The sequence below is a fragment of the Mobula hypostoma genome, chromosome 23 (genome assembly GCF_963921235.1).
Source record: "Mobula hypostoma chromosome 23, sMobHyp1.1, whole genome shotgun sequence".
NCBI classification, from domain to species: Eukaryota; Metazoa; Chordata; class Chondrichthyes; order Myliobatiformes; family Myliobatidae; genus Mobula; species Mobula hypostoma.
In genome coordinates this window covers 18,039,521-18,327,878 of record NC_086119.1, presented here as the reverse complement: position 1 = coordinate 18,327,878, position 288,358 = coordinate 18,039,521, and the positions used below count along the sequence as shown (strand labels likewise).

Below are 288,358 nucleotides of genomic sequence, written 5' to 3'. Positions count from 1 at the left end.
AACAGCCAGCTTAATCGAAGACCACACCCACCCTGGACATTCTTCCTTCTCCCCTCTCCCATCGGGCAGAAGCTGGAGAGGGTGTACCATCAGGCCCAAGGACAACTTCTACCCCACTGTTATCAGACTCTTGAAAAGAGCTCTTGTACAATAAGATGGACTCCTGACCTCACAATCTACTCCAGTATGAACTTGCACTTCATTGCTTTGTGTCTTTACTGCCCTGTGTTTTCTCAGTGGCTTGTACACTTTATTCTGCATTGTTATAGTTTTACCTTATTCGACCTCAATGTCTAATACTGTATGAACAGTATGCACGACAAGCTTTTCGCTCTATCTTGGCGCTTGTGACAATAATAAGCCAATACTTTAATTTAGCTCCATCATGGACGGTCCAGAACCTGGCTGTGGAAGGAGGAGGGTTGGGCATGGGGCTAGCAATCCCACCCCATAAAAACCCAGAGCTACGGGGACGACAACAGAAGTTCCAAAGACCTCACCCCTGGGAGAGGAAGGATCTTCAGCTGCGAAGTTGTGTGGTGAAAGTGGAAGCCATACAGCCGATCGACCTATAGGACAGAGGACTCTGGCAAGCTGCTGTTGGTGGCCTCCGCCCCAGTTGGGTCGACGGGCTTAAGAAGAAGAAGAAGAAAGAAGTGTAAGTTCTCCTGATGATGTGGTGAGATGTAAGTTCATGCTTCTTAGTCCAAATTACTGAATGCAAGTCCAGTGACCTTTATTTACTGCAGTAAAGCACATTAAACCACAATTTGTCAAGATAATGCACAATCTATGATTTACTTTCATGTCTATTTTATGATAGGAATGTTCAAATTTTCTTGAGAATATCCCAGTTTAGTTTTCACCAAGGATGCTTTGAGTTACTGAGTCTAAGACCATAAGATCATAAGAGATAGGAGCAGAATTAGGCCATTCAGCCCATCTAGACTGCTCCACCATTCCAACATTGCTGATCCCAGATCCCACTCGGTTCCATACACCTGACTTCTCACCATATCCTCTGATGCCCTGACCGATCCGGGAACGATCAACCCCCGCCTTAAATATACGCATGGACTTGACCTCCACTGCAGCCTGTGGCAGAGCAGTCAACAGACGTATTACTCTCTGGCTAGCATTGAAGTGTTTGGGGAGTCAGGCACAAGGTCGATCCATTGCCCCAACTCGCTGATCACCTGGCCTAAATCCAGATATGTCCAGACTGGTGCCCCGACACAATCTCATTACAGGAACCTGTCTTCTTGAGCACTGAGCAAGGCCCAACACAATGACAAGGCTTCACTCAGTGTAACTGGTTGTTTGCACAGACACAGTAGTACTGATCGACGAGTTCATGTCTCCAGGCACATTGACAGTCAATCCTGTCAGTGATATTAAATATTTGTGAATGGCTTTGACGTTCTGAGAAATTCAAAATCAGTAAGGATTTGCTGCAAAGAAGACTAACATAAAATATCAAAATCAGGTTTATTATCACCGACGTATGTTGTGAAATTTGTTGTTTTCTGGCAGCGTTACAGTGCAAAAACATAAAAATCACTCTAAGCTACAAAGATAATTAGTCCAAGAGTGGAAAAACAAGGTCTGCCAGGTACACTGTCAGGACAGTATACCTTGTGGGGGTTTCACCCTCTTGAAAGGTGTTCTGATGTCAGCCTCCAAGACAGAGATCACAGGGTCACCAGATGCTGTGGGGATTTGCACAGGCATAGTGTTATTAACCCTTTCAAAGCATGCATATAAGCTGTTGAGCTCATTGTGGCATGAAACATATCTACGCTGTTAGGCTTCATGTCATAGGAAGTGATGACATGCAAGTACCACCATAGCAGTCATGCACCCAATTGTGTCTCCAACCACACGGAGCTTCCTTGCTCTCTCAAAGGCCTGGCAGGGAGAGAGAGGGGAGAGAAGGGGGGCCCCTGGCAGGGAGAGGGAGAGGGACCCAGCAGGGGGAGAGAGGGGGACCTGGCAGGGAGACAGAGAGAGATAGAGACCTGGCAGGGAGAGGGAGAGGGACTCGGTCGGGGGAGAGAGGGAGACCTGACAAGGAGAGGGAGAGGGATCTGGCAGGGGGAGAGAGGGGGAATTTGAGGGAGAGAGAGGGGAGGGCCTGGCAGGAAGGGAGAGTGGGGGGGGGGCTCCTAGCAGGGGGAGAGAGAGGGACTGGACAGGGGTGGAGAGGGGTCCTAGCAGGAAGAGAGAGGGGAGGGCCTGGCAGGGAGAGGGAGAGGGTCCTGGCAGGGGAGAGAGGGGAGGGTCTGGCAGGGAGAGAGAGGGGTCCTGGCAGGAAGAGAGAGGGGTCCTGGCAGGAAGAGAGAGGGGAGGGCCTGGCAGGGAGAGGGAGGGGAGGGCCTGGCAGGGAGAGGGAGGGGAGGGCCTGGCAGGGAGAGGGAGAGGGACCTGGCAGGGGAGAGAGGGTGACCTGGCAGGGAGAGACAGTGGGGGCTCCTAGCAAGGAGAGAGGGTCCCGACAGGAGGAGAGGGGGGGACCTGGCAGGAAGAGAGAGAGGTCCTGGCAGGGGGAGAGAGGGGAGGGCCTGGCAGGAAGAGAGAGGGGTCCTGGCAGGAAGAGAGAGGGGAAGGCCTGGCAGGGAGAGAGAGGGGAGGGCCTGGCAGGGAGAGGGAGAGGGACCTGGCAGGGGAGAGAGGGTGACCTGGCAGGGAGAGACAGTGGGGGCTCCTAGCAAGGAGAGAGGGTCCCGACAGGAGGAGAGAGGGGGACCTGGCAGGAAGAGAGAGAGGTCCTGGCAGGGGGAGAGAGGGGAGGGCCTGGCAGGGAGAGAGAGTGGGGGGCTCCTAGCAGGGCCCCAACAGGGGGAGAGAGGGGGACCTGGCAGAGAGAGGGAGAGGGACCTGGCAGGGAGAGAGAGTGGGGGGGCTCCTAGCAAGGAGAGAGGGACCCGACAGGGGGAGAGAGGGGGACCTGGCAGGAAGAGAGAGGGGTCCTGGCAGGGGAAGAGATGGGAGGGCCTGGCAGGGAGAGGGAGAGGGACCTGGCAGGGAGAGAGAGTGAGGGGCTCCTAGCAGGGACCCAGCAGGGGCAGAGATGGGGACCTGGCAGAGGCTTCTGCCTGTCCTGCTTGGGAAGCAGTTGTTCAGGAGCAAAATTTTGCTGTACATCTACCTGCTGGCCGGTGTGGGTGCCCTTTGAGTTGGTCTGCCGGAGGGATCTGTGGTGGGGTATGTATGGGGCTGTGTGTGAGTTCAAAGAAGACATAAACTCCCTACTTTGTATCTTTTCGGTGATCTCTTTCGTATCTGGGTGCGTGAGGTCGATTCTGGACTTACTGTAGGGTTCCAGATCACCAGGCTCGAATGGCACCAAAGCAGGGCACAGTGAGCTACTGCCTGCCAGCTCCAGTTACCTGGGTCCTGTTCTGACCGTGCGCCCTTTCTGTGCGGGGTTTACGGACCATGCGAAGTTTCCACGTTCTCCCCTACTACCACGTGGGTTTCCTCCGGGTGCTCCAGTTCCCTCTCTCATGCCAAAGACGAGTCGGGCGGGAGGCTGGTTGCTCAGTGAAAACTGTTCCAGGTCTGTCGATGAGAATGTGGGGAGCCAAGGTGACAAGGGAGATCCAGTCGAGGCTGGGATTGCTCTGTGAGATAGCATCAATCTTATGGGGTAAATGGCCTCGTTCTATGTTGTAAGAAAATATGGATAAATGGATAATCCGTCCTTATCCGCAGTTCATTATTTTAATGAACTTTATTGGGCTTAATCTGATAAAAGACCCCTGTGCAGCTCTTCTAGTCTTGATGTCTCCCTTCAACAATACACCGCATTATGATCTTGCAGTTTGTCTAGCTACACTGCTCTTTCTCTTTATCTGCTGCACTTTATTCTGCATTCCTTGTACTGGCTCAATACACTGCCTAGTGAATTGATCTGTAAGGACGGTATGCAAGACAAGTTTTTCACTGTGACAATAATAATAAACCAATTCCAATTCCAGAGTAAAAGAAAATGTCTGTGTAACCTATCCCTGCAATTCATCCACGTCTTCCTTTGCACAATTCTTAGTAGGACTTGTTAATTTATTTTTCACCTGGACACTTCCATTAGATATGCCTAACAGTAACATGGTGGTCGTATCTCCCACCATGTCTGAACGAGGAAGCCAGCAGCCAACATGCCTGGTGTCAGGGTGGTATTGTAGGTTTTCACAAATAAAATGGCAGAGGCGTTTTAAGTCGTAGAGAAACCGTAACAACTCCCTTATTGTCAACCAAACACAGAATATAAAACGCAGTACAAAACTTCACGTTATCACATCATCACGTCAGACCAACCTCTTAAAGTGAACTCCAAGTCAATGTCGGCAGTCGTGAACTACGCACGTGTTCCCACCCATTACATTACCCTACACTATAAAACGCTGACAGTCTATGGGAGGGTATGTGGAAAGATACGGAGCTGGTGGCATCTGTTACAGATTTCGACAATCAGCTTGGGCAATTGATGGGTATGATATTGCACATGCCCCACCCTCACATGCGCATGGCTAAAAGTGAATGGCCTTCTTCATCATTGACCGTTCCAGGCAACAAAATCAAAGGGATAAATACTTTTGCCAGTTTACTAATGACAGTGGGGGGGGGGGGAGAGCATTTGCTGTGTGTAGTGACATTTTAAGCATGGTCTTTTTAACCAAACCGATCCTTCCCCAAGGCCTTCTTTGAAAAAGAGATGGTTGAGAACAATTAATTCTCAAAGCAGCGGAAATCTTTCTTCTTTTCTCCCTACGGCTCCCATGAATTACAGGACAAGTTGCTCATGGAGCATTGTATTCACTTTTACAAAGCCATTTGTCTGGGATTTCCTCTAAGTGGGGGCAAAGAAATTAACCCTCACAAGATTAGACTATCCTGTAACATATATTCCAGGAAATACACTCAGTGGCCACTTTATTAGGTGCCTCCTATACTTAATAAAGTGGCCACTGAATGTATATTTGTGGTGCAAACACGAGGAAATCTGCAGATGCTGGAATTGCAAACGACACACATAAAAGTTGCTGGTGAATGCAGCAGGCCAGGCAGCATCTCTAGGAAAAGGTACAGTGGACGTTTCGGGCTGAGACGCTTCATCAGGACTAACCGAAAGAAGAGCTAGTAAGAGATTTGAAAGTGGGAGGGGGAGGGAGAAATCCGAAATGTTAGGAGAAGACAGGAGGGGGAGGGTTGGAGCCAAGAGCTGGACTGGTGATTGGCAAAAGGGATATGAGAGGATCATGGGACAGGAGGCCAAGGGAGAAAGAAAAGGGGGAGGGGAGAAACTCAGAGGATGGACAAGGGATATAGTGAGAGGGACAGAGGGAGAAAAAGGAGAGAGAGAAAAAGAATGTGTGTATATAAATAAATAACGGATGGGGTACGAGGGGGAGGTGGGGCATTAGCGGAAGTTTGAGAAGTCAATGTTCATGCCATCAGGTTGGAGGCTACCCAGACGGAATATAAGGTGTTGTTCCTCCAACCTGAGTGTGGCTTCATCTTTACAGTAGAGGAGGCCGTGGATAGACATGTCAGAATGGGAATAGGATGTGGAATTAAAATGTGTGGTCACTGGGAGATCCTGCTTTCTCTGGCGGACAGAGCGTAGGTGTTCAGTGAAACGATCTCCCAGTCTGCGTCAGGTCTCGCCAATATATAGAAGGCCGCATCGGAAGCACCGGACACAGTATATCACCCCAGCCGACTCACAGGCGAAGTGTCGCCTCACCTGGAAGGACTGTCTGGGGCCCTGAATGGTGGTAAGGGAGGAAGTGTAAGGGCATGTGTAGCACTTGTTCCGCTTACAGGAATAAGTGCCAGGAAGGAGATCGGTGGGGAGGGAGACGAATGGACAAGGGAATCGTGTAGGGAGCGATCCCTGTGGAAAGTGGGGGGGGGGAGGGGAAAGATGTGCTTAATGGTGGGATCCCGTTGGAGGTGGCGGAAGTTATGTTGGACCCGGAGGCTGGTGGGGTGGTAGGTGAGGACCGGGGAACCCTATTCCTAGTGGGGTGACGGGAGGATGGAGCGAGAGCAGATGTGCATGAAATGGGGGAGATGCGTTTGAGAGCAGAGTTGATGGTGGAGGATGGGAAGCCCCTTTCTTTAAAAAAGGAGAACATCTCCTTCGTCCTGGAATGAAAAGCCTCATCCTGAGAGCAGATGCGGCGGAGACAGAGGAATTGCGAGAAGGGGATGGCATTTTTGCAAGAGACAGGGTGAGAAGAGGAATATATTTGTGGTCTTCTGCTGCTGTACTCCATCCACTTCAAGGTTCGACATGTGTGTGTTCAGAGATGCTCTTCTGTGCACCATTTTTGTAATGCATAGTTGAAACAGTCTGGTCATTTTCCTCTGACCTCTCTCATTAAAAAAATGCTTTTGCCCACAGAACTGCCACTCACTGGATTTTTTTGATGTGTTTTACATGCAGTTCTCTGAAACTTTAGAGACCGTAAAGCGTGAAAACCCCAAGAGATCAAGCAGTTTCTAAAGTACTCAAACCATACCGTCTGGCACCAACTAGCCATTCCACAGTCAAAGTCACTCAGATCACATTTTTTCCCCCATTCTGATGTTTGCTCTGAACAACAACTGAACCTCTTGATCATGTCTGTATGTTTTTATCCATTGAATTTCTGCCACACAATTGGCTGATTAGCTTTTTGCATTAATGAGCAGCAATCTCACATTATTTTCAGGAAAAGCTAGCAAATCCTTCTCCAGGGTACTAACTAGCATTGATCACACACTTAATATTGCCAAAAAGAAAAATCTGATGATTGTAATATTGTTGTCTGTGAGAGTTTACTCTGCACAATTTGGTTGTCATTGGGACTTCATGGAAGAGCTAGAAGAAGAGGCAAGGAGATGAAATCCTTCATTCCTTCTTTCCTTCAAGGAATTTGCTACGAATGACGGTTGAAATTATTTAACATCGATGATGAATATATCTTACCTGGAAGCAGCATGTTGAAATCATTGATGGATTCACAAGAGATTCTGCAGATGCTGGAAACCCAGAGCAACACACAAAATGCTGGAGAAACTCAGCAGGTCAGGCAGCATCTATGGAGGGAAATGGACAGTCGATGTTTCAAATCGAGACCCTTCCTTCTGAACTGAACCAGACCTGATGAAGGGTCTCGACCCAAAATGTCGGCTGACTATTTCCCTCCATAGGTGCTGTAGGAAATCATTAAAATGAAGGCTCTTATTAAATGCTGAATTCAACCTTGACATTTTGTTGCTTTCTAGGGGAATCTAATGCTCCAACACCACTGCTACATCAAATCTACTTATTTCATCTAATATTGTTTTTTCATCAAGAAGAGATGTTCCTCCTCTGGTATAGAGAATATCTACATCCATTGTTTCCATCAAACATATACAGTACTCTACAAAAGCCTTAGGCACATATATGTAGCTAGGGTGCGTTAGACCTTTCTGCGGTATTGTAATAATATTATGTGTTGTGCTGTAATGCTGTTGCAAAAAAAGAAGTTTCATGACATATGTGAGTGATGATAAACCTGACTCTGATATGGGTCTCTATTGTGGACGGAGAGTGGGAAGGGGGCAGGGAGAGAGGAATCACTGGGAAGGGAGAGGGAAGCACCAGAGAAACATTCCATTGTGGTCAATAAACCGATTGTTTGGAATCAAATGACCTTTGCCTGGAGTCTCAGGCAGGGTGTGTCTGCACCTGTGCCAACCACTCCCACCCCCCCACCCTGACACTCCTTCTCTGCCACCTGTCCCACACCCCTCCCACGGCGCTCCGCGCTCACCATTCCCAACATCCTTTGTCTGCTCTCGCCAGATTTACAAACTTGCTTCTCTGCTTCACATTGACAAATACAGTGCTGTGCAAAAGTCTTAGGCACCCAAGGTACACACACACACACACACACACACATATATTGTGTGTGTGTGTGTGTGTTTCTAAAACTTTTGCACAGTACTGTAAAGCTTGAAAGTAACCATCAGTTTTAAATTTGATCTATGTTCCTCCATCCACAGATGTTCCTTGAGTTGTTGCTTTAGTTTAACATTCTAGCTTCTGCAGTACTTCAGTTTTGGAACCTGACTCTGTTGCTGGGTTAGTTTCAGCTGGAAATTCAGACCAGTATTTGTACACTGACTTCACGTTGCCCAGAAAGCTGTTTGCATATCACCATATATGCCAGGTGCAAGGAAGTTCATTCCTCCCATGAAGCTCATGAAGTCAACCACACACGTGGTAATAATAAATACAACAACGAATACATCGACATCCAAGTGCAAAACAACAGAATGGAGTAAAGTAGAAAAGAATGGTGGCAAGGTGGTAGCACAGCCAGAAGTAGAGCAAAAAGAAATGCTTCAGGTCAATTTGGTGGCAGGGTGGAGATATGTCTGTACCAAAAGAGGTGTAAGGTGCTCCTTCCTTCCACTCGTCTGTAGGTCACCCCTGGGTAAGGTGTAACACTTGCTTAGCTTCACCCCACCGATCAGGGTGATGTGAAGCAGGTGGTGGATGGTCATTTGAGCAGCTGGTGCCAATCACATCCTGGTTATGCGACCACTGACATCAGGCAGACAATCTCCGAAGAGTATTAATAATGGCTGGGATCACCCGTCTTGTAAAGACACTGCCCAGAAGAAGGCAATGGCAAGCCGTTTCTGTAGAACAATTTGCCAAGAGCAATCATAGCCATGGAACGACCATGATCACCCTTGTCACACGACACGGCACAAACAAACTAACAAACAGCGTCAACAACAGGATAACAAGAGGTGTAGCGTTAAGAGACCAAGAACATGCCACATCACCGGGAAAAGGAGGTGAGAGAGGTGATTAGTTCAGAAGTCTAGAAGAACAGGGAAGAGTCCAGACATCGAGGCTTCTGGTGCCCTGTATCTTCCCCAGAAGGTAGAAGAGAGAAAAGGGCAACACACACACAGAAAATGCTGGAGGAACTCAGCAGGTTAGGCAGTGTCTATGGGGAAATGGACAGGGTGGCCAGGTAGCGTAGCAGGGTGCCATGGTAGTGTAACAGTTACAGTGTTAGTGATCACAAATCAGGGTTCAATTCCCACCGCTTTCTGTAAGGAGTTCATACATTCTCTCCATCACCACTTGGGTTTCTCCCTGGTGCTCCAGTTGCCACCCATATTCCAAAATACAGATGGATTAGGGTTCAAGAGTTGTGGTCATACTAAGCTGGCACCAGCAGTGTGGTGACACTGGCAGGCAGCCCCCAGCACATACCCTTGGACTGTGTTGGTCGATGGCGCAAAAAGACGCACTTCACTGTATGCTTCGGTGTACATGCGACAAATAAAGCTAATCTTTAAAAAGATACCTTTAAAATTAATGACATCTTGAGGAAAATGAACAGTCGATATTTTGGGCTGAAATCCTTCATCAGGACTGGAAAGGAAGAGGACAAAAGCCAGAAAGAAGGAGAGAAAGAGCAAGAGGCTGGAAGAAGACGGATGACTGTTGGAGAGGAGGGGTATGACACTGGGGTGGGGGCCTGGGGGGGTTTGATGGTGTAAGCAGCTGGGTGGTGATAGGTGGAGGAGGCAAAGGGCTGAAGAAGAAGGAACCTAATAGGCCATTGAAAAAAGGAAAGGAGTGGGGAAATACAAGAAGGAGTGATGATGGACAGGCCATGGGGGGAGGAGAATGAGCTCAGGTAAAGTAGTCAGAGGGAAAAGTGAAAACGGAGGGATGGGGGATGAAAATCGAGGGTAGTGATTACTGAAAGTTAGAGAAATCAACATTGATGCAATCAGACAGGAGACTACCAAAACAGAATGTGAGATGTTACTCTTCCAATATGTATATAACCTCAATGTGGTGATGCACAGGCACGTAGGTGTGGGAAGAGGAAGTGGGATTAAAATGGCCAACCACTAGGTGCTCCTTGCTTTCGTAGTGATGTTGCACGTCAATGCGGTTCCCCCAATCTGTATTGGGCCTCTCCGACGTTGAAGGGGCCATGGTGGTACGATCAAAAACCAGACATTTGCAGGTGTTCCGTGCTCTCCGAAAGGGAACAAGGAAAAGTTCTGGATCTCCAAACCAGTTTATGCAAGGCTCAACTCAAATCTGAAGTGTTGTTTGCTTTTTCTGTACAGGGGAACTACTAAGCAAAGACGCAGCCACATCAGGAAGGATAAGGGGTTAACCTTCAGCAGTTGTGTTTCCCTCTGATGAATCTAAGCTGGATTTGAATTCAATTATACAGGAATATTTAATTAAAATTGAATTTTGCATCTGCAGGCACCCTGGGGGCAAATGGCGACAGCGCATAAAGAATCAGTGATCAGCAATTCAAAAAGGCAAACTTGCAAAGTCTCTCACTCAAACAGGCAGATAAATCAGGCTGGCTCCTTATGTGCTTTCTTCAAGTGGAGGGTTAGGGAACAGGAAAGCGACGTCAGCACCGAAATTATGCCAACTCTCATTCAAAGACATCAGTACTGCTGAACCCATGTTCAGACAGACAATGTGTGTGGCTGTGTGTGTGTGTGCGTATGTGTGTGTGTGTCTGTGTGTGGCTGTGTCTGTGTGTGAGTGTGTTTCTGTGTGTGTGTGTGTGTGTGTGTGTGTGCGTTTCTGTGTGTGTGTGTCTGTGTGTGTGTATGTGTGTGCGTTTCTGTGTGTGTGTGTGTGTGTGTATGTGTGTGCGTTTCTGTGTGTGTGTGTGTGTGTGTGTGTGTGTGTGTGTATGGGTGTATGTGTGTGTGTTTCTGTGTGTGTGTCTGTCTGTATGTGTGTGTTTCTGTGTATTTGTGTTTGTGTGTGTGTATGTGTAAGTGTGTCTGTGTGTGTGTGTGCGTGTGTGTCTGTGTGTGGCTGTGTCTGTGTCTGTGTGTGTGTGTGTGTGTGTGTGTGTGTATGTGTGTGCGTTTCTGTGTGTGTGTGTCTGTGTGTGCGTTTCTGTGTGTGTGTGTGTGTGTGTGTGTGTGGGTGTATGTGTGTGGGTTTCTGTGTGTGTGTCTGTGTGTGTGTGTTTCTGTGTGTGTGTGTGTGTGTGTGTGTGTACCTTTGTGTCTCTGTGTGTGGTGTGTGTCTGTGTATCTGTGTGTAAGTGTCTGTATTTTATATTTATTTAGCAATAGAGCACAGAACAGGCCCTTCCAGTCCAATGAGCCCAGCAACCCATCTACTTAACCCACGGCTAATCACAAGACAATTTACAATGACCAATTAATCTACTAACCAGTTCATCTTTGAACTGTGAGAGGAAACCGGAGTGCCCGGAGGAAACAGCATCACACTAAAGGTTGATTTATACTTTTGCGTAGCCCTACGCCATAGCGAGCATGTGTGGTTGTGTCTGCGTCGCTCTGCAATTCACCGCCAAAACGCTAGTTGGCGGTGGGGTTTCTATGCCACTGTGTTGAGTTTCTTCATGAGAGACATGGACGAGGAAATGCATTTCAAATATTTTCAGATGTCGGCAGGTAGATTTGATGATTTGGTTCATCGTCTCCAACCATTTATTTCACATCAGTGTACAGACATGGCGGAGAAAAGCAATCGGAAATGCGTATGAGGAAATGCGATGCTACCAAGCAGACCAATCACAGTTGTTGCGGTCTACATCACCGCAATGTGTGAGTTACATTTTTGGGGAGGTGCACGTCACCCTACAGCGTAGGGTACACGATACCTATGGCGTACATTTGACACACAAGTATAAATCAGCCTTAACTGCTACACTACTATCGAAGAAATTTGGCAAAGTATTTTCAAGAGCAGCAGATAGACAATCCACGATCCAGTGAAAACTTCCAATAGTGGATCTTTCTTATGAAACAATTTGGTTTTGTGAAGACACCTATGCTGTAAAAAAAACATACTATTTTTCAAATTGTTTAAAGGATTTTGATCAGTTCTGTAAACTTGAAAATTTAACATTTATTACAAATCAACCTATTGAATTGTCACACCACAGAAGGAGCCATTTGGCCCGTCAAACCCCTGCCTGCTTCTTGTTGAAAGTTCTATCAGCCACTTCCCTCCTCTTCACTTCGTAAAGTTTTCTCTCCTGTGGGCCTGAAAGCTGTGATTGGTGTGAGTTCCACAACAAATCAGTTCTCACACAGAACATTTCCCTCACATATTTAGGGTGAAGGCTACAGCTCATTTTGTCAGAGAAAGTGGATCAAAAACTAAGAGTGCACAGATTTACAGTGAGAGGGGAAAGATTTAAACCGAACCTGTGGGGTGAGGACTTCCACAAAGAGATTGGTGCATACTGTAAACTGTATGAGCTGCCAGAGGAAGTGGCTGAGGCAGGTACAATAACAACATTAAGGACATTTAGACTGGGACACGGATAGCAAAATCTCAGAGGGATACATATCAAAAGCACACAAATACGTGTAACTTAGATAGCCATTGTGATCAGCATGGATCAGCTGGGCCAAGGGGCCTGCTTGTGTGTTCTATGATCCTGCGGCTCATTCCACTGGTATTTCTAGGTCAAAAGTACAATTTGTACTAACAACTATAAAGGTGGTAGGTTTGGCCCAGTGCATCATGGGTAAAACCCGCCCAACCATTGAACACACCTACATGAAATGCTGTCGTAGGAAGCAGCATCTAACATCAGAAATCCTCATCGCCCAGGCCATGCTCTTGTCTTGCTGCTGCCATCAGGTAGAAGGTACAGGGGCCTCAGAACTCACACCATTTGGGTCAAGAACAGCTACTACCCCTCAACCATCAGGGTCTTGAACAAAAGGGGATAGCTACTCTCACCTGCCCATCCAATCAGATGTTCCCACAACAAATGGTCTCACTTTAAGGACTCTTTATCTCATTATCTCATGTTCTCATTATTTATTGCTATTTATTTATATTTGTATTTGAATAGTTTGTTATCTTCTGCACCCTGGCTGATCTTTCAATGATCCTGTTACAGTTACCTCTTCCTAGAGATGCTGCCTGGCCTGCTGCGTTCACCAGCAACTTTGATATGTGTTGCCTGAATTTCCAGCATCTGCAGAATTCCTGTTGTTTACAGTTACTATTCTATACATTTGCTGAGTATGCACAGGGTTGTATATGGCGATATCTACAGCATGTACTTCGATAATAAAATTTGCTTTACTTTAACAATGGAGTAAATTCTCCTCCTGCTTTGTGCACTTGAAATGAATGCTTGTCACCTCCTCATACTCTTTAACAATGGATATCCTTTTTGTTGAGGAAAAGTTCAAAATTGTTCTTTAATCCTCTCTCCCAAGCGGTAATATCAAAGTAAAGCCAAAGAGCTTCAGCGTTAATCCTGTGTATTGTGGGCCAGACTAAACACAGACCTTAAAGGGTTAATCAGTAATTACTAACTCCTTGACTGAAAGTGGATTTCACTGATCAGACTGTGCCAACTTCCCCAGAGACAGCAGGCACGCTTCAGCAAAGCAGCAATTGCAAGATTGGCATTGAAGAACTAAATCAATGATCTAATTATGCCTTGGAAATATATAATCACTTAAACTTGCTCATGATTCCATTTTACATTTTTCTAACTAATTTATACAGTGCCAATTGAAAATGGTGTAAAAGCACGTGGATCTCCCCAAACTATATACAATAACATGTCTGTTGCTATTCTGTAGGATTTCGAGAACTAATCATAAAAAAAACTTTGCAAATCCTTGGTCTCTTGGATATTGCAAAGATACTCTTCAAGATTCAGGATTGCTTATTGTCATTTCCAGTACACAAGTGTAAAGGAGAATGAAATAATTGTTACTCCCAATCCAAAGCAGCACAAAAAAAGTCGCAATTAGATAAAGAACACAGTAATAAAAGAACACAATAAGTATAAGCATAAAATAGCTTATAACATAGATTCCCCCAGGAGGACAACAACCTTGTCGTGGTTTGGAGGCTTGTGTGCCTCAGTGACCCAGAGAGCTATGTTGGCTGGAGTCAGGGCTTTATGACTTGGCTCTTGGTAGAGTCACCCATGCCAAACAGGTCAAAGGTTAGAGGCCAGACTTAGAGTGGCCCACCGGTCCTGCTGGTTCAGGGCTAACAACCCTGACTGGCAAAACAATATTGTTACAGAAACAGCAGTGAAGAATCCTCCTACATCCGAGTGTGACGGTATTCCTGAGTCTCCACCCGGGACTTGCATGACTGACAGAAGTGAAAACCGAGAGGAAGCTACTGATTTGATGAAGGAAGCCCTGAACGCCGCCAGAGATGGAGAACCTTCATTGCTGCCCTAAACGCCAGCGGTGTAGCACACATATACATAAAGAATGTCCATAAAGTGACACGAGGTGCAGTAGTGTCTGTACATAAAGTGACTAACAGGGAATGATAAAATAGTGGTGGAGGGATGGGTTAGTGGATGGAGGTGCCGATCTGCCTTACTGCTCGGAGAAAGTAACTATTTTTGAGTCTAGTGGTCGTTACACAGATGCTACATAGCCTCCTCCATGATGGGAGAGAACAAACAGCCCATAAGCAGGTTGGGTACGAACCTTCATGATGTTACTGGCCCTTTTCTGGCACCTTGCTGAATATATGCCCTTGATGGCAGATAGGTTGGTGTCGACGATGTGCCGGGCAGTTTTGATTACCTGTCATAAAGCCTTTCTGTCCATCGCAGTGCGGTTTCTGTACCAAGCAGTGATGCAGCTAGTTAGGATGCTTTCTACTGAGAATCTGTGGAATGACGTGAGAATGGATGTGCATAGTCCAACTCGTCATTGGTGAGCTTTCCTGATTATACAGCGTATGTTCTGGGACCATGAGAGGTTGTGCAAGATGTGATCTCCCAGGAGTTTGCCACTATTTGCAGTTTCCACTCCTGTGTAGCAAGTGTAAAGAGGGGTGTGAGTTCTCCTGAAGTCAGTAAATATCTCCTCTGTCTTGTTGACATTGAGGAAGAGGTTATTTGCCTGGCACCAGGCCTTGAGCAACTCCACCTCCTCTCTATAGACCATCTCATCGTTGTAGGTGATGAGACCCAGCACTGTTGTGTCATGGGCAAACTTGTCAATGTGATTACTCGGGTGTTTGGCTGTGAAGTCAGGTGTGAGCACTGTGTACAGCAGTGGGCTCAGCAAACACATTTTAATGTCTTCAATTTTTTTTGCATAAAAATTGAACATGGAACAATACTACAGCACAGAAACAAGCCCTTCGGCCCACTATGTTGTTCCAAACTGATTAACTACACTAATCCCTTCTGCCAATGCAGTGTCCACATCTTTCCACTCCCTGCACATTCATGTCCCTATCTAATAGACCCTTGGGCACCCATCTCATATCTACCTCCACCATCACCACCTGTACCAGTGGGGAGCAACCCAGCACTCTCTGCGTAAAAAAAAAAGCCCTGCACATCTCCTCCAGGAGCATTTCAACTCTGGAAAAAAAGATACTGACAGTCTATTCTGTCTATGCCTCTCATAATCTTATAAACCTCCATCAGATCAACCCTCACCCTCTGCCACTCCAGAAAAAATAAAAACACAAGTTTTCCAGTCTTCTTGCAGTAGATACTCTCTAATCCAGGCAGATCCTGGTAAATGTCCTCTGCAGCCTGTCCAAAGCCATGACATCCTTGCTATCATGATGCAACCAGAACTGAATGTGTTCTCCAGATGTGACCTGCAGTTCTCCAGAGTTTTATAAAGCTACAACATAACTTCCTGACATCTGAACATAATTCAGAATCCGAATTAAATTCAGTTTTATCTTCACTGACACATGTCATGAAACTTGTGTTTGCAGCAGCAGTACAGTGCAAGACATATAAAATTACTACGAGTTACAATAAAATAAATAAATAAATAAATGCTGCCGAAGGGGTGGTGCTCATTGGGTTCAGAAATCTGATAGCGGCGGAGAAGAAGCTGTTCCTAAAATGTCCAGTGTAGGTCCTCATGCTCGTGATGGTAGTAATGAGGAAGAGGACATGACCAGGATGGTAGAGGTTCTTAATGATGAACGCTGCCTTCCTGAGCACAGCCTTTCGAAGATGTCCTTGATGGAGGGGAGGCTTCTACCGATGATACAGCTAACTGAGTCTACAACCCACTGCAGCCTTTTCTGATCCTGTGCATTGATGCCTCCATGCCAGAAGGTGATGCATCCAGTCAGAAGGCTCTCCACAGTACATCTGCAGAAATTTGCAAGAGATGTAGCAATTTTTAGAGCTTGTATATGTAAGGGGTTTCTTCTTTTATGTTACTGCGTAGGCTAATCAAAATGGCTTCTTTGTTATGTTGGTTTTTTAAAAATTTAGCTTTTTTTTCACTAGCTTTCCATCAGCAGGTTGTTCCAAGGGGGACTGACAAGACAAACCAGCAGCCTTTGTTATGTTAACTGCTGAGAAAGTTCTCTTGCTAGCAGCTTGTTTGGATTATAGAGAGAGTCGTATTCAGTTGCTAACCAATTGGGATGGATGTTATTCTTTCTTGTGTGTCTGTAAGCTATTGTGATGTGCGGGTTTTTGGGGAGAAGGCGCGACAGGGAGAGAGAGTGGATGCAATGCTGCCAGCTGACCGACGGGACGGACCCCGAGCCGGAGACCGAGGTCCAGGGTCTTCGGCGAGGACAGTAGACGAAGACAGACTCGTGTGGAGCGTCTGGTCGACCACCGTGGTTGGTCCCAGACAGCGGGTCGAAGTGGTCAGAGGGGATCGAATGGTGAAAAGAGGATCGTTACTAGAGCTCCAACTGTTTGTGCACGAAGAGGGTGAACTTTGATAAGTTTGGCGCCTTTTACTTTCCTTTTATATTTTATCTCTATTAATTATATAGTTCCAGTAATATCTATAAATTGTAATTCCAAATTTGCGGATGACACGAAGCTGGGTGGCAGTGTTAGCTGTGAGGAGGATGCTAAGAGGATGCAGAGTGATTTGGATAGGTTGGGTGAGTGGGCAAATTCATGGCAGATGCAATTTAATGTGGATAAATGTGAAGTTATCCACTTTGGTGGCAAAAATAGGAAAACAGATTATTATCTGAATGGTGGTCGATTAGGAAAAGGGGAGGTGCAACGAGACTTGGGTGTCATTATACACCAGTCATTGAAAGTGGGCATGCAGGTACAGCAGGCGGTGAAAAAGGCGAATGGTATGCTGGCATTTATAGCGAGAGGATTCGAGTACAGGAGCAGGGAGGTACTACTGCAGTTGTACAAGGCCTTGGTGAGACCACACCTAGAGTATTGTGTGCAGTTTTGGTCCCCTAATCTGAGGAAAGACATCCTTGCCATAGAGGGAGTACAAAGAAGGTTCACCAAATTGATTCCTGGGATGGCAGGACTTTCATATGAAGAAAGACTGGATGAACTGGGCTTGTACTCGTTGGAATTTAGAAGATTGAGGGGGGATCTGATTGAAACGTATAAAATCCTAAAGGGATTGGACAGGCTAGATGCAGGAAGATTGTTCCCGATGTTGGGAAAGTCCAGAACAAGGGGTCACAGTTTGAGGATAAAGGGGAAGCCTTTTAGGACCGAGATGAGGAAAAACTTCTTCACACAGAGAGTGGTGAATCTGTGGAATTCTCTGCCACAGGAAACAGATGAGGCCAGTTCATTGGCTATATTTAAGAGGGAGTTAGATATGGCCCTTGTGGCTACAGGGATCAGGGGGTATGGAGGGAAGGCTGGGGCGGGGTTCTGAGTTGGATGATCAGCCATGATCATAATAAATGGCGGTGCAGGCTCGAAGGGCCGAATGGCCTACTCCCGCACCTATTTTCTATGTTTCTATGTTTCTATGTAATCATTTAATTGTATATGGTGTATTGTCTGTTATTTGGCAGGGTGGGGTACATCACACAGCATCCACACAAACTTGATTACCCAGTTTGGTGGGGCCGAAGGCTGGTCCCCCTAGACGACAGCGAGTTGAGCGAGCCTGAGGCTTACCGGGGTGGCTACATATATATTTCCTTGATTAATAAAGGCAAGCATGCCATATGCCTTATTTACCAGCTGCTTTGCGCTGGAGTATCTGAAGGATCTTCTGAAAGATTGCAAACTGGCTTTACTTTAAAACTCCTGCTACAATACTAGAGTAATACCAGAATCATTGACAATGGAAGGAAAATAACCCTGAGGTTGTGTAGGAAGCTAGCACAGGGTCACCACACCGAATCCTCAACTCTTTGGCTATTGCTGTGGAAAAGTTACCCTACTCTGTGCTCTTTTGGTAGTTCCTCAAAGGTATGTTTATTGCTGGTGTTTTAAAACCCATAACTTGTTCTGGGGTACGATTCTACAGGCTCACAATCTTGTTTCTAAAGCTAGACAGTAGGTGCCAGGAAACATATTGAGTATGGGGGAAGGGTGTCATAGTCACAGTCAATTCTGACTTCAAACAAACAGCAGACATGTACATTCCCCAGCTGGGTAGTTATCAGGAATAGGAGCGCCCTTGATTACCACTAGCAGGCTAACAACAATGAAATCTACTGCAATGGGCCTGCCGATTCTCTGGCCAAGATCTGCTAACAGCACAAAGACCAGGAACTGAGCCTGGGACCCTCCTGATCTGTACAAGTCAAAATGCACCAGGCTCAGACCCTTCAAAGGAGACCATTGTTTTTATCTCTCATTGCTGGGATAACTGAGGCTGACGTCAACCTCACCCACAACATTTCCAATCTTGTCTGCATCCAAACGTCATGTTCTGATACAAGAGCTTTAAATCATATAACTCACTGTCAACCCTATCTTGGACACGGCTTTTACTCTCGTGCTTGGAATCTCATACTTGTCTTAACGATAGAAAGTTATAGCAAAAGGCTGCGCATTTTGACACATCTGACTGGACCGTGAGTGTGCTGGTATGAGAGTATATGTGGACATCCTAATGAACATGAAGCTCTAAGCATGCATGACTCTGTGTGTGCGTGTGTGTGTGTGTGTGTGTGTGTGTGTGTGTGTGTGTGTGTGTGTGTGTGTGAGCGAGAGAGTGAGACAGTGAGCCTACTTGTGGCATGTCCAGGTCTCTCATTTTCTCTTGCGTGGGCGGATCTCAGTATGTGAGGGCATTCTTTGTGTGGAGAATGAAGGAGGTTTCTGTGTGAAGAGTGAGAGGGTGGGATCTCTCTGTAAGTGAGGGTGCAGTGGGGGATGTAGCTTTTTTTAATATCATGGCACCGAAGGGGAGGATTATCAGGATTGCCGCAAGAATTTTTTTAATGAACTAAAGTTGATCTGATACTTAAAGAACTTGTGAAAGCTAATACTTGCAACAAAGAGATAGATAAGAAAATATTTGCATCAGCTATTGAAGTATGTGTCTGAAGTTATTTACTGGTGTTGATAGATGCTGTAAATGACCAAAAATAAAAAAAGTAAATACAGTGAATTCTGGTTAATTGGGCCATTGGTTAATTGGGGCAGCCACTTATTTGGGACAACTCTTAAAGCACAAAAACTAATCAAGAAAATAGGTAGGATTCCTTTCCTTTATATGGGACATTATGCTGCTCAATGGGGACAGGAAGCTGTTACCAAACAGTTTCTAAAGCTTCCATCATGTGTACTTGTGTGGCCATTAGGTACTACACTGTGCTGAGAGCGAACTGTTTTTAAATAGTGTCAGTTGCACGTACTTGTGTTATCCATTTCGACCAAAAGACGCTGATTCAAAAAATAGTGATTTTTGAAAATTTTGTGCCAAGAAATTTATTGTTGGATTATGACACTAGTTCATGCAGGAAGGAAATAAAGGTAGTCCATTATCTACATCAGGTGTCTGCAATGATTTTGTTCATTTACAACCAATCAAAAGAACATGGCAGCATACATTGGATACATACCTCTGTTGATAACTATTAGGAACCAATATAGTACTGTAGTAGTATTGGTAGTGTTCTAATTTGCTCTGTATTTTATTTAAACGCCTAACTTTTTACTCAGTTAAATGCCAGTTTGTCTCTTTTATACTTTTTTGACTATTTCCATGACACTTCGGTTAATTGGGGCAGCCGCTTACTTGGGCCAAACTGTACTGGTCCCAATGTGTCCCAATTAACCAGAATCCACTGTACTCTGCACTCAAGACATAGTAATTGAATTTTTTCATTTTTCAACCCATGTCTTTATTCATCTGCAGTCCAGGTCTTCCTTTCATCTGTCTTTCTTGGTGAGCTCTGTACACTTAGAGCAAGTGACCTGTTATTTGGATCACGTGGTCTTCATTGTGATTTGTCTTTTCCTTTAGACCACAGGAACAAGCAAAGACAGGAAACGAGAACAGATGAATTCCCCAACCTGCCTACATTGCAGGGTTTCCCCACGTTGGAGATACTCATGGACCTCACTCATGTCCACAAAGAGATGTCTTTGGTAATCTTCAATCAGTAGCATCTGGCTGCAGCATCAGGGGGTCTTTTACAAGGATCAACTTTACTCACCGTATACGTTTACATGTATTTGGAATCTGTCCTGCTATGTTTGCGTAATATGCAACAAAAGCAACAGCATTCAACAATTCTAAGGAATAAAGAATATTATAAAAATAAGCTAGATGTTAAAATACGGACATGAACTAAATACCAGCATGTACTTACAATGTAGACCACATTATAAAAATTGGCTTAAAGTGTTTACAGTGCAGTGTAATGACTGAGGTAATAGATAGAGGGGGCGATTCAGGGAGTTCTATCCCTCTCCTCATTCCTGATTATAAAATCACTCCTTTAGAGTGCTTCATTCGCAAACCTTGAAACAGGAAACTCTCCAAGTAAAAACAATGACTGCACTTCAGAAGGTAGGTAGAGAGATAGATACTTTATATATCCCACATGAAATTACAGTGTCACAGTAGTATTACAAGTGCACAGACATACACATATTAGAAGAGAAACAAGAAAGAAAAAAAAGGTAACTCAAACAGGCTAACAGGAGGGGAAGGGGGTCATCACTTCCCGGCTATAGGTCGACTCATTTTAGAGCCTAATGGCCGAGGGTAAGAATGACCTCATATAGCGCCCTTTGGGGCAGCACAGTTGTCTTAGTCTATTGCTAAAAATGCTCCTCTGTTCAGCCAAGGTGGCACGCAGAGGGTGAGAAACATTGTCCAGAATTGCTGGGATTTTCCATAGGGTCCCTTGTTCCATCACAGCCTCCAGTGTGTCCAGTTTGACTCCTATAACAGAGCCAGACTATCTAATCAGTTTATTGAGCCTGTTGGCATCACCCATGTTGATGCCATTGCCCCAGTACACCACCGCATAGGAGATTGTACTGCCGACAACAGACTGGTAGAACATGAGAAGGAGGAGTCTGCAGACTCCAAAGGACCTCAATCTCCTCAGGAAGTAGAGGCAACTCTAGCCCTTCTTGTACACAGCCTCTGTGTTGGTGGTCCACTCAAGTCTCTCATCCAGCTGCATCCCTAGGTACTTGTAGGTCTTCACCACATTCATGTCCTCACCATCAATAGTAACAGGGAGCAGTGCAGGCTTTAGTCTTCCTAAAGTCCATCACCATCTCTTTTGTTTTACTAACGTTGAGCTGCAGGTGATTTAGCTTGCATCATTCGACAAGGAAGTATAGGTAAGGAAAACAAGGGAAGATGCTTTATAAAGGTAAGAACTGTCCCGAGGATTGTCACAGAGGCAGGACTTACAAATTCATCCTTGGTATGAGAGTCATTTGCTGCCCCACCCTGGTCTTCCCAAACCAACGTCAGTTAAGGCTCAAGAGGATAGCGGGTACGTAAGTGGATCTTTTGGATGATTTTTGGAGACCTGAGCTGAAATTCTAATTAAATAGTGAGTTCCAATTTTATTAATAAACTTTGGACACAATAATTAGTTTTAGCAATGGTAATCATGAAGTTGCTCAATTGTTATAAAAATTACAAAAGCAATTTTCTATCCACTCTGGCCCATCTGTGACTCCAAATAGACAGCAGTGAGCTTCATATTCCTCTGAAACTAGCCAGGTAAAGGGAATTAGTGATAGGCAATACTCCCAGTGGCCACTTTATAAGGTACTTCATCTACCTAATAAAGTGGCCACTGAGTGCGTGTTTGTGGTCTCCTGCTGCTGTAGCCAATTCACTTCAAGGTTCTATGCATTGTGTATCAGAGATGCTCTTCTGCACATCATTATTCTAATACTTTGAGTTACTGTCACCTTCCTGTCAGCTTGAAGCAGTCTGGCCATTCCCCTCTGACCTTAACAAGACATTATCACCCACAGAACTGCAGCTCACTAAGTGCTTTTATTCTTGCTTTTGCACCATTCTAGAAACCAGTGTGTGTGAAAATCACATGAGAAAAGCAGTTTCTGAGATATTCTAATCTCCCTTCCTGGCACCATTCCACAGCCAAAGTCACTTCGACCATAGTTCTTCCCCATTCTGATGTTTGGTCAGAACAACAGCTGAACCTCTTGACCATGTCTGTATGCTTTTATACTTTGAGTTGCTGCCACATGATTGGCTGATTAGACATTTGCATTAATGTGCAGGTGTATAGGTGTACCTAATAAAGTGGCCACTGACTGTAAATGATGTCCTTGCCAGTTTCAATAGCCATGGGACTGAGAGAAATGTTGCATCTTTCAAGGAGATTTTTAATCCTTTTTTCTTTGCTTTCTTGCTCACCTCTTTCTGCAACAGAGCTCAGAACAGTTTGTTTAGGTACTTTGGATTTGGACTATATGCAGGAAGTAGCTGATCATTCTACATCGACAGTGTGGTATACAACAATGGTATTGACTTCGCAAACATTGAGAGCTTCAAGTTCCTAAGTGTGAACATCATCAATAGCTGATCCTGATCCATCCATGTTGACCTCATGGCCAAGAAAGCTCATCAACACCTCTACTTTCTCAGGAGGTAAGGAAATTTGACTTGTCCCATTCGACTCTCACCAATTTTTATTGATGCACCTTAGAAAGCTTTCTGCTTGGGTGCACAATGGCTTGGAATGGCAACTCCTCTGCACACGACTGCAGTAAACTGCAGAGGGTTGTAGACACAGCTCTGTACATCATGGAAACCATGATTTCCTCTGTGGACAACACACACAAAATGCTGGAGGAACTCAGCAAGTCAGGCAGCATCTGTGGAGGAATATATACAGTCGACACTTCGGGCTGAGACCTCTCTGACTGTTTATCTGCAAGGGACATCAGAGATATCTTCAGCAAGATCTTCAAGAAGGGAATATCCAACTACAGAGGGATATTCCTGCTGTCCATCATTGGGAAAGCTGTTGCCAGGGTCCTCTTCTTCTAACTGCTCATAACCGCTCCCGGAATAAAAGGATCCTTTTCTGGTTGGCTGCCAGTGACTAATGGGGTTCCTCAGGGGTCAGTGTGGCAACCACTTTTTTTAATGCTGTATATAAGTGATTTAGATGATGGAATGGATGGCTTTGTTGCCAAGTTTGTAAATGATACGAAGATTGGTGGAGGGCCAGGTAGTGTTGAGGAAACAGGTGGGATGCAGAAGGACTTAGACAGTTAAGGAGAATGGGTAAAAAAGTGGCAAATGAAATACAATGCTGGAAACTGCATGGTCATGCACTTCGGTAGTAGAAATAAATGTGCGGGCTATTTTCTAAATGGGGAGAAAATCCAGGAATTTGATGTACAGAGGGACTTGGGAGTGCTTGTGCAGAACACCCTGGTTGAGTTGGTGGCGAGAAAGGCAAATGCCATTTTAGCATTCATTTCAAGGGGTCTGGAATACAAGAGCATGGATGTGATGCTGAGGCTTTATAAGACACTGGTGAGGCCTCACCTTGAGTATTGTGAACAGTTTTGGGCCCCTCATCTTAGAAAAGATGTGCTGGCATTGGAGAGGATCCAGAGGAGGTTCACAAGGATGATTCCAGGAATGAAAGGGTTATCATACAGGGAACGTTTGATGGCCCTGGGTCTGTACTCACTGGAATTCAGAAGGATGAGGGGGGATCTTTTTGAACGCTTTCAAATGTTGAAAGGCCTAGACAGAGTAGATGAGGTAAGGATGTTTCCTGTGGTGGGGGAGTCTAGGACATGAGGGCACAGTCTCAGGATAGAGGGGCACCCTTTTGAAAACAGAGATGCGGAGAAATTTCTTTAGCCAAAGGGTTGGTGAATTTGTGGAATATGTTGCCACATGCAGCTGTGGAGGCCAGGTCACTGTGTGTATTTAGGGCAGAGATTGATAGGTTCTTGATTGGACTTGGCATCAAAGGTTACGGGGAGAAGGCTGGGTACTGGGGTTGAGGAGGAGATAGAAAAAAGGATCAGCCATGATTGAATGGTGGATCAGACTTGATGGGCCAGGTGGCCTAATTTTGCTCCTATATCTTATGGTCTAATCACAGAATGGATTCCTTCCAACAAGGAGCACAGTAGCTGTGATCTTCAATAGCCTTGTTCAACCCGACTAAATCCTTTGCATTAAACACCAAAAAGCTTTTGGCTTCTCAAATCCCTTACTCACTCTTCCTTCAGTTAGTCCTGACGAAGGGTCTCGGCCTGAAACGTCGACTGCGCCTCTTCCTATAGATGCTGCCTGGCCTGCTGCATTCACCAGCAACTTTGATGTATGTTGCTTGAATTTCCAGCATCTGCAGAATTCCTGTTGTTTGGCTTCTCAAATATTTGGTTTTGATATCTATATTAGTGGGTCTGTTATCTCAACTACATACTATGTTTAGATGTTTGTTCAAGTTATGGCACTTACTGTATATATAACTAGGCTGCCTAAGACTTCTGTACAGTACTATAAATTTTGTCTTTTCAGTTACCGAATAACACTAAATACTACTGAGCTAATACAAAGCTAAGTACTCTTATTTCTGTTTCATGACCACCTTCCTATTTTAGCCAATATACAGTTCTGTGCAAGAGTCTTAGTCACTCTCGTTATATATATGTGCGTAAGACTTTTGCACAGTACAGTAGATCCATTCTCAAACAACAGATTGTTTTGAATGCTGTTGCTTGCTTTTTATTGTTTGCATGATTTGTGTTTTTTTTCCTTTGCCCATTGGTGTTTGTCTTTTTACTTTAATTGGATTCTTTCAGGTTTGTTGCTTTGTGGCTGCCTATAAGCAGACAAATCTCAAAGTTGTATAATTTATACATTCTTTGAAAATATATTGATCTGAAAACTGTCTAAAATTCACTACAAACCTGACACTCTAATACTAAAAGGAAAATCTTTCTGCAAAATATATTTGATAAATACTTCCTCTGAATTGAATATTGCACAATTATAACAATGGCTAAATTGGAATAAAAGGTGTTACATTTTCACAGAGAGTAAATAAAATTCTCTTTCATTTAACAGTGGCTGTTACCACAACCTTTAACATACATTATGTTTATGGCTACCTCTGTAATAGAGAGACCATTTAGCAAGCACTCAGAACCATCTCTCTTGCATAATAATATATTTTACAGTACTGTGCAGAAGTCTTAGGTGCAAATATATAGCTAGAGTGCTTAAGACCTTTGCACAGAACTGAATATTGGTTAAAATAGGGAGGTGGCTGGGAAACAGAAAGAAGAGTACTTTGCTTTGTATTAGCTTGGTAGCATTATTTGTTACTTGGTAACTGGAAAGACATAAAATACAGTACTGTTCAAAAGTCTTAGGCACACTAGCTATATTAATTTATGTTAAATTAATATTTATATTGATGTATATGTTCACTAAAAAGACTTTTGCTCAGTACTTGCATATAATAATCATGAAAAAAGCTTCAGTTCGTATTTTTATAAACTTCAGTTTTCTGTGATATTTATAAGAATAGCTGGCCAGTTTTGTAACATATTCTATGGTTTATGCCTGTCTGAAAAAGTCCATAATATTACCAATAAGCATTACCCGTGGACATCTATCTGTGAGAGATCAAAATAACGAACTCCAACACTCTACACGATCTCAGGGTATGAATTCAAAAGGGAGTGAATTGCCTATAGCGGTTTTGGCCAGGTTCCAGTTTCAGGATAAGATGACGAGAGGAGAGTGTCGACTCCGAAGTGAGTGTGGTGCGGGTCTGGCACTCCCACCCATTTCTCTGTACATGTTGTTTTCTTAAACTGAGCTCTGAAGCTGTACTCATTTTGATTTTCTGTTCCACTTGCGGGGGTCTGGGTGCAGGTCGGTCCTTACGTTCCTTTGATTGGACAATTTAATTCAGCATCTTCTCTGCCAAGGTTGGAGTCATATCTGACTCCAGACACAGACAAAAGAAAAAGTTCGACATGGTATCAATCATTTCGTTTTTGACACTTGGTTTTTTTCCAGCTCACAGGAGCCTGCCATTAAAAATAAGGTGAATATTTCACGCTCTCTTGGCTTAATTCAGATTTATGAAAGTGAATTGAAACCGTTAGTTCATTGGCCAGCAGCTCCTTAAATGGTGAGGGAGGACAGACAGGGTGCTGAGGAGAAACAGCTCTCTGGTCAACACCAGGGTCAAGTACAGACAACCTCTGAACACATCCCTGCCAAGGGCAGCACGAGAGCCATTCAAACTGAATCTGGCCTCTCCTTCACTCATACCGTGGAAAGCAAACCCAGGTCAAACTGCCTGTGAATGGATGCACCTTCTTACCCTCCAGCTCACCCAGATTGTCAGATATCAAGTAACCCCATAGGAGCAGCCTTAACACAATGTAAAATGCACCCACATCTGTCTCTGTGACTCCGGGAGCAGATGCCAGATTTTATTCTGAAGAGAAATAACACCGACCTTCGTGCAACACCCTAAATGGGGATGAACACCCATACTTTAGCTATTCCCGAGACACATTTGTTCGATCTTTTACCTTCTCTTCTAGTCAATTATATCAGCAAGCCTTCCGCCCCTCCTGCTTTCTCTGAACTGGTTAACCTCTCAACAAGAGATGTTGCCAGAGGCAGCTAACACCGCACACTCGATGGCCGTTATTGATTATGAGCTTTGACGGTGCTGACTATATACTCAATGATCAAAGACTACATTTTGCATGTGTTAATTCTGCTTCAGCGGGGTCATTTGATGTCCAGCAAAGGGCTCGATCGAACCGAATTTAAAAAAAAATTGTGTTAGATTAAACCCTTTGCGAGATATCAAAAATAAATTTTTTAAGAAATCACAGAGCAGTATGCAGGGGTGGGAGCTCTTTCTGATTCCCTCTTTTGAAGCCTGTGTATTAGGGTCATACCCTGCTGCCGTTTCATCCCTTAGTGTACTAGTAAGTAAAACCCATATATAGGGAAGGACAAGGTGGTGGTAAAAATAAATATTTCCATTCCATGTTTCAAAGAGAATCACAACCAAGGAATCAAACATTTTACAACCCCTGAATTTCACTCGATTAGAAATTTTGGGAGAATAAAATATGTAAGGGCAGAATTAGTGTAAACGAGCAAGCCAATTGTGTTTATTGTCATTAGCATACAAACTGAGTGGATAAATGCCATGAAAAATAGCTTTTTGCAGCAACAACACGCTACTTTACAAACACAATTTTTTTTTAGAGAGAGAAGGGTGCCAGGAATCCGCCGCCGGGGTAGAGACAAATATAGAGTCATAGGAAGGTACAGCACGGAAATAGGCCCTTCGGCCCATCTAGTCCATGCAGAAACCATTTAAACTGCCTATGATAGAGACATCGATGAGGTTCTCAGAAAGACACATGAATATACAGAGAATGGATGGATATTGTCTTGTATAGACAGAAAGGACTAGTTTAGTTACTAGCTTAGGTAGTCTGGCACAATGTTGTAGGCTGAAGGGCCTGTTCCTGTGCTGTACTGTTCTATGATCTAAATTGCATAAACTTAAATGAACATAAATTATACCAAACATACACAACAAAATACAGTAGGTACTTGTACAAAGAGGTGCTTAATGATTGACACAGACATGGAGCCATCCAACAAATGGCAGTCCCTTCAATCCACTAGTCCGTGCCAACCATTAAGTAAAGACAAAATATTAGAAATTAACTTTATTTGTCACACGTACATTGAAATGTTGAAACAAACAGTGAATTGTCTCGTTTCACATCAGCGAAGAGCACTGAGGAAAGCTTATAAGTGTTGCCATGGTTCCAGTGCCAACATAGCACATTTCTAATCGGTTTGTCTTTGGAATATGGGAGGAAACCGGAGCACCCAGAGGAAACCCGCGCGGTCACACAGAGAACGTACACACTCCTTGCAGGCAGCGGTGGAATGGAAGCTGGGTCGCTGGTGCTAACCGCCTTGCTACCTTGCTGCCAATTTATCCATCTGTCCATTAGTATCTATCTGCAGCTAATCCCATTGACCACCAGTGGGTCTGTGGCCGTCTATGACTTGGCGAATCAAACGGTCGTCTAAACACATCTGAAACATTGTGGGCCCTCGGTTTCTCAGGCCATGCATTCCAAACTCTAAAATCCTCCTTATATCCCCTCTAAACCTCTTAGTCCTCACCTTAAACCTCTGGACTCTGGTTGGGCAGTGGTGTGGAGATGCATCTCTACCAAAGGAGGTGTAAGGTGCTCCTTCCCTCCGCTAGCCTGCAGGTCACCCTTGGACAAGGTGTAGCACCTACTTAGTCCTCACTGAGCAGGGACACATGAAGTCATGGGAGCAGGTGGTGGATGGTCGTACGAGCGGCTGGTGCATATCGCAAGTCCTGGTTATGTGACCACTGACGTCAGGCAGACAATCTGTGAAGAGCTTTGATACTGGCTGGGGTCACCTGTCTTGTACAGACACCGCTCGGAAAAAGGCAATGGCAAACTACTTCTGTAGAAAAAAATTGTCAAGGGCAATCATGGTCCTGGAAAGACCATGATCGCCTACGCCATGCGACACGGCACATAACGAACGACCGAACTCTGGTTATAGACAACTCCGCCGGGGGAAAGGATTGCAACTAGCAAGTCCATGCCCTTCTCAACAAGGGGGCTTCCATTCTGTATCTGTTGTACATCTCCCTTTGGGCAAGATGGAAGGAAAGCTGAAGGAAAATATTCAGCGCTGTCTGTAAAGAGTTTGTACATTCTCCTTGTGACCAACTGGGTTCCTTCCAGATGCTCCGGTTTCCACAAGTAGTCCAAAGACATACCAGTTGGTAGGTTAATTGGTCTTTGTAAATTGTTCTGTGATCAGGTTAGTGTTAAATAGGTGCCTTGCCTGGCAGTGTGGCTCGTTGGGCAGGAAGAGCTAATTTCGTGTTGAATCTCTAAATTAATAAATTAAGTGAATAAATACACAGGGCCTGACCATGTGGGCCGTAAGTTCATGTCAAACAACAGCCACCAGAGCATCATCAAGCTGAAACGATGGAGCTATGCCATCTCCTGAGCAACACCCTGGTACTGCAACCTCCACCACATGTCCCGTCTAACTGTGGAGGGGGAACCACCTCTGTTGGTAGCTTCCACGTCCAGGCAAGCACAGGACACGGCAGTTGGAATGCAGCGCAGGAAAATTTATCATCCGCTGATGGAAAGATGTAGAAAGACAGAGTATTGTAAGAGCAACATACACAGAATGCTGCAGGAACTCAGCAGGTCAGGCAGTATCTATTAGCAGTCAACATTTCCAAAAGACCATAAAATATAAGAGCAGAATTAGGCCATTTGGCCCATCGAGTCTGTTCTGCCATTTCATCATGGCCAATCCAATTTTCCTGTCAGCCCCAATCTGCTGCCTCCACCCCTCCCCCACCCATATCCCTTCATGCTGTGATCAACCAAGAATCTCTCCACCTCTGCCTTAAATATACATAAAGACTTGACCTCCACACCTGCCTACGGCAATGAATTCTGCAGATTCACCAATCTCTTACTAAAGAAATTCCTCCTCATCTCTGTTCTAAAAGGATGCCCCTCTATTCTGAGGCTGTGTCCTCTGGTCTTAGACTCTCCCACAATAGGAAACATCTTATCCACAACTATTCTATCAAGGCCTTTCACCATTCAATAGGTTTCAATGAGGTCACCTCTCATTCTTCCGAATTGTAGTGAATACAGGCCCAGAGTCGTGAAATGCTCTTCATAAGACAAGTCATTCAATTCTGGAATCATTTTTGTGAACCTTCTTTGAACCCTCTCCAGTTTCAGCACAACCTTTCTGAGATAAGGGGCGCAAAACTTCAAGTGGGGCTTCACCAATGCTTTATAAAGTCTCAACTTTCATCAGGACTAAGGAGTATTTTTAAATAGTTTTGTATTCAGAGGGAAAAAGCAAAAACTACAGATGCTAGAAATCTAAAACATAAGAGAAAAGTGCTGGAAATACTCATAAGGTCAGGTTGTGTCTGTGCAAAGAGAAACTTAAGATAAGTCACTATTTCATTCAATATCAGTCTTCCATCTGTGATTTTAACTCAGCTTGATTCCCATCCTGACCACCTCACCAACTCCCCTGTTGTTTTTTCTCCCCCTTTCTGGGAGTGGAGTATGTGTCCAGACTGATGTGCTGGTTACAACCTCATGTTCTGCTTCTCACAGCTCCCACGTTCTTTTGCCTCACTCATTGCTCTTTACAGCTTATTCACCCATGGTCAGCACCATTTCACTCAAACAGAGACAGCCATCCCACCTGGCGCCACCCTCCTGCTGTCTTACGTGCCTGTTTTGTCTCCTTTTCAATTCTGAGGAAGCATGTCCAACGCGAGACATTAATACAAGAGATTCTGCAATCTTGAGAGACCCACACAAAATTCTGGAGAAACTCAGCAGGTCAGGCGTCACATATGGAGAGGAATAAACAGACCAAGACCCACTCATGGAGCATTGTCAGAGTCTTGGCCTGAAATGTCAACCGTTTATTCCTCTCCATAGATACTGCCTGACCTGCTGAGTTCCTCCAGAAATATGTGTGTATTGCCTGAGGCATTAATTCTGTGACTGTGAGGACTGACCTTCTGAGTATTCTAAGCAGATACCGGATTACGCAGAGGAACAGAGAGTTTAAAATAAGCAAACAGGGTAAGTCAGCACACTTTGCGTGCCACTGTCCCGAAGAGATGCACATAATTAGGCACATGGCAAGGACCACCAAAGGGAAGTTAGGTTTTAGTGGAGCAGCCATTGTGTGAGTGGGCCTGTGTTGGAGTGGGGAGTTGAGGCTTTGGCTTATTGAGGCTTCGGTGAGGGGAAGCAAAGGCCATAGGTGTGTTTTTTTTGTTATTTATTCTTTATTTCTTTCTTATTGCACATTTAGAGCAGTGGTGATGCCAGACAAGATACAGGAATGCTCCTCTTATAGTTGTTAGAAGGCAGGGAGACCTCCAGGGTTGTGATCCCAGGATTGGTACCTTTGCCACCTGCTAGTGAGACCAGAAATAGGAAGATCATACAATTTAACACATGAATACGGAGGAAGTGCAGGTGGGAGGGCTTGATACTTTTGGATCATTGGGCTGTCTTCCAGGGTAGGTTGGACCTGTACAGATGGACAGTTTGCACCAGAACTGGAGGGGGTTAATATCCTAGTAGGAAGGCTTGCTAGTGCTGCGGGCAGGGGTGAGGGGTTTAAACTAGAGTTGTAGGGGGATCGCAGCCAGAGCACCAGAACATTTAGTGGAGAGGTTATGGAGAAAAATGTTGTTTAGCTTAGATACAAAGTCAGGAATCAAAAGGCCAGGCATGATGGGACCAGTGTTCTGAGCTGCGTATATTTCAATGCAAGGAGTAATGTAGGCAAGGTGCATGAGCTTAGGGCATGGATCAGCACATGGAACTATGGCATTGCAGCCATGAGTGCGACTTGTTTGCAGGAGGGGCAGGATTGGTAGATCAGAGTTCCAGGATTCCTGTCTCTCAGACATGATAGATTGGGAGGGATTAAAGGGGGAGGGGTGGCATTACTACTTGGGGAAAATATCACAACAGTACACAGTCAGGACAGACTGAAGAGTTTGTCTAGTGAGGCTTTGTGGGTAATACTGTGGAATAAGAAAGGTATGACCGAATTAATGGGATTATATTATAGACCACCCAACAGACAGTCCAATGGGATTTAGAGGAGCAAATTTGTAGAGAGGTCACAGACTATTGCAAGAAACACAAGGTTGTGATGGAAGGTGATTTAAGCTTTGCACATATTGACTGGGACTCCCGTACTGGACTGGATAGAGTAGTGTTCAAGAAAGTTTCCTTAATCAGTACATTGAAGTCGCAACTAGAGAGAAAGTATGATCCTAGCTCTCCTATTAGGGAATGTGACAGGACAGATGACAGAAGTTTGTGAAAGGGAATACCTTGCATCTGGTAATCATAATGACATTAGTTTCAAGATATTTATGGAAAAGGATAGATTTGGTCCTTAGGTTGACATTCTAAATTTGAGAAAGGTCGATTTTGATGGTATCAGAAAGGATCTGGCAAATGTGGATTGGGACAGGCTGTTTTTTGTCAAAGTTGGAGGCTTTCGAAAGTGATATTTTGAGAGTACAGTGTTTATATATTCCTGTCAGAATAAACACCAAGGATAACAGGTCTAGGGAACCTTGGTTTTGAGAGATATTGAGGCCCTGGTTAGGGAAAAACAAAAGGAGGTGCATAGCAGGTGTAGCAGGTAGGAGCAAATGAGGTACTTGAGGAGTATAACAAACACTTAAGGAAATTAGGAGGGCTAAAAGAAGACATGAGGTTGCTCTAACAGGCGAGGTGAATTGGAATCCCAAGAGCTTCAATGGATACTTTAAAGGGAAAAAGAATAGCAAGGGACAAAGTTGGTCCTCTGGAAGGTCAGAGTGGTCCTGAAAATATGGACAGATCTGAAATGGATTTACTTGGGAGATGGAGTCTATTTATAGAGTCTATAAATGTGGGACAATGCAGCAATGAGGTCATGGACCCTGTACAGTTTACAGAGGTGGAGGTGTTTTGCTGTCCTGAAGCTGAAGGGCCTGTTTCTATGCTGTAGTGTTTGATGACTCTACTTCCAGCATTTCTGTTTCTTCTTTAGATGTTTAGTGGGATTATGTGTTTATACACACATCCCGAAAATTAACACACAGTCTCAGAAAGTTTTTTTTTGGTTTTGGTTTACCATTGTCACATGTACCATGATAGAGTGAAGAGCTTGTTTGCACACTGTTCATACAGATCAAATCATCCCACCCTGCAAAAACTCATTTCAGGGAGGTAGCACCATCAATTTGCAGGAGACTTCCAGGAGGGGTGGGATGTCTGCAATAGAGTAGCTCCTTAGCGGCTAGCCAGCTAGTTTAAATAATGTTAGCTATGCTAATGAACGAATGACACCTGTTAAACTCACCTCAACATGTCTTTTACAGTCTTAACCCACCATGGGCTATAGAAAAGTCACTGTTGCAAACAGTGCAGTGAGCAACACTGTCATTATTTTGAGCCCTATTAGGCAGGGGTACACTTTAGTGTAGTCTGGGGTGACGTATGTTTTATATTTTCTTTTTTTGGAACACTCTGCTACTCTGACTTTTTTTGGAACTCTCTCACTCTCTCCCTCGTTCGTGGTCACTCTCACTCGCGCTCGCTCTCTCGCTCTCGCTCTCTCGTGGTCACTCTCACTCACGCTTGCTTTCTTGCTCTTGCCCTCGCTCTTTCTCGCACGTTCTCTCACGCTCGCTCTAAAAAAAATCAATTTCCGGGACATTGTATATAATTTGCGGGTATCAGGGAGCCACTATTAATATGCGGTAGACTCCCAGAAGTTCCGGGAGAGGTGGGATGTCTGCATACAGTGCACTGAGGTAGAACATAGTAAAACAGTAACAGAATGCAGAATAAAGGGTAAAAGCTACAGAGGAAGTGCAGTTCTAAACAATAATGTGCAAGGTCATAATAAGGTAGATTGAGAGGTCAAGAGTAAATGCTACATTGGCCTTTATCCTAGGAAGATTTGACTTCAAGAGTAGAGAGGTGTTGTTCCTATTACCACACCATTTCAAATACTCTGTATACATCAGGTCTTTGAACCTGATGATATTCTTTCAATTGACAAAATGCAGTGAAGGTTCACTCGATTCATTTTTAGGACATCGAGTTTGTTCTATGAGGACAGATCGACCTATCCCTTCCCAAGTATACAAAAATGAGATATGACCTCACTGAACAGTACAAAATTAACAGGATAAATGCTGGTTCAATGTTTCTTTGGGACACCTAAAAGCAGTTCTCAGAGTGTCAAATATGGGCTTGGCTACTTAAGACAAATCTGAGAAGAAATTTCTTCACCCAGAGACCGGTGACCCGTTAGAATATTCTACCCAAAAGGATATGAGGTTCAGTCACTGAGTGAATTCAGCACAGAGAATGACAGATATGGGGTAAATTGGCTTGCGAAAGGTACTGAATGGCCTACTCGTGCTTCTATTTCATACTTGAATTTTAGCTTTAAAGTTCTTTGAGACATTACAGGAATATGAAATGTGAAATGAAATCTTGCTACACTTGTGGGGTACAAAACATGATCTGGAGTTGAGGTGAGCATTGGGCCAAGAAGACTTCAATCGAAGTTCAAAGATCAAAGATCCAAGTACATACAGGTCACCATATACTACACCAAGTTTCCTTTTCTTGAGGCATTCACAGTAAATACAAATAAACACAATAGAATCAATAAAAAACTGCACGCAGCAAAGACAGATAATCAACCAATGTGCAAGAGTCAACAAATTGTGCAAATACAATAAGAAATAAAACAAAAAAATAATAATAAATAAATAATACATATTGAGAACATGAGCTGTGGAGTCCTTGAAATTGAGTTTGTTCAGTTCTGGGTGAGTGAATCTATCCCCTCTGGTTCAAGATCTTGATGGTTCAGGGTTAATTACCGTTCCTGAACCTCATGGTATATCTCCTTGCTGAAGACAATAGCAAGAAGAGGGCATGGCCGGGATAGTTGGGGCCCTTGATTATAGAGCCTGCTTTCCCGCAACAGCTCTCTTTGTACTCAGTGATGGGGAAAGCTTAATCCTTGGTGCATTTCTGCTGTTCATAGTCATAGTCATAGTCATACTTTATTAATCTGGGGGAAATTGGTTTTCGTTACAGTTGCACCATAAATAATTAAATAGTAATATGTAAATTATGCCAGGAAATAAGTCCAGGACCAGTCTATTGGCTGTCTGACCCTCCAAGGGAGGAGTTGTAAAGTTTGATGACCACAGGCAGGAATGACTTCCTATGACGCTCAGTGCTGCATCTCGGTGGAATGAGTCTCTGGCTGAATGTACTCCTGTGCCCACCCAGAACATTATGTAGTGGATGGGAGACATTGTCCAAGATGGCGTGCAACTTGGACAGCATCCTCTTTTCAGACACCACCGTCAGAGAGTCCAGTTCCATCCCCACAACATCACTGGCCTTACAAATGAGTTTGTTGATTCTGTTGGTGTCTGCTACCCTCAGCCTGCCGCCCCAGCACACAACAGCAAACATGATAGCACTGGCCACCACAGACTCGTAGAACATCCTCAGCATCGTCCGACAGATGTTAAAGGACCTCAGTCTCCTCAGGAAATAGAGGCGGCTCTGACCCTTCTTGTAGACAGCCTCAGTGTTCTTAGACCAGACCAGTTTATTGTTATCCCATGAGGAAGGAATTTCATGGCATTTGTCAGCAGAGAAAAGAAGCTGGGATTACCTTTACTTTCCAGAGAAATCATTGTAGAATCTTATTACTTAGAACATCAAGAGTGGATTTGCTTCAAAGACAGCTCTACCAACACAGCGAGTCTTTTGTATTGAACTTGAGTTTTCAAGGCACTATAAGGAAGCTTATGTACTGAAATGCACAAGGTCATTTCACTACTGAGTTAAACATCACTACATTTCAATGAACTATGGGCAGAAAGATTGGTCTGAACTTAGATCAAACATATGTTGTTTGTAGTCCACTTAATGTCTCCTTGCTCTGCTACATTCAACATGTACAGCTAATTATGTTTCCTTCAGTACAATGCTGTCACGCCTGTGCCATTGATCACAATCAGGTGTTGAACTGGAGACGTCAAAACTCTGAGAGAGCAGGAGCTGAGAGATCCACTTCATGTAGGCGAGAGAATCAAGAAACAGACGCACAGGCTTTGGGCATATGGGGGTCAGCCATTTTTAAGGTTGAACTTAAGAGAAATTTCTTTAGTCAGAGGACTGTAAATCTTTGAAATTCTTTGGGGTATGGATGGTCAACTGATGAATCACTTAAGATTAAGCTCAATATATCTTTGGTTGAAGTCCATACTTCAGGTAGAAGCCTAAAGGCAGATGTCCCACCTCTCCCGGAAGTTCCGGGAGTCTCCCGCATATTAATAGTGGCTTCCTGATGCCCGCAAATTATACACAATATCACGGAAATCAATTTTTTGAGAGAGAGAGAAAGCAAGAGGAAGTGCAAGAGCGACCACGAGAGAGAGAGAGAGAGAGAGAGCGCCATTGCAGAGTGTTCCAAAAAAAGAAAATATAAAACGCACGTCACCCCAGACTACACTAAAGTGTACCCCTGCCTAATAGGGATAAAAAATAATGACAGTGTTGCTCACTACACTGTTTGCAACAGTGACTTTTCTATAGCCCATGGTGGGTTAAGACTGTAAAAGACATGTTGAGGTGAGTTTAACAAGTGTCATTCATTCATTAGCATAGCTAACGTTATTTAAACTAGCTGGCTAGCTGCTAAGGAGCTACTCTACTGCAGACATCCCACCTCTCCTGGAAGTTCCGGAAGTCTCCCGCAAATTGATGGTGCTACCTCCCTGAAGTGAGTTTTTGCAGGTTGGGATGTCTGCTAAAGGCCAAAGACCAAAGTCCACAAGTCTGGAGGTACAGGCGCAAAGGTCAAAACATCTGGGTTGGCTTGTCCAGAGGTCAGGGGTCCAATGTCTGTATGTTTGTGAGTCCAGACCAGGGACTGGAGACCTGTAGATATCTGTGTGTGTGAGCCGGTGGGTGGGTGGGTGGGAAAGGGACTTGTTTTGATATTGTTTTCCTGTTTTATTTAGCTGTTGTTATTGTTATTGCTGATTGTATTGATCTACTGCACATCGTGGGCATGCTATGTAACTTCGGTAACTTCACAACATTAAGTCTGAAAGTTGGAGAGTCTGAAATATGAGTCTTAATTTGTTCTTTACTTTAAGCGAGGCGCACAGATATCAAATGGTATCATCATGACATAAGCTATTCACGTATTTTTACATATAACCATAATGAGTGATTAATCAAGATATATTTACAATAATACGAAATATTAAATACAAAACACGATGGGCGGCAACACTTGTGGGCTAGACCCAGCACATCTTCAGGTTGTGTTGGTGTTACCGCAAATAACGCATTTTACTGTATTTTTCAGGCCGGCTGGTGGCGTAGCGGCATCAGTGCTGGACTTTGGAGCGGAAGGTCCCGTGTTCAAATCCAGCCAGCTCCCGTGTACACTTTCCATCCGTGCTGGGTTGAGCATCAAGCTAGCAACTCGACCTCGTAAAAAAGAAATTGCCTGCTACAGAAATATCAACAGCAAAAAGTTGATGGCTCACGTGAGTTTAAAGGCAATTTCTCTCTCTCTCTCACTGTATTTTTCAATGTACTTGTGATAAATAAATCTGAATGTGGATCTAAATCTGAATTTAAGGAAATAAAAGGATACGGGGTTTGAGTTGGATAAGGCAAAGAATCACAATCTTATTGTGTCACTATATTGCTTCCATTTCTTTTGTTTTTACTGAAATTCCACAATTCATTCCACCATTGGTCACAATAGATTGCATTTGATTGATAACAATATGAAGGTACATTAATATAGAAGAGAAAATTCTGAAATTATACAGGCTGCATCCTTAGAGAGAGAAACAGTTAGTGCTTCAGATCAATAATTTTTTACCAGAAGTTCGAAATAAAACAAGATTAAGGATACCGAGGACCACAACCATGTCGTAGGCTTTGGAGGCTTGTGTGCCTCAATGAACTGGACAGCTATATTGGCTGGAGTCAGGGCTTCATGCTTTGGCTTTTGGTAGGGTCACCCATGCCAAACAGGTCAAAGGGTAGATGCCAGACTGAGTGTGGTTCCCCAGTCATCCAGGTTCAGGGATTGATCTCAGAGGTAATAACCCTGACTGGGCAAACAAAACTGTCATGAAAACACCAATTAAGAATCCTTCTACATCTGTGCACGATGAGTCTCCATCTGGAACTTGCACGACTGAAAACCAAGCTACTGACGCAACAAAGGAAGCTCTGAGACAGAGGGCCTTTATCGCTGCCCTAAATGTCAGCAGCATAGCCGGCAGTAGCTAGGTAAGGTTACAGAGAAGGAGGAAAGGACAGAAAGAATAAAGGTTTATAATGGAGCAGAGGCCAGGAGCATTGAATGAAGTAAGTGGTGGTTCGTTCACTTGTTATGTGCTGTGTCGTATGACGTGGGCAATCATGGTCTTTCCATGACCATGTGATTGTTCTTGGCAAATTTTTCTTGGAAGTGGTTTGCCATTCCCTTCTTCTGAGGAGTGTCTTTACAAGACAGATGACCTCAGCCATTATCACTACTCTTCAGAGATTGCCTGCCTGGCATCAGTGGTCACAAAACCAGGACTTACGATATGCACCAGCTGCACATGTGACCATCCACTACCTGCTCCCAAGGCTTCATGAAACCCTGATCAGGGGACTAGGCAGGTGCCAAACCTTGCCCAAGTGTGACCTGCAAACTAGTGGAAGGAAGGAGGGCCTTACCCCTCCATTGGTAGAAACCCATCTCCACCCCACCACCCAAGTGGTGGTAATGTTGGCTACAGGTGGGCAGTAAAGGTCATCTCTGGGATAGGTGTACACAAGAGATGGAATGAAATCTGAGATACATGAAAAGGAGGAAAGGGAGAAATAAATTCTGAGCAACTAGATTGGAAGGTCTGATTTCCTGAGTTTGATAAATTCATTGTTGAATCCTAAAGGCCGTAATGTGCTAAGACAGATGATAAGACACTTTTCATCAAGCACATCACTGGAACAGTGGAGGAAGTCAGACAGAGATATCATAGAGACAGATAGCATGGACACGGACTCTTTTGGCCCAAGTCATCCATTCTGACCAGGAGGTCTTTCTTAGTTCATCCCAGAGTGGATGGAGAAGGAAAGTGACCTGGACCTCGAAGCTGAGGGTCACCATTACAGGAAGAAAGGAGACCAACATTCTCCACCATAGGGGAGATTACATTGTGAGCACTGACTGGATTACACTTAATTAGAAGTACAGGTTACTTCACTTAGAGCAAGGGTTCCCAACCTGCGGTCCATGACCCCTTGCTTAATGACACAGAAAAGTTTGGGAACCCCTGACTTAGAGTATCTGAGTCTCTGGATTGTGAGGGAAGGATAGGGTTTGCAGCTTTTTGCAAATGCATAAGAAGAGGCCATGAGAGTGGGAGTAGGTTTTCAAGGATCTGACTGGATTCCTACTGGAATTTTTGAGCAAGTGCAGGCTACAAACACAGTTAACTGCATCACCTATTACAAGTTGATTCAGTATCCTCAAACTTGCTTTGGTTGTTCAGGTGAAATAATATTTATCATGTCCTGTCCTCTTTGTAGAGAAGAACGTTAACATGTTTTGGTAATATTGAACAAGGAACAATTTAGCTCCTGTCTTTGTAAAATATTTACTCACTCAGCACTCATGGATTAACACCACAATGTGAGTCAATAGTTGGGCTGTTTTTTCTGTGCACTCTGAAACTATAAATAGCATAAGAGAAAACCTCAAGCTTAGACACAATACCTGCAATAGGCCAACTTAATTCTTTGGTTACTGAGATTTACTGAGACTCAGGGACATGTTCAGAAATATGTCTAATTGTCCTTGGAATAATAAAGGAAGTCTGCTCTATTGGAATTGTCAAGATTCAAATTCAAGATTGTTTATTGTTATTCTTCAGTACACAAGTACAAAGCCGAAGCAAATGATTGTTGCTCTGAATCTGATGTAGCTCAAAAAAAAAGCACAGTAAGTATTATTGGACCTCATCTTTTTTCCAGTCCTAATGAAGGGTCTCAGCCCGAAACGTCAACTGGTTGCTCTTTTCTATAGATGCTGCCTGGCCTGCTAAGTTCCTCCAGCATTTTGTGTGTGTGTTGCTTGGATTTCCAGCATCTGCAGATTGTCTGGTGTTTGCAATAAGTATTAACCTTATATAAATAAGATTTGCTTAAATACATAGACTGATTGTATGCATAAGAGGTGACACTAGGTACAGGAGTATCTGAACATAAGGTGTCTCTGGCCTAGAAATGATAGAGTAACAAGTGACTCTTGGCAAGAGGAACTCTTGCAGGTAACAGCAGGGCATATGAAAGTGCAACAAGATAGTGACTGTGTCAGTGCTGGTACAAGGTGCTTTTCCTTGGCCCTGTTTTGAAGAACAGGGTTGCTCGCCCAATGTCCTGACCAAAGTCAAACAGACAGGCTCTGGTTAGAACCTCCATACTATTTACAGTTCACCGTTCTGTGCAAATTGTCCTTCACATTGTTCACTGTGAACACATTTTAAAAGTAAATAATTGGGCCTAGGATGCACTAAAGTGTCCTGAGACTGAGAATATAAATGCAAGTACTTTATTAGCTTTCCGTTTGTTTGGCCCCAAATCTGTCCATATTGAATAGCACATTGTAAGAGGCATGCACAGATCTATTTTCTGCCTGCCTGTATTGTACTTTGTGTTGTATGTTTATTATGGGTGATTAGTCACGTTGAAATTTACTTTGAAACTTGAACTTTCGAGCAGGAAGTAGGTCAGAGGAATGATTTTTTATTGACTGCTTAGTTCCATTTAAATATGTTGAATGCTAACACTTAAAAACATTTAAATATGCTTAGACTGCCTATTTAGTTATATCACTAGTTTAGTTTTGTTACTTTTTTATAGTTACAAGATTGTTCGTTTTTGTGACCTTCTTAATAAAGGATTGAACACACTTCCTTTGACTTAGACCTTCGGTTCTGTGGAGTGTCAAGCACCCCCGTCCCCACCCCCTGCTTAGTCTCAAAGTAGTTTTGGTTTGTTTTAAAGTAACCACTATAGAACATTTTATAATGATTTGATTAACTATTTATTAGCAACTAACACAATGGGGCATTTAACCTGATTGTGGAAATTGTATATAGGATCAAGGATCAACTTGATTTTCCATACGCATTTACATATGCTGGGAATTTGCTGTGCTATGTTTGTCAGGGCATGATATACAACTAGAAGGAATGAAGAGTCATTAAGGACCCCATCACCCAGGATATATCCTCTTCTCATTACCGCCAACAGGAAGGAGGTACAGAAGCCTGACGGCACTCACTCAACAATTCAGGAACAGTTTCTTCCCCTCCAGCATCCAATTTCTGAATGGACGTTGCACCCATGAACACTACCTCACTACTTTTTACTTCTGCTTTCGCAAGACTTAAGTGTTAAAATAGTTGTTGTGACGCATCTAGTGTGGTAGTGTAGTGGGTAGCGCTTATCGTTCTCACTTTCAGCTTCCACTGCTGGCTAACAGTCTCGCGAAAAGGCGAGCTGAGTGTGGAAGTCTCTCCCTGCCAGTACATAGCCTCTCCAACAGCAAGCCTCATGTAGTGCCTCCTCACTGGTGACACACGGGAACTGAACTCCTTTCAGACTCGGGCTGAACTGCAGAGGACAGGGAGGAGGTCTGGCCCCTGCACACGTAGCACACAGGCCCACCAGTGTGGGAACACGCCCTGGTGCTGGTGAACCAGATCCCCAGCTACGGGTAAATAGCCCCACTGCCTTGCGGGCATCCTCGGGAGAGACAAAGGCTACGGGAGTAAACTCAGACAACAAATCCGGAGTGGAGCCCCTAAGGCAGCTGAACGTCATTGAACATCCTTCCGGCAGCTCCTGCAGCCAAGCTGGTGCCAAACGTATTGCTTCATAAGCTTTCCTTTGGACCACACCAGTGAGGCCCAGAGGGGGATCTTGAGATGACTGGGCATCTCAGTATCTCCATGCCTTCCACCCAGGCTTGTGATGATGATCATCACCCATTGTCCTTCCAGACAGCCAACCACCACTAATTTCATTTCACTATTATATATATATATATATATATATTATATATATATATATAACTCACACTTTTTTCTCTATTATCATGTATTGCATTGTACTGCTGCCACAAAGTTAACAAATTTCATGACATGTGCCGGTGATATTAAACCTGATTTTGATTCTGATCATATAAAAAAATGTTGGAGGTTAAAGTATGGATATGGAATAAAATGTGCATAAATATGTAAATACCAGCATATCTTTACAATGTAAACGGCATTATAAAAAGTGGTTTAAGGTGTTTACAGTGCAGTGTAGTGACTGAGGTAATAGATAGTATTGTGGTGGGCTATCTCGAACGGTTGATCAGATTAACTGCCTGCGGAAAGAAACTTTTAAGATGGTGTGAAGATTTTGTTTTAATAGCCCTATAGCATTTTTCAGAAGGGAGCTTTTGGAAAAGGCAGGTTGCAGGGTGGGTAGTGTTTGGCAATGATTTTTTTTCTGCCCGCTTCCTGGACACATACAAATACTGCAGTGAGGGTAGACTGCAGCCACTAACCTTTTCTGCTGGCCTGTTATGTTTTTGTATATTGTAAGAGGATGCAGCACCAAGCCAGACGTTAATAGCTGATGTGGGGGTTCAGCCATTACTGATAAATAATGTAATAGACAAAATAATGTAAGTAATTTCAATGGCATTTAACCATGTAATTCTGACCTAGAGGACACACATTGTAAAGAATTCAGATTCAAAATTCAAATATTTATTTTTTTATATATACCTTGCTAGGAAATGTCAGAACTGCAATCTGGGCCACTGACTTTCAAATAACCTCTGGTAGGACAGTGTAATACACCAGCCAATGAATCATTTTCATGCTTTAATTGTGTAGCTTACATTCCTGCTGTCTGTCAGAACAGAACAAGCTTAGGATAATCAAGTAGTTGCAGACATCGTTATAAAACCACAAACAGAGCAGGATATTCCTCTGTAATTTACAGCAAATTGTTCTCTTCCAGAATAGCAAAGGAGCCTTATTTTTCTCTATGAATATCATTTGATGCTGCCCATAAAGGCTGGTTATACCTCTTGGGATTGCGTTCAGTGAGGAGCACAATGACCCAAGCAGAATGAGAATGGCCTCAGATTAGTGGACAGGATAGTTACTGCTGGGTTCACGCACTGAGAGATCCCAAACTGAATTAAGTTGCACGCTAAATCCTCATTCACCACTTAATTCTGCAGGACTCTGAGTTGGAGTTTCTATACTGGTAGAGTATGGTGGGAGCTACTCTGTTGGAAAAGCTTTTTAATAAATGATTTAGTCTCTGCTGTGCTGCCGTGAATTTGCAACAAATTCTCCCCTGCAGAATTTAGATGAAAACAGCCAGAATATTCGTTACATTTTTCCACTGAGGTTGGGTGGGACGACAACCTGAAGTCATGGGTTAAGTGTGAAAGGTGAAAAGCTTAAGGGGAACACGAAGGGAAACCTCTTAACTCAGAGGGTCCCAAGAGTGTGGAATGAGTTGCCAGCAGAAGTGGTGCATGCGAGCTCGATTTCAATGTATAGGAAAAGTTTGGATAGGTCCGTGGATAGGAGGGGTATGGAGGGCTATGATCCAGGTGCAGGTCGATGGGAGTCGGCAGTTTAAATGGTTTCAGCATTAACATAGTCATAGTCATAGTCATACTTTATTAATCCCGGGGGATAGACCATAGGCCGGAGCAGCTCCAGAACAATGCTGACTAGATGGACAGAAGAGTTGGCTTCTGTACTGTACTTCTCTATGACTCTAGGTTTGTCTTGAGTAGTTAAAAGTTCGGCACAACATTGAGGACCAAAGAGCCTGTAGTGTGCCATTATGTTCTGTGTTCCATGTAATATTCACTTCATAAAGAATTGAAAATCTTCTTTAATTGTGAAGTGCTCAAAAGGAATTTGACTCTAAAGGTGAAGTAAACGTTGAAGACCGAGAGTTGCACAAAGAACCCCAGTAAGCTCTGTAAGCGCACGGCATTCCTGCGAGCACATGCAGAGGAAAGGGACGTCCATGCACCAATCCTATGTAGGATTGCCAACACTTTGGGACTATCCTGGAGTATCCAGGAATCGAAGATTAAGATCAGGATCTTAATTGGAACCATCTTGAAATTAATTGTTTGTTTGTTTTTTTTTGGATCTCTTTTTCAAATCATATGCCTCCATTTGATAGGGTAGGAGACAGTCATCAGAGAATACATCCAGGCTGAAATGTCATTTCTACCTCCAGAGTCAGTTAATCTTGGTGTTCAGCATTGCTTGCACAGTATGCTGGTTGGGAAAACAGAAAGCTGGTTTCCTATCAGCTAAATTTGTCCACTGAGCACATTGACATACAGCACTGCCAGAAGAAAGCAGGAATCAATCTTTAGTGGAGAGCATAGAAAGAATGAATTCTGAAGGTGAGAAACCAGATGAGAATGAAGACTAAAGGAAGTAAGCTATCAGCAATCCGTACCTGCAGCTTGTAATTCCTGTTTCCACTCAGGTGTACCAAGAGCTGGGCTTCTTACTAAAGATTTGAATGAAGTCCACCTGAAGTTACTTAAAATTCTCCATTTGTGACATTGAAACATACCGTGAAATGCATCATTCCAAATGCCAACATTGACTTAACTCTGGCACAAAGTTACCAAATAAATATAACCCTTGATGTTAGTTAAAGAAAAGATCAACGATTACATTTATTTATCACATGCACATCGAAACATACAGTGGAAAGTGTCGTTTGCAGCAACGGCCAGCACAGTCCGAGGATGTGTTGGGGGCAGTTTGCAAGTATCGCCATGCTTCTGGCGCCAGCCTAGCATGCCCACAATTTACTGATCTGTACATCTTTGGAACGTGGGAGGAAACCAGAGCACCTGGAGGAAACCCACGTGTGTACCGTACAATGTCAAAATATCTGGAGGAGTTCAGGATGCTTCTGGTTCCTTTTTTCCTTCTCTAACCCTTGGCCTAATATTTCTTGATATCAAAGATAAGACTGTTAAAACGTCTCTAATAGCTTTAATTTTTTTTTATTGAGATACGGTGCGGAATAGGGGCTTCCGGCCCCTTGAGCCGTGACACCCTGCAACCCACTTAATTAACCCTAGCCTAATCACGAGATATTTCCAATGACCAATTAACTTACTAACCGGTACATCTTTGGACTGTGGAAGGAAACCAGAGCACACGGAGGAAACCCACACGGTCATGGGAAGAACGTACAAACTCCTGACAGGCAGCAGCAGGAATTGAACCCGGGTCATTGGCGCTGCAAAGTGTTGTGCTAACCACTACACCACAGTGCTGTCCCCATTGTTATATAATTATAGTATAAATCTATAATAATTTATGATTATTATTGATTTATTTATATTAAATCTGTATTATATATAATAGATATAGCATTAAATGGCAAGACTCTTGGCAGTTTGGAGGATCAGAGGGATCCTGGGGTCCGAGTCCATAAGACACTCAAAGCTGCTGCGCAGGCTGACTCTGTGGTTAAGAAGGCGTATGGTGCATTGGCCTTCAAAAATCGTGGGATTGAGTTTAGGAGCCGAGAGGTTAATGTTACAGCTATATAGGACCCTGGTCAGACCCCACTTGGAGTGCTGTGTTCAGTTCTGGTCACCTCACTACGGGAAGGACGTGGAAACCATAGAAAGGGTGCAGAGGAGATTCACAAGGATGTTGCCTGGATTGGGGAGCATGCCTTACGTGGAGTGACGGAGAATGGGAGGTGACCTGATAGAGGCGTGCAAGATAATGAGAGGCATTGATCGTATGGATAGTCAGAGGCTTTTTCCCCAGGGCTGAAGTGGCTAGCACGAGAGGGCGTATTTTTAAGGTGCTTGTAAGTAGGTACAGAGGAGATGTCAGGGGTAAGTTTTTTATGCAGAGAGTGGTGAGTGTGTGGAATGGGCTGCCGGCGGCGGTGGTGGAGGCGGAAACAATAGGGTCTTTTAAGAGACTCCTGGATGGATACATGGAGCTTAGAAAAATAGAGGGCTATGGGTAAGGACATGTTCGGCACAGCTTTGTGGGCCGAAGGGCCTGTATTGTGCTGTAGATTTTCTATGTTTCTATGTTTCTATATTCTTGTACCTGTGCCACAAACTGCCTTAAATTTCCTGTCCCATCGCTTTCACTTGATCTCAATAGCTGATACTTTAAGAGACAGAATGTTCTGGTTAAATATTTTTTGTTTATCCACTGGACTATTTAGTTTACTTGATGCCTGAAGACTTTGTGTGAAGAAAAGTGAGCACAGATTTCATTGAATTGTATGGAGTCAGTCTTACTTCCCTGTATTTCTTCACAAGACTGTAAATTCCAGCTATATTAATTCAAGAATGTTTAACATGTGACATGTATAAAAGAGGCCACTTCTTGTGCTCTGCCTGGCTCAAAACAAAAGCTCCTGCTTACACACAGCAAACAACCACAGAATGATGTCTGCTTGCACTTTTTTGTCAGGTTTGTGCGAGACGAATTCACAGCGCTGTGGAATGTTTGAAGCGGTGTCCCTGCTCTCCACCCAGAATGGAGAACTGTCCACTGAGGTATCATTCAGCTGGACCTTAAATCGGAACCAAAGGAGAACTTCCATGAGGATACCCGCTAAAGCGGGCCGGCATGGTTAAAAGGAACCTGCTTGATCAACACCTCCACCACCACTAGGGGTGATTGATAAGTTCATGGCCTAAGGTAGAAGGAGTCAATTTCAGAAAACCTAGTACATTTATTTTCCCTACATTTACACACTTAGTCCAGTGATCATGGGGCATATGGATCCCCTCTTTGTAGAAGTCGGTGTTTTGGATCTCTAGGTGGTCCACAGCAGGGGTGATTGATAAGTTTGTGGCCTAAGGTAGAACGAGGTGAGTAATTAACTTCAAACTTTCTGCATTTTCACTCAAAGTGTTGAACTGCACATGCATGTAACAAGAGCTGTATAACTCATCTCATTCGACCTTAGGCCACGAACTTATCAATCACCCCTGCTGTGGACCACCTCGAGCTCCAAGATGCTCTCGTTACATGCACGGGCAGTTCAGCTCTTTGAGTGAAAATGCAGAAAGTTTGAAGTTAATAACTCATCTCCTTCTACCTTAGGCCACAAACTTATCAATCACCCCTGCTGTGGACCACTTCTACAAAGAAGGGATCCGTATGCTCCACGACCACTGGACTAAGTGTGTACATGTAGGAGGGGACTATGTTGAGAAATAAATGTGCTAGGTTTTCTAAAATTGACTCCTTCTACCCTAGGCCACGAATTTATCAATCACCCCTGGTACGCATTGGTCATTCCTCTCCACGCCACCTCAGGACACTTCATCCCCCTATGCTCTGCCACTTTATGCTTGCACTCCACACCTCAGACCCAGCCACTGTCCTACTGCTACCTCGAGGAGTTCCGCCTGTCAGGAATCACTTTGTCACTTTATCATTTCCTGTCAGAGTCACCTTATCTTCAGATACGCCTGCACTTAGCATCACTTTATGTACGTACAATCAGAATATGCACATAAACTAATCTAATGTTTATTTAGTCGTTTAGCAATACAGCATGGAACAGACCTTTCTGGCCCAATGAGTCTCACTGCCCAGCAGCCCACCTATTTAACCCTAGTCTAATCGCAGAACGATTTACAATGACCAATTAATTTACTAACTGATATGGCTTTGGACTGTAAGAGTCATGGCAAAAACGCACAGGGTCCATACAGATGGCACCAGAATTGAACTCACTGTAATAGCGTTGTTGAACAATAGATTGAACACTACCACGGCGCCCCATGTGTATACGGCCATACTTAACAGTTACTTGTGCATTGGGTTTTATAGGATTGCTTAAAATATATTTATATTGATTTACATCCATCATCAAAGATCCTCACCACCCAGGCCGTGATCTTTTCTCGCTGCGGCCATCAGATAGAAGGTACAAGAATCTCAGGACTCTCACCACCAGGTTCAAGAACAGTTCTCATCCCTTAACCATCAGGCTCTTGAACAAAAAGGGGATAACCGCACTCACTTAAGGACACTTTTATTTTGTTATTTCATGCTCATTATTTACTGCTGTTTATGTCTATCTGTATTTGCATAGATCGTTGTCCATTGGTTACACTTACTGTTCTATAGATTTGCTAAGTATGCCCACAGCAAATGAATCTCAGGGTTGTACGTGGTGACATTTATGTACTCTGATAATAAACTTTACTTTGAATTTTGATGATATTTATATATTATTTATTTTATTGAGATACGGTGTAGAATAGGCCCTGCTCGACCTTTGAGCTATGCTGCCCAGCAACCCCCATTTTAACCCTGGCCTAATCATACGACAATTTACAATGACCAATTAACCTACCAATTGGTATGTCTTTGGATTGTGGGAGGAAACTGGAGCACCCGGAGGAAACCCGTGTCATCAAATTCTTTCCTCTCACAGATGCTGCTCGACCTGCTCAGCTCCTTGAGAAGATTGTTGGGAATTCCTGAAGTGCTCCATGACACTTATGAATTGACAGGAAAGAAGTGAACGTAGAATTGGATGAAGTAAATGTCAGGTCCTGAAGAAGGGTCTTGGCCTGAAACGTCAAAGGCTTATGACTGTCCTTGGATGCTGCCTAACCTGCTGAATTCCTCCAGCATTTTGTGAATGTAGGATTTGAACTTCTTTGAGCTTTTATTTGGTCTTCTTGACACTTCACTTTAGAAAAAGCAGTATAATTAATAGTAGCTTGACAATTTTAGAGGTTCTCCATAAGGAAAAATGTTAAGTGCTCGGTCGCACATTGAACAGCATTTATTGACATTTGCAGTAAGGTGTACAAATGTACGTATACATATCTATATGTGTGATGTTAAAGGGTGCAGCCATTCTTATTCTCGTTGCTAAGAATTTTCCAGTAGTCAATGCACCTCATCACCACAGCAACTTGAATTTAAAAAATTTAATTGACTTGTGTCATCAATCAATAAAGCTCCAGTTTACCGTTTGTTTGGCTCACTGGGAAAAGATGAGATGTCGAGAGTAACTCAAGCCTGTTAGGTGGCTTTGACTGAGGTCCTTTGCTCTGGGGACTGTGGTCCAACGATAGTGTTCCTCCACTCAGTACCTAATCCATATCTGAGCCAAAAAAAAGCTAGGTAGTAGCTCCAATTTGTTCATTTCACACACAAGCTTTTTATTTGGCATATTAGTCATGACTGGCCTCAGTCCGCTACTAAACACCAGAAGGAAATGTCATCCTTTCCACCTGAAGTCTTGCACCATACTTAAATCCTGGGAAGGCAGGAAGAAAATACGTGCTGAATATTGGATTTTGCCATTTATTGATGTGCTAAACATGTGCGTCTATCTGGACCCCTAAAAACTGGTTGTAAAAATTGGACATAAGCTCATTAAAAGCAGCTCTGTGGTATTTAGCACCTCGGTATTTTGGACCAAGGTCTGTACAATGGCAGCTGCTGTGTCAACACTGAGAAGCAACTGGGAGTTTAAAGAAATCTCCCCTCAGCAGCCACACCGTAAGGCGTTGGTTGATCAAGGAGCCAGTAATCACTGCAGGCAAAACATTAATAATTTTAAATTTGGCTATGATCAGTAAAAGGTGCACTACTGATTAGTTCTGACCATAGGACACTGAGTCTATGAGGTTCTGTGTCCGAGATTTCAGTGGAGAGCATTTGGACTTGTGGCACCACAGTCTGATATGGATCCTCCAATGCACAGGATTACAAGAGGCTGCAGAACCAGCCAGTTCTATCACTGGGACAACCCTCCCCACCATCAAGGACATCTTCAAGAGGCGATGGCTCAAGAAGGCTGCATCCATCATTAAAGACCCTCACCAATCTTGGGCATGCCCCCTTCCCATTACTATTGTAAGGGGTTTCTCCTTTTATGTTACTGCGCAGTCTAATTAAAATGGCTTCTTTGTTATGTTATAATTGAAATGGCTTCTTTGTTATGTTAACTGCTGAGAAAGTCCTCCCGCTAGCAGTTTGTTTGGACCATGTTACCGATAAGAGGGTGAACAAACCAATCGGGATAGATGTTATTCTTTCTGTGTGTCTGTAAGTTAGTGTGATGCACAGGTTTTTGTGCAGAAGGCACAAACTATTACCCAGCATCCACACGAACTATTACCCAGTTTGGCGAGGCCGGGGGTGTTTCCCTAGACGACAGCGAGCTGAGCAACCCTGAGGCTGGCCGGTGGCGGGGGGGGGGTTACACTACCATCACGGAGAAGGTACAGGAGCCTGAAGATCTACATTCAACAGGTTCTTCCCCTCTACCATCAAGTTTCTCAATAGCCCACAAACCCATGAATACGACTTCATTATTTATATTTTGTACTACTTATTTATTTTGTAACCTATGGTAATTTTTATGTCTTGCATTGTCCTGCTGCCACAAAACAACAAATGTCATGATATATGCCAGTGATAATAAACTTGGTTCTGATTCTGATGTGACAGTACTGACTATATAATCATAGTTCCTGAATTCTGGGCAACTTTCTCCATAGTTCTTTTGTAAATGAATAGAAAAGGTCATGAGACTTCTGCAAAAATCTCCAATTCTTGTCAGCATTAGAGGAACAGATAGCTGTGTGATATATGACATCATTGAAGTGCAATGCCAAGCAAATGTCAACCATGCTCACTGTTCCCTTTTAGCTGTGTGAGTGTGCGGCCATGCAGTACCTGAAATGCTCCCATGCACAGAGCCTTTTTTGCTGCACAACTGGAACTTTCTTTTATATTATGTTAATATAATTGTGAAATACATTGTAATTAATTATGTATTAATGAATACAATCCATAAATTTTCTAGATAATAAACAAACCTCAGCCTTTACTTTGAAACATTTTGGAGCTTCAATGCATTAACATTGTCGGTGTTTCAAGTTACAACACTGTTACAAATTGTAACAATAAACACAGAATGGAAGTTGGTAGCTCATCGTTAATAAACCGCTGACCCGCTGAACGCCGACACCGTCCAGTCAAAACATTTTATTTTTGCCATTGTGCCTGTCAGTTGTTTGACTGCCTGACATTGTCTACTTGTGTTGCAAGTTATGGTTTGTATTTATTTGATGTGCACATTGCAAAGAAAACAATTAAAGAGCCACAGAGTTTTCAGGCTGTGTAAAAGTTTCCTGATCAGAGCAATGGTTGGTCCATACAGCTGTTAAAAAAAATGAATGAATGTTGGGGTCTGTGCTAAAGAAAACTACAGTATATCTGGAAGTGCCCGTGTTATTATCTAAATAGGCACTAAGAAACCAGGATATGACCAATAATCAGATTAAGTGTGTGGAAACTCACTTTAAGCATGAATTATGCAAGAGGGATATCACAGCAAAAGCAAGTAGAGTTAGTACCGAGTACCAAGGTATTTAAGGACATAAGCTAGCAGCACTATTCTCTACTCAGCCTTGGAGCACCTGGACAACAGCAATACTTATATCAGACTGTCTCGATGACTATCACCCAGTAGCATTTACCGGGATGAAATGATTTAGAGAGGTTGGTCATGGCTAGAATCAAGTCTTGCCAGAGCAAGGACCTGGACCCCCTCCACTTTGCCTACTGCAGCAATCGGTCTACAACAGATGCAATCTCACTGACCCCCCCCCCCCCCCACTTGGCCTTGCATCACCTGGAGAACAGCAATATTTGCTTTTTATTGATTATAGCTCAGTGTTAACACCCACAGTTCTTGTCAACAAGCTTCAAAACATGAGCTGATGTACTTCCCTCTGCAATCGAATCCTTTACTTCCTCATCGGGAGACCACAGTCTGTGCGGATCAGAAATGACATCTTTTTGCTGATAATCCACAGAGCAGCTAGAGAAGGATGCATGCTTAGCCCACGGCTCTACTCACTCTGCACCCATCACTAGTGTAGTGGTAGGCACGACACTATTACAGCTCAGGATGTCAGAGTTCAGAGTTCATTCTGATGTTTTCTGCAAGAAGATTGCGAGTTCTTCCCGTGAGTGCATGGATTTCCTCCAGGTGCTCTGGTTTCCTCCCAAGTTCCAAAGATGTACTAGTTAGCAGGTTAATTGGTCGTTGTAAATTGTCCTGTGATTAGGTTAGGAGTTGCTAGGTGGTGTGGTTTGATGGGCCAGACAGACCTGTACCGTACTGTATCTCTAAAAAAAAAATGTTTTAAGTGACTGCATGGCTAGGCACAGCTCAAACACCAACCATAAATTCACCAATGACACCACTGTCGTTGGCAGAATCTCAGATGGTGTTGAGGAGGTGTACAAGAGTGAGATAGATCAGCTGGTGAGTGGTGTCCCAACAACAACCTTGCACTCAATGTCAATGAAACCAAGGAATTGGTTGTGGTCTTCAGTAAGGGGAAGTTGGGAAAACACATACTATCCATAATGAGGGGTCAGCTGGGAAAGAATGAGTAGCTTCAGTTTCCTGGGATTCAACATCTCAGGGCTCAATTATTGATGCAACGTGAAGAAAACAATGCCAGTGTCTAGACTTCATTAATAAAACTCATTCTTATTCTAAGCATTTTCAAAATGATCTTCCCAGTCCAGTCAAAATAACTGACGCTAAATGAAATAGTTACAACTCATGCAGAGAAATATCCATGAATGCTTCAGAGGTGGGTTCAGAGGTTGCTGTTAAGAAGGGAGGAGGGCCAGAAGGTTTATGGAGAATGTTACTGAATATTGAGACCAGATGACTACACGGGGATTTGCCACATTAGAGATTAAGCAGACTGGACTCGACCGCTCTCAATTTCAGAAGAATGAGAGCTGATACCAATCATTGACAGAGTAAATGACAGATGTTTCTCCTGGTTACAGTGCTCGGAACCAGAACTCACTTACAGAACTAGGATGAGAAGCAATTTCTTTACCCGGAGAGTGGTGTATCTGGAATTCTCCACACCTCAGATACACTGAGTTCAATAATTGATGCATTCAAGGGAGATACTAATAGCATTTTTGGAATATTAGAAGAATCAGGGCACAATGCAGGAAAGCGTCATTGGTAAAAGATCAGTGTGATGGTATTGAATCATAGAGTGGGTTTGAAGGGCAAATAGCCGCACCTGACTCTACTTTATGTCGGGTCTGTACCTGTTTGAAGAGCAAATAGCCAACACCTGCCTCTACATCTGTACCTGTTTGAAGGGCAAATAGCCAGCACCTGAGCCTACATTATGTCGGGTCTGTACCTGTTGTGCAGTTTTAGTCTCCAAATTTGAGGAAGGACATTCTTGCTATTGAGGGAGTGCAGCGTAGGTTCACAAGGTTAATTCCCGGGATAGCGGGAGGGTCATATGTGGAAAGATTGGAGCGACTGGGCTTGTATACACTGGAATTTAGAAGGATGAGAGGGGATCTGATTGAAACATAAGATTATTAAGGGATTGGACATGCTAGAGGCAGGAAACATGTTCCCGATGTTGGGGGAGTCCAGAACCAGAGGCCACAGTTTAAGAATAAGAGGTAGGCCATTTAGAACGGAGTTGAGGAAAAACTTTTTCACACAGAAAGTTGTGGATCTGTGGAATGCTCTGCCTCAGAAGGCAGTGGAGGCCAATTCTCTGGATGCTTTCAAGAAAGAGTTAAATAGAGCTCTTAAAGATAGCAGATTCATGGGATATGGGGAGAAGGCAGGAACAGGGTACTGATTGTGGATGATCAGCCATGATCACAGTGAATGGCGGTGCTGACTCGAAGGGCCGAATGGCCTACTCCTGCACCTATTGTCTATTGTCTGTTTGAAGGGCAAATAGCCAGCACCTGACTCCACATTATGTCGGGTCTGTACCTGTTTGAAGAGCAAATAGCCAACACCCGCCTCTACATTATCTTGGGAGTGTACCTATTTGAAGGAGAAATATCCAACACCTGCCTCTACATTATGTTTGAAGGCAGTGAGTGAACAATGGCAAGTAAGCTTTTCCTCAAACCTTTGAAGTCTCAGAACCCTCTCACCAAAACCAGGTGGCGCATGGGAGCACCGCCACATGCAGGTTCCTCTTCATCTCAACTTGGAAATACTTTGCAGTCTCCTTCATGATGGGCAGCATGGTGGCACAACAGCAGCGACTCTGGTTCAATCTCTGCCGCTCCCTGTAAGGAGTTTGTACGTTCACCCCATGACCGCATGGGTTTCCTCCCACATCCCAAAGATGGGTGGGTTAGTAGGTCAATTGGTCACATGCATGTAAATGGACAGCGCAGGCTCACTGGGCTGGAAAGGCCCGTCACAGACAGACAGATAGATAGATAATTAATTAATTGCTGGCTCTGATTCCTGGAACTTCTTACTTACCCAACAGCATCATGACAGCACCTTCACCAGAAGGTCTTTGATGGAAGGATATGAGAGACACTGACAAGATGGATTGTCAAACCTGCTTCCCATGGTATGGGTATCGAAAACAATTGAGTGTAGGTTTAAGGTGAGAGGAAGGTGCTTTAAAGAGGATTAGAAGGGAAAGACTTTATTTTACACAGAGATTAGTTGACACCTGGAACTCACTGCTGGAAGCGGTGGTGGAATCAGATACAATTACAATGATTACAAGATAGTGAAATAGTTACTTAATTGGCAAGGCTTGGAAGGGTATGGTTCTAGTGAGGGCAAAGGGGATTAGTGTAAATGGACAAAAAAGCATGGACGCGATGGACTGAAGGGCCTGTTTCGGGGCTGTATCATTCTATGACTGTATAACTGTAGCAGCAGCTCAGGAAAGTACCTCACCAGTTAAACGTGCGGAATAAAACCTCACCTTCCCAGCAATGGCTTGATGTCATAAATGACCTGAAGCAAAAAAAAAACCCAATTCTGAATGAATCATTATTTTGCTCATCGGCTGCTGTCGCAGGTTTGATTGACTCGAGTAAATTTGTAAGGTTGGAACGCGACTGCAACTTCTGGTGTACGTGGGCGCCGACACACTGATTAGTGCTGGGTCACTCTCGGAATGAAGAAACTTGCATTTAAATAGAGCCCTGGATTTTTCAGCCAATCATGATCGTCGGGCAGCAAACAGACTTGGAATGGCAAGAAAAACAAATACATTTGAGCCAAACATTTACACTTATTGTTCCAATTTGAACTGTCTCCCACCCATTAATTGGAATTGGCTTATTACTGTATCAAGATACAGTGAAAAACTTTTCTTGCATACTGTTCATACAGATCAGACCATTACACAGTGCATTGAGGTAAAACAACAGCAATGCAGAATAAAGTGTAACAGTTATAGAGAAGGTTCAGTGCAGGTAAACAATAAGGTGCAAGATCATAAATAGGGGGATAATGAGGTCAAACGTCCATTTTAGTGCATGAGGAAACCATTTAATAGTCTTAAAACAGTAGGGTAGAAGCTGTCCTTAAATTTTGCGGTACATGCTTTCAAACTTTTGTTTTTTCTGCCTGATGGAAGAGGGGAGAAGATAGAATGCCTGGGATGGGTGGGGTCTTTGATTATGCTGGCTGCTTTACTGAGACATTTGCTATTAAGTCTCACTGTGCTGATTTGCTCCAGGCACAATAAATATTAAAGATATGTGAATAGTTGTCCCGAATACTGGCCCTTCATTGCAAGTTCTTATCTGGTACTGAAAATTTCTATTGGATCTTTCTATTCAATGGTGAGGGAGTGAATATCTGAAAGGCTTCATATCTTATCTCCATGACCTGCTTGATATCCAGTTCTGGGGCCAACACTCAGAGGTTGGCAAAGTCCAGAGGGCAAAGTCAAAGTTCGGAGCTCGGTGAGCCAGGAGCCAGAGGCCCAGGAGTCGAGTCTGCAAGTCTGGGCCAGGGACTGGAGGTTGGAGGTCCAAATCCTGCAAGTTTGAGAGTCCAGACCCAAAGATTGGAGTCCGGAGAGGGCCTGATCTGGGGTTAGAGGCCTGTCTGTGTGTGTGTGTGAGGGGAGTGGGAGTGGGACGGTAGGAAAGCAGCTTGTTTTGCTGTCGTTACCTTGTTTTGTTCTGTTGCTACCACCACTTGTGTTGTCCTGCTGAACATGTGGGCATGCTAGGTTGGCGCTGGATCTGTGGCAACTCTTGTGGCCTGTCCCAGCACATCCTAGGTTGTTAACAAAAACAAAGTAACTATATGTTTTGATGTTCATGTGATAAATAAATCAAAATCTGAAATTTGAATTATTTGGTGCAAGGCTGAGGAGGAAAATTTTATAATTCCATATTTATTTTCAACTGATCAGAAACCAATTACAGAAGAACTGAAAACTGATATATACAGAGTGTGCTCCATAACAGAATAATGGCTTCTCATTTTCATGAACAAAGGGTTGTGGAAGGGAACTGTTTGCATTCTTTCATTAGTATTTCAAACGTATCTAATTCTATCTTGGCCCCGATTGCTCTGCATGATGTGAGCCAGCAGTTCTAATACTGAAGGGATTCACGTTCATATAGGGCAGGTGGAGGGAAGACAGGTTTCCACTTTTTTTGACAAAAAATAGATTGGCCTCTTTGCAAGTCATTAAAGTGATAAACATTTGACACTAGCCTAAAGGTTTCTCCATATCAGGAGTGTCTCCCACCAACACCAGTCTCATATCTCTGGAAATATTAATCCCCAAACAAAGTTTCCATTGTTTTCACTGCCCTCTGCTTTATCACATGTGGACTTGGCACTAAGATCCATTTCCAATCAAATTTATCATCTCCAAGTCCTCTGTTACCTGGACAATCCAACATTTTCAGTTTTATCTCTCACATATTTAGTAACAATCTGATTAGCACTCAGTGATTAGTATTGGTATTAGATTTCGTTCCCAGTGGACAGAATGGTAACGAGGCGGTCGGTGAAATTGCTGAAAGATTAGGGACCTGTGAGGAAATTGTAACCACATGGGTTTCCTCTGGCTGCACCAGTTTCTCCCACATTCCAAACCAGGCGGTTATGGTTGGTGTGTTGTGGGCATGCAATGTTGGCTCCGGAAATGTGGTGTCACTTGCGGGCTGTCCTGAGCACAATACTCTCTGATTTGGTTTGGCACCAGACAACGTATTTGACTGTACCACTGTATCCTTAAGCTTTGTGACATGGGCAAACCCTGTCCAGGGTTTGTGGGGGAGTGACTGTCAGCTGCTGTTAGACATGGCCATCATGCCATTAAAACCATTGCTGAAGAAAAGGGTCCAAATGGGTGTGACTGCGTTCCTCAATTACGAAGGCAGAGTTATGCATCTTAGTCAAACAGGTGAAAATGCAAAATATGACCATGATGCAGATCACTGATGGTCATAACTGCCGTGTGGAAGACTTGAATTAACTTGGTGGTTGCAAACATGCTGCAGGATGTTATTTGGCCACCTTAACAATGACCTCCTGAAACTATAGACAAACATAAACTGACAAACAACCGATGTGCTGCACACACAAAAAATGCTGGTGAACGCAGCAGGCCAGGCAGCATCTATAGGAAGAGGTACAGTCAACGTTTCGGGCCGAGACCCTTTGTCAGGATCGGCCTGAAACGTCAACTGTACCTCTTCCTATAGATGCTGCCTGGCCTGCTGCGTTCACCAGCATTTTTTGTGTGTCTTGCTTGAATTTCCAGTGTCTGCAGATTTCCTCGTGTTTGCGTTTTAAAACCAATGATCTGGTCTTTTTTGTGTGTAGTTTTTCATTGATTCTATCATATTTCTTTGTTCTAATGTGAATGTCTGCAAGAAAAGAATCGCAGGTTATATATATATATATATGTATATAATGTACTTTGAAAATAAATCTACTTTGAACTTTGAACCTCTGACAACGGGCACTCTCAACTGAATGGACCCTGTCATATTGCATTTAACACCTTCTTTATAAGGTCTGTGTCAAGGTTGTTGCATCAAAGTCACAAAGATGAAAACTTTGCAAGAGTCAATGCTTGGTAACCAGAATGGGGAACCTTGACTAATTTCTCCTCACTGTCAAGAAGATCTCCATCTATCAAAGACTGCTGGATTCAGCAAATTTTTGTATACCTCCAACCCTGCTTTGGAATGCTGGACAGACTTTTAAATCAGAGTCTGAACACCGATGAATCAGTCAATTTGTTTTATAGCTTTTAAAATAAGCCACCCTGACCTCCGTTTTCTCAGCTATTCCGTGGACAATATATCAAGGAATGGAATTGGATGTGTAGTGTACTTCCGGAGAATTTATGAAGGAAGTGGCTCCTCTGGTGAAAAATAGAAGGTATTCAATTTTGCAAAACATTAAGAAATTCCTTGCAAAATCAATCTTCATTTCTGCAGATTTTGATGTGGCAAAAATCTGAGTTATGCAAACGATTGTAATTTTTGATGCACTCTTGTGTTTCCAAATACTTTCAAGATATTTCATTGACAACTTTCATTCACTGGGGCGGCACAGTAGCGTAATGGCTAAACGTAACGCTATTATAGAGCAAGTGACCCAGGTCCAATACCCGCTGGTGTCTGTAAGGAATTTGTATGTTCTTTGACTACATGAGTTTCCTTTGGGTGCTCCAGTCTCTTCCCACATTCCAAAGACATATAGGTTGGTAGGTTAATTGGTCACATGGGCATAATAATAATAAGTATTATTAATAAAAATATATAATAAAAGACTAACAAATTCAAGATGATAAATGAAGAAAATGCCAAGAGAAACCAGAATCAATCTATCACATTATAGGATCCTGCAGCAGTTTAACTCAATCTGATTACCTACACAGGCATAATCAAGTGACAAACATCATTCATCAAAATTTTGCTTTAAAATATAAACTCAGAGAAGAATCTATACCTTACTATTACAAGCCTGACCTCGATTTATTTTCAGAATCCCACAAATTATATTACAGATAGGACAACCCATAATAACCGTCCAGATATAATATTACAGGATAAACAGGCAAGAACGATATAGATATAGCCATTCCAAATCCACACAACATACAGAAATCAGTAAGTGAAAAATACCAGAAATATGCTGAATTGAAAGACTTTGGAACATGAACAGAGCACGAATTGTCCCAAAAGTAATATCTTCAACGGGTATCATCCCAAAGTCACTACACAGTAGCATTAAACAATTATGCCTACATTGCAATATTTATGTAAATCTTCAGAAAGCCACAATACTAAATACCACTAGAATAGTCTGAAAGTTCCCAGTAATTGAGAAATGAGAGTGTTTGGCTATGCCCATACCTTAGGTTTTACCAGCTTGACCTGAGAAAAAATAAATTAATAATACAGGGTGGGGGGTGATTGATAAGTTCGTGGTCTAAGGTAGAAGGAGTCAATTTTAGAAAACCTAGCACATTTATTTTTCCTACATTTACACACTTAGACCGGCGGTCGTGGAGCATACGGATCCCTTCTTTGTGGAAGTCAGCATCTTGGACCTCCAGAAAGTGGTCCACAGCAGGGGTGATTGATAAGTTTGTGGCCTAAGGTAGAAGGAAATGAGTTATTAACTTCAAACTTTCTGCATAATCACTCAAAGAGTTGAACTGCAGTGCATGTAACCAGAGCTGTATAACTCAATTCCTTCTACCTTAGGCCACGAACTTATCAATCACCCCTGCTGTGGACCACTTTCTGGAGATCCAAGATGCTGACTTCTACAAAGAAGGGATCCGTATGCTCCACGGCCACTGGACTAAGTGTGTAAATGTAGGAGGGGACTATGTTGAAAAATAAATGTGCTAGGTTTTCTAAAATTGAATCCTTCTACCATAGGCCACGAACTTATCAATCACCCCTTATTAGTGACACCTCTGAATTTGCTATACACCAGCAAATGGCTTTATAATATTCATTTCTGGTGACCTCACCACAGGTTGGATGTGGACACTATAGAAAGAGTGCAGAAGAGATTTACGATGTCCAATGTCTTATGGTCTTTACTTATTAATTTAGAGATACAGCACGGAACAGGCCCTAAAGGCTGATTTATACTTGTGTGTATGGGCTACGCCATAGCATACGCCATGGGCCTGGTTTATACTTCTGCATAGCCCTACGCCATAGCAAGCATGCGTAGTTGTGTCTATGTTGCTCTGCAATTCACCGCCAAAACGCTAATTGGCGGTGGGGTTTCTATGCCACTGTGCTGAGTTCTTCGTGAAAGATATGGACGAGGAAACACATTTCAAATATTTTCGGATGTTGGCAGGTAGATTTGACGATTTGGTTCATTGTCTCCAACCATTATTTCTGATCAGTGTACAGACGTGGCGGAGAAAAGCAACCGGAAATGCGTATGAGGAAATGCGATGCTACCAAGCGGACCAATCACAGTTGCTGTGGTCTGTGTCACCGCATGAGTCACATTTTGGGGGAGGTGCACATCATCCTACGGCGTAGGGTTTGGCGTAGGGTACGCGGTACCTACGGCGTACATTTGACGCACAAGTATAAATTAGCCTTAACGGCCCACTGAGACATGGCACCCAGCAACCCACCTGTTTTACCCTAGAACAAAACAGGACAATTTAAAATGACTAATTAACCTTCTAACCGATACATCTCTGGAATGTGGGCGTAGAGGAAACCATCGCAGTCACGAGGAGAACGTACAAGATGGATTGGAGAGCATGCCTCATGAGAATAGGCTGAGTGAACTTGGCCTTTTTCCCTTGGAGCAATAGAGGATGATGGGTGATCTGATAGAGATGTACAAGATGATGAGAGGCATTGATTGTGTGGATAGCCAGAGGCTTTCTCCCAGGGCTAATAAGGCTAACATGAGGGGGCATAGTTTTAAGGTGCTTGGAAGCAGATACAAGGGGGATGTCAGAGGTAAGTTTTTCACACAGAGAGTGATGGGTGTGTGGAATGCACTGCCAGTGACGGTGGTGGAGGTGGACATAATGGGGTCTTTTAAGAGACTCTTAGATAGGAACATGGAGCTTAGAAAAATAGGGAAAAGTAGGGAAATTTTAGGCAGTTTCTAGAGTAGGTTACATGGTCAGCACAACTTTGTGGTCCAAAGGGCCTGTAATGTGCTATAGATTTCTAAGTTCTATGTTCTATGTTCCAGTTTGGGTAGTCTTGAGTTCATGAAATGTGTTCAGCTGCAATGCAGGAAGAAGGATCTATATGTGAAAGCTTATCACCCCACAAAGACCAGCAGTGCACCACGGCAACGTAGCGGTTAGCGCCACACTATTACAGCTCGGGCCGTCAGAGCTCGGAGTTCAATGAAGGAGCTTGTACGTTCTCCCCGTGACCGCGATGGTTTCCTCTGCATCCTCGGGTTTCCGCCCACATTCCAGAGATGTATCGGTTAGAAGGTCAATTGGTCATCATAAATTGTCCTGTTTTGTTCTAGGGTTAAACAGGTGGGTTGCTGGGTGGCATGTCTCAGTGGGCCATTAGGGCCTGTTCCGTGCTGTATCTCTAAATTAATAAGCAAAGACCATAAGACATTGGAGCAGAATTAGGCCATTCAGCCCATCGAGTCTGCTTCACCATTTCATCATGGCTGATCCATTTCCTCCTCAGCCCCATTCTCCTGCCTTCTCCCCACTGTAAAGAGAAGGTGACATTATGATTTAGGCAGTGACACATGATAAAGGAAGCAGCTGATCATTAAGTCTGATTAGGTGAAGATTTCCACTTCTTTTATAGTTTAATAGTTTAACATAAATTGAACTTGGTGACTAGTAGTGACATTAGTATTCTTTAATTAAGAGGGATAACTAGGACCTTAATTTAATCCTGTCTACAAGATTACATTTTAAGTCGAGGGATGTTTTCTTTTAATTTAAAGAGAACTTCTGCCTGGTGGGATATTTCTTAAGGGCTGTTTTTTTTAAAGAGAAGGATTTGGCAGGGGAGCTCAGTTCTATGTGTCAAGTGGCCTCCAGCATATGCGACTTCCCACGTGGTCACGGGGTACCAAATTCTTCACAGGCAGCGGCAGAAATCGAACCTCGATCACTGATTGCAGGTATTGTAAAGCATTGCGCTAACCTATGTCAGAGTGCTGCCCGCACCAAGTGCAGAGACTCAGCAGTAAGGAGAATGGACAGGCAAATTTGTGGCTGTGGACATGAACCCAGGTTGGCGCATTGCCTCCCTGGTGCCATAGTTAAGGACATTCCAAGATAGTTGTAGGATTCTAAAGGGAGGCAGTAAACGGTCAAAGGTCATGGGTCGCATCAGTACTAACAACAGAGGCAAATGAGAGATGAGGGACTGAATTTATGGAGCTGGGTTTCAGATCCTTTTCAATTGTAGCCTCGTGATTACTTCCAATACCACAGGCGAGTGAGTTCAAGAACTGGAGGTTAGTTCAGGTGAATGCATGGTTGAAGGGGTGGTGGAGGAAGATTTTAGACTTGTGAATCACTGAGAAAGTTTCTGTGGAAGCTGGAACCTGTACAAACTGGGTGGGATGCACCCGAACTGGAAAAGGCCACACACCCTTATGGGGGTTGGAAGGGAAATGTTGCCAAAGATTATCAGGGAGAGTTTAAATTAAAATACAAACTACTGGAAGAGCTCAGCAGGTTGGGCAGTATCAGTGGAAAGAAATGTGTTATGTTTTGTAACTTCAGAACATTAAACTAATTCAAAGGAAGACAAGCGAGTCTGAAATGTGAGTCGAACATGGTGTTTACTTTAAGCGAGGCTGCATCTATCACGTGGTAGCATGATGATGTATGCTATTTACATATTTTTACATTTAACCCATACTGTATTATTTCAATGAACAAGAATGTTTAATCAAACAATATATATACAGGATTACTCAAATATTAAATACACAACAAAATGGACAGTCAGTGTCTCAGGTCGAGACCTTCATCCAGTCCAGTTTCCAGAATCAGCTGTCTCTTGCGTCTCCAGGGTTTTTAACTAATTTGTCTCGGGAATGGGATACAGTTACGGAGTGAGGAAATCTCAATCTCTGGGCACATGCAAGTAAAGCAAAACTCGATTGTTTCACTGTAATGCAGAGACCGATAAGTGAGGCAGATGAATTGAGGACGGTGATTAACTTATGGGAATATGATATATGATGTCGCCAGCACAGAAATGTGATTCAAAGCTGGGCAGGATTGGCAATTCAACATTCCAGGGTATAGTGTGTTCATCCAGCACAAAGAAATCTCGAAAAGGAGGTGATATTACAATATTAATCAATGAGTTCATTACTATAGTGAGGAGGGATGATATTCTAGAAGGTTCTTCAAATCGGGCTTTATGGATGGCAGTTTAAAAACAAAACTGGGGCCGCACTACAACCTCCAAGCATCAGGAGATGGAGAAATGGACAGGTAAGCAAATCACAGGGAAGCTAAAAACAATAGGATAAGGATAGTAGGGAATTTTAACTTCCTAATATTAACTGGGATCAATTTAGTGTAAAAGGTGGAATTGTTAAAGTGAATTTAGGGCAGCTTTTTTAAACAAGTAATTAATACTGGAGAAAGAGCAATTCAGTGTCTATTTTATTTAGAGATACTGTACAGCACAGACAAGCTCAACAAGCTGCACCAACCAGCAACCCGTCTCTTTAACACCAGCCTGATCACAGGACAATTTATTCTCTCTGCTCTACTGCCCGTTGTGCGCTGGCGTTTAGGGCAGCGATGAAGGTCCTCTATCTCTGGTGGTGTTCAGGGCTTCCTTCACCGTGTCAGTACCTCGGTTTTCACTATTGTCAGTCATGTGGAGACTCAGGAATACCGTCACACTCAGATGTAGAAGGATTCTTCATTGCTGCTTCTGTAAAAGTTTTGCTTTACCAGTCAGAGTTGTTAGCCCTGAGCTGAATCCCTGAAACTGGAGGGCCAGTGTACCATTCTCAGTCCGGCCTCTACCCTTTGACCTGTTTGGCCTGGATGACCCGACCATGAGGCAAAGCATAAAGCCCTGACTCCAGCCAACATAGCTCACCAGGTCACTGAGGCACGCAAGTCTCCAAACCCTATGACAAGGTTGTAGTCCTTTTGGAAGAGGACAGTTTACAATGACCTATTAATGTACTAACCAGTTAGTCTTTGGTCTGTGGGAAGAAAGTGGAGCACCTGGAAGAAACCCATGCATTCAGGGGGAGGATCGTACAGTACTAACTCCTTAAATACAGCGTCAGAATTGAACTCCGGGTGTCAGAATGCCCCAAGGTGTAATATCGTTCTCTAACCTCTATGCTACTGTGGTGCCCTGATCCAGGCTTTGTGAATATAGTTGGGGAAAACCTGTGATCGTCAAGGTTACTCGGAGGTTGACAAAGTCTGGAGGGCAAAGCTGAAGGCTGAAGTCCAGTGCTCAGCGGGTCCAGTTGTAAAAAGCCGGAAAAGTTGAAGACTGAAATCAGCAAGTTTGGAGATAGAGGGCAAGTCTGGGCCAGAGACTGGTGGTTAGAGGTTCAACGTCGGTAAGCTTGAGAGTCCAGGATGAGGACTGGAGTCCGGGAGGTGGCTTGTGTTACGGTTGGAAGGGTTAGAAATGGGATGGTTTTGCTGCTGTTGTCTTGTTTTGTTCTGTTGACTCGCTGCTTGTGTTGTTGAGTATTATTGTGTTATGTTTTTGTGTTGAACACTGTGGGCATGCTATGTTGGTGCCAGAATGTGTGGTGACACTGGCGGGCTGACTCCAGCACATCGTGCAAGACTGTCTCCTCTCTACGAACTCTGTCTATACATCTCACTGCCTCAGTAAAGCAGTCAGTGTGGACCCCACCCGTCCTGACATTCTCCCTTCTCCCTTCTCCCATCAGACAGAAGACACAAAACCCTGAAAGCACATACCTCAAAGCTCAAGGATAGATTCACCCCGCTGTTATAAGGCTCTCTCATATGACAAGATGGACTCTTCACCTCACAATCTACCTGATTATGATCTTGCATCTTATTATTTACCTGCATCGCACTTTCTCTGTAACTGATACACTTTATTCTGCATTGCTATTGCTTTACCTTGTTCTACTTCAATGTACTGTGTAATGATTTGATCTAGATGAACAGTACACAAGAAAGGCTTTCACTGTATATCAGTACATTCGTTTGTCCATTATGTGTCATATGACGTCGGTGATCATGGTCAATGACTAGGATTGTTCTTTGAAAAATTTTCTAAAAAAGTGGTTTTCCATTGCCTTCTTCTGGGCAGCGTCTTTACAAGACGGGTGACCCCAGCCATTATCAATACACTCCTGAGATTGTCTGCCTGGCATCAGTGGCCACATAACCAGAAATTGTGATGTGCACCAGCTGCTCATACAACCATCCACCACCTGCTCCCATGACTTCATGCAACCCTGATCGGGGAGGTGGGAGGACTAAGCAGGTGCCATACCTTGCCCAGGAGTGGCCTGCAGACTAGCAGAAGGAAGGAGCGCCTTACATCTCCTTTGGCAGGGACACATCTCCAACTCGCTACCCTGTCTGACAATAATAAACCAATTCCAACTGGAGTCATTTAAATGACTCAGCACTTATAGCTCTCTGGGGTAGACTATTCCAATCAATCACAGCTGTCTAGGAAAAGATATTTCTCTATTCCACAACCTTAAATAGCTATCCATTGTTCTGGCTCTATACTTCCTAGTTCTAGACACCTCTTGGAGAGGAATGTCTTCACAGCATCTACCCTGTCAAGACCCCTCAACCTTTCATACGTCTCTCTTCTGCTGTCTCACTCTCCAATTTTTCACAAAACAGAACCTTTGGCCTTCAAGTGATCAGGGGAAAATCCAGCCCACCTGTCTCGGAAGCTGATCTCCATCCCACTACTGAAAACTGGAAGATAAAGATGCTGGAGAACTGAAATAGGAACAGAAAATGCTGGAAGCACTCAGCATCTCTTTCTCCTTGGATGCTGCCTGACTTGCTGAGTGTTTCCAACATTTTCTGTTTTTATTCCTCACGTCCTGTCAATTTTTGTCTCAATATGGTAGATGTAGCAAATAACCTTCATTATTATTGTATTATAGGCTTGATCTTTGTATAATATAAGGTGGGGGGTGGGGGTCAACTGTGTAATGGAGTGTGCCCGTGGATGCATTTTGCATGTGTTGCTCTGGATTTCCAGTATCTGCATGATCTCTTGTGTTTATATAACATCATCCATTGCTTTGGAATGACCAACATAACATGCAGTTGCTGGAGGAACTCAGTAGGTCAGGTGTCATCTGTGGGGAGAAATGGACAGTCAATGTTTTGGGTCAAAACTTTTCATCTGAACTGGAAGATAGAGGGGAGATGGTCAGCATAGTAAGGTGAAGGGAAGGGGAAGAGTAGGAGCTGGCAGGCAGTAGGTGGATCCAGGTGATGAGTGGTGGTAGGCACATGGGAATGATGAGACGGGGGGGGGCTGTGACAGGTAGAAGTGACAAAGAGCTACAGATAATGTTGGGGTCATCTATTGCATCTGGTGCTCCCGGTGCGGTCTCCTCTACATCGGTGAAACCCGACGCAGATTGGGGGACCGCTTCGTTGAGCACCTCCGCTCCATCCGTCACAACAGACAGGACCTCCCGGTAGCCACCCACTTCAACTCTGCTTCCCATTCCCATTCAGATATGTCCATACATGGTCTCCTCTACTGCCATGATGAGGCTAAACTCAGGTTGGAGGAGCAACACCTCATATACCGTCTAGGTAGTCTCCAGCCCCTTGGTATGAACATAGAATTCTCCAACTTCCGGTAATTCCCTCCCCTTCCCTTCCCCTATCCCTATTTCACTCTGCCCCATTCCCCAGCTGCCTATCACTTCCCTCATGGTTCCGCCTCCTTCTACTACCCATTGTGTTTTCCCTTATTCCTTCTTCGCCTTTCCTGCCTATCCCCTCCCTGCTTCCCTCCCCCACCCCTTTATCTTTTCCCTTACTGGTTTTTCACCTGGCGCCTTCCAGCCTTCTCCTTCCCACCCTCGCCCCACCTTCTTTACAGAGCCTCTGCCCCTTCCCCCTACAGTCCTGACGAAGGGTTCCGGCCCGAAACGTCGACTGTTCATTTCCACGGATGCTGCCCGACCTGCTGAGTTCCTCCAGCGCGTTGTGAGTGTTACAGATAATGGAATTTGATAGGAGAGGAAGGTGGAGCATGGATTAAAAGGGGAGAGATGGGCAGAACAGATGGGAGTCATGTGGGACAAGAACCAATGGAGGAAGTGCGCCGAGTTTCTCCTACATTTTGGGTGCGTTGCTCCAGATTCCAGCACCTATAGTTTCCTGTATCTCCAGATTCAAACAGATACCCTGAAACAGATTAGGAGCAGGCTATAAGTTTCGAGGATACCTAGATTTACTTCAACAACATTGAGATGTCCATGAAGAACTCTCCCCACTCTTGACCTCACCAGGGATGAATCTCATTCTGTGTAAGTGGTTCCTCCCGGGCTCTGTCTGTGGCGAACACCAACAAGAAGCAATTGATGTTTCCATTGGTGTGGAATTGCTTATCTTTGAATTATTAAGTATTGAGAGTCCGAAATCTCCCAAGCATCACATTTCATAAAGAAACAACATTAAACTATGTGTGGGTTTACAGGGCGATGAGAATTCCATGGATTTGTTTGGGCTCCACTGGACAATTAGTGCCACCTCTTGGCAAGATTATATAATTAGCAAGCAGGAAGTGCTGGAAAAACACAGCATCTCTGGAGACACTGATTAGGGTAACGTCTCTCATGACCTGTGCCTCCCCAGATACTGCCTGACCTGTTGAGTTCCTCCAGCATTTTGTGTGTTTTGCTCTGGATTCCCAGTAGCGGCAAAATCTCGTGTTTATAATCCCCTCCGGCATTCTGTCTTTTGTTCCTGATTCCAGCATGTGCAGCCTCTTTTATCCGCAGATTTTAGAAATACTTTTTCATTCCATAGGAATAAAGCAAAATTACTCCATTAGTTTGATAAGGTTCCTAGAGATGTTTCATTGTATTGTAATACACATAAAATGCTGGAGGAATTCACTAGGCCAGGCAGCATCTATGGAAAGAGTCAACAGTCGAAGTTTCGGGCTGAGACCCTTCTTCGGCTCTGCATTATATTGATTGATTGGTTGTCCATTGTATCCATCAATGACAGCTAGATTGTGCAATACTTCTAGACGACATGGACCCGTGTGGGAGAGTTTTGAAGTGGAAAAGCCATTGCATTAGGGCAATTCCAATCTCTTGACCTCAGAAGTCTGGATCCAGTGGTACGAAGTAATCGTCACAACTTGACGATTGCAGTGGATGACCATGACTTCCTCTGTGTTTTGTCACACCCTTCGCGTCTCTGTGAAGCATTACGGGTACACCTTCCCGGTCGTTGGATTTCACTGCTGGTTTCATGCCACCAGCCCGCCGGAGCTGACTTTGCCTGCCCCGATCTCACCAGGGTACGAAACCCACTGGCTACCTCACCTGCTTTACCCCACCTGTCAAAGCAGTATACTAGGATGTGGCTGCTGTCACATGCAAACAGGTCTTTGGAGGCACAGGTGACAGCTGAGTGTCTGGTGGGGACCAAAGATGAGTAATCTCTTCATTATATTGAAGATATTTTATAAATGCAAGCTGGTGTAAACATATCCCAAGCCCTTTGTGTATTGTACTAAGATGTGCATCTATATAATGTCTCTCACTGAATTTTAATATATCTTTCAATGAATGAACTTCTGTTAAGATGTGGTCAGTGCTGTGTGGCAGTAAATACAACAATCAAATCATTCCCAGCCATCTCCCACAAACAACAATGGGATAACAATACGATCATCTGTTTCCATGACATTGATTGTCAATAAATATTAGCCAGGACACAAGGGAGAACTTCACTGCTTTTCTATTCTCTTATACCAGGGGATGTTTTGCAGCAACCAGTAAAACAGTCAAATCCTCAGTTCAACAGGAATTCTGCAGATGCTGGAAATTCAAGCAACATACATCAAAGTTGCTGGTGAACGCAGCAGGCCAAGCAGCATCTATAGGAAGAGGCGCAGTCGACGTTTCAGGCCGAGACCCTTCGTCAGGACTAACTGAAGGAAGAGTGAGTAAGGGATTTGAAAGCTGGAGGGGGAGGGGGAGATGCAAAATGATAGGAGAAGACAGGAGGGGGAGGGATAGAGCCGAGAGCTGGACAGGTGATAGGCAAAAGGGGATACGAGAGGATCATGGGACAGGAGGCCTAGGGAGAAAGACGGGGGGGGTGACCCAGAGGATGGGCAAGAGGTATATTCAGAGGGACAGAGGGAGAAAAAGGAGAGTGAGAGAAAGAATGTATGCATAAAAATGAGTAACAGCTGGGGTACGAGGGGGAGGTGGGGCCTAGCGGAAGTTAGAGAAGTCAATGTTCATGCCATCAGGTTGGAGGCTACCCAGACGGAATATAAGGTGTTGTTCCTCCAACCTGAGTGTGGCTTCATCTTTACAGTAGAGGAGGCCGTGGATAGACATGTCAGAATGGGAATGGGATGTGGAATTAAAATGTGTGGCCACTGGGAGATCCTGCTTTCTCTGGCGGACAGAGCGTAGATGTTCAGCAAAGTGGTCTCCCAGTCTGCGTCGGGTCTCACCAATATATAAAAGGCCACATCGGGAGCACCGGATGCAGTATATCACCCCAGTCGACTCACAGGTGAAGTGATGCCTCACCTGGAAGGACTGTTTGGGGCCCTGAATGGTGGTAAGGGAGGAAGTGTAAGGGTAATCCTCAGTTCAACATCCTGCTTGAAAGACTGCCTCTCCTGTAATGCACCACTACCCCACTGCAGTACAGGTCTTTGTGTTCACACTGAAGTCCCTGGGGCTGGATTTGATCTCATACTCATCTGACACAAAGGCTATAGTTGACACCGCTGAGGATTGAACACAAAGCCATGTGAATTCCCCATACGGCATGTAAAATTAAAAGGCAACTCAACCTGCTTCTGTAAATACGCAGAATAAGCACATCTTTTTCATCACAACTTCTGCCACTTTTAATAGGATCCTACCGACAAACACATCTTTACCTCCTCCCCACCCCCACTCACTGCTTTCCGCAGGGATCGATCTGCATGTTTCCTCGTCCATTTGTCCCACCCACTAACCTCCCTCCTGGCACCAACATCCCAGCAAGTGGAACAACCCACCCACTCACCCCCGCCCTCACCACCATTTACCACCCCAAACAGTCCTTCCAGGCAAGGCAACGCTTCACCTGCAATTCTGTCAGTGTCACTCACTGTATCTGGTGTTCCCGGTGTAGCTTCCTCCACATCGGTGAGACCCAACATAGATTGGGTGCCGCTTTGTCAAGTATCTTCATTCCATTTGCAACAGGCAGGATTTCCCGATGGCCAACCATTTTAATTCCACTTGCTGATGACTACAATCAGCTGATCTAGATTAGGCAATTAACTACACAATTCTCAATGAATCAAAGCTTGCACTTTCCTATCTCTGCACAAACATCAATGTTGACCCCTAGCCAACAACTTAAAACTTGGACTCTGCTGTTCCCTTTGTACCAGTAGTCCCTCAAACCACTTCTCTGATAGATACCACTGAAGTAGAAGATCTCCCATTGGCCAAACAATTGATCCTACTTTTCCCAGCCCCTGGCATGGAGGGTCTTCCTTGCAATAGTTAGTCTCCAAAGTTCTCGCTGCTTTTCATTCGAAGCTGCTCATTCTTATACTTTTCCCTTATCAGGTCAAACGTTGTGGGTTTTGATTGCACTGGCTCTGGAACTACCTGGCTGACATGTGTCATCTGGGACACCATATTTTGATAGACAGATTGTACAGGTTCAGTAGGCTGAAGGGTCTTAGACACGACTAAAAGTCATTCAGGTTAGTAATGCAATCACTTGAGTCAAGTGCAATGTTCTCCATTGGGGTTACCTGTTGGTGTCTCCTCAGGTGGCTGTAGAGGCCATTCTGGGATCCACATGGCTGGGATGTTAGAGTGGATTCCCCTACTCTACACCATTGAGGTTGGATCACTCTTTGTCTGGAATCTCCCCTTTGACCTTAACGCCATGGGTGATTCTACCAGCAGCCAAACTCCAGACAGTATTTTTCTCAGGATTTCAAGAACTCACAAGCCTCTCTATTACAACAAGCAAAGAGTCCTAGAGCGATAAAGCACAGAAGTGGATCCAACAGCCCAGTACGTCCATGCTGACCTTTTCACTGAGAGACATTGATCATGTGGATAGCCAGCGGCATTTGCCCAGGGCTGATATGGCTAACAAGAGGGGTCATCGTTTTAGGGTGCTTGGAAGGAGGTACAAGGGGGATGTCAGAGGTAAGTTTTTCACACAGAGAGCGGTGGATGTGTGGAATGCATTGTTAGTGATGGTGGTGGAGGTAGATTCAAGAGGGACTTTTAAGAGACTCTTAGATAGGTACATGGAGCTTAGAAAAATAGAGGGCTATCTGGTAATTCTAGGCAGTTTTTAGAGTAGGTTACATGGTCGGCACAACATTGTGGGCTGAAGGTCCTGTATATTTCTATGTTTCTATGTTTTAATATCGTTCTGAACAATGGACAATATTCTGCATTCTACATAGCTGTTTCATTTTGTACACAAGTTTATACTGGCAAGCTTACAACCAGAACAAATGACAACTTAACAGCACTTCCACATAAAATTTAAATACTGCGTTGCTTTGTTGCTTTTAAAAACACAAACACGAGGAATTCTGCAGATGCTGGAAATTCAAGCAGCACACATCAAAATTGCTGGTGAACACAGCTGGCCAGGCAGCATCTCTAGGAAGAGGTACAGTCGACGTTTCGGGCCGAGACCCTTCGTCAGGACTAACTGAAGGAAGAGCTAGTAAGAGATTTGAAAGTGGGAGGGGGAGGGGGAGATCCAAAATGATAGGAGAAGACAGGAGGGGGAGGGATGGAGCCAAGAGCTGGACAGTTGATTGGCAAAAGGGATACGAGAGGATCATGGGACAGGAGGCCCAGGGAGAAGGAAAGGGGGGAGGGGGGGAAAACCCAGAGGATGGACAAGGGGTATAGTGAGGGGGACAGAGGGAGAAAAAGGAGAGAGAGAAAAATAATGTGTGTATATAAATAAGTAACGGATGGGGTACGAGGGGGAGGTGGGAGGTCCTGACAAAGGGTCTCGGCCCGAAACGTCGACTGTACCGCTTCCTAGAGATGCTGCCTGGCCTGCTGCGTTGACCAGCAACTTTGATGTGTGTTGCTTGCTTTGTTGCTTGTGTGTCCTGTTTTGTTGTGCTCTATGCTGTTCTGCTATGTTGGCACCAGAATGGGTGGCCACGCTTGTGAGCTGCCCCCAGCACATTATTAGGTTGTGTTGGTTGTTATGCACTCGACACATTTCACTGTCTGTTCTGGCGTACGTGCATACACTCGCACGGCTCGGAGGGCCAGAAAGGGCTACTCCACGCCATATCACAAAATAAAATATACAAGCTCTATTGGAGCTCATTGTCCCAGCACAAAGGAGTTTATCAAACACATGAGAACGGTGCAATACAATTCTGCTTTTCACCTTAATTGCAGTGTTTTAATGCTTTCACAGAATTCTTTGTTCAATTTAAGTTTAACAAGGATCCACGTAGATTTTGCCTCAAGCAAATGTCCTCATTATCAGCTGGAAGCAAAGCGAGTGCATCCAATGAACGGAAATTTACATCGGTGTTTCCACAGAAGTGTCTGCAGTGGATTAGTTAGACTGGGTCACAGGGCAACCAAGGTCCAGGCAGCCAAACTAATATCACTCAATCAGCAGAAATATCGGATCTCTATGTGATCCATCTGCTGAATTTATTTAAGTGAAAAACAACCTTACCCATTCAGTTTCTGCCTTAATCTGGTGGAGTTTAAACAATAAAGCAGGGATTTGTGCAAGTAACAAGTCTAACTATGAAGTACAATGAAGTAGCTTCTTAAATTAACATAATTCTCACTCTTTGTGTTTTGCTCACTTCTGAAATATTCTCCCTCAACAATCCCACTGTTCTTGCAGCTAAAAACTCCATCTGGCTCATTCTGTTTGTAGCTTCTAACTTGAAAGCATGAACATCGATTTCTCTAACGTCTGGTAATTTCCCCCACCACTCCCACTTCTTTCTTTTCCATACTCCATTCCAGCTCCCCTCTCACCCCTTCGCTTCTCCTCACCATCCTCCATCTCCATCTGGTACCTCCTCCACCTTCCCTCTCTCCCATCGTCTACGCTCCCCTCCTATCAGATTCCTTCTTCTTCAGCCCTTTACCTTTTCCACCTATCACCTCCCAGTTTCTCACTTCATCTTCCCTCTGCCCACCCACCCACCTTCCCCATCACCTGGTTTCACCTGTCACCTGTCAGCTTGTACTCCTTCCCCTCCCCTCACTTTATTAGTCTCCCAGCTCTGATGAATGTTCTTGGCCCTCAAGGTCGACTCTATTCCTCTCCACAGTTGCTGCCTGACTTGCTGAGTTCCTCTGGCATTTTGTGTGTGCTACCCTGGATCTCCAGCAACTGCAGAATCTCTTACGTTCCTGTTTTATTCCCTCTCATTCACATTTGACATGATGTCACCACCTGATTTCGGTCCATCATCACTGTCATTACAAGCTTAAGCATATCCAGTAACGAATGACCATAGACCTGAGGTGGTAACCCTGTTTCTCTCCCCTGGGAAGCTGCCTGGCAGCTCCAGCAGTTTCTGCCTTATTTCACATTACTTGCACACTTTTGCTTTTAGATATATAGTTTTCCTCCCATCACACTGAAATGGCCCTGACTGAAGTCACATATGGCATGAGCACATCAACAATAAAATGTCCATCGCGGTGACCTGGCTCCCTGCGTCCTGCCCTGAAACTGCCCATCCTTTCTGCAGCTCACTGAGATGGATTTTATCCCAGTAGATGTTTCTCCTTCCAGTTCAGACAATCTCTCCAACGTTAGGAACCAGGATACTAATCAAGAACCTATCAACCTCTACTTTAAATATCAAAGACTTGGCCTCCACAGCCATCTGCGGCAATGAATCCCACAGATTTACCACCCTCTGGCTAAAGAAACTCTGCCTCATCTCTGTTCCAAAGAGACATCCTTATATTCCAGGGCTGTGCCCTCTGGTCCTATCCCAATATAGGAAACATGTCCACTCTATCTAGGCCTTGGCTGCATCACAGCCTGGTATGGACACACCAATGCTCAGAAATGGAAGGGCCTACATAAAGTGGTGGGTACAGGCCCGTCCATTACAAGCAAAGTCCTCCGCACCATTAAGCGAATTTACATGGAGCACTGCGACAAAAAAGAATCATCCATCATTAAGGATCCCCCACCATCCAGGCTATGCTCTATTCTCACTACTCCCATCAGGCAGGAGGTACAGAAGCCTTAGGTCCCATGTCAACCGGTTCAGGAACAGTTATTACTCAACAAACATCAGGCTCCTACACTAGAGTTGATAACTTCACTCACCTCATCTCTGAATGGATTCTACAGCCTATAGACACTTCTAAGGACTGTAGTGTTCTCGTGCAGTGTGTTGTAACTCTGACTAAACACCAAGTTAAACCCGAGCCAATGAAGACAGAGTCGTAGTAAGGTTAACCATTTACTGTTCACTCTTCCACATTAACATCGTATAGTGAAAACTGTTGATAAAAAAAATACAGACATATACAGCATCTGTTTCATTCTGGAGACCACAAGCGCTCTCTTCTTTTAGCGAGTGTCTCCAGCCGCCCCGAGTAGGGGGCGAGGGGGTTGTGTCAAACCGCCATCGGGCTCGAGCCCACCCTGCGTTTGAAATTGAAAAGCCGACACACGCGCCACCCGAACCGCTGCTTAACAGAAACTGTGTTAATATTTTTACTTTAAATTTCATAAGAACTTACGGCGTTGCTTCTATAATGTCTCTCTGTGGGTAGACACAGAGCTCTTCACGATCACGCTGCACGCACGGCACCCACCTTCACACCTTCCCGAACCGGAGGTTACACATAAGACGCAGCAAAACCAGAGGTGACGTCATCACATGCCGCGATATACCGTAGACAATGAATTTACCTTTGTTATACTGTAACATAATTATCAACCTTTAACTTTAACTAGAAATTAGTTACAAACAAATCATTTAAAACATAGACCCAACAAAGTCAAAAAAATGCCTTAAGGGCAACACAATGACTCTTTACAACCTGTTTTCAGTACTATTTTTTTATTTTCACAATTTGCCTTCTTTTGCACACTCATTGTTTGTCAATCTTTACTTATGTATAGTTTTTCATAAATTCTATTGCATTTCTTTATTTTTCCTTTAAATGCCTGCTAGAACATAAATCTCAAGGTATATGGTGCCGTACGGGACACGTACTTTGATAATAAATTTACCTTGAACTTTGAACTCCTCAAATATTGCCTCAGAATTGTGTTGCCCCATTTGACCTTCAGCTGACCTTTGAACTCCAGACCTCTCTCACCAGGGAGAGATCCTGGTCGCCATTGTAACGCTTGCTTGTAATGCCGCCCCCTTGCTTCAATCCAGAATTCATCCTTCATCCTCTACAAACAACACCCCACTCTGAAATCTGCTCCAATTATTCTATCCTCACTGTGCACTTGACCACTAAAACGTTCTACATTGTCTTCTACAAGAAGCAGGTAATCTGTGACCAGCATAAAGACGTGGGGGAGTAAGGCAGATAAAAAGGAAAGCATGAGAAACTGGAAGTCCATCACCATGCCAAGGAGAAGACAGAAGAGTGGGAACAGGGCAGAAGTCCCCTCAACGAGATACTATAATGAGGGGTCTCCACCATAAGAATCGCCCAACCAATAAACTCAGCACAAACTTCTCACATCACCTGCAAGTTGATACACAGGCAATGTTTAAGATATGGTCTTTTCTTTTTAAGCAACATGCACAAAATACTGGGGGAACTCAGCACATCAGGCAACATCTATGGAGAGGAATCAACAGTTGCCGTTTCAGGCCGAGACCCGTCATCAGATCTGGAAAGGAAGGGGGCAGATGCCAGAATAAGAAGGTGGGGAGGGGGGGAGTGAAGGAAGTACCAACTGGCAGGTGATAGGTGAGGCCAGGTGAGGGGGAGGGGGGATGAGGTGAGAAACTGGTAAGTGATAGGTGGAGAAGGGGCTGAAGAAGAAGGAATCTAACAGGAGAGGACAGTGGACCATGGAGGTAAGGGGAGGAGGAGGGGTGCCACAGGGAGGAAATGGGCAGGTGAGAAGGGGTGAGGGGACAACTAGAATGGGGAATGGAAAAAAGAGAGAAGGAGGGTGAGTGGAGAAGTTAGAGGAATCAATGTTCATGCCGTCAGGTTGGAGGCTACCCAGATGGAATATGAGAGTGCTCTTATTTTTCAATCTCGTTTATTAAAGCCTTCTCACAAGGATATCCCGACTGTCCCAGGTAAGTTCACAGCCCAAAGCACAAGAGGTGATAAAAAGTGGCTTAAACTTTAAACTTCTGTTTATCAGTGATTAATAATAAAACAAAAGTGGGGCAATGAAATGTGCTTGACACAAAACTGATGTTATTCACATCCTCGGGCATGTCTGGCTGAACAATAATTACTTCAGATTTAAAGCATCCACTGTGTTTCTCCCTTGCCCCGATGATTGATAAACTCGCCAGTCACACACTCAGCACAGACTGCAGCGATCAGATCAGATAAACACTGACTACTGATCGCTGTGAAACTAACATTCAGGTCACTCTCCTTTCAAAGCAGGTGTAGAATCACAGCTATAATTTTAGATTTAGTAGGTTGAATAGCAGAGAATATCGGTTATGCTTGGCTTTATCTTTCCATAGGCTGTCTGGTTGAGGGGAGTTGCAAGTGGAGACTTTTCAATTATCAAGTCAAGGATCAAGAATCAACCTTGTTTGCCATATACTGTTCACTTATATGTATTGGAATTTGCTCACAGCAACATTCAACAATTATCAAGAATAAAATACTTTATACTTTATACTTTATTGTTGCCAAACAATTGATGCTAGAATGTACAATCATCACAGCGATATTTGATTCTGCGCTTCCCGCTCCCTGGATTACAAATATTAAATATTAAAAATATTAACAATAGTAACAATTAGTAAATATTAAAATTTTAAATTATAAATCATAAATAGAAAATAGAAAAATGGAAAGTAAGGTAGTACAAAAAAACCGAGAGGCAGGTCCGGATATTTGGAGGGTACGGCCCAGATCCAGGTCAAGATCCATTCAGCAGTCATATCACAGTTGGAAAGAAGCTGTTCCCAAATCTGGCCATACAAGTCGACGAAAAGTGTGTTGGCTGGGTGGGTCGTGTCCTTGATTAAATATGTAAAAAATAAAGTTAGAGGATAAAGTATAGATATGGAATAAAGTGTACATAAATACATAAATAGAAAAATGTATTTACAATGTAAACAGCATGATAAAAAGTAGTTTAAAATATTTACAGTGCGATGCAAATATCCTCATCTCCTGTGGTTTCAGGTTGTCTAATGACCATTCAGAAGTACAAAGGAAGAGATCTCTGCACTGAGTATATCACGAGGTGTTTGTTTGGGACTGCTCATGAATCTCACTTGGTTTTTACAAAGCTGTTCAGTGTCGGAGTCATGTAGCTGAAGGTTAAATGTGCATGCACACAGAAGGCTTACACAGTCTCTGTAATGATTGGGTGCCAGGCAGTAAAGCCTCAGGGAGTTTACACAGATAAGAAAGGTCTGGGGCCTGTGCTGATTTAACTAATCTCAAACAGAGTTGCTGCAAGTTTATCAGAGTTCATGGATTACAGAGAGAAAATCAATCTAGAAATTACAGCCCTAATAATGACTGGACCGCTGTATCAGACACGTTACACCCTAATCCATCACGGTAAAGCCCTCCTCACCGTTGAGCACATCTACATGGAGCGCTGTTGCAGGGAAGCAGCATCCACCATCAAGGACGCCCATCACACAGGTCACGCTTTCTTCTCATTGCTGCCTTCAGGAAGAAGGTACAGGAGCCTCAGAACCCACATCACCAGGTTCAGGAATGGTTATCACACCTCAATCAACAGGTTCTTGAACCAGTCAGGATAACTTCACTCAATTTTACTCGCCCCATCACTGAACTGTTCCCTCAACCTTTGGGCTCACTTTCAAGGACTCTTCATCTCATGTTCTCAGTATTTATTGCTTATTTATTTACTATTATTACTTTGTTTTCTTTTTGTATTTGCACAGTTTGTTGTCTTTTGCACATTGATTGATTGTGCATACTGTTGGGGTGATCTTTCATTGATTCTGTTGTGTTTCTTGTATTTACTGTGAGTACCTGCAAGAAAATGAATCTCAGAGTTGTATATGGTGACATATATGTACGTTGATAATTAATTTGCTTTGAACTTTGAACTTCAGGGTCTTTTTACTCCTGCACTTTCTTAACTCTACCCACAAGGGTTCTACATCTTCCAATCCTATTTCTCCTCTGGCTAAGGATTTGATTTCATATCTTACCAAATGATCGACCCCCACCCCTCCGTCCACCTGCCTATCCTTTCAATACAATGTGTATGTTTGGATGTTAAGCTCCTAACTATGATCTTCTTTCAGCCACATCTCTGTGATGCCCAGAATGTCATACCTGCCAATCTCTAACTGTGCAACAAGATTACCTACCTTATTCTGTTTACTGTGTGCACTTAAATATAACACCTTCAGTCCTGTATTCACCACTCCTTTCAATTTTGCCACCATGTTACACTTCAACTCATCCCACTGACTGCAATTCTGTCCTATTATCTGCCAGTTCTTCCTTCCTGTCTCACTGCACGTTGCATCTACTTGCAAACCAACTGCCCCATCCTCAGCCCTATTACTCCAATTCCCACCTCCCCACCCCCCGCCAAATTAATGTAAACCTTCCCCAACAACTCTAGCAAACTTGCCTGCAGGTATATTGGTCCCCCTCGGGTTCAGGTGTAACCTGTCCTTTTTGTACAGGTCATACTTTCCCCAGAAGTGATCCCAATGATCCAGAAATCTGAAACCCTGCCTCCTGCACCAGTTCCTCAGCCAGTCATTCATCTGTACTTTCATTCTATTCCTGCCCTGACTGGCACATGGCACTGGGAGTAATCTAGAGATTCCTGCCTCAGGAATAACGCTCTTCAGCCTCTTCCCTAACTCCCTATACTCACTGAGCAGAGCCTCTTCCCCCTTTCTACCTATGTCATTGGTGCCAATGATCTCTGGCTGCTCACCCTCTTTCTTGAAAATATTCTGCAGCCACTCAGAGACATCCTTGGAAGCATCAAATCATCCTGGTGTCTCTTTTACGGCCACTGAATCTCCCGTCCTTCCCCCTAACTATTGAGTCTCGTACCACTATTGCTCTACCTGACTTTACCCTTCCCTGCTGAGCCTTATAGCCGGCCACAGTGCCAATGGCATGGCTGTCCCCTAATTGGTCACCCCCAGCAGACTGGTGGATTGGATTCAAGCCCAGCTTGGCCATAGAAGGCAGTGGGTCATAGAGGAGGGGTGTCATTCCGACTGGAACTCTGTGACCAGTGATGTTGCACAATGTGGGGACCACTGTTGTTTGTGATGTACATAAGTGAGATGGATGAAAATACAGGCGGGGTGAACAGGTTTTCAGATGACACAAATATTTGATAGACTTGTGGACAGTAAAGAAGGCGATCAAAGTTTTTACCAGCATATAGGCCAGATCGAAACATGGGCCAAAAAATAGTAGGTAGTGTATAATCTGGACAAGAGTGAGGTGAAATGTAAGAGGTCACATGTAGGAGGAAAGTCTGTTGCAGTAGGGTGTAGAATTGATTTTTCTTGTTGTTTTAACTCTCCTGTGATTAATAAACTCTTCTTGGGCTTCCAGCCAGGCACAGGTATTGATTATAACTGATGTTTCAATGACAAACTCTGCCATCTTCATCAGTGATGATGCCTGGTCATGTCTAGTCCGGTGGTGTTTATACCCCCGTAGACCATCCCTCCTGATTGGTTAGATCTCATCCAATTAGGTTTCCGCTCCCCCACCTTGTTTACAATCAAATTTCAGTTCTTACTTTGAGCGGGACATTCGTCTTTGTTAAAATTATTTTCCTCTAGTCTTATTTCAATGGCTTCCTTTACCAGGCGGTCCCAAAACCAATTGGCACGGCACAGTAGTTTTGTGCTGCCGAAGTCAATCCTATGGCCATTGCAAACGTCCTGTCCTGCTACCTCCAATTTCTCCGGGTAACCCAAATAGATACACCTCCTGTGCTCCTTGATGCAGGTTTCCACTGTGCATCATCAGTCTGAAATATGCTGCCCCGCATTCACGAGATCCCTTTTCTCCTATGATTGCTTGCATTCTTACATAATCACCCATATGCATGTTATTGTCCAGTGATTTTTCCAGTATTTACAGTACAGTTGTTTCTACACACGTTTCATAGTTTTCTATAGCAGGTGTCATGCTTGGTATTGGCAGTGTCATGCCAATAAATCTGGCTATTTTCTTGGCTAACAGTTATCACTGAAAATTTAATATCAGTGGTCTGAGTAGGAAGCAAACACAGCTGCTTTTCTCTTAGTCTTTTCTTTGTTCTCTCGGCCCCTCTTTCTTTGTTCTTCATTCTTGTAGCACCTAATAAAACGGCAGTAAGCAATAAGTTTTATCTGCCATTCTTGACTTCTGAAGAACTATAGGATTGCAAAAGCATCAGTATCCAACAGTACACAGTAGATGACGCTATGTGCTGTGTTCTGCACCTTGGTCCTGGATGTTTCATTGACCTCTATACATGTGAGTGGTTGAATGACAATTAAACTCGTTGAACTTGAACTTCAAATCAGGAGCACGGAGGCACAGCTCCAAAACCATAGTCATGTATGCTGTTGTCATACATGACGATCAAAGCTGGTGATGGATCAGCCTGTAGGAAGGAGTTTGAAAATCTGCCTGAGTGGTGCCATAACAACAACCTCTTAGTCAATGTCAGCAACACCAAAGAGCTAGATATTGACTTCAGGAGGAGGAAACCAGAGGTCCAGGAGGCCAGTCCACATCGGAGGATCAGAGGTCGAGAGAGCCAGCAACTTTAAATTCCTTGGTGTTATTATTTTGGAGGACAAAACATTTAAGTGCAATACAAATACAGCACAGCAACACCTCTACTTCCTTAAAAGTCTGCAAAGATATGGCAGGATACCTAAAAGTTTGACAAACTTTTATTGATATATGGTGGAGTGTATATTGACTGGCTGTATCACAGCCTGGTGTGGAAACACTAATGCCCTTGAATGGAATATCCTGAAAGAAAGTAGTGGATACAGCCAAAGACCTACAAATCCTCCAAGACAAAGCAGTACTAACAACTGCAGATTTTGGTCTAACCATCAACTGTAAAAAAACCAAATGTATGGTAATATCAAAACAGCAGGATACTCCCAACTGCCAATTGTACATCGGTAACCAAGAGATTGAACAAAAGACCAGCTTCAATTACCTTGGTAGCTTTATATTACAAGATGCTAGAAGTAAAGTAGAAATAAAAAGAAGAATTGCCATTGCCAAAACCAACTTCCAAAAAATGAAACCCATTTTTACCAACAGACACATTTCTATGACAACAAGGCTTAGGCTACTAAAATATTACATCTGGACAATCTTGCTGTATGCTTCCGAAACATGGACTATAACACCAGGACTCCAGAGAAACTTAGAAGCAACAGAAATATAGTTTCTTAGAAGAATGCTGAAAATGTCATATAGAGATAGAGTAACTAATGAGACAGTACTACAAAAAGATCTTTAATGAGAACATTAAATGAGAGGAAACTTAAATTCCTGGGCCATGTCATCAGAAAGGGAGAAATAGAATGCCTTACATTACAAGGCCGTATGCCTGGGAAACACGGAAGAGGAAGGCAAAGAAGACAATATACAGACACTGTGAAAGAGCTAACAGATCCAAGTGTGCGAGATATCATTGACACTGCGAGGGATTGTTCGATGTGGAGAGTCATGATCACCCAAGCGTGTAACGTGCAAGGCACATGAAGAAGAAGAACTTACACGACTTTAAAACGCAAACAACAGGAATTCTGCAGATGCTGGAAATTCAAGCAACACACATCAAAGCTGCTGGTGAACGCAGCAGGCCAGGCAGCATTTCTAGGAAGAGGTACAGTCGACGTTTCAGGCCGAGACCCTTCGTCAGGACTAACTGAAGGAAGAGTTAGTAAGAGATTTGAAAGTGGGAGGGGGAGGGGGAGGGGGAGGGGGAGATCCAAAATGATAGGAGAAGCCAGGAGGGGGAGGGATGGAGCCAAGAGCTGGACAGGTGATTGGCAAAGGGGATATGAGAGGATCATGCGACAGGAGGCCTGGGGAGAAAGACGGGGGGGGGGAAACCCAGAGGATGGGTAAGGGGTATAGCCAGAGGGACAGAGGGAGAAAAAGGAGAGTGAGAGAAAGAATGTGTGTACAAAAATAAATAACGGATGGGGTACAAGGGGGAGGTGGGGCATTAGCGGAAGTTAGAGAAGTCAATGTTCATGCCATCAGGTTGGAGGCTACCCAGATGGAATATAAGGTGTTGTTCCTCCAACCTGAGTGTGGCTTCATCTTTACAGTAGAGGAGGCAGTGGATAGACATGTCAGAATGGGAATGGGACGTGGAATTAAAATGAGTGGCCACTGGGAGATCCTGCTTTCTCTGGTGGAGAGAGCGTAGGTGTTCAGCAAAGCAGTCTCCCAGTCTGCGTCGGGTCTCGCCAATATATAGAAGGCCACATCGGGAGCACCGCACGTAGTATATCACCCCAGCCGACTCACAGGTGAAGTGTCGCCTCACCTGGAAGGACTGTCTGGGGCCCTGAATGGCAGTAAGGGAGGAAGTGTAAGGGCATGTGTAGCACTTGTTCCGCTTACAAGGATAAGTGCCAGGAGGGAGATCAGTGGGGAGGGATGTGGGGGACGAATGGACAAGGGAGTCGCGTAGGGATCGATCCCTGCGGAAAGCAGAGTTGGGGGGAGGGAAAGACGTGCTTATTGGTGGGATCCCGTTGGAGGTGGCGGAAGTTACAGAGAATAATATGTTGGACCCGGAGGCTGGTGGGGTGGTAGGTGAGGACCAGGGGAACCCTATTCCTAGTGGGGTGGAGGGAGGATGGAGTGAGAGCAGATGTGCGTGAAATGGGGGAGATGCGTTTGAGAGCAGAGTTGATGGTGGAGGATGGGAAGCCCCTTTCTTTAAAAAAGGAGGACGTCTCCCTCGTCCTGGAATGAAAAGCCTCATCCTGAGAGCAGATGTGGCGGAGACGGAGGAATTGCGAGAAGGGGATGGCATTTTCAGTTCCCCTCTACCACCACTCTGCTCCATCTAGCGGAATTAGTCCTTACTCTTAATAATTTCTCCTTTGGCTCCTCCCACTTCCTCCAAACTAAAGGTGTAGCTATGGGCACCCGTATGGGTCCTAGCTATGCCTGCCTTTTTCTTGACTTTGTGGAACAATCTATGTTCTGTGCCTATTCTGGTATCTGTCCCCCACTTTTTCTTCGCTACATCAACGACTGCATTGGCACTGCTTCTTGCACGCATGCTGAGCTCATTGACTTTATTAACTTTGCCTCCAACTTTCACCCTGCCCTCAAGTTTACCTGGTCCATTTCCAACACCTCCCTCCCCTTTCTAGACCTTTCTGTCTCTATCTCTGGAGACAGCTTATCCACTGACGTCTACTATAAGCCTACTGACTCTCACAGCTATCTGGACTATTCCTCTTCTCACCCTGTCTCTTGCAAAAATGCCATCCCCTTCTCGCAATTTCTCCATCTCCGCCACATCTGCTCTCAGGATGAGGCTTTTCATTCCAGGACGAGGGAGATGTCCTCCTTTTTTAAAGAAAGGGGCTTCCCTTCCTCCACCATCAACTCTGCTCTCAAACGCATCTCCCCCATTTCACGCACATCTGCTCTCACTCCATCCTCCTGCCACCCCACTAGGAATAGGGTTCCCCTGGTCCTCACCTAACACCCCACCAGCCTCCGGGTCCAACATATTATTCTCCGTAACTTCCGCCACCTCCAATGGATCCCACCAATAAGCACATCTTTCCCTCCCCCACCCCCCCACTTTCTGCAAGGATCACTCCCTACGGGACTCCCTTGTCCATTTGTCCCCCACATCCCTCCCCACTGATCTCCCTCCTGGCACTTACCCTTGTAAGCGGAACAAGTGCTACACATGCCCTTACACTTCCTCCCTTACCACCATTCACGGCCCCAGACAGTCCTTCCAGGTGAGGTGACACTTCACCTGTGAGTCAGCTGGGGTGATATACTGCGTCTGGTGCTCCCGATGTGGCCTTCTATATATTGGCGAGACCCGACGCAGACTGGGAGACCGCTTTGCTGAACACCTACGCTCTGTCCGCCGGAGAAAGCAGGATCTCCCAGTGGCCACTCATTTTAATTCCACATCCCATTCCCATTCTGACATGTCTATCCACGGCCTCCTCTACTGTAAAGATGAAGCCACACTCAGGTTGGAGGAACAACACCTTATATTCCGTCTGGGTGGCCTCCAACCTGATGGCATGAACATTGACTTCTCTAACTTAACACTAGTGCCCCACCTCCCTCTCGTACCCCATCCGTTATTTATTTTTATACACACATTCTTTCTCTCACTCTCCTTTTTCTCCCTCTGTCCCTCTGGCTATACCCCTTGCCAATCCTCTGGCTTCCCCCCTCCCCCTTTTCTTTCTCCCCGGGCCTCCTGTCCCATGATCCTCTCATATCCCTTTTGCCAATCACCTGTCCAACTCTTGGCTCCATCCCTCCCCCTCCTGTCTTCTCCTATCATTTTGGATCTCCCCCTCCCCCTCCCACTTTCAAATCTCTTACTAACTCTTCCTTCAGTTAGTCCTGACGAAAGGTCTCGGCCTGAAACGTCGACTGTACCTCTTCCTCGAGATGCTGCCTGGCCTGCTACTTACACGATTTGTTGTCTTTTGCACGCTGTTTGAATGTCCAAGTTTGCGCAGTCTTTCATTGTTTCTATCATGGTTATTATTCTATTATGAATTTATTGAATATGCCCACAAGAAAATGAATCTCAGGGTTGTATATTTAGGATGCCAGCATATAGCTGACTGGAAATGGCAACATACAGTATGGAGAGAGGGTGATAAGGAAGATCTACTGCCTAGCTGCTTTTGTTAGTTAGGATGTTGAGTATAAAAGTCAGGAAGTCATGGTGCAGCTATATAGAACTTCGGTTAGGCCACATTTGGAGTACTGATCTGGAAAAGGATATAGAAGCTTTGGAGAAGATATGAAAGAGGTTCATCAGGAGAAGGGAGTATTAGCTCCAGTAAGGAGAGGTTGAGCCCACTTGGATTGATTCCTCTGGAGGCCGAGGACAACCCGATAGAGGCTTATACACTGATGAGAAACAATGATAGGGTAAATATTTGGAGCCTTTTTCCCTTGATGGAAATGTCAAGTACCAGAGAGCATGAAATTAAGGTGAGAAGGGGCAAGTTGAAAGTGAGATTATGAGGCAAGTTATTATCTTACACTGAGAGTGGTCAATGCTGGGAACATTTTGACTGGGGAATGAGACACAGTTGTGAAGTATACAAGGCAGGGAATAGAGGATAAAGACCGCATGCCAGCAGATGGAATTAGTTTGGACTGACATTGTGGTTGTCAATGGCATTGTGGGCTGAAGGACCTTTTCCTGTTCTGTGCTGTTCTATGTTCTATGTTTCAAGTATCCTGGCAACTGCTTCAGATCAGTAACAGCTTGGTCAGGGTAGAGTCATAATCAGCCTAGCACCATCTCGAATGCAAGAAAACAGTGTCAAAAGAAAATCAAAACTTAAACGCATTTCCAAGTGTCTCAGCTCCAGTGTAATCAATAGGAACAATAGCTTAGAAAAAGAAGGAAGGAGAAAGAAATCTTTGAAATCTTTGGATCTCCCCCTCCCCCTCCCACTTTCAAATCTCTTACTAGCTATTCCTTCAGTTAGTCCTGACGAAGAGTCTCGGCCTGAAACGTCGACTGTACCTCTTCCTAGAGATGCTGCCTGGCCTGCTGCGTTGACCAGCAACTTTGATGTGTGTTGCAGAAATCTTTGAGTGTTCTATTCACTGGGTTTGCAGTGGTTCCTAAAGTTGTTTCTATCCCTGTAATGGGGAACTCATCAAATTCTGCTACTGCAGCTATTCCAAACTAAACAAGTGTGGTTAAATGTTTCCTAATGCTACATCATCACAAAATTGATACGCACAATCAATAATTTTCAATTTCATTTTGTCCATGCAATATCTCGGAATGCATTGGAGCAAAAGATTATTTTTCAGTGATTCAAATGTTAATGTAAATTCCTCGCATCTCACTAGTAATCAGCGCATTGGAGCTGTAACTTTGGGCATCATCCCACTCTTGACACGGAAGGTGACCTCACCGAACTGTACGAAGCTCTGTTCATCATACGGATCTGAAGTGGCTTCAGTCATCTACGCTCAATAATGACTGGTTCAGCACTGAAAGCAGAGCTCCAAGTTGCCAGGTGCTCAGTGTTTTTTTCCCTCTGGAATCAGAATCTGAATCAGGTTTATTATTACTGATTCATATGACGTGAAACTTGTTGTTTTGCAGCGGCAGTACAGTACAGAAAAAAAAATAAATTGTGCAAAAGACCACCATTATGCCATGATTAGCAATACCTACCATTCGGTCCCGAGACCACAGTTTGGGAAATCTGATCGTCTGACTGTCCTCCTCCTACCAGCACACAGGCTGAGGCTAAAGAGCAAGACTCCAGAGGTAAGTGGTCACGGAAGGCAGAGGAGTGGCTATGGGATTGCGTTGAGTCGGTGCACTGGGCTATGCTCAGGGATTCATCAGAGGACCTGAACGAGTACATCATGGTAGTACCGGACTTTATAAAAACAGTCGTAGACAAGTGTTTCCCCAAATATTCATTCAGACTCTTCTCCAACCAGAAGCTCTGGATGGACCATGAGATCTGCAATCTGCTGATTGCCAGATCAGAGGCGCTCAGTTCTGGCAACAGTGTAAAATACGAGAGGTCCAGGTTCGACCTCTGGAAAGACATCTTACACGCAAAGTGGCAATTCCAGACCTGACATGAATCACTGAAGGATGCTCAACATCTGTGGCAGAGCTCGAATCCTATCTTCTCCTACAGAGTGAAACTGAGTGGCATAGGTGACTCAGATGAGATCAATGCCTTTTATGTCTGCTGTGACCAGCAAAGCATGGAGGAGCTTCTCCCACAATTTCCAGTGACCAACGTGAGAGCACCATTCATGGGGGGCAAACCCATGGAAAGCATCCAGCACAGACAGGGTATATGGTTGAATACCAAAGACCTGTACTAATCAACTGGCTAGAGTGTTCATTGATATTTTTAAAATCTTGCTTTGGCAGTCTGAGATACCCACCTGCTTCAAGCAGGCTTCAATTATACTGGTGCCTAAGAAGAACATGGTAACCTGTCTCAGCAGCCATCATCCAGTAGCAATTACATCCACTGTGATCAAATGTTTTGAGAGGTTGGTGATGAAACACATCAACTCCTGCCTGAGAAGCGACTTGGATCTGCTCTAGTTTGCCTACCAGCACAACAGACCCACAGCAGATGCCATTTCACTGGCTCTTCACTCAACCCTGGAACATCTGGACAGGGAAGATACAATGCATCAGGATGCCATTCATTGACTGCATCTTGACTACCGTCATCTCCTCTAAACTAATCAATAAGCTTCAAGACCTAGGCCGCAAAACCTTCCGGAGCAACTGGATCCTTGACACTCACTCACAAACCCCATCAGTTCAGATTAGAACATCTCCTCCGTAATCTCCATCAGCACTGGTGCACCACAAGGCCATGTGTCTACCACCCTGCTCTACTCACTTTACACTTATGACGGGGCGGTAAGGACAGCCCAATCCCATATTTAAGTCTGCTGACAACACCACTGTCGTTGGCCGTATCAAAGCTGGTGATGAATCAGCATATAGGAGGGAGATTGAAAACCTATCTGAGTGGTGCCACAACAACGACCTCTCACTCAATGTCCGTTAAACCAAAGAGCTGATTATTGACTGTGGGAGGAGGAAACCGGAGGTCCTTGAGCCAGTCCTCATCGGAGGATCGGAAGTGGAGAGGGTCAGAAAATTTAAAATTCCTCAGTGTTGTCATTCCAGAGGATGTGTCCTGGGCCTAGCGTGTAAGTGTCATTACAAAGAAAGCACAGCAGCATCTCCACTATCTTAGAAGCTTGCAACAATCTAAAACTCTGACAAACTTCTATAGACACGTGGTGGAGAGAATATTGACTGGCTGGTGTGGAAACACCAAATGCACTTGAACAGAAAATCCAACACAAATCCGTCACGGGTAAAGCCCACCCCAACATTGAGCACATCTACATGTCGCAGGAAATCAGCATAGTCATGAAGAACACCCACCATCCAGGCCACGCTCTCATCTCGCTGCTGCCAACAGGAAGGAGGTACAGGAGCCTCAGGACCCACCCCACCAGGTTCAGAAACAGTTATCACCCCTCAACCATCAGGCTCTTGAACCAGAGAGGACAGCTTCACTCACCCATCACTGAACTATTCATACCAACTATGAACTCACTTTCAAAGGCTCTTCATCGCATATTCTCGATATTTAGTGCTTATTTATTTAGTTAGTTTATTATTGTTTTCTCTTTTTGTATTTGCAGAGTAAACATCCTTTTGCACATTGGTGTTTGTCCATCTTGTTGGATACAGTCTTTCATCAATTCTACTGCATCTATTTGTATTTAATGTGAATGCCTGCTAGAAAATGAATCTCATAGCTATATATGATGACATATATGTACTTTGATAATAAATGTACTTGGAGCCTCTTTAGTTGTCCATTGATGGGACACTCGCCAGAGTAATTCAGAGTTGAATGTGATGATGAATCAACAGCCAGACCCTATTTTGTCCAAATTCCATTAACTGTCCAAGGTACCTAATTAGTGATACTTTTGAAACAGAGGCCAAATTTACTCATATCAGATTCCACAGCACTACTTTGACAAACAATACATTTATCCTCCCCCCCCCCCGCCCCACCCAATCATGAGTTTTAATGGTGGTTTGGTCATTGACACATTATTGTGCCAAGGACCAAACAATTTACATGGACCGCTGCCACAGGAAGGCAGCATCAAGGACATTCATCATCTAGGCTGTGCTCTCTTCTTGCTACTGCCATCATGTAGGAGGTACAGGAGCTTTAGGTCCTACTCCATCAGGTTCAGGAACAGTCATTACTCTACAACTATCAGGCTCCTGAACCAGCAGGGATAACTTCACTCACGTCAACACTGAACTGATTCCACAACTTAAAAACTCACTTTGAAGGATTCTACAACTCACGTTCTTACTTGTTTATTTGCACAATTTCTCTTTTCTTGCACATTGGCTGTTTGTCAGTCTTTATTTATGTGTAGTTTTTCCAAAATGTTATTATATTTCTTTATTCTCTTGTAAATGCCTGCAAGAAAATGAATCTCAAGGTAATATATGGTGACATATACATAATTTGATAATAAATTTACTTCAACTTTTGTTTTGCTCGTTCATTGCAAGCTACAACAAAACCAGGTGTAAGTTTATCTTCTAAGTATTTTGGGACAGTGCTAAAATGATGGGGACAAGAGAATGGTGGAAATCTGTCCAACCCAGACACCAGTTTGCTCTTAGGTAAACAGATTAATGTATATTGCTATTATAGAAAACAACATTTTGAGAGTGTTTATTGATGTTCCTTCATACTATGAATTTTTTATTGAAAAGTCAAAACAGTGAACTATTGCACACTAATGAAATAAATCTTTTATTGACTTTTTCCTTATTGATCTAAAACTGAGAGTGGGAAACATTTTTAAAGCAGGAAAGATTTTTTTTAACTTTGAAACCTTCAGAAAGGGCAAGCAATATATACTTGAATCTATGACTCTATGACATTGGTATGCCTTACATTCTGGTTTACAATAGGTACTATGTTTTACACAAGCTGTTACAGCGACGAGTGCATTTCAGAAATACTTCACTGCCTGTTTGAAGTGTTTGGGGTGACCAGAAACTGGGCAATATGCCTGTTTGTCTTTCATTACAAAAATCTTTCAACCTCAGATTAATGAGTAACAATCGGCTGAGTTATCTGCTAAAGAAAGCTTAAAACCTCTACCACCAGGTAATCACGAGGCAAGGCTGCAAATGAGTCACCTCCATTCATTTTGTTGCACGGTTTTAGCATGGACTAGAAACGCTTCTTGAGAGTGAAATACTGTTCACTGACACCGGAACAACTGAATGAGAAGAAATGAGAAGAACAGCAGTCCTGATGCAGGATTTCGATCTGAGTTGTCAATAATTCTTTTTATCCCACAGTTGTTGCTCGACCTGCTGAGTTCCTCCAGTGGATTGTTTGCTGGGCCATATTCCAGCTGTTGCAGTCTTTTATGTATCCTGAGAATAACAGGCAACATGAATTAATATTGTATCTTTAATGGAGAGAGATTTTTATTTTATATAGAAATTTAGCATGGTAGGGAGGGAGGAGCCCCCCCCCTCCCCTCCCTCCCTAGCATGTTAACAGGCCCTTCTGGCCCTACGAGCCCGCGCTGTCCAGTAACCAATCAACCTATTCACCCGCACATCTTTGGAACGTGGGAGGAAATGGGGCACCCAGAGAAAATCCACATGGTCATGGGGAGACCGTCCAAATTCTACCCCAAAAAGCCAAACATTTTAGCACAGGATTTCTCAGCCACAGATGATAGAAATGATCCTCAACGTTACAGTCTAAGTCTTCAATCTATCTAACTGGATTGTCTGTCTAAGGATATTAAAGCATGGATGGAGATTGTGAATGGTGTTACCAAGATTAGGGCCTTTGGCCCACACAGCTCCATCAATCTGGCTGTTGTCCAAGGGGGACATTCTCTCCGTGACAATGTAGGTTTCCATGGGGTACTCCAGCTCAAAGATGTGCTGCTAGGTTAATAGGGCACCGTTGGTTTGCCCCTGGTAGGTGGGTGGTGAGAGAACAGGGTGGATGTAAAATGAGGAATGAAATTGGAAGTTACTATAGAATTCTAGAACGTGAGGCACCAGTGGATGAAAACATATCTTCTCTTGTCAGAGTGAAGAATGAGGTAAGAGCAAGAGCTGCTGGAGAGATAGGAAGCTATAAAGTCTTTTTTTTCAATTAATTTGTTCATGGGATACGGGCATCACTGGCACACTTGTATTTCTTGCCCATCCCTTAATGCCATAGAACTCAGGAGACTATGAAGTCAAGCACACTAGTGGTCTGAAGTCTTCAGTAGGTCTATCTGGGTAAGAATGGCAGATTTCCTTCCTTAAATGACTTTAGTGAGCCAGATGGATTTTAAAATAAAATTCAAAGTTCAGAATAAATGTACTATCAAAGTCCATATATGTCACCATATACAACCCTGAGATTTGTTTTCTTATGGGCACTCATAGTAAATACAAAGAAACAAAATAATAATAAAAATAACCTCTTCCCAGAAAAATTGAGGATCCTTGTGGCAATACAGGACCAGGTGGTTAACGCAAAAAATTATAAAAAGCACATCATAAAAGGCTAATAAATTCAAGATGATAAATACAGAAAATGCCTAGAGAAACCAGAATCAATCCATCATATTACAGGATCCTGCAGCAGTTTAACTCAATCTGATTACTTACACAGGCACAATCAAATGGCAAACATCATTCACAAAATCTTGTTTTAAAATACAAACTTGTTAAAGACACCATACCTTACTATAAATACAAGCTTGATCCAGCTTTAGAGTCAGAGTCCCACAAATTATATTACAACTGATCTATTAGTACAGATAGGTCAATCCACAATAACCACCTGGATATAATATTACGGGATAAACAAGCAAGAACAATATAGATATAGCCATTCCAAACACATAACTTACAGACATCAATGTGAGAAACACCAGAAATATGCTGAATTAAAAGAGGAAATTGAAAGACTATGAAACATGAACAGGGTATACATTGTCCTAATAGTAATATCTGCAACTGGTATCATCCCAAAACATTAAACAATTAGGCCTACATAGCAACATTTATGTAAATCTACAATATTAATACTAGAATAGTCTGAAAGTTCCTAGCAATTGAGAAATGAGTCTGTTTGGCTATGTCCATACCTCAAGTTTTACCAGCCTGAGCTGAGAAAAGATAAAAATAATAATAAATAAGAAATAAATATTGAGAACATGAGATGAAGAGTCCTTGAAAGTGAGTCCATAGGTTGTGGAAATAGTTCAGTTTTCAGCTGAGTGAAGTTACCCTCTTTGTTCAAGAGCCTGATGATTGAGGAGGTAATAATTTGTCCTGAACTTGGTGGTGTGGGTCCCGAGGCTCCTGTACCTCCTTCCTGATGGCAGAAGTGAAAAGGGAGCATAGCCCGGATGGTGGGGAACCTTGATGATGGATGCCACTTTTCTGCAACAGTGCTCCGTGTAGATGTGCTCACTGGTGGGGTGGGCTTTACCCGTGATGACTCGAGCTCAAGGGCAGGTTTGTACTCCTATTGTTGAGACTAATTTCTTTTAATGAAAAATTATTTTCACTTCAGCTCCCCAGTTGCCATGGCGGGATTCAAGCCCACGGCTCTGGAGTAGTGGACCAGAAGTACTATACAAAGTGAAGTTGTGAAGTCCACATCATTCAGACAAACAACATACATCAAAGTTGCTGGTGAACGCAGCAGGCCAGGCAGCATCTATAGGAAGAGGCGCAGTCGACGTTTCAGGCCGAGACCCTTCGTCAGGACTAACTGAAGGAAGAGTGAGTAAGGGATTTGAAAGCTGGAGGGGGAGGGGGAGATGCAAAATGATAGGAGAAGACAGGAGGGGGAGGGATGGAGCCGAGAGCTGGACAGGTGATAGGCAGAAGGGGATACGAGAGGATCATGGGACAGGAGGTCCGGGAAGAAAGACGGGGGGGGGGTGACCCAGAGGATGGGCAAGAGGTATATTCAGAGGGACAGAGGGAGAAAAAGGAGAGTGAGAGAAAGAATGTGTGCATTAAAAAGAGTAACAGATGGGGTACGAGGGGGAGGTGGGGCCTAGCGGAAGTTAGAGAAGTCAATGTTCATGCCATCAGGTTGGAGGCTACCCAGACGGAATATAAGGTGTTGTTCCTCCAACCTGAGTGAGGCTTCATCTTTACAGTAGAGGAGGCCATGGATAGACATGTCAGAATGGGAATGGGATGTGGAATTAAAATGTGTGGCCACTGGGAGATCCTGCTTTCTCTGGCGGACAGAGCGTAGATGTTCAGCAAAGCGGTCTCCCAGTCTGCGTCGGGTCTCACCAATATATAAAAGGCCACATCGGGAGCACCGGACGCAGTATATCACCCCAGTCGACTCACAGGTGAAGTGATGCCTCACCTGGAAGGACTGTTTGGGGCCCTGAATGGTGGTAAGGGAGGAAGTGTAAGGGCATGTGTAGCACTTGTTCCGCTTACACGGATAAGTGCCAGCAGGGAGATCAGTGGGGAGGGATGGGGGGGACGAATGGACAAGGGAGTTGTGTAGGGAGCGATCCCTGTGGAATGCAGAGAGAGGCGGGGAGGGAAAGATATGCTTAGTGGTGGGATCCCGTTGGAGGTGGCGGAAGTTACGGAGAATAATATGTTGGACCCGGAGGCTGGTGGGGTGGTAGGTGAGGACCAGGGGAACCCTATTCCTAGTGGGGTGGTGGGAGGATGGAGTGAGAGCAGATGTACGTGAAATGGGGGAGATGCGTTTAAGAGCAGAGTTGATAGTGGAGGAAGGGAAGCCCCTTTCATTCAGACAAAGCCTACTTGGGGTGTTTACCTGATCTGATTGCTGCTGAATAACAAAGCGCCAGGTTGTTCTATGTTCTGTAAGCACAATGAGTTAGAGCCAGGGGCAAATGTGGCAGAATGGGACACAGCATCCCAGATACCAAGAGAAAAAAAACTGGACTAGCTCTTCCTTCCAAATCAGTAAGAGTAAATCAGAAATGTGGCACCATCTCGCTTCACCAAAAACACCAGTCCACATCCCTTGAATGAGTATATTAACTTTCTCAGCCTTATTCTTTGGTGCTCGAGAGGCATCCTTTTGACAGGGGCATCATACACACAGCTGTAAGGATGGCAGTCATATGCAACGTATAAACACAAGACATTCTGCAGATGTTTGAAATCCAAAGCAATACACACGAAATGCTGGAGGAACTCAGCAGATCAGGCAGCATCCAGTCGACGTTTCAGGCTGAGAACCTTCTTCAGGATTGGAAAGGAGGGGGGAAGATGCCAGAATAAAAGCCGTGGGGGGTGGGGGATAGCTATAAGGTGATAGGGAAGCCAGATGAGTAGAGAAGGTAAAGGGCTGGAGAGGAAGGAATCTGATAGAAAAGAAGAGTGGACCATTGGAGAAGGGGAAGGAGGAGGGGACCCAGGGTGAGGTGATAGGCCAGAAGGGAAATAGAAGAGGGGAGGAGGAGGGAAGTTTTTGTTTAAACCAGAGGGAGAAATTGATATTCATGCCATCCGGATGGAGGGTATCCAGGCGGAATATAAGGTGTTGTTTTTCTACCCTGACGGTGGCCTCAGCGTAGCACAAAAGGAAGCCATGACCTGATATGTCGGATCGGGAATGGGAATGGGAATTAAAATGTTTGGCCGCCGGAAAGTTCTGCTTTAGGACCAAAAACAGAGAACTGCTGTTTACTCATTAACCTCAATCAGCATACAAAGGTTCAAAATGAATTCCAGTGACAGGGGACGAGGAGAATTAGATTTATTTATCCTTTCCTGTACCCACCTGCTAAGCTTGAAAGGACATTCTGAAGAAATAGAACAAAGTGAAAGTAAAAAGCACCACCTTCAAAATCACACCAAAACTTCTTTTTTGGGTGAGATGTTAAACCGACGTACAGGATAGTGCCTCAGGTGAATGTAAGGAATTCCTTTTATGAAGAGTGCAGATTGCTCTGTCATTGCCCTGGCCAACATAACCTCCTCAACCAATTTGACGAAAAGCAGAGTATCAGACCATTTATTTCTTATTGACGGTAACTCAATGTCACAAAAACAAAGGAGCTGGTTGTGGATTACAGGAGGAATGGAGACGGGCTAACCCCTATTGACATCAATGGATCGGGGGTTGAGAGGGTGAACAGCTTTAATTTCTTCAGCATAAACATCACCGAGGACCTCATGTGGTCTGTACACACCAGCTGTGTGGTGAAAAAGGCATAACAGCGCCTCTTTCACCTCAGACGGTTGAGGAAGTTTGGTATGGGCCCCCAAATCCTAAGAAGTTTCTACAAGGGCACAACTGAGAGCATCCTGACTGGCTGCATCACTGCCTGGTATGGGAACTGTACCTCCCTTAATAACAGGACTCTGCAGAGAGTGGTGTGGACAGCCCAGTGCATCTGTAGTTGTGAACTTCCCATGATTCAGGACATTTACAAAGACAGGTTGAAAAAGGGCCCGAAGGATCATTGGGGACCCGAGTCACCCCAACCACAATCTATTCCAGCTGCTACCATCCAGGAAACAGTACTGCAGCATAAAAGCCAGGACCAACAGGCTCCGGGACAGCTTCTTCCACCAGGCCATCAGACTGATGAACTCACGCCGATTTGAGTGTATTTCTATGTTACATTGACTGTTCTATTTATTATAAATTATTATATATTACTATGATTGCACATTGCACATTTAGACGGAGACGTAATGTAAAGATTTTTACTCCTTATGTATATGAGGAGTCAGTTATCAAGGATGTGATAACAGCACATTTGGAAAGCGGTGAAATGATCGGACAAAGTCAGCATGGATTTGTGAAAGGAAAATCATGTCTGACGAATCTCATAGAATTTTTTGAGGATGTAACTAGTAGAGTGGATAGGGGAGAACCAGTGGATGTGGTATATTTGGATTTTCAAAAGGCTTTTGACAAGGTCCCACACAGGAGATTAGTGTGCAAACTTAAAGCATACGGTATTGGGGGTAAGGTATTGGTGTGGGTGGAGAATTGGTTAGCAGACAGGAAGCAAAGATTGGGAATAAACGGGACCTTTTCAGAATGGCAGGCGGTGACTAGTGGGGTACCGCAATGCTCAGTGCTGGGACCCCAGTTGTTTACAATATATATTAATGACTTGGATGAGGGAATTAAATGCAGCATCTCCAAGTTTGCGGATGACACGAAGCTGGGTGGCAGTGTTAGCAATGAGGAGGATGCTAAGAGGATGCAGGGTGACTTGGATAGGTTGGGTGAGTGGGCAAATTCATGGCAGATGCAATTTAATGTGGATAAATGTGAAGTTATCCACTTTGGTGGCAAAAATAGGAAAACAGATTATTATCTGAATGGTGGCCGATTAGGAAAAGGGGAGGTGCAACGAGACCTGGGTGTCATTATACACCAGTCATTGAAAGTGGGCATGCAGGTACGGCAGGCGGTGAAAAAGGCGAATGGTATGCTGGCATTTATAGCGAGAGGATTCGAGTACAGGAGCAGGGAGGTACTACTGCAGTTGTACAAGGCCTTGGTGAGACCACACCTGGAGTATTGTGTGCAGTTTTGGTCCCCTAACCTGAGGAAAGACATCTTTGCCATAGAGGGAGTACAAAGAAGGTTCACCAGATTGATTCCTGGGATGGCAGGACTTTCATATGAAGAAAGACTGGATAAACTGGGCTTGTACTCGTTGGAATTTAGAAGATTGAGGGGGGATCTGATTGAAACGTATAAGATCCTAAAGGGATTGGACAGGCTAGATGCAGGAAGATTGTTCCCGATGTTGGGGAAGTCCAGAACGAGGGGTCACAGTTTGAGGATAGAGGGGAAGCCTTTTAGGACCGAGATTAGGAAAAACTTCTTCACACAGAGAGTGGTGAATCTGTGGAATTCTCTGCCACAGGAAACTGTTGAGGCCAGTTCATTGGCTATGTTTAAGAGGGAGTTAGATATGGCCCTTGTGGCTACAGGGGTCAGGGGGTATGGAGGGAAGGCTGGGGCGGGGTTCTGAGTTGGATGATCAGCCATGATCATAATAAATGGCGGTGCAGGCTCGAAGGGCTGAATGGCCTACTCCTGCACCTATTTTCTATGTTTCTATGTTTCTATGATGGATAAACAAAATAAAGTCAATTCAATTCAATTCAGCTGTGTGGAAATTATTTGTCATGTTTGTCTGCATACCAGGCTCTGTTGTAAAAGAGTAATTCATTGATTATGAAATGCTTTCTACTTAGCTGATAAACTGCCAATACCAACACAAGTCCCTGCTTTCTAAATGATTTTGTTGATCACAATTTATAAGGCACGTTAACAGCGGGGAATTAAATTTTCTGAAAGTTCTTAAACATAATATAATGATCATGAAGTTAATGAATAATTGGAAAGGCACTTCAAATTAGATGTTTTAATTGCAACGGAAATTGCTGTCTATAATAATTAGTGTGTTTTTTATTATTTATTCAGCTTTGCCTTTAAGGTGGTGGTGCGCAGCCTTAGAGTTTCACAATTCATCTGGGGAATGTATTCCAGTAACAATTGCATCATGCACCAGGGTGTTCTCTTCACGTACCTGATGAGATAACCGTAGTCTTTGGCCAGGGGCAGATATTATCAGCTGGTGCCCAACCTTCGTAGAGTGTTTTGACCCTAAACCACTGCACTCTCCAGCTGGCCGGTCAGCAGTGGTGGCCAAGGCACTGCTCATCTGCTCCTGACTTCCAACTCAACCCCTCTCGCCTGCTCCGTATCCAGCAAGAGGCTTTAATGAGTAGGTTCCAAACCTCAAAGGAAATTCATTATCCATGCATGTGCATGTTACCATATACCTCCCTGAGAAACATTTACTTGCAGGCATTTAAACACCATGAAGAAAAATAAACGGGAAAAAACGATATGCAATAGAGCCTGTTAAAAAAGACATAAACGAAGATTAACAAACAGCCATTGTACAAAAGAAGACAAGCTGTGCAAATACTGAGACCGTGAATTGTAAAGAGTCCTTGAAAGTGAGTTGGTAGATTGTGGAACCAGTTCAGAGTTGTGGTGACTGAAGTTATCCACGCTGATCCAGGAGCCTAACAGTTGTAGGGTAATAACAATTCCTGAACCTGGTGGTGTGGGGCCCGAGGCTTCTGTACTTCCTGCCCGATGGTGGCAGCGAAAAGAAGACGTGGTCTCATTGGAGGGGGTCATTGATGATGGAAGCTGTTTTCTTGTGGTATTCATCAACTTCATCAAGAACAAAGAAGAGAGAGACATCAGAAGAAGGTGGGCCAGCTTAATGTTAAATGCGGATTACACAGCTCTGCCAATTGAGTAATATCTGTTCTGGGCCTAGATCCGATGACATTGGATGTGGTAGTTAGATCGCTGTCAGCCCTATAGCACCCATGGCTGCAATCACCCACACACAGGAAAGGACAGTGGACGCTCGCTTTGTCAGTAGGACTAGTGCTGGGTCTTTGACAGAATATCACACACAATGGACAGGCTGTCCAAAACAGGCCCAGGAATGCAATCCACAACTGGCTACAACTATTCCGGATCAATATCAGTATCAGTGTCATAACAACTACAGATGCGCTGGCCTGTCTGCACCACTCTCTGCAGAAGCCTGCGATTGAGGGAGGTACAGTTCCCACACCAGGCAGTGATGGAGCCAGTCAGAATAACAGAAGGCTTTCCATTTCGCAAGGCATTTGACAAGCTCCCACATGAAGAACTGCACCCAACTGCAAGTGCAAATTTACCAATCCCAGATATTCACTTTGTACTTGATGACCAATGAGGGTGCAGTGACACATGAGGTAGAAAGGACAATTGCAGCAGAGAGATGTAGTCTGACCAGGAAAGTAACCCCAACATGGCTGCCGCCTTCTGTCCACACTGCCGAAGAACTTTTTGAGCGTGGGTTGGCCTCTCCGGCCATCTGCGTACCACAGACCACTTCCAGCCCCTACAAATCATGGATGACTAGAGTGGTTCTCATCATTGCACAATGGATGGACAAACTGTGTGCCTGCAAGTAGGTTTTCATTGTGCATGCATGTGCTTGTGCATATGGTAATAGACTTGACTGTGACTTTGACTTTGATTCTTAACCCTGGTTAAATATTCTCTTTATTTTCCAATAATTATTTCATTCCATTTAAGGAGTATTCGCAGCTAATCTCCAAGGAGTAATTCCTGACTTTGATATCTTTATTGTTCATCAATATCTGATCTAAAGCTGCCAACTTTCTATTGCTCAATTGAACGTTAATGCCAATCACACACTGTTACTAACCATTAACTTATCTAAATCAGCCTGCCACTTATTGATTTTGTGCAAGTCATCATACTGTTGAATTTAAGAATAGTTAGCACTACTAATGGAATTTCTCATGGCTATCATCAGGCAGGAGATACAGAAGTCTAAAGTCCCACACCCATCGGGTTCAAGAACAGCTACTTCCCTTCAACTACATGGTTCTTGAATTGACCTGCACAAATCTAATTACCACCCCAGTAAAGAAATTCTTTCAGCACTTTGTACAACAATGGGCTTTGCTTCTATTTGCTCCAATTGTACTCTTCCTTGTAAAAGTTGTATATAATTAATGGTTTTCTTGTGAATGTTATGTATCTGTGATGCTGCTGCAAGTACGATTTTCATCGCACCTATGCATATGGAAGTAAGATTCAAGATTCAAGATTCAAAAAACTTTATTGTCATTCTAACCATACATCAGCTCTGCAGGGCAGAATGAGACAGCGTTCCTCAGGGGCAGTGCAATCATAACATAACAAATGCAACACTAAATAATAAACATAACAATAAATAGTAAAACACAACAGCCACATGTCAGTTAAAATCAGTTATAAGTGTCCAGTGCAAGTTAAAAGTGTCCAAAGCAGAGTCAGGTGGACCAGGTGAGATTGTCCGAGATCTGCACCCCAAGGAACTTGATGTTTTCCACTCTCTCCACCGTGGAGCCGCTGATGCTGAGGGGTGTGTGCTCAGGCTGAGACGGTCTGAAATCGACGATCATCTCCTTGGTTTCGGTGACATTAAGCGTCAAGTTGTTATCCCTGCACCAGCTCTCTAGGTGTTTGACCTCCTCCCTGTACATAGTTTCATCATTTTTGCTGATGAGCCCCACCACTGTGGTATCATCTGCAAATTTAATGATCAGGTTCTCCTTGAATCCAGCTGCACAGTCATGTATTAGCAGTGTAAACAGCAATGGGCTAAGCACCCAGCCTTGTGGGGATCCAGTGGAGATCCAAACATGACTTTGACTTTGAAATGCTGAGAGGAAAAAAAAATTAGCCCAGTGTAATTCAGCCTTAAGTTTTCAAGTGGAACCCTGAACGCCATAAAGCTCACCCTTTGTAAGATATGTAAAATACATATTGAATATGTAAAATATTAAAAGTGATGTCTGGCCTGCTGCTAGCTAATCTTTAGTTCTGTCTCAGCTCCCCTCTGTGGCAATTCTATTTCCTGCAGCAAAAGGCTCTGTGGTCCACCTAGGTGAGGTTGTCAATTACTTACTTATTTATTGAGACACAGCACAGAACAGACCCTTCCAGCAACCCTCGATTTAACCCTAGTCGAATCATGAGACAATTTACAATGACCAATTAACCTACCAACCGGTATGCCTTTGGGCTGTGGGAGGAAGGCACCGGGTGGAAACCTACACATCATGGAGAGGATGTGTAAACTCCTTACAGGCAGTGGTGGGAATTGAACCTGAGTCACCTGTGCTGTAAAGCACTGCGCTAAGCACTACGCTACCGTGCTGCCCGTTGGAGGAATGATTTAACTGAACAGTAAAATGAATTGACAATTTTATATTTTAAATTAAAATAGAACACATGGGAGGTACTCAACAGGACAGACAGCATTTGTGAAGAGAGAAGTAGAGGTCACAGGTTAATGACCTTTCTTGTCTCATGACATCACAGAAGGAGGTCATCTGGGTTGTCGTGTTCTGGGATAGCATCCCTTATCATGAAAGCTTATACCACACCATAGAATCTTTTTCCTTCATCTGAGGGACAACATCTCACACCCCGTCCAGGCTGTACAGCACTTCCTTGGTGCTCTGCATGAGGAATCAGTAGGTACAGGGGCTGGGTCACGCGGACCACGGAAGCATGCTTTAGCACAATTCAGTTAGATTCAGATTTATTTATTTCCTATACATCAGAACATACAGTGAAATGTCTTGTTTGCATCAACAACCAACACAGTCTGAATTTGTGCTGGGGGCAGCTCGCAAAGTGTCACAACACATTCTAGTGCCAACATTACATGTCTACAATGGTTAGTAGGGTTGCAAACTTTCTCACGCCCAAATAAGGGATAAAAGTAGCAGTCAAATACGGGACATTTGTGTTTACCCCGAGAAAGACTACCATGACCATGAAGCCTTGCATGGGCACCTGTGTGCGCATGCGTGACATGCACATACATGACGTGCGCATGCGTGTACGTGCTAATTTTTTTTTCTACAAGTCGTTTTTGGCATTTCTCTTCAGTGAAACTACACTGTACATACATTATTTCTACTTTATATAGGCTGTGTATTTATCATATCATTCCTGCTTTTACTATATGTTACTGTTATTTTAGGTTTTATGTGTTATTTGGTATGATTTGGTAGGTTATTTTTTGGGTCTGGGAACGCTCAAAAATTTTTCCCATATAAATGCCAGGTCATGTCTCGGATCGGGTCCTGAATATTCTAAAGGGGGAGGGTGAGCAGCCAGTTGTCTTGGTACATGTTGGTACCAATGACATAGATAGGACAAAGGAGGAGGTCCTGAAGAGAGATTTCCAGGAGTTAGGAAGGAAGCTGAGAAGCGGGACTTCCAGGGTAGTAATCTCAGGATTGCTACCTGTGCCACGTGCTAGCGAGGGCAAGAGTAGTCAGATCAGGCAGATGAATGCCTGGCTGAGAGACTGGTGTAGGGGGCAGGGCTTCAGATTCTTGGATAATTGGGATCTCTTCTGGGGGAAGTATGACCTGTTCAAAAAGGACAGGTTACACCTGAACCCGAAGAGGACCAATATCCTGGCGGGAAAGTTTAATAGAGCTGTTAGGGAGGGTTTAAACTAATTTGGCAGGAGGATGGGAACTGGAATGATAGAGCGGAGGAAGGGGAAAACAGAAATAAATCTAAGATAGTGAGCAGTAAAGATGTCAGGAAAGACAGGCAGGTGATGGGGCAAATGTGTAGCCAATGGGATGAGTTGCAGTGCAATAAAGTTGCAGTGAAATCAAAGCAAAAAGTATCAAATACTGGTCTTAAGGTGTTGTACCTAAATGCACGCAGCATAAGAAATAAGGTGGATGATCTTGTTGTACAGCTACAGATTGGCAGGTATGATATTGTGGCCATCATTGAGACCTGGCTAAAGGATGCATGTCTCTGGGAGCTGAACGTCCAAGGATACACGGTGTATCGGAAGGATAGGAAGGTAGGCAGAGGGGGAGGCATGGCTTTATTGGTAAGAAATGATATTAAATCATTAGAAAGAGGTGATATAGGAAGGTGCAGAATCTTTATGGGTTAAGCTAAGGAATAGCAGGGGTAAAAGGACCCTGATGGCAGTTATTTATAGGCCTCCAAACAGTTGCAGGGATGTGGACTACAAATTACAACTGGAAATAGAAAAGGCTTGTCAGAAGGGCAGTGTTATGATAATTGTGGGGGATTTTAACATGCGAGTAGATTGGAAAAATCAGGTCGGCACTGGATCTCAAGAGAGAGAATTTGTAGAATGTCTGCAAGATGGCTTTTTAGAACAGCTTGTTGTTGAGCCCACTAGGGGATCGGCTGTACTGGATTGGGTATTGCGTAATGAACCGGAGGTGATTGGAGAGATTGAGGTGAAAGAACCCTTAGGAGGCAGTGATCATAACATGATTGAGTTCACTGTGAAATTAGAAAAAGAGAAGCCGAAATCTGATGTGTCGGTGTTTCAGTGGAGTAAAGGAAATTACAGTGGCATGAGAGAGGAACTGGCCAAAGTTGACTGGAAAGAGACACTGGCGGGAGAGACGGCAGAGCAGCAGTGGCTGGAGTTTATGCGAGAAATGAGGAATGTGCAAGACAGGTATATTCCATAAAAGAAGGAATTTTCGAGTGGAAAAAGGATGCAACCGTGGTTGACAAGAGAAGTCAAAGCCAAAGTTAAAGCTAAGGAGAGGGCATACAAGGAAGCAAAAATTAGTGGGAAGACAGAGGATTGGGAAGTCTTTAAAACCTTACAAAAGGAAACCAAGAAGGTCATTAAGAGAGAAAAGATTAACTATGAAAGGAAACTAGCAAATAATATCAAAGAGGATACTAAAAGCTTTTTCAAGTATATAAAGAGTAAAAGACAGGTGAGAGTAGATATAGGACCAATAGAAAATGATACTGGAGAAATTGTAATGGGAGATGAGGAGATGGCAGAGGAACTGAACAAGTATTTTGCATCAGTCTTCACTGAGGAAGACAGCAGGATACCGGACACTCAAGGGTGGCAGGGAAGAGAAGTGTGCGCAGTCACAATTACGACAGAGAAAGTACTCAGGAAGCTGAATAGGCTAAAGGTCGACAAATCTCCTGGACCAGATGGAATGCACCCTCGTATTCTGAAGGAAGTAGCTGTGGAGATTGCGGAGGCATTAGCGATGATCTTTCAAAAGTCGATAGATTCTGGCATGGTTCCGGAGGACTGGAAGATTTCAAATGTCACTCCGCTATTTAAGAAGGGGGCAAGGAAGCAAAAAGGAAATTATAGACCTGTTAGCTTGACGTCGGTGGTTGGGAAGTTGTTGGAGTCGATTGTCAAGGATGAGGTTACAGAGTACCTGGAGGCATATGACAAGATAGGCAGAACTCAGCATGGATTCCTTAAAGGAAAATCCTGCCTGACAAAGTTATTACAATTTTTTGAGGAAATTACCAGTAGGCTAGACAAGGGAGATGCAGTGGATGTTGTATATTTGGATTTTCAGAAGGCCTTTGACAAGGTGCCACACATGAGGCTGCTTAACAAGATAAGAGCCCATGGAATTACAGGAAAGTTACATATGTGGATAGAGCGTTGGCTGATTGGCAGGAAACAGAGAGTGGGAATAAAGGGATCCTATTCTGGTTGGCTGCCGGTTACCAGTGGTGTTCCGCAGGGATCAGTGTTGGGGCGGCTTCTTTTTACATTGTACATCAACGATTTGCATTATGGAATAGAGGGCTTTGTGGCTAAGTTTGCTGACCATACGAAGATAGGTGGAGGGGCCGGTAGTGCTGAGGAAACGGAGAGTCTGCAGAGAGATTTGGATAGATTGCAAGAATAGGCAGAGAAGTGGCAAATGAAGTACAATGTTGGAAAGTGTATGGTTATGCACTTTGGCAGAAAAAATAAACAGGCAGACTATTATTTAAATGGGGAAAGAATTCAAAGTTCTGAGATGCAACGGGACTTGGGAGTCCTCGTACAGGATTCCCTTAAAGTTAACCTCCAGGTTGAGTCGGTAGTGAAGAAGGCGAATGCAATGTTGGCATTCATTTCTAGAGGAATAGAGTATAGGAGCAGGGATGTGATGTTGAGGCTCTATAAGGCGCTGGTGAGACCTCACTTGGAGTACTGTGGGCAGTTTTGGTCTCCTTATTTAAGAAAGGATGTGCTGACGTTGGAGAGGGTACAGAGAAGATTCACTAGAATGATTCCGGGAATGAGAGGGTTAACATATGAGGAACATTTGTCCGCTCTTGGCCTGTATTCCTTGGAGTTTAGAAGAATGAGGGGAGACCTCATAGAAACATTTCGAATGTTAAAAGGCATGGACAGAGTGGATGTGGCAAAGTTGTTTCCCATGATGGGGGAGTCTAGTACAAGAGGGCATGACTTCAGGATTGAAGGGCGCCCTTTCAGAACAGAAATGCGAAAAAATTTTTTTAGTCAGAGGGTGGTGAATCTATGGAATTTGTTGCCACGGGCAGCAGTGGAGGCCAAGTCACTGGGTGTCTTTAAGGCAGAGATTGATAGGTATCTGAGTAGCCAGGGTATCAAAGGTTATGGTGAGAAGGCGGGGCAGTGGGACTAAATAGGATAAAATGGATCTGCTCATGATAAAATGGTGGAGCAGACTCGATGGGCCGAATGGCCTACTTCTGCTCCTTTGTCTTATGGTCTTATGGTCTTATGGTCTAAATTAATGGTAATTGCTTCTTCGCTTTACGCCATTTCAGCATGAAAGGTTTCATTGGATGCTTTACCTTAGCGGGGGAAATACGGGACAAGGGCGGTCCAGTATGGGACAAACCAATTTAACCCAATAATCGGGATGTCCCCGCTAATATGGGACAGTTGGCAACCCTAATGGTCAGCACAATGACAAAAGCAACAACAAATCAAAACAAGATAACAACTGCTTTCCCTCCCTCCCACTGCCCACCTGCCCACCCACTTACACACAGAGACAGACCTCCAACACCAAGACAACCTCGCAAATACCAGGCCTCCAACTTCCAAACCATGGCCCAGACTCACAGACTTGCAGACATTGGCCTTCTGACTTCCAGACAAGCTAACCCAGGGGTTTTGGCCATCGGGCTGCTACCTCCACACTCACCGACTTCGGGCTTTACCTCTGGACTTCAACCTTCAGCTTTGCCCTCCAGGCTTCGCTGGCATCTGGTTATCGACCCCAGGACTCACTGATCACAGGTTTGATGCTTATGCCTCGACTTCCAGACTCATGTGGACCTTTGACCCAGTGATTTGATGGAGTGGTCACCAGCTCTATTGATCCTCTGACCTGGGGATCACTGGTCTCCTCAACGCCTGCCAACCTGACCTCCAGGACTGCAGAGCACTCTGATCTGGACTCCGACCACCAGATCCTGCCCTGATTCTTCAATTACTGTCCCTTATTCCTAACCTAGCTCCTACCTCCCTGCCTTGTCCCTAGAACTATCCCTACAAGCCTAACAATTGTCCCTGTTGTACAGTATATAATTACTGCAACGTTTCAGTTCTGAGGAGAGGCGGGCAGGCTGGGTTTGGTATCCTCGGAGCAGAGAAGGCTGAAGAGTAACATGATAGAGCAAAGCAAAACTGTGAGAAGAGTAGATAGGATAATACTTCCCATAGCAGACGTGTTTATGACCAGAAAGCATAAGATGAAGGTAAGGAGTTTAGAGGGGATTTGAGGAAGGTGTTTTTTTTTCCACCCAGAGAATGGGTGCAGTCTGTTACATACTGCCTGTGAAGGACTGGAGGCAGGTTCTCGTTCACTGCTCTCAGAGGAAGGAGCCTGTGTTTGACCGGTCTCTTTCTCCCTCTCACTTGCTGCCCCTGGAGGACGGTGCCTGCATTTGACTGCTCTCGCTCTATCCCTCTCACTCGATTCTGCTGCAGGATGGTGCCAGAGTCTCGGGGCTTGGGCAAGGTTTAATCGACGTGGTCTGTGGATTGGACTCTGCTGTTCATGTAATGATGTGTTTCTGGTTTCTGGTTACTCCTTTTATTGCTGCTATTTTTTATTGCGGGGCAGACTTCCTCTGCGGCCTGCAGTCAGTGAACACCACGACTCTAAACTGAACTGAACTAAACTAAACTGGACACTCCTAGACTGTTTCAAGAACTAGGTGGTTCGATGTCTTATATTCTGTGTGCTTTTCACTCAATTTTCGCCGTTTGTGCAATTTGTTTTTTTTGCATGTTGAGTGTTTGAGGTTTTCTTTGAATGGGTTCCATAGTGTTTCTTTGTTTTGTGGCTGTCGGTGGGAAGACAAATCTCAGGCTTGTATATTGCAGATACTTTGATAATAAATGTACTTTGAATCTTTTTGAATATTTGAATCTGGATGAGATCGTGAATTGCCAAGGCAAGAGTAGACAATGGGCCAATGGTTAACTTATATAGGACCTGATGGTCAGCATGGACTTGCTGGATAGAGGGCCTGTTTGTGTGCTTTAAGGCTCTATGTCAGGGGTTCCCAACCTTTTTTATGCCATGAAGCCTTACCAGTAACCAAGGCGTCATGGACCCCAGATTGGGAACCCCTGCTTTATATCATTCATTTGCAAATTGTAGTTAAGCAAACACATAGAGTCTTAGATAGGTATGTAGAGCTTAGAAAAATAGAGGCTATGCAGTAGGGAAATTCTAGGCAGTTTCTACAGCAGGTTACATGATTGGCACAACATTGTGGGCGTAGATTTCTATGTTCTATGTTCTATAACTGGTTGTTTCCTCTTAATTCAATAACTACTTCCATTTCCACGGTACTTTTGGATACAATGTATCAGAAAATTATATCAAACCACATGGATGCCAAACCATATTAGGAGGAATGAGATCAGAATACCCGAAGTTTGGTCAAAGTGATAGATTCCTGAGAGCATCTTCAAAGAGGACACGAGGAAATCTGCAGATGCTGGAAATTCAAGCAACACACATCAAAGTTGCTGGTGAACGCAGCAGGCCAGGTAGCATCTCTAGGAAGAGGTACAGTCGACATTTCAGGCTGAGACACTTTGTCAGGACTAACTGAAAGAAGAGCTTTCAGAGCTTCAAAGCAATTGCGCAACCACCAACTGCAACTCCAGCCTTGAACTCCAGGCCGGGTCTTTATGTGCTGCTATTGTGACTCCCGTCTCCCCTTCCCCCACCACCATTCTGCAACCACGTCTCCCTCAGATCCCACTGTCAGCTCCTGGGTACTCAGAGGCTCCATCTTCCTCTCACCCCGACCCTCTTCTCTCCACTGACACCCCCAGTGTCCCCCCTCCCCCCTCTGATCCCAGCTCTCATCTGTGCCGGGTCTTTACCATCCCCTCCGACCGTCAACTGTCGGAGGCAGAGCGCTCTGTCCTCAGTAAGGGCCTTATCTTTGTCCCCCTTCGCCCACACCTCAGCGAGTTCCGTGTTCGCCATGACGCTGAACTCTTCTTCCGCCGGCTCCGTCTTCAAGCCTACTTCTTCCGCAAGAACTCTCCCACCCCCACCGATGACCCCCTTCTCCTGTCTTCAACCCTCCTCCTCTTCATTGACACCCCACTCTGGTCTTCTGCCTGCTCTGGATCTCTTTATTGCTAACTGCCGACGGGACATCAACCGTCTCAACTTCACCACACCTTGTTCCCATTCCAACCTCACTCCTTCCGAACGCTCTGCTCTCCACTCCCTCCGCACTAATCATAACCTTACTATAAAACCCACCGATAAGGAGGGTGCTGTTGAAGTCTGGCGTACTGACCTCTACCTTGCCGAGGCACAGCGACAACTCGTGGATACCTCCTCTTATTTACCCCTCGATTGTGACCCCACTAAGGAGCACCAGGCCATTGTGTCCCACAGCATTACCAACTTTATCTGCTCAGGGGATCTCCCATCCACTGCTACCAACCTTATAGTTCCCACACCCCGCACTTCCCATTTCTACCTCCTACCCAAGATCCACAAACCTGCCTGTCTTGGTAGACCTATTGTCTCAGCTTGCTCCTGCCCCACCGAACTTATTTCTGCATACCTCGACACTGTTTTATCCCCCCTTGTTCAATCCCTTCCTACCTATTTTCATGACATTTCTCACGCTCTTAAACTTTTCGATGATTTTAAGTTCCCTGGCCTCCACCGCTTTATTTTCACCATAGATGTCCAGTCCCTATATACTTCCATCCCCCATCAGGAAGGTCTCAAAGCTCTTCGCTTCTTTTTGGATTCCAGACCTAACCAGTTCTTCTCTACCACCACTCTGCTCCATCTAACGGAATTAGTCCTCACTCTTAATAATTTCTCCTTTGGCTCCTCCCACTTCCTCCAAACTAAAGGTGTAGCTACGGGCACCCATATGGGTCCTAGCTATGCCTGCCTTTTTGTTGGCTTTGTGGAACAATCTATGTTCCAAACCTATTCTGGTACCTGTCCCCCACTTTTCCTTCGCTACATCGACGACTGCATTGGCGCTGCTTTCTGGACGCATGCTGAGCTCGTTGACTTCATTAACTTTGCCTCCAACTTTCACCCTGCCCTCAAGTTTACCTGGTCCATTTCCGACACCCCCCTCCCCTTTCTCGATCTTTCTGTCTCTATCTCTGGAGATGGTTTATCCACTGATGTCTACTATAAGCCTACTGACTCTCACAGCTATCTTGACTATTCCTCTTCTCACCCTGTCTCTTGCAAAAATGCCATCCCCTTCTCGCAATTCCTCCGTCTCCGCTGTATCTGCTCTCAGGATGAGGCTTTTCATTCCAGGACGAGGGAGATGTCCTTCTTTCTTAAAGAAAGGGGCTTCCCTTCCTCCACCATCAACTCTGCTCTCAAATGCATCTCCCCCATAACAAAGAAATCTCTTACTAGCTCTTCTTTCAGTTAGTCCTGACGAAGGGTCTCGGCCCGAAACGTCAACTGTACCTCTTCCTAGAGATGCTGCCTGGCCTGCTGCGTTCATCAGCAACTTTGATGTGTGTTTCTTCAAAGAGGAAACAGGAAAAGCCTCAGGGAGGGAATTCCACCACTTGGCAGCTGACAACAGCCAAAACGGAAATTAATTAAACTCAGAGCTCAAAATGCTGAAACAGAGAAGGGGAAGAAGAGCTACAGGACTGGAAGAGATTACAAAGATAAGAAGTGGGTAAGATCATAGGAAGACTTGAAAATGGAAACACAATCCTGGTGCCGGGTCTTGAGCCTTCAGAGATGCTCCTCAATTTGCCGAGCTCTTCCAGAATTCGTTTCTTACTGTGGGAGATTTAAACACATGGATTGCAACATTGTACAGACTCTAGGACTGAAGCACGGAGCTGCTCAATCCAAACGGAACCAAATCCTGTACTGTGGCCACACATCAAGCAAGGTTGTCAGCCCATTCGTGACTGCTAGACAGCCCACCCCTGGGTAACGAATGACATTTTTTACAGAAGTTCATTTTCTGCAGAAGTCCACAAATAGCCCAACGTCCCTTCAAAGTAGTAAGTAGGGGCCGTGCACAATTCTGGTTTGATGGAGACAGCCGTGAGAAGCACGGAGGAACATCTGGAGAAACTTCTGAAATGCCTGCTTCGCTGCCGCTGCTACTGTGCGATCGAGAATCTCCGGAGGGGAAGGCCCCAAATCCTCGGCTTTGCCTATTGCCTGTTGCCGGGGCCGGGGTCGAAGCGCTCGGCAGAGATGGTGCTCGATGCTCAGTGTCAGAGGGCTGGTCTGAGGCTCGAAGTTTTCGGATGGACTCGAGTCGGCTGCGGTCGGGTGCTTCCAGGGTGCTGCATCGGCAAGTTTGCGGTGCTGGAAGCTCATGGCAGGGAGAGTTTTTCTTCCTTCTCCATCTGCGTGAGATGATGGGACTTTCGAGAGACTTTGAGACTTTTTTTTACCGTGCCCATGGTCTGTTCTTATCAAGTTACGGTATTGCTTTGCACTGTTGTAACTATATGTTATAATTATGCGGTTTTTGTCAGTTTTTCAGTCTTGTTTGTCTTGTGTTTCTATGATATCATTCTGGAGGAACATTGTATCATTTCTTAATGCATGCATTACTAAATGACAATAAAAGAGGACTGCGTGTCCTCATAATCTAAAAAAAAAGTAACCATATGCCCAAAGCATTGTAATGAATGGCATTAAAAGCATACAAGATAGATGGAAATTAAAATTACTGAAATTAATTACTAAATTTACCAAAAGATGCAGGAATTGATTGTGGACTTCAGGAAGGAGAACACACACCAATCTTCAGTCAGGGGTCAATGGAGGAAAGGGAGAGCAACTCCAAGTTGTTGGCTGCCACCATCTCCGAGGATCTGTCCCAGACCCAGGACATGCCAGGAGCTCTACATCATTAGGAGATTTGGTGTCACCAAAGACTCTTGTAAAGTTCTACGGCTGGAGAGTTGGTTACATTATTGCCTGGTATAGAGCTTCCAGTTTACAGGACCACATCAGGTGCTGATTTGTGTTGGGGTGGCTAGAGGGTTATAAGATGTTTATTTATGCCATGGAGTTAAATAAACATTTAACGAACATATTGCAGGCTAGTGCAAGTCCATAGCTCCGTGAAGGTGGAACACAAGCAGATTTTTAGTTGGAGTGCTGAGTTTAAATTTGGGAAGTCCACCATGGGCACAACCATTCCCGCTGTTGAGGACATCTTCAAGAGGCAGTACCTCAAGAGGTGGTGTCCATCATTAAGGACCATCACCACCCAGGACATCCCTCTTCTCACTACTACCATTGGGGAGGAGGTGCAGGAGTATGAAAACCCACATTCAGTGATATTGGAACAGCTTCTTTCCTTCTGCCATCAGATTTCTGAATGGTCCGTGAACCTTTGAACCTCGTTATTCCATTATTTGAACGATTGATTTTACTTTTGTGATTTACAGTAATTTAATGTTTTAAATGTTTTTACTGAGATACAGCGTGGAACAGGCCTTTCCAGCCCTTTGAGCCGTGCTGGCCAGCAACCCCCGATTTAATCCTGGCCTAATCACGGGACAATTTACACTGACCAATGAACCTACTAACCAATACGGTGCGTCTTTGGTCTGTGTGAGGAAACCGGAGCACCTGGAGGAAACCCGTGCAGTCACGGAGAGAAATTACAACTCCTTACAGGCAGTGGCGGGAATTGAACCTGTTTCGCCTGCTCTGTAACGCTTTACACTAACCACAATGCTATTTAATATTTGTGCGATGTATTGCTGCTCTAAAATTCAATCCAATTTGTTTAATTGTCATTCATGAATACAGCTAAATGAGACAGAGTTACTCCAGGGCCAAGACACAAAACATAATACCAACAGTCACACAGCACAAAGCACACGCAGCATGTGCAAGATAGCAAGCACATAACGTCCTTGCATCAGTCCTGACAAAGGGTCTCGGCCCAAAACGTTGATTGTACCTCTTCCTATAGATGCTGCCTGGCCTGCTGCATTCCACCAGCATTTTATGTGTGTTGCTTGAACCTCCAGCATCTGCAGATTTCCTCGTGTTTGCGTTTTTAAAAGCACATAAAGATACAGCCAGACAAAACAAAATAGTCCAGACCCGAGCCATGAATGCCGTGGAAATCTGCGCACAAGCACAATACAGCTTGTCTTCTGCCGAGCAAACACTGGGGGGCAGTACCGACTCCATCCCGGACGCCATGCCACACCACCACCAGTGGAGCACACTAGCTCTGACACCTCTCTCCTGGTAGCTGTAAACAGGCAACACCACGACTTGAGGCCTTGTCCTCGTATGTACAAGATAGCAAGCACATATAAGGTATCAGCAAAATATAACAAAAAAAATATGTAGTCCAGATCCTGAGTCGATGAACACTGCAGGAATCTGCAGTCAACCACAGTCCGGCGGGAGGAGAAGATGGCGGCGTGACGCAGCGCGCTCAGCTCTCCGGTGAAATGATATCGTATTTGTAAGTAGGATGCCGTGCACAATTCTGATTTGATGGAGACACGTGAGAAGCACAGAGGAACATCCGGAGAAAACTTCTGAAATGCCCAGTTCGCTGCCACTGCTACTGTGCGATTCAGAATCTCCGGAGGGAAGGCCCTAAAATCCCCGGCTTTGCCTGCTGCTGGCGACCGAGGCTGGGGTTGAAGCGTTCGGCAGAGATGGTGCTCAGTACTCGGTGTCGGAGGGCTGATCAGAGGCTCGAAGTTTTCAGACAACCCAGAGTCGGACTGTGGTCGGGCATGGCAGGGAGAGTTTTCTTCCTTCTCCCGTCTGCATGAGATGTGGGACTTTCCAGAGACTTTGAACTTTTTTACTGTGACCATGGCCTGTTCTTCATCAAGTTATGGCGTTGTTGCACTGTTGTAACTATATGTTATAATTATGTGGTTTTTGTTAGTTTTTCAGTCTTGATCTGTCCTGTGTTTCTGTGACATCACACCAGAGGAATATTGTGTCATTTCTTAATGCATGCATTACTAAATGACGATAAGAGAGGACTGCGTGTCCTCATAATCTAAAAAATACAGCTTGCATTCTGCCGAGCGAACGCTGGGGGCAGCTCTGACTCCAGCTTGGACACCACATCACAGTCTGGAAAAGAGAAGATTTCATATCCTATGAGTCGGCAATAATAATCTGATTCAGATTCTGATTCTGAAGTGGAGACTGTCAGGAAACCAGACCTGTAACCAAGAGAGGAAACTGCTGTCTGTAGGAACGGATGTATCTCAAACGTTTACATTTAATTTTATAGAAGTTCTTTCATGTCAGCGTTTGTCACAAGGGAGTGGTCTGTAGAAGTAAAAACAATTCTTTATTTTGAGAGAGATTAAAATATTCAAAGCAACTCCAAAACAGGCTCAGCAGTAACTAATAGCATTTAATCCAGTCACCCCCTAGCTGAGCTAATTACCTGTGTGTGGCCAGTCTTCCGCTGTTTATCTCCCTGCAGAGAAAGTTGTTATTCTTTTTTTATTTGTGTGGTTATTGTTTACCTCCTCAAAACCAGCACACAGTGAGAGTGAAACCAGAGGCTATTCTGTGAATTAGGAGGCTGCAAAACCAGGTGCTGGCCTCGGGGTGAAGGATGGGTTCCACAAGACAAACAGCAGCCGCAGAGTTTAGCATCTTGAATGTGAGCGGCTGGGAAAGATTGACGCCTCTTTTAGCACCTGCAGACTGCGGGAGGTGAACAAGAAAAGCAGGAGCCTCTCGCAGTTCAAAATCCTCGCTCTTTATCCCAGAGAACGCCAGCTGGAGACCTCCTGATTCTCACATGTCAACCTGACCATGTTAGGAACACAGGTCTCAGAAAGGAAGAATGAGGGAGATACAAAAAGAAAGGCATAATATTTCTAGGCACAAGAGATCCTGCAGGTGCTGGAGATCTTGTGAAGCGCACACAAAGTGCTGGAGGAACACAGCAGGTCAGGCAGCACCTATGGAGGGGGAATACACAGTTGACGCTGTGGGCCGAAATCCTTCATCAGGACCGGAAAGGAAGGGGGCAGAGGCCAGAATAAGAAAATGGGGAGGGGGGGAGAGGTAGGAGTTAGCAGATGATAGGCGAGATCAGGTGAGGAGCGAAGTAGGTGGGGGAAGTGCCCTCTCATGGGCTCAGAAGAGCTTTGTAATACCTTCTTGAAGCATGGTTACTGCTGTCATTTGGGAATTGAGCCTACGTAATAACCACCTGAGATGTTAAACCAGGGTCTTGCCTATCTTCTCATATGGATGTAAAAGATCACGTGGCCCTTGTCCTTCTTGTTGGTGACATTTGTGTGGGTCCAGTTGGACCAGCCTTGGCGAAAGGCCGCTGTGTGTTTTGTGAATGGACAAGGTTTCAGGTGATGCAATGTTTCACCTGCATCAGAAATGAGAGCGGAGAGGTGAGGCAAAGTTTACAATGAGTCTTAGAGATGGTGGAAGGATTCAGAGTCACTTACAGCAGGTTGTCTAACTCCTGTTATAAATGTATGTGGCTGTTTGAGTGAGCTTCCATTTACTGATAACCATGTGATATTGATGCTCTCTCTCTCTCTCTCTCCCATCCATCTTTCAGTCCTGATAAAGTATATCAACCTGAAACATCGCCTCTCCATTTCACTTATAGCAGGGGTTCAAAGTACATTTGATTATCAGAGTTCATATATGTTACATACAACCCTGAGATTATTAGTCAGCAAATCTATATAATAGTAACTTTAATAGGATCAATGAAAGATCAAGTAGAGCATAGAAGATAACAAACTGTGAAAATGCAAATATAAATAAATAGCAATAAATAACAAGATAAAGAGTCCTTAAAGTGAGATCTTTGGTTGTGGGAGCATCTCGATAGACGAGTGCAGTGATCCTCTTTTGTTCGAGAGCCTGATGGTTGAGGGGTGGTGGCTGTGCTTGAACCTGGTGGTGCGGGTCCTGAGGCACCTGTACCCTCTACCTGACGGCAACAGCGAGAAAAGAGCATGGCTTGGGTGGTGAGGGCCTTCAATAGTGGACGCTGCTTTCCGATGATTGCGTTTCATGTAGGTGTGATCAATGGTCGGGAGGGCTTAACCCATGATGTACTGGGCTGAATCCACTACCTTTTTGTAGAATTTTCTGTTCAAAGGCATTGGCGTTCCCATACTAGGCTGTGATGTCGCCAGTCAATACACACTCCACTACACACTGATAGAAGTTTGTAAAAGTTTTTGATGTCATGCCGAATCTCCACAGACTCCTAAGGAAGTAGAGGCACTGTCGTGCTTTCTTTGAAATTACAATTATATGATGACCCACTGAGATGGTAACACCTAGAAATTTAAGAGTACTGAGCCCTCTCCACCTCTGATCATCTGATGAGGACTGGCTCAAAGACCTATCTTTCTTTATGCCATGGAGCCTTACCATTGACTGAGGGATCCGGGCTGGGAACCCCTGCTCTATAGATACCACCTCAGCCACTGAGCTCCTCCAGTGTCTTGTGTACTGGGCCTCCCTGGGCCTCCTGTCCCATGATCCTCTCATATCCCTTTTGCCAATCACCTGTCCAGCTCTTGGCTCCATTCCTCCCCCTCCTGTCTTCTCCTATCATTTTGGATCTCCCCCTCCCCCTCCCACTTTCAAATCTCTTACTAGCTCTTTCTTCAGTTAGTCCCGACGAAGGGTCCCGGCCCGAAACGTCGACTGTATCTCTTCCTAGAGATGCTGCCTGACCTGCTGCGTTCACCAGCAACTTTGATGTGTGTTGCTTGAAATTCCAGCACCTGCAGAATTCCTTGTTCTTGTGTATTGCTCCAGTTTCTAGCATCCGCAGTCTGTGTCTCAGGTTGATCATGAGTATCTGGTGGTGCCATTGAAAGTCAAATTGATGGGATTAGAGCACTTCTGTTCAGTCACCGTTGCCACCGCTTGTCGGACAGGAACGTTACTTGCATTTTATCTGCTGAAGCCTGAATTTTGCTTGTTATCTGAGGATTTGTGAATGGAGCAGTACATCGTGCAATTAGCAGCTAAGGAAGATTTTGGAATAAATGTGAGCCACAGTAGAAAGAATAGAACAGAAAGCCAACTGGGAGCATGAATTCTTGGTCACATGAAGCTGTTAAGATAATGCTGTTACAGTGCCAGCAATCAGCGATCGGAGGTCACTTCTGTAAGGAGTTTGTACGCTCTCCCTGTGACACGTGGGTTTCCTCCAGGTGCGTCCTCTCACATTCCAAAGATGTACGGGTTTAAAGTTAGTGAGTTTTGGGTATGCTATGTTGGCGCCAAAGACTCTGACACAAACGACACACTTCACTGTATGTTTCGATGGTTCTGTGTGCACACTACGTCATGTATATCTAATCTTTATGATCTGCTATCAGGAAATCATTGAATTCTGCTTCCAAGATTTGGGTCAACTGGCTTCACACTGAGTAGGACAGGGAGGAGCTGAATTGGGAAGTGGCAACGGTGTTATGGTTTTAAAAAGTAAATTAACACTACTAAATGACCAGGAATAGAAAAGTTTTGCACTGCTTGTTTTCATTCTTTTATGAATAAAGCATATCTCTGATAAAGCAAGAGGTCTACAGCACGAATTAAGCGTGTGGGAATTAGTTGGCACACATTCTCAAAGCCATTTGTGGAATTTTGTTGCGCGGATTCAAGTCACACGTGAAAATGATTAATTGACCCTGACTGACCTTGGGACACCCTGAGGTGCAGTGAGACGCTTCAAGAGCGAGAAGCTACTTTTTCACACAAAGCAGGTACTCTATAAGGGATTGTAAACAGACACATTCCTTGCAACACACATCAAAGTTGCTGGTGAACGCAGCGGGCCAGGCAGCATCTCAAGGAAGAGGTACAGTTGACGTTTCAGGCCGAGACCCTTCGTCAGGACTAACTGAAGGAAGAGTGAGTAAGAGAGATGCCAGACACATTCCTTGACTGTAATTCGGAAGCTTCTGATTGTAGGGGGAAAGGGGACAGGTGGATGTGTGAATGTGCACTTGAGAGTTTTCATGGTGCGTGTTTGAGAATGTAGGAGGAGTGTGCATGTGCCTGCCTGTGTGGAGATGTTTCTGTCGATGTGCGTGTACGTGTATGTGTGCCCGCGCGTACATGTGCCTTGGGACCCTGTGTGTGTACTGAGTGACAGTTGTGTTGATATCAAGTATGTCATAGAGAAATGCAGCACAGAAACAAGCCCTTCGGCCTATCCAGTCTGTGCTGAAAGCATTTAACTGCCTACTTCCATCAACCTGCACAGTAACCACAGCCCTCCATACCTCTAATAACCATGTACCTTTCCAAACTTCTCTTAGACATTGAAATCGTGTCGGCATGTACCGCTTGTGCTGGCAGCTCGTTCCACACTCTCACGACCCTCTGAGTGAAGAGGTTTCCCCTCGTGTTCCCATTAAACTTCTCACCTTCCACCCTAAAAACATGACCTCTGGTTGTAGTGCCACACAACCTCAGAGGGAAAACCCAGCTTGCATTTACCCTATCATAATTTTGTGTACCTCTACCAAGTCTCCTCTCAATCTTCTAGGTTCTAAAGAATACAGTCCTAACCTATTCAATCTTTCCTTATAAATCAGGTCCTCCAGATCTGGTAATATCCTTGTAAATTTTCTCTGTACTCTTTCAAACTTATTTATATCTTTCCTGTAGGCAGATGACCAAAACTGCACACAATACTCCAAACTAGGCCCCACCAAAGTATTTGACAAGTTCAACATAACTTCCCATCTCCTGTACTCAATACATTGATTTATGAAGGTCAATGTGCCAAAAGCTTTCTTTACGACCCTGTTGTAGCATGGATGAAATCACCAGAGAGACAGAGTCACTGGTAGATACAAAGCAGCTTCTTAATTCAACAGAACAAGCAGGCATCATGTGGACGGAGAAACACACATCAAAGTTGCTGGTGAACGCAGCAGACCAGGCAGCATCTCTAGGAAGAGGTACAGTCGACGTTTCAGGCCGAGATCCTTCATCAGGACTGAGGGGTCTCGGCCTGAAACGTCCACTGTACCTCTTCCTAGAGATGCTGCCTGGCCTGCTGCGTTCACCAGCAACTTTGATGTGTGTTGCTTGAATTTCCAGCGTCTGCAGAATTCCTCGTGTTTGCGATCATATGGACGGAGATGTTTTCGGCAGAAAGGTTCTCTAGCTCAATGTGGGCTCGATATTTATATGCTAAACACAAAGGCAATCACTACTTAAAAAGTTATAGACAATGCTTCCTATTGAAGCTGCATACAAAATATCACACCATCCTTTCCTTCCGACACCAACATGTCTGGGTTGGTATCCACAGCCTTCAGGAATGCAAGTTAAGTCTACGATATATTTATTTGGCATTTCCCGTGCTAACATAGAAGACAATTAATATTTATAATGTATAGATAATACTGTCTTCGAGACTACAACATCAGGCCAAACTACAGCGCCAGAAGCATCTGGTACTCACACCTTTTTAGGAAGCGCATTGTTGTGGACTCAATCTACAATACTTTGTCAAATAGAAGTCTGGTGGCCAAAGTCATTTAAGTGTAAACAAATCATCTACCAAAAAAAACCTCACTCTAATAGACCCTATCTACCTATAATGCTACCTTCAACAAATTATGGACCTGTATTCTCAGATCCCTTTGTTTTATCACACTCCTCAGTGCCCTACTGCTCACTGTGGAAGACCTACCCTGAACTGCAAAACCTCACACTTGTCTGCATTAAATTTCATCTGCAATTTTTGCTGAGAAGTGGCGGGCAGCAGATGGCCAGCTCTAAGAACAAGGTTGTAAACTCACCAGCTTCAGAAAGAGGAAAACCATCTCCACTGGGTGAGCTTTGCCAGCCTTAATAAAACATAGAACAAGAACAGGCCCTTCGGCCTAACTGTATCTGTACCTTCCATGATGCCAAATTGAACTGCCCATCTGCCTGCACATGCTCCAGTTCATGTGTCTGTTTAAATGTCTCTTTAACACTGCAACCATATCTGCTTCCATCACCACCCCACACAGCAAGCTCCAGGCACAACCACACTCTGTTAAAATCCTGCCTTATATCTCCTGTAAAATTTCACCCTCTCATCTTAACCCAATTGCCTCTGGTATTTGATATTTACAACTTCTTTCCAACCGTGATAAGACCGCTGGACGGATCCTGACCCAGATCTGGGCTGTACCCTCCAAATATCCGGATCAGCCTCTCGGTTTTTTTGCACTACCTTACTTTCCCTTTTCTATTTTCTATTTATGATTTATAATTTAAATTTTTAATATTTACTATTGATTTTTACTCCAGGGAGCGCAAAGCGCAGAATCAAATATCACTGTGATAATTGTACGCTCTAGTATCAATTGTTTGGCAACAAAAATGTAAAGTAAAATAGTCATGGATAACAGACTCTGCTGATCTACTCTAACTATACCTCTCATAATTTCATATACTTCCAACAAATAAGCCTCCAATGCCTGTGAGAAAATAACCCAAGTTTGTCCAGTCTTTCTTTATAGCTTGTACTTCCTAATCCCAACAATACCCTTCTCAAAGTTCAGAGTACATTTATTATCAAAATATGTATACTTTATACAACCGAGATTTGTCTCCTAACAGGCAGCTACAAAACAAAGAGACCCAAAAGAACCCGTTTCAGAAGACCAAGAAACGCCCAACGCGCAGGGAGAGGAGAAAAAACAAATAGTGCAAGCTAATGGCACTCAGAATGAAAGTGAGTCCACAGACACGAAGCCCAGAGCAGGCACAGCGTTGGCCGCGATTCAGGGCAGAGCCCAGTACCTCTCTAAAACCTCCACGTGCTTTTACAGCACCTCCATGTGATGCTCAGAATTGCACCTAATACTCTAAATTAGGGGTTCTCAACCCGGGAGTCCAAAGACCTCTTTCTTAGTGGTATTGGTCCATGGCAGAAAGGAGTTTGAGAACCCTGCTTGTTCTCTCATAAGTGCTGCAGCATAACTTCCCGACTTTTAAACTCAGCTGTCGAACTAAAAACCCACTTGTGTTCAGGGAGCTGTGGATTTGCACTAAGCTGCAATATGCTAATTAATGTTTATTTAACTCGGTGGTGTAAATAAACATCTTATAACCCTCCATCAGCTCTAACACAAATCAGCATCCTACAGCTAGCACTGTACACACTACAAATCTGGAATGTATGGAAAAGGTCAAGGAGGAAATCCCTTAACCCTTGAAGAAAGCCCGGTCTGCCTCCCACAGGGAGACAAACTAAGGCCAGTGTTATGAAGGATCGCTATCTCTAGGCGAGGTTAAAGTAAGGAAAGCCAGTTCTAATGAATGCCCCTCCTAACAAAACATCTAGGCATGACCTTATCATCACCAACACTTCACTGGAGAGACAAGTACAAGGGACCGCACAGATCCTCAGGGCAATGTGACCAATCCAGTCATCATCTAAAGCAGGGTCACCGAGGCACCTGCAATACCTTGGGCGCAAAAGAGGGTGAAGAAAGGATTTATGAGGATGCTGCCTTGGTGAGGGAGAGGTTGGCCATGCTGGATTGTTATTCTTTAGAGTGTAGGAGAATGAGGGATGACTCATAGAAGTTTATAAAACCATGAGCTGTATGATAATGTCATAGGTTTTTCCCCAGGGTTGGAGAGTCCAAAACGAGATGACACAGGTAAAAGATAAGAGGGGAAGGACTCAAAAGAGACTCAAGAGGCAACTATTTTACACAGAGGGCGACGAGAACCTCTTAAGTTACCCGAGGAAGTGGTCGAAGGGGCTACAGTTACAACATTTAATAGGCATTTACATAGATATATGGAGGGTTATGGGGATATGGGATCAGCAGGGAGGATGCAGTGGTTAGCATGGACTAGTTGGGCCGAAGGGCCTAATTCTGCGTTGCAGTACCTCGTGGTTCTGTAACCTTCTCCAGCGATGGACATCAGTAACTGAACAGTGCCTACCCACTTGCGGCAATAGCCGAAAGATTTCCACAAAAGGTCAATGTTAAAGGTTACACGAGCCCCACAGATAGAGGCTGAAATGCAGGGGGCGGATTCCTTATGGTAACTGCCACCCCAACCCACCATGGGACATAGGAGCCGTGAACTGCAGAAGGTTGGATTGCAGGTGCAACAGGCTAACAAGAAGCCAGGTGGAGTGTTGCCCTTCATTGCTCGTGCTACAGGGATTGAATTTAAGAGCAGGAGGTTATACAGGGCAATGTTGAGGCCGTACCCGGAGTACTCTGTGCAGTTCTGGTCTCCTTACTTGAGCAAAGAAACACTGGCTTTGGAGGAGGTTCAACAGGTTGACTCCAGAGATGTGGGGTTAGCTGCTAGGAGAGATTGAGTCACCTGGGACTATACATACTGCAATTCAGAATAACAAGAGGGATGGAGATTAAGAGAAACTGCTTTTCCTAGAGAGTAGTGAATCCATGGAACTCAGTGTCCAGAGAAGCAGTAGAGGCTACATCATTAAATATATTTACGACTCATTTGGATAGATTTTCATAGTTCAAAGTACATTTATTATCAAAGTATGTTCAATAGTTTCATTTAATATCCGAGAATGTATAGATTATGAAGACACACAGTCCTCTTTATTGTCATTTAGTAATGCATGCATTAAGAAATGATACATTATTTCCTCCGGTGTGATATCACAAAACACAGGACAGACCAAGACTGAAAAAACTGAGTAAAACCACATAATTATAACATATAGTTACAACAGTGCACAATACCATAACTTGATGAAGAAGTCCATGAGCACAGTACAGTTCAAAGTTTCTCAAATATCCCACATCTCACGCAGACGGGAGAAGGAAGAAAAACTCTCCCTGCCATGCCGACCACAACCCGACTCTGAGTCATCCGAAAACTTCGAGCTCTGATCAGCTCTCCGACACAGAGTACTGAGCGTCATCTCTGTCCGAGCAATTCGATCTCATTCTCGGTCACCAAAAGCAGGCAAGGCCGGGGATTTTGAGGCCTACCCTCCGAAAGATTCCCGACCACACAGTAATGACAGCAGTGAACCGGCGTTTCAGAAATTTCTCCAGATGCTCCTCTGTGCTTTCACGTCCATTCTCCATCAAATCAGAATTGTCCACAGCCCCTATTTAACAGATATGATATCATTTTTCACCAGAGGGCTGCGCACACGCAGGCGCGCCGCCATCTTCTCCTCCTGCCTTTGATATAACCTGAAATTCTTACTCTCCACATACATCATCAAAACAGAAGAAAAACCCCAGAGAATGATTGACAGGGAAAAAAAACATAAGAACTCCAAAGCCCCCTACCTCCTCACATGCACAAGTAGCAGCAAGCAGCATCAACCCTCCCCCCCACTTATTCTCACAGAAGCATATAATTCAGATAACGGTGGTAGAATCATTTCAAACGTGTATAAAGGTTTGTCAAATCTTGGGGCACATTCGACTTCATACATTGAAGCGGGGTGGAAGAGGGAAGGAGGGATAGTTGTATCTGAAGAAGAATGGACAGTAATACGGAGGTATCAGTGGAGGCGTGCTGGTTCGCAGGGATGGAGGGAGCTCGGATGGAAAAGCTTGGTAGGACGTTTTGTTGCACCCTCTCAGGAATCCCATTGTGGTGGTGGCCTCCCTGTTTGCTGGAGAAAGTGTGGAGGTCAAAATACAAACCATTGTTATGTTTTCTGGGAATGCCCCGTTGTCGGGGACTGTTGGAGTGGGATGCGCAATGCCCTACAGGACGTCTTTAGCTGTGGGGTGCCTTTGGAAAGTGGGACCATATATTTTGGGTGTGTGCCTGGGGAATGGTTGAAGGGAGGTGAACGTTTGGTGAATGTGCTGCTGGTGGCTGGTGGGGGGACTCTTGCCGGGGGGGGGGGGCGGATGTCATGGGGGAGCCTGGCCTTGGACGCATGGATGGAAATTGCAGTGGACGTTTACAGAGTGGAGAAGACAACAGCATCTGTTGACCGTAGGTTGGAACAATTTGATTCATATTCGATATTGTCATTTAAAGTTAAATTGGACAGCTATATGGACAGGAAAGGAATGGAGGGTTGTGGGCTGAGTGCAGGTCAGTGGGACTAGGCGAGAGTTAGACTTCGGCACGGACTAGAAGGGCCGAGATGGCCTGTTTCCGTGCTGTAATTATTATATGGTTATATGGCTAAAATATTAGCATTCCCACCACCCACCATGCAACCAACAGCAAAGCCCCTAAAGAGAGACCATGGTCTACAGTCCTTCAAAAATTAACTTTTCACTCCAACATCTTGACATCCCACAGGCTCAGTCTCTCTCACTAGCAAGGGAAAGACAGATATCGTTCCTTCTACAGCGAGAGGGGAGACAGTCACTGTTTCGATGTTACAGTCAGTCTGAAGTTTTGGTTTATATTTTGAGTTCCCCAACTGAAGAATCAGCAGCAAAGTCTCACTCACCATCGAGAGAGAGAGAGCGATTGATCACTGAGTATAGAGGCCTCCAACAGCTGCTTTCGCTGTCTTCGATGTTCTAGCTCCTGCTACGATTCAGTTTGTGACTCCGGTGAGAATTTGTGTCCACAAGGCCGTGCAAGGCCGCACCCCAAAAGCACCCGACTTCAGGCCAAACCAGGACATATCGAAAACACAGCCGATCAGCGAGCTCCAAGAACGGGAATACACCCCCACGCAGAACCGTAGTTTGAGTGCCACTGTAGATCAAAGACCCCACAGGACCCCAGCCACCCTGAAAAGGAAGATAGAGACATTAGAAGAGGAAGAATTTGACAGAATTGCTGATGGGCTGGAGAAGCCACCCTCCGGAGCCATCTTTACCACTGCCCAAGTATACATTATATAACCTTGAGATCTGTCTCCTTACAGGCAGTCACAAATCAAGAATCCCAAAAGAACCCATTTAAAAAAAAAGACCATCAAACACCCAATGTGCTGAGAGAGAGAAAAAACAAATAGTACAAACAGCAAAAGTAAACAAATAGCATTTAAAACAAAAGTGAGTCCTCAGACACGAAGCCTGGAGCAGCCAGAGCAAGGCTGCAGCCTCAGCCTCAGTTCAAGACATCGTGGGGTCCGCAGACATACGGCCCAGAGCAGCCCAAGCAGGCCTCGTAGGAGGGGAATTAAGGGTTATGGTGAAAAGGCAGGTAGGTGGAGTGAGTCCACAGCCAAATCAGCCCTGATCTTCTCGAATGGTGGTGGAGGCGCGACGGGCTGGATGGCCTATTCCTGTGCTTATTTGTTATGTAACATGATCCAGGCCTACACAAGGACTTGCTGAGAGATTTGCTGCTGCCAGCTTTACAAGTGGATGTTGGCTGGTCGCTCAGTCCAGTGGGAGGGGCAGTGCTGATCTGAGTCGGGCTGGGTAAAGAAGGGCAAGGGGAGGATTTCAATGAGTGGAAGAGATGCACAATCAGAAAGGGATCACTGCACTCCCTGGGTTTAGTTCGATTCAATGCATACAAGACTTTGATGAGTGAGCTACGCATTCAGAATCCTTTCAGCTCAGTACAGTGTGTATTATTTCACCATCTTAGGGGGCTTGGCCTGTAACGCTGGCAGCCTGATCCACCTGTTGTCTTGCAGGACTCCTGTCTCCAGCTGCCTCCCCTTCCGAGCTCACTGTCCAGGCCTTGTGGAATGGGTGCCAGCTGGCTATACACTAACCCAGACCCATCTCCGGTAAATGTCAGCACCACCCCCTGGGGAATATGCAGAGGCTATTAGTCAACAGAGTGAAGTCAGTGAGTTCTCCGGCTGCCATTAAATGAAGCGACTATTGGTTCTAAACAAGGGAACTTTAACAAAGTGTGTTTTTTACAATTTTCACCATGATTGACAACCTTTGAAATATGAGGACTGAATACTTGGACAGAGGAAAGTGAGAGCAGGATTATTCAAAAAAGCAATTCCTTTCATAAAAGAGCTCGAACAGGGACTACTGGCTGAAGCTGTAGGTGAGGTGGTTCTCAGGTTAATCCCACCAGGCTGGCGATCAGTGTCATGAATTGTGCCTGGGGTGAGCTGATTGGGATACAGCACCCAGGGGTTCTGCTGGAAAGGATTGGGCTTTAAAGGGCATAAGATATAAATTGAAAATGGAACTGGTTTGCAGCAGACAAGTAGGGCTGCAGGCTGCAAATCGTGCTAACAACTCATTCTTCATTTTAATTAATTTGGTAATCGTAGCATGGTGATTAACATTTGAGTCATGCGGAGATAATGTCTCTCCAGTTCGCTGCCAGGCTACGGTCCTTAACGCTGGTTTTATCAGCTCTCTGCCCATCGATGGGCAGATTCCTCATGGTAACCAACACCCTTGCTCCCCCCCCCCGCTCTCTACCATCTCTCACGGGGAGTCAGTGACTCTACGAGATGAAGGATCTTCAGCCGAAGTGATTAAATGTTGGGATGTTTCTCTTTCTACTGATACTGGCTGACCTGCTGGGTGCTTCCAGCATTTCCTGTTCTTTGCCTCTGCAGTCCTGTTGGATTCCACCTTCTCCTTTTATAGGAAACAGGCAAGGGCTTAAGGCTGATTTATACTTGTGCGTACTAGCTTACGCTATAGCCTACGCAAGTGGGCTACGCCGTTGTGAGCATTTATACTTGTGCGTTGGTGTGTCTGCGTCGCTCTGCAATTCACTGCCAAAACGCTAGTTGGCGGTGGGGTTTCTATGCCACTGTGTTGAGTTTCTTCGTGTTGAAACTCAACATGAAGAAACTCAAACTTCAAACAATGGCGACTGAAACTGAATGAGGGTGAATTTTCTGTGCTTGTCCGGCCACTGAGAGACATGGACGAGGAAATGCATTTCAAATATTTTCAAATGTTGGCAGGTAGATTTGACGATTTGGTTCATCGTTTCCAACCATTTATTTCGCATTACTATACGCACAGTATACTCAGACTGCCAATCACCATTTGAATTTTAGCTTCAGGTGGAAGTCAACAGGCTGTAGCAGCTAGCTACAAACTGGCATCAAGCACAGGGTCCTCCATAATTTCGGAGGTCTGTAAAGCTTTATGGAAAGCATTGCAGCCAGAGTTCCTTCCCTGGCCTTCAGTCGCTCAAGGGGAAGCTATTCCAGCATAGCAGGAAATGTGACGCTACCAAGAGGACCAATCCACAGTTGTTCAGTCTGCGTCACCGAGACGTGTAGTTACATTTTGGGAGAGGTGCGCGTCAGGCTACGACGTAGGGTTCGGCGTAGAGTACAGCGTAGGGTACGTTGCTACGCCGTACTTACAGCGTACATTTGACGCACAAGTATAAATCAGCCTTTATTTTTCTGTTTCTCTGAGGTGAAGCAGGAATTACCAGCTCAAAACATGGTGCCTTTCAAAGGTGTGCCTTACTGTGATTCTGTGTCCTGGATCATCACGGTGGAGGATCCAGAGATCACAAATGAAATTCAATGAGAGCTTCAGGCCCTGATCAGATGGAGGGGTTCACCACAGAGAAAAATGGACAGGTGAGACATAAAAGACACGGCCCAGAAACAGGCCCTTCAGCCCACCATGTCGATGTTGACCTTTTAGCCCATCTAAACTAATCCCATTTACCCACATTAATCTATACCTTTCCAGCCTTGCCTATTTAAATGCCTACTTATATACCTCTTAAATGCTGTAATTGTGTCTGATTCCAGCACCTCGCCTGGCAGCACATTCCAGATATCAAACACAAAATATATATATATTTTTGTTTATTCATTTGGGGATGTGGGCGTTACCAGCTAAGCCACCATTTATCGCCCATCCCTAGTTGCCCTTCAGAACATGGTGATGAGCTGCCTTCTTGAACCACTGCAGTCCCTGAGGCGTAGGTACACCTGTTTAAATCTCCTTTCAAACTCCTTCCTTATGTCTTAAACCAATGCCCTTTTGTCTTTGATAGCTCTACCATGGGAAAATGATTTTGACTGTCTACTTTATCTATCTATCTATCTCTCTCTATCTCTGTGTTGCCCTTAAGGCATTTATTTGGCTTTGTTGGGTCTATGCTTTAAATGATTTGTTTGTAACTATTTTCTAGTTAAAGTTAAAGGTTGATAATTATGTTACAGTATAAAAAAGGTAAATTCATTGTCTATGGTATATCGCGGCATGTGGTGACGTCACCTCTGGTTTTGCTGCGTCTTATGTGTAACTTGCAGTTCGGGAAGGTGTGAAGGTGGGTGCCATGCGTGCAGCATGATCGTGAAGAGCTCCGTTTCTACCCACAGAGAAACATTACAGAAGCAACACCGTAAGTTCATAAGAATGTATTTGAAGTAAAAATGTTAACGCGGTTCTGTTAATGAAGCGACGGTTGGGGCGGCGCGGGGGCCGGCTTTTCAATTTCAAACGCGGGGTCAGCTCGAGCCCGATGGCGGTTTGACGTGACCCTCCTTGCCCCCTACTCGGGGCGGCTGGAGACACTCGCTAAAAGGAGAGAGCGCGGGTGGTCTCCAGAATGAAACAGACACTGTATATGTTTGTATTTTTTTATCAACAGTTTTCACCACACGATGTTAATGTGGAAGAGTGAACAGTAAATAGTTAACCTTACTACGACTCTGTCTTCATTGGCTCCGGTTTAACTTGGTGTTTAGTCAGAGTTTCAACACACTGCACGAGAACACTACAATCTCCATCTCTCTCTCTCTCTCTCGCTATATATATATTTTTATTTATTTACTTATTCATATTTTTATATATATATTATATATATATAAATATAATGTTATTATTGATACAGATAAGGTAGATAAAATCAGAATATCATATGCTGTCACATAATGAGGGGGTGGTGACACAGGAGTGTAGTGGTGGGCATTAACACTATTATACAGCCAGTGACCTGGGTTCAATTCCTGCCGCTGGTCTCTGTGAGGAGTTTGCACGTTCTCCCCATGACCGCGTGGATTTCCTCCGTGTGCCCTGGTCTTCAGCCCACGTTCCAAAGACGTACGGGTCAGTCGGTAAATCGGTCAGGTGGGTGTGATGGGGGGGTTGCGGAGGGGCCTGTTACTATGCCCAGTCTTTAAATAAATAAAAGTAAATATAAAATAAATCACATGCTACTATCCTGTCAGCCGCTTGGCCTCCTTCGCTCCAGGGAAAACGAGCCCAGCCCGTCCAGTCTCTCTGCATAACCAAAGTAAACTCCAGTACCTTGAGTGGGCAGAAGCCCTGAGTGAGGGAATGGATCTTCTTGGATATTCATTGGACAGAACACGTAATTGCCGGAACTGATGGGCCAACACCACACTGCGGCTGGGATTCTTATTTTTTAATTTATTTTTTGAGATATGGCTCGACATAGGCCTTTCCGGCCCGTCGAGCCTCACCACCCGGCAATCTCCCATTTTCATCCTAGTTTAATCACTGGACAACTTATAATGACCAACTAACCCACCAAATGGTGCGCCTTTGGACAGTGGGAGGAAGCTGGAGCACCCAGAGGAAACCCACGCGGTCACAGGGACGACGTACAAACTCCTAACAGGCAGTGGCAGGAATTGAACTCTGATCGCTGATACTGTAAAGTGGTTTGCAAACCACTACGCTACCGTCCTGCCCCAGTGGCGGTGAGGAAGACTCTCACAGCACAGCCTTCCCAACATGCTTGGAGCTGCCCTCGAGGCGACGTTTGGGACAAAGCAGCCAGACACCAGAAGACATGTTCCTTTTGTACAGAGGGTGATGCATTAATGTAACTCCTGGTTCATCCCTAGCAGTTTGATTACTCAGGACTCTGTGGGATTCTGGCTTTTCCCTGGGAAGTCCACCCTGAGCTGATTTCATTCTCCTCAGGGAAGATCACCAAATAACATGGGCCTTGTGACCTGCCTGAAATCTACTAGCATTCTGGTGATGGAGCTTTTCCAGCACACATACCAGCATGGTCCAGGAGAACCCACAACACCTCTACCTACCGTACCTCCCTTCTTTGGTTCCACTCTTCACCTTCCTTTCCTATCAGATTCTATCATCTGCAGCCCACCACAATCAGCTCCGCCAGCTTCTGACTCCGTCTCCAAGGCTTCCTTCCCCACCTGACGCCCTCTGTCAATCAACCCCTTCCTCACCTGGAACCACCCACCACTTGTTAGATCAAGCCCTGACCACCACCTCACCTTTTATGCTGGCCATCACCCTGTTATTCTTTCAGGTCCGGGTGAAGGGTCTCAACCTGAAATGTCGACTGTCTATTTCCCGCCACAGATGCTGCCTGGGGCCCTAAGTTCCCCCAGCATTTAGTTTATTGGCCCAGGAGAATATCCCATTTTGGAGAATTTGACCCTACATAAGTGATGAATTGGGGAAAAAAAGTTATCACTGAAGTTCACCCTCAAATGCTTTTACGATACGGGAGGTCTTTAAAATGTTTTTTTTAATTCTGGAGGTTTTGAAAATAATGTTGTGTGTTTAAGAACAGCTTGTACTGAGACAAGAAATGAGTTGACTCAAAAATGTTGACTGTAAATTCTGCCTTTGTGGTGATTTATATCTGTAAAAATATTGCACAAGTTAACTACTTTGATTTTGAAAAACATGTGGGTATGAGTCATCAGAAGGCTTTTGGTCACCGTCCTGGCTATGGTATAAATGATAAAACACAAACTGTATTGAACATCGATTACATTAATATTAGCAAATCAGATGGACAAAGTGGGTGCAGCAAATCGATCCAGACCCTGTGTCAAGCAGGGAATTGACTGCAGCCCAGGCCTGCTGCAGGTGCTTAGGCACAATAGGAAACACTGGAGAAAGAGCAGTGTTTATCTGCTGTTTGCCAGCTCCCCAGGGTTCCCAATAAAGCCTGGCCCTGCCACCAAGTTTCTGAGAATGAATCAATGAAAAGATAGAAAATGCCGGAGGAACTCAGCAGGTCAGGTTGCATCTAGGGAAGGGAATAAACTGTCCACGTTTTGGGCCACGACCCTTCATCAGGATTCAATGAAATAGCGACTATTTATTCCCCTCCATAGATGCTGCCTGATTTCATTTATTACATGTACATTGGAACATGCAGTGAAATGTGTCGTTTGTGTTAACATCCAACACGACCTGAGGATGCGCTGGGGGAAAACCGTGAGTGTCGCCACACATTCTGGCCCCAGTATAGCATATCCACCGTGTTCGGCAGAACAACACAAGCAACAACAACTCCAACAAAACAGAACAGACAAACAAGCCCCTTTCCTCCCTCCCACACATTCACACACACAGACAGGCCTCCAGCTCCAGGGTCCTTGGCCCCGGATCCTCAGACTCGCAGACACTGGGACCAGACTCACAGTGGCAGACATCAGACCTCTGTCTTCCAGACACACTGACCAAAGGCTTCAACGATCAGGTCTCGACTTCCAGACTTGCTGAGTTCCTCCAGCATTTAGTGCAACTTGCTCAGTTTCAAGGACTCTTCATCTCATGTTCTCGATATTTATTTCTAATTTATTTTTTATTATTATTATTATTATTTAATTTGTACTGGCACAGTTTGTTGTCTTTTGCACATTGGTTGTTCCATTGCCGTCTTTCATTAGTTCTGTATTGATGTATTTGTACTTCGATAATAAATTTAATTTGAACTTTGAAGATCTTCAGCACCTGCAGTATCATTTAGTGTTAATGAAAAGATGCTGCTGCAATGGCGCAGGTAATGACCCCTGACACACCCTAACGTCCTTACTTCAGGGTCCTGGCCTCCGTCAACAAATGGCACTGTCAGTAGATTCATTTTTTCCCACTGTCTTCAGGCAAAGGATAATTGATTGTGTTTTCCTGACTCCCACGCCAAAGCAGTGACCTCTGCTGGAAATGCTCGTGGTGCTGAAAGAAATCGAGCTGCTGTAGAGGTACAGTTGCCCATCTGCGTTCACTGCCCAGGCCCAGACACAAAGAACAGCTCACAGGTTAATGAGGTAACACTTAGAGAGCTGTAACTGCACTGGAGGCTGACCAGGAGGCCAAAGGTATTACTGTTATCATAAACGCAAGAGATCCTGCAGATGCTGGAAACTCAGAGCAACACACACAAAATGCTGGAGGAATTCAGCAGGTTAGGCAGCACCTATGGACAGGAATAAACAGTCGACATTTCAGGCTGAGAAGTTTCAGTGAGAGATTAACCGTCTTAACTTCATCTCTCCTCTCTCCTATTCGAACCTCACACCCTCTGAACACATTGCCTTCCACTCTCCTTGCACCAATCCCAACCTTAAAAGAAAGCGATCCTGACGATAGGACTTGGCCCAGGTTCAATTCCCGCCGTCGCCTGCACAGCTTGAAGGGCCGGAACAGCTATTCTGCACTGTATCTACATAAATAAATAATTGAGAAGGAATTTAAAAAGATGTCATCAGTTCCTTCCTGAGCAGTCATATGTCCAGAGTTTCTAATTCCTTCAAAAGCTGGAGTATGACTCAACCCAAAGGCATTCCAGAAAGAGAGAGAGATAGTCTTTCCCATGGTGTTATCCCAAAACAGAACAGCATTCTAGGGGACAGAGGGCACTGAAAGAATGTGTAAAAAAGCCACACTAGCCCTTACATAACCACCTAAAAATGCTGTTGTACATTTATCTGTGCTGAACAACCACCACCACCACCCCCCAGCTCTCCTTCCTCCATAAGACCAAGCTCTTTGGCCACACATCTGTCCCAGCGTCTCCCAACGTAACTCTCCAAGACTTTGCATCCTCCTCATTACCTCCTTTCCCATCTTCCTTGGTATTGCGAGCACTGTGAAGAAGGCAGCTTTGTGGCATCATCTAAATCATTAATACAAATTGAAAATCTTTACACAAAGTTCTCTGGAATTCTTTGAGGTGGACTTTCTTCTGTGTCCAGCTCTTACTGCCAAGACATTTACACCTTTACCTATTTGTCCTTAAGCTGTTACCTGCTGAAGCTCAATCTTAGCCAGATGCCTCTTGGTCCAAAATGGAGCTTATAAATTATTTTTTTTATATATGGGAAGGAGGAACAAGCTGCCGGAAAACTTATCCTTGACCTCACCCCCACCCCAGCCCCAAGCTAAATTATTCTACCATCAGCTGTTAGAAAGTTAGCATTGCTTGAAGTAGAGCAGGACAGGTAATAACATTCATCTCTCTTCCAATATCACTAGGTGCTGTTCATTTTGTCCCTTTTATTTTTCTTTAAATTCACATTACTGAGTGTACCAAATGCAAAGGTAACCTCTGCACAGTTTCCTTCTTTGTATACACAAGGGATTCTGCAAAAGCAACACACAAAAAGGACCTCAGCAGGACAAGCAGCATTTTATGGGGAGGAATAATGCCATCACCGCTTCCCTGAGCAGCGAATCCCACAGATTCACTATTCCCTGGGAAAAGCAGTTCCTCCTCCTCCCTGTCCTAAATGTATGCCCCTTAATCTTGAGGCTATGTCCCCTAGTTCTAGTCTCACCTACCTAGGGAAACAGCTTTCCTGCCTTGATCTTATCTAGCCCTATCATAATTTTATACGTCTCTATAAGATACTTCTTCACTCATCTGAATTCCAGAGAGTATGGTCCCAGGCAACTCAATCTCTCCTCATAAGCTAAATGCCTCACCTCTGGAATCAACCTAGTGAACCTCCTCTGCACCACCTCCAAAGAGGTGCATTTCCATTGTTTTCATGTGAGGTTCCGGTCATGTGTGATACTGTGCATTGTTTCCTGTGGAAGTATTAATGATATTCCTTCTGATTCCCATGGTTTACCCTTGTGGTACAAAGTCAAAGTCGAGTTTATTGTCATGTATGCACAGGTGAAATTAGAAACTCACTCACAGCAGCTTCACAGGCACACATCATCCTGTAAGTACCTTTGTTGAGGCCAAATAGGCCAAAATATTTCTCCCAATTTTCCAATACTAGCATTGTACACACAAGCACCAGGGATGCTGGAGAGCAAACACCAATCTGTATGAAGGGTCTTGGCCCGAAACGTTGACTATACTCTTTTCCATAGATGCTGCCGGACCTGCTGAGTTCCTCCAACATTCTGTGTGTGTTGCTTGGATTTCCAGCGTCTGTAGATTTTCTCTTGTCTATTCAATAGCATTGCTTACTTCAATGCTATTTAAATTATAATAGACTATTTCTTGTGGAGAAGCATATTAATAACCATTCCAAGATTCAATCTGGCAATTTGCAGCACAATGACAAAAGAGGCTTCAAATGCTGGAATCTAGAACGGAAATCAGAATGCTGGAAGAATTCAGCAGGCCAAGCAGCATTGTGGAAGCACAAAGGAAAATGCATTTTCTGTCTCCACAGATGGTGATTGACCTGTTGAGTCTTTACAGAGATCTGTTTTATTTAGTTGTATCTGATATGTATCAAATGGTGTGACAGGACCACCACTGAGGAAACTGGATCTCAGGCTCCAGGTATGCCTGTCGTTGGATAACTAACTTAATTATATCTGCACAGAGGTCTGTGTTTCCTTCGAATGGATGAGCTGTTAGTTGTTTTCTACCCTACACACCTGCCCTCACAATCTTTCCAGCATCATAATTTCAACCCATTTTACCATCAATCTCACCCTTCCCTCCCCACCAATTGCCCTGACATCCACCAACATTCTAATGCCACAGATCCCCCTACCTCCCATTACCACAACTGTTGCGCTTTGTAACTTCAAAAAAGTTAAAACTAGTTCAAGAGGAAGACACAAGAGTTCAAAATGTTAGTCTAACTTTGTGTTTACTTTAAGCGAGGCACGCACCTATCATGAGGTAGCACTATGACATATGCAATTCACGTATTTTTACATATAATCATCAAGAATTTATAAACAACAAAGAATGCCGAATCAGACAATGTACTTACGAGATTACTCAAACATAACTGAAATATTAAACACACAACACCAAGCATCAGCCTCACAACCGAAACAAAAAGAAGGGCTGATCATTGAATTCAGAAAGAGGGCAGTGCACACACTTCTGTCCATATCTATAGTGTTGAGGTTAACAGCTTCACGTTTCTAGGAGTGAGCATCACCAATAGCCTGTCCAGATCCAAACATGCAGCCATCCTGGCCAGAAAGCTCCCCAACACCCCTACTTCCTCATGAGGCAAAAGAAAATTGGTAGGTCGCCATCAACCCTTACTGATTTTTATCAATGCACCACAGAAGGCATCCTATCTGGATGCATGATGGCTTGGCATGGCAACTGCTCTGCATGGGACCACAAGAAACCGCAGAGAGTTGTGGACACAGCTCAGCACATCACGGAAACCAGCCTCTCTTCCATAGAGCCGGTCTACACTTCTTGCTGCCTCAGAAAAGCAGCCAATATAATCAAAGACCCTACCCTCCCCAGACACTTTCTCTTCCCCCTACCCCTATCAAGCAGAAAATACAAAAGCCTGAAAGCACGTACCACCAGACTCAAGGATAGCTTCTATCCTATTGTTATAAGACTCTTGAATGGACTTCTTGCACAATAAAATGACTCTCTCACTATCTACTTTGTTAAGATCTTGCACTTTATTTATTCTACGTGCTCCGTAAGTTTTTACATAGCTGGTACACTTTATTGTGCATTGTTATTGCTTTACTTTGTTCTATCTCAATGCACAATGCACTGTAATGAAGGCCAGACAAGACACGCTTTCACTGTATCTCAGTACATATAACAGGAGTAAATCAATTCCAATTCAAATATACCCTACCTCACCCCTGCTGCTTCATGAAGTGCTAATCTCCCAGCCAGCTGAATCTCCTCCTCCAGGCTCCAATCTGACTCTGGGTCCCGACTGCCCACCCAAGGTTAATCAGATCTTTGTTGACATCAGATGACACAGAGTCACCTCAGCATGGAAAGAGGCTGTTCTCCCTACAGAGTCCACGTACCCACCAAGTGCCCATTGACAGTCAACCTGCAGTCATCCCATTTTACTCCCAACGGCTCCTCCAAAGTTCGGCTATTAACTCACATTCCAGGGGCAACCTAGAGCAGACAATCAGTCTACTGTTGGGTTACTGTCTAAACTGTTACTTTTCTTGTAGTTTAACTTTCTTTATGCTTGCATATATTACGTAATCACCTGTTTACATGTAATTGTTCAGTAAATATTCACTAATTGTGGTATAGCTAATTCTGTATTTTTCTAGAAGTTTCCCTACAATCCTACGTCATACCATTGAAACATGGGTTATTTTTTGTCATTGGAATGTCCTTTATCAGTGTAGTCTGAACTAGTATTTAGCATAACATCATCACAATGGCTTTGTTATCTTCCTTTCTTTGATGTCCTCTGTTCTATCACTACCTCAGAGTAAATTGGTTACTGTTATGAACACCACTGAAAATTAATAACAAGATTTATATCTCATTTTTGACATCTGAAGAACTTTCTAGATCAAAACATTTCCAGATGCAACACTACCAACCCACACATTTTTGGATGTTGACTGCGGAAATAAATCCACAGAGACAGAGTCAGATGTCGGGATTGAACCGTTGTCACTGGATCTGTGAGGCAGCAGTACCACTAGCTGCACCACCCTGTCACCAGTAAGGCGGCCTTTCAATCCGCTGAGGCTATGCCAGTTCCCCTCAGCCCCGCTCCCCTAATTTCCTTGCAACATTTTCTCTCCCATGTGTCTCTGTAGATTCTATATGCTTCTATAGATGCACGGTGGAGAGTGTCCTAAATGCTTGAGTACAGCTGGTGTGGAAACACCAATGCCCAGCAATGGAAACATCTACGGAAAGTGGTGGATACAGCCCAGATCGTCACCACCACTGAGCACATTTGCAAGGAGTGCAGCCACAAGATAACAGCATCCATCATCAGGGACCCCCCTCCACCATCCATGGATTTGCACCTTGGAAGGTTTCCAAGGCACAGGCCTGGGCAAGGTTGTATGGAATACCAGCAGTTGCCCATGCTGCAAGTCTCCCCTCTCCACACCACCGATGTTGTCCAAGGGAAGGGCATTAGGACCCATACAGCTTGGCACCAGTGTCGTCGTAGAGCAATGTGTGGTTAAGTGCCTTGCTCAAAGACACACACGCTGCCTCGGCCAAGGCTCGAACTAACGACCTTCAAATCACTAGATGAACGCCTTAACCACTTGGCCACGTGCCAACACTACTTACATATACTTTTAAAAATTGTATTGTATTTCTTTATTTTCCTCTAAGTTGCTTCAAGTACCTCAAAGTAGTATCCGGTGACATATACATACCTAGATAATAAATTTATTTTGACTTTGACGTGACTTTGGCCTATCAACTTTCCCTGTTTCTCCCACCACCTACTTACATTACAAGCAATTTACAGCAGCCAATTAGCACATGTTTGGGGTCTGGGAGGGAACAGAGACCTCAGAGGAACCCACATAGTCACAGGGAGAACTCCACGTGGACAACACCGGAAGTCAGGATCGAACCTGTGCAGCAGATGCATTAACTGCTGTGCCATATTCTGATAAACTCCCTCCACACGGACTGGATCCCCTACCCCTTGGCCTGATGCGTACAAGATAATGAGAAGCATAGGATAAATAGTTATCAACTTTCCCTCAACTTTGCATATGATTGAAATCTTGAGCATCAATATCATCATTGTGTCGTGATGTATAACGTGGGTGATCATGTTCTTGACCGTGATAGTTGTTGGCAAATTTTTCTACAGAAGTGATTTGCCATTGCCTTCTTCTGGGCAGTGTCTTTACAAGATGGGTGACCTCAGCCATTTTCAATACTCTTCAGAGGTTGCCTGACACATAATCAAGACCTGTGATATGCACCGTCTGCTCATATGTCCATCCACCAGCTGCTCCCAGGGCTTCACATGACCCTGATCAGCGGTGGGGGACGACCTACACCTTGCCTAAGAGTGAACTGCAGAGTAGTGGAGGGAAGAAGCACCATACACCTCCTTTGGCAGAGACGCATCACCACCCTGCCACCCGGAAATCTTGAGCAACACACACAAAATACTGGGGGGATCTCAGCAGGTCAGGCAGCATCTATGGAGGGAAATAACGAAGGACCTCAGAACAAAATATTGATTGTTCATCTCCTTCCATAGATTCTGTCTGACCCGCTGAGACCTCTAAGCATTCTGTGTGTACTCCCTGCGGGCAAAGGTGTCCAGGACCAGAGCATACACATTTAAAGGGAAGAACTCTTTGACCTAGATAAAAGTCTGGAACACACTGCTCAAGAGGGTAATGGAGCCAGGTACTCTCACAGCATTAAGAATCATCTGTATGAGCATTGCAATTGCCAGGGGAATGAAGACTATAGACCAAATGCTAACAAATAGGGATGAATATAGATAAGAATGTGATAGCATAGACATTCTGGACGGAATGGCCTGTTTCTGCACTGTATGACTCTATGACTCATTCCACGGTGTAAAAATAAAAGCATGAACTGGAGGTTTCCGTAACTACTGAAGCCAGTGTCTGAAGTGATTGCAGCAGGCTGGGCAGCATCTCTAGGAAGAGGTACAGTCCACGTTTCGGGCCGAGACCCTTCGTCAGGACCTCCCACCTCCCCCTCGTACCCCATCCGTTATTTATTTATATACACACATTCTTTTTCTCTCTCTCCTTTTTTTCCCTCTGTCCCTCTCACTATACCCCTTGCCCATCCTCTGGGCTTCCCCTCCCCTTTCTTTCTTCCTCGGCCTCCTGTCCCATGATCCTCTCCCTTCTCCAGCCTCGTATCCCTTTTGCCAATCAACTGTCCAGCTCTTGGCTCCATCCCTCTCATTCCTGTCTTCTCCTATCATTTCGGATCTCCCCCTCCCCCTCCCACTTTCAAATCTCTTACTAGCTCTTCTTTCAGTTAGTCCTGACAAAAGGTCTCGGCCTGAAACGTCAACTGTACCTCTTCCTAGAGATGCTGCCTGGCCTGCTGCGTTCACCAGCAACTTTTATGTGTGTTGCTTGAAATTCCAGCATCTGCAGATTTCCTCGTGTTTGCGTTTCGGAACAATTAGACCTCAAATGACTGCATAAGCAAGCAGCCTCGAGTCAGTGGAGATTTTGGGTGTCTGGAGTGAGGTTGTGAAGAAGGAGGTATGTGAAAACTATATGCAATTCAAAGGAAGCACTGTAGATACTGTTACGACACACACCCAACCAAACCAGCTTCTGGTTTTTAGACATTCTAACTCTCTATGGATAGCTGGCGTGCTTCTTTAAAGGTTCAGGACCAGCTAATTTGCAATCATGTTTTGGGCGCCAAGTATTGAGTATTTAAAAAGCACCTGAACTGAGGTTCGGTGCTCAATCGTAATTAGAGATATCATCTAGCATTTTGTTTTTGCTCAGTTCTCGTTCCATCTTTATACCACGTCTCGATTCCAGCCTCAGATATTCCAGCACCTGGGTCCAAATGATCCTCGTCCAAGTCTCTCGTCACAGGTACATTCTAACTATAGAACTGTCCTGCTGTTACCTTTGATCTTTAGCATATAAAAATGTCATGTAATACCGGATCTGGCAGACCTCTTCTTCCAAGAGTGTCTCGAATAGCTGCTCGTGGTGCTGAATAAACTTCTATATCCATTAGCTTCAGTGACTCTCCACTGACTTTGTTCATGTCACAACAGTGGTTATTGGTGTAGAGTCCACACCACACATTTCACACTGATCAATAACCCCTTTGCCACATCATACTCCCGGGGTTGGAGAGGAAATTGAAAGGGCCAGGTTCAATCAAGCAGAGATCTTACCCTCCCTCCCTAGCTAGCTCACTTCACTTTGTGAGTGCATAGTGCAGAAACCAATTTAGAATCAGCAAAATTTAAACTCCCTGCTGGAAGCAACCAGTTTATTCTCAAAAAGAAATGCATCAGTGTTTACCACATCAAATTCAGGACATGCACTGTTTTGGCCCACAATTAGGACACAAGTGCAGATTCAAATTAACATAGTTATTTTGCCTCTTCATTAGTATAGGGTTTGTTCTAGTAACGTAATCCCCTAATCCTATCAAAAATGACTGCCTACCTGTGTTTTGCCTCCCAGTTCTATCCCCTCTGGTGTAGGTTTGGTTGAGAGGCCTCCAACATGACCCACTCTTACTCCGTAGGGGAGTGGCAAACAGGAAGAGTTTTCTACATTTCTCTTCCTTGGAAAGTAGAACGTAGAAGATTACGAGGAGATTTGATGGAGGTATACAAAGTTATGAGGGGTATAGATAGGATAAGTGTAAGTAGTTTTTTTCCACTGAGGTTGGGTGGGACTACAACCAGAGGTCATGGGTTAACAGTGAAAGGTGAAAAGTTTAAGAGACATTTGGATGGTTACATGGATGGTAGGGCCATGGAGGGCTATGGTCCCAGTTTTGCACGAACTAGATGGGCCAAAGGGTCTGGTACTTTTCTATGACTATGACTCTGTTCCGGAATGGAACTGTCATATCCTTCCTGCAAGGACGGCCCATAAATCTCAACTAATTAATGTACCAGAACCAAAACACGTGAAATCTGGGATACAGATCATGAGGGCCCTGTCAGAGCTGTTTCTCCTCTCAATCCTTTTCTTCACGTAGGCTGTCCCCCACTCCCTTAGCTCTCTTTCGTATCTCCAGTACAGTTTCAATGGTTTGAATAACTTGCTTAGATTCAGCCGATTTCTACAAATTTTCTACCAAAATGATACACCCTTCCAGACCTCCTCAAAAACAAGAGAACACCTGCAGATGCTGGAAATCAAAGCAACACACACAGAATGCTGGAGGAACTCAGCAGGCTGGGCAGCATCTGTGGAAACGAGTACCGTCGACATTTTGGGCTGAGACCCTTCATCAGGACTGGAGAAAAAAGAAGATGAGGAGTCAGAGTAAGAAGGTGGGGGGAGGTGAGGGAGAAACACAAGGTGATAGGTGAAACCGGGAGCGAGGGAGGGATGAAGTAAAGAGCTGGGAAGTTGAGTGGTGAAAGAGATACAGGGCTGGAGAAGAGGACAGAAGGCCATGGAAGAAAGAAAAAGGGGGAAGAGCACCAGAGGGAGATGATATGCAGGTAAGGAGATAAGGTGAGAGACGGAAAGGGGACTAGGAATGGTGAAGGGGGGGGATTGGGCATTACCGGAAGTTCAAGAAATCAATATTCGTGCCATCAGGTTGGAGGCTACCCAGACGGAATATAAGGTGTTGCTCCTCCAACCTGAGTGTGGCCTCATCGTGACAGTAGAGGAGGCCATGGACTGACATGTTGGAATGGGAATGGGAAGTGGAATTAAAACGGGTGGCCACTGGGAGATCCCACTTTTTCTGGTAGGTGCTCAGCGAAGCAGTCTCCCAATCTACATCCGGTCTGACTGACATACAGGAGGCCACAAGTGTCGTCTCACCTGGAAGAGTTTGGGGATCTGAATGGTGATGAGGGAGGAGGTGTAGGGGGAGGTGTTCCGCTTGCAAGGGTAAGTGCCAGGAGGGAGATCAGTGGGGAGGGACGAATGGACAAAGGAGTTGCGTAGGGAGCGATCCCTGCGGAAAGCAGAGGATGGGAGGGTGGGAGGGGGAGGGAAAGATGTGCTTGGCGGTGGGATCCCACTGGAGATGGTGGAAGTTATGGAGACTGATGTGCTAGTCACAGATTTTGTTTCGAACTAGCTGGATGCAGCTGTGATGAGTATTCACTTTTCAGGGCCCAAAGGGATTGCTAACCTCCAGCACAGCAGTACAACCTTTAGCATCAGAGTCATTAAACACTACAGTACAGAAACAAGCCCTTTGGCCCATCTAGCCTTGCCAAACCATTAGCCTAGTCCCATCTATGTACCTATCCAAATAACTCTTAAATATTGAAATCGACCCTGCATCCACCACTTGCGCTGGCAACTCGTTCCACAACCTCACCACCCTGTCTGTGAAGAAATCCCCCTCATGTTCCCCTTAAACCATTTCACCTTTCACCCTTAGCCCATGACCTCCAGTTATAGTCATATCCAACCTCAGTGGAAAAAGTCTGCTTGCATTTAACCCTATCTATACCCCTCATAATTTTGTATATCTCTATCAAATCTCCCCTCAATCTTTTACATTCTTGAGAAACTTTCCAGGGCTTGGAGTTGTTTCTGCCGAAGTTAAGCTTCCAACCAATATTCCTTGCTCAGCCTTATGTTGTTAATAAGTGGCCCGTGATTTAATCATGAGAAACACTTTGGCCAAATTAAACATTGCATTCACCTGGCCTGATGAATGCAACTGAAAATCTTCTCATGCTGGTAACATCAATTTGAGGCAAAAGGTTATAAATGGTAGAAAGCAGTTAGGGGAATTGCTTAAACATGAGGTGGCAGGAAGATGAACTCGAGCTCATTCTGCAGCCTCTGGTTTCTGCAATGGACGACTCATTCCTCTGTAACTTATGTCCTTTTTGTTTGTAAGAATTGTGCCAGTGTTTGACAATCCTTTGTAATTTATGTCATTGTAATTTGAAGATCTTCTATAAGTTAGAAATCCTCTTGAGTTTTAAGACCATAAGATGGAGGAGCAGAATTAGGCCATTTGGCCCATTGAGTTTGCTCTGTTATTTCATCATGGCTGATCCAATTTCCTCTCAATCTCAGCCTCAATCTAATGCCTTATGCTCATATCCCTTCATGCCCTGACCAATCAAGAATCTATCAATCTCTGCCTTAAATATACATAAAGACTTGTCCTCCACTCTCTGGCTAAAGAATTCTGTTCAACAAGGATGCCCCTCTAGTCTGAGGCTGTGTCCTCTAGACTCTCCCCCCCATCCTCTCCACATCCACTCTATCAAGGGCTGTCACCATTTAATAGGTATCAATGAGGTCACCCCTCATTCTTCTGAATTCTAGTGAACACAGGCCCAGAGCCATCAAACACTCTTCATACGACAAGTCGTTCAATCCTGGAATCATTTTCATGAACCTCCTTTGAATCCTCTCCAATTTCAGCTCATCCTTTCTAAGATAAGAGGCCCAAACTTGCTCATGATGCTCCAAGTGAGGCCTCACCAGTGCTTTATAAAGTCTCAACATTACATCCTTGCTTTTATATTCTAGTCCTCTTAAAATGAATGCTAACATCACATTTACTTTCCTCACCATAGACTCAACCAGCAAATTAACCTTTTGAGAATCCTGCACAAGGACTCCCAAGTCCATTTGCACCTCAGGTTTTTGTATTTTCTCTCCATTTAGAAAATATTCAACCCTTCCATTTCTTCTGCCAAAGTGCATGACCATAGACTTCCCAACACTGTATCCCATCTGACACTTCTTTGCCCATTCTCCTAATCTCTCTAAGTCCTTCTGTAGCCTTTCTACTTCCTCAAAACTACCTGCCCCTCCACTTTTCTTCATATTTTCTGCAAACTTTGCAACAAAGCCATCAATTCCATCATCCAAATCATTGATATATAATCTAAAAAAGAAGCCTTCCCATCACAGACCCCTGTGGAGCACCACTAGTCATCAGCAGCCAACCAGAAAAGGCTCCCTTCATCCCCACTCTTTGCCTCTTGCCAATCAGCCACTGCCTTACCCATGCTACAACCTTTCCTCTAGTACCATGTGCTTGTAGCTTGTTAAGCAGCCTCATGTGTGGCACCTCGTCAAAGGCCTTCTGAAAATCCAAAATCCAAAATTCAAGGTCGGCTGAGGTGCGGCAATTGAAGGAGTGAGTGAGGGCATTGGCTGAGAAGGAGCGGTTGATTTAAAACCCGGTCGAGACCAGCCTGCAACACAAACATTTGAGGTCGGCCGAGGTGCGACAATTGAAACAAATTAGTCAAAATATCAGCCAATATAATCAAGGTTTGCTCTAAGGCAGCGGCCTTGCCGAGGGATGTGCCTTTTGAGAAAAGAGTGAGTCTTTGTCTTGTGAGTCTTCGGCGAGGAGGCTGAGGGAGGAGACTACGCCACAGTTGGAGAGGGTGAGAAGTGGTGAAGAAATGACAGGTCAACTGATTCAGTGTGATGCTTGCATGATGTGGGAGGTCAGGGACGTTGATGGTGCCTCTGGCTGCTACAAATATGGAAAGTGTGTCTAGGTTCAGCTCCTGAAGGACCCTGTTGAGGCTCTGGAGAGGCAACTGGATGACCTCAGGTTCATCCGGGAAACGAGATTTTTCTGGACAGGTCCTGCAGCGAGATCATTACACCGAAGATACCGGAAGAGAGGAGGGGGGCGATGATGAGGAAGGGATGGATGCTTGGAGTACAGGAGACCCCGGGGGATGTACCTCTTGAAAACAGGTTCACCCTCTTGGAAGCTGTCGGGACAGAAGACAGTGCCAGTCTGAGAGGCAGACGGGTCTGCCAGTCAAAAATTGGCACTGAAACAAAGCCGAGGAGACAGAAGTCAGGCAGAGCCGTGGTAGTAGGGGACTCCATAGCGAGAGGTACAGATAGGGGTTTCTGCGGCAACAGGCCAGATTTAAGGATGGTGTGTTGCCTCCCTGGTGCCAGGATCCAGGACGTCACAGACTGATTGCTGGGCATCCTCAAGGGAGAAGGTGAACCGCCGGAGGTGGTGGTGCATGTCGGCACAAATGACGTGGGGAAGAAGAGGAGAGACATTTTGCAGCGTGACTTCAGAGAACTCGGAAGAAGGCTGAAAAGCAGGACCTCCAGGGTGGTTATCTCCGGTTTGCTTCCAGTTCCTCGTGCTGGAGAGGGCGGGAACAGGGAGATAGGGGATCTGAATCTGTGGCTGAGAAGCTGGTGCGGGGAGCAGAGATTTAGATTCTTGGACCACTGGGATCTGTCTTGGGGTAAGGATGAATTGTACAGAAGGGACGGGTTGCACTTTAACAGACGGGGGACCAGCATTCTGGCAGGCAGGTTTGCCACTGCTACACGGGTGTGTTTAAACTAAGTAGATGCAGGGGGGAGGGGACGAACTGGAAATATAAGGATGGAATTAAAGGGAAAGAAAGAATAAGAAAAGTTAAGAAAGACAACAGAATCAACGGAGCAGAAAGCTCAGGAAGGGATCAGAGAGTATGGCCAAGTGCAATAGGAATCGATGTGAGAGGCGAGGCGAGTAAAAGCATTACTTTAAAAGGATTAAAAGTATTATATATGAATGCACGGAGTATAAGAAATAAAGTGGATCAGCTTGAGGCTCAGTTGGAAATTGGCAAGTATGATGTTGTGGGAATAACAGAGACATGGCTGTAAGAGGACCAGGGCTGGGAAATGAATATTCAGGGATATACATCCTATCGAAAGGACAGACAGGTTGGCAGAGGGGGTGGGGTGGCTCTGTTGGTGAGGAATGAAATTCAGTCACTTGCGAGGGGGGACATAGAATCAGGAGATGTAGAGTCAGTATGGATAGAACTGAGAAACTGTAAGGGCAAAAGACCCTGATGGGAGTTAACTACAGGCCCCCAAACAGTAGCCTGGATATAGGGTGCAAGTTAAATCAAGAGTTAAAATTGGCATGTTGCAAAGGTAATTCTATGGTTGTTATGGGGGATGTCAACATGCAGGTAGGCTGGGAAAATCAGGTTGGTACTGGACCCCAAGAAAGGGAGTTTGTGGAATGCCTCAAAGTTGTATTCTCAGAGCAGCTTGTATTAGAGCCTACCAGGGAGAAGGCAATTCTGGATTTAGTGTTGTGTAATGAGCCAGATTTGATAAGGGTACTCGAGGTAAAGCAGCCATTAGGAGGTAGTGACCATAATATGATAAGTTTTAATCTACAATTTGAGAGGGAGAAGGGAAGATCGGAAGTGTCAGTATTACAGTTGAACAAACGGGACTATGGACCCATGAGGGAGGAGCTGGCCAAAGTTGACTGGAAAGATACCCTAGCAGGGATGACAGTGGAACAACAATGGCAGGTATCTCTGGGAATAATACAGAAGGTGCAGGATCCGTTCATTCCAAAGAGGAAGAAAGATTCTAAGGGGAGTAAGGGGCGACCGTGGATGACAAGTGAAGTCAAGGACAGTATAAAAATAAAAGAGAGGAAGCATAACATAGCAAGGATGAGTGGGAAGCCAGAGGATTGAGAGACTTTTAAGGAGCAACAGAAGATAACTAAAAAGGCAATACGGGGGGAAAAGGTGAGGTACGAAGGTAAGCTAGCCAAGAATATAAAGGAGGATAGTAAAAGCTTCTTTAGGTATGTGAAGAGGAAAAAATTAGTTAAGACCAAAGTTGGGCCCCTTGAAGACAGAAACGGGTGAAATTATTATGGGGAACAAAGAAATGGCAGACGAGCTGAACAGGTACTTTGGATCTGACTTCCCTAGGGAAGACACAAACAACCTCCCAGATGTAATAGTGGCCAGAGGACCTAGGGTAACAGAGGAACTGAAGGAACTTCGCATCAGGCACAAAATGGTGTTGGGTAAACTGATGGTACCAAAGGTTGATAAATCCTCAGGGCCTGATGGTCTGCATCCCAGGGTACTTAAGGAGGTGGCTCTAGAAATCTTGGGCGCATTGGTAATCACTTTCCAATGTTCTATAGATTCAGGATCAGTTCCTGCGGATTGGAGGGTAGCTAATGTTATCCCACTTTTTAAGAAAGGAGGGAGAGAGAAAACAGGCAATTATAGACCAGTTAGTCTGACATCAGTGGTGGGGAAGATGCAGGAATCAATTATAAAAGATGAAATAGCGGCATATTTGGATAGCAGTGGCAGGATAGGTCCAAATCAGTATGGACTTACGAAGCGGAAATCATGCTTGACTAATCTTCTGGAATTTTTTGAGAATGTAACTATGAAAATAGACATGGGAAAGCCGGTGGATGTAGTGTACCTGGACTTTCAGAAAGCCTCTGATAAGGTCCCACATAGGAGGTTAGTGGGCAAAATTAGAGCAAATGATATTCGGGGTAGGTTACTGACATGGATAGAAAATTGGTTGGCAGACAGGAAACAAAGAGTAGGGATTAATGGGTTCTTTTCAGAATGGCAGGCAGTGACTAGTGGGGTACCGCAAGGCTCGGTGCTGGGACCGCAGCTATTTACAATATACATTAATGATTTAGATGAAGGGATTAAAAGTAACATTAGCAAATTTGCAGATGACACAAAGCTGGGTGGCAGTGTGAAATGTGAGGAGGATGTTATAAGAATGCAGGGTGACTTGGACAGGTTGGGTGAGTGGGCAGATGCATGGCAGATGCAGTTTAATGTGGATAAATGTGAGGTTATCCACTTTGCTGGCAAGAACAGGAAGGCAGATTACTATCTGAATGGTGTCAAGTTAGGAAAAGGGGAGGTACAACGAGATCTAGGTGTCCTTGTCCATCAGTCACTGAAAGTAAGCATGCAGTGAAGAAAGCTAATGGCATGTTGGCCTTCATAACAAGGGGAGTTGAGTATAGGAGCAAAGAGGTCCTTCTGCAGTTGTACAAGGCCCTGGTGAGACCACACCTGGAGTACTGTGTACAGTTTTGATCTCCAAATTTGAGGAAGGACATTCTAGCTATTGAGGGAGTGCAGTGTAGGTTCACAAGGTTAATTCCCGGGATTGTGGGACTGTCATATGTTGAAAGATTGGAGCGACTGGGCTTGTATACACTGGAATTTAGAAGGATGAGAGGGGATCTGATTGAAACATATAAGATTATTAAGAGATTGGACAAGCTGGAGGCAGGAAACATGTTCCCAATGTTGGGGGAGTCTAGAACCAGAGGCCACAGTTTAAGAATAAGAGGTAGACCATTTAGAAATGAGTTGAGGAAAAACTTTTTCACACAGAGGGTTGTGGTTCTGTGAAATGCTCTGCCTCAGAAGGCAGTGGAGGCCAATTCTCTGGATTCTTTGAAGAAAGAGTTAGATAGAGCTCTTAAAGATAGCGGAGTCAAGGGATATGGGGATAAGGCAGGATCTGGATACTGATTGTGGATGATCAGCCATGATCACAGTGAATGGCGGTGCTGGCTCAAAGGGCTGAATGGCCTACTCCTGCACCTATTGTCTATCGTCTATTGACATGACATCAACCAATTCTCCATTGTCTATCCTGCTTGTTATTTCTTCAAAGAATTCCAACAGATTTGTCGGGCAAGACTTCCCCTTGAGGAAACCATGCTGATTATGGCTTATTTTATCATGTGCCTCCAAGTACCCCAAAACCACATCCTTACAATTAACTCTATCATTTTCCCAACCACTTGAGGTCAGAATAACTGGCCTATAGTTTCCTTTTTTCTGCCTCTCTCCCTTTTCTGCAGCCTTTACAGATCCTTTGACTCATACACTACGATTCCTCTGTTCCTTGCTACATCCAAGAGCCTTACCTTTTGTAATGCATATCATTGCCTTATTATTTATCTTCCACAAAATTGAATGCTTCACATCATTCAGGTTCCATCTGTCACTACTCTGTATGTCTTCCCAATTCATCAATATAATTTTGTAGCTGAAGGCTACCCTCTTCACGATTAACAACACCCCGTGATAATGACACCATTAAAGACCCATGTGTGTGCCTGAATGTGTATGAGTCTGTTTTAAGCTCCCCTCTAAAAAACAGCAAATTTAATTTCCTGCGCACATCACTTTTTATCCCATTGAAAGGTATGTTTCCCACATTGAAACCTATGTGCACATTAGAATTCTGAATGCACCCATCGCGTCTTGAAATCTCTCTATTTTACCGTGTGTATTGGCTTGTTGCCAAGTTAATTCTGTTTATTGAAACGGAGCATGTTTTGGCAAGGTAGTGTGGTGTGTATTTTACTGAAGAGACAGAAGTCTGCTCTCTGTGGTAGTGAGCATGAGGGTTACCTCATTTTAATCCCTGCATCTCATTTACAACAACCACAAGATGGGTGCGAAAAGAATGGCAAGGATTTAAGAGCACGGTCACAGCACTAGTATACACATATGCATATATACTTATAAATATATATTTCAGTTGTTACGGCCCGCACAGACCCCTGATTTCAACGTCATTAAGGCTGTCTGGAATTAACGATTAACTGGAGAGACAGAAGCAAACGAGACAGCCAAAGTCTGCAGAAGAACTGTGGCCAGTTCTCCAAGACACTTGAAACAATCTACCAGCCGAACTGCATGAGGGTGTACCTAGGGGAATTAATGCAATTTTAAAGGCAAAGGGTGATCACAGCAAATATTGATTTGATTCAGTTTTTCACTCTTTACTGCTCTTTACAGTAATATTTTGATATTTAGAAACTTTTCATTTCATTATCTTTGAAAGTATCTTCGTTTTACAGACTTATTTTTACATGTGCCCCAAGCCTGATTTATACTTCTGCATCAACTCGAAGCCGTAACCTATGAGCATTGTGAGTGTTTATACTTGTGCGTTGGTGTGTCGGCGTCACTCTGCAATTCGCGCGTGTCACGCATGCGCGCACACCTGCCTGTGCAAGCCTTCCTGGTCATGGTAGTCTTTCTCGGGGTAAGCAAGAAGCGAGCGTCTTTTTTTGTAAAAGCAAAATGTGCCCTCCATAATTTTGGAAGTCTGTAAAGCTTTCTGGAAACCATTGCAGCCAGAGTTCCTTCCCTGTCCTTCAGTCGCCCAATGGGAAGCTATTGTAGCGTAGGAGGAAATGCGATGCTACCAAGCGGACCAATCACAGCTGTTGCGTTCTGCGTTGCCGCGACACGCAGTTACATTTTGGGAGAGGTGCCCATCAGGCTACAGCGTAGGGATCCGCATCAGCTCTGCGTAGGGTTTGCGGCGACACAGTACTTACGGTGAGGAGTTAACACAGAAGTATAAATCGGGCTTAAGACTTCTGCACCTCTGCACAGGACTGTGTGTGTGTTAATTGAATTTATATATGTGTGTGTATTGAGCAGAATCTGATCAGAATGAGGTTTATTATCATATATGTAAATCAATGATGTGAAACTTGTTTTGAGGCAAAGCCATCAATTACAAAAGGAAATATTACAGTAAAAATTCGGAGTATGTAAACGTGTGTTTGCCAGTGCGTGTTGGAGGGTGGTGGTTAGGAGCCACAACCTGCTCTTCGACCTGTAAGCTAGGTTTTCCGAGGCTGACCGACTGGTACATGCGATCCAATACACCCATTTTGTGATGTTTTCACAGTTTAATTTCAGCCCAGTTTTTCCTCCATGAATCCCCACATTTTAAACAGCATGACACACAAACTTTCAGCCCGGTGCAGCCCCAGCACCTTTGCCTCTCAAGTTCAAAGTAACTTTATTCTCAAAGTACACTATGTCATCGTCTACTACACTGGCATTCATTTGCTTGCAGGCATTCACAGTAAAACAAAGAAATACAATAAAATCAATGAAAAACTACAAACAAAACTGACGACCAATGTGCAAAGTAAGACAAACTGTGCAAATACAGTAAATAAACAAATAATTCTGAAAACGTGAGTAGTAGAGTCCTTGAAACTGAGTTCATAGGTTGTGCAATCAGTTCAAGCTTGAGGTTATTCACGTGGGTTCAGGAACTTGATGGTTAATGGGTAATAACTGTTCCTGAACCTGGTGCTGTGAGATACAAGCCTCCTGTACCTCCTTCCCATTGGCAGCAATGAGAAGAGAGTGGAGCCTGTACGGTGGAGATCCTCGATGACGGATACTGCTTTCTTGTGGCAGCCCTCCTTGTAGATGTGTTCAGTGATAGGGAGGGCATTTCCTGTGATGGACTGGGCTGCATTCATCACTCCTTGAAGACTTCACCACTTTTTGTAGCTGTTCTGTTCTTGGGCATTGGTGTTTCCATACCCAGCCATGATGCATCCTGTCAGGATACTCTCCACTGTATGTCCTTAGAAGTTTTTCAAAGTTTTAGATGACCTGCCAAATCTGCATAAACTTCTACGAAAATAGAGCACTATTGTGCCTTCCTTGTAATGGCATTTGCACGCTATTCCCGGGACAGATCCTCTAATACGATAATACCGAGGAATTTAAAATTACTGACCCTCTCCACCTCTGATCTCCTAATGAGGACTGGCTCTTGGGCCTCTAGTTTCTTCCTCCTGTAGTCGATGATCAGCTCTTTGGTTTTGCTGACGCTGAGTGAGAGGTGGTTGCTGTGTCATCAGTCAACTAGATTTTCAACTCACCTCCGTATGCCGATTTATCACCACCTCTGATTTGGCCAACAACAGCGGTGCTGTTAGCAGAACTTAAAAATGGCATCGGAGCTGTACTTAGCCTCACAGTCATAAGTATAAAGCAGTTAGAGCAGGGGGCTGAGCACACAGCCTTGCGGTGCACCTGCGCTGATGTTGTTGTCAGTCCGAAACGACTAGAGCCTGCAAGTGTAGCAAATGAGGATCCAGGTGCACAGGGAGCTTGGTGGCCAGTTTCAGAATCAAGATCAGGTTTACTGTTGCCAGTATCATGAAATCATGCCATCATGAAATTTTTTTGTTATGCGGCAGCAGAACATTGCAATACATTAAAACTGAATTACAGTAAATATATAATAACTACACTTAAAAAGGTTCAAAGGTTCAAAAGTCCAATTTAGTGTCAGAGAAATGTAGACAATATACATCCTGAAATGCTTTTTCTTCACAAACATCCTCGAAAACAGAGAAGTGCCCCAAAGAATGAACGACAGGTAAACGTAAGAGACCCAAAGCCCCCCCAGCTCCCCTCCCTCCCGCGTGTAAGCGTCAGCGAGCAACAATCTCCCCTCCCCCCACCAGCAAAAAAAAAGCAAGCATCAGCACCGCCACCAAGCACTCAGGCGTGAGCAAAGCAATAGCAAAGACACAGATTTGCGGTTACCCCGAAGACTTCACATTTCATCTGGCATTTGACATTTCACAGATTCTCCCTTTCCCTAATAAGGGAGAAAAAGTTGTCTCCGTTTTCTCAGCGAGCGGGGAGACATAACAAACAACTCGCTGGTTTACGATGTTAAAAGTCCATTACGCACTTTTCTTGAGCCCTGTGCCTGAAGATCGCAAAGATTCCGGGTCTTTGGGCCCACAGCAGTAGATTTTCCAACCCCCCCCCCCAAGTGAGATATTGCTCATGGGTTCAATGTGCATTCAGAAATCGGACGGCAGAGGGGAATAAGCTGGTTCTGAATCACTGAGTGTGTGCCTTCAGGGTTCTATACCTCCTACCTGATGGTAGCAATGAGAAGAGGGTGATGGGGATCCTTAATAATGGATGATTATTACAGTGGGATGATCGTATTGAATGCTGAGCTGTAGTCAATGACAAACAGTGTGATGCACACATCTCCACTGTAATATCACTCAGCCACAACAATTCCAGTAACCATTAACTCTTAGAGAAATATTAAATCTTGGAATAATTTTATTTCATTTGGCTTCCCCAGCACAGTTTCCAATGAATGTTAAAGCCAGCATCAACCAGCCCTGATTCAATGTGGCCTAAATGGGCTCTCGTCACTCCCCTGGCAACAACCCCTCCATTCATGAACTGCACAGTCCAGACAAGAACTGGATTTCCCTGATGCAGTCGTCTCTTCAGAATTCACAGCCACTTGAACCTGATTAACAATAGCCACACTTGAACAGGGAAATCTGGGATTAACCAAGTCAAGACCAGTTTATTGTCTTGTGCTCAAGTATGGTACGGTACAGGAACAAGGAAATAAATGCTTCCAGCAGCAGCACAGGCATGTAGATTCTGAAAACAAAAATTATAGGTGCGTTATACAAGACAGTGAAGGGGGAAAAAGAACAGTGAGAAACAGGACGTTAGTGTATAAACAGAGACGGGTCTATGGTAGTGCAAGATCTGGTGCGTACTGCTTAGAATCAGGTTTATTCTCACTAATGTACAGTATATGTATGTAATGTATATAATCTTATCATCTATATAGAAATGAGACAATGTTTCTCCAAACCAGGGTGTAAAGCACAGTAGCACACACAATACACATAACACAATAACTTATGAAGGTAAGGATAAAATCTACAGATAAATCACACATAAATAACAAACTAAGATGCATTAATATTAAATATTGAAAGGTACGGAACAGGGTAACCAGTGACACTTCGACGGCGATGCAGCAGAGAGCTCAGAGGCCCACTGGCCTGGGGGAACAACTGTTTCCTCATCTTGACCATTCTTGTTTTTTGTATCAGAGTCTCCTGCCTAATGGTAGAAAGTCGGAGAGGATGCTGGATGGGTGGGTGGGATTCTTAATAATACCAAGGGCCCTGTGTACACAACACTCCTGATAAATGTCCCCAGTGGATGGTAGAGAGACCCCTGTGATCCCTCTCGGACTTCTGGTCCAACACTCAGCTGCTCCCATACCAGATGGATATGCAACTTGTCAGGATGCCCTCAATGGTGCCCCTATAAAATGCAGTATGCAGTTAAGAAGGAGGGGGTGGGGGAGCCTTGCTTGCTTCAATCTCCTTAGCAAGTGGAGGTGCTGCTGTGCCTTCTTGTTCAGGGAGGTGGTATTAAGGGACCAAGTGAGGTCATCTGTAATGTGCACTCCCAAGAACTTGGTGCACTTAACTCTCTCCACCGAGGAGCCATGTATTTTCAGAGGGGGACCATTCATCTGCACCATCCCGAAGACCACAATGATCTCCTTGGTCTTCTCCATGTTCTAGATTAGGATGTTCTTCTCGCACCAATTCAGCAGCCGCTCCACCCCCTCTCTGTACTCCGTCTCATCGTCGTCGTTGGTGAGGCCAGCCGCTGTTGTGCCATCAGCAAACCTGATGACGCGGTTTGAAACAATACCTTGTTGCCCTGCTGCTTTATATCGCTCACGCTTCGATTTTTGCTTCAGCAGGAGTTGGATAGGAAAGGCAAATGGGAATCAGCATAGATAGGCAATACAGAGTGACAGGAGTCTAAAGACTCTACATTTCCCAAACCCTTTAGTTCTTGTTAATCTCCCCACTCTAATCCTCAGGGACCCGGCTCTCTTTACCGGCAAGACAGCACTCCACTGTGCCACATTACTGGCTCCAGACCATTCCCAGCACTAAGCCTAGTATCACTTGACGTGATTCCACCAGCAGAGGTACTCAGGAAATTCGCATTTCCCCACAGATGTGCTAAAGATGGATTTAGCAGACTAGCGATGCTCAACTCTAAACCAGAGCCTGTCACATATTACAAGCTCTTCTGATGACGAGTGAAAGAGACCTTCCTAACGTCAGCCCACTTTCAACTTGTGATAGCAAAAGTATCTTCGAAAATGTGACAGGCAACAACTACCTGATCACTATCTACAAGGCTCACTATCGGATCAGATAGTCTGGCTCCAGGGAGCTCCACTATTCATAAAGAGAGGGGGGAAAAATTCTAATAAGTTTGTGGTATTTCTCCTGAAATCTGATGTGGCCTATTACTTTTTTCAACTTTTAATAAATAAGCCAGACCTTTATGTTTCATTGATAAATGAAAATTATAACAGAGGCAGCATAATGACTTTCCTTAAATGAGCTTTCAGAACACACTACCCTGGGGCGCTATCTTTCTCATATTACCACTAATATCCTCTAATACATAGAAAGTCATTAATAATAATGCTTTACAAAATGATGATCCCATTTCAATTATATCACATGGTTCGTCATGTCAAATGATAGCAATTGTGACAGCGTCTTTGTTTCTATTAGAACGTGAAGTTTCAGTAAAATTAAGACAATATTGGAATGCTAGGCATCAGCTTTCAGCTGAAGGGTGACGGCAGGTATCCCTGGAGTCTGCCAGTGTTGGGGGGTGGGGGGGGGACTGTCACTTCTTGTGAGGGGACAGAGACAGGGCACATGTTAAACTGCTTGAAAGAGCCACCAGGTGTGAACGGGCTCAGTGGCAAATAGATATTGCAGAAGGGTGACACGGTTACTACAATGTTTTACAGTGCAGGCAACCCCGGTTCAATTCCCGCCACCGTCTCTAAGGAGTTAGTCCATTCTCTCCGTGACCGCGTGGATTTCCACCGGGTGTTCCGGTTTCCTCCCACAGTCCAAAGACGTACCGGTTGGTAGGCTAATTGGTCGTTGTAAATTGTTCTGTGATTAGGTTAGGATTAACTCAGGGGATCACTGGGTGGTGTGGCTCGAAGGGCCAGAATGCCCTATCCTGCACTGTATCGCAATAAATAAGTTTTAAAAAGATCCCTCTGGCTATCCATCCCATAGGATGATGATGGTTCCTTTCAGTCAGTTACTGGGGTTGATCCCGCTCCTCAGAAAGGAACAGCGTGTGCGTGAGTGGAGTTTAGGTGAGTAGGGGGTTGCACAGGTCCAGACCCACCCTCTCGACATCCCCTCCCGGATCCAGCGGCATGGTGGGGTCCAAGACGTCTGGGGAAGGTTCTGTTGCAGTGAATGGCCAGACCAAGCTTCGATGCAAGGGATGCCCTTTCCGCGCTTCACGGCACGTGTTTGCTAGATGGCCGTTCACCCTACGAGAGGGTTCATCCGCCCTTTGACAGGTGTTGTTTTTCGTCCTGCAGGGTGTCTAGCCACCCTCTTCACCAGGCAAGCCTGGTGGGGGAGCCGGTTTAGTCGCTGACCACCCGACCATGAGACAGGTAGTACTGGGTTACATGGTACCAGTAGCACTCAGGCCACTGACATGACCTGAAAAACATAGAGGTGTATAAGATGATAAGAGATAGATAGAGTGGACAGGCAGTGCCCTTTTCCCCAGGGTGACAACGGCTGACACAACAGGGCATCATTTTAAGGTGATTGGAGGAAAGTATGGGGGGGGGATGTCAGAAGTAGGTTTTTTAACAGGGTGGTAGGTGCATGGAATGTGCTGTCAGAGTCAGATATATTACTGTTTTATTTATAAAATTTATTATCAACATACGTATATGTCACCATATACTACCTTGAGTTTCATTTTCTTGCAGGCATTCACAGGAAAATAAAGAACTAACAGTGGAACGAATGAAAAAGTATACATAAACTAAGACAGAGAAACAAGCAATGTGCACTTTATCCACACCGGTTCAGGAGCCTGGATCGTAGGGCAAGGGCATTAGAGTTGTTAAGGAGACTCTTGGACAGACACGTGGATGAAAAACATTTGAGAGCTGTGCGGGACAGAACGGTAGGTTGATCTTGGAGGGGGTTAAAGGGTCAGCACAATACCATACCGTGCCGTACTGTTCGATGTTCTATGTGAGACAGAACTTAATGATCGTAATCACTGCTGCAAAGAACCACGTCATGTTGTCATTGCCCATCCTCTGTGGCCAAAGATTTGGATTAGCTGAAGTACCCCCAAACAACAGGAATTCTGCAGATGCTGGAAATTCAAGCAACACACATCAAAGTTGCTGGTGAACACAGCAGGCCAGGCAGCATCTGTAATTAAACGCGTTTAAATTACAGATGCTGCCTGGCCTGCTGCGTTCACCAGCAACTTTGATGTGTGTTGCTTGAATTTCCAGCATCTGCAGAATTCCTGTTGTTTGCATTTAAATTACAGATGCTGCCTGGCCTGCTGCGTTCACCAGCAACTTTGATGTGTGTTGCTTGAATTTCCAGCATCTGCAGAATTCCTGTTGTTTGCGTTTAAATTACAGATGCTGCCTGGCCTGCTGCGTTCACCAGCAACTTTGATGTGTGTTGCTTGAAGTACCCCCATTTTGTTTTGTGTTTGTTAGCAAGCTATTAGGGAGGATGGAAACCTTTGACAGTGAAAAAGCAGCCGCAGAGGACTTTTATTAGCTGTAGACAGGAAGCATCCCTCTCTCCTTCATCTTTGAGTTACTGTTAAGTGATGCAATTAATCCTCATCTTCTTTCTCACCTTACAGTATCTGCTTTAGCCATCTTACCTCACAGTATCTGCTTTAGCCATCTCACCTCAAACCCTGAAGCCAAAATCATACCGATGGAGGGCTTTTCTATCCTTTCCTTTCGACACAGGTGTATCGGCCGTTACTTCTAGCATCGATGTCCACGTTCCATGACCGGTACCTGTAACAGCTGGACACAAGGAAGGGCAGAAGAAAATGACAGTATTGTGAGACGAATAAAAACTTGGGATTTTATTTCGCTCTTTTCACATAGAACACTACCGCACAGTACAGGCCCTTCAGCCCGCAATGTTGTGCCGACCTTTTAATCTACTCTAAGATCAATCTAACCCTTCTCTCCTACATAGTCCTCCATTTTTATATCATCCGTGTGCCTATCTAGGAGTCTCTTAAATGCCCATAAAGTGTCTGCTTCTCCAACCAACCCTGTTAGGGTGTTCCACGCACTCACCCCTCTGAGTTACTTCTAACATTAATGTTCTAACATTCCTTCTGATGTTAAACTCTGATAATGAGAAGACAGCCACGGAGGATTGGTATTAGTTGTAGACACACTCTGACACGAAGCATACTTCACTCCTTCATCCTTGACTTCCTGATGGCATTAATCTTATCTTTCTCATGTAACATTACCTGCTTTAGCCATCTCACTTCAAACCCTGATGCCAAAATCCTATTGATGCAGGGCTTTTCAATCCTTTAACGCAGGTGTATTGGCCATTACTTCTGCTCCCTACCGACCCAATTTCCGTCCAAGATACAGAAGCGTGATAGAGATAAAACTGGGCACAGCGTCTCGGGAGGAGAGGGACAGAATTCACCAGGACCGAGTCTCGGCCGGAAACGTCGACTGTTTACCCTTGTCCATCGATACTGCAGCACTTGGAGCCTTCCCTGATGGTGGAGATCAGCTAAATGGGTCCTCTCAGATTTGAGGCTTGCTTCACTTTCTAGTGACCAGAACTGGGTGCAATATGCAAGGTGTGGCCAGATAAGAGCTTAATTCGCCCATTGTCACCGGCAGCTGAGGCCAACACACTTAGTGTAAGACATACTGATAATAACCCTCTTCATTCCCCCATTCACATTGCACCTTAATTTGGACACTCACACACTTCCCACTAAAATATTCTTTAAACATATTAAAGGCAGCAAAGCCTTCATTTTGTGCATTTGATGATTATCTCTGGTGCCTTATCAAAAGAAAAAAAGATAAAAGATTTGCTTTATTTATCACGTACGTTGGAACATACAGTGAAATGTGTTGTTTTGTCTCCTTTAATCAGTTTTAAAAGCCTTCATCATAAGCACTATCATCTCATTTCATTATCCATTATTCATTCCGTTATCACCTCTGATGCCTTATCGAAAGAAAATGATGAAGATGAGCTTTATTTATCATGTGTACATCAAAACACACTGAAATGCGTCAATGACCAACTCAGTCCGAGGAGGTTCTGGAGGGCAGCCTGCAAGTCTCGCCAACGTCGCGTGCTCACATTTTACTAACCACTGTGCCTTTGGAATATGGTAAGAAACTGGAGCACCCAGAGGAAACCAACGCAGTCACGGCAGGAAAAGGTACAAACACCTTACACACAGTAGCGGGAATTGAACCGTGACCACAAGCGCTGTCAAGTCTAACAGCAGCCGCTATCATAGATTTGCATTTGTTAGCATCTGGAAGTGTGTTCTTCTAAAACCCAACTCCACTGCAGCAGTACTTCCTAACCCTTGTATTCCAGCCTAATAGCAAAGTCCAACATATCATTTCAACAGTTCATTTATTATCAAAATATACAACTCTGAAATTCTTCTTCTCCAGATAGCCATGAAACCAAGAAAGAAAAGAAAGGCAGCATAATCATCAACCCAAAAAAATCCCCCCCCACAAAAAAAAACAAACGAAACAGAACAGGCATAGCGACCCCCCCCCACCGAATCCCCCTCCCCACACAAAAAACAAGCAAAACAGAACATGCACATCAACCCCCACACAAAAAAAGAACTGAGAAAGTTTGGGCGAAAAACATAGAATATAAAAAAAACTGTAAGACTGAAAAAAGTCTATAGTCCAAGTCCATATCCAAGACGCAGAAAACCTGGGTAACATTCTCCAGGCACAGCGGCAGGCTCTCCCCTTTCTGATAGTAGAGCAATCCTCAGCAATCAAAAGGCAGGCAGCCAGTGCTCACCTTCCACATCCCGCCTCAATATTTCAATCTCCCACATCGCTTTAATCGACACACAATGGAAGCTTTAATTAGCGAAATGGAATCAAACATCGGCTCACGCCCCATCCCACAGCCTGCCCGCCATTGGGTTCAGGCACGCCGCCTCTGTCTCCCGGAGTCCTCTCATAGACTGCAGTGCGCTGAAGCACCCAAACGATCTCCAAACTTCCTCATTCACCTCGACCTCCCTTGTCGGTTTAATCGGCGAACAATGGAAGCTTTAATTGGCAAGATGGAGTCGAACATTGGCTTGTACCTCATCCCATGACCTGCCCACCATGAGGCTCGTGTCTGCTGCTTCTGCCTTCCGGAATTGCTTTGGAGACTGCAGAGCAATGGAACACCGAAACAATCTCCAAACAGCAAATCACAAGCTCCAACAGTTCCAGAATCACATCCAAGATGATAAACAAACATAAAAGACGTGAAATATATGGTTTTGTGATCTATCCAGAAGACGTCGACTGAAGGAGCATTGAACACAGGCGCCATCTTGACCAGAAGTCTCCTTATTCGGTCTATTAAGTGATGCAATCATACAGTACAGAGAAAGGCTCTTCAGACCAGTTGGTCTCATCCAGCCAAGATCCCCATCTAAACTAATCCCACTTGCCTGTCTTTGTCTTTAAAGTCCTGAGGCTTGATCGATTTAAATGCCAGGCCGAATAGAGGCAGTGGGGCCCAGGCTGAGAGCGTATCGAAGCAGCAATGCTGGGTCTGAGAGCGAGGAACAACATGCTCTGTCTCAGAAGGCAGTGGAGGCCAATTCTCTGGATGCTTTCAAGAAAGAGTTAGATAGAGCTCTTAATGATAGCGGAGTCAAGGGATTTGGGAAGAAGGCAGGAACGGGGTACTGATTGTGGATGATCAGCCATGATCACAGTGGTGCTGGCTCGAAGGGCCTAATGGCCTACTGCTGCACCTATTGTCTGTTGTCTATTGACTGGCTTCATGGATGTGGACTCACTTCCGTGACCTTCAGTTCTGAATGTTAGTTGCTTACTTTTACTGTTTACATGATTTGTTTTTTTCTTGACCGTGCTTGACAGTCTTTTTTAAATGGGTTCTACTGGGTTTTTAAATGGATTCTTTTGGGTTTCTTTGTTTTGTGACTGCCTGTAAGGAGACCAATCTCAAGGTTGTATAATGTATGCATACTTTGTTCTTTAGCCGTTCATGGTGAGCGGTGCGTGCGTGTGCCATTTCTTCATCATCCCGCATGGAGTGTTTTGTCATTGCCAGATGTCTATTTTACCCAACATCGTGCTCAGAATCAAACCCTTTCCACCCATGTGATATCTTTACGAGTTGCCTCTACTACTTGTCCCACTGATGCACAAACCGGATCAAATTACATTAGATTCCCACCACCCCTTTCCTCACACTAATTCTCAAATAATTAAGCATTGGTTTTAAACTAGAACTGGTGGGATACTGATGAGATCAAAACCCACTTCTGTTTTGTAGCAACTTTCTTTTCCCACCCCTTCAATATGGAATCAGGCACAGTATAAAATGGGATAGAGGTGGAAAGAAGGGCTGAACAGCAGTCAACCTCACTGTCGTCTCCAGCTACAATTAAAATGAACTTCTGATTGTTTTTACCCTCATCTAGATAGTCTTTTATCAGTTCATAAGATCTACCCTGAGGCCAAACAGTTTTGAGATGAATTAATGCTGTTTCATTGCCTCTGATAATCAGTAAGTGTTTGAAATTATTCTGCACAATCTTACGATGGTGGCAATAAATGTGATGGTATATCAAGTTCTCTTATCTATTCTTTAATTTTAATCTCCTTCATTAACACAGCAGACGGAGAGACTTCAAACAGGGACATTCTGACATCTTACTATAAAACAACTTTTGTTCAGTCTTGAAGCTCAAAAATGTTGGCAATAACTTTTGCATCTTTTATGTAGGACACTGTAACAAAGAAAATCATCCAGCAATCTATCTTTTCTCAATAAGGGTGTGAAGTCTAACCAAGTGTTGATATTGTCAAGGTTAGACTATCAGATGCAATTGGATTTTTTCAGAGTCAGAGAGAAATAAGCTCTTTGGTATAACCCATCCATACCAACCATGGTCCCACCAAGCTGGTTCCATTTGCTAGTCGTGTTTGGCCCATATTTCTCTAAATCCCTCTGTCATCTATTTATCCAAATGTATTTTACATGTTTTCCATGAATGGAGGCACAATGCACGGAACAGAAAAAGCTGCAGACCCAGCCAGCTCCATCTTGTGCACAAGTCTCCTTGCCATCGACGATATCTTCAATCGGCGATGCCTCAAGAAGGCGGTATCTATCATTAGGAGCCCTCATCCTCCAGAACACGACCTCTTCTCGCTGCTACCATCAGGGACGAGATGCAGGAGCCTGAAGGCCCAGAATCAACATTTTAAGATCAGCTTCTTCCCCTCTGCATCAGATTTCTGAATGGACCACAAGTCCGTGAGCATTACCTTAACCTTTGCTCTCTTCTTGAACTACCTATTTATTTTTTATGTTTCTTGTTGTAATTTACAATTATAACTTGTAATTTTTATGTATGCACTGTACTGCTGCAACAAAATAGAAATGTCACAGCATAATAAACCGGATTCTGATTCTGACACGTTAGGAGTGTACCACCTCTAATGAATCTTCTGACAGCTCATTCCATATATGCAGCACCCTCTGCGGGAAGAAGTTACCCCTCAGATCCCTTTTAAAACTTCCCTCTTACTTTACAACTATGCCCTCAGTTTTATTACCCCTTCCCAGTGGAGGGGAGAGGAGTAAACTGCATGTGTTCCCCTTATCTATACCCCTCATGATTTTATACACCTCTCTAGGGTCACCCTTCCATTTCCTACATTCCAAGCAAAAAAGTCCTGGCCGGTCCAACGTCTCTCTGTAATTCACTCCCTGAACTCCTGACAGTATCCTTGTAAATCTTCTCTGCACTCTTTCCAGTTTAATGACAACTTCCCTATAACAAGGTGACCAAAGCTGTACAAAATCCTCCAAGTGTGGTCTTGCCAACGTCTAGTACAATTAAACATGATAATGTCACAACTCCTATACCCACTTCCCTGGTTGACGAAGGTCAGCCTATCAAACGCCTTCAAATGTCTACCTTTGATGTCACTTTCAGCAAATTACGTGTGTTGTGCATAGGGTGAACTCAGTTCATATTGCATCTACAGTCTGCCACCTTTAATTTACACTTAGATGAACCCTTCAGGCGCCACCCACATGGGTGCTTCACATCATATACAAGCTAACATGTTTAATCTCCAGAACAGAGAGACTCCTAGGTCCATGATCCATAATTAGAGAGGGTTCAAAGGAGGTTCACAAAAATGATTTCATAATTGAAAGCCATGTCACATGAAGAGCATCTGATGCTTCTGGGCCTGTACTCACTGGAATTCAGAAGAATGAGGGGTGACCCCATTGAAACCTATCAAATTTTGAAAGGTCTCAATAGAGTCGATGTGGAGAGGATGTTTCCTATGGTGGGGGAGTCTAAGACCAGACCTCACAGCCTCAGAACAGAGGGGCATCTTTTAGAATGGAGACGAGGAGGGATCTCTTTAGCCAGAGGGTAGAGAATCTGTAGAACTTGTTGCCACAGGCAGCTCTGGAGGCCAAGTCATTGGGTATATTTAAGGCAGAGGTTGATAGTTTCTTGATTAGAGAGGGCATGAAGGGACTTGGGGAGAAGGCAGGAGAATGTGTCTGAGAGGGAAAATTGGATCAGCCATGATGAAATGGTGAAGCAGACTCGATGGGCCAAATGGTTTAATTCTGCTCCTATATCTTATGGTCTTATAACATTCCCCAGGGCCAAATCAGTCACTGTATAAATCCTACTGTGGACCAATTTAACAAAACAGAACACATCTTATCAGAAGGATGTACCCAGATTGCATAGCATTCAAGATGAAAAGGAAAGGTTTTCTCCCTGGTGAGCTGCCAGGTTTAGCAATTTATATCCTCCTATTATTAATGTTATTAATTTATGCATAATCTGAAGGAAGTGTTAAATATTGCATTCACATCAATCTGCTGAACACTTATAACGTACAATTTTTCAACATCTTAATATGAATTTTTATGTGTCTTCTAAGATTAAAATGCAAATATTCTTTCCTTGATGTCACTTGGAAAATGCGTTGTAAAAGAGTTGAAATTATGTTCTAGTTAGGCGCAAGCAATCTAACAAAAGCCCAGTTCAGACTGTGGTGCACCAAACTCCATAACATGGAGGAAGTTCAGTGATGTCCAACTGAAGGTTACAACAAATTGGAACGGTTTTAATCGTCCAGTAGAAGTGTAGAGCTGTGACAGCACGGAAGATGATCATTTTTCCTATTGAGTCTACAGAGCAGAGGTTCCAACCATTTTCCACAGTATACCTTGGACCGATTCCAATTAAGGTGTCCGTAGACCTCAAGCTGGGAACCCCTGATATAGAGGTTACTGGGAGAGAAGTATCATCAGTTCTGTCTTTTCTCTTTAAATATTTTCTTCCATCATTTTTCTCTTCCTTCCTTGCACTATTTATTTTTATTGGAGCTTATAGTAATTTGCTATGCCTGTGCTGTTCAGCTGCCACAAAACAAACAAATTTCACAACTTAAGGTCAGTGACGACAAACCTGATTATGATCCTCCTGCGAGTTATACGAGCTACCTCCTATACCTGATAAAGTGGCTAGTCAGTGTATGTCTGTGGTCTTCTGCGGCTGTAGTCCGTCCACTTCAAGGTTACAATGGGTGGTGCGTTCAGAGATGCCCTTCTACTCACCACTGTTGTAACGTGTGGTTACTTCAGTTACTGTCGCCTTCCTGTCAGCTTGAACCAGTCTGGTCATTCTCCTCAGACCTCTCTCATTAAGAAGGCACTTTCACCCACAGAACTGCCACTCAGTGGATTTTTTTTTTGATTTCTGTACATGCCAGAGACTGTTGTGCATGAAAACCCCAGGAAGCGAGCAGTTTCTGAGAAACTCAAGCCAATAATCATTCCACAGTCAAAAATCACATTTCGTCCCCATTCTGATGTTCGATCTGAACCTCTTGACCATGCCTGCATGCTCTTATGCGTTGAGTTGCTGCTACATGATTGGCGGGATAAATATTTGTCTAACCAGGATGTACAGAAAGAGGTACAGAAGCCTGAAAGCTCACACTCAGTGATTCAGGAACAGCTTCTTCCCCTCTGTCATCCGATTCCTAAATGGAAATTGAACCCATGAATACTACCTCACTACTTCTTTATTTCTTTTTTTTACCATTTATTTAACTATTTTTAGACTGTAATTCACATTTTTTCTATTATTATGTTTTGCATTGTACTGCTGCTCCAAAGATTATAGATTTCACAACATGTGTCAGTGATATTAAACCTGATTTTGATTCTGGTTTGCATTCTGAGTGGGTCTACTTAACAAAGTGGCCACTGAGTGTGTTCTCGCTCAAATGTTATCCATTTCAACTTTGAACAATCTAATCGGTTCTGTTTCCGCTACCCTACAGCTGAGGCTACCTTTTTATTCTTATATCCTTTTTGGCCACAGTATACACCCTCACCTTTGAACCATCTGTTAAACCGGGGAAAAGTTTCCTCTATTTAGCAATCTGAAACTTACAGTAGGTGCAAATTGGTTCAGTAATATGAGCCAAGGGCTTGTTTCTTCCCAAACTTATTGTGAATAAGTTTGCATACAATCCAGAGTGGTAACTAAACAAAAAGGGAATTGTTTCCACAGTGTCACGGTAGCACTGAGGTTAGTGTAAAGCCATTATTGTGCCAGTAAGCCCCCCCCCCCCCACACCCTGATTGGGTTCAATTCCCGCTGCTTCCTGTGAGGAATTTGTGCGTTCTCCTCTTGACCACCAATGTTTCCTTCAGGTGCCCTGGTTTCCTCCCACATTCCAAAGACATACGGTAATGTTAGGGTGAGTGAATTGTGGCAAAGCTATGTTAGCACCAGAAGCATGGCAACCTTTACAGGTCACCAAGCAGAACCCTCACCAATTTCATTTATGATTATGATTATGAGGACACACAGTCCTCTTTTATTGTCATTTAGTAATGCACGCATTAAGAAATGATAAAAATGTTTTTCCAGAATGATATCACAAAAACACATGACAAACCGACTTAAAAACAACAGTGCAAAGCAATACCGTAACTTGATAAGAACAGACCATGGCACAGTAAAAATCTCAAAGTCTCTCGAAAGTCCCATCATTTCACGCAGACGGTAAACCTCCAGCACCGCCAACTTGCCGATGCAGCATCCCGGAAGCATCCGACCACAGTCCAACTCCGAGTCCGTCCGAAAACTCCAAGCCTCCGACCACCTATTCAACACCGAGCACCGAGCACCATCTCTGCCGAGCGCTTCGACCCCGGCCCCGGCAACAGGCGATAAACAAAGCCGAGGATTTGGGGCCTTCCCCTCTGGAGATTCTCAGTTGCTCAATAGCAGCGATAGCGAAGCGGGCATTTCAGAAGATACTCCAGATGTTCCTCCGTGCTTCTCACGGCTGTCTCCATCAAATCCGGATTGTGCACGGCACCCCTAGTTACACATATCGATATCATTCGGAACGGCCGTGTGCGCTGCATCACACCGCCATCTTCTCCTCCCTCCATTTGACGCAATTGATGCATTTCACTGTACCGTTCGATGTATAAGTAAGGCTACTCTTTAGAATTCTGAAGTTCAAGCAGCAACACGTTAGCTGGGGTATGAAATAAGGGTGGTGTCTGATGGGTTCATCCAAGTTCAAGCAGGGGAACTGCAGATGCAATGTGAGTTCCATTTATCCGAATCATATGTGACAGGTGTAAAATATCCTTCAAATCCATTGCACCAATCGGAGAATATCTTAGTATTGCAAAAGATAAAAGAAAGCGATTGAATGCATGCTTTGCATTTTCCGCATGAAGGTGAGGATTAGTTAGAGGAACTGAAAGCAAACAAGCCTCCTGGGACTGAGGGTTGACACTCTGTAAAACCGTGGGAGTCCTGGGACGAAACTTGTGGAGAATTAGCTCTCCTTCTCACAAAGCATTTCATGCTCAAACAATCCACCAAGACGAAACTTCAGCTCACCTCTACCCTTAAGTTGTTAGATTGTTAGATAAATTAGAGAAATAGTTAGATTGACGTCCTTTATCATCAGCCTCCCTCAAGAAAAAAAGTATTTCCATATCCACTCCATCAGGTGTGCCATGCTAACACAAAAGAACCACTCTCGTACCAATCGAATTACATTCATGCACACTAGGGCATTTTTGGAAACTTACACCAAAAATGCTTATGGCTATTAACAGTGATTTATGAAGCCTTCCAATTAACATACCTTCTGAAACACTGGGTCCCTTTCTAGACATCATTCAGGAATAAAAATGGGAATTTTTTCTTGTGACTTTATGGACATTGATAAATGATTGTCATTTTCAGTATGGATGTCTTATCAAAAATTAATAACCTTAAAAGTCACGCAGCAATGTAATGTAATTAGGATGACATTGTAGCTATGAGCTGCCCCCTCACAGCTCCAATGACCAGAGTTTAATCCCGACCTCCAGTGCTGTTTGTGCAGAGTTTGCAAATACTACGTGGATGCTCTGGTACGCGGATGGCATGGTAGTGTAGTCATTGGGGCATCACCTTGCAATGCCAAGTTCATTTCCTGCCGCTGTCTGTACAGAGTTTGTACATTCTCCCCATGACCATGTGGGTTTCCTCCCGCACTTCAAAGACGTATGGTTAGGATTAGTGAGTTGAGAGCATGCTATGTAAGCATGGAGACTCTTGCGGGCTGCCCAACACAACCCTGGCTGATTAGATTTGATGCATGCAGTGCATTTCCCTGTATATTTCAACATACATGTGTGACGGGGTCCTGAATTACCCCTATGAACTGTGCTTTTGAAAAGAGAGGGAGAATGGTATTTAACACCGACATCTTGTTTTGAAAAGAGAGAGAGAAAGAAAGAGAGAGAAAGACGAAGACAGCTTTGAGATGGTGTTATGAGCCCCTAAGGTTCATATTTCCTGTGGACTGTCACTTTAAGGCACGAGGAGGAACTGAGACTAACTTTTCTGCTGAGTTCGGAGAGAGAGAGAGCACCCAGCAGCTCGTAAGTTGCTATGGTGACTGAGGGCGGCATTATTTGATGGACAATCAATGTTATAGTTTCTCTGGAGTGTGTTTATACTTTCACCAAGGACATTGCCTGCTAGTGCATTCTTACACAGACAGAGATGGGAGGAGTTATTTGAATGACAGTTGGTACTCAGTCCGGTGAGATAAACAGGAGGTCAGATGTTAGACCTGCCGCACATGTCTTTGGACACTGAATGAGCTTTGTTGTGCCCACAGAAAACGTGGGTTTTTGGAGGATCGATCAGGCGGATTAATCAGTGGCTCTTACAGTGTGAAAAGGGAGTGACCGGTGGGGAGTTGTCCATGTGTCCACCCTTGCCTGAGTTGATAATTCCACCACAGAAAAATGGTCCCCTTTGTTGAAGTCACAGTCAGTGACTTTTAAAGGATTTCGGAGGACAACGGGAAGGTCGATGGTGTCAGCTCACCTGAAGACTCAAATCTCTCCCTCTCTCTCTCTCCATCACTACTCAACTCAACACCATGAACTGAACTGAACTTTACTCATCATCATAAGACTATCTATTTACCCCTAGACTTGAAGAAGCTTGGTTTTTCATATATATATTCCACACTTACTTATATATAATCATTGCTAACCTGTTTGATTTATCTACATTTATATTACTGTATTGTGTAGTTACTAATAAGTAATACTAGTTAACAGCAATACTGGACTCCAAAGTGTTTTCCATTTCTGCTGGTTCTTTTAAACCGTCACGAGGTAGGTGACACATGTAACAAATAAAACGAATCTCTTTCACATCCCAAAAAGTTGTAATTCGGTGCCAGAAGCATACCAGCACTTGTGGGCTGCCCAGCATAATACTCGCTGATTTAATTTGATTTAATGTAAACGATTCCATCTTCCTGCTGCCTGAACAGTGCTCACCCACATCTCCTCCATTCCCTGGACATCCTGGCCCACCTCATCTTCCCACTGAGAGAGATGATTTTGTCCTTACCTACCACTCCACGAGACTCCAAATCCAACACGTCATCTCCAAGGGAATCCTACCATCGAACACATCTTTACCTCCTTCCCCACTCTCCGTTTTCCACAGGGATAACTCCCTCTGTGATTCGTTTGTCCATTCATCCCTCCCTACTAATATCCTCTCTGGCACCTATCCCTGCTAGTGGCCAAAGTGCTACACCTGCTCATTCACCTCCTTCCTCACCTCCATTCAGGGCCCCAAGCAGTCCTTCCAGGTGAGGCAACACTTCACCTGTGAATCTGCTGGGGTTGCCTGTTGTGTCTGGTGCTTCAGATGTGGCCTCTTCTACACTGGTGAGAACCATCGTAAATTGGGGTACCACTTCATCAAGCACCACAATCCATCTGCTAAAAACAGAACTTCCCTACCTTTTAATTCTGATACCCATTCCTGGTCCAACATGTCCGTCCACGGCCTTCACTTGTGCCATGATGAGGCCACCCTCAGGGTGGAGGAGCAACACCTTATATTCCATCTGGGTAGCCTCCAACCTGATGACATGAATATCGATTTCTCCTTCCAGTTAACTAAAATTACCTGACCCTCCCCTCGTCTTCACTTCCCCACTCTGGCCTCTTATCTTTTCTCCCCTGCCTATCAGCTTCCCCTGGATCCCCTCCTCCTTCCCTTTCTCCTATGGTCCACTCGCCTGTCCTACCAGATTCCTTCCTCTCCAGCCCTTGACCTTTCCCACCCACCTGGCTTCACCTATCTCCGTCTAGCTAGCCTCCTTCCCCTCCCCCTACTTTTCTATTCTGGCATCTTCCCCCTTCTTTTCCAGTCCTGATGAAGGGTCTCGGCCCGAAACATCAACTGATTATTCATTTCCATTGATGCTGCCTGACCTGTTGCATTCCTCCAGCATTTTGTGTGTGTTGTTCTGTATTTCCAGCGTCTGCAGAATCTCTTGTGTTTATATTTTACTGTATGTTTTGATGTGCTTGTAAGTCTTTAATAACATTGAGATAATTTTGTTAGAAATTTCACAAAATAAGTTAAAAATAATGAAAATACAGTGGGTCCACCAGCTGCCTCGGCTATTGGCAATGCTCAGGAATCCTTAGGAAAGCCGGATTCTTTAGTAAGGAATGGGTTGTGACATCAGTAGCTGTTAAAGGTGAGGGAGAGTGAAGGCACCTTTTACTGACTGTGCCAAAAACAAAAAAAAATCCAGCGAATGGATTTAACACGACGTTTTCGCTCACAGAACAACCACGCGCTGGATTTTTTTTGTTTTCAGCACCACTCTTTGTAAACTCCAGAGTCTGTTGTGCATAAAAATCCCAGGAGATCAGCAGTTTCTGAGAGACTCAAATCACCCTGGGTGGCACCTAATTAATTAGCTTGTTTATTTCAGCTTTTTTCTTGAAGAAGTGCCGAATGCGTTTCAGAGCGCTCCAGCTACCACTGCACCTCTGATAAAAAGTAAGTAAATAACATTCAGAACTAACATTCATGAAAGTGAGTTCACACCCACGAAGCCAGTCACAGCCAATCCGGGAGCCCATTAGTTGCAGGCCACTGCCTCAGTTCAGCGCAGAGACAAGTAAAACTCTCCGAGCAGCGAGCTGAACACTGGCCCATCTCTCACCTCTGGCCCTGACACCCTAACCTTTTCAATCTAACCCAGCACTTAATTCAACCAAACTTTGCTCATTTCTCATTCTTAGCCCCAGGCCCTGCTGCTTTGATATACTCTTGTGCCTGGGCCCTCAGTTTGGTCTGTACCTGATCTTTCCAATCTGGTCCAGTGCTTAAATGAATTACTTTTTGATTGCTGTCCTTGTGTCTCAGTGATCAGACGTTGACACACAGACGAAGGAGTTTGATGCTAACTTTCTTTCGGTTACACTGGACGGCAAAGATTTTGTTTGCTGAATACTCTTGGATGCATATCATGGATTTTGGGCTGTCAATCATGAAAATCACCAAGAACTTTCACAATAATGCATCATTTTTAAAGATCATCTATGTTCAGTTCATAATTCACATCAATTAAAATGTTGCCCACAAGGTAAGCTGAAAAGTTTTCTATCTTATCCAGACATGCCTGGGCATCCTTAGGCACAGCAGATGCTGCATGGCAGGACAGGTTTTAGAAAGGATATAAATTTCCGTGAAGGATTTCAATATTTGAGACAACTGTTTCCTAGAATAACTGATGCCAAGATTAAGGAAGGCATTTTTGTTGGTCCACACATCAAACAGGTCATCAATGACAGGTAATTTGAAGAACTTCTAGTGGGACTGGAGAAAATCGCATGGAAGGCATTCAAGGACGTTGCTGAAAATTTTCTTGGCAATTACAGAGCACCAAACTACGTGTAGCTGGTTGACAGCATGCTTCAAGCATACAAGACCATGAAGTGCAGCATGTCACTAAAGATTCATTGTCTGCATTCCCATTTAGAGTTCTCCCCTGCAAATCTTGGCACTGTCAGTGATGAGCACGGTGAAATGTTTCGCCAGGATATTGCGGTCATGGAGAAACAGTATCTGGGCAGCTGGAATCCATCAATACTGGCAGATTATTGTTGGACACTTAAGTGAAAAGCCTCAGAAAGTGAGCACAAATGAAAAAGGTCAACAAGACATTTTTAGCTTAGTTGAACAATTGCAAAGCATCAGCACCGTTATGCAATTAAGCACATTAAAATCAATAAAAGTTAATTTCTTGCTTCTCCAAATTCATATGTGATTCAAGTAGTCTGAAATTATATGTGTTCAGCTTCAAGCAGTCTATCATAAACTATAAAAAAATTCTGAAGAAGCAACACTTTTGAAAAAAAATTGTTGTCCAGTGTTATATTCCATTCTTTTGATTGTACATATAGATCGTAAGATGGAAAACATTTTGTCCCAACAATTGATGAGGCAATTTATCCTTCCTATGCGTAGTCAGTCACAATTACGTAATCAGTTCAATTTTCTTATTTTTACCTTTTGCTTCAGCTAGCTCTTCCATTGTGAATGCCAATGCTATTTCTGCACTGTCAACCGTTCCAGTGCACTGTGTGAAAATGGGCCTCTATTTCTAAATCTCGTACATTTAATCTTGTTTCTCCAACCGCTTTTTCTCCATCTTTCAGCTCCTGGAAGCAATCTGCTCGTGTCTGCACAGCTATCACATTCTTCTTCTCCCTTTCATTCATCTCTTGAGTGGCTGCTTTATCTCCTACTGGTATGGAACTGTTCTCAGCTACTGCTGGCAAATAAATTGTGCTAAGTATCATCACCGGCGTTTTATGTAAAATCAAATCAATTCTTCAAAATGGAGGGTGAAATCACTCAGTACAGCAACCAGGAGTCAAGGTTTCAAAAAATATACATTTTAAACTAGCTCCCATAAGCTCAACTATCTATTGCGAGTGCCAGGCTGTGAAGCAAATAGAATAAGGCCGTATGAGAGACCATTCAGCCCATCAAGTCTGCTCTGCCATTCCATCACGGCTGATTCATTATCTCTCTCAACCCCATTTCCCTGCCTTCTTCCCGTAAACTTTGACGCCCTTCCTAATCAAGAATCTAATGCAAGAAAACCCACAGGTGCTGGAAATACAAAGCAACACATCACAAAATGCTGGAGGAACTCAGCAGCCAGGCAGCGCTTATGGGAAAGATTAAACTGTCGACGTTTCTAGCCAAGACGCTTCATCAGGGCAGGAAAGGAAGGACAGAGAAAGAAGGCAAGGGGAGGTGAGGGAGAAGTATAAGGTGGCAGGTGATAGGGGAAACTGGGAGAGAGGGAGAGGGTGATGTAAAGAGCGGGGATAAAAAGGCTGGAGAAGGTGGAATCTGATAGGAGAGGGTAGAAGGCCATAGAAGAAAGGGAAGAAGGAGGACCATCAGAGGGAGGTGATGGGCAGGTAAGGTGAAAAATGGGGAATGGAGAAGGAGAGGAAATGGGGGGGCAATTGCCGGAAGTTCAAGAAATCACTGTTCATTCCATTGAAGATTGAAAGCCCCTTCAACATGAGTGTGGTCTCATCATGACACTAGAGGAGCCCATGGACTGACATGACAGAATGGGAATGGGAAGTAGAATTAAAGTGGGTAGCCACCGGGAGATCCCGCTTTTTGTGATGGATGGAGTGAAGGTGCTCAGCGAAGCAGTCTCCCAATCTACTCAACGACATACATGAGGCCACACCGGGAGCACCAGATACAGCAGGTGACCGAACAGACTCACAGGTGAAGTGTCACCTCACCTGGAAGGACTGTTTGGGGCCCTGAGTGGTAGTGAGGGAGGAGGTATAGGGGCAGGTGTGACACTTGTTCTACTTGCAAGGATAAGAGCCTGGAGGAATGAGTAGACATGGGAGTCATGTACGGAGCAGTCCCTGTGGAATGTGGGGGGGGGTGTAGGGAAAGATGAGTGTGGTGGTGGGATCCCATTGGAGGTGGCAGAAGTTACGGAGAATTATGTGCTGGATGTGGAGGCAGTGGTAGGTGAGGACTAGAGGAACCCTATCCCGGGTGTGGCGGCAGGAGGGTGGAGTGAGGGTAGATGTGCATGAAATGGAAGAGATGCATGTGAGAGCAGCGTTGATGGCGGAGGAAGGGAAGTCCCTTTCTTTGAAGAAGGAGGACATCTCAGTTGTTCCAGAATGAAAAGCCTCATCTTGAGAGCATATGTAGTATAGAAGGGAATGACACTTTTACAACTGACAGGGTGGAAGAGGTGTAGTCCAGATAGCTGTTAGAGCCAGTGTGTTTATAAGAGATATCAGTAGATAAACTGTCTCCAAAGATGGCAAAGGAGAGATAAAGAAAGGGGAGGGAGGTGTCAGAAAAGGACCAAGTAAATTAGAGAGCAGGGTGGAAATTGGAGACAAAGTTAATGAAATTGACGAGCTCAGCACGGGTGCAGGAAGCCAAACCAATGTAGTCATCAATATTGCATAGGAAGTGTTGGGGAGCGATGCTGGTATGTCAAGCACCTATCAACTGAGGCTTTAAATATACCCAATGACTTGGCCTCCACGGCCATCTGTGACAACGAATTCCACCGATTCACCACTCTCGGGCTATAGAAATTTCTCATCTCTGTTCTAAAGGTCCAGCCTTCTATACTGAGGCTGAGCTCTCTGGTCCTAGACTCCTCTACTATGGGAAACATCCTCTCCACATCCGCTATGTCTAGGTCTTTCAATATTCGATGGGTTTCAAGAAGATCCACCCACCCCCATTCTTCTAAACTCCAACGAGTACAGGCCCACAGCCATCAATCTTCCAAGCAGCCTGCAGATAACGACAGCTTCTTTAGCATTTCTGGTCACTTCTACTCAATGTTGTACTCGGTACATCCTGTCACTGCCCAGAGTGTGTACTATACAAACACCTGTCCAGCAGACGTGCACAAACACCCAGCTCATGCGATACTTCAGCACGTGGAGAGGAACAGAAAATGCAGCAAACACTCAGTAGGGCAGACTGCACCTACGGGAACAGAAGCAGGTAACGTTTCAGATCAGAGGTCCTTCTACAGAACACTCCCCAACCCATTTTAACAACTTTCTACAGTAGCATCACTGAGAGTGTCCTGTTTTGCTGCATCATTCTCAGGTATGGTAGATGCAAGGCATCAGATCGCAAGACCTTACAGAGGACAGTAAAGACTGCTGAGAGGATCATCAGGGTCTCCCTCCCCCCATTTTTAACACTGGAGTGTTGTAGACGAAGGTCTCAAAGCACTGTTGAGGATCCCTAACACCCATCCCACACTCTCTTTGACCCACTACCATCGGGAAGAAGGTACAGGAGCAGCAGGACTAGGACAGTCAGACTAGGTAACAGCTTCTTCCCTCAAGCTGTGAGACTAATGAATACCCTGCCACCACCGAGGTCTCGTCACTAAGACAGCAAGTTGTTTACTGTACTGCTCACTGTTTACTCGTGCTGTGCACTGAATGCATTTTTGAATCATATTTTATAAACCTATAGTAATATTTTGCTTTATGTTTTATGTGTGATAAATGTGTTGTGGATACAGTGTGGGCCCGAGGAATGTTGTTTCGCTTGGTTGTATGTATGTACAGTCAGAAGACACTAAACTTGAACTTGAAAGTGGAAGGATAAGAGGAACTCAATACTGCAGGGGAGAAGGGAACAATAAAATTAGTTTTTATTTTACGTATCCCCCATCTGCATTTTTTATTGATTTTCATTAAACAGCAGAGCTGTGGACACAGCTTAGCACATCACAGAAGCTCAGCACTCCACTCCATATACTCTGTCTGCACTACTCGCTACCTCGGAAAAGCATCCGGCATAATCACACACAGAATGCTAGAGGAACTCACAGGTCAGACAGCACCTACAGAGAATAAACCAACAACATTTTGACCAAGACCCTTCACCAGGACATGGTCTCAGCCCAAAGCATCATCTAGAGGACCATTATAGTCTTATAACAACGGGATGTATGTAAGCTGTCAGAATCAGAATCATGTCTAATATCACCAGCATGTACGTATTATGAAACTTGTTAACCTTGAGGCAGCAGCACTATGTACTGTATGATAAATGTAGAAAAAAAACTGAATTACAGTATTATATATGTACGTATGTATGTATATATATGTGTGTGCGTGTGTGTGTGTGTGTGTGTGTGTGTGTGTGTATATAGAGGGGGAGAGAGAGAGAGAGAGAAAGAGAGAGAGAGTGAGAGAGAGAGAGAGAGGGAGTTATAGAGAAGTACATTACAGAAACAAACCCCTTTGTCTCCCAAGACCAAGGCTCTGTGTTCCATGTTCCTGTCTACTTTGGCCATCTAGTCCAAGCAGAAACCATTTAAACTGCCTACTCCCATTGAACTGCACCGGGACCATAACTCTCCATATCTCTACTACCCATACTTCTCTTAAACACTGAAATCAAGCTCACATTCACCACTTGTGCTGGCAGCTCATTCCACACTCTCTCGACCCTCTGAATGAAGAAGTTTCCCCTCGTGTTCCCATTAAACATCTCACCTTTCACCTTTAAAACATGACCTCTAGTTGTAGTCCCACACAACCTCAGTGGAAAAACCCTGCTTGTATTTACCCTATCTATACCCCTCATCATTTTGCATACCTCTATCAAATTTCCTCTCAATCTTCTATGTCTTAAAGAATACAGTCCTAACCTATTCATTCTTTCCTTTTGACTCAGGTCCTCCAGACCTGGTAACATCCTTGTAAATTTTCTCTGTACTCTTTCAAACTTATTTATATCTTTCCTGTAGGTAGATGACCAAAACTGCACACAACACTCCAAACTAGGCCCCACCAAAGTAGTTGACAAGTTCAACATAACTTCCCATCTCCTGTACTCAATACATTGATTTATGAAGGTCAATGTGCCAAAAGCTTTCTTTACAACCCTATCTATCTGTGATGCCTCTTTCAACAAATTATGGACCTGTATTCTCAGATCCCTTTGTTTTATCACACTCCTCAGTGCCCTACCGCTCACTGTGGATGACCTGCCCTGAATTGCAAAACCTCACACTTGTCTGCATTAAATTCCATCTGCAATTTTTCAGCCCTTTTTTCCAGCTGATGCAGATCTCTCTGCAAACCATGAAAGCCTTCCACTGCCCACTACACCCCTAATCTTGGTGTCATCTGCAAACTTGCTGAACAGGTAACCACATTATCATCCAGGTCATTAATGTAGATGTCAAACAACAAGGGACACAGCACTGATCCCTGTGGCACAACACTAGTCACAGGACTCCAGTCAGAGAGGTAACCCTCTACTACCACTCTCTAGCTTCTCCCACAAAGCCAATGCCTAATCCAGTTTACTATCTCATCCTGAATGCTGAGCCACTGACCCTTCCTGACCAGCTTCCCATGTGGGACTTTGTCAAATGTCTTACTAAAGTCCATGTGGACAACATCCACTGCCTTGCTTTCATCAACTTTCCTGGTAACTTCCTCAAAAAACTCTGTAAGATTGATTCCACATGACCTACCACACACGAAGCCAGTCCGTGTCAATCTAAGTATTTATATATCCAGTCCCTTAGAATACCGTCCAATAACTTTCCCGCAACAGATGTCAGATTCACCAGCCTATAATTTCCTGGTTTATGTTTAGAGCCTTTTTTAAACAGCAGAACAACATTGGCTATCCTCCAATCCTCTGGTACTTCTCCTTCACTAAGAATGATTTAAAAATCTCTGCTAGGGACCCGGCAATTTCTGCACTTGCCTCCCATATGGCCCCAGGGAACACCTCATCAGGCCTTGGGTATTTATCCACCCTGATTTGCCTCCTCTGGAATCTGTACAGGGTCCATGACATTCATGCCACTTTGCCTCACTTCTATAGACTCTGTATCCTAAGTAGTTACAGTAAGTTAAAACAGACATTTTAAAGAGTATTGTGGTAGGGTTCATGGGTTCAATGTCCATTTAGAAATCAGATGTCAGAGGGCAAGAAGCTGTTCCTGAATAGTTGAGTGTGCGCCTTCAGGCTCCAGTATTTCCTTCCTGATGGTAATAATGAGAAGAGGACATGTCCTGGGTGGTGGGAGTCCCTAATGATGGACACATCCTTCCTGAGGCACTGCTCCTTGAAGATGTCTTGGATACTATGGAGGCTAGTACCCACAATGGAGCTGACTAAGTTGACAAGTTTCTGCAACTTTCTTCAGTCCTGTGCAGTAACCCCACCCCCCATACCACACAGTGATGCAGCTCTCCATGGTACAAAGCAAACCTCCTCAAACTCCTAATGAAATATAGCCACTGTCTTGTCTTCTTTACAGCTGCATCGGTATGTTGCGACCAGGTTAGGTCCTCAGAGATCTTGACACCCCAGGAACTTGAAACTGCTTACTCTCTCCACTTCCGATCTCTCTACAGAAACATAGAAAATAGGTGCAGGAGTAGGCCATTCGTCCCTTCGAGCCTGCCCCGCCATTCAGTATGATCATGGCTGATCATCCAACTCAGAACCCTGTACCTGCCTTCTCTCCATACCCCCTGATCCCTTTGGTCACAAGGGCCATATCTAACTCCCTCTTACATATAGCCAATGAACTGGCCTCAACTGTTTCCTGTGGCAGAGGATTCCACAGGTTCACCACTCTCTGTGTGAAGAAGTTTTTCCTCATCTCAGTCCTAAAAGACCTTCTTTGTACCCCCTCTATGACAAGAATGTCTTAGATTAGGGGACCAAAACTACACATGAGGATTGGTTTGTGTTCCCTCACCTTACCCTTCCTGAAGTTCTCAATCAGTTTTTTGGTCTTGCTGACATTGAGTACAAGGTTGTTGCAACGACACCACTCAACTAGCTGATATATCTCACTCCTGTACTCCCTCCTATCTCCATCTGAGATTCTGCCAACAATGGCTGTATCATCAGCAAATTTGTAGATGGCATTTGAACTATGCCTAGCCACACAGTCATGGGTGTAGAGAGAGAAGAGCAGATGCTAAGGACACATCCCTGAGGTGCACCAGTGTTGATTGTCACCGAGGTGGAGATGTTATTTCCAATCCACACAGATTGTGGTCTTTGAGCATGGCTGCACATGATCTCAAGGTTTTCCATCTTCTGCCCGAATGAGACACAAGAGATTCTGCAAATGCTGAAAATGCAAAGCAACATATACAAATGATGGAGGAACTCAGCAGGTCAGGTAGCATCTGTGGAAAAGAATAAGCAGTCAAAGTTTCAAGCTGAGACCAGGTCCTGATGAAGGGTCTTGGCTGAAATGTCAACTGTTTATTCTTCTTCAAAGATGCTGTCTGACCTGCTGTCTGTAATAATAATAATAGTCATGATAATAAAACCTCATTTATTGAGCACTTTTCATGCAGATGATGTACTTCAAAGTGCTTTACAATGGGATAAAATGCAAACAAAAAGGTGTTTCATTAAAAGCAAGGTTAAATGGGGTTTGAGCTGGCATCGAGAATTGTCAACCGAGCTTGCGTTCCTTATAGCTTTAGGTATTGAGTTCCTCAGTTTATGAGTGTAGTTCAACAAAGCTGACCTGCCAATTATCTTCTGAGGAAGATTGTGTAAATTTACAGAGACCGGCAGAAAGGGACCTGACAGCTCGAGCAGGATTATAAAACAAAAGTGATTCTGTGATGTACTCCAGTCCCAGCCCATTGAGTTTTAAAAACAAGTAAGAGAACTTTAAAATCAGTTCTAAAAGATACAGGAAGCCAACGCAGAGTAGTTAGGATGGGAGTGATATGCTCCTTCATCCTGGCTTTAGTTAAAAGTCCAGAGGCAGTATTCTGTAAGTAAGAAGCTTTTACGAGGGGTGATTGATACGTTCGTGGCCTAAGGTAGAAGGAGTCCATTTTAGAAAACCTAGCACATTTACTTTTCCTACATTTACACACTTAGTCCAGCAGTCGTGGAGCACACGGATCCCTTCTTTGTAGAAGTCGGCATCTTGGATCTCCAGAAAGTGGTCCACAACAGGGGTGATTGATAAGTTCGTGGTCTAAGGTAGGAGATGAGTTATTAACTTCAAACTTTCTGCATTTTCACTCAAAGAGTTGAACTGCACATGCATGTAACGAGAGCTGTATAACTCATCTCCTTCTACCTTAGGCCACAAACTTATCAATCACCCCTGCTGTGCACCACCTGGAGGTTCAAGACGCTCTCGTTACATACACGTGCAGTTCAACTCTTTGAGTGAAAATGCAGACAGTTTGAAGTTAATAACTCATCTCCTTCTACCTTAGGCCACGAACTAATCAATCACCCCTGCTGTGGACCACTTCTACAAAGAAGGGATCCGTATGCTCCACGACCGCTGGACTAAGTGTGTACATGTAGGAGGGGACTATGTTAAAAAATAAATGTGCTAAGTTTTCTAAATTTGTCTCCTTCTACCTTAGGCCACGAACGTATCAGTCACCGCTCATATGTCCTACCTGGTTTCTTCACAATGCACTGGTTTCCTCCCACATTCCAAATACAGTTTCATGTTAGTAAGTTGTGGGCAAGCATTACTGGTGCCAGAAGCCTGATGATACTTGCCCCCATCACCTTCATCTTGTATTGGTCATTGATGCACTATATATGTTTTGATGTACGTAACAAATACAGCCACTCTTAAATCTTAATGTTAAGTTTCCTGAAACCCTGCATTTTCAATCTTGATTTTCATGCCTCTCCCTACTTAGTTCCTACTTAATACCCATCACCCTGAAATATTCTGTTCAGTAAACCCCACAGAGCTGGGTGACGGACTATATCAGGTTAGTTCAAAATGCTTATTAGATTTCCCCAGACAAATCACTGCACTCAAACAAATTGACTTTGAGATATTCCACATGATGGAGAAGATGATCTCTTTATCATTTACTTAGCTTTGGTGTATACCGACTCTCACATATTTGCAGGTTACTTAACAGGAGGCAAATAAGAATCTCCTTCTAAAGAGTGTCAAAAGGCTGCTTGGAGACAAACGTCATTGTCGTGGTTTAATGCCATTTGCTAATGAATTCATTTATGTCCTGAAGGATTTAAAGCTTTGAAACAATAAATTCTTACCAAGCTACATAAAACTGTTTGACAACAGTTCACAGATCTTTCATCTTTTATGAGTTACCCTGAAGTGTACAATGTCATTCAGACCAACATAAACCTTGAAATTCTTTGTACCACTTTCACATTTCAACAAGTTTTAAAACTAACGTCTATTGTTAACAAGACGTCAAATCCAAATACATTCCGCCTAATTGGCACTTATAGAATGCAGATTAATTGCCATAAAACACCTCCCAGAGGATAATTATGTGCCATTGATTTTAAATTCTAAAGGTTTATTTGAGTCCAAGCTTTTGTCACTCCCCTGTGATTAACCACTAAGGAAATTTATTGTTCCCTTTGCCTGGTGTCTCTCTGTAACACATGGTACAGCCATAACCAATTGTCCCTATCACTGCTAATCATAGGCCACAGACCAAACGTGTATTCTTGATCTGTCGATCCGTCACTGAATAAATTCAGAGTTAACTAGACCATTACTAAAACAGTGTTCACCAATTCCATATCTGCAATAATTCATTATGTTCCATTTTAAAACAAGTATGAGCAATTTTTTCCTCTTTCTTTTCCTTCCCTGAAGGACATGATTCTACAGGTTAACAATCATTATACCAACAGATCTATCTCCCCGTGCAGCCTCCTCTACATTGGCGAGACGCAATATAGATTGGGGGACCACTTTGTCAAGCACCTCCACTCCATCTGCCACAAAAGGCAGGCTTTCCCGGTGACCAACCATTTTAATTCCTATTCCTATCCCTGTTCTGACATGGCAGTCCACAGCCTCCTCTTCTGCCGCAATGAGATCACTCTCGGGTTGGAGGAGCAATATCTCATCGGCCTCCAACCTGATGGATGGCAGGTATATTGCTTTCCCTAACATGTGGTAATTTCTCCATCTTCCCCCTTCCTTCTTTTTCCATTCCTCATTCTGGTTACCCTTCACTTTCCCTCGCCTGTCCATCATCTTCCTTTGGTGCCCCCTTTCTTCCCCTTCTTTCATCGTGGGGGAAGGGAAGAGTCTGGTGTTGTGCCCTAGGGGTTGGAGGTGTGTGGCCTGCAACATCGGTTTTCCTGTTCCTTTGGTTGGTTGGGGATGGGGAGGGATTGGGACCTTTTTCCTTGAGTCTAGACTGGGAGGAAGAGACATCAAGCTGATGGCAGGGAGCCAGTGGGGAAGAGAGTGACAGAGGGGCAAGGATTCGGAGACTGCAGCCTTCATTGGGATCCTTGGAGGGTATTAAGCTTAGGGCCTGGGCCTCAAGGGATGGCAGGTTAGGGAGACTGATGATAAACACAAGAGATTCTGCAGATGCTGGAAATCCAGAGCAACACACACAGGAAATGCTGGAGGAACTCAGCAGGTCAGGCAGCATCTGCGGAATTAAATAAACAGTCTATGTTTCAGGCCAACACCCTTCATCGTGACTCAGAGGGAGACTGGGGCCTTAGTCACTTGAGGACTTGATGAGATGGAGAGGTTCGTGAAGTGGTGAGCTATGGTCAAGCCAAAGTCAATTTATTATCAAAGTCACTATATTCTACCTTGAGATTCATTTTCTTGCGGGTGTTTACAAGAAAATAAAGAAATACAATAGAACTGATGAAAAACTATGAATAAACAAAGACCGACAACCTGTGCAAAAGAAAGCAAATAGTGCAAATTTTAAAAAATAATACAGAAAACATGTTGTCGAGTCCTTGAAGATGGGTCCACGGCTGTGGAATCAGTTCAGTGTTGAGGGGAGTGAACTTATCCACACTGGTTCAGGAGCCTGATGGTTGAAGAACCTGAACCTCGTAGAATGGTTTACCTCCTGCCCAATGGTAAAAACAAGAGAGCATGGCCTGGAGGGTGGGGGTCCTTGCTGATGAATGCTGCTTTCTTGTGACAGCGCTCCTTGTAAATGTCTTCAAACACATTAGATATCAAGTAGAGCGGCTGCCTCACAGTGCCAGAACCCAAGGTTCAACCCCGACCTCTGATCTCTCTCTCCCCCTCTGTATATACACCCAGGAGGTCCCACAGAGCATCAAATGCAATGGGCAAAAACTAAATGCTAACAAGCAGAGCCTGGGGCAACAGAAACGGTTTAGAGGCCTGCATTCGGAACTGAATGCCATAGATGAAGACAAGACATCACAGATGCAGGAATCAGGAGCAACTCTCAAACTAGCCAGATGAAGTCTCAACCTGAGACATCGATTGTTCACTTCCTTCCATAAATGCTGTCTGACCTGCTGACTTCCTCAGCTGGTTTTGTGTGAGTACAATAAGTGCCTGCTAGTATCTTAACACTAGCAACCAAAGGTCAATTTCTACCCCAATTTGTTATAACATATTTACTCCTGTCAATTTTCCAATCTTCAAGTGCTTTTCTTTCCAGTAGCTAACAGCCAGTGCAAGACAATTTTAATTTAGAGAGACAGCAGGGTAACAGGCCCTTCAGCCCAATGAGCCCGTGCTACCCAATTATACTCACGTGACCAATTAACCTACTGACCCATACGTCTTCAGAATGCTGGAAGAAACAAGAGCACCTAGAAGAAACCCACGCAGTCACGGGGAGAGCATACACACCACCGGAAGTTGTTATTAGCACTCAGTGGCCAGTTTATTAGGTACAGCTGCTCGTTAATGCAAATATCTAATCAGCCGATCATGTGGCAGCAACTCAATGCACAAAAGCATGCAGACATGGTCAGGAGGCTCAGTTGTTGTTCAGACCAAACATCAGAATGGGGAAGAAATGTGATCTAAGTGACTTTAACTGTGGACTGATTGCTGGTGCCAGATGGGGTGGTTTGAGTATCTCAGGAACTTCTGATCTCCTGGGATTTTCATGCACAGCAGTCCCTGGAGTTTACAGAGAATGGTGTGAGAAACAAAAAAAAAATCCATAAAGCAGCAGTCCTGTGGGTGAAAACACATCGTTAACGAGGAGGTCAGACTGGGTCGAGCTGACAGGAAGGCGACGGTAACTCAAATAGCCACGTGTTAAAACAGTGGCGTGCAGAGCAGCCTCTCTGAATGCTCAACACATCGAACCTTGAAGTGGACCACAAATATGGCCCGTCAGTGGCCCCTTCAATAGCCACTGGTGATACATTATAAAGTGGCCCCGAGAGTATTCTCAGCTCCAGACCTGTCAGCTGCTGCAGAAGACGACAGCGATTAACCCCAATAAAGCTGGAAAGGGCGAGTGCAGTCCTTCAGTGGCGGCGCAGAGTGAGAAAGACGGCAGGAGTGCAGTGGGGGGGGGATTGTCTCCACCTTTGCTGCAGTTTCTCCCTGACAATTCCAACAAGATCTTGAAGATCAAAAGGAATGGAGCAGAGCAGGACTGCAATCACTCTGCAACAACAATAGTCGCTCCATATCAGCAAATTAGGAAGCCTCAACCTGGGGCGTGTTCAATGGAGTACAGAAGGTGGTTGTGTTTAATGGTGCTGCTTTGAATTCAAACTGAGATTTTTACAACACTTTCCTTAACTCTGCCTTACTATGCTCCCTGCCACCTCCACAAACACGGGGATATTATCTTCCAGTGTTGAAGCTAATGATTTTTCCATGTTAATCATTTCAGTGCAATATTACCATTTAAATTATTAACATCCTCAAGCAGCTAAAATTTAACAAGTGTTCTGCAGCTTAAAGGTGCAGTGCCTTTACAGGGAGCAATACTGCTCCTGAACCTGGTGGTGTGGGACCTAAGGCTCCTGTACCTCCTGCCCAACAGCAGCAGCAAGGAGAGGCCATGACCTGGATGGTGGGGGTCTTTGATAATGGATGCTGCATTTCTGTGGCAGCACTCCTTGTAGATGTGCTCAGTAGCAGGGAGACTTTGCCTGTGATGGACTGGCCTGTGACCAACGCTTTTTGTGGGCTTTTCCGCTCATGGGCATTGGCATTTCCACGCCAGGCCAGGATGCAACCTGTCAGGACATGCTCCAATGCGCGTCTTTAGAAATTTATAATGAATTGGGAGCCTAGGTGTTCACTGGTCAGGGCGGAGATGGTTCATCTGTCTGGGTGTGTGAGTTGTATAGTTGGATGAGGGAACCATGGGATCTAGGTCTTGGGTAAGTCAGCTTTGCTTACAGTGAGGTTCACAGCCTCAGAATACAAGGATGTCCCTTCAGAACAGAGGTGAGGAGGAATTTCTTCAGCCAGAGGCCAACAAATCTGTGGAGTTCATTGCCACAGTTGGCTGTGGAGGCCATTATTTGTGTAAATTTAATGCAGAGGTTGATAGGTTCTTGATTAGGCAGGGCATGAAGGGTTACGGGGAGAAGACAGGAGAGTGGGTTTGAGAGGGAAAATAAATCAGCCATAATAGAATAGTCTAATTCTGCTCCTACGTCTTGTGCTTTGAATGGCTAGGGCTTTGAAGAGTCAAGTGACCTGGGGATGGGATAGCAAGACATGGAGTGTTTGGTGACAGAGACCTGGTACCTCAGTGATCAGGATATGATGAGGTTGGGTGATGAGTTGCTCAAGGGACTGAAGTCTGTGGTGTGAGTGATCTGTGTCCGGGGGGCAGAGACACTGGAGACTAGGTGTCCAGGGATCCCGAGAAAGGCGATGGGAGGCCAACAACCAAGGGAATGGAGTAAGGAAGTTAATTCTTGTGGTGTCGCTCGGCCAAACCACTGACGTTCTTTTGGAATTATTATGAATAAACTCTCATCGCATCTCTACATCTGCATTTCCTCTGCACTTTTGGGTTCTGATATTACCAGCACACTTGCTGACCGAAGGACCGCGCCAAGTAACGGACCAAGCAGAGGCTGAACGGCGGCATTTGGACATCGGTGGCTGGAGGGCGAGGGTGCCTTCTATTCTCAGTGCATGTCCCGAGTCTATACTCCAAGTGTACATTCCAAACTTCTCATCTACGTTCTGAGTGTCCCGAATCTGCATTCCCAGTGTCCCAAGTCTACATTCTGAACTTCTCAAATCTGTGCTCCCAGTGTCCCGAGTCTACATTCCGAACTTCTCTAGTCTACATTCCAATTGTCCCGAGTTTGCGCTCCCAGTGTCCCGCGTCTGCATTTCCAGCGTCCCGAGTCTATATTCCCAGTATCCCGAGTCTACATTTCCAGTGTCCCGAGTCTACATTCCGAGTGTCCCGAGTCTACATTCTGAGTTTCTCCCGTCTCCATTCAGATTTTTCAAGTCACAAGTATCCGGGATCTCAGCTTCAGGGTCCCACGACTTAAATCTGCATAACAATTGAGCGCTTCAAGAAAGCTTATCGATAAAATTTGTTTGAAAACAAATCAGCATTCAAGTCAATAGTGAACGTTTTGGAAGAACTGTGCTCCAAAAGCGGGCCCCTGGCTGGAGTGTGCAAACACACAAGTAAAGTAACCCTCCCAGGAGTAAGCTACCTTTTTATTTAACCTCCTGATAAAATGCATGGACTGAGAAAACTGAACTTTCATGTAATAAAATGAAACAGATCTACAGAGGGCCAGCTAGCTAAGCGATAAGAAGAGCCTGTCTATGCTGTCTCAATCTGTAAAATTGAGAGCACAGCCTTCAGTATCCTAATTGCCTCGGGAAAAAGAGTGAAGAGTAAAACAGAGAGCAAGATCCTTCCCTGGGTTCTGAGCTTCATGATTTCGAGGACCCAAGTTTCCAGGTCTCAAAGGCTTTTTCTAGGTCTAAGCATCCCAGCCTAAGTGTTCAAAGCTTCCCAAGGACTTTTCAAGGTTTCCCAAGTTTTTTTCCAAAGTTCTCCCTGTCTTGACGACTCCCAAGCTTCCTTCCTGGGGCCCCATTCAAGGCTCCCTGGTCACTCAGTCTCTTGGGGTTCCCCAGCCCCCTGCCTCCTCGAGTCGTCCCTGGATCTCGACACTTCAGGTTTCCCTGGGCCTTCAGGTGCCAGCCGTAGGGAGGGGGAAGGGGTCCTGTCATGAGTTCTTCAGACCTGTGTGGGGCGCTGTAGAGCATTGGGCTCCAAGGTTTTTTGAGCAGCTGAATTGGTTAATTGTTGTTTAATAACAGTTGTTAATCGTTTAGATTTCCTTGTGTGTTTTCTTGAGCAACTCACTCTTCGTAATGTGGAATCCAGGTGCTTTCTGTTTAAACTTGTTGAGTTTATTGTGACAGGCTCAGAGATTACAGGTTACTTGTATTATTTAAGTGGATGCCTGATTAGCACTAATTGTGGGATCCTTCCTGTGGTGTCGCTCAGCAGAACCATCGATGCTCTGTTACAAACAACAGGAATTCTGCAGATGCTGGAAATTCAAGCAACATACATCAAAGTTGCTGGTGAACACAGCAGGCCAGGCAGCATCTATAGGAAGAAGCGCAGTCGACGTTTCAGGCTGAGACCCTTCGTCAGGACTAACTGAAGGAAGAGTGAGTAAGGGATTTGAAAGCTGGAGGGGGAGGGGGAGATGCAAAATGATAGGAGAAGACAGGAGGGGGAGGGATGGAGCTGAGAGCTGGACAGGTGATAGGCAGAAGGGGATACGAGAGGATCATGGGACAGGAGGTCCGGGAAGAAAGACAGGGGGGGGGGTGACCCAGAGGATGGGCAAGAGGTATATACAGAGGGACAGAGGGAGAAAAAGGAGAGTGAGAGAAAGAATGTGTGCATTAAAAAGAGTAACAGATGGGGTACGAGGGGGAGGTGGGGCCTAGCGGAAGTTAGAGAAGTCAATGCTCTGTTACAGTTATTTTGAATAAACTCCTGTCACTGTCTCTACATCAGTCTGTTTTTGTTCTGCATTTGGGTTCCGATATTGCTAGTGACAGGAGGCCTGTCCTGCGGTTAAAGGATTGTGTATGTGGGTGAGTGGGAGGGAGGAAATGGGGCTTGTTTTGTTGTCGCGTTGTTACTTGTTGTGTTCTGTGTTGTTCAGCTGAGCATTGTGGGTATGCAATGTTGGTGCCAGAATGTGTGGTGACACTTGCCCCCAGTACCCCCTTGGGGGTGTTAATGTAAATGACATGTCACTGTATATTTCTAAGTTGCATGACAAATGAACCTGAATCTTGAACCTTGACACAAGAGACCACAGATGATGGAGCAACAACTGATCTGCTAGAGCAACTCAATGGGTCAGACAACACGCTGGAGGAACTCAGCAGGTCGGGCACATCTGTGGAAACGATCAGTCAACGTTTCGGGCCGGAACCCTTCATCAGGACTGAAACGTTGGGTTCTGAAACAGAAGGGTTCTGGCCCGAAACATTGACTGGTTGTTTCCACGGATGCTGCCCGACCCGCTGAGTTCCTCCAGCGTGTTGTGAGTGTTGCTTTGACCCCAGCATCTGCGGAGTATTGTGTTTTCAATGGGTCAGGCAGCGTCTGTGAGAGGGAAGGGAAACATCAACACTTCAGCTCAATCACCTTGCTCGGGACGGTCTCAAAAAATTGACAATTCCTTCCCCCCACAGACTCTGCTGAGTTTCTCCGGCAGATTTTATGATGGACAGTACTCAGTCACATAATGGTGGTAGATGTAGATACACTGGGGGCATGTAAGAAACTCTTAGATAGGCACATGGATGATAGAAAAATGGAGGCCTATGTAGGAGGGAAGAGATTGGTTGATCTTGGAGTAGGTTAAAAGGTTGGCATAGCAACAGGGGACGAAGGGCCTGTGCAGTACTGTAATGTTCTGTGCTGATAATGTTTTATTATTTATGGTAATATTTTGCTATATGTGATACATGTTGTGTGGGTGCACCATGCCCAGAGGAACGTTGTTTCATTTGGTCGTATATATGTACAGTCAGATGACAATAAACTTGAACTCCAATTTGAACTTTAATTATCTATGTTCTATAATGCACCTAGCTCGAAGTGTTAATGAATCTTACCTCTGCCTCTGAAGGGAGGCCCTTTTAAATTGTACTTTGTAAATCGTGCTTTTTAAATTGTATTGTTTTTGCAACAAGCAGTGTTTTGAAAGAATTTTTTGTTTATGTATTGTGAGTAATCGAATACCAGCTCAGTGTGGATTGATTGGGTGACTTTCTCCCAGTCACGATCTAAATCAGTGTTGTACAGCAGATGACATCAATCACAGTCAACTCAATGCCTTTTCACAAATGTGGTTCACACCAAATCATCGAGTTCAAAAATGGCTATGGTTCAATGCATAAACTCCAATAAAGAAATAATTTTCGTATTCTCTGAATTTCTAGGTACACAGTCTTAACCAGGAGGAAAAACAGTGCTACATTCAAAACTCTAGGGGCTGGACAACTTAGAGCATATTTCCTTACCCAGATCACAGCCCGCACTGGCATAGCGAGTTGTAGGTGTGAATGAAATTCGAACCCAACCTGGGAAAATGTTATCTTACTCTGTGATAATAAATTATGGGGTGTTCCTCAGGGAGCTGGTGCATACAAATTGTGTTGACATTTAAATGAAAATTAATTGGCTTTCTCCCAGGAAAGAATATTTTGTGATGAAGTATCTGAGTAATTTAGTAAGCGATAGACAGACGATAAACATCAAAACTGCCCACACATCACTGGCACCATCAAGGATGTATATACTGAGAAGTGCTGGAAAAGGGCCAATAATATCATGCAGGATCCCTCCTGCCGTGCTCATGATCTGTTCACCTCACCCCCATCAGACTTAGAAAGCAGTCACTTTCTCCAAGCAGTATAACTGATCACCAACTTCGAAAACCAATTTCCCCTGGGATCAATAAAGTATGACTATGACTAACTAACTCCATCACTACTTTATTATTTCCCGTCAGCCACCTGATGTTCAGCTTAGCATCACTTTATGGGCACACAATCAACCTATGTATGTAAGCTATCTTCTGCATTTATATTTATTGCATTTTTTTAGTATTATTATTGTATTCTTAATATTTTGTGTATTTTTTGTGCTGCATCAAACCTGGAGTAACAATTGTGGGTGTATCGATGCCTCAGGGACCGCTGTAGTTCAAGAAGGCAGCTCATCACCACCTCAAGGGCAACTAGGGATGGGCAATAAATGCTGGCTTAGCTTGCAATGCCCACCTCCCATAAATGAACAAATTTTTAAAAATATTTTGTTCTCCTTACACTTGTGTACTGGCAATGACATAAAACAATCTTAAAGTGATCTCCCACAATCTGGAAGACTGTGAATAAGTTTTCTACCATTGTGGTTCTCTTTGTCTCACCCCGTCACTGGTAGACTGGGTCCAGAGAAAATCATTGTCCTCATTAGCTCCATTCTTGTAGTGGTACAAGACTGCCACCTTGTGGAAGCTTAGCACACTTCACTGAGCTGCTGAGCTCTTTTGTCACTGAGTTTTCCCTATTTCGCCTTCTAGGAAGTATTTGGTATCAGTATTGGTACGCTGTATCTTGTCATGCATGGTGTTTATACAGATCAAGTCATTACACAGTACATTGAGCTAGAATAAAGTAAAATAATAATAATGCAGAATAAAGCGTAAAAACTACCCAAAAAAATGCAGTGCAGGTAAGCGATGACGTGCAAGATCGTAAGGCCAAGAGTCCTTCTTATTGTACAAGTGGTCTGTAAGAATTCTATTCTTATGGCATTTTTATACAGTGTGTTGGTGTATGGCCAAGTGGTTAAGGCGTTCGTCTAGTGACTTGAAGGTTGCTAGTTCGAGCCTTGGCTGAGGCAGCGTGTTGTGTCCTTGAGCAAGGCACTTAACCACACATTGCTCTGCGATGACACCGGTGCCAAGCTGTATGGGTCCTAATGCCCTTCCCTTGGACAACATTGGTGGCGTGAAGAGGGGAGACTTGCAGCATGGGCAACTGCTGGTCTTCCATACAACCTTGCCCAGGCCTGTGCCCTGGAAACCTTCCAAGGCACAAATCCATGGTCTCATGAGACTAACGGATGCCTATATTTATTTATTTATACAACCATTTCTACGTCAGTGAGATTTTTCTTTGCATCATACAAATGTTTAATGCTTACAAGATTAGCTCCACTGCAATTGCTAATTGACTGATTGATTGATTTATATACTTTGCAATTTATTTACTAAGACCTGGGTATTGCTGCCTGTCCCTGTCTTCATTTCACATCCCTTATTGTCCAAAAGAAGGTGGCGGAGGGTCGCCTCTTTGAACTAGAGCAGCACCCTAGTAAAGGCTCTCCACAGTGCTGACCCCAGCATGAAGGAGCTGCGAAGGTGTGGGAGGAGGGAGGAGAAGATGGCGGCGCGACGCAGCGCGCGCGGCCTCTCCGGTGATGAATATCTGTTATCTGTCAAGTAGGATGCCGTGCACAAGTCTGATTTGATGGAGGCAGACGTGAGAGCACAGCGGAACATCTGGGGAAACTTCTGAAATGCCTGTTTCGCTGCCGCTGCCACTGTGTGATCCGAAATCTCCGGAGGGGAAGGCCCCGAATCCTCGGCTTTGCATGTTGCTTGGCGGCCGGGGCTGGAGTTGAAGCACTCGGCAGAGATGGTGCTCAGTGCTCAGTGTCGGAGGGCTGGTCGGAGGCTCGAAGTTTTCGGACGGACTCAGAGTCGGACTGTGGTCGGGTGCTTCCAGGGTGCTGCATCGGCAAGTTTGTGGCGCTGGAAGCTCGTGGCAAGGAGAGCTTCTCCCTCCTACCATCTGTGTGAGCTGTTGGGACTATCGGGACTTTGAGACTTTTTTTTTTACCATGCCCATGGTCTGCTCTTATCAAATTACGGTATTGCTTTGCACTGTTGTAACTATATGTTATAATTATGTGGTTTTTGTCAGTTTTAGTCTTGGTCTGTCTTGTGTTTCTGTGATATCATACTGGAGGAACATTGTATCATTTTTTAATGTCCTCATAATCTAATCTAATCTAAACACTGTGTATTTCCAAGTCAGAATGGTGTGTGAGTTCAAAGATCAATGTCCTAAGTAAATATATTATCAAGGTACGTAGCTCTCACCATACACATACCCTGAGGTTGCTCAATCAGAAATACAAAATTTGAGGTACAAAAATGCGCTTTAAAATGTAATAGTGCAAAATAGAGATGTGCAATGAAACCATTTAGTTATATAGTTAAGGAGGAGGACATGAGTTGTAGAGGTTTAGAAAGTGAGTCCATAGGTTGTGGAATCAGTTCAGTGTTGAGGTGAGTGGAGTTACCCACACTGGTTCAGGAGCCTGATGGTCGAGGGGTAATGACTGTTCCTGAACCTGCTGGTATGGGTCCCGAGGCTTCGGTACCTCCTGCCCATTAGCAGCAGTGAGAAGCGAGTGTGGCCTGGATGGTGGAGTTCCTTACTTTCCAGTGACGGAGCTCTGTGTAGATGCCCTTGGAGGAGAACCTGCAGTTGACAACATTCTCCTGCGAATGCTTCCATTGCCCTTCCTGGGGATAGAGCTGTTGAGTTTGGCAAATGCTGTTGGAATTTTAGACGGGTCCCACAGGATTGAGAGTGATTTGTTTCCTCTCCAGTTTTATGATTTCTGAAGTGACTGGCAATGTGGGAACCATAGACTCTTTCACCAACGGGGCAGGTGGTTGCTGATGGTGTCAGGGGAGAGGTGAATCGTTTTGGACACAGTGCAAGTCCTTATGCAGATGTGCTCCTGATGCATTGCCTCAGATTCTCAATAACATTCTGAAACCCGCAGCAGTGAGGTGAGGGACAATGCAATTTTTCACAAACACATCTTTCGATCTTTTCCTCTATCCCCTTGGTAAACTCTGAGTAGTGAAAAGCCCGTTGGTAGAACTCAGCAGGTCAGGCAGCTCCTGTGGAGGCCAAGTATCAGAACCCGAATTCTCCTGAACCAACCCCAGACACCAACACCATCATCTTTCACCTTCTTCACCCTCTCCACCTGCCCATCACCCCCAAAAACCTTCCACGGAGTCCCCTCCCCCTAGGGTTCCCATCTGCCCATCACATCTCCAAGCAACACACATCAAAGTTGCTGATGGACGCAGCAGGCCAGGCAGCATCTCTAGGAAGAGGTACAGTCGATGTTTCGGGCCGGGACCCTTCGTCAGGACTCATTTTGGACACAGTGTAAGTCTTTATGCAGGTGTCCTGACAAAGGGTCTCGGCCCGAAACGTCGACTGTACCTCTTCCTAGAGATGCTGCCTGGCCTGCTGCGTTCACCAGCAACTTTGATGTGTGTTGCTTGAATTTCCAGCATCTGCAGAATTCCTCGTGTTTGCATCTCCAAGCTTCACTTTTCTATCATCAGATTCCTTCATCTGCGGCTGTTTGTATCCTCCACCCCCCAACACTTATCACCTCACAGCCTCTGTCTCTATCTCCACTCTGCTCTCCTCCATCCGCCCATCTCTCCTCCTCATCTGGATCCCCCTCCAGTTTACCAGGTCTTGCTCTGCCCCTTCCCCTCACCTTGTTCCACTAGTTACCTCCCTCAATCACTGATGTACAGTACATGGTGAAATTTTAGTTTTGCAGCAGCAGCACAGCTCAATATATTAAAACAATCACTATAAATTACAATAACATATAAATAACTAATAAGTAATGCAAAATGAGAGAAAACTAGTGAGGTAGTGTTCATGGGCCATTCAGAAATCTGATGGCGGAAGGGAAGAAGTTGTTCTTAAAATGTTGAGTGTCTGTCTTCAGCCCCCCCCGTGCCTCCTCCCTGATGAGAAGAGGGCGTGTCCTGGACGGTGAGAGTTAGTAACGACGGGTGTGCTTTTCCAAGGTACCACCTTTCAAAGTTGTCCTCAATGGCGGAGGGGCTAGGCCCACGATGGAGCTGACTGTGTCCGCGACCCTCTGCGACCTCTTTCGATCCTGATCCCGCACCGTTGTGGGAAAAGGCGCACTGCAGCAAGTCCTCGCTCGGGAAGGAGTTAATTCCAGCCATGACCCGAAATTTCGAAGCAATTCGTGGCAGAGCACTGTCGGGAGAATGTCGTCGGGCCGGCGCAGGAGGCAGGTTTCCAATCTGCACTGAATGCCAGTCCAGATGAAAGGTCTCAACCCAAAATGTCCACTGTCAATTTCCCGCCACAGACATGGTCTAACCAGCTGCATCGCCCCAGATTCCGGCATCTGCAGTCTCGTGCGTCCTGTCTGTGTGGAGAGACTGGTCAGAGTGTCATAGAGCACTAGAGCACAGAAACCAGGCCATAAGCACATAAGAAATAGGAGCAGGAGTCGGCCATCTGGCCCATCGAGCTTGCTCCACCATTCAATAAGATCATGGCTGCTCTGACCATGGACTCATCTCCACCTACCTGCCTTTTCCCTGTAACCCCTACTACGAAAAAATCTATCCAACCTTCCCTTAAACATATTTACTGACGTAGCCTCCACTATTTCATTGGGCAGAGAATTCTACAGATCCACCACTCTCTGGGAAAAGCAGTTCCTCCTCATCTCCATCCTAAGTCTACTCCCCTGAATTTTGAGGCGATGTCCCCTAGTTCTAGACTCACCTACCAGTGGAAATTACTTTCCTGCCTCTATCTTACCTATCCCTTTCATAATTTTATGTTTCTATAGGATCTCCTCTCATTTTTCTGAGTTCCAGCGAGTACAGCTCCAGGCCACTCATGGTCTAGTGCCCTTTTGCCCATCTAGTCGGTGCTAAACTGTTATCCTGTCCACTCCCATTGACCCGCACCTCGGTCAGACCCTCCAGACCCCTCCCATCCTCGCACTTGTCCAGCTTTCTCTTAAATGTTGTAATCAAGCCCCATTCCACCACTTCCACCGGCAGCTCATTCCACACTCACACAACCCTCTCAGTGAAGACACTTATTTATTTATTTAGTGATAGAGTGTGGAGTCACCCTTCCGGCCCCCGAGACACGCTGCCCCAGCAGCCCCTGACAAACCCAATTCACCCTAACCTAATCATGAGATAATTTACAACCACCGATGAACCTACCCGATACGTACGTCTTTGGACTGTGGGAGGAAACCGGGGGTCCCGGAGAAAACACACACATCCCACACATCCTCTGCACTCTTATTATATACCTCCTGCGGGTGGGTGACCAGAACTACAGACATTACTCCAAGTTAGGTCTCACCAACGTCTTGTACAACTTCAACATAACATCCCAGCTCCTGTACTCAATACTTGGATTTATGAAGGCCAATGTGCCAATTTAACTTTTACACTCTATTCTGCATTGTTAATGTTTTACCTTATTCTTGCTCAACCCAATGTATAATGACTTGATCAGTATGAACAGTATGCAAGGCACGCCTTTCCCAGCATCAATACCATTAAAGGTAGATGGTCAGACTCTGACTAGGTGTGGACATTACCTGGCACCTGCTTGTGTTGTCCAATTCTTTATGCATTGGTCATGGACTTCCTCAATGCCATACTTAATTACAGTCTAAAAATACACTTTCAACTTCACTCTCAAGGTCAATAATAAGGTCAGTGATTCAGCCCAAAGCTAAAAACGTTAATCGTTGCATAAAACTGCAAACATTGCATGAAAAGTCTCCTTAACAGCCACTGGAGCGGACTCTCTAGAATGGCATTTATTTTGTTGACACACCTTTACACAAAGCCACCCAGAGCTTCAGCAATGACGTCCGCAAGCGCTAATCATTGACAGTTTGTTCTGTTCTGGCTCACCCGCTTGGAATTAAAGGTGCAAGAGATTCTGCAGATGCTGGAAATCCAGAGCGACTCCCCTTCCATCGATGCTGCCTGACCTGCTGAGTTCCTCCTGCATTTTGTCCACGCTTAGAATTACATATTGACCTTGAGCGCCACCCTGTGACTAAGAGTTAGTACTGCAACATGCTTCAAATGAGAAGAGATGTGCAACAATCAACTATTCTATTGTTACTGCTTTATCAGTGTGAAGTTTAAATTGCTAACACAGCCGCTATTGGGAAAACCTCTGCCTTTCAGATTATGTTTCCTTTCCAATGGAAAGACTAGCCTTGCTGCCCAGTTCAGTCCCAGCTGGCATCAAAACATCGCCGTGTCTTCTTTGGTGGCACCTTGGGGTTGAAGACATTTTGTTTCCTCTCCAGATCCATGGTTTCTGAGGGGGTTGATGAAGCTAATGTGGGACCTAGAGACTCTGCCAATTTAGTCAAAAATTTAAAAATTAAGCAATTAAAACACCGGAAAACATGTAAAACTATTAAATATATCTGTTAATTTAATGTTGTGATTGGGTCAAAGGGTCTGATTTTGTGCTGGCGTACACTATGACTCTTTAACTCACAATAGGGTCATACAGCACAGAAACAGGCCCTTTGGGCCATCTAGTCCATACCGATCTGCCTCATCCTATCTACCTGCACCTGGACCATGGCCCTCCATACCTCTCATCCCTGCATCTACCCAAATTTCTCTTAAATTTTGCAATCAAACCTGCATCCACCACTTCCTGTGATAGCTCATACCACACTTGCACCACCCTCTAAGTGAAGAAGTTCCTCCTCAGGTTCCTTTAAATATTTCACCTTTCACCCTATCTGTATTCCCAGAATCCCCCTCTTCAGTGCTCCACCACTTACTGTGGTTTGTTCCCTAAAAGTGCAACATAATCCTTCCAGGAAAACATTTTATTCCCCTGCTCTCACCTCTTCTATTCACCACTCTGGCCTTTTACCTTTTCTCACTTCCCTATCATTTCCTCTGGGGTCCCCCCACTCCTTCCTTTTCTCCTATGGTCCACTCTCCTCTCCTATCAAATTCCTTCCTCTCCAGCCTTTTAACTTTCCCACCCACCTGGCTTCGGCAATCACCTTCCACCGAGCCTTTTTCCCCTCCTCCTCTCTGTTCTGGTGTTGTCCCCTTTCCTTTCCAGTCCTAAAGAAGGGTCTCGGCCTGAAACGTTAACTGTTTATTCACTTCCACAGATGCTGCCTGACTTGCTGAATTCCTCCAGCATTTGTCTCAGCGTTGCGGCGGATCTGCAACTCTTTTGTGTTTCTGACTTGCATCCCACACTTGTCTGCATTAAATTCCATCTACCATTTTTCATCGCATTTTTCCAGTTGGTTCAGATCATGCTGCAAACTTTGATAGACTTTCTTGCTGTCCACTAATCCCCCCAGTCTTGGTGTCTTCTGCAAATTTGCTGATCCTGTTTACCATATTATCATCCAAATCATTATTATAAACGATAAACAACAACGGACCCAGCACTTATCCCTAAGGCACCAGGCCTCCAGTCAGCAAGACAACCATCTACTATCTATACTCAGCATAATTCTGTATATCCCTAAAAGATCTTATGGTTGGCATCCGTCTGTCTGGAAGGACAATGGGTGATGATCATCACAAGCCTGGGTGGAAGGTATGGAGATCCTGAGATGCCCAGTCATCAAGATTCCCCTCTCGATCTCACTAGTGTAGTGCAAAGGAAAGCTTATGAAGCAATACGTTTGGCACCAGCTTGGCTGCAGGAGCTGCCGGAAGGATGTTCAATGACATCCAGCTGTCTTGGGGGCTCCACTCCGGATTTGCTGTCTGGATTTACTCCCGTAGCCTTCGTCTCTCCCGAGGCTGCCGACAGGGCAGTGGGGCTATTTACCCATAGCTGGGGATCTGGTTCACGAGTACCAGGGCGTGTCCACACACTGGTGGGCCTGTGTGCTACGTGTGCAGGGACCAGACCTCCTCCCCATTCTCTGTAGCCCAGCCTGAGTCTGAGAGGAGTTCAGTTCCCCTGTGTCGCCGGCGAGGAGGCACAACATAAGGCTTGCTGTTGGAGAGGCTATGTACTGGCAAGGAGAGACTTACACACTCAGCTCTCCCTTTCACAGGACTGTTAGCCAGCGGTGGAAGCTGAAAGTGAGAGCGACAAGCAATACCCACTACACTACAACACCAGACGCATCACAACATCCATTTTGACACTCAAAGATGTATAGTACCTTCATCCTCCGATGTTGCAGGGAATGACCACAGAACCATAGAACCATAGAACACTACAGCACAGAAAACAGGCCATTCGGCCCTTCTAGTCTGTGCCGAACATTATTCCACTAGTCCCATTGACCTGCATCCAGTCCATCGCCCTCTAGACCTCTCCCATCCATGTACCTATCCAATTTATTCTTAAGAGTGAGCCCGCATTTACCACATCAGATGGCAGCTCATTCCTCACTCCAACCACTCTCTGAGTGAAGAAGTTCCCCCTAATGTTCCCCCTAAACCTTTCCCCTTTCACCCTAAAGCCATGTCCTCTAATCTATTCAACCTTTCCTATACCTCAGGTCAAGTCCGGGCAACGTCCTTGTAAACTTTCTCCGCACTGTTTCAAGCTTATTGATGCCTTTCCTCGAAGCGGGTAACCAGAACTCCAAATTTGGCCTCGTTGATTGGTGGACTGTCCACCGCATCTGACGACGACAGATTTCTGCATTATTTCCGTACGGTGTGAACTGCACAAAGAAACCTGTGGGGGAGAGTCTTTAAGTGGAAAAGCCCTTGCACTAGGACAGTTCCACTCTCTCGACCTCGGAGGTCCGAGTCCAGTGGTAAGAGTAGTCATCACAACTTCCTTGGTTACGGTAGATGACCATGACTCCTTCTGTCCCTCATGATGCCCATTGCTCTCCATGGAGCGTTGCAGAGTCACCATCCTGGTCGTTGTAGCTCACTACTGATCTCACCTGCTCAGTCCACCCCGGCTGACTTCACATGCGAGGACAGGCATGTCCCTGTCTCACTGGGGGACAAGGTCCACCCTCAGCTGGCTTAGCCCGCCTTTCAAAGCAGTGGCCGCTGCTGCATGCAAACTGCTGCTTGGAGCCACAGGCCTTGTTAATATCCGTTAAATGAACTGAGGTGCTGAACTTGTGTCTAACCTGGTGCACATTTCCACGATCAGACTCTTCAGTGTAACTGCTTGGAAGCTGAAAAACAGCCGCTGCTCTCCATGAGGGTTCCAACATCAAAGCACAGTCAGAAAGACAGTGGCAAGGACCTCTCAGGGTCTCGCAACACCTCCTGATTGATGTGAGCCACCCTCACAAGCGCCTCCGATTGTCAGTCTGCGATTCCTCCAGTAATGTCGTACATCACTGATTAAGAGTAAACGAGGGACGGGTTCATTACAATGCTGAGGCTGCATTAACATTTTCATCTGTGCTTCTTATCGTGGTTAGAGTGCAGCTCAAGAAATAAATGCATGATCTATCACGGTTATTAAAGCACAAGTGGCAGGCTGGGCACGAATGAAGGGGAAGAGAAGGTGGGTGCCAATCTGTGCAGACACCTGAATTTGTATGGACTGCAGGCAGTCGGAAGCACTACCGCCCGCTGTCAGCTGCTCTTCCGTACAGCTCTCAGGGACTAAGATGCCAAAACCTTCACAACCGGACACATCATCTCAGAAAGCACGTGCTGGCATTGGAGAGGGTCCAGAGGCGGTACACGAAAATGATATCTGGAATGAAAGGGTTAACATATGAGGAGCGTTTGATGGCTCTGGGCCTGTCCTCACTAGAGTTTAGAAGACTGATCAAATTGAAACCTATTGAATGTCAAAAGAGCGGACATGGAGAGGATGTTTCCAATCATGGGAGAGTTTAGGACCAGAGGGCACAGCCTCAGAATAGAAGGACGTCCCTCTAGAACAGAGATGAGGAGGGATTTTTCTTCAGCCAGAGGGAGCTGAAGCTGTGAAGTTCAAGTTCAGTTTGTTGTCATTCAACCGTACACATGTATATACAGTATACTGCTAAATGAGACAACATTCCTTCGGACCAAGATGCGCTATACAGTCCGTAAAACTCACACACAAAGTAATAGCACAAATAACTCATTTTCGTTTTGTTGAGTATGCCTGCAAGAAAGTGGATCTCAGGGTTGTGTATGGGGACATATCTACTTTAATAATATATTTACTTTGAACTAAAAAGTAAGTTAACAATTAATAAGGTGCATATATGATACACATTAAAAAGTAAACGGTATAACACTACTGGTGTTTTGTATGTGATGAGACCTGTATGGTGACAGGGAGTTCAGTTGTCTTACGGCCTGCGGGAAGCAGCTGCTTCCCATCCTGTCACTTCTTATCCAAAAGCTACAGTACCTTCCGCCTGGTGGTCGGGCGGTCAAAAAGATTGTTGGACGGATGAGCAGGATTATTGACAATGTGAAGGGCCCTGCATGTACAATGCTCCTGATAATTATCTCAATGGGCCTCTCATCAGCCCTTGCAAGTCTTTGTAGGAACTTGCAGTCAGAAGCCTTGCAATTCCAGACTGTGATGTGGCTGTTCAGGACACTCTCGATGGTGTAAATATTGTTCAAAATGGGAGTGGGGAGCCTCACCTCACCTCAATCTCCTCAGGAAGTGGAAATGCTGCAGTGCTTTCTTGACTAAAGAGGTGGTGTTGAAGGACCAGGTGAGATCGTCTGCCCACAAACTTGGTGCTGCTAACTCTCCACGGAGGAGCTGCGTACGTGCCAGTGAGAAGTGGTCAGCCCGCGCCTTCCGAAAGTCCACAGTCACCTCATTGGTCTCGTCCACGTTGAGAATCAAGCTGTTGCGCTCACAGTACACTACCTCCTCCTCTCTGTCCGGCCATCCAGGACAGCGGCGCCCCTCTGCTGATGAGGCCAGCGACGGGAGTGTCATCAGGAACCGGATGATTCGGTTCAAACTGGATCTAGCAGTGCAGTCATGGATCAGCGGTACGAACAGCAGTGGGCCGAGCACACCACCCCGGGGGGGTGCCGGCGCTCAGCATGATGGAGCTGGAGACATGGCTGCCAACACGGACTGACTGTAGCCTTTCTGTCAAGAGGCCCAGAATCCAATAACAGACAGAGGTCCTAACACCCATCAAGGACAGTTTACCCACTAGTTCCCGAGGGATGATCATATTAAACGTCGCTACAGACAGCTATGGAGGCCAAGTCATTGGCTATATTTAAAGCGGAGATTGATAGGTTCTTGATTAGTACGGGCGTCAACGGTTATAGGGAGAAGGCAGGAGAATAGAGTTGAGAGAGATAATAAATCAGCCATGATGGAATGGTGGAGCAAACTTGATGGGCCAAATGGCCTAATTCTGCTCCTATATCTTTTGGTCAAATCCAGAGAAAGTGGCTCCTTGAACAGACAGATGCAAGAAATGTAAACATAGGTAACTTCACGCCAGCCACCCCCCCCCCACCCCCACTGCCAACTCACCAGGCCAGACTGACAGAACAATAAGGGCCTTCATCGAAAGATGTTAGGCGAATGGGTAAAATAAAGCACTCATGGTGCGTTGGGGATACTCGGCACCCCAGCTGAGAGAATTGTACAGGCAAAACTCCTCTACGTCTGGATGAATAGCTGATGAGAAATTACATGCAAGTCTGTGGAACAGGAGCTAAATCCTTTAATTGTCAGCATGCAAATTGTGGGCCAAATGGCTTCACGGAATCATACAACACAGGAATGCATGTTTTGCCCCATAACACCAATGTCGAACAAATTAACTAATTTAGACCATAAGGCCAAAGACGCAGGAGCAGAATTAGGCCATTTGGCCCATCGAGTCTGCTCCGCCATTTCATCATGGCTGATCCATTTTCCTCTCAACCCCAATCTCCTGCCTTCTTCCCGTATCCCGTCATGCCCTGTCCAATCAATTTATACTGATCCTAGTCACCAGCATACAGCCCTCTGTCAAAACACAAAGCACTCAAATCACATGGAAAACTCTAAGAACCTGTAAACTCCCAGTAATGCTTCAGCACCAAAGGGAAGTGTTGAATCACATGCCCACTTGAGGGGGAGATTCCTCCTACATTCTCCTCACCCACCAGACGTTTGCTTCAAGTACGGCGTGCACTGAGGTCCAACATAAAACATCTCTACCCTCATTTCCGCTCTGCAACACCACTTTACAAAAAGTGGCAGAAATAGGGATAGTTTAGCAACTTATGGTATAATTAACATTAATTAATGAAGGATTAAGGATCAGCAACACACAACAATTATAACTAATAGAGAACTATACAAAACTAAAATTAGACGTGCTGATATGGAACAAAATGTCCATGTATTTACAATGTAAACGACATTATAAAAAGTGGTTTCAAGTGTTTACAGTGCAGTGTAGTGACTGAGGTAATAGATAGAGAGGGGTGGGGTGAGGTGCTAGCTAGAATGGTTGATCAGATTAACTGCCTGGGGAAGAAACTTTGTTAATATGGCATGAAGTTTTTGAAAAGGGAGTTTGTTGTGTGGGTAATGCCACACAATGATTCTTCCTTTCCGCTTCTTTGTCCTGGGCACGTACAACACACACAAAATGCTGGTGGACGCAGCAGGCCAGGCAGCATCTCTAGGAAGAAGTACAGTTGACATTTCGGGCCGAGACCCTTTGCCAGGACTAACTGGAAGAAGAGATAGTAAGAGGTTTGAAAGTGGGAGGGGGAGGGGCATGAACATTGACTTCTCTAACTTCCGTTTCTCCACCTCCCCTTCTTACCCCATCCTTTATTTATATATTATTATTTTTCCCCCTTTCTTTCTCTCTCTCTCTTTTCTCCCTCTGTCCCTCTCACTATAACTCCTTGCCTGCTCTCCATCTTCTTCTGGTGCTCCTCTCCTCCCGTCCCATGATCTTCTCCCTTCTCCAGCTTCACATCCCTTTGCCAATCACCTGTCCAGCTCTTGGCTCCATCCCTCCCCCTCCTGTCTTCTCCTATCATTTCGGATCTCCCCCTCTCCCTCCCACTTTCAAATCTCTTTCTATCTCTTCTTTCAGTCAGTCCTGACGAAGGGTCTCGGCCCGAAACATCGACTATACCTCTTCCTATAGATGCTGCCTGGCCTGCTGCGTTCCACCAACATTTTGTGTGTGTTGCTTGAATTTCCAGCATCTGCAGATTTCCTCGTGTTTACGTACAAATCATGCAGTGTTGGTAAAGACTGCAGCCAATTATCTTTTCTGTTGTCCTGACCGTTCACTGTAATTTTCATATATCGCGAGAGAACGCTGCACCAAACCAGACAGTAGTGGCTGAGGTGAGGATGCTCTCTATGGTGGCAGTAAAGCATTACACCAGTAGGTTAGACGTGAAAGAGGCACAGGGATAGTATGTTGCCTTGCAGTTGCCAGGGTCAGGGATATCTCGGACTGAGTCCACAGGATTCGAAACAGGGAGGGTGAACAGCCGGAAGTCATGGTGCTTATTGGTACCAATGACATTGGTGGGAAAAGGGAGGAGGTCCTGAAGAGAGAATATAGGGAGTTAGGTAGAAAGCTGAAAAGCAGGACCTGCAGGATAATAATCTCTAGATTGCTGCCCGTGCCACACTCCGGTGTGGGTAAGAATAGGATGAATTTTCCAGACAAATGTTGCTGATGAATTGGTGCTGTGGTCAGGGCTTCGGATTTCTGTATCATTGGGATCTCTTCTGGGGAAGGTATGAGCTGTACAAAAAGGGCAGGTTACACCTGAACCCGAGGGGGGCTAATATCCTTGTGGGCAGGTTTGCCAGAGCTGCTGGGGAATGGTTAAACTAATTTGATTGGGGGACGGGACCCGGAGTGATAGGACTGAGGAAGGGGCCGTTGGTATACAAGTGTGTAATGGGACTGTGAGGAAGGACTCGCAGATGACAGGGCAACATTGCATCCAGTGGGATGAGTTGACACGTAACGTGGGGGGCAAAATCGAAAAGTGTGATGAATACAGGACTGAAGGTGAGAGAGGAGCTGGCCAAAGTTGATTGGAAGGGAGCATGAGCAGGGACGATGGCAGACCAGCAGTGGCAGGAGTTTCTGGGAGCAATTCAGAAGGTGCAGGATAGATACATTACAAAGATGAAGAAGTATTCTAAAGGGAGTATAACTCAACCGTAGCTGATAAGGGAAGTCAACGACAGCAGTAAAGAAAAAGGGTGGGCATATATTAGAGCAAAAATTAGTGGGAAATTAGAGGATTGAGATTCTTTAAAAACCAACAGAAGGCAACTGAAAAAAACACAAGGAGAGAAAAGATGGAATATGAAGCTAAACTAGCCAATCTATCAAAAAGACTACCAAACGTTTTTTTTTCAGATATATAAAGAGTAAAAGAGGGGCAAGAGTGGATATCCGACCACCAGAAAATGACATTGGAGAGCTAGAAATGGGGAACAAAGAAATAGCGGACATAATTAACAAGTATTTTACATTAGTCTTCACTGTGGAAGGCACTAGCAATATGCCAGAAATTTGAGAGTGTTGGGTGGGGTGGGGGGCAGAAGTGAGTATAGTTGGTATCACTAAGAAGAAGGTGCTTGGTAAGCTGAAAAGTGCCTGAACCAGATGGCTTGCATGGTTCTGAAAGAGGTCGCTGAAGATCCTGGAGGGATTAGTAATGCTCTTTCAAGAATCACTGCATTTGGAATTGTTCATGAGGCCTGGCAAATTGCAAATGCCACTCCACACTTTAAGAAGGGAGGGAAGCAGAAGAAAGGAAATCATATGCAGCTAGCTTGATTTCAGTGGTTGGGAAAATCTTGGGAGTGCATCATTAAGGATGAGGTTTCAGGATACTTGGAGGCACATGATAAAATATGCCAAAGTCAGCATGGTTTCTTTAAGGGGAAATCTTACCTGACAAATCTGTTGGAATTCTTTGAGGAAATAACAAGCAAGATAGACAAAGGAGAGTCAGTGGATGTTCGAAAGGCCTTTGATAAGGTGATGCACATGAAGCTACTTAACAAGATAGGAGCCCATGGATTTACAGGAAAGATACAAGCATGGGTAGAGCATTAGCTGATTGGCAGGAGGAAAGAGTGGAAAGGGGGGCCTTTTCTGGTTGGCAGCCGGTGACCAGTGGTGTTCTGCATGGGTTGGTGTTGGGACTTCTTCTTTTCACATTACACTGTACGTCAAAGATTTGAATGACGAAATTGGTGGCTTTGTGGACAAGTTTGCAGATGATACAAAGATAGGTGGAGGGCTAGGTAGTGTTGAGGAAGCAGGGAGTCTGCAAAAGGACTTAGACAGATTAGGAGAATGGCTAAAGAAGTGGCAAATGGAATACAGTGTCGGGAAGTGAATAGTCATACACTTTGGTAGAAGGAATAAAGGCATAGATTATTTTTTAAACTGGGAGAAAATTTAAAAACCAGATGTGCACAGGGTCTTGTGAGCCCTCATGCAGAATTCCCTAAAGGTTAACTTAAAGGTTGAGTCAGTGGTAAGGAAGGTAAATGCAATGTTATCATTCTTTTTGAAAAGACTAGAATATAAAAGCAAGGATGTAATGCTGAGGCTTTATAAGGCATTGGTCAGACACACTGAGTATTGTGAGCAATGTTGAGTCCCTTATCTAAGAAGAGATGTGCCGGCCTTAGAGAGGTCTAGAGGAAGTTCAGGAGAATGGTACCAAGAACAAAAGGGTTAATATATGAGGGGTGTTTGCTGGCCTGGGCCTGTACTCGCTGGAGTTTAGAAGAATGAGGGGGGATTTCATTGAAACATATCAAATATTGAAAGGCCTAGAAAGAGTAGATGTGGAGAGGACGCTTCCTATAGTGGGTGAGTCTAAGACCAGAGGGCACAGTCTCAGAATAGAGAGACATCCATGTCAAGCAGAAATGAGGAGGAATTTCTTTGCCAGAGGGTGGTAAATCAATGGAATTCATTGCCACAGAAAGGTGTGGAGGCCAAGTCATTGAATATATTTAAATCAGAGGCTGATACATTCTTCAATAGGTAGGACGTCAAAGGTTACTGGGAGAAGGCAGGAGAATGGGGTTGAGAGGGATAATAAATCAGCCATGATGGAATGGCAGAGCAGACTCAATGGGTCAAATAGCCTAATTCTGCTCTTATATCTTTTAGTCTTATGGTCTGGGGAAGATAGAATTTCACCAACTGCCACAAGAACTACATCCTCTGGCGACCTTTTTGTTAACAAAGGAGATACGGTTCTCCCATATGAGGTCCTATGAAATAATGATGGTCAGGAACCTCAATGTAGAACTGTAGAGTTGTTGATGATGAGTGGGTGGAGAGGAGACACATTCCTGAACTCAGTGTACATCTCCATGGTTGTCAGGGCATTCAGCTCCAAGTTGTGATTGCACCAGAACACTAGTTTGTTTAAAGTTCAATGTTCAAAGTAAATTTATTATCAGAGGTCATATATGTCAACACGTACAACCCTGAGGTTTATTTTCTTGCGGGCGTAACTAATAAATCCATAATAGAATAGTAACCTTAATAGAATCAATGAAAGACCACACCAACGTAGGCATTCAACCAGTGTGCAGAAGGCAACAAACTGTGCAAATACAAAAAGAAAGAAATAATAATAATAAATAAATAGGCAATAAATATTGAAAACATGAGATAAAGAGTCCTTGAAAGTGATTCCATAGGCTGTGGGAACGTTTCAATCATGGGGCAAGTGGAGTGAAGTTATCTCCTTTGGTTCAAGAGACTGACGGTTGAGGGGTAATAACTGTTCCTGAATCTGGTGGTGTGGGTCCTGAGGCTCCTGTACCTCCTTCCTGATGGCAGCAGCGAGAAGAGAGCATGTCCTGGGTGGTGGGGGTCCCTGACTATGGGTGCTGCTTTCCTGTGGCAAAACTCCCCAGGGATTTCCTGAATACTCAGTATTAGCAATTCCAAAATTCTGGAAATGCTGGCATGTGGAAATCTGTAACCAAACACCAAGAAGCTAAAGGTGAAAAAGAAACAATGGAAAATTTTACACATGAAAAACAAGAGTTTAAAACTCCAGCGGGACCTTGGTTGACTCTTGGGAGGGTGCATAGCAACTCCAAGTAGGGTAAGCATTAAAGCCTTCCAGAGGTTTATCATAAATGTGTAATAAAATTTAACAAGCTGGAATCTTGCCAGGTAATTGCTGATTTTCTCACATTTGACTTCTCTAACTTCCATTAATGCCCCTCCTCCCCTTCACACCCCATCCCTTATTTATTTATCTTGTATATTTTTTCCCCCTTTTTTTCTCTTTTTTTCTCCCTCTGTCCCTCTCACTATAACTCCTTGCCTGCTCTCCACCCTCTGGGCTCCCCTCTCCCCTTCTCTTTCTCCCCAGGCTTCCCATCCCATGATCCTCTCCCTTCTCCAGCCTGGTATCCCTTTTGCCAATCAACTTTCCAGCTCTTAGCTCCATCCCTCCTGCTCCTGTCTTCTCTTATCACTACGGATCTCCCCCTCCCACTTTCAAATTTCTTACTATCTCTTCTTTCAGTTAGTCCTGACAAAGGGTCCCAGCCCGAAACGTCGATTGTACCTCTTCCTAGAGATACTGCCTGGCCTGCTGCATTCACCAGCATTTTTTATGTGTGTTGCTTGAATTTCCGGCATCTGCAGATTTCCTTGTGTCTGCCCATTTATACTAATCCTGTTTTTAATTCCACCCGCATTCCTATCAGCTTCCCTTAGGTTCTGCCCTGTCACTCATCTGCACACAAAGGGCAATTTAGTGGCCAATTACCCTAAGATAGAACAGTACAGCACAGTACAGGCCCTTCAGCCCACAATGTTGTGCTGACCCTTAAACCCTGCCTCCCATATAACCCCCCACCTTAAATTCCTCCATATACCTCTATTGCTAATCTTCTAGCGTAACTCTTTGGGAGCAACCTGGAGGAAACCCAGGCAGCTACAGGGAAAGCGTGTAAATTCCACAGGGACAGTGCCAGAGGTCAGAGTTGAGTCCAGTTCCCCGACTCTACCAGCTGTGCCATTCCAACATTACATGGAGGTGAGCGCGTTTGTAGTTGAAGTTATGTGGAGATTCCGCAGTTCAGAGGCTTTCTCCTCATTTGAGCCTCGAGTCGAGGTATCAGGTAGTCTGCACTCCCTCAGCCACCTAGAGTTCATCAAGGCTTGAGGTGTGGCATGAATGAAGCGACTTCTCCTCTATGCGTACAGGGCCATAACGCCTGTGTCCCTTGCTCTTCCCACCTGCTCCGTTCCAGCAGGGAAATGCGATCAGGTCCCCGGTGAGCTGCTGCTCTCTTACCCGGGGCGCTCTGACTCACTACAATCCTTCTGCAGCTCCACCTGAGACCAGCTGCTCACCGACCAAAGGCGACCGAACCTGACACTGCTTTGATCTGCTTCGCTCAGTAACACCATTCACCAAATCACCGGGAGACTCGCGACACTTCCTTCAAAGTTTCTCATCACTGCAGCTGGTTCAATGGTTGAAGGGAGGTAGCTGTCCTTGAACTTGATGACTTAGGACTTCAGGTTCCAGAACCCTTTGCCTGATGGTAGCTGTTGTCATGTGACCAGCAACAATGAATATAGAATTGAGTCAGGTTTTATAAAAACAAATAAACATTTATTAAACTTTGCTCAAAAATAGCGAAATGTATTTATACAACTAACTTAACCGGAAGTTAACTGCTATACAGCAACTCTGGAACAGTTCTTAAAAGGGTAAATGTGAAAACAGTTCTTAAAGTGGTAAATTTGAACACAGTTCTTAGAATGGTGAATTCGGAAGTCCAAGAGATTTATGCAGTCAATTAGGAGAGACTTTTCTAAGTAAAGAATTCCTCGAAGACGTGTCGTTACTGCTGATCCCAGCCGCAACCTGCCTTGTCCGCAGGATTTACGACGACGGAAATAAATGGCTTAGAAGGAACTGACCTTTTCCCCGGCGAGCTAACCTTGCACGAACTTCCTTTCTCTTTTGGCAGGAGTTATCTCAGATGCAGGTCACTACCTCTTGACCGAAGAATCAATAAGGTCGATCCTTTACGAAATTGCCAAACGACACCAACTGTACTCGACTCGGCGAATTCCTGAATTTTGGTAAGGTCTTCACTCTCCGATACTACTTATAATAGAAAGTAGAACTCCACTTTAAAACAAAACTGCATCATCAGCTGAATACGCAGCAAAAACGGAGTATCTAACACAAAACTAAACTGAAAATCTAACCACGTCACATCAGGAGTCTCCCTTTAGATACCTGTTGAGAACAGGTCATCATGTGACCTCACTGGTGGGAAAATTACATCATGTGACCTCTGCAAGACCATTACATCATCCTCATAAGACAGTCACAAGACATCCATGAAGTATGTAACACTGTAAAGTGATGGCGCTGCCTGGATGCTGGGGATCTTTGATGATGGATGATTCCTTCTTGATGGAGAGGGACGTGCCCGTGATGTATTGGGCAGAGTCCAGTGCTCTCTGTAATTTCTTGCAATTTAATCTGTCATACCAGAACATGATACAACCCGTCCAGATACTTTCCATAGTACAGCCGTACAAGCACAATCCTACGAAAGGTAGTAGATTTGGCCCAGTTCATCACAGATAAAGCTCTGCCCACCACTGAGCTCATCTACACGAAGCACTGTCATGAGAAAGCAGTATCCATCATCAGTGATCCTTACTACTCAGGCCATGCTCTTTTCTCACTGCTGCCATCAGGTAGAAGGTAAAAGTGCCCCGAGACTTGCACCACTTGGTTCAGGAACAGTTACTACCCTTCAGACATCAAGCTCTTGAACAAAAAGGGATAACTACACTCACTTGCCCATCCATTGAGATGTTCCCACAACCAATGATCTAACTTTACGGACTCTTTATCTTGTTATTTCAAGTTCTCATTATTTATTTATATTTGTATTTGCATAGTTTGTTGACTTCTGCACTCTGGTTGATCTTTCATTGATCCTGTTATAGTTACTACTTTATAGATTTGCCGAGCATGCCTGCAGAGAAGAATGAATCTCAGTGTTGTATGTGGTGACATATATGTACTCCGATAATAAACGGAGACACCTCTTTTTCCTTTATTAGGAAGAGACAGAGTCTATGGTATGTCAAATACAGGGTGAAAGAGTAGTGTTTGGGGTACTGCAAGTCTGTGTCTTTATTGATGCTTTGCTGCACACTTGAGTGCTCAGTGGAGGGTGCCGATGCTTTTTTTTGCTGGTGGGGGAGAAGGGATCGTGCTTTGCTGCTACTTACGCATGGGAGGGGGGAGCTGGTTGCGGGGGGGGAGCTTTGAGGTTCTAACATTTAACTGTCATTCATTCCTTGGGGCACGCCTCTGTTTTCGTGGATGTTTGTGAAGAAAAAGAATTTCATGATGTATATTGTATATGTTTCTCTGACATTACACGTACATTTGAAACATTTGAAATTTAATTTGAAGTTTGTTTAGAAGAACACAAGTTAGAGTGTTCAATGTCAAGTGGATCTCCTTTGACTGCTTTAAAAAGTAAAGACACTGGCATGCATTCCTTATAATTGCATCTATGTGCTGAGCCCAGGCCAGATCAACCAGAAATTTAAAGCTGCTAACTCTCTCTATTGCTAATCTTCTAATGTAAACAGGTGTATGTTCGCTCTCCTTTCCTTGCTGAAGTCAACAATTAGCCGATCAGCTCTTTAGTTTTGCTGATGTTGACCGAGAGGTTGTTTCTTGTGGCTGCATTCAAGCAAGTGGCTTACTCCAGTAAACTGACTCATCACCACCTACGTTTCATCCGACAAAGGTGAATAGAAGATGCCACTGGAGTCCCGCTTGGCCACAGAGTTGTGTGTATAGGGAGAAGGGCATGGGGCAAAGCCTTCATCAGAGGGCATGAGATGCACCTGGGTTGATGGTCAGTACGGAGAAGATGTTACCAATCCTCATTGATTGAGGTCTGCCAGTGAGGAAGTCAAGTTGCCAGTAGCAGGGGGAGATAGAAAGGCCCAGTTATGACTACGTCTGTAAGTCCAATATATCTTAATAAATCATTGAACAGTTACCAAATCAATTGTCAGAATTGAGAGGGAATTTATAAAAGTACATTTCAGCCAAATTCACTGCCACTTTGTCTACTATCACCTTTAAGTGTAAATGTGTATAGCCATTTTCAATAATCGAGTGGAAAGGTTACTTAAGCCTTAGAAACAGTGCTTGGAAAGCAATCTTGTTTTGGAATGGGGCACACTGCATTACTTCAGTGCCCTGTTGATTGTCATGGCAACTGGATTCATTAAACAAGAAAGATGATAGCTGGAACATTGACTTTCAAAAGGCATAACTTGGGGTTCTCTGAAAGTTCAAGCCTGGAACACTATGTATATCTGAATTAACAGAGGGAGTGGTCCTGGTGACGTTGTAGAGCACCCCCTTAACGGCTTTCCCATCTCTGTGGACCAGCACATACTCTGAAGGTCCCTGAAATGGATTTGTCTAATCAAATTTGCACTAAAGCTTTGGGAAACAGATTGCTTCAGATATGCCTTGCTGCTGAGGCTTTGTGCCAATGTACATAAAGGTCTCCCAAAGCCTTGGGGCTGTTCAGTCGACTTGCCTTATTGAGCCTAGCAGTGCTGGACCCTGAACAGCCCACTAACACACCTTTGCTGTTCATATTGCAGTCTCTGGTGGAGGTCTAGGACACAAATATCACAGGAGTGGTGATTTGAAAGGCCACAGGAACCTCTGTGTTGGTATTAGACTGAATACTACCATCGAGGAGGAGGTACAGGAGCATAAAGACTCATTGTTTTCGGAACAGCTTCTTCCCCTCCACCATCATATTTCTGAACAGACAATAAATCAACCCATGAACACTACCTCACTATTTTTGCCCTCTTTCTGCACTTCTTATTGAATTTAATTTTATGTATATTTCTTATTTCACCATCTCCATCAGCACAGGTGCACGGCAAAGCTGTGTGCTTAGCCCTCTGCTCACTTCACAGCTATGACTGTGCGGCTAGGCATAGCTCCAGTGCCATATTCAAGTTTGCTGATGGCACCACTGCCGTAGGCCGATTCAAAAGTGGTGACAAATCAGCATATGGGTGGGAGTGAAATTTAAACTCTGGCTGAGCGGTGCCGTAACAACAACCTTTTGGAGGAGACCAGAGGTCCATGAGCCAGTCCTCATCCAGGGATCAGAAGTGGAGAGGGTCAGCAACTTCAGATTTCTCGGTGCTATTTTTTCAGGCCCAGCACATAACAGCAACTATGAAGAAAGCAGGTGTACTGGTGTACCTAATAAAGTGGCCACTGAGTAGGTTGGCAGTGCAAGATGACAGGCCAGGAATGGAACAGTGGTAACAAATGCAAGACTTTATCCCAGTGACCGATGAGACATGGCCTGCTACTGCCAAGTAAAATAGCACACAAGGGCCAAGGGTCTGAAAGCTACCAAGCCAGGGAAGGCGTATCCATTGTGCATCTGGTGTTCTGGAGTGTGCAAAAGGAATTGAGGTGGGCACAGGTGTGGATGTGAAACTGGGAGATCTGGGCCAGACAGTGGTCAGGACAAGTGTCATGTCAGGAGGCCAGAGGGAGGAAGAAGCAAAGTTCGGTTCAGATCATTCAGGGTCAAAATGGCTAACACTAACCCACCATTGATGCTGCCCTCACACGCATCTCCTCCATTTTCCGGACATTTGCACTCACCCCTTCTTCCCACTGGCTTAACAGTGATCGAATTCCTCTTGCCCTTACCCACCATCCCATCCTAAGCATCCAACATATCATCCTCTGCAACTTCCACCATCTCTTAAGGATCTTACCACTAAACATACCCTTACCTCCCCCTCCACCTCTGCTTTACACAGGGGTTGCTCACTCAGAGATTCCCTGTTCTGGTCATCCCACCCACTAATCTCCCTCCCGGCACCTATCCCTGCGAGTGACCAAACTAATACACCTGTGCACGCACCTCCTCCCTCACCCCCATTCAGGGCCCCAAACAGCCCTTCTAGATGAGGCAACACTTCAGCCCGTGAATCAGCTGGGGCCATCTATTGCGTCTGGTGCTCCCGATGCAGCCTCCTTTAAATTGGTGAGACTCAAGATAAACTGGAGGTGGGGTTGGAGGCGCTTTGTCAAGCACATCCACTCCACCCACCAAAAGCAGAACTTCCCAGTGGCCAAATATTTTAATTCTGATTCCGATTCCCATTCCGACATGTCAAGTCCATGGCCTCCTCTTCTGCCAAGATGAGACCACCTTCAGGGTGGAGGAGCAACACCTTATATTCCGTCAAGGTTGCCTCCTACCTGATGGCATGAACATTGACTTCTCCTTCTGGGGAAAAAAAAAATCCCCCCCCTCTACTATTCCCCACCCTGGCCTTTTAACTCTTCTCACTTGCCTATCACTTCCCCCGGGTCCTCTCCTCCTTCCCTCTCTCCTATGGTCCTCTCCTCTCCTATCAGCTTTCTTCCTCTCCAGCCCTTCATCTTTCCTACCCACCTAGCAGTTCTAACTACCATCCTTTCCCTCCCTCCACCTTTTTATTTGTCATCTTCCCCCTTCCTCTCTAGTCCTGAAGAAGGATCTCAGCTCGAAACGTCGACTGTTTATTTCCGTAGATGTTGCTTGACCTGCTGAGTTCCTCCTATGTTTTGTGTGCGTTGCTTTGGATATCCAACGCCTGTAGAAATTCTCGTGTTTATAATTCTGGGCGGCATGCATTCAAGGTAAGAGGGGTAAAGTTCAAAAGAGATGTATGAGGCAAAGTTGTGGTTTTTTTTCCAAACACAGAGAATGGTCGGTGCCTGGAATCCACTGCCAAGGGTGGAAGTGGAGGGAAATACAACAGAAGTTTGTAAGAGGCATGTGTATGTGTAAGGAAAGGCAGAATAAGGACTCGGTGGAAGCAGAAGGAAGTTGCTTACTTTAATTAGTTCAACATAATACTGTGGGCAGAAGGGCCCATTCCTTTGCTGTACAGTTCTATGTTCAAGAAGAGTGTGGTCAGGTCTGAGATAGAATCAAAGGACTGGATTTAATGATTGGGAAAGGGAATTGGCTTACTACTAAGAAACAGAGAAAAGCTTGTCTTGCGTACTCTCCGTACCGATCAGATCATCACCCAGTGCACTGAGGACAAGTAACAATGCAGAATAAAGTGTAACAGCTACAGGAAAGTGTAGGTAAAGCTTCAGGTTGGGTGTAAGTGTCAGATCAGCAGTTGGTAGAGAGATCAGTGGAAGAGAGTCAGGAAATCAGGTGCCGAGCATGGAGTTATGGGTTGTGTCACGTAACCGCAGCAATGAATATAGAATTGAGTCAGGTTTTATAAAAACAATCAAACATTTATTAAACTCTGCTCAATGTAAAAAAAATTAAACAAACGAAAATCTTAACCGGAAGTAAACTGCTATGCGGCCATTTAACAAACCGCCACTCAGTACTAGTTCTTAAAGCGGTAAATGAGAAAAGTTCTTAAAGTGGTAAATTCAAACACAGTTCTTAGAATGGTAAATTCGAAAGTCCAAGAGATTTATACAGTCAATTAGGAGAGACTTTCCTGAAGTAAAGAATTCCTCGAAGACACGACGTCACTGCCAATCCCAGCCGGATCCTGCCTTGTCCGCAGGATTCACAACGACGGAAATAAAATGGTTTAAAGGCACTGACCTTTCCCTCTGGATACTAGATACTGCATAGCCTTTTCTGCTGCTTTTAGCAGAGGCTATATCATGCAGATCACTCTTTCTTGAACGAATTCAATAATGGTTGATCCTCTCCAAAACTGCTGAACGACTTCTTCAGGTTCCCGTCTTCACTCTCCAATATTACTGAAAAGATACATCAACAAACCTGGCAGTGATTGATTAAACTGCTGGCCCAACACTTTTGTACCTTACAATAGAATGTAAAACTCTGTTTTAAATCAAAACTGCGTCATAAGGCAAATATGCAGCGGAGCGGGGTATCTGACTGATGTTCTAACTGGAAAACTAACTGCGTCACCTCAGGGGTCTCCTTTTATACCTGAGGTGAACATGTCATCAAGTGACCTCACATCGGCGGGAAAATTACATCATGTGACCTCTGCAAGACCATTACATCATCCTAAGACAGTCACAAGATATCCATGAAGTACGTAACAGTTGGGACAGCTGAGAGGGAGGGGAATAAAGGGTCAGATCCAAAAGTCAAAGACTAAGTGGAGGATACGAATGGAGGTCCACAAGGAGCTGTGAGGGTAAGGTAGGGCAAGGAGTCAAAGTTCAGTTTGGGTACAGTGGATAGTGGATGGTAGAGGGGTTGAGCCAAGGGTTAGGACAAAAGTTCATTATCAAGTTGGGCTAAATCTAGTTGGGTTCCACTGGGATTATGGCTGCAGCATCAGCTGATCCCAAACTGTATCAATGACATGCATGAGAGAATCAAGTATTATACATCCAAGTCTGCTGAAGATACAACACTGGATTACAATATGGGTTGTGAAGAGGATGCAGAGAGGCTTCAGAGGATTACGTACAAGCAAAGTGAGAATATTGCAGATAGAATGGAACATGGAAAAATGATAAGTTGCTTTTGTTAGATAAAATAGAAAAGAGGGTGCTTTTTCAAACAGTGGAAGATGTTCCAAACATGGAAATCCTTTTGAATTATTGAAAGTTAATACATCAATACAGCAAGCAGTTGGGAACTTAAAAAGATACGACAACCTTTATTGCAGGAAGATTTGATTACAAGAGTATGGCTTTCTGGAATTATAAAGGGCCCAGGTGAGATTCCACTTCAAACATTGCATGCAGGTCAGATCTCCTTACCAAAGGAAGGTAACGCTTGTAACAGAGGTTGTGCCACAAAGATTCACCGGATTGATTCCTGAGGTGGCTAGTTTAATGAGCAAAGATTAAACAAACCTGACCAATCCTCTCCTGAGTTAGGTGTAACAGAAGTGATCTCATTCACACCTACATTATTTCAAAATAAGAGGTCAGGCGTCCATGTAGGAAGTGGAGGCAGTTCCAATGCAGATTTTCGACTCGAAAAGTCAACACGTCCCTTTCTCCCCACAGACTCTGCTCACCCAGTGATTTCCTGCAGCAGACAGTTTTGTTGCGAGAGATAGGAATAATTTTTTTTCACCCAGATGGTAGTGAACCTTTAGAATTCTCCACCTAAGAGGGCTGCAGAAGTCCAGTCACTGAGCAAAAGGAAAAGAATATTAATAGGTCGTGGATTTTAGGGTAATCAAGGGATATAAAGTAACTGCAGGAAGGTGTTACTGAGTAGTCATGTTCTTACTAGCATGGAGACATAGAAGAGTAGAGCACAGGAAGCTTATGATGTCTGTGCTATGATGCCAAATTAAATTAAACCTGTTTATCTAAACATGATCCATATCCTTCCGGTCCCTGTGTATTGATTGGCAAAACAGACATTGGTTCCAAATTGCCTTCACACATTGGTTTATTAATGTCACATGTAGAAAGCTTATCTTGCGTACTGTTTATAAAGATCAATTCAATTCATTTCAATTCATTACAAACTTACAAGACATAAAAGAAGTGAAATATATGGTTTCATGATCTATCTAGAAGGTGTTAACCGAAGGACACCTTGACCATCATGACATCAAATAAGCCAAAGATTTTCCACAGTAAGTTAAAGGAGGAGTGTTTTCAGAGTGGCCAGAAGCTTATCAGATTATCATTGATACATTTCAACAATGACCCAAGGGGAAGCTCAGGATTATTTTACTAAACTAGTAAAGTTAATCTATGCAACACTATGATCACTTTGAACTAACTTGACTTTTTTTTGTTCTAATTGTTTTTTCTTGTAAAAGTTCTGTATAATTTACTTAAATTGCATACAAGTTTAATAAACACGACTACACTGGTGATGCAACCAGACAGAAAGGTCTCCATGGTACATCTGTGGAAATTTGGTATGACGTCAAAGGCTCGTGCAAATTTCTACATTTGTTCCATGGGGAACATTTTGACTAGTTGCATCGCTGTCTGGTGTGGAGACACCAATGCACAGAATTGGAAAAAGTTGGGAAAGGGACATAAACTCAGCCAGTTCAATTACAGGGACTAGCCTCCCCACCATCAAGGCACCACAAGGCAAAGCCTCATCATTAAAGATCGTTAGCATCCAGGACATGCCCTTTTCTCATTACTACCATCAGGGAGGAAACACGGGAGTCTGAAGACACACACTCAACATTGTAGAAGCAGCTGTTTCCCTCCACCATTTTCTGAATGGTCCATGAACCCATGAACACTACTTCACTATTTTGCTCTACTTATTTATTATTATCTTTTAAATTTCTTATTGTAACTTACTGTAACTTTTTTTACATACTGCTGCCACAAATCAATGAATTTCATTGTATGTGTCAGTGATAATCAACCTGATTCTGATTATAAATTGAATGTGTTTTTCTTGTGTGCTGCTTATCTGATGCTTTCTGCCTGTGAGAGTGTTGTGCAAGTTTTTCATTGTGCCTGCACACACATGTGCATATGGTAATAAACTCAACCTGCTCAACAGGGTTGTTATCATGGGTGACTTTAACTTCCCTAATATTCATTGGCACCTGATTAGTTCCAAGGGTTTCGATGGGGCAGAGTTTGTTAAGTGTGTCCAGGATGGATTCCTGTCACAGTATGTGGACAGGCCGACTAGGGGGAATGCCATACTAGATCTAGTACTAGGTAACGAACCGGGTCAGGTCTCAGATCTCTGAGTGGGTGAGCATCTGGGGGACAGTGACCACCGCTCCCTGGCCTTTAGCATTATCATGGAAAAGGATAGAATCAGAGAGGTCAGGAAAATTTTTAATTGGGGAAGGGCAAATTATGAGGCTATAAGGCTAGAACTTGCAGGTGTGAATTGGGATGATGTTTTTGCAGAGAAATGTACAATGGACAGGTGGTTGATGTTCAGAGACCTCTTGCAGGATGTTAGGGATAAATTTGTCCCAGTGAGGAAGATAAAGAATGGTAGGGTGAAGGAACCATGGGTGACAAGTGAGGTGGAGAATCTAGTCAGGTGGAAGAAGGCAGCATACATGAGGTTTAGGAAGCAAGGATCAGATGGGTCTATTGAGGAATATAGGGAAGCAAGAAAGGAGCTTAAGAAGGGGCTGAGAAGAGCAAGAAGGGGGCATGAGAAGGCCTTGGTGAGTAGGGTAAAGGAAAACCCCAAGGCATTCTTCAATTATGTGAAGAAAAAAAGGATGACAGGAGTGAAGGTAGGACCAATTAGAGATAAAGGTGGGAAGATGTGCCTGGAGGCTGTGGAAGTGAGCGAGGTCCTCAATGAATACTTCTCTTCAGTATTCACCAATGAGAGGGAACTTGATGATGGTAAGGACATTATGAGTGAGGTTGATGTTCTGGAGCATGTTGATATTAAGGGAGAGGAGGTGTTGGAGTTGTTAAAATACACGGGGCCTGATGGAATATTCCCCAGGCTGCTCCACGAGGCGAGGGAGGAGATTGCTGAGCCCCTGGCTAGGATCTTTATGTCCTCGTTGTCCACGGGAATGGTACCAGAGGATTGGAGGGAGGTGAATGCTGTCCCCTTGTTTAAAAAAGGTAGTAAGGATAGTCCGGGTAATTATAAACTAGTGATCCTTACGTCTGTGGTGGGAAAGCTGTTGGAAAAGATTCTTAGGGATAGGATCTATGAGCATTTAGAGAATCATGGTCTGATCAGGGACAGTCAGCATGGCTTTGTGAAGGGCAGATCGTGTCTAACAAGCCTGATAGAGTTCTTTGAGGAGGTGACCAGGCATATAGATGAGGGTAGTGCAGTGGATGTGATCTATATGGATTTTAGTAAAGCACTTGACAAGGTTCCACACGGTAGGCTTATTCAGAAAGTCAGAAGGCATGGGATCCAGGGAAGTTTGGCCAGGTGGATTCAGAATTGGCTTGCCTGCAGAAGGCAGAGGGTCGCGGTGGAGGGAGTACATTCAGATTGGAGGATTGTGACTAGTGGTGTCCCACAAGGATCTGTTCTGGGATCTCTACTTTTCATGATTTTTATTAACGACCTGGATGTGGGGTAGAAGGCTGGGTTGGCAAGTTTGCAGACGACACAAAGGTTGGTGGTGTTGTCGAAGATTGCAGAGAGACATAGGATGCAGAAGTGGGCTGAGAAGTGGCAGATGGAGTTCAACCCGGAAGAAGTGTGAGATGGTACACTTTGGAAGGACAAACTCCAAGGCAGAGTACAAAGTAAATGGCAGGATACTTGGTAGTGTGGAGGAGCAGAGGGATCTGGGGGTACATGTCCACAGATCCCTGAAAGTTGCCTCACAGGTGGACAGGGTAGTTAAGAAAGCTTATGGGGTGTTAGCTTTCATAAGTCGAGGGATAGAGTTTAAGAGTCGCAATGTAATGATGCAGCTCTATAAAACTCTGGTTAGGCCACACTTGGAGTACTGTTACCAGTTCTGGTCGCCTCACTATAGGAAGGATGTGGAAGCATTGGAAAGGGTACAGAGGAGATTTACCAGGATGCTGCCTGGTTTAAAGAGTATGCATTATGATCAGAGATTAAGGGAGCTAGGGCTTTACTCTTTGGAGAGAAGGAGGATGAAAGGAGACATGATAGAGGTGTACAAGATAATAAGAGGAATAGATAGAGTGGATAGCTAGCGCTTCTTCCCTAGGGCACCACTGCTCAATACAAGAGGACATGGCTTTAAGGTAAGGGGTGGGAAGTTCAAGGGGGATATTAGAGGAAGGTTTTTTACTCAGAGAGTGGTTCGTGCATGGAATGCACTGCCTGAGTCAGTGGTGGAGGCAGATACACTCGTGAAGTTTAAGAGACTACTAGACAGGTATATGGAGGAATTTAAGGTGGGGGGTTATATGGGAGGCAGGGTTTGAGGGTCGGCACAACATTGTGGGCCGAAGGGCCTGTACAGTGCTGTACTATTTTATGTTCTATGCTTTGAGCTGGAGTCTATGGCAGAAAAAAGCACTGATAGGGCATATCAGCCAGAGCAAGATATGAAGCACAGGAAGTGAACCAATAGTAAAGAATAGTAACAGACAAGGGAGTAAATACTAAACCTGAGACAATGGACAAGAGAGTTAATGTATCTATCGCATGGCAGCAGTAGGGCACTTAGTCATCACATTAACTATGGTCTTGATCCTCCCACCCACCCCAGTGCTTTGTGGCAGCTGCAGGAGGAGGAACTCTGAAGCCAGAGGCAGATTAACATAAATCAATTTCCAATCAGGACATTTCCCTTACAATTATTGCGTTACTCCCCGAAAGAAAAGTACAGAAAAGGAATGCAAAAGGTATCAATGACATGAATTTGTGGGCGGCACGGTAGCATAGTGGTTAGCACAACGCTTTACAGTAGCAGCGACCCGGGTTCAATTCCTGCATTGTCTATAAGGAGTTTGTACGTTCTCCCTGTGACCGCGGGGGTTTCCTCCAGATGCACCTGTTTCCTCCCACTGACCAAAGACGTGCTGGCTGGTAGGTTAGTTGGTCATTGTAAATTCTACCATGATTAGGCTAGGGTTAAATAGGGCGTGACTGGGTGGCGCTGGCTCGAAGGGCCAGGAGGACCAATTCCACACTGTATGCCAATCAATCAATCAATAAATAAATGAATAAAGGAGCCTTAATGGAGACAAGAGTTAAAGCATTTGACATGTATCATGTGGTCCAGTACAGTGACAGAGGAACCAAAAGTGAGCAGTCTCACACATTGAAAAGAGCTTGGGACAGGCATACCAGGCTAAATGAATGGGCTTTGTTGGATCCTACAGCTTTTGTGACCCAAAGGTTCTTCAGAAGTCAAGAATGAGGCATATACTAGTTGCTGACATACAGTTTATTAAATATTACAAGAACAAAGAAGGATGAAGAGACAGCTGAAAGTAAAAGGAAAAAAGGAAAAAGCATTTATGGTCGTCTCATTGTCAGACTAGAGATAACAAAAATCCCAGTGATAACAATTAACCTATAAAACAGTCAGTTTCAAGTGGTGTGACACCTGCTAGTGAAAACTAGGAAGGTTCTAGAGAAATACAAAAGCAACTGTACCGTAAATACTGGAAAATTCACTGAACAAGTACATATATAAAGGTGTTTACTGTATATAAAATACAGCCAATCATAGGAAAGTCAAACTACAAGAAAAACACAAGAAAAAAAATACTCCACCCTAATCTAACAAGCTTTAACTTGTAACTTGAATTTGTGGACTGAGTTCACCTTCACCACCCACCATTAGGAACAGGAAGTCCGAGCGCTTGAGAGGCTGTGAAGGAAAGCTAGGGATGGGCTTATGTCAACTCAGTAATTATCTGCCACCTTCCAACCGGAGTATTGCGTTGCCACCACCAACAAGCCAATGCTGAGGAGTGCCAGCACTAAGCTCCGCTAAAAATATCATCAATGAAAGGTCAGACCAGGCAAGTACATGGTGAATTATATTACCACTGATGACATCCAAGTGGCTATTTTGAACAGAGTCCAGGAACATTGGCTATGGTTTATTATTCTGCAGTTACTCACCATGATAACACTTACAAATATCAAGACTAACGACTGAACTTGGAAAGCCACCTGCAGTGTAGCATGCAAGGCTGAACTGCATTGGAAGTTAACACTAAGATAAATCTTGGATAAATGTCAGATGCAATTATCTACAGAGGAGTACAGAAATAAACTGAGTTATCAATAAATTTGTCACCATAGTTAATGAAGGCCTCAGCCTTATTCAGATACAGTAGGAACCTTTCTATATATATTGTCCTGGGTTTTAATGCTTTCCTTTTGAGGTCCTTACTTCATGTTGCAGAAGTGTCTATCCCACATGTTGATGAACATCTTATCCTCATGGTTTAGAACTGATCCTCTTATCCTCTTTGTCAACATATCTGCATTTTAGCTACTGTGAGTCACATCCACACAAAAGTTTATTTCAGAATATATACAGTTGTCCTTTTTTTTTGAAGAAAGGTATTGAAGATTACAGAATTGAGTCAATGAGGGATATATTGCCTTCCAAGTCCCTTTTACCTGAGCCAATCAGAATAAGTGAAAACCATAAAATTGCAGATGCTGGAAATCTGCAATAAAAACAGAGAATTTTGGAAATTCTCATTAAGTCAGACAGCCTCTGCAGAAATGGAATAAGTCTCAAGGTTTCTGAAGCAGTCTTCAATTAGAAGACTTTAATTCTAATATATTGACAACACTTGCAGGTTGCCCATAGCACATCCATGAGTGTGATAGATTTTTAGCGCAAACAATGCATTTTACTGTATGTTTCGATACAATTGTTATAAATAAACCTGTATCTTTCCACATTTGCTACCTGACCAATCACTAAAGGTATAAACACTGAGCAATCGGGTGGTTCCTGCAGATTTCACCTCGGAGTTCACTCAGCACTAGTTAGCATGAATTATTATTGATTCCTCTGCCGTGGCCTCATGAACAGTGCACTGTGAATTGCACAGCTTTGCCTGTATGCCAGCAGAAAATTAATTCTAATCTAACACAGGCAATGTGCTAAGAAGCAATTAACCCACCACAAAATCCAAAATTCTGAACAGTAAAAATGTCACTGCCTGATGGCACATAACATTTGTTACAATTAGAAAAATAAACAGAGGCTTTCATTTCTGAAGTTGAATTTTTTTGCCAGTTATTTGTGGCATTGCTCTGGATTTCCAACATTCCTTTGTTATTTTGTTTATAACACATATTAAGTCATGTAGATATCCGTTCCATATGTCAAATATCATTGGCTATACTTTATATGTGAGCCTTTATAATAAGTTCTGGCAGCTAACTGAGTGAAGACTAGAAAAAAACAGCAAGTATGTTCACTATGTACTATGTCACAAAAGTCAAAGTCAATTTGCTATCAAAGTACATACAGTACATGTTTATTCCACTGAGGTTGGGTGGGACTGTAACTAGAGGTCATGGGTTAAGGGTGAAAGATGAAAAGTTTAAGGGGAACATGAGGGGAAACTTCTTCACTCAGAAAGTCATGAGAGTGCGGAATGAGCTGCCAGCACAAGTGGTGCCAACGAGCTGATTTCAATGTTTAAGAGAAGTTTGGATAGGTACATGGGTGGTTGGGGTATGGAGGGCAATGGTCCTGGTGCAAGTCGACGGGAGTAGGTAGTTTAAGTGGTTTGGTATGGACTAGATGGGCCAAAGAACTGTTTCTGTGCTGCATTTTTCTATGATTAATGATCTGGATGATAATGTGGTAAATTGGATCAGCAAATTTGCTGATGATACAAAGATTGGAGGTGTAGTGGACAGTGAGGAAGCTTTTCAGAGCCTGCAGAGGGACTTGGACCAGCTGGAAAAATGGGCTGAAAAATGGCAGATGGCGTTTAATACAGACAAGTGCGAGATATTGCACTTTGGAAGGACAAACCAAGGTAGAACATACAGGGTAAATGGTAAGGCACTGAGGAGTGCAGTAGAACAGAGGGATCTGGGAATACAGATACAAAATTCCCTAAAAGTGGCATCACAGGTAGATAGGGTCGTAAAGAGAGCTTTTGGTACATCGGCCTTTATTAATCAAAGTATTGAGTATAAGAGCTGGAATCTTATGATGAGGTTGTATAAGGCATTGGTGAGGCTGAATCTGGAGTATTGTGTTCAGTTTTGGTCACCAAATTACAGGAAGGATATTAATAAGGTTGAAAGAGTGCAGAGAAGGTTTACAAGGATGTTGCCGGGACTTGAGAAACTCAGTTACAGAGAAAGGTTGAATAGGTTAGGACTTTATTCCCTGGAGCGTAGAAGAATGAGGGGAGATTTGATAGAGGTATATAAAATTATGATGGGTATAGATAGAGTGAATGCAAGCAGGCTTTTTCCACTGAGGCAAGGGGAGAAAAAAACCAGAGGACATGGGTTAAGGGTGGGGGGGGGGAGTTTAATGGGAATATGGGGGGGGGCTTCTTCACACAGAGAGTGGTGGGAGTATGGAATGAGCTGCCAGACGAGGTGGTAAATGCGGGTTCTTTTTTAACTTTTAAGAATAAATTGGACAGGTACATGGATGGGAGGTGTATGGAGGGATATGGTCCGTGTGCAGGTCAGTAGGACAAGGCAGAAAATAGTTCGGCACAGCCAAGAAGGGCCAAAAGGCCTGTTTCTGCGCTGTAGTTTCTATGGTTTCTATTTTCTATGATTCTGATACTACTCTGAAATTTATTTTCTTATGGGAGTTCACAGTAGAGCAAATACAACAGAATCAATGAAAAACAACTGACAAACAACCAATATACAAAAAGAAGATAAACCATGCAAATACAAAAAAATGAATAAAAAATGCATAAATAAATAAATAAAACTGAGAACATGAGTTGTAGGGCGAAATTGAGAAGTTTTGAAAGTGAGTCTGTAGGCTGTGGAATCTGTTCAGAGTTGAGGTCTGAAGTTATCCACACTGGTTCAGGAGCCTGATGGTTGAAGGGTAACACTGCTCCTGAACCTGGTGGGGTGAGACCTAAGCCTCTTGTACTTCCTTCCTGATGGCAGCAGTGAGAAGAGAGCATGGCCTGGGTCGCTGGGAGTACAAAGAGGATTCTAGGTTTATCCAAGGTCCAAATGCATGTATATCAAAATCTAAGGGGAGGGTATCACTATAATCATATTACCTAATATATTGGATAATTGTAGCAAATCTGTCCAGGTACCTTCTGTCTTCCCTTAACCAGGGATCAAAACTGCAGCTCTCCTGATCTTTGAGGTTCGGAACTCACAGCCTACCTGCCCTGCCAAGGAACATAAAAGGAGATAATTGAGTTATGGGTAGTGGCAACAGACCAAGGTGACTATTCAGGCTACAGAGAAGGCACTGTATGTACTGAGCTTGGGCACACCCAAGACTAAAATTTGATTTTGGTGTGTGCCACTTGACAAGTTTTGAAAATTTGATTTTGAAGTGTACGTGAGGTTCTTTCCTTTTAATGCACCATAGAGCACCACCTCCCCAATACACAGAAGAGATCTTCAATGGGCAAACACGAGGAAAGCTGCAGATGCTGGAAATCCAAGCAACACACACAAAATGCAGGAGAAACAGCAGGCCCAGGCAGCATCTATGGAACAGAGTGAACAGTCGGACGCTTAGGCCAAGACCTGACATGATGAAGAGTCTCAGCCCAAAACGTCGACTGTTTACTCTTTTCCATAGATGCTTGCTGGCCTGCTGAGTTCCTCCAGCATTTTGGATGTGTGTTATTCAATGGGCAATTGTGATCAGTTGTTGCTTCTGAACTCATGTGAAAAATGGTACCCAGTATATGCCATTCCCAATAAATAGTACTAATGTAAGGAACCCTCAGTTCATTCTCAGGGTGCATAACACTCGGAATAAATGTCCCAGTATCTGGCCCTCATAGGTCATTCCCAAGACACAGCCATTCCAAGCAAAACTCTCAATGCAATGCATTCCCAATTTTCTTGCGGCTTAATGGCTGTATTTTAAGGACCATTGAGAAGTAGCTTAAGGAAAGATTTCCCGCTTTAGGTTCCTGAGATTTACAAACTGGATGCAGAGTCTTACAATCGCCTGACTGTAGAGCCTTAAATATCACTGGCAGCCGTCTATCACTGAGCCCCTGAACATAAAAGTTTCCACGGAGTCATTCCTTTTTGCACAGATACCGCCCAACCCGCTGAAATGAATCCAGCATTCCACTTCAAGCTCAGATTTTCAGAAGTCATTTCCTTTCGATGCCCTTGTCCTCAAGCTGCGCGCGTTAGGAAGTCAGCTGTCCATAACCTGGAGTTGTTTCCTCAACTAATCATTGTCAATGCAAATTCAGGTGAGTTTCAGGGAGCGATCTCTCTGGAGCAACAGCCTGCTGTTGAAACTCTGCAGGTCGATGGTGGGGGAGGAGGGAACGCTCCATATTTCGGATCAAAACCATGCGTCAGGTCTTTCTGACCCGAAAGCTGAATAGTTCCTCCTCCCGCCACCCACAGATGCTGCTCAACACGCTGAGTTCCTCCAGCAGATTGTTTGCTGCTGCAGATCCAGATCTCTTCGTGTCTCGAAACTTACTCTTTATCTGAAAACGCAATCTAAACTTCTTCTGTGTAGGTATCACCAGAAGATGCTGCCTGGCCTGCTGCGTTCACCAGCAACTTTGATGTGTGTTTCTCTTTATCTGTGTGTGTGTGTGTGTGTATGTGTGTGTTTGGGTTGGGGGGGGTGTCCGCGTCGGCACTGAAACCTCAAACTAGAGAGAGGTGCCAACTCTGTGGCGTTTTTGGAGAGGGATTTAAAGCGCGGTGGACACCAGCCTGGGGCACGATGCACTAAAGGGACCACTATGGCGAGACAGGCAGCGACCCTACCGGTGAGAAGTTTACTTCCAGTGGAGATCCTCCGCCTATCTTGGCTCCAGTGGCTGGTTCCGCGACGCTTTAGCCCCGGCTAATTGAAAGCGAATGCAACTGGCTGCAGCGAATGCCATTGGTGGGTTGGTCCTCTCCCCCCTCCCTCTTCCCCCTCAACCCGAGCAACAGGGGAGCCGTGAGAGTGCGCTCAGCCTTGCTTCATGGAGAGAGGCGTTTCCAGCGCCGCCGCTCTCAGCGAATTCAACACCAAGCCTGCCCGTCTCTTTTCCCCACAGCGCAGCCCGACCATGATCGCCCAGACTCACCCTGTGCTGTCAATCCTTTTCTTCGCCCTGACTTTCAAGACGCTACGAGTCTTCCTGCGGACGCGGAGTTTTTCCCTCCCGCCGCAACAAGTCAAGGAGAACAAGACCAGGTCCTGGAGGTGGACCAATCTCAACGTCTCCCTTGTTCACTCGGCGATCACGGGACCGTGGGCTTTGTTGTGGTAAGTTTCTAAAAATGGTTTTAGCCAGTCGCGGGGTTGCCCGTCTGTTTACAGGCACAAGGCTGCTCGCACTATTCTCCTGCATGGGCTGGGACCTGTTTCCGACCATCCCTCCCCCCCCCCCCCGGACCTCAACCCAACTTGAGTTGAGAATCGGGGTTTCTACATGGGTGATCTGTTATTGTCAACTGCATGCTGCCGTGCAGGATGTCTTGTGATACAACTCTACTCTCCACAATCCAAACCACCCTCGACAATTTACCCAGCTATAGAAATTAATTTATGTCGTTTTTTTAACAGTTTGAAAATAAAACGGGGGAAAAAATTCTGCTGACCCTTTCATTAACACCACTCCATTGCCAGGTTTGAAATGGCTAACCATGCCTTACAGTTGAGTAATGATTGGCTGGAAGGTGCGTTCATTGGAGTTACCTTGGTGACACCAAAATGCTGCTGTTTTAAAACTTGGCTCAATGTAGTGTAGGCCATGGCTGCTGTTCTGTGGCATAGGCTGTCCCCTCCATCACAGAATTATCTTCCCCCTTTCATTGGAAAGAAGATATGGAACCACATGCCACCAGGCTTAAGGGCAGCTTCTACCCTACTGCTATCAGAGACTGTTAACTGGTTCCCTAGATGGACTCTTGACATCATGGTCCAACTCATTATCATCTTGCACCTTATTGCTTACCTGCTCTGGACTTGCTCTGTAGCTGTTAGACTTGACTCTGCATTGTTATTGTTTTACCTTGCTCTGCTTCTATGCGCTGTTGGATGAATTGATCTGTAAGAAACATATGCAAGAAAAGGTTTTCACTGTATCTTGCTACATGTGACCATAATAAACCAATTCCAATTCCCATGCTTCAGCCTAAAGCTCTGCATCTGTGATGCTCTTCAAAAAGATCCACAGTCTATAACCTTTTTATCATTGCCATCTATTTAAGAGATCACATTTTATGATGTAGACAGGCAAATCTAAAATGGCGAGTTGCTACACTGGATAGTATGCATGCTAAATGGTATACAGTAGTGCTAATCGGTCTTGTAATCATTGGATTACATCAAAGCTCTTCAGTCTTACCATATTTTATCTGAAGTGAATAGCTAATGAGAGGATGAGGCTAAACAATCCCTCCATCCTCAGTGTCGGTAGGGCTCAGCATGTGAGTGCCTTAAACCATGTCCAGCTAGAAACATCAGACCCATCTTGGCTTCCTCTGGTGAACCCTACCATCAGAAGAGCCATTCTCCAGCCAATTCAATTCACTCCATGTGACATTCAAGATTCAAGGTAGTTTATTGTCAGTCTTCAGTACACAAGTCTAAAGAAGAATGAAATAGTTGTTACTGTCGATCTGATACAGCATAAAAGAATGCAATAAATATAAATAAACACAATAAATATATACAACTTCTTGACTATGGTCATATATACATAAGATTAGCTTATGTACATAGACTGTATGTATGTAAAGTACATAGAGTGTATAGTGATGGAGTGGTTAATGGATGACTTGGGGGTACTGTAATAACTGTTTTTGAGTCTAGTCCTGTAGTTTCTTCCTTGATGGGAGTGGTAGTCTACTCCCAATACACAAAGTGATGGAAACTGCCATTGACAGTGTTCTCGAGTGGCTCTAGCAAAAAGACATTCACTGTGACTACCATATTCAAAATTCACTGCTATTACACAGCCAGGCTACCCTGACAATACCTCACAAATGCACAATGCCTACCACCACTAGGAACAACCAGAGGCTCTGTCACAAACAGTACTGTTAAAGCACCTTCACCAGAAGGACTGTTATGGTTCTCAGTGAGTTCAGGATGGACAATAAAGACTGGCCTCACAATGAAAGTCAATAATTTTTTTTAAAAAAAGAACCATTGTATGCTAACATTTAGTTTCTGTGTTGTACCAGGAACATTGATTCCATCCTGTACACAGTAACAAAAGAGATTCTGCAGATGCAGAAATCCAGAGCAACATGTACAGAATACTGGAGGAATTCAGCAGGTCAGGCAGCATCTATGCAGTTCTGATAAAGGGTCTCGGCCAAAATCGTCAACTGTTTATTCTTATCCATGGATGCTCACTCAAGTTCCTCAGCATTTTATGCATGTTGTTTCATATACAGTAATGTATGTCCCCAGAATTAGTATTTATTAAAATCAAAATGATGAAATGTTTAAGAATATTCAAGTTATTTAAATAAAAAACTTATTAAACCATGTTAAAAATTGAAACATTCAACCTAAAGACAAAGCTAACTGTGAAAACATTGGCAATTACCCGTCCTTGCGTTTCTTTCTCACAAACCAACAATTGCCAGTGAACTCACTGGGACTGTCTAATCCCTTGGGGGCAGGTTGGACCAGGTGCCAGAGTGGAAGGCTGGTTCCCCTGTGAAAATGCAGGGGAATCTCAGCAAGATCATTTTCCACCACTGGGGGACACAGCAGTGGAGTGGATTGAAATTAGCCTCCAACTAATGTTAAGTTCAGGATCGTTGTGCTTCACTACTTACCTGGAGAAGTCCCACATATCCGGGCCAATGTAAACCTTTTCGTTTAAACTTCCACACCTCTTAGGAAAAAGGATCTGAATCTGTCATCTTTTTATCTACCACTTTTGCACAGAAGAACAGATTTTTCACTGACAGGTTGTACATTCAGTGGCCACTTTATTATGTACACCTGTACACCTGCTCATTAATGCAAATATCTAATCAGCTAATCATATGGCAGGAATTCAGCGTGTGAAGGCATGCAGACATGGTCAAGAGGTTTATCTGTTGTTCAGACCAAATATCAGAATGGGGTTGAAACCTGATCTCAGTGACTTTGACAGCGGAATGAATGTTGTTACCAGACAGGTTGGTTTGAGTATCTCAGAAACTGCTGATCCCTGGGGTTTTCACATGTAACAGTCTCTAGAGTTTATAGGAAATGGTGCGAAAAACAAAAGACATTCAGTGAGCAGTAGTTTTGTGGGCGAAAATGCCTTGTTAATGAGAGCGGTCAGAAAAGAATTGTCAGACAGGTTCATACTGACAGGAAGGCGACAGTAACCCAAATAACCACTCATTACAACAATGATGTGCAGAAGAGCATCTCCGAGTGCATAAGATTCAATTCAAGATTCAAGATTCAAAAAACTTTATTGTCATTCTAACCATACATCAGCTCTGCAGGGCAGAATGAGACAGCGTTTCCCAGGAGCAGTGCAATCATAACATAACAAACACAACACTAAATAATAAACATAACTGTGGAGGCTAAGTCTCTGGATGCTTTCAAAAAAGAGATGGATAGAGCTCTTAAAGATAGTGGAATCAAAGGTTATGGGGATAAGGCAGGAACTGGATACTGATGGTGGATGATTAGCAATAATCAGTGAATGGCGGTGCTGGCTTGAAGGGCTGAATGGCCTACTCTTGCACCTATTGTCTATTGTCTATAACAATAAATAGTAAAACACAACAGCCACATGTCAGTTAAAATCAAGTTATAAGTGTCCAGTGCAAGTTAAAAGTGTCTAAAGCAGACTCAGGTAGAGCAGCTATTTAGCAATCTGACTGCCAGTGGGAGAAAGCTGTTTAGTAGCCTTGTGGTTTTAGTTTTGATGCTCCTGTAACGTTTGCCGGATGGCAGAAGAACAAACAGTTCATGGAGAGGGTGTGAGGGGCCTTTAATGATGTACCGTGTCTTCTGGAGGCATCGACTCTGAAAGAGGTCTTGGATAGAACAAGTTGAACCTTGAAATGAATGGGCTACTGAGTGCATATCATTCTGAATGAACAGTAAACACACAGTATCCTCAACTGAAACATTAGCCCTGTTTCTCCTTCTGCAGATGCTACCTGGCCTGCTGAATGTTTCCAACGTTTTTGCTTTTATTTCAGATTTTCAGCATTTGCATTTTTATTTTAAAGTTTGGATCGAATAAGATTGCTGGAAGTTCTGAGTTTGTAAATCATATATCAAGCCCCACTCAGAATACCGAGAATATTAGTGTAGTTTCTCATTACAAAGCCCACTCTGGGAACCTGAGTGCAGTAATCTAAGACTTCAGCCCAGTTCTGAAGGAGCGCTGCACTGTCAATGATGCCACCTTTCCAATGGACGTTAAACCAAAGTCCGCCTGATCTCATGCGCGGACACAGAAGATTATGTAGAACTATTCTGAAGATGTCCTTGCTGATGCTTATCCCTATCGACCATCATTGAAGTAGCTTATCTGGTCATTATCACAAGGTTCATGGGAGCTTTCTACTTTTTCTACTTTACGTCAGAGAAAGCTAATAGTCAGTAAAATATTTTAGGATCACGAACGCAAGAAGATCTGCAGATGCTGGAAATCCAAAGGAACATACACAAAATGCTGGAGGAATGCAGCAGACTAGGCAACATCTATGGAAAAGAGTAAACAGTTGCTGATTTGGGCTGAGACCCTTCTTCAGGTGTAGCTGCAAATACTTTACGATGTCCAGAAAGATGCTGCATAAACAAACGTCTATCTATCTTTTACTTCCCTTATTACCAGGTAATCATCGCTCCTTGGGGTGAAATTTTGAATGGTTTGTTAAACACTTTTAATGCAATGGGGATCTCACTGACAGTACAAACATGAATGTCATCCCCACTTGCACTTAAGAACACGGTACCTTGAAGCACTGAAGTTCTTTAGGTGAAGGTACTGCCAAAACAGTGTTAGGGAGGGTGGGTGGGGACTCCACATCAACGAATGAACACCAATCTATTTCCATGATAGGATGGTGTGTGACTTGGATTGGTAGGATTCCCATGCACTTGCTCTCTGAGGATGGAGGCAAAAAGGTTTTGGTGTTGCTGTTGGATCAGACGGGGTGAGTAATTGTGGTGTATTTGGTAGATGGTACAGATTACAGCCACTGTGTGCTGATGATGGAAGAAGTTTAAGGTGATAGACGGGATGTCTGTCAAGGAGACTGCTTTGCCCTGGAATGTTTTAGCATTTTGAGTGTTGTAACTGATCGGCAATGATCTCTGTGAAGTTGACGGTGGTGACATGAACGCTTTAACTTTCACTTGTTGAAGTTGGTCATTGCGTGTTACTTGTTACTTGACACGTAACGCATGTCATAAATGTGGCAAAAAGGAAGTGGGAATGGCCGTCGAACTTCCTGAACCATTTTTCAAACTTCAAAGTAAATTTGTTATCAAAGAACGTATATATCACAATGTACTGCCTTGAGATTCATTTTCTTGCAGTCATTTACAAGAAAATGAAGTAATACTAAGAATTATGAAACACTAGACATAAAAGCTGACCAACATCCAATGCGCAAAACAAGACAAATTATGCAAAATAATTTTTAAAAAAATAAATAAATCATACTGAGAACATGAGTTGTAGAGTTACTGAAGGTAAGTCTATAAGCTGTGGAGGCAGTTTGTGAGGGGAAGTAAAATTATCCATGCTGTTTCAAAGAAGAGTAGGAGAATTCTTCCTTGGTTGTCTTGCTATTTAGCTTTCAGCGGTAACATGGGATGTGCATGCTAGCTAGTGTGTATTGCTACAGCAACTACGTTATTAACTGTGAAACACTGAATTATCCTGAGGTACAAAAGGCATGACATAATTGCAAGTCCATTGTTTAAATGAACATGTGGAGAGTTGAGAAGGCATGTTACTATGGGAGCAACATACCTAGTAATTACAGCTGGAAAGACCAGTAGCATCAGATTTAGTAAAGCTGAGAGTTGCAGAATACATAACAATGAAAATATACACTGGATTTGCTGTAGAGCTAGACTATTTATTATACACACACACATACATACCCTCTTTGAATAGAATAGAACTTTATTGTCATTGCTCAAGACAATGAGATTGCATTTTTTCAGTGTTTGTTCATGGTCTTCTGCTGCTGCAGCCCAATCGTTTCAAGATTTGACTTGTTATGTGTTCGAAGACGCTCTTCTGCATTCTGCTATTGTGCCAGCCAGTGGTGTTGTGGCATCAGCCCCAGACTTGGAGGCGAATGGTCCCGGGTGCGAATCTGGCCAGGCCCTTGCCCGCTTTCCATCATGCTAGGTTGAGTGTTGAGCTAGCAACTTGGCCTCATTAAAAAAAAAACAGACAAATACTATAAAAAAGGCAAAAAATTCCATTCAGTGTGATACAAAAGCACAAAGAGAAACAGCACTATAGTAATGTGTGTTTATTTGAGTTATTGTTGTGTTCCTGTCAGCTTGAAAAAGTCTGGCCATACTCCTCGGACTTCCGCCATTAAAAGGGCATTTTCACCCCAGAACTGCCACTCACTGGATGTTCTTTTGTGGGGTTTTTTTTTTGCACCGTTCTCTGCAAACTAGAGACTGTTATGTGTGAAAATCCCTAGAAGTCAGTAATTTCCAAGATACTCAAACCACCCCATCTGGCACCAACAATCATTCCATGGTCAAAGTCACATAGATCGAGAGGTTCTTTTGCTTTTTGTATCACAAACTCAAAGGGCACTAAGATGGGGCAAAGGAATACTCCATGGAAGGATCTGCTGTTCCAAAAATGTTGACTGCTCCTTCTCACATTATGGTTCTCTAGGTTACATCTAGTAATTTTTTGCAAAGTGTTCATGGTACAGGTGTAATATCTATGTAAAATTGATGGTCTCTAAGTGGAGACATCTTCCCCCATGTGTGCTGTTTTTTAATCTCCATCATATTGCCCCTCTTCCACCTCTATGGAAAAACTCCAGCCTGTTCAATCTCTCCAAGTGGTAGAATTTAAATTCTGACAGTATTTTTCTGTATCTTTCCAACCTCCCTATACCTTTTATTATAAAATGGAAAGCAGATTTCTTCACAGTGCTCCATTCATGATCTGACCAAGTTTCCTAAACCAGTTTAATGTAAATTCTAAACACAAGGGATTCTGCAAATACTGGAAGTCTCAAGCAATACACACAAAACACTGGAGGAACTCAGCAAGTCCAGCAGCATCTGTGGAGGGGAATAAACAATCAATGTTTCAGGCCAAGATACACCAGGATGTATTTTGATGAAGGGTCTCAGCCCAAAACTTTGACTGTTGATTCCCCATTTTGTGTGTGTAACCTAAGTTCTCTTATTTTTCAATTCTGTCACTCAAAAGATAACTCCCTTTTTTAGGTCTGCTGATTTGATGGCCACAGAAACCAGATACGTACTTGAGAATTGCAAGCACTTTCACACAGACAATACCAAGTAAAGCAATGTGGAGAAGGAGAACTGAATGAGCTTCAGTGATATAATGCTTAACTATAATTTCCCCAAGGAAATGTGCCCCTCAGCCGATGGTACAATGGACTTGCAACTGAGTTGTTATCTATACTAATATCCCCGACGGCTAATCAGGTTCAGTAAGTTATGGAATGACTGTAGAAAACATGAGCATGAACATGCTCGGATTACCACACAAACCCAACTGTTCGGTAACATTCAATCACTCCAGTATGGTTTGTCTTGCATATAAATCCTTGGCTATGATGGATTGCTGATAAGGACAACAAACAATTCCAGTTCCACAGCAAACATCCTTCCACCCATTACACATTCTAAATACAAATAATAAGAAAGCAGGAAAATGTTTTCCAAACGAAGTCCTTGGTCCAGTGAAAGGAGTCTGTAGCCAGTTCTGGAGCTCCAGACTGCATCTGTTATACAGCTGACTTTCTGTAAAGCACATGTTCAACAGTGTAACATGTCTCTTTTTTCCTCTTTTTTGCAGTGTTTACAACGCTCCTGAAATGTTAACTGAAATTTTTTCGTTCCAAAGTTCCTTTTCATATTCGCTTGTCTGTGTTTCCACAGGTGAGAATCTCAGTCATTAAAAATATCGTGGGCAGTATGAAAAATAAAAAGGCTCCCTCTTGACATTAAGCTCAAACAGGCCTTCCAGCTAACTAAGGCTGGCCTCCTGTATAACTGGGCGGCACAGTAGTGTAGTGGTTAGCACGGCGCTTCATGGTCCTGGCAGCCCGGGTCCAATTCCCACCGCTACCTGTAAGGAGTTTGTACGTTCTCCCGGTAATGTACTGGTTGGTAGGTTAATTGGTCATTGCAAATTGTCCCATGATTAGGCTAGCATTAAAAATTGGGGGGGGGGGTTGCTGGCAGCGTGGCTCGCAAGGTCAGAAGGGCTGACTCCAAACTGCAGCTCAATAAATAAATAATATCAATGTGATTTATACTGTAGTACCAATGATTGTGGTGATCTGCCAATGATGTTGGTGTTGTAACAGTCATTTTATAGTTTAATAATGAAACAATTTTCACTGCAAAATTGAGAATTCATTATCATTGACCCTGTCCTGTTATGGTCAGAAAGGAAGTGTTTTCAAATGTATATTAGAAAATTTACTATTTTAAACTATGCTTTAGTGGTTTTTTTTTCAATTGCTTTACAATTATATTCAGTAGAATTTGGATGATCTAGAGCGGACCTAATGGAAGGTTACAGAAATCTGTCAGTGATAGATGGATTAGATGCAGTGAGGATGCTTTCTTTGACCAGCAATAAGAGGGGTGTGGGATGGATACTAGAACAATAACACAAGAGATTCTGTACACACACAAAATGCTGGAGGAATTCAACAGGTCAGGCAGCATTTATAGAGAGGAATAAACAGTCATCTTTACAGGCTGAAACCCTGCATCAGGATTGGAAAAGAAGGGAGAAGAAGCCGGAATAAGAAGTGGGACGGGGAGGGGAAGGAGTGTAAATTAGCAGGTGACAGGTTAAGCCAGGTGAGGGGGAAGGTGGGTGGGAAATTCTGGCTCCTCACCTGCTTATCGCCTCTCACTGGTGCCCTTCCTCCTTCCCTTTCTCCTGCAGTCCACTCATCTCTCCTATCAGATTCCTTCTTCTGCCTTTCACTTCTTCCACCTATCACCTCCCAGCTCTTCACTTCATCTGCCCGCCCCCACCCACCTCCAGCATTTTGTGTGTGTTACTGTAGAACAAAACTGAGTCTCCAATTCAGAATCAGAATCAGGATCAGGTCTATTAACACTGACGTACGTTGTGAAGTTTGTGGCAGCAGTACAGTGCAAGACTAAAGAAATAGGATAAGTTACAAATAAATAAGTTCTGTGAAATTTACAGAACAAGAGATTTGGAACTGGGAAGAGCAAAAAATTCTTCACAGAGAGGATGGTGAACCTGTGGAGTTTGCTACCACTGTGGGCTGTAGAAGCAAATTCCTTGAATATCTAAGGGAAAATAGATACATATGTAGATGTAAAAGACTTCAGAGGCTATGTGGACAGAGATCAAGTTTAGTACCGAGATAGATAATCACTCATAACTATGGATTAGACTTGAAGGGCTGAATGGCCGACTCCTATTTTCTAAATTAATATGTAACAGGTACCTTTATCAAATGCACATTGAAGTATAATCTAATTTGAAAATACATTGTGTGCATAAAACTTGCAATAGTTTAGGGTATTCATCTTTTATCATTGATTGTACTCAAGCATTTGATCACAATGTTGACAGTATCACAGTTCCAAGCACTCCATCCACGATAAGTTGGAGCGGTTGTTATACGAGGCCAGCCCTCATGGTCTTGTGACAGGACAACCCAATACTGTGGCCTCGTGTGCAGCTGCACCAAACTTCTGAGAGTCCCTCAGCAGACGGTGCTGCACCTTGGAATGTGGAAGCCTGCAGCACCCATTTCTAGCTCCTCACGATGGAAGACTAGCCAGTTCAGCAAACACCAAGGTTCATCTTTTTCCGAATTGACTGTCTTCTGGCAGTAGTCACTGTTTACTGGGAAGCCCAAAGTTAGCACTGGGCAGGGTCTCAGGATCCACCTCAGTGAAGGCTGATCTCTTTCCAGGCATTTCTGGCAAACACACTGTCCGGAAGCGAAGGGTGACAGGCACATCTGCACTGCAGGCACACGGGGGCAGCTTGTGGTGCGATTGGGAGTCGGGCTGTACATGAAGGGTATAACAAGGAGACCCTTCTCAAAGCTGGCCAAGCAAGGTCTCGCTGATCACACTAAACAGGTTTCCTTGCCTGGGTTTGCTGAACTGTGATCTCAGACCTACTGATGTGAAATGCCCTAGGAAGCCGCTCAGTTCGGGACCAGAACTGGCATTGGTATAGGCTTATTATTGTCACATGCACCAAGATACGGTAAAAAGCTTGTCGTTCATACGCTGCATACAGATCAAATCATTACCATGTGCATTGAGGTAGAATAAGGTGAAACTGTTGCAATGCAAAATAAGGTGAAAAGCTACCGAGAAGTGCAGCACAGGCAAAGAATGAAGTGAAAATCATTACGAGGTAGATTGAGAGGCCAAGTCAATCTTAATGTACAAGTGGTTTGTTCAAGAGTCTAATAGTTGGATAGAAGTGTCATTGAGCCTGGTGGTCCATGCTTTCAGGCTTTTGTATCTTCTTACTGCTGGGAGGGGGAGAAGAGGGAAGGTCCAACAAGTATTGACAGAATCCATTGAGAAGGAGGTTGGTTCTTGTGACGTGCCAAACTGTGTCCACAGCTCTCTGCACTTTCTTACCAAGCCATTATGCATCTAGACAGAATGCTTTCTATAAAAAATGGTGAAGGTTGACATGGGAACGTGTCAGTTTTTTTTTATGTGGCACCCTAATCTTCAACAATGATCAAGAGGAAACCTTGTTTACATCTACTTCATGTTCACCAAGCCACTCAGATATGTGAGCTGTGTTTTTAAAAAAAAGACTATGTGACTGAATGCAGATAATGTAGAAACGCTTAGCAAAGAATTAGGTATCTGAATGGGGAGGGAAGCAAGTGTTCAAGAGGAAGAGACGCAAGAGATTCTGCAGGTGCTGGAAATTGAGAGCAGCAAACATAAAATGGCTGGAGGGACTCAGCAGGCCAGGCAGCATCTATGGAGGAAGGTGAACAGTCGATGTTTGACTGAAGCATCTCGGCCCAAAACATCGACTGCTTATTTCCCTCCATAGGTGCTGACTGACCCGCTCATCTCCTCCAGCGTTCGGTGTTCTGTTGTCCAAAAGGAATTTGATTTTGTTGCACTGTGACATTTAGATTCTAGATTTTTCTTTATTGGAATATACTGAATACCAAAAAATATTATTTGTCCCAGGAAAGGTTCAAATTCAAGCTGTGCGTAGAGCGTTGATAAACATGTCTGAAGATTATCTTTTGAAAATTAATGGCAATATTATTGCATATAATCTCATGTACAGTGTAAATCTTCCTCACAACTTGCTGTTGACATCCTATCGGACATCAACAACTTGACTGGCTATGATGTCATAAATTCCAGATAAACATGAATGAGCTAAGTGCTATTACATTGGTATTAGAAAAAAAACATCTGTGCTGGGATTCATGGTTGTTTTTTTATTTGGTCCACAAATTTCAAATTACTCACAAAAATGGGTTAAAGATGTGAAGTAATTGATACCAGTTATTATGGTGGAAAATAAATACCCTTTTACCAAGAGATGAAGGTGTCATCCAAAAAAATCACTAAACCACACTAATTAAAAGACCATTGATTTATTCATCAGTCTAAGATTAACCTCTTGTGGTAGGAGTCTGTTTACAGTGCTTTATCATCGGGGTCTCTCCCAGCCGTTCTGATGTGTATCAGAAGTGTTGCATGTGCAGTGCCTCCAGACCATAAGACATAGGAGGAGAATTAAGCCACTCAGCCCATCGAGTCTCCTCCTCTGTCTCATCATGGCTGATTTATTCTCCTTCTCAACCCTATTCTCCTGCCTTCTCCCCACAACCTGATTAATCAAGAACCTATCAACCTCTGCTTTAAATATCCCCAATGACTTGGCCTCCATAGCGTCCGTGACAACGAATTCCACAGGTTCACCCTCCCCTGGCTAAAGAAGTTCCTCCTCATCTCTGTTCTGAGTAGATGTTCCTCTATTTTGAGGCTGTGCCCTCTGGTCCCAGACTCGCCCACAATAGGAAACATCCTCTCTACATCCACTCTGACCAGACCCCTCCCATCCTTCCCACAATCTCCTTGGCCTCCTGTCGTCAGGAAGAAGATACCACAACATAAGAATCAGAATTGTCAGGCTGGGGAACAGCTTCTTCCCCCAGGCTCTGAGATGAAATAGTACCCTGATACCACCCAGCACACCTGTACGCCCTGTCTGAACACACTGCTGCCTCTCTCCCTCCCCAACTCCCAGACACACTCTCTTCCTGTGCTGGTCACTTTTCATCTTTTATTCCTGCAATTTCACACATACTTATACGACTGTCTGTTTTAGAACCATAGAACACTACTGCACAGAAACAGGCCTTTTGGCCCTTCTTGGCTGTGCCGAACCATTTTTCTGCCTAGTCCCACTGACCTGCACCCAGACCGTATCCCTCCATACACCTCCCATCCATGTACCTGTCCAAGTTTTTCTTAAATGTTAAAAATGAGCCCGCATTTGCCACATCATCTGGCAGCTCATTTCACACTCCCACCACTCTCTGTGTGAAGAAGCCCCCTCCCACCCAATGTTCCCTTTAAACTTTCCCCGCTTCACCCTTAACCCATATCCTCTGGTTTTTTCCTCCCCTTGCCTCAGTAGAAAAAGCCTGCTTGCATTCATTCTATCTATACCCATCATAATTTTATATACCTCTATCAAATCTCCCCTCATTCTTCTACGCTCCAGGGAATAAAGTCCTAAGCTATTCAACCTTACTCTGTAACTCAGTTTGTCAAGTCCCGGCAACATCCTTGTAAACCTTCTCTGCACTCTTTCAACTTTATTAATATCCTTCCTGTAATTTGGTGATCAAAACTGCACACAATACTCCAGATTTGGCCTCATACAACCTCACCATAACATTCCAACTCTTGTACTCAATACTTTGATTAATAAAGGCCAATGTACCAAAAGCTCTCTTTACGACCCCATCTACCTGTGACACCACTATTTAGGGAATTTTGTATCTGTATTCCCAGATCCCTCTGTTCTACTGCACTCCTCAGTGCCTTACTATTTACCTTGTATGTTCTACCTTGGTTTGTCCTTCCAAAATGCAATACCTCACACTCGTCTGTATTAAACTCCACCTGCCATTTTTCAGCCCATTTTTCCAGCTGGTCCAAATCCCTCTGCAAACTTTGAAAACCTTCCTCACTGTCCACTACACCTCCAATCTTTGTATCATCAGCAAATTTGCTGATCCAATTTACCACATTATCATCCAGATCATTGATATAGATGACAGATAACAATGGACCCAGCACTGATCCCTGAGGCACACCACTAGTCACAGGCCTCCACTCGGAGAAGCAATCCTCCACTACCACTCTCTGGCTTCTTCCATTGAGCCAATGTCTAATCCAATTTACCACCTCTCCATGTATACCTAGCGACTGAATCTTCCTAACTAACCTCCCATGCGGGACCTTATCAAAGGCCTTACTGAAGTCCATGTAGACAACATCCACTGCCTTCCCTTCATCCACTTTCCTGGACATTATTATAATAATGTCAGTAACATTATACTGTCTTACGTAAACGTGCACCTCACACTTTATGTCAACCAGTCATTCTTCAGGCTGTCAATCATCTCAGGGACATGCTGATAATTTTTGTGACCGTACGTGTTGGATTGCAACTGTACCATACGTTCTGTGTTTTGCACTTTGGCCCCTGAGGAACGGTGTGGTGTTTAGCTGTTCAATGACAATAAACTTGAACTTCAACTTTACCTTAGTCATTTTGAGAAGTAATCCCTTTCTCAACCGGAACTTAATTTCTACTGTTTCTGCTGCTCACTGTTTCAACCCAATTGCTTCCTGCCTAATACCTGTACCTACTGCTCTTTGTCTTCAGATCACCAGCTCCTTCCAGTTCCAGATCGTCCCTCTACAGCAGAGGTTCCCAACCTTTTTTATGTCATGGACCAATACCATTAAGCAAAGGGTTGGGAACCTCTGCTCTACAGCAACTTTGATACAAGAAACCCAGCCTATTCCTGCAGCGCTCTGCTTTCTGACCAGCTATCTTTCAAATGGTCTGAAACACCAGGGCCCCATCAGCTCTCCACAGATCCAGAGGCACTAGGATCATTTTATGGTGTAGGATAGTCGAGGCTCTTGTGAAATATGCAGAGTAACAAAATACTGTTAGGGCACTGCCTCAGTATAGAAGGACATCCTTTTAGAACAGAGATGCGGAAGAAATACTTTAGTGACAGGATGATGAATCGGTGGAAATAATTGATGCAGACAACTGTGGAGGCTGAGTCATTGGGTATATTTAAAGCAGAAGTTAACAGATTGTTAAGGGTGTCAAAGGTTATGGGGAGAAGGCAGGAGAATGGGGTTCAGAGGGAAAATAAATCGGCCATAATGGAATGGTGGAGCAGACTCAATGGGCTGAATGGCCTAATTCTGCTCCTATGTCTTATGATCTACAGTCCTATAGTTATAAGAGAATATGTGAAGTGCCTTGTACTAAAGGACTGGCTCTAAGACCGTAGAATGCTTACTAATCTGGTCTTCCCACAGAAAGCAAAAAATGTTGCATTCACCAAGTCACTGCAGAAACTGGAGAACTATTTGATATGGTCGGGAGACATATGAGGATTAACAAGACAAATGAATCAGTCAGCAACCATCTTGTTTCAAAGAATTAGTCAATGCAGCGTGACTTTGGTTATTTCTTAAACCATGCCTTATGTGGGATAGATCAGTGTACAGCCTAGATTTAAGAAGGGTTTGGTTGCAGTTGTTAAGCACATGGCATCTTGCCAAATTGCAAACTCAGTGGAAACAAATAAAATGAAAGAACTTCATCCAGCACCAGACACAAACCTGACTGTTGTTTATAGTCAGCAGGACAGCAATGAAAGCTCCATTCCCCAAACAAACCACATCACGTAGAATTAACTGGCATGTATCCATGGTGTGAATGCAATTGAACCATATGCCCGGTGGCCACTTTATTAGGGACATCTCTTCCTTAATGCAAACATCTGATCAGCCAATCGTGTGGCTGCAACTCCATGCATAAAAGCATGCGGACCTGGGCAAGAGGTTCAGCGGTTGTTCAGACCAAACATCAGAATGCGGAAGAAATGTGATCTAAGTGGCTTTGACCATGATGTGACTGTTGGTGCCAGACAGGGTGGTTTGAGTATCTGAGAAACTGCTGATCTCCTGGGATTTTCCCACACAATAGTCTCTAGAGTTTACAGAGAATGGTGCAAAAAAAAACCACATGGGTGAAAATGCCATTTTAGTGAGAGAGATCAGGGGAGTGGCCAGACTCGTTCAAGCAGACAGGAAGGCGACAGTAGCTCAAATAACCACACGTTACAACAGTGATAGCAGAAGAGCATCTCTGAATTAATGATATGTTGAACCTTGAAGTGAATGGATTTCAGTGGCAGAAGACCACGGACATACCCTTAGTGGCCACTGACCATTTATTGCAGTCTAAAGAAAAAATACAAACTGATGGCAATTAACACCAAACCCACAACAGCCTCACCCGAGCAGGATGGCTGGTTCCATCTCATCACAGAAAGGAAGATTTTCAAACAACAAACGACGGAGTATAAGCATGATTTGGAACCAAACTGGGTAAAGCTAGACATGTAGAGTGTCTGGAGACCAGTGAGATTTCAGGTCATGGTGCAAATCAGCCATCAGTCAGTAGAAATGCAGATGGGCATCAGAGCAGATTATTCCATAAAGGTGCAGGCACCTTTGACCACGAGAAAAAATAATTTCAAGGCACAAAGTAAAATGGATTTGCACAGTGTTTGCTAATGGTGGTAGCCAGCTACGTAGGACAACTGGTATTACTCGGCGAAGAGTGATTAAAGGAATAAAACATCAATTGTGAGGAACCATTCACTGAAGGCAAAGTTGGGGATTTTGATCTGAGAAACAAAATATAATCATTGCCTTGCAGTTTATGAATGATGGATTAACAATCATGGCTTCACAAATTGTTGAGGTAACTCAGATGGTAGCCCACAGAAATCCACTCATTGGGAAATGATTTAAAGTCGGGATCAACTCGGGTAAAGATCAAATGTGGATTTATGAGCACGTTACATAGAAGATATACGCTCAGTGACCATTTTATTAGGTACCTCATGCTTATGGTCTTCTGCTGCTGTAGCCCATCCACTTCAAGGTTTAACATCTTGAGCATTCAAAAATGCTCTTCTGCACACCACTGCTGTAATGTATGGTTATTTGAGATACTGTTGCCTTCCTGTTACCTTGAACCATTTTCCTCTGACCTCTCTCATTAACAAAATGCTTTTGCTCACAGAACTGCCACTCACAGGATGTTTTTTGTTTTTCGCACCATTCCATATAAACTCTAGAGACCGTTGTGTGCGAAAATCCCAGGAGATCAGCAGTTTCTGAGATACTCAAACCACCCCATCTGGCACCAACATTCAATTCATAGTCAAAGTTACCCAGGACACTTTTCTTTCCCCATTCTGATGGATGGAGAATCTAGTTTCAATGTAGAAGACGAGCTGAGATCAATCTTTGCAAATGATGACAAATTTGAGTAAGTGTTGTTAGACAGTGGGCCTTCATTCACATTGTATCTGAAAGCTTCTTGAAGAGGGATGGTACAACGTTCCCAGTTCCATCCAAGTTCCAATGGTGCAGCTTAAAGGGTAGATATCACAAGGAGGTTTTGAAGAGACAAGTTTTGCTAGGTTGTTTGACTTTGAATCTTCATCATCATGTACATAGCCTTCTGCCTGAGTATTATGCAGAGCTACATTCCAACCCAGGAAATAATGCAGTACAGCTGTTAAAATGTACTTGAATTTGACGTAGCCTTGCCTTGAGTAAGGAATGAAGGAAAGCCTAGTAGTTAGCACAGCCCTTTACAGTACCAGCGACCCGGGGTCAGTACCTGCCACTTTCTGTAAGGAGATTATACGTTCTCCCCGAGACCACCTGGGTTTTCTCTGGGTGCTCTGGTTTCCTCCGGGTGCTCCAGTTTCTTCCTACAGTCCAAAGACGTACCAGTTGATTGGTTAGTTGGTCATTGTAAAATGTCCGGTGACTAGGCTAGAGCTAAATTGGGGATTGCTGGGTGATGCAACTCAGAGGCCTGTTCTGTGCTGTTTCTCAATCAATCAATCAATAAATAAATAAATAGAACTCTAGTCCTGACGAAGGGTCTCGGCCTGAAACGTCGACTGTACCTCTTCCTAGAGATGCTGCCTGGCCTGCTGCGTTCACCAGCAACTTTGATGTGTGTTTCTTAATACAAATTGTTGTTTCTCCTTTTGGGTGGTATTTTTTGCTGTTTGCTTAGCATTTGACTGTTTTTTATGAGGCCGAGTTGCTAGCTCTCAACCCAGCACGGACGGAAAGCGTGCAGGGAGCCAGCTGGATTCGAACCTGGGACCATTGGCCTCAATGTCCGATGCTGATGCCACTACGCCACCAGCCAGCGTTAATATTGATACAAATGCGAGGGTGTTATTCACAGTAAACAAGTCTTTGGGAAAAGATAGAAAAAAGGCACTTCAAGTTAAAAGGCTGGAACTAGAAAACTGGTACAGCACACAACAGTGGAATATAGCAGGGGCCCCCAGCCGTATTTGCACCGCGGACCAGTTTAATATTGACAATATTCTTGTGGACCGGTCGACTGAGGTGGGGTGTTCAAGTAGGGTTAAACTCACCTCAACATGTCTTTTACAACTAGGGTTGCCAAATTAGGGACAAAAGTAGCAGTCAAATACGGGACATTTGGGTTTACCCCAAGAAAGACTACCGCGACCATGAAGTCTTGCGCGGGCACCTGTGTGCGCATGCGCATATGTGACGTGCGCATGCGTGTACGTGCCGTTTTTTTCCACAAATTGGTTTTGGCTTAATCTTCCCGACTACACTGTACATACATTATTTCTACTTTATATAGGCTGTGTATTTATCATATCATTCCCATTTTTACTATATGTTAGTGTTATTTTAGGTTTTGTGTGTTATTTGGTAGGTTATTTTCTGGGAACGCTTAAAAAATTTTCCCATATAAATTAATGGTAATTGCTTCTTCGCTTTACACCATTTCGGCACGAAAGGTTTCATAGGAACGCTCTACCTTAGCGGAGGAAATACAGGACAAGGGTGGTCCTGTATACCAATTTAGCCCAATATACGGGATGTCCCGGCAAATAAGGGACAGTTGCTAACCCTATGTTCAAGTTCAACAGTGTGTGACAGGGAATGAGGAAAGGTGCAGCTGACTCGTATCGTTTCCTCGCGGCCCAGTAGCACATGCTTTGCGGCCCGGTGGTTGGGGACCGCTGGAATATAGTGAGACCAGACAAATGAATATATGGTATGAATTAGAGGAAAAGTTATGTGTCTAGCTGCACCAAATGATTACATTACGAGATGTCCCAGAAGATGTAGAATTTATTCCAGAAGTCGGCACGAAGACCAACCATGATAGAGTCAACAGAGAGTTAAGACAAGACTTTGCCTTGTTCAGATGAAGAAATGGCCACACCACTAGGCACCCATTTACATGAAGAATATGCAAACTTTGACAGTATAGGTTAGCAGTCTGATTTTATAATAGGAAAGTAATTATATTCATGTATGGGCTTACAGTGTAAATACAGTACATGAATTATCAGTTTGCATGAGCTTTGAAAACTCTGTCTTTTACTCTTCTTACAGTAATTTACATACTTGTACTGTTATAGTATTAGCACACCCAGGCAATGCATCACATAATTGGCCAATTGTAATCATTTGACTTTCTGGAATGTCATTGGGCAATTGGACGGTCACTGACATTGTGAGTTATTTCAGAACAGGGCTTACTGACCAAGTGTAATCATCACTCTTTAGTCAATCTCTGAGGAAGTTGTCTGACTGTGTTTAAACAAATTGCCATTGTGTTCATGTCCAGTAAAGCAATATAAGGCAATGTTGGCAAAAGGTAGAAGCACAGTACCTCGTGCTTGATTCAGATAATCCTTAATTTAAAGCTCTGTGATTAATCAATCAGAATGATATGCTACTGGCTTGATGTGGCAGAGTGGTACAACTGGTAGGGCCACAACCTCACTGCACAGAGTCTAGGGTTCAATCCTGAACACAGGTGCTGTTATATGCATTCCATGTAGCTACGTGGTTTTCCCCAGGGTGCTGTGGTTTCCTCCCAAAGAAGCTGAATTAGCCCCTGTATTTGTGTGTAGGTGAATGGTAGAACCTGGGGCAAATTAATGTGTGGAGATATTTTTAAAGAATGGGATTCACATAGAAATAGTATAAATGGATAGTTGATAGTCACTGCAGACTCGATGGGCTGAAGGTTCTGCCTCCATGCTCTATCTCTCTGTGACTCTCTATCAAAGGGCTGTTCTTTAAACTACGGTGACCATATGAACATTGCATTTAGGTTAACCCTTACAAAGTAAGAACATGAAATTTCAGTTGATTTTACTTGGATATAGAAGTAAATCGTAATTAAAGATTACATGTTTCGGAAAAACTAAATGAATCAGCAGTTTTATAAGTAAGGTTGAATCTCCCAGTGGTGTTGGAAAATTTTCAGGCTTGCATAAATTTCTGATATATGACCACCTTTAGATATCCCTTACTCTGTCAACAATCAGAATCAGTCCTGATGCAATAAACACTCCAAAGGTTTTACTAGTGATGTCCAAGCTTGTTGCTGGCTTGGGTGGGTCAGAGTTGGAGGCCACCGCCCTTTTCATGCCTGTTTTAATTGTTTGCTCAAATATACAGTTTGGCCAGATTTCTTGCTGCTGATCAGTATTTATTGTGTAAACCAATCCCTGTTCTGAATGTCATTACACACAGTCACTTGTACAAAATTTTGTTAAGTCTCACTTAGTTCACAAATGGAGTCTGAGGCCTCCGTCGCTCGGAGTTGACTATGGATTTTGCATCCTGGCTGTCTAGGTACTCAAGCCTGGGCAGTAAGACATGGAGAGCAAGCTGTTGCCCATGTAGCAAGGACTCCCTCTCTATGCATCTGATGAACCCAAAGGAACAGCAGAAACCGATACAGTTTGGTATCAGAAGCATCGTAGGAGTTGCCAGTCAGTGTTGAACTCAATGTAAGACTGCCTTAGGAACTCCAGCTCCAGATTTTTCCCTCAGAGTTTACTTCCAAAGCCTTCCCCATGAGTGGGTATAGGTGCAGGCAGCAGAAGTTTGAGATCAGAATTTTCCTTCTGGATAAGCTGCCAACCACGGCCGACGAGCCCCATCTGCCAGAAGCGACTGGTTTTAAAGCATCAGTAACCTGCCTTTGCCCCTTCTCCTGTCAGTGGGCACGTGGCCAAGTGGTTAGGCATTGGACTAGCGACCTGAAGGTCGTGAGTTCGAGCCCCAGCCGAGGGAACATGTGTTTTGTCCTTGAGCAAGGCACTTAATCACACATTGCTCTGCGACGACACTGGAGCCAAGCTGTATGGGTCCTAATGCCCTTCCCTTGGACAACATTGGTGTCATGGAGAGGGGAGACTTGTAGCATGGGCAACTGCTGGTCTTCCATACAACCTTGCCCAGGCCTGTGCCCTGGAGAGTGAAGACTTTCCAGGCGCAGATCCATGGTCTCGCAAGACTATATGGATGCCTTTACTTTGTCAGTAGAAACGGTTCCACCAGGCTTAGTAGCTAAGCCACATGTGAAGGCTAGGTGCTGGACTTGGTTGTCAGAGGCTAGTTGAGGCACACACCATTGAGAGCATTTAATAGGCAGTGGGAGCTTGTGCCCATTACAACCCCTCGGCTATAACAACCTTTAGGAACCACACAAATGGAGTATTGCATCCAATTTGGTCAATGCACTTTAAGCAGGATGTCCTAATGTGCATACAGGACAAAATAATTAGTGGACTGCTTCCATGGATGTCAGATTTCAGCTGTAAAGTTAAACTGGAGAAGCTGAGATTGTTCTCTTTGCTGTAAGAAAGGTTGAGGGAAGTTCAAGTTTACTGTCATAGGCACACACACAGGGTATAAAAGTCAAGAAGATTAACTTTTTACAGCAGCAGCACTGTACATTGCAGGAGAAGGACAAACATAAATTAACATAAATTGTACATAATGTATGGGACAAAATCAACATCATGGCATTAGTGCAAGTTGAGAAAGGGAAAAAGAAATATAATCTGAGATAGTGACTAAGATACATTGATGATTTTGTCTGGTTTAGTCGGGGTAAGTGGAGAAAAGAGGTTTCCATTAGTGGATGGTTCAAACACGACCCACGGTATTAGATGGAGGATATGTTTCCAACCTAGAGCATTGCCCAGAGATGTGGGTCTGAACTACAACAGAGCTGGTTACAAAATGTATTTGAAAGCAAGAATAATACAGAAAATATAGAGTACTTGCTATACCAGATTGCTGTAAATCCCTGGTAGTTCACTGACATCCACCAGGAAAGGAAACTTGCTGTTCTGGGCTGGACCATACGTGACTCCTGATGCACCCATTGGGCTAAGCACAGATTGTGGATGTGCAGTAGTGCTGGCAATCCCAGTAATGTGCACATAACATCAACATTTGGGGAGATGTTGGGGAAGTTTTCTACTCCAACTAGTTATTATTTGGATTTCCGGCCTGTGACAGTGGTGGGGAAAAAAATTAGCTTTTTTTTTCAAAACAGAATTGGGTGTGCATTTCTGAAAGAATAGTTAAAAGAGCTTTTAGGGACGAGTGAAGAAATAGATTGATCCAGTAGGACTAGGGCAGTTTCAATGGGCCAAATGGCTTTCTTTTACATCATAATGGTTTTCTGAGGACTTGCCTGTTTAACAGTCCTGCCTACTTTAGAGAAGCTGTTACATGAATATTGATCGTAAAGCGTAAGGCATAGAGAGGCACATTGGAGATCCAATTAGGCAGTCTGATAATTAGTAGGGGTGAAGAGTTGGTTGAGTGTGGATCTTGTACTAAAGCTATAGTATCAGCCGACCATGCTGATAGGCACGTGGCCAAGTAGTTAAGGCGTTGGACTGGTGATCTGAAGATTGCGAGTTCGAGACTCAGCCGAGGCATTGTGTTGTGTCCTTGAGCAAGGCACTTAACCACACATTGCACTTTTAAAGCGCAGCGGTGGCGGTTGGGTCAGTATGGACAAGACAAGACTACCACCCCAGAGTCGAGCAGGAAGCATGACGCTTGAGAGAATATGACTGTAGTATTGAGGAAAATTCCCTCATGTAGAGTATAGCAAAACAGCTGGATGAATTTTGTACCAACTCTGAGGAAAGATCTGACAGTAATTGACAATAATATTCAATGACTCAGTGACCCAACACCAGAAACATTTGGTGGGTCACAATTACAAATGAAGATTCAAAATGCATGTTGTCAACTCGTTAAGACAACATGTCCACAAAGATTAAACTCAGGTTAGAAATAAGTTGTCATTTCTAATGAATGCAGAGCTTTACTCAGCAACCTAGTAATACTCTGTGTGTAAAATATAAAAAAACATTTCCACAAGAAGATGCACCTAACAAGTTCATTTTCACAGAGAACTGCCATGGAATGCCCTTCTCTCATTACTACCATCAGGGACGACGTACAGGAGCCAGAAGACACACACTCAACATTTTAAACAGCTTCTTCCTCTCTGCCATTAAATTCCTGAACAGTTAATGGATCCATGAATCCAACCTTACAGTTTTTGCTGTATTTTGCAATACTTGTTTATATTTCTTATCGTAACATATATAATGTATTGCTGCCACAAAACAAATTTCACAACGTATGTCAATCATATAAACTTGATTATCATCATTCCTGAAAAGATTTACGTCACAAAATTTACTTCAGCATCATAAAAAAGGCATCATTTTTCATTAGTTAATGTAGCAGATTATTTGATTATTGAAGTATCAGTCTAGCTGTATGCTGTTGTGATTTAGTATTCAAATAAGTTTTGATGAGTTATATAATCAAAGTACAGATTTGCAGAAGCAGACACAACGTTGTTAGCTATCTCAAGAAGGTACAAAGTGCTTTACAGCCAATTAAGTATCTTTGAAGTGTAATCAGTATTATAAATGTATCCCCATGAATTTCAAATTATTAATGATCAGAAATGCTGTTTTTTGTGAAGTTGATTGAGTAGCAAACAGTATGTTGGCTAAATTACCATGAATAGTCCATGTGACAAGTAAAACTAATCTTATAAAAACTCTTCTTCAATAGGGTGGCACTGTAGTGTGGTGGTTAGCACAACGCTTTACAGTGCTGGCAACCTAGTTAAGTTGGGGGATTGCTGACCAGCATGGCTTGAGGGGCCGAAAAGACCTATTCTGCACTGTATCTCAATAAATAAATATAAGAGTGCTATGGGAAAAGATGGGATGTTTTTGATATTAATAACAAAGAAGATCCCAAACTGAAGCACCTTGTGCCTGTTGCAGTATGTGGACCCTATAAGTTATTTGGTGCTACTTAAAAATAATATCCTCCTTAAAATATTGGATCACATTAACAAAACTGGCAATCAATCCATTCATCTGGGACTTGAATTTGTGTAAATTAACAGTTGGTTTTGCCTTCAAAATATTGAAAGCCACGGTTCGAATGAGAATGATTGGCACCAGAAGTCCCGCTGATTTTATGTGAATAAGATCAAAGGCAAAATGGAAATGAAAGTTCTTTCCACTTAACTTTGGCTCAAATGTAATGGAAAAAGCGTAAATGAAATTAGATTATCTGTACAGAATGCCAGGAATACAGATGAGATAGACTCAGAAGCTTTTCTAAGAAACTGTTTTTGATTTTATTTATTTAGTGATACAGTGTGGAGAAGGCCCTTCCGGCCCTTTGAGCCCTGCTGGCCTAGCAACCCCACAGCCATGATTAACCCTAGGCTAAACACGGGATAACTTACACTGACCAATTCCCTACCCGGTACGTCTTTGGACTGAGCACTCGGGGGGTGGGGGGGACCCCACACATGCCATGGGGACGACGTACAGAGGCTCCTTACAGAACTGCACCGGAACTGAATTCCAAACTCTGGAGCACCCTGCGCTGTAATAGCATTGTGCCAGCCGCTGCACTGCCATGGCGCCTGTTGAGATTAGAACGATTGCTTGCTGAAGTTTAATAAGTGGGGCCTCCCTCATTTTTTAAAAGGCGTATTCATGCTGATTTCCCCCCTTCTCTCCCTCACATTATCTTCACCATCACTTTTGCCCTGCCTCGCCCATTTCAGAATATTTATTAATGGAGAAGAAAGAAAGGGACTGGCTTTTATGTCACCCTACAGCACTTTAGGATGGCCCCAAGCACTTTACAATCATTGAAAGATGATCTTTAGAGACAAGGCATCCAATTTGTGTACATTAGCTCCCTCGCACAGCAGTGTGCTAATGACTGGATTTTAACAATCCTGGTTAGGGGCAGCATGGTAGCGTAGCAGTCAGCGCACGGCCTTACAGCGCCAGCGATCGATAATCAGGGTTCAATTCCCGCCGCCACCTGGGAGGAGTTTGTAAGTTCTCCCCTTGACTGCGCGTGTTCCCGCTGGGTGTTCTGCTTTCCTCCCCCGTTTCAAGGAGGTACATCTAGGGTAACTGAGTTGTGGGCATGCTACAGTGGCACCTGAAGCATGGCCACAGTTGCGGGCTGTCCAGCACGATATGATTCGATGCAAACAACACATTTCACTATATACTAAGGTGTTTTGGTGCACAAACAAAGCTTTATCTGGTTTATCTTAGGAGTTAGATATTGGTTGTTGGCACGTGGCCAAGTGGTTAAGGTGTCGGTCTAGTGATCTGAAGGTCACTAGTTCGAGCCTTGGCTGAGGCAGCGTGTTGTGTCCTTGAGCAAGGCACTTAACCACTCATTGCTCTGCAGCGACACCGGTGCCAAGCTGTATGGGTCCTAATGCCCTTCCCTTGGACAACATCGGCGGCGTGGAGAGGGGAGATTTGCAGCATGGGCAGCTGCTGGCCTTCCATACAACCTTGCCCAGGCCTGCGCCTGGAAACCTTCCAAGGCACAAATCCGTGGTCTCATGAGACTAACGGATGCCTGTAGATATTGGTTAGGCGGCTAGAGAGAAATCTATTAACTCATGTAGGAGTTATTGGTCAAGGTTAAATATTCAAGCTTCTAAAGTTGAACTTGAATCATTGGTTGCAGGGGTCAAAGGCCACTAAGCCACAATAGATGATCAAGCCCTGAGAATCAATTCTATCCAGGGGGATATGGGCTCCAAGCTGAGTGGACAACACATTGATACAGACAGTAGAGCTGTTTCCTCGCAGTTCCTGCAGTCCGGCTTCAATCCTGACCTCTGGTGCTGTCTATGTGGAATTGGCACTTTGCCCTCTGACCTCCATGGGATTTGATTTTTCTCTCAACTTCCAAATTTGTGCTGTCTTCCGTGGAATTCATTGCCACAGACAGCTGTGGAAGTCAAATCATCAAGTATATTTAAAGTGGAGCTTGATAAATTCTTAATGAGTAAGGGGGGGTGGTCAAAGGTTATGCGGAGAAGGCAAGAGAATGGGGTTGAGAGGAATAATAAATCAGCCATGATGGAATGACGGAGTGGACTCGATGGGCTGAATGGCCTAATTCTACTCCTATGTCTTATGGTATTTTTGGATAATTGGCTACTGTAAATGAGTGTGGGTGAGTGGTAGATTCTGGGGGTAGTGGATGGGAACCTGGGGAGATTGAAAAGAGCTTGCCGTGGGATTAGTGTAAATGAGTGCTTGATGGTCAGCGTGATCTTGATGGGCCGAAAGGCCTGTTTCCATGCTGTATGAATCTATGCTGTATTATTGGGCAGAAATGAGAATCATCAGCCCGGCCATTATCCACTGCGCCTCTTTAAGCAGCATTGAAGGCAAGTATGTTACTGGTACCCTGGCTTAGACCTAGACAGCATTATGAAGGTTTCTGATCTTATGATTGCACCGGGCGTAAGCCCACGCAATGAACCAGTGGGTGGGAAACTTGTTTACTCTTACTATTTTCTTAAATATTCAATTTGTTCATGATCCAGCTGTTTGAATAAGTACATTGTTTTTCTTGTCATCTGTGGCTTTTAAATAATAGATTCATAGTTCTATGCATTATTCTTTCTCCCCCAGGTTACTTCATCCAAGATGTGGCTGATATTATCATGAATGGACAGTCTAGAGCTTCCTGGGAGTTCCTGTTGCACCATATGTTGGTAATTATTCTGTGGAGCTTATAAACTAGATAGCATTTCAAATCAATTTTTCACTTAAAAATTGTTAAAGTAAATTGCGTTGAAGGAATACTTGCTTTCTGAATATTCTAACACTAGGTTTTGGGTCCTGTAAAAACCCCCTCTGCCTGGCGAAGTCAAGTGCTACATCGAGAAGGCACCAGTAGTCATAGCAACCGACAGCGTTATCTGCTGATGCAATACAGGAGCTAATTTTATGAGTCACACTGCCGGCAGGGAGCCCTGTTTGATGAAATCACATACAGTATCCAGAATCTTAGACCAATAGTTTCTGTGTTGCATCTTGCTACAATAGCGCTGTGTTCGTATATAAAAGCTGGAGATACCCAGCAGGTCAGGTAGGATGTGTGGAATGTGAAAGATAGCTACATAACAGAATTAGAAAGAAGTTAGAAAATGTTGTGGAATTGTAAACAAACAACTGATCGTCTGTGAAAGCATAGAGCCCTGTAGTGTTCTGTGACTCCATAACTATGGCTCTTTTTAATTTGTGCTATTCAGTATTGGGCTCTATGCTAGCCTGTGCCAGACTATTAATCTGCCTAGTCCCATTGACCTGCACCTGGACCATAGCCCTCCATATACCTCCCATCCATGTATCTATCCAAATTTCTCATAAATATTGAAATCGAACCTGCATCCATAACTTCCACTGGCAGCTCGTTCCACACTCCCACCACCCTCTGCATGAAGAAAGTTAGACCTCATGTTCCTCTCAAACATTTCACCTTTCACCCTTAACCCATGACCTTCTGTTGTAGTTTCACCCAACCTCAGTGAATAACCTGCATAGATTTACTCTATCCATACCCTTCATAATGTTGTATCCATTTATCAAATCTCCTCTCATTTTCCTACACTCTAGGGAGTAAGGTCCTAACCTGTTCAATCTTTCCCTATAACTCAGGTCCTCGGGTACTGGCAACATCCTTGTGAGCTTTCTTTGCACTCTTTCAACAGTATTGATAGCTTTCCTGTGGGTAGTTGAGCTGAACTGCACTCAATACTCCAAATTAGGCCTCATGAACATCTTATATAGCTTCAACATAACATCCCAACTCCTGTACTCAGTACATTGATTTATGAAGTCCAATATGCCAAAAGCTCTCCTTATGACCCTATCTACCTATGACGCCACATTGAAGGGATTATGGATCTTGATTCCCAGATCCCTCAGTTCTACCACACTCTTTAGTGCCCTTCCACTCAGCATGTAAATCCTACCATGATCTGTCCTCCCAAAGTCTAACACCTCATACTTGTCTGCATTAAATTCCATCTGTCATTTTTCAGCCCATCCTTCCAGCTGATCCAGATCCTACTGCAAGCTTTGATAGCTTTTCTCGCTGTCTATTTAGCCCCCAATCTTGGTGTCATCCCCAAATTACTGATCCACATTTACTACATTATCATCTAGATTGGTGATACAGATGACAAACAACAACAGGAACAGCTCCAGTCCCTGCAGCACACCATTAGTCACAGGCTTTCAGTCAGAAAATCAAACGTCTTCTACCACTCTCTGTCTTCTACCACAAAGCCAACGTCAAATCCAATTTGCTACCTCATCCTGAATGCCATGCCACTGAACCTTCTTAACCAAACTCCCATGTGAGACCTTGCCAAAGACCTACCCCACGTAGACAACACTGCCTTGCCTTCATCAACTTTCCTGGGAACATCCTTGAAAAACTTCGTAAGATTGATTAGACATGACCTACCATGCATAAAGTCAGGTTGACTATCCCTAATCAGTCCCTGTCTATCCAAATAATTATTTATCCAGTCTTTTTATAATACCTTCTAATACCTCATCCTCTACTGATATTAGGCTCGCCCTCCTATAATTTCCCAGCTTATTCTTAGAGCATTTCTTAAACAATGGGACCACAGTAGCCCTACTCCTGTCCTCTGGCACCTCATCCGTTGCTAAAGAATCAGAATCAGGTTTATTATCACCAGCATGTGTCGTGAAACTTGTTAACTTAGCAGCAGCAGTTCAATGCAGTACATAATATAGAAGAAAATATAATAAATAAGTCAATTACAGTATCAATTAGATTAAAAATCGTGCAGAAACAGAAATAACAGATATTAAAAAAGTGAGGTAGTGTTCACGGGTTCCATGTCATTTAGGAATTGGATGGCAAAGGGGAAGAAGCTGTTCCTGAATCACTGAGTGTGTGCCTTCAGGCTTCTGTACCTCCTACCTGATGGTAACAGTGAGAAAAGGGCATGCCCTGGGTCATTTTAAATATCTCTGCTAGGGTCCCTGAAATTTCTGCACTAGCCTCCCATGAGGTCTGAGGGAACACCACCTCAGGTCCTGGGGATTTGTCTATCCTGATTTGCCTCAACATAGCAAACATCTCCTCCTCTGTAATCTGTATATCGTCCGTGACTTCACTGTTGTTTTTCCTCACATCTATAAACTTTGTGTCTGTCTCCCGAATAAAAAAAAAATCATTTAAGATCTCCCCCATCTCTTTCGGTGTGTTAAATGTTTATTAATTTTAGCCAACCTGTTTACCTGCTTCCTTCCTCCTCCCTTGCCTCAACAATATCTCTCCCTTTGTAGGACACTGGTACCTCTCTGATGCCCCTAATCAATATGATTCTGTGTCTTGTACCCCTATCCCTGTTTCACATTTTCTTTCAACAAAGGAGAAGGCCAATCAGCCCATTGAGTCTCTGCCAGCTCTCAGAACAATGCATGCAGTCTATTGCCTCTTATTTCCCTGAAAAAATGTTCTCTCCCACATGCTCATCTGCTTCCAGTCCACTTGCTGTCCACCTATATTAGGGGCAAGTTACAGTAGCCAGCTAACCTAACAGCATGTCTTTAGGATGTGGTAGGAAACCCATGTAACCACAGGAAGAAGATGCAAACCCCACAGAAATTGCATGCAAGGTCAGGATATACAGGAGCTGTATAGGACAGCATTAACTACTCTGCCGTTAATCCACACCACAGGTGCAGCTGCCTCACCACGCCAGAGGCCCAGCTTCAATCCTGACCTCTGATACTGTCTCTGTGAACGCTAAAATATCAGAGTAGAATTAGGCTATTCAGCCCATCAAGTCTGGTATGGTAGCCCATCAAGTCTGGTATGGTAGCCCATCAAGTCTGGGTGGTATGGTAGCATTGCAGTTCTTGTACTGCTATTACAGCAACAGAGACCCAGGATCAATAACCACCGCTGTCTATAAGGAGCTTGTACATTCTCCTTGTGACTGCATAGTTTTTCTCCAGGTGCTCTGGTTTCCTCCTGCATTTCAAAGACATGCAGATTAGTAAAGTAATTAGTCACATGGGTATAATTGGGTAGTGTGGGCTCTTTGGGCTGGAAGGACCTGTTACCATGCTGTAAATAAAATATAAAAAAAGGGAAAAGTAAGATAGGTGCAATTCATGTAAAAAAAAACATACAGGAGACACAATGAGGGAGCAGAATGACAACATCCTGCTTTCCTGCTCTTCCAGTGTTTTTTCCCAACATTTTCAAAGTGAGCATGTGAGGAATATCATTACCACCATCAGGTAGACAGATTCAGTGAAGCTTCACAGAGCTCCTTCTGTGCCTGAAGAGTAGATATCTCAACGGTTATACTGAACTCTTTGACCATTGAGTTAGATGTTTGCTATTGGATGTACAATGTTGGACTCCATTCCTAGCTCCTCAGCAGAGGAGGCAGCTCTTACCTGTCTGCAGCCAGATCTGGGCAACATTTAGACATAGGTTGATAAGAGGAAAACAATATTTGCTCCACTGAAGTGCTGGGCATTAGACATCTCCAGCTAGAGAAAGTCTAACTGCCCCTTTTGATATTCAGTGGCATTACGATTACCATTATAGGCATCATTATTGACCAGGCATATAAATGCCACAGCTACAAGAACAGGTCAGAAGACTGGGGATCCTGCAGCTATTGACTTGCCTCTTGAACCCTAATGCTTTTCCACCGTTGACAAGGTGCATCGGAGAAACCTGATGGAATTGATATTGCTATTGGTTTATCATTGTCACATGTACTGAGATGCAATGAAAAGTTTGTCTTACATACTGTTCACACAGCGCACTGAGGAAGAACGAGGTAAAGGCATACTTTAAATTGTCAAAGTATGCATGTACAATGCAACTCTGATATTCGTCTTCTCCTGATAGCCATGGAATACAGGAAGGCCATGGGGTGTTGTTGAAAGAAAAGACATCAACTCCACTCCCCGCCCCCCCAGCAAGCAAAAGGAAATGAAACAAAACTTGCAAACCCCAACATCCCCCACAGAAAAGAAGCAGTGACAATAGCATAAAAACCCCCGCCCTCCCCCCGTAAAAAACAGCGGCAATAGCATGAAATACTCCACCCCCTCACAGAAAAACAGCATCGATAACAGCCCCTGACCCCCTCACTCCTGGAAAAGCACAGCAACAATAGCATCAAAATCCCCAAAACCCACTCTCACACACAAAAAATTAACAAATTACCCTCTGGCCAATCAGTCACAAGAAGGAAAACACTGAAAAACTGAAGGAGACCAATATGAATTACAGTCCAGTAATCACATAAATCTCCCAGTAATCTCATAAATCTCAGAATATCAAAGACGTACGAGGAGAGCAGCTGGACTAACTCAATAACAATGCAGAATAAAATGTAACAACTACAGAAAAAGTGTGGAGCAAGTAAACAATAAAGTGCAAGATCATAACAAGGTAGATTGCAAGGCCAAGAGTCCATCATGTCACACAAGAGGTCTGTTCAAGAGTCGGATAACAGTGGGAGCCTGGTGGTGCGTGCTTTCAGGCTTTTGGATCTCATGGCCAGTGGGAGAAAGGAGAGGAGTGAATGTTCAGGATGGATGGGGTCTCTGATTGTGCTGGCTGGTTTAGTAAGTGAAATACTTTCCACGTACTTGGGTGCGGAAATTCTAATAACTCGCAAGAAGTTTAATACCATCGGTACGAATTGGGAGGAAAATGAGCACTCTGAAGCCCCAGGCCTGCGCTGCCATTTACTAACCTCAATCCCTGTGGCACACCGTTTCTTCTGTTCTTCCACCCTGGAGGAAGAAAAACATTTACGTTGACTCCCTCTCTCTCCAGTTAGCCAGTCAATCTGTGTCACTGTATCACCTCCTACAATGTGAGCTTTTATTTTCTTCCATATCGTTCAAAACAGCAGCTTTGGAAGAGAAAAAGGTTAAAGATTAGCTTTATTTGTCACATGTACAATGAAACATCGAAACAGTGAAATATATTGTTTGCGTCAATGACCAACGCTGACTAGGGATGTGCTAGGATGTGTAAGTGTCCAGCACCAACATAGCAAGCCCACAACTTACTAACCCTGACCCTTACATCTTTGGAAAGTGAAAGGAAACCCATGCAGTCATGGAGAGAACACACAAACTCCTTACAGACAGAGGTGGGAATTGAACCCCTGTCGCTGGCATTGTAAAGTGTTACACTAACTCGTATGCTTTTGAACTGAACCTTAGACATTCTGAAGGCATCTTATCAAATCCCATCGGAATATCTAAGTATAGTACATCCACGCTTATCCACAGAACATGTTATCTCCCAATCAGAATCAGGTTTAATATGTTGTGAAATTTGTTAACTTTGGGGCAGCAATACAATGCAATACATGAGAACAGTGGGGGAAAAAAGAGAACTGCCTTACAGTAAGTGTGTGTTAAATATATATAAAATAGTTAAATTAGCTAAGTAGTGCAAAAAATAGGAAATAAAAATGTAGTGAGGTAATGTTCATGTGACGCTGTTCAGTGAACTCCAATAAATGGTGAAATGTTACTTCACTTTCAAAAAAAATGATAATCTTGCATTGAATTGTTCTAAGTGCCTTTCTCAACATCCTTGATAATAAATTCTAACACCTTCCCAGTGACAATTGTTCCTTTTCAAGCCTTGTGTCACATCGGGAGGCATTTTTGCCATCTCCATAGGATTTGACTTTTTTTTAATGAGGCCGAGTTGCTAGCTCGATGCTCAACTGTGCACGGATGGAAATCACACAAGGTGCCAGCCAGATTTGAACTCAGTGACAATGTTACTGCTTAAACTGGTTCCCTGCTCTTTGTCTCCCTTCTGAATAAATAAATTATATTTACCATTTTCCGATCTGATTGAACCTTTCTGGAATCCAGGGAATTTTGGAAAATTAAAACCTACGCATCATCTATCTCAGTATGGCAAGAGATTCTGCAGATACTGGAAATCTTGAGCAACTCACACCAAATGCTGAAGGAACTCAGCAGGTCAGTCAGCATCTATGGAGGGGAATAAAGAGTTGATGTTCGGGCTGAGACCCTTTTATCAAGTCCTGATGAAGGGCCTCAGCCCGAAATGTTTATTCCTGTCCATAGAAACCACTGTATCTCACTTGTCACCTTTAAGACTCTAGAACAAAGCCCATCAAGAACACAAGACTTGTCAGTGTGTAACTCTGACAGTTTGTTCTTTACCATAGTACTGGTGATGGTCATTTTCTTGATATAATATCCCAGTTAATAGTTACCTCCTTATCCACCCTAAACTACCACTGGCACACAGTGGCTCCAGTATAAATGACCCACAAAATGCAGCACAACTACCAGCCTTGGGTATTCTGGCAGCACTTTTCAAACCTGCACTTTTTATCAGCAAGACATCTGATAGTGAACATATGGAATGCGACCTTCCATGGTCTAGAATACAAGAGCAGGGATGTGATGCTGAGGCTTTATAAGGCACTGGTGAGGCCTCACCTTGAGTATTCTGAACAGTTTTGGGCTCCTCATCTAAGAAAAGATGCGCTGGCTTTGGAGAGTTGTTCAGAGGAGGTTCTTAAGGATGATTCCAGGAATGAAAGGGTTATCATACAAGGAACATCTGATAGCTCTAGGTCTGTACTAGCTGGAATTTAGAAGAATGAGCGGGGTCATTGAAACCTTTTGAACGTTGAAAGGCCTGGACAGAATAGATGTGGAAAGGTTGTCACACATGCTGGGGGAGTCCAAAACAAGAGGGCACAGCCTCAGGATAGAGGGGCATCCATTTAAAACAGAGATGCGGAGAAATTCCTTTAGCCAGAGGGTGGTGTTTATTACTGCAGGCAGCTGTGGAGGGCAGGTCAATGGTTGTATTTAAGGCAGAGCTTGATAGGTTCTTGATTGGACGTGGCATCAAAGATTACAGGGAAAAGGCCAGGGAGTGGGGCTGAGGAGGGGGCAGAAAAGGACCAGCCATGACAGAATGGCAGAGCAGACTCGATGGGCCGAATGACCTAATTCTGCTCCTACGTCTTATGGTCTTGTGGTCTTATCTTGACTTGAGTATATATTACTCGTCCTTCACTGTCATTAGATCTAAGTCAGTGAGCTTCCTATCCAACAACACTGTAGAGGCACCTTCACTAGAAGGACTGCAGAGGTTTGTGAAGAAGACTTACCACACACAACCTTCTCAATGACAAGTAATTAATAAATATTGATCTTGTCAGCAATATCTGATCATAAAATAGAATTTAGGAAAATGGTCATCAGCGATCTTATCCTAAAAATGAATTTAAGAAAATAATTCTTGTTCCTCCTTCTGGGTAAACAAACTATAATAAAGAAGTTTTAAATGTTTTGAAAACTTCACATAGATGTAAATGTGAAATTGAAGAAATGCTGGTGATAGACAATAAATTAGCCAGTGCCAGTGGAAGGACAACCTGAATTCATGGGGTGGCATGGTAGTGTATCACTATTATGGCAACAGCGACCCCCCCCCCCCCGTCACGGTTCAATTCCTGCTGCTGCTGTAAGGGGCTTGTTCTCTCTGAGACCGCGTGGGTTTCCTCTGGCAGCTCTGGTTTCCACCTCCATTCCAAAGAAGTACGGGTTAGGGTTAGTAAGTTGTCAGCATGCGATATTGGCGCTGGAAGCATGGGTGACACTTGCGGGCTGCCCCCAGCACATCCTCAGGCTGCGTTGATGCAAATGATGCATTTTACTGTATGTTTTACTGCACGGCTCAGTAGTGTAGTGGTTAGCGTAACGCTTTACAGTACCAGCAGCCTGAGTTCATTTCCCACCACTGCCTGTAAGGAGTTTGTATGTTCTTGCGGTGTTTGCGTGGGTTTCCTCTGACAGTCCAAAGACATACCGGTTGGTAGTTTAATTGGTCGTTGTAAATTGTCCCGTGATCAGGCTAGGGTTAAATCGGGGGTTGCTGGGCAGCACGGCTTGAAGGGCCAGGAGGGTTCATTCCACGCTGTATCTCAACAAATAAATAAATATTTGAACTGAAGCTGATCAACCAGTGACCTTTCATTAGAAGAAGTGGGCCAACTATAATGTGAGGGTGAAAAGAGGCAGAATGTGTAAACCAATGTCTTATTACATGCTCAGTTTTACTCTGTATTCGATGAAAAAGGTTATTAGTTCATAGAAAACAAACTTGATATATATGGCAAACAGATTTTTGTTTGATAGATGAATAAAATATTGCAATAGGAGGGACTTAACAATGCTGAAAATATGCAGTTTCAATCTTATGATCTATAGAGCAGCATTATAAATGTCAGCATTTTACATACAGCATTTCATTGCTGGAGAAAACAGCGCCTGAAGTTTATGATCTACAGAGCAGCATTATAAATGTTAGCATTTTACAAACAGCATTTCATCGCTGGAGAAAACAGTGCCTGAAGTTTATTTTTAGCCTGTGCCTATTAAGTTGCTGACAATCTGTCATGTAAATTTTAACATTAATATGTAGGTTAATCATAAGATCACTATAGTCTGGAATCTCACAGCTCGGCCAGGCGGCTGATAAATTTACATCTTGACAATCAGCTCTCATCCAGACATTGAAGAAATCATCAGAGAACAATGAAACCATTTTACTTTTTGCACTGAATATGAATAAAAAGTGTTTAATGAATATGCCCTTGTGATACATGTAGAATTATAAACAGTGCTATTTCTGTTCTCAAACGGGAAGAGCTAATGTAAATGCATCTACTTAAAATGATAGTGAGGGTGAAATATGTAGACTGGTGCCAAAGTTTAGCTCTCAGAATTGTGCTAATCAAATATCTAGGGCACTTTTCTTACCGCTGTGCACCAAATGGTGAATCTTGTTTCTGACAGCACACTTCAGGAATTTCGGGCAGGGTGTGTGAATAGTGCTCCAAAATGTATTTCAAACAGAAGTTAAATGTGGCTTGTACTGTGAATTGTAAAATATTCTCCCTAGAGCACAACAGTGAAAATGTGATAATGTTACACCCTCAACTCAGACCTGCTTTCCAAAACAAATCTCAGTGCCAATTCCAGTCTGCCATCCATTTCTTCTGCCTTCTCTGAATGGCATAAAATTCTGGGGCACTTTTCTGCCATCTGGAGTAATTTTGTCTTGCAAGTTGTTGAAGCATTTTTGCATAATAGTTTAGCAGAAGCAGGGAGCTGTTTAAAATTAACATGCTGGCAGCTAAGATAATAAAGGGTTTTAATATGAACATATTGAGCTGATATTTGCTCTGGGTTATTTTCAGGTGTTTGTTACTTTGAAAAAAAAAGGAAAAAAATGAGCGTCTCTGAGTTTTTCCTCAGAAACAATTAAACATTACACACAATTAATAAGTTTGTGGCAAAGAGGAATAACATAAACTGGTGGATCATTGTTGAGACAGGAATGCATGACCTCTATAATGAAAATATTGTGCCAACATTCTGAAGATATTATTTACTCCTATGCGGATATGATGCCAGCTAGTTCAAAGTAAATTTATTGTCAAAGTACATATATGTCACTATATACAACCCTGATTTTCTTGCAGGCATGCTCAATAAACCTAATATAGAATAATAGCCATAATAGAATTAGTGAAAGGCTGCACCAATTTGGGTGTTCGACCAGTGTACAAAAGACAACAAACTGCGCAAATACAAAAAGAAAGAAATAATATTAATAAATAAACAATAAATAACGAGAACATGAAATGAGGGATTTCAGTAGAATGTGAAAGGGAAATCATCAAAGCACCAGAGATGTCTGTAGTTAATTTGTGCTTTATGTGGATGATCCAGGGCTTTAACTGAATATTTTGTTAATTATTTTAGCAATGTAATAAAATAGTAAATTTAACGTGTGCCGAGCTAGCTGAGTGTGGCGGAATGCTAAAGCACAGCTAGTCTGCTCCACATGTGTTCTTGCTTCATGCAGCTAGGCTTCATGTAATTAAATGCAATCATTTGGAATGATGTTTCGCAAAGCAGTTTGTAACATGCTAATGTTAAATAAAGATGTTAAAGGCTGGTTTCTTTCAGGGGCATCAAAATTGCCCTTTAAGTCCATATCTTCCATTTTTCTTAGCTAGGTAGCAGTTCTGTTCAGAATTGTCAAAGCCTGATTGGCAAGCTGTTTATGCAATACAGACTATTTGTGAGTGGATGGAATTAAGGTATGGGTCAGCCACAGTTGTAGTGAGTGCTAGAATAGGCCTGAAGGGCCACCTAACCTACTCTAATCCTGCGTAACAATTTTGCAGCACAGGGTTAAGCCTGAAATGCGTAGGTAATTTCATTAGTTCGGCAGATGTTACGTTTTGTAACTTCAAAACATTAAGTTAATTCAAAGGAAGATATGGGAGTCCAAAATGTGGGTGTAACTTCGAGTTTACTTTAAGCAAGGCGCACGTATCACATTGTAGCATAGCGACGTATGCAAATCATGTACCTATACATATAACTTGTAATAAATTATTTTAAACAAGAATACTTAATCAAACAATATATATACAAGATTACTCAAATATTTTAAATGGACAACAGCAGGGACTTGGCCCTAATTTTTCACCGTTGACAGGGAGCTGTGCATGTTGGTTGCAGGTGTTCAGAAATTATGGGAATACTAGTCCCAATCATTCATCCATCAATTGTACCTAATTGAATGTTGTTATACAAACACATGTTTGAAGAAAACATTTTTAGTACAATTAGCATACAGTACATATTTGACATTTTTGAAGTGCATTAAGTATCGTGAGTTAAAGAAGATGAAAGATTCTATTATAGGGTTTGAATCTTTACTAACAAGACATTCATCCCTAGGCACTAGTGCTATATGTGCAATATGATAGCATTAACAGTTCGACTCTGCATCTGCAAACAATTTCACTGAACTTGATTCTGGTGCCCCCAGTCAGAGATGAATTTCTAGGTAAGTAGTGAGTTTCAGCTCTGGGTTTCCATCCCTTCATGGACAAGGAAATGAAACAGAAAATGCTGAAAATCTTCAGCAGCTCTGGCAGCATAGGTACAAAGTGAAACAGAGTTAATGTTTCAGGTCAGTAACCTTCCCTCAGAACCTTCATCGGACAGATAAACATCTTTGTTTTCTCTGGTTCTCTGCTAAATTCTTGGGCAATCTGTTGGCTATTTCCAGAAGACCATAAGGTATAGGAGCAGAATTAGGCCATTCAGCCCATCGAGTCTGCCCCACCATTTCATCACGGCTGATGCATTTCCCTTTCAACGCCACTCTCCTGCCTTATCCCCATAACAATAGAAAATAGGTGCAGGAGTAGGCCATTCAGCCCTTCGAGCCAGCACTATCATTCACTGTGATCATGGCTGATCATCCACAATCAGTACCCTTTTCCTGCCTTCTCCCCATATCCCTTCACTCCGCTATCTTTAAGAGCTCTGTCTAACTCTTGAAAGAATCCAGGGAATTGGCCTCCGCTGCCTTCTGAGGCAGAGCATTCCACAGAACCACAACCCTCTGGGTGAAAAAGTTTTTCCTCAACTCCGTACTAAATGGTCTACCCCTTACTCTTAAACTATGGCCTCTGGTTCTGGACTCCCCCAACATTGGGAACATGTTTCCTGCCTCTAGCGTGTCCAATCCCGTAATAATCTTATATGTTTCAATCAGATCCCCTCTCATTCTTCCAAATTCCAGTGTATACAAGCCCAGTCGCTCCAATTTTTCAACATACGACAGTCCCGCCATCCTGGGAATTAACCTCGTGAACCTAAGCTGCACTCCCTCAATAGCTTGAATGTCCTTCCTCAAATTTGGAGACCAAAACTGTACACAATACTCCAGGTGTGGTCTCCAAAAGAAATAACTATAACGTTTCACATTCTGACTAATCAAGAACCTATCATCCTCTGTTTTAAATATACAGAATGACTTGGTCTCCACAGCCATCCATGACAATGAATTCAACAGACTCACCACCCTTTGGCTAAAGAAGTTTCTCCTCGTCTCCATTCTAAATGGACGTCCCTCTGTGCTGAGGCTGTGCCCTCTGGTCCTAGACTCCCCCAGTACAGAAACCTCTCCTCATCCACTCTATCTCAACATTTGATAGGTTTCAATGAGATTCCACTCTTATTTTTCTAAATTCCAGTGAGTGCAGGCCCAGAACCATCAATCTCTCCTCAAACATTAACTCTTTCATTCTTGGGATAATTCCCAGGAACCTCCTCTGAACCCTCTCCAATGTCAGCACATCTTTTCTTAAATAAGAGGCCCAAAACTGCTCACATTTCTCCAACTGAGGCCTCACCAGTGCCTTATAAAGCCTCATTACATCCTTTCTTTTATATTCTAGTCCTCTTAAGATGAATGTTAGTATCACATTGCCTTCCTCACCAGTGACTCAGCCTGCAAATTAACCTTCAGGGAATCCTGCATGAGGTCTCCCATCCATTTCCATCATTATTGTTTTTAATGATATTGGTACGGTATTAGTGTATTATTGTCACACATACCAAGATACAGTGAAAATCGCGTCTTGTGTACTGTTAACAGTTCAAATCATTACACAGTGTATTGAGATAGAATAATAATGCAGAATAAAGTTTAACAGCTACCAACAAATTGCAGAACAAGTAAATGATAAAGTGCAAGATCATAATGAGGTAGATTCTCTGTAGTATGTTGCTTTTAGCTTTCCGCCTTCATGACCAAGACCTGCTCTGGCATCGAAACCCCTTTGCCTCCCTCTCCTTTCCCGTAGTCGTCCTTTTAAAACCAATTCTTCAGCAAGTTTTGACTGTCCTTTTCATAATTTACCCTTTAACGCGGAGGGTTTCCAACCTGGGGTTCACGGTCTCCTTGCTTAATGGTTTTTGGCCTGGGCATGAATAGGGAAGGGAACCCTTGCTTTAGTGGAGTGTTTGTGCTGTTTATTTAAGTTTAAGCCCCGGCGAAGTGGCTTTCACCTCTTCCTTCGTTAGGGCAGTGTTTATTTAGAGGTAAAGATAAATATAAAAGATTAGCTTTATTTGTACATTGGAACATAAAGTGAAATGCATTGTTTGTATCAAATCAAATCAGCGAGAATTATGCTGGGCAGCCCACAAATGTTGTCACTCTTCTGGAGCTAACATAGCATGCCCAGCTAATCCTAACCTGCGTGCCTTTTGGAATGTGGGAGGAAACCCACGCAGTACTGGAAGCCCCTATGGTGGAGTGTTGTCCTCTACATTAGTTACAAATCAAATTGCATTCCTCTTAAGTAAATAAAAGATAATTAATTGTTTCAGACGTAATCTCTACCCATATTTTTTCACTGCATACTTATTAGCAAGATGGGAGTTCAGGTTCTAAATGCTTTGGGCAATTATGAGTGCTTTACAACTTTGATAATGAAATGTTGATCGAGGTTGCATGAATGCACTTAGTGTAAAGTGCCAGAATCTATATTACCTGTGTATATTTTCTCTTAAAATTCGTGCACGCGAATAAACACCCCCCAGTAGTTTGAACAATATTTTCTTGTGCAACACTGTTAATGCTACTTTATAAATACAAACTTCTTGTTTTTGAAGTTGCATCTAAATATGTATTAGAAATTGGTTGTTAAGAAAATATCCCCGAATCACCAACTCAGACAAAACATCGACAAAAAGGTTTCAAAGGCTACCTTACAAAAATTTAAACTTAAATCCTATTAATCCAGTGTGTAGTTATAATAAGAGCATTTTAAGCCCATCGGTGACACTGAAGTGTTTGTGTAAAAATTGATGATCTGTTTATTTTTTTTCCATTAAGTTCAGCCTAGAGTATGAAGGTAAATCATACTTGTCTATCTTAGCGGAAAATAAGTTAAAAGGGGATTCCTTTGACTCACATGGCCAAGAATCTGGCAAATCCAGATCAGCTGACTAAATGGAGTGTGTGTGGAGCTTCATAGAGGACCTGCGGGCCATGTATATTGAGTTCTCAAGGGATTGTGCACACTCCAAAATGTTCCAGAGAGCTGTAAGAATGGCATCCTTGTTTCATGCACTAATTCCAGGATGTGATTGGTTCCACAGAAAATGTCCATGACTTTAAGTGTCATGACTGATGCCCTAAAGAGGAACATCTTAAAAATTAATATTACTGAATTGTTAGTAAAAAAACACCTTTATCTTTTGGGTGCTCCATAATGCTTAACTATAAAATGGTTGCACTTCTTAAAAAAATATATATATTTGCATTCCATAGAGAAACTTTTACTAACAAATAAAATCAAAGATTGCAGATTGTGAAGGATACTAATATATCCAGAAGAAAATCTGAATAACTTAGACCAATCCAGAGCATGTTATAATTAAGTGTATTAACAAATATGATCTTGAACACATACGCACAAACGCGCACAATACAAACCTAGGTACCTGATAGTTTTGGTAATGAGAGTGCATTAAAGGAGGCTGAGTGAAAATGCAGAAATATACAGCAGGATACTTCAAATGTCACACAGCCCATGGCACTTAGCTAATGTGAATTGTTTTCCTGTGCACCCAGCTGCATGTCTGAGCCAAGGTTGAGCAAATGAATAGGCCATTGGTACAGAACTGCACCGCCTTTGGTACTATATCTTTAAATTGTTGACGATACTTTCACACAGTCTCCATTGTTCAGCCTCCAGTGAGCCCAAGTTACACCATTGTAGGCCACCTCACTGCAGAAATCTGTTGCTGCTCAACAGTGCATAAATTGGTAAATGTGCTTAAAAGACGACTGTTAAGGTTCGGGCCCTTACAAAATAAAGTACAGATGTAATCTGTTAATCACAATCGTACCATTTTCTGCGCTCCAGTCATTTAATTGACGATATCTTGACAGTGAAAGAAAGAGCTGAATGTTAATAAAACAGATAAATTAAAGTGGTAAAGTCTCGGCAAAGAGACTATTCTTTATACATTTATTGGATGTGGATGTTGTTGGCCAAGTCCGATCCTCAGTTGTCCTTGTGAATGTGGTGTCTTACTGAACCACTGGCTCAGCTCAGCATTGCATTCTCAAAGGCTGTACCTCACAAAGTGTCCGCTGAGTGGATGTTCGTGGTCTTCTGCTGTTGTAGTCCTTCCACTCCAAGGTTCGATGTTTTGTGCTTTCAGAGATGCTGTTCTGCACACCACTGTTGTAACATGTGGCTATCTGAGTTACTGTTGCCTTCCTGTCAGCTTGAACCAGTCTGGCCATTCTCCTCCGACTTCTCACATTAACAAGGTGTTTTCACTCACAGAGCTACCGCTTACTGGATTTTGTTTCTCACACCATTCTCTGTAAACCCTAGAGCAGGGATTTCCAAATGGGAGCCCATGGACCTCTTGCTTAATGGTGTTGGTCCATGGCATAAAAAAAGTCGGGACTCCTGCTGTAGAGACTGTCGTGTGTGAAAATCCTCGAAGATCAGCAGTTACTCAAACCAACGCACCTGGCACCAACAATCAATCCATGGTCAAAGTCCCTTAGTTCACATCTCTTCCCCATTCTGATGTTTGGTCTAAACAACAACTGAACCTCTTGACTCTGCCTGCATGCTTTTATGCATTGAGTTGCTCCCACATGATTGGCTGATTAGATATTTGGATTAATGAGCAGATTAAGAAGGTGACTACTTAAGAAGGTCACCTAAGAAGGTGACTACTGAGTGTATATGCTATTAGTATAGAAGCTCTTAACACTTAGAGATTATATAGAATTCCATATTGAACCATTTGTATTCACATTTCTATTTATAGTAAAACTTGTACAAAGAGGCAGGCAGGGAAAATTGCGGAACACTTCCCATACTGCAAACTGCCATCTCCAAAAGCTCACATCTGGAAAGTGCTATAGGGCTATTAAAACAAAATCTTCACATCACCTTAAAAAATAGAAACACAGGAGATTCTGCAGATACTGGAACTCCAAAGCAACACAGACACAAAATGCTGGAGGAACTCAGCAGATCAGGCAGCTTCTGTGGAAATGAATAAACAGTCGATGTTTTGGGCCAATATCCTTCTTCACGACTGTAAAGGAAGGGGTGGACCCCAGAGTAAAAAGGTGAGGGGAGGGGAAGGAGGACGAGCTGGAAGGTGATAAGTGAAGCCAGGTGGGTGGGAAATGTAAAGGGCAGGAGAGGAGAGTGGACTATAGGAAGAAGGAAGGCGGTGATAGGCAGGTGAGAAGAGTCCAGAGTGTGGAATAGAAGAAAGAAGGGGGAGGTAAAACTTTACCAAGAGAAGTCGATGTTCATGCCATTAGGTTGCAGGCGACCTACACAATATATGAGGTAAACACAAAATAATCTGCAGATGCTGTTGCCAAAGGAACACTCACAACACGCTGGAGGAACTCAGCAGGTCAGTCAGCATCAGTTGAAAAGATTAGTCGACGTTTCGGGCCGAAACCCTTCGTCAGGACTGAAGGAAGAACTTTGGGGAGGGATTGAAGAACGCTGGTAGTTGAAAAAAACAGTAATTTTAAAGACAAAGGGGTGGGGGAGGGGAAGCAGGGAGGTGATTGGCAGGAGAACAATGCGAAGTAGTAGAAGGAGGCGGAACTGTGAGGGAGGTGATGTGAAATAGGGATGGGGGGGGTGGGGGAGGGAATTACCAGAAGTTGAAGAATTCTATGTTCATACCAAGGGGCTGGAGACTACCTTGATGGTATATGAGGTGTTGCTCCTCCAACCTGAGTTTAGCCTCACCATGGCAGTAGAGGAGGCCGTGTATGGACATATCTGAATGGGAATGGGAAGCAGAGTTGAAGTGGGCGGCTACCGGGAGATCCTGTCTGTTGTGGCGGACGGAGTGGAGGTGCTCGACGAAGCGGTCCCCCAATCTGCGTTGGGCTTCACCGATGTAGAGGAGGCCGCACCGGGAGCACCGGATGCAATAGATGACCCCAACAGATTCGCAAGTGAAGTGTTGCCTCACCTGGCAGGACTGTTTGGGGCCCTGAATGGTGGCAAGAGAGGAGGTGTAGGGACAGGTGTAGCACTTACGCTTGCAGAGATAAGTGCCAGGTGGGAGATCTGTAGGGATGGACGTGCGGGTAAGTGAGTCGCGGAGGGATCGATCCCTGCGGAAAGCGGAGAGGGGTGGAGAGGGAAAGATGTGCTTAGTGGTGGGGTCCTGTATATATGAGGTGTTGCTCCTCCATCCTCATCGTGGCAAAAGACATGCCAACATTGGGTCTCGGGAAGATGTGACTGGTGGTGGAATCGTTTTAGAGCTGGTGGAAATGGCAAAAAATGCATTGAATCTGGAGGCTGGTAGGACAAAAGGTGAAGACCAAAGTTTGTTCTATCTCAGGGTGATGGGAGAAGGGGTGAATGCAGATGCTCAGAAATGGAGCAAATGTATGTGGGTGCTTTGTCAGCCATGGTAAAGGGGAAGCCTCATTTCAGGAAGGGGATTTCTGAAGTCTTGGAGCCTCATCTTGGGATCATGCAGTGGAAGCAAATTGGGAAAAAGGGAAGATGTCCTGACAGGATAGGAGTAGATATACTTGAGGTAGCTATGGGACTCAGTCGTTTTATAGAAAATGTCTGCTGAACGATTACCAATGGGAAATGTTAGGTGTAATTCTCTCTCCACAGATGCTTTACTGCCCTTATTGTTTTTAACTGAGATTTCCAACTTCAACAATATTCTACTTTCAGGTTATTCAAAGGATGCTGTCCACCAAAACTGAAAATTCACTGTAGATTGGCATCTAAAAGAGAAAGATAATTTGATCTTTGGCCTTCATAAGTTTTCTCCATTTATGTTGGACTTCAATTTTATGAAATAGGACCAAGCTCGTACCTTTGGAACCAGACTAAATTGTTTTAGATTTTCCGCACTTTGGATGTAGAAGAGGAGCGAGAAGAACAGTGAAAACCTGGAACAGTCCAGCACGTTACAGGCCCTTCGGCCCACAATGTTGTGCCAGCCTGTATAAACATATTCCACGACCATTCTAACCTTTCCCTCCTACACAGCCCATTACCCTCCGTTTCTTCTGTCCATGTGCCTTTCTGAGAGTCTTTTAAATGTCCCTATTCTACTAGCCCCAACCACCAAACTCAGCAGTGTGTTCCAGGAACCCACCACACTCTGTGTAAAAAAAAATAAACTACCTCTGAAATCTCCCCTAAACTTTCCTCCACCTACCTTAAACGGACGTCCTCTGGTATTGCCCCGGGAGAAAGATGCTTAAAAAATGGTAGGTAGTAGTAGTATAATCACTCGAGTCGAGTATAAATGTTCTCCTGAGGGGCTATTCCCTTAATGGAGAACACCTGTGCGTGACCTTGTTTAATGTGGGGAAGCTGATGCTCAGGGAGCCACCACACAGATCAGGGTTCGGGTCCAATGTCATGGAATGTAAGATGACTGGGGATTCAGTAGGAAGGTAGGGGAAATGAAACCATAAAGTAAAACTCTGCAAGTTTAAGCTGAACGCTGAAGCTCGGAATGAGATTGTAAAATTCCATGGGAGAACAGGTGGACTTTCTGGGTGTGCTATTTCACGAGCAGCAGAGGCCAGCTGGTGGCGCAATGACGTCGGCACCAGACTCCAGAGCAAAGGTTCCTGAGTTCGAATCCAAGTTGGGCCACCCCCCAAGCACACTTTCCATCTGTGCTGGGTTGAGCGTCGAGCTAGCCACTCGGCCTCGTTAAAAAAAAGGGTTCATATTGTTCATATTGTGACTCTCCTGACACCACATGCCAGACAAGAAAGGCTGACTGGTGAAACACGCTAAAAAAAAATTGGCCAGAGGAGATGGCCTTGGTCAACTGGAACTGGTAAACTGTGAAGAAAAGCCAAAGTGCCACCCTGCAGCACTGATCGTTCTACAAAATCACTTGAGAAGTTAGTCTCTTTCCTGCCCCCTACAGCTGATAATTAACACAAGAGATTCTGCAGATGCTGGAAAGCCAGAGCAACACACACAAAATGCTGGAGGAACTCGAAGTTCAAGGTAAAATTTATTATCAGTCACCACATACAAGTCTGCGGGCATACTTAGCAGATCTATAGAACAGTAACTGTAAACAGGATCTATAAACTGTAAACATCAGGAAGTGTAAACTGTCAACAAACTGTACAAATAGATAGATACTTTATTGATCCCAAAGGAAATTACAGTGCGACAGCACCATTACCAATGCACAGACATATAAATAGAATAAATAAAGAATAAGTTATCTTAAACAGTCTAACAGGAGGGGGGTCATCACTTCCCTGGAAATGGGTTGACTCATTGTAGAGCATTATGGCCAAGGGTAAGAATAGCAATAAATAACGAGCATGAAATAAGATGATGAAAGATTCTGTGAATGAGCGTAACTAGCCCCTTTTGTTCAAGAGCCTGATGGTTGTGGGGTAATAACTGTTCTTGAACCTGGTGGTGTAAGTCCTGAGGTATCTGTACCTTCTACCTGATGGCAGCAGTGAGAAAAGAGCATGGCCTGGATGGTGAGAGTCTTTGATGATGGATCCTGCTTTTCCACGGCAACTGTTCATGTTGATGTGCTGAATTATTGGGAGGGTTTTACCTGCGATGTACTGGGCTGAATCTACAATCTTTTGTAGGATGTTCTGTTCAAAGGCATTGGTGTTCCCATACCAGGCTGTAATGCAGGCAGTCAGCACACTTTCCACCACACGTCTGTAGATATTTGTCAAGTTTTTTGATGCCATGTCGAATCTCTGCAGACTCCTGAGGAAGCAGAGGTGCTGTTGCGCTTTCTTTGCAATTACATTTATATGATGGACAGGACAGGTCCCCTGAGATAGTGACACCCAGGAATTTAAATTTACTGACCCTCTCCACCTCTGATCCTCCAATGATTACTGGCTCATGGGTTCCTGGTTTCCCTCTCCTGGTCTACCATCAGTTCCTTGGTTTTATCGACATTGAGTGAGAGGTTGTTGTTATTACACTACCCAGCCAAATTTTAATCTCCCTCTTGAATGCTGATTCATCACCACCTTTGATGCCGCCCACAACAGCGATGTCATCTGCAAACTCATATATGGTGTTGGAGCTGTACTGAGCCACACGGACATAGGTGTAAAGCAAGTAGAGAAGTAGAGCGGGGGATGGGGGGACTAGGTACACATCCCTGCGGTTCCACTGTGCTGATGGAGATTGTGGAGGAGATGTTTTTGCCAGTCAAAACTGACCGGAATCCAAACTCAACAGGTCAATCAGCATCTGTGGAGAGGGATAAACAGTTAACGTTTCAGGCTGAGGCCCATTGAGGGGTCCTGCTGAGACTTGATGAAAGGTCTTGGTCCAAAATGGCAATTGTTTATTTTTCTCCATCAGTGCTGCCTGACCTGTTGAGTTCCTCTGGCATTGTGTGTGTGTGTGTGTGTGTGTGTGTTACCCTGCTGCCGATGGCAGAATTTCCCTGGAGTAAGCAAAACAGGAAAAAACTGATGGTACATCTCAGGGGGAGGGAAACTAGATATATTTGTGTACAGTGCACCTACACCTGTGCTGTTTCAAATTCTTTTTTTAAAATCAGTGCTCTCCACATATTTTTCCCGCCAGGTATTAATACCTGCAGGGAAAAGATACAGATGGCACCGATGGTAACACAGTGGTTAGCACAACTCTTCTTAGTACAAGGCTTCATTTCCGCCACTGTGTACAAGGAGGTTGTACTACGTTCTCTCCTTGACTATGTGGGTTTCCTCCAGGTGCTCCAGTGTCCTCTCGTATTCCAAGGATATACCGGTTGGTAGGTTAATTTTTCATTGTAAATTGTCCTGTGATTGGGCCAGCATTAAATTGGGATATTGCTGGGTGGCGTGGTTGAAAGGGCTGATTCCACACTGTATCTCAATAAATAAATGTTCTGCACCAGTAGCCTGGGCAATTTCACTATGAGTGTAATTGTTACGCTGATTATTTATGGCATTCACCAAAGACATGATGGGTTTTGTTCCCAGCTAAATTTGCCATAGGGTCATTGTGAAGCCAATCAGTGAATTCCATTTTGTTGTTACTCCTCTCTCTGTCCACCTTCTCAACCTAAATGTTCTGTTCGATTCTATATTAAATTCAGCAATGTATTTGTCTCCCTGACTGCATTCCACCTGTTCCAAATAAGACATTACCATTTCACCTCATGCCTGTCACTGTTGAAGCACCTACAATTTGTTATCCACTATAGACGATCTGCCATATCCTTTCCATGACCTACTGAATAAACAGCAGAGCACCCTTTCAAACAGGCTCGTTCAGCTCCTCTGTCACAAGGATTGTTACAGGAAATCTTTCCTACCAAATACAGTAAGCATATGCAACAGTTCATCTCTGTGTGATAGGAGAACACACATCATAGTACAATAGTCTCTGTTTATTATTTTGTACATTATTATTGCACATGGGTAAATTATTATTATGTATATTATTATGTATTTTATTATTTGTTACCAGTTACTCTATTATTAGTTATATTTATTATTATTATTATGTATTGGCACGTGGCCAAGTGGTTAAGGCGTTCGTCTAGTGATTTGGAGGTTGCTAGTTCGAGCCTCAGCTGAGGCAGTGTGTGTGTCCTTGAGCAAGGCACTTAATCACACATTGCTCTGCGACAACACCGGTGCCAAGCTCTACGGGTCCTAATGCCCTTCCCTTGGACAACATCGGTGGCATGGAGAGGGGAGACTTGCAGCATAGGCAACTGCCGGTCTTCCATACAACCTTGCCCAGGCCTGAGCCCTGGAAACCTTCCAAGGCGCAAATCCATGGTCTCATGAGACTAACGGATGCCTATAAAGAATTATTATTATTGCTAAGTGTCTTTTCAAATTTTGCTGCTGTAATGAAATTTCTCACGGGATCAATAATATACTTATTATTTATTATTATTATTTCTGCAATAACTCCCTTTCTTGGTTCTCACCGACCAACAATCAACAAATTTGTTCCATGCCTGTCCCAGCTCCAGGCCCTTCCTTTCTATTTATTCCAATGAAAATCTCTTTTCTAATTACAAATGATTTGCAGATCTCCTTGCACCTTAGCCATTGTATTTTCAACCTTCTGTGTCCTCCTGTATCGTCCATTGTAACAGTTTTGTGCATCTCTATTCATGGAGACATGTTGCCATAGAGCCAGAAAAACAGGCTATTTGCTGTACTGAGACTGTGTTGAGAATCAGGCACCCATTCGTGTTGATCCCTCAGTAATACCATTTTCATTTTCCCCATTCCCTTCATCTACCGTCATCTACCCACACACCCAGTACAATGAATAGTGGCCAGTTAGCCCACCAAACTGGACATCTTTGGGAGGCAGGAAGAAACTAAGAGCATCTGGAGGAACCCAACAAAATGATAAGGAGAATGTACAAACTCCACACGGACAGTATTGGAGGTCAAAAGTAGCCTAAGTTCAAAGTTCAAGGTGAATTTATTATCAAAGTAAGTATATGTCACCATATACTAGCTTGAGGTTCATTTTCTTGCGCAGGCATTTACAGAGAAAAAGAAATGCAATCGAATTTATGAAAAGAAACTAAATAACAAAAACCTGACAAACAACAAATGTACAAAGGAAGACAAATTGTGCAAATGGGACAGCATGATAGTATAGTGGTTAGCGCAATAGAGTACCAGTGACCGGGGTTCGATTCCCGCCACTGCCTGTCAGGAGTTTGTACGTTCTCCCCGTGACCATGTGGGTTTCCTCCGGGTGCTCTGGTTTCCTCCCACAGTCCAAAAACATATGGGTTAGAAGGTTAATTGGGTAATGCAGGTTTGTTACTGTGCTGCATCTCTAAATAAATAGACAGATAGATAAATAAATACATACAAACAAATATACATACTGAGTGTTACTGTGCTGCATCTCTAAATAAATAGACAGATAGCTAAATAAATACATACAAACAAACATACATACTGAGTTGTAGAGTCCTTAAAAGTGAGTCCTTAGGTTGTGGAATCAGTTCTGTGTTGCCCTTCATTGCTAGAGGGATTGAATTTAAGAGCAGGGAGGCTGTGCTGCAAATGTACAGGATACTGGTGAGGCCGCACCTGGAGTATTGCTTGCAGTTCTGGTCTCCTTATTGAGGAAGGATATACTGGCTTTGGAGGCAATGCAGAGATGAGGGGGTTTAGACTATGAGGAGAGATTGAGTCACCTGGGACTGTACTCGCTGGAATTCAGAAGAATGAGAGGAGATCTTATAGAAACATTTTAAATTATGAAAGGGATAGACAAGATAGAGGCAGGAAAGTTGTTTCCACTGGTAGGTCAGACTAGAACTAGGGGAAATAGCCTCGAGATTCAGGGGAATAGATTTAGGATGTAGATGAGGAGGAACTGCTTTTCCAAGAGGGTGATGAATCTGGAATTCTCTGCCCAATGAAGCAATGGAGGCTACCTCAGTAAATATATTAAAGACAAGGTTGGATAGATTTTTTGCATAGTAGGGGTATTAGGGGTTACAGGGAAAAGGCAGGTAGGTGGAGATGAGTCCATGGCCAGATCAGCCAGTATCTTATTAAATGGTGGAGCAGGCTCGATGGACCAGATGGTCTACTCCTGCTCTTATGTTCTTAAGTTCTTATGTTGAGGTAAGTGAAGTTATCCACACAGGTTCAGGAGCCTGATGGTTGTAGGGTAATAACTCTTCCTGAGCCTGTGGTGTAGGATCTAAGGCTCATGTACCTCATTCCTGATGACAGCAGTGAGAAGAGAGCATGGCCTCAATGGTGGATGCCCTTGATGATGGACGCTGCTTTCTTGTGGCCCCCATTCCTTGTAAACATGCTCAAAGGTGGGCTTTGACTATGAGGGACTGGGCTGTATCCATCACTTTTTGTAGAGTCTCACAACTATGTTGCTAATAGTTCATTCCCTGATCTTTTGGCCCTCAGCTTCTCTTTCCAGCATTCAAAGCCTCGCCAGAACTACAGGGAGAGACCTTCTTCTTCTCAAGTCAATATTTCTGTGCAGACTTAAACCTGCAACATTTGCAGTATGTTTGGTTATGTTATGCATCATAGCGAAGCCAGAGAGTACCTTCCCTTAGCATTCAGCTTAACTTGAAAAATTACATAACATGTGAATCGTGTTAAATGTTTTTGTCCCTGAGTAATGCCCTAATTAGTCAAGACCCTATCAAGCTTAGTTTTAAATATAACCAATGACATGGCCTCCATAGCGATCTGTGGCAATGAATTCTGCGGCTGAAGAAATTCCTTTCTTATCTCTGTTCTAAATGGACATCCCTCTATTCTGAGGCTGTGCCCTCTGGTTTCAAAGAGATCGACCCCCCCACCTATTCTCCTGAACTCCAGTGAGCACAACCCAGAACTGTCAAATGCTCCTTATACCTTAACCCATTAAATCCTGGACTCATTCTCTTGAGCCTTCTCTGGACCCTCTCCAACGCCAGCACATCTTTTCTTAGATAAGGGGCCCAAAACTACTCACAATACTGCGGGTGCTGTCTGACCAATGCTTTATAAAGCCTCAGCATTATGTCCTTGCTCTTATATTCTATTCCTCTCAAATGAGTGCTAACATTGCACTTGCCTTCCACTAACTCAACCTGCATGTTATCCTTTAGGGAAGCCTACACAAGGACTCCGAAGTCCTTTTGAATCTCTGATTTTTGAGTTTTCTCCCAGTTTATTAAATAGCCTACATCTTTACTCCTTCTACCAAAGTGCATGACTGTACACTTCCCTGCACTGTATTCCATCTGCTGGTTCTTTGCCCATTCTTTTAATCTATCTAAGTCCTCCTGACGTTTCCCTGCTTCCTTGACTCTACCTGCCCCTCCACCTATCTTCGTATCATCCATAAACTTGGCCACGGAGCCATCAATTCCATCATCCAAATCATTGACATATAATATGAAAAGAAGCACTCCCCAAACCAACCTCTGTGGAACATCACTAGTCGCTGGCAACCAATCAGGAAAGACCCCCTTTATTCCGACACTTTACTTCCTGCCAGTCAGCCAATCTTCTATCCATGCTAATATCTTCCCTGTAATACCATGGGCTCTTGTTAAGCACCTTGTCAGAGACTTGCTGAAAATCCAAGTAAACAACATCTACTGACTCTCCTTTGTCTATCCTCCCTATTATTTCCTCAACGAATTCCAAAGGGTTTGTAGGCAAAATTTCCCCTTAAGGAAACAATACAAACTTTGGCCTATTTTGCCATGTGCCTCCAAGTACCGTGAAATCCTTGGTAATGGACTCCAACATCTGCCCAACCATTGAAGTCAAGCTAATTGGTCTATAATTTCCTTTCTTCTACCTCCCTTCCTTCTTAAAGAATGAAGTGACATTTGCAGCTTTCCAGTTCTCCAGAACCATTCCAGGATCTAGTGATTCTGGGAAGTTTACTATTAATGCCTCTACAGTCTCTTCAGCTGCATCTTTCAGAACCCTGGGGTGTAATCCATCTAGTCCAGGTAACATAACCACCTTCAGACCTTTTCAGCTTTCAAAGTACCTTCTCCTTAGTAATAGCAACTATACTCATTTCTGCCCCCCCCCCGACACTCTCAAATTTCTGAGCATACTGCTAGTGTCTTCAGCATCTGGGGTTTCTAGTTTGTCTGTCTAATTACAGACTCCAAACCCACCAATCTCAGCACAGACACTACCAACCAATGCAATCACATTCTAGAAATCTGAACAATGAACTATAGTATACCAAAAGAGATGTCGGGGAATAATACGCTTGTTATTGCCTTTCAAAGTGCTGACTGCTTAGATATGCAGACAAGACATCTTTTTCACCATAGCAAGTGTGACATTTTTGGAAATTCCTCTATCAATAACCTTTTTTTTACTGCGACTTCAGGAAAATGTCTAGCTGTCAAAAATATAAGCAGATACAAAATGTTTTCAAAACGTATGAGGTGTTTGTGTTATTTTGAACAGTTACTGCTCTTCCCAGGAAAGGTCTATTTCCATTAATGTTTGCAAATTTAGAATCAGAGTCAGAATCAGAATCAGGTTTAATATCACTGGTGTATGCCGTGAAATTTGTTGCCTTTGTGGCAGCAGAGCAATGTACTACATAATAATAGAGGGAAAAAATTAGAAGTTAATAGAAATTCATTCTTGCTTTCTTCAATTTTGTCTTTCTTATCCACAACTCTTCCACAATATTTTTGAAGTTCATCTTGCAATTGGGAAGGCCTTAATCCTGACTCCACTGTCACTATCAGCAGGGTCACGGGTTAGTGATCAGAAGCAGGAACAATGAATGCCTATTGCTTCCCTAACCAGTTGTAGCACAGTTTCAGTTATTTCAGATAGATCAGAACATTCAACACCCTGTGTTCAAACGCACTTATGTAAAAGCATAAACTGCCCCGATGTTGTTGCAGAACAGCACTGTGCTTTTGAATCCAAACTGTCCAAGTAAAATGTCCTCCAACAGTCTCTGAAGGCTGTAACATTGGAAGACCTTGAATTTTTCCTTCTATTGTGTATAAGGCACACCTAATATCTCAATAGCATTTCAACACAGAATTATACACAGAGGTATGTGAAACTATCAGCATTCCTCACAAGCTGGGTTCATCCTTGACCTCAGGAGCTGGGTGTTTGCACATTCTTCCTGTGACTGCTTGGCTGCCTCTGGGTTCTCGGGTTTCCAGCTACATCATAAAGAATACTTGGGCTCGTTGGCCATTGTAAATCGCTACTAAGGTAGGTGGGTGGTAGGTGGTAGGTTCCACCCATGGTGGAACAATCTGGAATGGTGGATGCAGGTTTGATTTCAACATTTGAGAGAAATTTGGTTAAGTACATGGCTGGGATGGGTATGGAGAGTCATGGTCCAAGTGAGAGACAATGGGACTGGGTAGAGTAATAGTCAGTATTCCATGACTCTAGAAAACAGCTAGTGCTGAGACTTTAGGTAATTGGTGGGCATGTGTGAGAGAATAGAGGCGGAGAAATAAGATGGGGAATGAGATTGATGAGATTGCTCTTGAGAGTTTACATAGACTCAGTAGGGAGCTCTTTCTATGTTATTTAAAAGTGTGTAAAGAATGGAGAGTGCATGCTCTAAGGTGAAAGTTCATCCAGTGGAAGGACGTACTGGGGTCTGCAGGTGCTTAAAGATTATTATGACCATTGAGTATTTGAAGACAGCAAAATTGTTTATTTCTGTCTAGAAAAGTAACTGAATTCCAGCTCTGTAAAAGATTTTTCTTTAATTAATTGTTGCAAATTACATGTCAGTGAAACATTATGGTGCGTGCGTGAAAATTTCATGTGCATCTACTCGAACTGTGAAAGCAGCCAACAGCATAATTAACATTTTTATACTTAAATGGTTTTTCAAATCTGTGCTGTGCCCAAAGATGATCAACACTTGATGGTTTGTATTTCCTGGTTTAAAAAAATAAGTAACCCCTTTATTTGCATGTTTAAAAATGCAAATGATGCAACAGAATTGCAACTTGAGTGAGTAATGATTAGTTTGATAATTTCAATTAACTAATTTTAATTTCAAAAGAGTGGAAAGTATTTTGTGTTGAAAAACTAGAGCCATAGAGCACTACAACACAGAAACAGGCCCCTCGGCCCATCTAGTCCTTGCCAAACTATTATTCTGCTTTGACCCATACCTGGACCATAGCCCTACTATCCATGTACCTACTCAAACTAGTCCTAAATGTTGAAAACAAACCCGCATCCACCACTTCCTCTGGTAGCTCATTCCACACTCTCACCACCCTCTGAGTGAAGAAGTTCCCCCTCATGTATTTGTTGGAGCTGATCGGGCAATTCTATGTGTTAAAGAGGCATATCAAACGTACACGCAGTGGCCACTTCATTAGGAACCTACTGCACTTCAAGGCTCATTGTGTTGTGCTCTTAACCATATAACCATATAACAATTACAGCACGGAAACAGGGCATCTCGGCCCTTCTAGTCCGTGCTGAACTCTTATTCTCACCTAGTCCCACCAACCTGCACTCAGCCCATAACGCTCCATTCCTTTTACTGTCCATATAGCTGTCCAATTTAACTTTAAACGACAACATCGAACCTGCCTCAACCACTTCTGCTGGAAGCTCGTTCCACACAGCTACCACTCTCTGAGTAAAGAAGTTCCCCCTCATGTTATCCCTAAACTTTTGCCCTTTAACTCTCAACTCCCCCACTCTCAAAGGAAAAAGCCTATCCACATCAACTCTATCTAACCCCCTCATAATTTTAAATACCTCTATCAAGGCCCCCCTCAACCTTCTACGTTCCAAAGAATAAAGACCAAACTTGTTCAACCTTTCTCTGTAACTTAGGTGATGAAACCCAGGTAACATTCTAGTAAATCTTCTCTGTACTCTCTCTGTCTAAACCACTGTAGTAACACATGGTTATTTGAGCTACTGTCACCTTCCTGTCCGCTTGAATCAGTCTGGCCATTCTCCTCTGACATCTCTCATTAATAAGGCATTTTCGCCCACAGAACTATCACTTATCGGATACTTTTTTTTTTGGTTTTTCGCACCGTTCTCTGTAAACTCTAGAGACTGTGAAAATCCCAGCAAATCAGCATTTTCTGAGATACTCAAACCACCTCGTCTGGCACCAACAATCATTCCATGGCTAAAATAATTTCGATCACATTTCTTCCTCATTCTGATGTTTGGTCTGAACAACAACTGAACCTCTTGACCACGTCTTCATGCTTTTATGCATTGAGTTGCTGCTACGTGATTGGCTGATTAGATATTTGCATTAATAAGCAGGCGTACCTAAAAAAAAATGGCCATTAAGTGTTTTATTTGTTTAAATCCCATTGACTCTAAAGTCTGTTAATGACAGAATCCCATGTAAACATATATAACATTAGTATATTTTTTTCTCACATAGACCTGGATTTCAGGCCCTTCCTACAATGCAAATTGATATTCCTGTTTGAGATACATGAATGAGAACTATGATGTTAAATAATACAGTATACAATTGTGTGTGGGCATGTGGCCAAGTGGTTAAGGCATTGGACCAGCGGAAGGTCGTGAGTTCGAGCCCCAGCCGAGGGAACATGTTGTGTTCCCTAATCACACATTGCTCTGCGACGACACTGGTGCCAAGCTGTATGGGTCCTAATGCCCTTCCCTTGGACAACATTGGTGTCGTGGAGAGGGGAGACTTGCAGCATGGGAAACTGCTGGTCTTCCATACAACCTTGCCCAGGCCTGCGCCCTGGAGAGTGAAGACTTTCCAGGCACAGATCCATGGTCTCGCAAGACTAACAGATACAATTGTGAAGATATACCCAATTATTTTCACTCTACTCTAGAATTTTAGTTTAAATTGCCAGGACTGGTGCAGGTGTATGACAGAGCAGGTCCTAAGTACTAACACAAGTTACTGCCTCAGTAACCTGAGCAGTACCCGTGCAGAGAAAAGCAGTTCATGTTTCATGTTGATGAAGCTTTGATGGAAGTTCTCTTGAACCTGATGACCTGAAATGTGAATTATAAAAACACAACAGCTGCTGTCTAACAAGCTGTTTCTTTTTTTCACCCAGGTGATTTCAACTTTCCTCTACATAGTGCTGACCCAACGCTACGTTGCTGGAGCTGTTATTGCATTGTTCGTTGAGATGAACAGTATTTTCCTCCATGCTCGACTGCTCCTAAAGCTGGCGAATGCGCAGAGCTCTCAGCTATACTACTATAACAAGTACATCAATGTTTTCACCTATGTTGTGTTTCGACTGTCTACCCAGTTTTACCTCACGTGGTTCATGATAAAGAACTTAGGTGTCCTCCCACACGCGGGCTACATCACTCTGTCCTTGAATGCGATGAACATCATGATCCTGATTTACTTCTACCGCCTGATCCGTGCAGATTTCGTCCGTAAGCCGAAGCACTGCTTACAGAATGGAAACAATAACACTAAGTTTGTGGATGATTAAAAGACTCAAGCATTCCAACTCAGTGGTGTGCAGCAAAAACAGAATCATTGAATTAATTTAAGGCTGAACTAAGTACTGGAGCAGAATAACTTACATTTTAACATTGGTGTTTGTTCAAGATTGCATTTTTCATGTAATGTACGTGAAGGGAATGTTTCTTATGGCTGCAGCCAAAAAGGAAAAGTTAACACAGCCAGTGTGACTACTGACGTGTATGTATTATTCTTCATTAGCCAATGTGGCTAGATTGGGTTTAAAAATATTGTGCTTTAATTGTTAGGCTAAAGGTTGTGTGAATGTTTTCTTATACTTCACAGTAATGCCAGGAAATGATAAGAGTGCAATAATGCAGTTATGGAGATGTCACGGACTTCCACTGAAAATTAGACAACTTGATCTGGTAAATCGGTGACCATTCTAAATGAGAAAGGTTCACATCTGGTACACAGTCTATTAACCAATCTCTGCTGTGATGTTGGGGGACTCATTGTTGCTCTCCTGCTTTATGGCAGCAAAGAAATGCTAATAATTGCTCTATAGAAATGTTGTATTGTTGTGTCAGGTTTGGTCTGATTGTGGTACACCGTGCAGCAGCTAATATGCCGACAGTCTAACCTGTGTTACTACAGTTGTGGATGCTGGCTAGCAGGCCGTTGACAAGGGAGGAGCTTACCTTCGCTCCAATGACACTTGTCAGTTTTCAGATACTGTACAGGGTTTCTGGCTGATCTCTGCAGGGATTCTGCCTGGAACAGATGTTGGAATTGCAAACAGCAGAATCATGGAAGATTGTTGCAATGTTGTCAGCAAGCTTTATGCTGACATAAGAAAACTTCTAGTTAAGAGTTAATTTTAAAATTAGGCTTTGAGAAGCATCTTTGTGGAAGTAACTGAATTGACATTGGCTGCAAAGTTCTTATTCTTCAGCATTAAAATAAATCCTGTGCCATCTATTGAAATACTGGCTGGAATAACAAAAAAAAATGTCCTTCCATTCTGGGCTGTGAGCACTGCAAATGATGGGAAATCCAGTGAAGGATTTAGTCACACCTATCTCTGGTATGGAATAGTTCAAAGCGTAAATGTGTCTTCCAGCCGGAAATGGTTAGGAGAGACAGTCATGAATTAACTAAGGTTTCCAACTCATTTCTCTGAAGTTAGACGAAGTCCCCCAATGTAACTATAGCAAAAGATTCATCTTATAATCCATGTTTTCACTTAAATTTTGATTTAGGGGAGGTGCTGCAGACTTCTGGCATATTTGCTAATGTAATGCCTTTAATTATGTCACAGTGGTTGCTGTCCTTGTGCAGAGAACTTCATAACATCTGATGTGTATTAAGTGCTTTTGGTGTCGATGGCACTAATATACTTACTGTTTAACATTGATAAAATGTATATTTGTATTTGCATTTTTAATTTGCATTATATGGAGGAATTGTCTTGTAGAGCACCAGGATATTTAACCAGTTTATGGTATTAATTTAACAAAAGGCTACAGGCCAATATCTATTCAAAATGGAAACATGTGATGTGTAATTTCCTACCCTGTGATTTTTTAAAGCTTTTATCTGGTATGTTGCAAGCTGATTAAGAAAGTATTTTTTTACTTGCTATTGAGAACTCCTGATGCTGTAATGCAATACCATAAGAAATATGATTCCACTGTTCCAAAATCACTGAATGTTGGGGGAAAAAAAAAATATGGGCAGAGTTTATATTTTGCAGATTCCAAGCTATGCAGACATATATGCTGTAATGTCAGTAGACCCACCCCAACCCTCCCCCCCCCTGAAACTATCATCACTCCTTCCCCCTTTGATCCCAGCTCTAATCCCTCCCTATCCTTCACCATTCCTTCTGAATTTCCCCTCTCTGAGGTGGACCGTCCTGTCCTCAGCAAGGGCCTTATCTTTGTCCCCCTTCGCCTGCACCTCAGCGAGTTCATCACCCGCCACAATGCTGAGCTCTTCTTCCATTGACTCCGTCTCTGAGACCACTTCTTGGTTCCCACCCTGTACCGATGATTCCTTCCCCCATCTCCAACCCTCTTGGACAATCTTCTTGGAACACTGCTCTAGTGTTCTGCCTGCTCTGGACCTCTTCATCTCAATCGCTGATGAAACACCAACCGGCTCAACTTCAGCACTCCTCACTCCTTCTCGAACCTTACCCCCTCTGAACGCACTGCCCTCCACTCTCTTTGCATCAATCCCAACCTTGCCATCAAACCTGCAGTGAAAGGGGGTGCTGTTGTAGTGTGGCAGATTGGCCTCTACCTGAGTGAGGCCAGGCAACAGTGCTCAGACACCTCCTTTTACCACTCTTGACCATCAGAAAACTGTCTCCTACACCATCACTGACCTCATCAACTCTGGAGATCTCACATCTCCTGCCACCAATCTCATAGTTCCCCTACCCCACAGTACTCATTTCTACTCCAAATCAAGATCTACAAATCTGACTGCCCAGGTAGGTCCACTGTTCATGTAGGGCTTGCTCCTGCCCCACTGAACTCATGTCCACGTACCTCAACTCTATTCTATCCCCCTTGGTTTAGTTCCTTCCCACCTACATCAGCAACACTTTGCATGCTCTTGATCTCTTCAACAACTTTCAGTTCCCTGGACCTGACCATTTCATTTTCACCATGCCTGTCCGACTCCACCCTCCACATCTTGCAAACCTGATCCTCACCCTCAACCATTTCTCCTTCAGCTTCTCCCTCTTTCTCCAGACTTGAGGGGTAGCCATGGCACCTGTACGAGCCCCAGCTTTGCCTGTCTTTTCATTGGCTGTGTAGAACAAGCCTTCACTAGTAATGGTACCTAACTCTTCCTGCACTACATTGATGGCTGCATTGGTGCTGCTTCACGCACCCATGCTGAGCTCATCAATTTCATCAACTTTGCCTCCAACTTCCACCCTGCCCTTTAATTCACTTGGTCTATTTCTGACACCTCCCTCCACTTTCTCTGTCTCCATCTCTGGAGACAAATTGTCTACTGACATCTTTTATAAACCTACTGATTCCCACAGTTGTCTAGACTATAATTCCTAATCTGTATCCTATAAAAATGCTATTCCCTTTCTCAGTTCCATTGTCTCTGCCACATCTGTTCCCTGGATGAGGCTTTCCTGTCCAAACATCAGAGACATCCTCCTTCTTCAAAGAATGAGGTTTCCCTTCCTCCACCATTGATGCTGCCCTCACCTACATCTCCTCCATTTCCCAGACATATGCATTCACTGCATCTTCCTACCTCCTTAACAGGCATAAAATTTACCTTGTCCTCATCTACCACCCCATGAAACTTCCCATCCAAACCATCATTCTCCACAACTTCTGCCATTTTCAACAAGATCATGCCACCAAACACATCTTTACCTCACTCTGCCCCTCCCCAACTCTCTGCTTTCCATAAGGATCACTCCGTCCATGCTTCCTTGTCTGTTCGTCTCTTCGCACTAATCTCGCTCCTGGCACATATCCCTGCAAGTGACAGATATGCTAAGATTGCCTATTCACCTCCTCCCTTACTTTTGTTCAAGGCCCCAAACAGCCCTTCCAGGTTAGGCAACACTTCACCTGCGAATTTGTTGAGGTTAGTTTTTGTACCCAGTGCTCCTGAAGAGATTCCTCTACATTAGTGAGACCCGATGCAATTTATGGGAACATTTTCTAGAGCACCTCTGCTCCACCTGTCAAAAGCAGAATTTCCCTTTGGCTAACCATTTTAATTCCTATCCTCATTCCCATTCCAACATGTCGGTACATAGCCTCTTTTGCCATGATGAGCCTACTCTCAGGGTGGAGGAGCAACACCTTATATTCCATCTGGGTAGCCTCCAACCTGATGGCATGAACATCAATTTCTCCTTCTGGTAATTGTTTTTTACCTCCCCTTCTCTCTCTCTTCTATTTCACACTCTGATCTCCTACCCCTTCTCTTTCTCTGCCCCTGGTACCATTCTTCTTCCCTTTCTCTTTGGTCTACTCTTCTCTCCTTTTAGGTTCCTTCTTCTCCAGCCGTTTACCTTTCCCACGCACCTATCACCTTCCAGCTATCCTTCTTCCCCTCGCCCCACCCCTGCCTTTTTATTCTGGCATCTTCCTCCTTCCTTTCTACTCCTGAAGAAGGGTCTCAGCCCAAAATGGCAATTACTTATTCATCTCCATAGATGCTGCCTAACCTGAGTTCTTCCAGCATTTTGTGTGTGTCGTTCTGGATTTCCAGCATCTGCAGAATCTCTTGTATTTACTGTATGTGATCTGTTGGAAGTGTCAGCAAGATTGGATTTCATCAGCATTCTCTTGCTGCTGTTCCAAGTTTGTTAAATAGGAAATTCTGCCTTACAGGCCTAAAGCCAGCCTGAAGGCTTGTGGCTGGCAATGAAAGCCAGACGGGTACAGGGAATATATAGGAAAGAAATCTGAATTAACTGTATGTTGTGTGATTTGTGCCATTCTGAAGTAATACCCTGGGAGCTTTGTCTTGGGTGAACACTTACTTACTGCCTTTGTAGCCTCTGGCTGTTTTTAAAATGTGTTCCAGATCTCTTGTGAATTTCTTTCATTTTAGTAAGATTGAATGTAGCAGTCTAACATCTGATGCCAAACCATAATCTCCAAATGTCAAAGCAAAATAATAATGGGGGAACAAACAGTTTTTGTATATTACACCCTCTCTACATATATGGGTATTTATGAAACATTGTTAGATTTCATGGTTGGAAGTATGATGCTGCTGTCAGAGTTTGCCATTGTTACACCATGAAACTGACACTAACTCCCCCACTTTATACATGTAGTAACAACACAGAAATCAAAGTTGCTTAGAGTCATAACCTGTTCCTCCATAGGCTCTGCTGATGAAATCTTTGCAATAATCTATTCAAAAATTTGCAAACAACTTTTGCCTGAAGTTAAAAGTATGACGAAACTCTTAATGGCATACTAAGCTACAAGCTCCCTTCTAACCCTGAAAATCTAATTTTATATATGGAATCTGATTGCTCATCATAATTATTTATGTTCAATGGTTATTGAAAGTGAGAAGTTTTTCAGCTAATGTTTCAGATTCTATCTTTAATCTCTTGTATGTGTACATCCTAATCTTTACTTCACTCTTTGATTGTACAACACCTAATCCTTTTGGTTGAAAACATGATTAGCAGTTTTCAGTAATCTTGCTGACGGACAGTGATATCCCATGGTTATAAACGGACAGACTCTTCACTCCAAATGATAAATAACATTGACTGATAATGAATGATTGCTGCATATCATTCCACTTGTCACATTAGGTTGACAATATTAGAGGTCAATATTCATGACATTAGAAGTGATTAATAATGGGATTTAATTGCTTGAGATTTCTTCACTATATGGTGAATTGTTTTTATGAGACGACATTCACAGTACTGAGCTACACATTCCCAAAAAAAAATTAATTAATTAAAACCATCAATCAAATGAGATTGTCGATGTCTTTAACAGGATGTTATTCATTTGATGAGAAGTGTTGTGTAACAGTTCAATCTGCTTTGCAAGAGTGAGGTTAATTTTATCCACTTCGATGATGTACAGATGCTGAGATATTAAGGATATGACTGTACTGGTGGAATATACAGTAGGTATTCATTAAATTCTTTGGTGCAACTAATAGGATATGTTGCCTTGTATAAAAGAGACAAAATGTAAAATTTTCTATGTTTTTTCACAATCTTTGACAAATAAAATTGTGTTCTATAAACTTTAATGCATTATATTTTCATAAATATCCTTTGTAAAATGAGCATTCTTCACAGGAAATGTAAATATTTGAAGTATTTATTACCTTGGTATATTTCACACCATTTGAATGTTACAGTGTATTGGACAAGATGTATCACAGAGAACATCACAGAAATTTCAGAAAATTAAACTATCTATCTTCTCTTTCTTTCATTTGTTCATTATTAGGATATGAGTGTGACTGGCAAGACGAGCAACTATTGCCCTTGAGGAGGAAGTGCTGAGCCACTGACTTTATCCATTGTAGCCTTTCTAGTGAAGCTATTCCCACAGTGCTGTAGGCAAGAGTGTTCTAGGATTTAGAATTGGCAACAATTAAGTGTTATTCCAAATTAAAACAGTGTGTAACCAAATTTCAACCTGTTGGGGAACCGTCAGCAATGTTTCCATGAACTTGTTGGTCTTGTCCTTGAGGATATGAGTGAGGGAGGTGCTGTTAGAGTAACCTGGATGACTAACTGAAGGGTATTTTGGATTTGTTTTATACAGCAGCTTCCATACAGCAACAGGCAAGGGCAGTGCTATTGTAGTCAGGCAGATTGACCTCTACCTTGCAGAGGCCAGGTAACAGCTCCTGGGTACTTCCTCTAGTCAACCCTTGGACCATGAGACCATGACCAAACACTAGGCAATCACCTCCTGCATTGTTACAGATTTGATTGCGTCAGGAGATCTCTCCTCCACAGCTTCAGTCCTGATATAGGGTTTCAACCTTAAACGTGAGCAATTTCTTTCCTTCTATTATGCTGCTCAAACTGCTGAGTTCATCCAGCAGATTGGTTGGGGCTTCCAGGCAGCATTGGTGGAAGGAATAAATGTTCAGACTGGTGGATGGGATGTACTTGATGTTTTTAACCATCATGGCACCTGAAGACAGCCAGTGGTGTAGTGGCATCTGCACCAAACTTCAAGGCGAGTGGTCCTGGGTTTGAATCCAGCTGGCTCCTTGCACGCTTTCCAACCTTGCTGTGTTGAGGATTGAACTAGCAACTCGCCCTCATTAAAAAAAAACAGACATGCTAAAGAAACAGCAAGGTTGCCACCTGATGCGGCACAAGGTGCGGAGAGGACAAGAATGGCACCTGATGGAGCTGCCCTCATCCAAGCAAGTGGAGAGTATTTTCTCCTAACCTGTGCTTGTAAATGGTGGGAAATCTTTATGGTGTCAGGAGCTGAATTACCCTGTGGCCAGATACCCAGCTCTGATCTGTGCTGCTAGCCATTCAAATTATCCCGCTGGTCCAATGGACATCTTATCAATGGGTACCCCCATGAAATTAAAGGCATTATAGCTGGTGATGGTAGCATGCTTGAGGACAACTGTATTTGCTTGGTGTACTGCTTCTATCCTGAATCAGACTGGGGCAACATGTTCAGTAATTAGTGTGGGAACGGAAGCTGAAATTTCTGTTCAATGTTAATGCAGTAGTTGTAGAATGTCATACAACCAAAGTTGATGCCGGTGAAATTTCTGACTTAAGCAGCTAGCTGTAAGATCGTATACTCACTGTATAAGCTTTCCACATGAGCACAGCAAGGAGTCTTGTCTCTTCTTGGTTTGGATATACCAAAGTCATTTGCAGTGCCCTGATCTCCATCTTATTCGAGATCTGCTCACCAAACATAGAGAAGAGATGAAAATTGGCACCTTAACATCCCTTGTTCATTTCAATGCTGTGTGTGCATTTGGTGCACTTTTAAATTGCGTTAGCAATGGACTGTGGCAAAACCAGATCCGGAAAGACCACCTATTAAATGCAGAGCACTTGACTTTAGGAGTACCGTTTGAAGGTCAAGAAGTCAAAAGAAAATTTAAACATCTTGATTTTTATTTGGATGAGGGTGATAGAAATGTAATGATCACTAGGATAATGAGTACTAT

The 288,358-nt window shown here is 44.0% G+C and overlaps 1 protein-coding gene and 1 long non-coding RNA gene across 4 annotated transcripts; one reads left to right on the top strand and one right to left on the bottom strand.

Moving 5' to 3' along the window:
• Positions 1–121,672: 121,672 nt before the first annotated feature.
• LOC134337048 (uncharacterized) lies at positions 121,673–224,158 on the bottom strand. Of its 3 annotated transcripts, none has more exons than XR_010015922.1 (4): positions 224,024–224,158; positions 222,008–222,124; positions 155,792–155,942; positions 121,673–123,815 (listed from the first exon to the last, which is right to left on the bottom strand). It is a non-coding gene; the product is annotated as an uncharacterized LOC134337048 (long non-coding RNA). The 3 variants fall into 3 exon arrangements; XR_010015923.1 differs by having other exon boundaries at positions 222,047–222,124; XR_010015924.1 differs by having other exon boundaries at positions 155,820–155,942; positions 222,047–222,124.
• Positions 223,881–286,579, top strand: tlcd1 (TLC domain containing 1). Its single transcript, XM_063031819.1, has 4 exons — positions 223,881–224,205; positions 231,962–232,044; positions 250,356–250,438; positions 280,287–286,579. The coding sequence occupies exons 1-4, from the start codon at positions 223,919–223,921 to the stop codon at positions 280,677–280,679; spliced, it is 846 nt and encodes a 281-aa protein (XP_062887889.1). The 5' UTR covers positions 223,881–223,918; the 3' UTR covers positions 280,680–286,579.
• Positions 286,580–288,358: the final 1,779 nt, after the last annotated feature.

Coding starts and splice junctions, on each gene's coding strand:
- tlcd1 (XM_063031819.1), top strand. CDS start 223,919: ATGGAGAGAGGCGTTTCCAGCGCCGCCGCTCTCAGCGAATTCAACACC. Junction 232,045..250,355: donor GCTTGTCTGTGTTTCCACAG/GTGAGAATCTCA, acceptor TTTCTCCCCCAG/GTTACTTCATCCAAGATGTG. Junction 250,439..280,286: donor TCCTGTTGCACCATATGTTG/GTAATTATTCTG, acceptor TTTTTCACCCAG/GTGATTTCAACTTTCCTCTA.